The sequence below is a fragment of the Muntiacus reevesi genome, chromosome 3, assembly GCF_963930625.1.
Source record: "Muntiacus reevesi chromosome 3, mMunRee1.1, whole genome shotgun sequence".
NCBI classification, from domain to species: domain Eukaryota; kingdom Metazoa; phylum Chordata; class Mammalia; order Artiodactyla; family Cervidae; genus Muntiacus; species Muntiacus reevesi.
Genome location: NC_089251.1, coordinates 164762594 through 165004655, shown reverse-complemented (window position 1 = coordinate 165004655; position 242062 = coordinate 164762594). Strand labels below are relative to the sequence as shown.

At 44.4% G+C, this 242062-nt stretch overlaps 1 protein-coding gene, 2 non-coding genes and 2 pseudogenes across 3 annotated transcripts; 2 read left to right on the top strand and 3 right to left on the bottom strand.

The window, feature by feature from the left end:
* The first annotated feature begins 33103 nt into the window (after positions 1-33103).
* On the top strand, positions 33104-223793 carry TULP4 (TUB like protein 4). The gene is made up of 15 exons (XM_065931049.1): positions 33104-33285; positions 84466-86675; positions 155933-156061; positions 167295-167456; positions 191299-191479; positions 193326-193460; positions 195858-196024; positions 204349-204573; positions 205551-205785; positions 208215-208359; positions 211077-211221; positions 213157-213250; positions 214378-214521; positions 216878-219399; positions 221067-223793. The coding sequence occupies exons 2-15, from the start codon at positions 86424-86426 to the stop codon at positions 221181-221183; spliced, it is 4653 nt and encodes a 1550-aa protein (XP_065787121.1). The 5' UTR covers positions 33104-33285; positions 84466-86423; the 3' UTR covers positions 221184-223793.
* Positions 137287-137359, top strand: TRNAG-CCC (transfer RNA glycine (anticodon CCC)). The gene has a single exon. It is a non-coding gene; the product is annotated as a tRNA-Gly (tRNA).
* On the bottom strand, positions 165557-166076 carry LOC136162842 (hydroxyacyl-thioester dehydratase type 2, mitochondrial-like; annotated as a pseudogene).
* Positions 166110-166558, bottom strand: LOC136163299 (ribonuclease P protein subunit p14 pseudogene; annotated as a pseudogene).
* Positions 223794-233685: 9892 nt separating the features above from the next.
* On the bottom strand, positions 233686-233758 carry TRNAR-CCU (transfer RNA arginine (anticodon CCU)). Its single transcript has one exon. It is a non-coding gene; the product is annotated as a tRNA-Arg (tRNA).
* Between the last annotated feature and the right edge of the window lie 8304 nt (positions 233759-242062).

Sequence of the window (242062 nt, the reverse complement as noted above, 5' to 3'; positions counted from 1 at the left end):
GATGGGGAAGGTAGGGAATTCCTTGTGAAAGAACCTTAAGTAGATAGTTTGTCTCTGGGCAACTTTGTCAGGAAATACCTGAATCCTTAACTTTTCTCAAACCATCCCTCTCTCCATTTTTTTTTTAAATTTTTTAATTGAGGATAATTGCTTTACAGAATTTTGTTGTTTTCTGTCAAACCTCAACATGAGTCAGCCATGTGTGTGTGAAAGTTGCTCAGTTGTGTCCAACTCTGCGACCCCATGGAACCTATACAGTCCGTGGAATTCTCCAGGCCAGAATACTGAAGTGGGTAGCCTTTCCCTTCTCCAGGGTATCTTCTTAACCCAGGGATCAAACTCAGGTCTCCCACATTGCAAGTGGATTCCTTACCAGTTGAGCCACAAGGGAAGCCCAAGAATACTGGAGTGGGTAGCCTATCCCTTCTCCAGCAGATCTTCTGGATCCAGGAATGGAACCTGTGTCTCCTGCATTGCAGGTGGATCCTTTACCAACTAAGCTATCAACCATAGGTATACATATATCCCCTCCCTTTTGAACCTCCCTCCCATCTCCCTCACCATCCCACCCCTCTAGGTTGACAAAAAACCCCGGTTCCAGTTTCCTGAGCCATACAGCAAATTCCCGTTGGCTATCTATCTTACATACAGTAATACAACTTTCCATGTTACTCTTTCTATACATCTCCCTTCACTCTTAAATGATCATTAGTCTTTACTAGAATTCCTGGGTCACAGTTCTTTTTTATTAAAACCTTGAGTCATTTTTCCTCACCTTCAAGACATTTACTGAGTGCAGTTTGTATTTTATTCTTTTGAAAACTTTTATCTGCCTGGATTGCAGTAGTTTCTTTCAACACATCTCTTTCTTACCACCCAGAGTTCTTTTTCTAGCTGGTTTTCATCCTTAACCAACCCCTTTGTCCACCCTTCTTCTGTTTTTGTTTTGTTGTTCATCTATAGTGTTGATTATTTCTTTGAAATTTTAAACTTAACCAAGGTGCATATCCCTTTTCACTTTTGCCTTGAATGTCTGTGTCTTCCTGATCTCGGAAAATTCAGGTGGTTTATTTGCTTTGTGGAGGATTCGGTTTAAGTTTTTAAATGAACAGATTTTCTGTTACAGCTTTCATACCTCTGGTTTGTTTTCTTTAGAAACCCCTATTCATTAATTCTCCATGATTAATACTTTTTATGTAGTTTTCTCATCATTTTCATTGCTTTTTTATTCTCTGTTCCAGGATTGCTTTTCAAGTCTGTCCCTAATCTTGATTTCACTTTATTTAAAACCTGTTTCTTACTGCTTCCAACCTGGACTCCATCTTGTCTACTGGATTTTTGGTTACATTGCACTTTTAAAGCTATTCCTTGTCATAGCCTGTTTAATGATGATAAGAGCCACTAGTCTTTATTTTTAATTGAAGTTACCTTTATAATGAGCAGTACACAGGTAGACTGGAAAAGGGAAGCAAAAGAAGAAAAATATAACTCATCCACAATCCCACCACTCAGGAATGTGTGCTAAGTCATTTCAGTAGGCTCTGACTGCAACCCCGTGGATTTTAGCCCACCAGGCTCCTCTGTCCATGGGATTTCCCAGGCGAGAATACTGGAGTGGGTAGACATTCCCTTCTCCAGGGGATCTTCCCTACCCAGGGATGGAACCCAAGTCTCTTGCATTGGCAGGCGAGCTCTTTACCACTGGCACCACCTGGGAAGCCCTCAGGAATAACCACAATTAAAATTTTGGTGACAATCTGGAGACCTTTTTCTAGGAGTACAAAAAAATGGATCACACTGCTTTTATACTTACTCTTTCACCATCTTTTTTTGGTAAAAACATGAAGCAGAACTTCTATTTCAGAGGAAAGTTTTTCTTCTGCTTTCTTGAGCACGTTAGAATTACATGGGAGCTTTCAATAAAAGTATTGATACTTGTCCTCAGCGCTCCCTCTTGCTCCTGTGTTCAGATGTAACTGTTCTGGCCTAGGACCAAAACGTCAACAGTTCTAAAGGGCGTCCTTCCCTGGTGTTTCTAATGTAGTCAGCTGAGAGCCCAGCCAGGGTTCACAATAGGGATTTTGGGGAGGAGGTTTTGTTTTTGTGTCTCCTTTGGTTTTCAGTGGGCTGATCACCCAGCACAGCTGTTTCATTTTATTGCCAAGGGAGTGACTGGGCCTATCTAACAAGGAATCCGCTCTTGTTAAAATCCACTAATTAGATAGATTCCCCAAGTAGTTGCAAAATCTTACTCGTTGATGGTAGTTGCTTTGGTTGGATTGAGGAAAGTAAATGCAGCATTCTTAATTGGTTAAATATAAATTCACTGTAAGACATTTTAGTCATTTGTTTACTGTTTACATGTGGCAGAGTTTTTTTTAGTGAAACAAATTATTAAGCTATTCAACATACCAGTTCTCAGGAGGCGTCTTGTTGAGGGCGATGACCAGTATTCAACTTTAACGTCTTTACATCACTGTAATAGTCACTCCTCTGTCTCCCCAAAACCCTCAACAGCATCTGCACTTTCACAGGGTCTCTGGGTGTATATGATATATACTGTGTTGAGAAGTTGAGCTTCTCATTTAGAAAAGCAGGGAGAGCAGAGAGGCAGCACCTTGAGAGACATGTAAACAAAATTCATTTCGTGACATGAAGAAATCACAGAAATCTTGACCTTCCTATAGGATATGGAATGGAGGAGCTAGTCTTATGTCAGTCTTATAAAGCCATTACATCATACGGGATTTGCACCTACAATTTGCAGTTAATACATCTTGGAAATTTTAGTAGAAGCTACTTTTGTCTAAAAGCAAGTGTTCTTTGAGTGTTTAAAGCTTTAACTGTGGCTATGCTAGGCGATGGGTCCAAAAGCTGCTCTGAGAATTTTCCGTAAAGTTATTTTGGTCATGATCTAGGCAGATAGGCTGTCGAGGGCTGCTGTTTGCATATCAGGGCTTTTCAGACTTCAGCATGCTATCTGCCAGTCTTGTTAAAATGCAAATTCTCTGTAAGATAGACAGCCAGTGGGAATTTGCTGTGTGGCTCAGGAAACTTGAACTGGGGCTCTGTATCAACCTAGAGGGGTGGGATGGGGAGGGAGACGGGAGGGAGGTTCAAAGGGGAGGGGATATATGTATACATATGGCTGATTCATGTTGAGGTTTGACAGAAAACATCAAAATTCTGTAAAGCAATTATCTTTCAGTTAAAAAAATAAAACTGCAAATTCTCATTGAGCAGGTCTGGGCCGGGGCCTGACATTCTGCGTTTCTGACAAGCTTCCAGGTGATGTCAGCACTGCTTTCTGGCAGGCTGCTGAGTTTCAAAGCTCTTAACACACAGCAGCCGAGGACCCAAAAGGGCAGAAACCTCTCATTACCTGGCAAGAGCAAAGGTGCATTCCTCCTAAACGATTTATTGCTTTGTTTTATTTTTTAACCTTGCAGATACTGCTAAAGAACTAATTAGCTTTAAAAAAAAAAAAAGAACTAATTAGCTAACTGTCCCTAAAAAAACGATATAGGTCCTATAATATGCATCTCAGGGTGTTACTTAGCTGAGGCTTTTAGTTTCACATCCTGACGTTTCCTTCAGAATTCCTCATTTCTTTTATCCTTTGTATGAAACCATTCAAACACACAAAAGGGCTTCCCTGGTGGCTCGGCTGGTAAAGAATCCGCCTGCAATGCGGGAGACCTGGGTTTGATCCCTGGGTTGGGAAGATCCCCTGGAGCAGGGAAAGGCTACCCACTCCAGTATTCTGGCCTAGAGAATTCCATGGACTGTACAGTCCATGGGGTTGCAAAAAGCTGGACAATACTGAGTGACTTTCACTCACTCACTCAAACACACATAAATATATTGCATCACATAACAACATATGTACTAGTCGATGTTAACATTCATATTTGATTCTGACTTTTTTAAAGAAATAAAATAGAATTGAATTTCCTTGTGGGCTGTTCCTCAGTCACAGTCTTTTTTTACTCTCCCAATACCAGCCCGACAGGAAGTTGATATATCATCATTTACATTTTTAAAATTTGTATTACTTAGTATATATCCATAAAATATTTCTACTATTGTTTTATATATAAATGGTATCATGAAGAAGACTGTCTCATTCTGTGATTGTTGAGATCTGTTGGGGGAGTGTGTAATTTCCTCGGTTCTACAAAAATTTGAAGCAACAGATGTTAAAGCCTTTGGCATGTCACATCTCTCAGACAAATCGGTGTTACAGCTCCGTGTTACAGCTCATTTTTATTTAGAAAATAAAGGAAAATACATCCTCAAGGCTTGAGGGCATGCCAACCCAAAGACTCAAAGAGGAGAGAGAGAGACCCCAGGCCCTGTGGCTCCTCTTTTTGTATGTTTTTTCTCCTCCCCTTGGGCCTGCCCCATGTAAATTGAGGTAGCCGAGAGTGTTGTTTGTTTTATCTGAGGTCCTCACTCCGGTCCTGGGACCTTCCTTTGTTCTATTTTCATGGGCTTTTCCCTTCCTTGTCTTTTAGCCACTGCCATTCTGGACTCCTTTTTCCTATTCTAACCAGCTAACAGATCCATGTTACGCATATGGTTTCAGTTCATTCACTATAATTTTACTTACTGTTCAGTCATGAATATGTACAATTTATATGCATATTCCTTTTTTGATGGACACTGAGGTGTTTCCAAATGTTAGGGACAATGCTGCAGAAACATCTTTTTTTATAGTATACGTTCTCACACATATCTCTTCCCTCTGCACCTGCACATGTGTCCTACATTACTTCTCAGACATGAAGTTACTGAATCAGAGATTAGGCACATTTTCAGCTTCAAGCAGTCTTGCCAGGTTATTCTCCAGAATAGTTGAAACAATGCGCACTGACCATACTGCTCTATGTGAAAATTCCTATGTCTCTACATCCTTGCTGGTGCTTTATTTTTTTTACTACTCTGTTGGAGGCTTCCCTGGTAGCTCAGTTGGTAAAGAATCTGCCTGCAGTGCAGGAGACCCGGGTTTGATCCCTGGCTCTTGGAAGATCCCATGGAGAAGGAAATTGCAAACCACTCCAGTATTCTTGCTTAGAAAGTCCCATGGACAGAGGATCCTGACGGGCTACAGTCCATGGGATTGCAAGAGTCGGACACAACTTAGCGACTAAACCACCACCAATCTGATGGATTTAAAGTGGAATTTAATCTCAATTATGTTTTTATCTTTTTATATTTATTTTTGAAAACTGTTTCAGTCTTGTGTATGTATAACAGGGATAATTATATGCTCTTGTCTAATGGGAAAGAAATAGCCTTTCAGCTTCATTATTACCAGTTGGCCTCTACCCAAACAGTTATTCTAACACTAAACCTGTGGGAAAATAGTTTGTAACAACTGAATTACGAATGAGTTATTATACATACAAAGACTGTTTACATTCATAAATTAGAGACTTCCTGCAGTAAGCTAGTTGGCCCCAGTCTAAATTTTACTGAAAATCATGAACCATTTTATGCTATTTGTAAATAAACACTGTTGAAGAGGTTTCTCCACTCCCAAAGTTGATTAATAAGATGCTAGAAGTAGACGTTTTCAGGGTGAATTTTTAAAACAAGCTCTATCAAGTATACAAAAAAGTGTGTGTCATAAATGTATACATCTCTGAGCTGCCACAAACTGAACACACCTCTGTAACCAGCGCCATGATCAAGAAGAAATGACCAACCTGAAGCACTTCCGTGCAAACACCTTACTGTCACCACCTGCTCGCGGGTAAACACTCTTCTGACTTTGGACAGTGGAGATTAGTTTGCTTGTTTTTTTAACTTTATACCAATATAATCAATGCAGTGTATATGTTTGTGTCTGACATCTGTTACTCAGCATTATACATGTGAGAATCATCCATGCTGTTGCGTGATAGTTTTTCATTCTCATTGCTATATCGTAGGCATTCCATTATTTTCCTCAATTAAAGGCAAAGAGATATTTTGGTTAATAAATCCTAAGACTTAATAATAAATTAGTCCTAAAAATAAATAATTATATAGATATCAATTTGAACTTGATACACATCAAAAATTTTTGCTGCTGTCAACTAATCATACTAATAAATTTTTTCTACAATGGCAGAATGCACATACTTCTGTTGTATTTCCTTGAGAAAAGAAATGGAAGTATAGAATCTAATTGCCAAATAATCTGGTCTTAGTGACATTGATGGTTTTATGGTTATAATAGCATCTTAATTTAGTCCTTCATTTACTTATTTAAAAAATGTGTGCCATGTCCTAGACGAGGACAGCTACTTTTTTTTTCAAAAAAGTTGAAAAAAAAAAAAAACTTGGATGAGGTTTCCTTTATCAACTGGGAATGCTTTTGAGGATGTTCCCCTGGAGAAGGGATCGGCTACTGACTCCAGTTTTCTTGGGTTTCCCTGGTAGCTCAGATGGTAAAGAATTTGCCTGCAATGCGGGAGACCGGGGTTCAGTCCCTGGGTTGGGAAGATCCCCTGGAGGAGGGCATGGCAACCCACTCTAATATTCTTGCCTGGAGAATCCCATGAACAGAGGAGCCTGGCGGGCTACAGTCCATGGGGTCGCAAAGAGTCAGACACAACTGAGCGATTAAGCACAACAGAACAGCAACTAAGGGTGACATAAACAGTAAAGACGTCTAGGCCCATATAACAAGCAGGCTGGACATAGAGAGTTTCAAGGCCTTCAACCCTCTTCTAACTCTGGCCATCCCATCGCCTCATGGCCCCAAGATAGTGACTGTCACTCCAAGGGTTACATGCTCACAGCATTGGTCCAACCAAGGAAAGGAAGGCTCCACTTGCTGCAGAGAAGACAAGAAGAAGCTTCCTCCTGGTGTAATTGTTTCTTTTCATCAGGAAGAAAAATCTTTTCTAGAATCGTCACACAGGCCCATCCCTAGACCACTTACTGGCAAAAAAGAATGGAATATTTTTAAATCTCCTGCGGTATTGCTTACAGAAGAATTCCAAATTTGTGGCCAGTCCAGGTGACACTAAGTCCCCTATCCTGAGTGTGGATCATACTTAGTGACTTGCTTCCAAAGAATAAGTTTGTACAGAGTGAAAAAGTAACTGTCCAATGACGAAATCTGGAAACTACTGCTTTAGCCAGGTGGTCAGGATTAAATAAGAAATAACTCATGTTGAGACCAGGTACCCTATATGTGATGAGACAGGCACTTCACCTCTGATTTTCTTCCTGAAAAACTGTAACCACCCTGTCTTACCATGAGAAATGCATCAAACACAAATTTAAGGGAATTCTACAAAGTACTTGACCAACGCGCCTCAAAATCATCTAGGCCGAGAAAAACAAGGCAAGACGGAGAAGCATACAAAGCGGAAGAGACTAAGGAGACACCTCGACTGAACAGTGCTGCGGTGAAGCTGTACCCCGATGGGATTGAGACGCAGGAAAGGGACATCGGGTAAAAACTAGGAAAATCTGGGTAAGGCCTGCAGTTCAGTTAATAAAATGCACCAGTCTTGATTTTTCGGCTGTGACAAATGTACCATATTAATGTAAGATTGCAATGTGTTAACCATAGTTAGAAGGTGGGGGTGGGAGGGGTAGATGAGCCAAGATTGGCAAAATGGTGATAAACATGGAAGCTGGGCTGTGGGTCACTGGGGCTTCTTACACTGATTTTTCTGCTCTTGTGTATCCCTGAAGATTTTCATTAAAAGTTTTTAAATGCAAATACTTTGTTCTAGTACATAATACACCTATATGTGTTTCAATAAATAATATAGCATAATGGTTAATAGCGTAGATTTTTGTATCAGCAATTCTGTGTTTGAATCTCAGTTTTGTTACATAATAGATAGTGATTTGGAACAAATTACTAAACTTTACTAAATTTTGATGTTTTTATCCATAAAATGCAGGTAATAATAATCATGATAATGCCTCCCTCACGGCGTTGTTTCTAAGGATTAAATAAGATAAAGCATGCATTGCTACATTGCATGACACATAATAAGCACTGAGTAATTTGGCAGTTCCCTCACCAGCAGACAAATCTATTCTCTCTTAGTTCTAATAAACAGAAATACGGGTGTGCCAAGTGGCACTATTGTTAAAGAACCCACCTGCCGATGCTGGAGATATAACAGACTTGGGTTCAATCCCTGGGTTGGGGAGATCCCCTGGAGAAGGACATAGCAACCCACTCCAGTATTCTTGTCTGGAGAATCCCAAGGACAGAGGAGCCTGGGCTACAGTCCACAGACAGGCAAAGAGTTGGACATGACTGAAGTGACTTAGCACGCATGCACACTTCTGTCAGGGTAAGCAAAAAAGGAGGAATTTATTGTCAAGCTGAATCTCGCAAAACCCAAGGATGGGGATGTAGTTGGGCTTCACAAAAGCTAAAACTAGAGACCTTCCAGTCCCTCTCCAGGCACAGCTTCTAGTTAAGGACCAAGTTTCTCTGCTTCTGTCTCCTGACTTCCAGAGGGAAGGAGGGTGGTGGCCCATAGCTGTAAGGTTCCTGCCCGTCCATCCAAGATACCTGATAGACGGATATGGCAAAACTAACTGTCTTTAATAATGAACAAATATTCACACAATGTATTTTAGAACATATTTAGTATAATAATGTTCTAGCATTTTATGAACAGTAAAATTTTATGAGGATGTAAGACCAGACGCTATATAACTCCTAGAGGAAAAACACTACCTGACTAACCACAGCAATAGTTTCTGGATCCATCTCCTAAAGCAAAGGAAACAAACAAAAATAAATGGGACCTAATTTAACCTGAAAGCTTTTGCAAAGCAAAGGAAACCATCAACAAAACAAAAAGACAACTTACTGAAAGAGAGAAGGTATTTTAAAATGATATGACCAATAAGGGATTAAGGCGTGTGGGTGTTAGTTGCTCAGTTGTGTCCCACTCTTTGCAACCCCATGGAGCCTGCCAGGCTCCTCTGTCCATGGAATTCTCCAGGAAGAATACTGGAATGGGTTGCCACACCCTTTTGCAGGGGACCTTCTCAACACGGGGGTCAAAGCCAAGTCTGCATTATAGGCAGACTCTTTACCTTGTTTACCGTCTGAGCCACCAGGGAAGCCCCAAGGGATTAATACTCAACCTATATATACAGTTCATACGACTCAACATAAAAAAAAAACACAAAAAATGGGCAGAAGAACTGAACAATCATTTCTCCAAAGAGGAAACGCTAAGGCCAACAGGCACATGAAAAGATGCTCAACATCACTCATCATCAGGGAAATGCAAATCAAAACCACAGTGAGGTATCACAACTATCAGAATGACCATTCTCAAAAAGAATGAGAGAACACTGAAAAATGTTGGCAAGAAAGCCTCATACACTGTTGGTGGGGATGTAAATTGGTGCAGCCACTGTGAAAGACAGTCTACCATATGACCCAGCAATTCCACTCCTGGGTAAACATCTGAAAAAAACCTCACTATCTGAAAGACACATGCACCCCAATGTTTATAGCAGCATTATTTATAATTGTCAAGATATGGAAGCAACCTAAGTGTCCACCTATGGAGGAATGGAGAGAAGATGTGGATGGAATACTCTTCAGCCATAAAAGAGAAGGGAACTGCCATTTGCAGCAACATGGATGGACATAAAGGGCATTATGTTAAGAAGTCAGAGAAAGACAAATACTGTATGATATGTGGAATCTAAAAAATACAACAAAGAGTGAATAAAACAAAAAAGACTCACAGATAGTATAAAACAAACTAGTAGTTAACAGTGGGGAGAAGAAAGAGGGGCAATAAAGGGGTGGGGGAAAAGGTTATGGGATTATCTAAAATTGTGTATGCCAAACTTGAAAATTGTAAAGCATTATAGAATTTATAAGAATCATTCAATTAAAAATCAAATAAAGGGTACTCACTCTTCCTCTGTAAAAACTGATATTTTGCTTTATTTATCAGTATTGGAAATTCTGAAATGAATGTAGAAGGCTAGCAGAAGCTGGCAAAGACAGTATTCGATGATAATTAAGCAGGTCAGGTCAAAAATATTAACACAGCAAGATAAAAAGTCTTATAATTTTCTAAATGATATCCTTAGGATGGATGAATGCAGAGTTGTTGTTCAGTCGCTCAGTCCCGTCTGACTGTGACCCTGTGGACTGCAGCACACCAGGCTTCCCTGTCCTTCACCATCTCCCAGAGCTTCCTCAAACTCATGTCCCTTGAATCAATGATGCCATCCAACCATCTCATCCTCTGCCGCCCCCTTTTCCTCCTGCCCTCAATCTTTCCCAGCAGCAGGGTTTTTTCCAGTGAGTCGGCTCTTCCCATCAGGTGGCCAGAGTATTGGAGCTTCAGCTGCAGGATCAGTCCTTCCAAAATATTCAGGGTTGATTTCCTCTAGGATTGATGCAGAGAGAATAATTTAATGAAAAAGGAATGTGCGAAACTGTGAATCCTTTGTAGATCTTAATGATATTTTCTTTTTAAAACCCTTATTAGGGGACTTCCCTGGAGGTCCAGTGGTTAAGAACTCCATACTCCCAATGCAGGGGGCACAAGTTCAATCCCCCAGGGAACTAAGATCTCACATTTGCCTCCCCCACCCCCAAAAACAGATTAGGTCTGATTAGGTACTTAATAAAGTTTGTAGGAAAAATGGAAGTTTATTCTGTTTAGTGACTCTTTATCCTACCATCCCAAAAGAATATAGTGTGTTATTTCCTCACATGACACTTTTATTTGGGTGAGAAGAACAAAAGCAACTTAACACATTAACTCTTCAGACAAGTTTAATATTAGTTTTAACAGCTGATCTTTTTATTTTCCTTAGATTTATTTTTATTTTTTTATTGAAGTATAGTTGATTTACAGTGTTGTGCTAATTTCTGCTTTACTGCGAAGTGACTCAGTCATACACATATATACATTCTTTATTTTTATATTCTTTTCTGCGTTATGGTTTATCCCAGGAGATTGGATCTAGTTCCCTGTGCTAGACAGTGGGACCTTGCTGTTTATCCATTCTAAATGTAATAGTTTGCATCTACTAACCCTGAACTCCCAGCCCATCCCTCCCAGTCCCCTGCCTCCTTGGCAGCCACAAGTCTGTTCTCTGTGTCTGTGAGTCTGCTTCTGTTTTGAGATAGGTTCATTTGTGCCATATTTTAGAATCCACATATAAGTAATATCATGGATTTCTCTGTCTGACTTCATATGATAATCTCTAGTCGCATCCATGGAGCTGCAAATGGCATTATTTCTTTTTCATGGCTGAGTAGTATTCCATCATGTATATGTACAGCATCTTTTTTACCCGTTCATCTGTCTGTGGACATTTAAGTTGTTTCCATGTGTTGTTGGCTATTGTGAATAGTTCTGCTCTGAACATAAAGGTGCATGTGTCTTTCTGAATTATAGTTTTGTCCAGGTGTGTGCCCAGAAGTAGATTGCTGGGTCATATGGTAGTTCTATTTTTAGTTTTCTGAGGAACCTCCACACTTTTCCACAATGACTGCACCAACTTAGATTCGCACCCACAGTGTAGGAAAGGTTGCCTTTTCTCCACATCCTCTCCAGCATTTATATGTAGACTCTTTAATGATGGCCATTCTGACTGGTATGAGGTGGTACCTCACTGTAGTTTTGATTTACATTTGTCTCATAATTAGTGATGTTGAGCATCTTTTCATGTGTTTCCTGGACATTGGCATGTCTTCTTTGGAGAAATGTCTATTAAGGTCCTCTGCCACTTTTTGATTAGGTTGTTTTTTGTTCTTGTTGAGTTGTATGTGCTGTTTATATATTTTGGAGATTAAACCCTTGCCTTTTACATCATTTGCAAATGCTTTCTCCCATTCTTCAGGTTGTCTTTTTGTTTTGTTTTTTATGGTTTTGTTTGCTGTGCAAAAGCTTGTAAGTTTCATTAGGTCCCATTTGTTTATTTTCATTTATATTTCTATCACCTTGGGAGACTAACAGCTGATCTTTCTTTTTTATTATAATTTTTTATTTATTTTTATTTTTTATTAGTTGGAGGCTAATTACTTCCCAACATTTCAGTGGGTTTTGTCATACATTGATATGAATCAGCCATAGAGTTACACGTATTCCCCATCCTGATCCCCCCTCCCACCTCCCTCTCCACCCAATCCCTCTGGGTCTTCCCAGTGCACCAGGCCCGAGCACTTGTCTCATGCATCCAACCTGGGCTGGTGATCTGTTTCACCATAGATGATATACATGCTGTTCTTTCGAAACATCCCACCCTCACCTTCTCCCATAGAGTTCAAAAGTCTGTTCTGTACTTCTGTGTCTCTTTTTCTGTTTTGCATATAGGGTTATCGTTACCATCTTTCTAAATTCCATATGTATACTAACAGCTAGCTGATCTTGAGATCCACACATTGCCAGGTCGAAAGGCCCTCCCTGTAGAAGGGCTTCCAAATGCACAAGAATTTAGGCAGTGGGGTTATTTTAAAATAGTTACTTCTCAAGGACAGGGAATGTCTGGTCCTTTGCCCTCTTGTGGTCTCCAGGCAAGTAGCCCCTCCTAGGAATCCTCAGCACTTCCAAAGCCCGCCCCCCACCCCCCACTCCGTGACCTCAATTTGATAAGCTGAATACTTTCTCTCTCCCTCTGCTTCTGCACCCTCTTCCCTCGTTGTGAAGTCTGAAGCCTCAGAATCACTACCACAGAGGCCTGTTCCTCCCTGGAAAGCCAGGCTTGGGCGGCTGCTACGCTGTGTTCTAGGATGCCCCAGACAAGAGTCCACAGTCCGCTCTGAAAGCAGAGGGTCCATGGGGGAAGTACCCTCTTCCTCCCATAACCAGATTTGGGGGTGTCCCCATTCCTTCCCAGCCTCTGCCACAGGAGTCTGGGAGCCATGATGACCCAGGTGGTGCACAGACTGGCAGCATCAACCTCACCCGGGAACCCACTCCAAACTTGCTGAATCAGAGTCACACATTGACGAGTTTCCAAGATGATTCTTAATGTCTGTTAAAGATGGAGAAGAACTGCTGTGGAGGAACCACTCTGGGACCACGGAGAGAGGATTCAGGGCTTGGAGAGCCAGAGGGGTAGCCAACTAAGAGATGAGATGAGGGTCTTCCCAGCACTTATTCTAAGGCTGTTATTCATCCCAATACCTTACAAGTTGTGACCCCACACTCTCCCAATTCCCAGGAGAAACCTGGGGGTTAAAGACCATGAGATGGTTCTGGTGTTGCATGAAGAAGCTTCATAATGCCACCCAGTCCAGACAAGGGCAAAGACACCTTCACCAAAATAAAACCTGTCTCATTCCTGCATAAGAAATAGGGTCAAAGTTCTGTTAGTTAAAAAAAAAAAAAAACAAATTCTGACATATCCCACTTTACAGATGGGAAGCGCAGAGCTGCCCTGCCCAGTGCCTTTGTGTGACTCAGAAAAAAGAGGCAGGTACTGGCTTTGCTACTGGTCAAGGCCTTTGCCTGAAGAAAAAGACGCCTGTCCTAATATAGGACTTTAGCCCTCACTCACCCTTTTGGCTAGATGTCACAGGGAGCAGTGACCTGGAAACCCACCGCTCAGAAAAGAACTGGCAAGGCGACAGAGTGGCAGGGTGGCTGGCTGCTGCCCACAGATCACAGGAGTCCCCTCGGGCTATGCCAGTCAGGTAAGCTACTTCATTTGCTGATCTTACACTACTTTGTGATAGGACTCAGCCTGTGATTATTGCGTCCAGAATAATCACATGTCCACTTCTTATTTTTAAATGTTAACTTTGTCCTTTTAAAAGCTATATATCATATTACAGAAAAATTTTAAAAGTATTAGCCACCACCTCACCATCCTCACCCCAAAATCAGAATTTGATTGTATTTCAGGCAAGTCTGTGGTGTGTTCCACAGTTCCGTGGATGTCCCCTGGCCCAGTGAAACATTCCAGGCAGTCAACAACTTCGGCTCCCATCCCACCTTATGACACTCACACCTCCTGGTTGCCGACATGCTTGTCCCCAATAGCCCAGGCCTCATAAGACCTGCAGAGCTGGGGAGAACCAGCACTTGGCTTAATTCAGAACCCAGTTCACCACGAACTCTACGTTCTTTAAAGGGTCTAGTCCAGAATCATTCCCTCCCTGCCTTGAGTCCAGAGGATGGAATATGAATCCATTTTCCCTTATGTACGTATTACCTTACTTCATTTCTTTTTCCTTGACTCTGTGCTTTAAGTCATTTCAACTTTGGGGGCTCAGAAGACCAACAGCCTTCACAGCAAGTACCCAAACTCTTCTTCCGGTTTTACCCACCCTGCCTTTTTTACAACCACTGATCCTCTGTTTCAAGATAGAGTTGTTCTTTTTGAACTTAACAACTGTGCCTGGTTTCTCTGGCTTCCAACTTTCATCTCCCTTTAAGGCATTTCATTCTGGGCTCAGGTTACTCAAGTTGCTAGTTCTGCCTGTTGTAGGCAATCCCAGAAGCAAACCTAGTCTTAGCTAGGTCCTGGGGTGACTCTAATTGTAGTATCTGGTGGTGTTGTGATAGTTTTCTATGTTGCCCAATGTTGACTTAAAAAATCACAAATTTTGATGACTGCACTTTGTCTTAATATTATGTCATTTACTTAGCTGTTTTTACTCATCCATTTTCCTACTGCTGGAATTTAGGTGGTTTCCAGTATTTTTATTATCTTAAGTAATATAATGATGAATAACTTGTACAGAGGATTTTGGATTATTTCCTTAAGAAACATTCCTACATATAGATTCACTGACTTAATATCAATATTTTTATGGTCCTTGATATATGTTTCTAAAATTGGCACATGAGTTTGAGCAAACTCCAGGAGATAATAAAGGAAGCCTGGCGTGCTACAGTCCATGGGGGTCACAAAGAGTTGGACACGACTGAGCGACTGAACAGCAACAAAATGATGGCAACAAGTGAGAGTCCATCAGCAATGTCCACAGAACACTGGCCAGAACGTCTTCATTTCATTATGCAACTGTATTAGATAAGGGTTAGGGTTTGGGGAGATAAACACAAAATCCTTGCGGCCACAGTGCTCAGATTCCAGGGCAGGAAGGAGATGTCAACATGATAAGTATCATAAACGTAAGTATTTGTAACATGCCACATGAAAGAGGAGGGAAGGATGTCCCTGGTGGTACAGTGGATGGAAGTCCACGTGCCAATGCAGGGTACATGGATTTGATCTGCAGGAGAGCAGATCCCATAGAACTTGGTAGTTTTCTGATGGGGTATCTGAATTTCATCACAGAGTCAATGAGAAGCCATGGAAAAGTTTTAAGTAAAACAATTTCATGATTTGTCTTCATTTATTCTGATAAATGAACATCTGGTATCTATTTAGAAGGCTCAAGGGAATGATGGGCAGGAGTTTGAACTGGAGTGAGGGTGGACCAAAGGCAGAAATCTGGGTAAGAAGTTGTCTCAACATAACCAGGAGAAAAATGAGGGGGTCTCAACTACTGAGGTTGCAATAGGGATGGAAAATAGAAAAACAAAGGTATCTAGCAGGTTGAGTTGACAGGAACTAGTAAGTGGTTATGTTTGGGAGGAGAGAGAGGGTACTGGTCGACCCATTCACCAAGACAAGCAAGAGAAGAAGGGTCAAGGAAGAGCATTGTTTGATTTTAGAGTATAGAAGTTGAGTCCATGCAATTAGCAAGGAAAAAAAAATAGGGTCGTGATAGAAATTTGGACATTTGTATAGGAGGTAGCTACAGCTTTCACTATTCTTTCTTACTAATTATCTCACATGTCCTTTGCCTTATTTATCTTCCAGGGGTCTTAATGTTTTTCTGATACATTTGGAAGAACTTATTTTCTAATAAGGGCCTCCCAGGTGGCACAATGGTAAAGAATCCACCTACCAATGCAGGAGACACAGGTTCAATCCCTGGGTTGGGAATATCCCCTGGAGTAGGCAATGGCAACCTACTCCAGTATTCTTGCCTGGAAAATTCCATGGACAGAAGAGACTGGCTGACTATACAGTCCACGGGGTTGCAAAGAGTCAGAAGCAACTGAGCATGCATGCATTTTATAATATTGTCTCTCATATTGACTGAAAACTAAGTGTCTTTTTAAACTGTTCATTTCTATTTTAATCCTTTCATGTTGAGCAAAAACAAAGATTTGATAAATTATTGTTGTCCATGGGAATGATAAGTAGTGTGAGCTGTAAATATGGAGACAGATGGAAAAAGTCATCAACATATTTTAACCCAAAAAAAGCAGGAGAGATGAAGATATGCAGTATACATTTTACATTTAGCCACAAAAGAGAACAAATCAACGTGGAGTGACACCAGTTCAGGGCACAGAACCAAAGGTGTTGCCAGCAGTTGAATCCTGTATTCTCAATCAGGAGTGGCATACAGAGATAGGAGTTTATGGAGGAATCAGAGTCTTGGACAATAACACAAGAGCCTACAGCTTGCTTCCCTCACCTCACTACTCTCGTGGTATCATTGGTTTCACACGCAGGGGTCCCTGGACCTTGGCCTCATTTTCATGCCCCTGCTCCAGTGAGTACATCCCTTTGCTCCTCCAGTGGTGTCTAATGATGTGGAAAGTTTGGATAAGGAGGTAGGACCATGGACTACTTGTATTTTAACAGAAGATTCTTTCGTGCGAAAAGTTTTCATCTAAGTATTATATGTACACACATATATATGTATTAAATGAGAAATATGGGCTTCCCTGGTGGCTCAGATGGTAAAGAATCTGTCTGCAATGCGGGAGGCTTGCGTTTGATCTCTGGGTCGGGAAGATCCCCTGGAGAAGGAAACGGCAACCCGCTCTAGTATTCTTGCCTGGAGAATCCCAAAGACAGAGGAGCCTGGAGAGCTAGTCTATAGGGTCACAAAGACTTTTCAGATCAAACAAAATTTCAAGATTAGAAACATGTGTTAACTTCTAGTTCTGTTTAGTAAAAGTTGTAAGACAACATCATTCTAACAATGAGGAGAAGGGAGCTAAAGTTAAAAAAAAAAATCATGCGTTTTATAAACTCATCAGGCAGCTGAGGTCACAAAGAAACCTAAAGGAACTAAATTCCAGAAAATGATGCGCCCTTCTGAGGACAGAAGAGACCTACGACCACTTTCACTCTCTGCATAGTGACAAGAGCAGGAAGAATCTGCCATAGATGGAGAAGTCACCAAACTTTTAACAAACTTTGATGGCCATGTGTGGGCTGGCATGATGGACTGAACTCCAGTCACCCATCAAGTCTGTGCCCATCTACAGGCCATCACCAAGGTGCCCAAGGGCAAGAAGCTGGAGGCTGGGGGCAAGGCAGGAAACAGAAAGATCCTGCTGAAGCATCTGGGCCTGTACACGGTACACTCCTGTGACCCTCCAAAGGCTGGGGGCAGGCAGGAGGGCAGAAAGCAAGCCCTCTGGTCATCTCCAGGTGAGTGTAGTGGCCTTCTGAGAAACTGGGCCAGGGCAGCAGGATGAAGAGACCTCCTAAACACAGAGACCCAGGAACAGGACTTAAGGAAAAAGAGGGCCCTCCAGCAGCCCCAAAGTGAGCAGCAGGCTATTACTTAACTTAAAGCACATAGATCTGCAGTTCGGGGAAGAGGATACACATGTGTGTGTGTGTGTGTGTGTGTGTGTGTATAAAGGATGGAGGCTTTCCAGATGACTCAGTGGTAAAGAATGCACCTGCAATACAGGAGACCCGGGTTTGATCCCTGGGACGGAGCAATCCCCTGGAGAAGGAAATGACAATTCACTCCAGTATTCTTGCCTGGAAAGTCCCATGGAGAGAGGAGCCTGGCAGGTACATTCCATGGGGTTCCTAGAGTCAGACATGACAAAACCACCACCACCATATATAAAGGATATATGTATAAAAGAAGTATATACAGAATAACACCAATAATGTTCAAACTACCATACCATTGCACTCATCTCACATGATAGTGAAGTAATGCTCAAAATTCTCCAAGCCAGGCTTCAACAGTACTTGAACCATGAACTTCCAGATGTTCAAGCTGGTTTTAGAAAAGGCAGAGGAACCAGAGATCAAATTGCCAACATCCACTGGATCACAAAAAAGCAAGAGAGTTCCAGAAAAGCATCTACTTCTGCTTTATTGACTATGCCAAAGCCTTTGGCTCTATGGATCACAACAAACTTCAAGAGATGGGAATACCAAACCACCTGACCTGCCTTTTGAGAAATCTGTATGCAGATCAAGAACCAACAGTTAAAACTGGATATGGAACAACAGACTGGTTCCAAATTGGATAAGGCTGTGTGTTGTCATCCTGATTATTTAACTTATATGCAGAGTACATCATGCAAAATGCTGGGTTGGATGAAGCACAAGCTGGAATCAAGATTTCCAGGAGAAATATCAATAACCTCAGATAGGCAGATGACACCACACTTAAGGCAGAAAGTGAAGAAGAACTAAAGAGCCTCTTGATGAAAGTGAAAGAGGAGAGTGAAAAGGTTGACTTAAAACTCAACATTCAGAAAACTAAGATCATGGCATCCAGTCCAATCACTTCACGGCAAACAAATGGGGAAACAATTGAAACAATGACAGAATTATTTTTTTGGGGGGGGGGGTGCTCCAAAATCACTGCAGATGGTGACTGCAGCCATGTAATTAAAAGACACTTGTTCCTTGGAGGAAAAACTATGGCCAACCTAGACAGCATATTGAAAAGGAGAGACATTAGTTTGCCAATAAAGGTCCATCTAATCAAAGCTATGGTTTTTCCAGTAATCATGTATGGATTTGAGAGTTGGACCATAAAGAAAGCTGAGTGCCAAAGAATTGATGCTTTTGAACTGTAGTGTTGGAGAAAACTCTTGAGAGTCCCTTGGACTGCATGGAGATCCAACCAGTCCATCCTAAAGGAAATCAGTCCTGAATATTCATTGGAAGGACTGATGCTGAAACTCCAATACTTTGGCCACCTGATGAAAAGAACTGATTCATTTGAAAAGACCCTGATACTGGGAAAGATTGAAGGTGGGAGGAGAAGGGGACATAAGAGGATGAGATGGTTGGATGGCATCACCGACTTGATGGACATGAGTTTGAGCAAGCTCTGGAAGTTGGTGATGGACAGGGAAGCCTGACATGCTGCAGTCCATGGGGTTGCAAAGAATTGGATATGACTGAGCAACTGAATACCAGTAATATAAAACAAGAATAATACATCATGACCAACTGAACAATACTTGAAAATCAGTCAGTGTTGGGAATTCCCTGGTGGTCCAGTGGTTAGGACTCTGTGCTTTTATTGCTGGGGCCCAGCTTCGATCCCTGGTTGGGGAACTAACAAAAATGAAAATAAGTCAGTGTAATTTATAACTCACTGCATTAACAATACAGGAGAAAAACCATATGAGCACTAAATATATGCAAAAAGATATTTGATAAAATTTAACACTCATTCATCATAAAACTCTCCACAAACTAGGAAAATATGGGAACATCCTCAATATGATAAGTGCATCTATTGAAATAACTACAATTCACATATAATAGCAAAGACTGAATAGTTCCACCCTAAAATTGGGAACAAGCAAGAATATCCACTTTTACAATTCCTTGTTGTTTTTAGTTGTTCGTGTCTGACTCTTTGGCAACCCCATGAACTGTAGCCCACCAGGGTCTCTGTGCATGGGGTTTTCCAGGCAAGAACACTGGAATGGGTTGCCATTTCCTTCTTCAGGGGATCTTCCCCACCCAGAGATCAAACCCCCATCTCCTGCACTGCAGGCAGATTCTTTACCACTGAGCCACCAGGGAAGCCCCTTTACCATTCCTACCCAACATTATACTGGAAACTTTAGCTGAAGCAATTAGTCAAGGAAAAGAAATCATAGGCATGCAGACTGTAAAGGAATAAGTAAAACTGTTGTATTCACAAACAACATGATTATGTATGTTGAAAACTCTATGAGATACTAAAAAAAGATAACTAATAAAGAAGCAGTCATAGGATGCTAGATGAATAAGCAAAAATCATTTTTTCCCACATACTAGAAATGAAAAGTTGAAAAATGAAATTTTAGGAATGCCATTTCCAATAACTTGAAACATGTAAATTGCCTAGGAAATAGACCCATTCCCGCACGCCTTGCAGTTTCCTCACACGTGAAACGACGATGACAGGCTTCGTCTCTCACACGGTTGTAAGAGTGAAATGAACAGCTATGTTTAAGTACTTAGAATGCTGCCAGGCAGGTCAGCAGTCCTCTGCGAGTGTTAACCAAACTCCCGATGTAAACATCAATTACAGGGCAAACGGGAGATGTGACAGGGACCTTTTATTAATAAGTCAGCACTTAATGCGAAATCTTTCTCCCTGCCATCCTTGCCACAAAAAAGGAATCTGTGACTTATTGACCATGCAACACTGTGTTACGCTTGTTAAAAATCTGAATCTTGACCAGGAGTCGGCTGTCATGATACTGAATATTATTCCAGCAGGAGGAGCCCTGACCAAGAGTTTTAAAAAGCACAGATGTGCTTTTATCTCTGCTTTGGGGATCCAGATTTCCATGCCCTAGAATTTGTTCTTCATTGCTCCCTGTGTCATGTTAAGTGAAATAAAATACTGCTACAAACTATATATTTTTTCTCCTTAGAAGCCATACATTGGAATAAATGAACTAGATTAGGATTTCAGACTTAATTTCTACCAGAGAAATAATGCAATTATCTTGTATTGGCGAAAAAGCATAATTTCCTATTTTAACAACATTCCACATTTGGAGATTACAAACAGTATCTATCTATCTGTCTATCTATCCATCATCTATCTTTTCCTTCTTTTAAGACCACTGTATAGAAAGCTTTACAAAGGCTTTCTTGGCCTCAGACCTAAATTTACCCTTAAGTTTCCACAATCCCTTTACTATTAAAAAAAAAAAAGCCACACACAAACACTCTGGAAAGCTATGCCTTCATCAGCAAGAGCTATTTTTTGTAGCTGTGTTTTAATTTTTATTAAATTCAAAATATTTTTCCTATTCTATTTTGACTTGTTCTTAACCTATGTAGTCTATAGAGATAAGATATTTTTGTTTTTACTGAGATATATTTGACAGTTAAGAGTTGTATATATTTATGGTGTACAATCTGATGATTTGATATACCTATATATTGTGAAATAATGAATACATTCAAGCTAATTAACATATTCAACTCTTCAGATAGTTACGACTTTAGCAAGAGACTTTTTAAATAAGAGTGATCACTACAGGAAAAAGAGGGTGTTCCAGAGTAAAATTAATATTTTCCAAACTAACCTCAACATCCTAACATGTGGCAACATGCCTAGCTTTGTTCCTAAAGCTCATTGCATGGTGCTAGCATTATGAGTTCTCACATTTTTTCATTTATCTCATAGTTGCCCTTGAAGAGCCTGATTTAAAATCAAGGCAATGAAAGAGGATATGTCTCATAATTTCAGGTTGCTAAGCAACAAGTCTACTTTCCATAGCATCTCCTCTTTTGTTCAGGAGATGCTGGAAGGTTAGCAGAAAGTATGTACCATTTAACACAGAAATATATATAATATTTAGTTATAATGATCATATTTAATATACATTATATTGATTATATTCATATATAACACATAGATATATTTTTCAATAGAATAATTTCTAGGAAAACTATCTCTTCTGTGGACTTTGTATTGTCTTATTTCTCCAAACCAATTACCCATTCCATCTTTTAACCTTATTAAGACAAATAATATTTAGAATTCTTCTTTAGAGAAATGTCAATGCGTATGTTCTCTCTAATCTCTAAAAATGTTCATGTAAGACTTAAGTTTTTCAGGAGTTCCCTGGTGGCCTAGTGGTTGGGATTCTGGGCTTTCAGTGCCCATGGACTAAGTTCAATCCCTGATGAGAGAACTGAGATCCCACAAGTTGTATGACATGGCCAAAAAAAAAAAAAAAAAAAGATATATGAGTTTTTCTTAAAACTAATATCAAAAACAAATATCTTTCTTATTGCCATGCCAATTGATGTTTGTTATTATCACTGTATGTGTTTAGGGTTGCAAGGCCAGAACACCAGAAGCTGATGACTTCCTGTAGGGTAGCTTGCCTATTACCACATGTACTTAAGTTACAGTGATTACTTTGGGATGTGATGAAAACCATTGAAAGATATGGATTTCTCATCTCATGTACTTTTACTTCTTAAAATAATAAAGGATCAAAAACAGTACTCATTATGAAAATAGATAAATGTAGAATCATTGGCTAGTATATCTAATCACTCATGTTAAAGATCAGAGAATAAAAAGATAGAACTCATGGTCCGACCACCTTTCCAAGCTGAACCTTCTCTCCCACACCTCATGAGCCTGCCGAGTGACTGCCCAGTCTGCTTGTTCCTTAATGCCTCCAGTTAGTCCTTTATGCAAAATAGCCAGGAATAAACGCTGGTCAACATGTGACCCTTCCCCACCAATACTTAGTGCTACTTTATTCCAAACTATTACAGTTTCCACATGAACACAATATTTTCATGCATCATCCATCCATCCACTGATCTGTTCATTCATTCGTTCAATTACTCATCACATATTTAATTGATGCTTTTTTTTTTAATTGATGCTTTCGAACTGTGGTGTTGGAGAAGACTCTTGAGAGTTCCTTGGACTGCAAGGAGATCCAACCAGTCCATCCTAAAGGAAATCAGTCCTGAATATTCTTTGGAAGGACTGATGCTACAGCTGAAACTCCCAATACTTAGGCCACCTGATGCGAAGAACCAACTCATTGGAAAAGACCCTGATTCTGGGAAAGATTGAAGGCAGGAGGAGAAGGGGACATAAGAGGATGAGATGGTTGGATGGCATCACCGATGCGATGCACATGAGTTTGAGTAGGCTCCAGGAGTTAGTGATGGACAGGGAAGCCTGGCGTGCTGCAGTCCATGGGGTCACAAAGACTCGGACACGACTGAGCGACTGAACTGAAGTAATTCCTACCTGCTACCACTCCAGGCACTGGAGATAGGCATACAATAGTAAATATGAAATGTGCTCTTTTTTCTGCTAAAGTAAAAAACTTTTCTGATGCTTACTTAGAGCTTCAACACTTCAAGATAGCCCAGCATCTATTATATGTTAACATGGTTGTTATTTAGTCACTAAGTGGTGTCCAACTCTTTGCAACCCCATGGATTGTAGACCTCCAGGCTCCTCCGTCCTTGGGATTCTCCTGGCAAGAATACTGGAGTGGGTTGCGAGTCCCATCTCCAGGGGATCTTCCCGACCCAGGGATTGAACCCTGGTCTTCTGCATTGGCAGGAGGATTCTTTACCACTGAGCCATCAGGGAAGCTAATGTTAACATTAACTGCAGTATTTAAAGGCTTTAAAAAATGAAATTTATTTTGTACTCCTTTAGCAGTCCCATGCAGGTATTTCTTGTTGGCAATCAGCTCTCCATCGTGAGTGATTCAGAAATCCAGGCCCTTTCCATCTGCTGGTTTTGTTCCCTGGGGCCTCACGTTCTTTGTGTTGAGCTGGCATCCAGGGGAAGGGAGAGGATGGAGAAACACACCCATTTCTTAACCGCCTTGGCCAGAAGTGACACATGTTTACTTCTCACATTCTGCTGGTGAGCATCAGGCATATGGCCCCACTGAGGCAGAACGGGGTTCTGGGAAATATCGCCCCTGGTTGGGCAGAGGCTTCCTCGTTGCAGCCCTATCACAGGACAAGGCTTTTGGTGGACAACTAGCCATCTCTGCAACAATATCCCAAGCTCTTGCATTGTTTTGCAGGTGTGAGTAAGGTTACTGGAGTATAGTCAATGGGGATCACTTACCTATTTCAATGTAATGCTCAATGTAAGATTGCTATTTCAATCTCTTCTATAGTCTGGTGCCTAACAGTGAATACTACGTCAATCTTTCAGAGCTTTGGAGGTTAGTTTTTGTTTTGGTTGCGCCGGGTCTTCACTGCTGTGCTCCATCCGGCTGTCTCTACGTGGGGTGGCTGGGGGTTACTTTCCAGGTGCAGTGAGGGGGCCTTTTGTCACCATGGCTTCTCTTGCCGCAGAGCACGGGCTCTAGAGCCGAGGCTCTGAAGCTGGGGCACATGGGTTTAGTAGCCCCGTAGCATGTGGAATCTTCCTGGACCAGGGATTGAACCCATGTCCCGTGCATTGGCAGGTGGACTCTTAACCACTGGAATACTAGGGAAGTCCTCTAGTTTTTTAGAAAACAAAAGTTCTTAAGTATCTAATAAGTGATTCTCATTGGAGCAATGCTTAATTATATAGGCATGGCGATACTTGTATTCATCCGTCTTATTGTTAAACATCACTTTAATCAGTCTCTGATTCTCCAAATTTGCCATTTTAAATCTAAGCTTTTTACTGAACTAAACTGAAAATGGCTAGCATTTACATAAAAATTATTTTTACAAAATAGAGACTGTAATGGTTTAAGTCCATAGTCTTAATCAAGAGATTTGCTTTCCTAAATGTGTGTGAGTTCTCGTATGTTCTCACTATGATTTGGCTGTCTCTTCGGCATCTGCTTTTTTAGAGTGCTGATGATTTCTGTTAACTTCATGAATGACAGCTTTATCACATTTTATTCTCTATTCTTTTTTAAGTTCTGTCTTGGGGCTTCAGTGTCTTCATTTGGTAAATAATGTCACTGATCCTGTTTATGGAAGGAAACATGAGCAAAATGGATGTAAAGGTCATTGAAGTCAGAGTTCCCTGATAGGCCAGTGGTTAAGAATCCAAGGGACACCGGTTTGATCCCTGGTTCAGGAAGATCCCACATGCCTTGGGGCAACTAAGCCTGTGTACTGCAACTACTGAGCTTGTGCTCTAGAGCCCAGGAGCTGCAACTACTAAAGCAAGCCTGAATGCCCTAGAGCCTGTGCTTTGCAAAAAGAGAAGCCACTACAACAAGAAATCCACACATCGCAACAAAGAGTATAGCCCACACTCACCACAACCAGAGAAAGCCCACGTGCAATAACAAAGACCCAGCACAGCTGAAAAATAAAATAAAAATAATAATTTTTTTTTTTTAAAGGTCAGTGAGGTCCTCAGAGCTAAATGTAAATTACTATGGTTGGGAAGATTTTTTTCAGCTGGTAAGAGGAAATTCAACCGAAAACTGTTCATGCAAGAAGGGGATTTATTATCTCAGAGAGCAAGACATTTAAAGATGGTGAAAGCTTGTAGAATACATACCAGGGTTGGGGCTTCAGAGGGTCAAAGCGACCTCACAGACTCGTTCTCTCTGCCCTGCCTTCCTGGTTGTTTGACTGACTCCTCATGGTCAGAAGATGGCAGCAGCAGCAGCAGCCACAGCATCCTCGCCCCAAGGAGAAGCCCTCAGACTTTCTCAGGATTTATCCTTTCCATCCTCTTATAAGAATTAAGGACCCCGAAGAGCTTTAAAAAAAGAAATAATCTGGGTTAGAGCTATCGATGTCTGTGGGTGTGTGTGTGCTCAGTCACTCAATCATGTCTCACTCCTTGCCAACCCGTGGACTGTAGCCTGCTAGGCTCCTCTGTCCAAGGGATTTTCCAGGCAAGAATACTGGAGGGAGTTGCCATTTCCTTCTCCAGGGGAATCTTTCTGACTCAGGGATCAAACCCACATCTCCTGCATTGGCAGGTGGATTCTTTACCACTGAACCACCTCTATTACCATTTATACAACTTAAAATGGGAATTTAAAAATCATTTCTTAGTTCTTAACAATACATCTTTATATGTTGATAAAAATCACACATATTTTATGAAAAAATAATTATGTTTTCCAAAACAACAACAACAAAATCTTGTGGGAAGAGTGACATTGTTTTATTTTTACGTATTTGCTTTTTTTTTTTTTCCACAAATCTCTGTAATGTCCTTCTTATTAGAGAACAAGTGGACTCTCATGTCTGCGTTGGCACCCAATCTGTTGTGGAATCAACATTTCCTGGAACCTCTAGAGAAGACCAGTGTACGTTTATAAGAGAATGAGAATAAAAATGTAAATGATGTTTTAGTATTATTAAGAAAACAGAGCCCACAGAATCCCTAGAGAAATGTCCTTATATATCTTTTTAGGAGCTAAGTAGCTGTTTTCAAAGGCTTCCCTAGCAGACTAGCACTCAGGTTTAACTGACCAGGATGGTATCACTTGCCTGTTTTTAAGGGAAGAGAGCAGAGTGGTCAAGATTGACTTAAGAGCAGTGATTCTTCTGTATGCCTCAGATCACCTGTGGAGTGTGTTACCACGCAGGATGCCCAGCCCCCAGTGCCTGAGTTTCCATCAGGAAGCTTGAGGTGGATATAGAAGGTGTGTTTCTGACAACTCGAAGGTGCCGTGGTGGCTGACCTGGGATCCACCCTGTGATCCAGTGGCCGAGACCCCGGTGGGGGTGGGCTGACGCCAGGCTTCCGGGAGCACCAGTCTGTGGAGGACGTGGACAGGTTTAACACACTGGCCTCTGTTAGCAAGCAAGAGGGGAGAAAGGTGGCTGTTTCAACCGTGTTTGCTGTGCTTATATCCTCAGAAGATTATGGCAGATCTCTGCAGAATAGACAAGTACTTGAACATGGGTCCTGTTAGTGACTTTGTCCTGGCGACCAAGTATATTTTGGATTCATGGTCAAGGAAAGAAAAGGGTGAGTAAGGGAGCAGGGACACAGAGGAGGAAAGGATGGGGCGGAGGCAGAAAGGTGATTTTAAAATGCTCGTTCCTCTTCTACAGCCTTCCCAACTTAAGAAATGTAAACTGGGTGAATTTGATGTGGAGAAACTAAGGCTCAGGGTTAAATAATCCGCCTGCCAGTGCTGGAGATGTGGGTTTGATTCCTGGATCAGGGAGATCCCTTGGAGAGAGAAAAGGCAACCCACTTCAGTATGCTTGCCTGAGAAATCCCATGGACAGAGGAGCCTGGCGGGCTACAGTCCATAGGGTTGCAAAGAGTCAGACATGACTTAGCAATTAAACATATACATACATACTCTTTGCAAACTCATTTTGGCACTTTAACAAGTCCACTGAGGTCTAAAACCACATGCAGCCAAGCCCCCACCCCCTGGGAACTCACCCTGTCCTTTACTTTCACATGGCACAGTCAAAAATATTCCTGACAGGTTGGTATGAGTAGTCCAAATTATAGACAAGTCGCAGGTTAGGAAAGGGCCCTACGTCTTTCTGTTAACAAATCTTATCCAATGAGCTATGGAACTTTAGAGTCCAGTAGAACTGGGGACCAACACCACCAGCCTCTTTTACAGGCTGAGTGGAGAAGGTTGGAGAAGTGGAGAATGGGTTCAGGCTCCCCGTCACCAAGTGATGGGACGGAGATAACCCTGGGCCTTGTGACCATGTCTGTTCTCCTCACGTTCTGACTAGTTCTTCCACATGGTGGCTAAAGCAGAAGCCAAAAGAGGATATAACAACCAGGTTATATAGGACAGAGAAACAGCTAAGTGTTTGAGGTATCTGATGTTCGCGTCAAGTCATTTCTGCTGTTACATTTCGGATTACAGGATTACACCCTGATCACCCACAGTTTCAACACGACAGCCCTCAGCTCCCAGCTCCATGGTTCTCTTCCCCGCAGCTTCCCAGGGGCAGCCAGCCTCCTGAGGTTGGAATCCAAACTGTCGAGCCCTGCCCTGGGTGTGCGTGCAGCTGCCCCTGCCCAGCTCCAGGTGTGGCCACGATGCCATCTTCTCTGCTGTCGTTGTGCCTTCCCTTTGGAGGCTCCCAGCCATGGCTGGCCTCTCATGACCTTAATACTGAACCAGGCAGAGGCTGTGGGGGTCACTGACCTTAAATCACTCCTCCTTCCCAGAGACCAATTCTGCATATCAAGAGGTGAGGCAGTTTTAGGACATCACCAGAAAAAAAAAAAAAAGCAACTGCTTGCCTCGACAGTTGTTTACCTAAGGCCACTTCAGTGCCTTCTGGAAGACCACTGACTCCTCTGCTTATAGAAAAAAAATTGTACACAACTCCAGTTACCTACTGGGATGGGGTCTGGTCAACACTCAGGACTGCCTGAAGGACCCTCAGCACTGGTAAGATTGGCAGTGAGAATGAAGCTTCAAGTGTGGGCCAAGTGTGTAGCTTACTTACCTCCTCTCTACTCCTGGATGTGGGGAAGGAGGCAATGATGAAAACTCTTCCTTTTCAAAGCCATTTTCTCCTGTTGTTCAGTTGCTAATTTGTGTCCGACTCTTTGCGACCCCATATTCTGCAGCACGCCAGGACTCCCTGTCCTTCACTGTCTCCTGGAGTTTGCTCAAACTCATGTCCACTGAGTCAATGATGCCATCCAACCATCTCATCCTCTGCCACCCCCTTTTCCTCCTGCCCTCAATCCTTCCCGGCATCAGGGTCTTTTCCAATGAGTCGGCTCTTCCCATCTTTTCCTTTCCAGAGTGAGTTAAGCAGTACTCTTGATTCCAGATGTTGCATCAGGCATTACCTTTGCTCTGGAGCACTCAGTGGGGTGGGGAAGAGGAAGCAATGAGCTAAGCAGAGGCTCCAGGCTGTGGTGCTGAGAGAAGAGGAGGATCTCTCAGTAGCTCTCCGAGTGTCCAGCCCAGCTCCCCAGAGTGAAAGGAGAGGCATGGGTGGACTCAAGGCTACTTCCCAAGGCAGACACTTCCCTGATGGACCACCCAGTTAGAAGGCTCTTCCTTATCTGAATCAAGTTCTGCTTCCATAAATGCACACACATCAGTTCTTGATTTGGACCATGTTTGGTCCAAAGTAGGATCTCAATAAATAATGAAAAAGGACTAGTACTCTCACCACATGATCATATTCACTGGCATAGTCTTCTGTTTCTTTTAGGTTAAACATTCCCATTTTCTTCAACAGCTATTGATAAAACAGTATAACATTACAATGGACTCCCCAGGAGGCTCACTGGTGAAGAATCTACCTGCCAGTGCAGGAGCTGAAGGAGATACGTGTGTGATCCCCGGGTTAGGAACTTCCTCTGGAGGAGGAGATAGCAACCCACTCCAGACTTCTTGCCAGGATAATCTCATGGACAGAGGAGCCTGGTGGGCTACAGTCCATGGGGTTGCAAAGAGTCGGACACGACTGAAGCAACTGAGCTCAACTGCACACATAACATTATAATAGGGCTTCCAGAGCCCTTCCTTCCTGGTCACCTTTCACAGGTTGTGCTGCAACTTATCAAAGTCCTCCTCAAAATGTGACTGGTGGGACCCAGAGCAGAGAGAAGCAGTCTGGCTGGGCTGGCTCTGCAGAGTACAGTGGCGCATGGGTACACCTCCCCTTACTCTGAAGGCGGTTGCTGCTGCTGCTAAGTCGCTTCAGTAGTGTCTGACTCTTAGCGACCCCATGGACTGCAGCCCACCAGGCTCCTCTGTCCCTGGGATTCTGCAGGCAAGAGTACTGGAGTGGGTTGCCATTGCCTTCTCCAACTCTGAAGGCTACATTTCCCTAATGAAGCTGAAGGTGGCACTGGCATTTTGGACTCTTGGGACATACTGAAAGACAAAAGGCTTGCATCTTATTCTCCAAAGGCTCTAGCTCCTGTGTTATGGTCATTTCCTGTCTCCCTCTATCTAGACCCAGGTTCCCATTGCCTGTGCTGAACATCTTGGTGGCAGAAGGGTTTGTGGGAGCAGAAGCTCTGGGCTCTGGATTCTGCCCTGGCCAGGAAGGAGGGAGGGGAGATGTGACTAAGGATGCTGGGTGTGAGGCAGGCAGGAAGGAGGCCTTGAAGGGAGAGCTTCTGGATCTTCAGTATCTGGATGTCTAAGAGCAATGTGATGGGGAGGGAGGGGTGCAGAGAAGTGAGGAGAGAGGACACAGAGACCCACCCAGGCACCCAGCTCTGATCGCTGATCCTTATGTCATCAGACCCAGCCTTGGACCAATACAGCTGTGCTCAGCCATGACACTAGCCCCGCATTCCTTTACGGACACACAGCCAAACGTTGGTAAGTGTGAAATAGTTACATCATCACCCAGTTGTCATAGTGATACCAGAGGCCCATCAGATCCAGTTTGAGTTCTGAGCTCATTGTGTGACCCAAGTCAGGTACAAGGATAGTATAACTTCCAAAGAAAGGTCACGTATCTCTCAGAACTTTCAGGTACTTGGTCAGGGTAGACCAAGTAGAAATTTATCTCAAGCTTGGTAGTAAGAAATTTATCTCAAACTTGAACCTAGAGCTAAAGGACAGCCAGTTAAGAGAGTCACAATCATGAACGTCATAGGAGAGATGCTTTCCTTTTAGTAATTATCATTCAACAGTTATTTGGAATTGATTTAATTTCTTCAAGTGTGTTGCTGAACTGTCTAATATTTAAAAGTATTTTAAGCATAATAAGATGAGAATTGTTGGGATAGTGGGATTCCAAAGGCCATTGGTAGGGTCCCTATTGCCAAATCTTCTTAATTGCCCCCAGTTGCCTCAGATTTTAAATAATAGGTAATTTTTATTTCATAAAAAATTTGAAAGATATTTTTTAAGCCTAAAATGCTGATTTACAACTGATTCAATAGACCTCTGTAAATTAGCCTTCAAGTTAAAAATGTCTTTTTAAAAGGTAATTAATTTGGCTGTGCCAAATCTTCGTTTCGGCCTGCAAACTTAGTTGTAGCATATGGGATCCAGTGCTCCCTGCATTGGGAGTGCAGAGTCTTAGCCACTGAACCAGCAGAGAAGTTCCTCTCAGATGTCTTGAGGAAGCCATTTTCATCCTGAAAAGGCAGAGAGGGGGAATAGGGAAGGGGCTGGTGGAGGTAAGGGCAAGGAGACGAAGGACACCCACCCAGAGTGACAGGGAGCAGAAGAAACAGTAAGAACTAACAAGACATAGCATTTGGCTTGTAATAAGTATTTAATAAACCTGAGCTATTATTTTGGGTTGAGTACCTATTTTATGTATCAGGCATTATACTAAGTGCTTTACATAAATTATTTCATTTAATTCTTTCAGCAGTCCTGTGAGGTAGACGCTGTTACTTGAATGTACTGTTAAAGAAACAGTGTTAAGCATATTGTTCTTGTTAACACTTGTTCCTAAGTGGTAGAAGCAGGACTTCTATGAAGATACTTGCTTCGAAGACCATTCAAATCACTGTTCACACAGTGGGAAACTACAGAGGTGGAAGACAGACCTGGGAGACTTTGCAGTTTTGCTGAGAGCTGGCTGTATGTGTGCCCAACAGTGCTAGCATAAAAGAGAATTTGTACATGTGAGCCATAAGGAAAACTATAGTATTATGAGGAGAGTGGTTTCAAGGTTAACATTTTTTTCATTTTGCAGAAGAAAGAACACCCAGGTTGTTCAGTCTTAATGGTGCGTTAAATCATTGTTAGACTGTTACATTCTTTGCATTTGTTAAGTCAAGAAAGTTCTTCAACTGCATATTTTCATCTTTTCTCCTTTTGCTAATTCTTTAAGGTCTAACAGTCAGGGTCATGTTTTTCAAAATTTTCTCCAGGTCCTGATTGCCTGATCCAAGTTAGTGCGCACACACACTCTTGTGTGTGTGTGTGTGTGTGTGTGTGAGAGAGAGAGAGAGAGAGAGAGAGAGAAAGAGAAACAGACTTTTTAAAAATGTATATATTTTATTATTTTTTAAAAATGTATATATTTTAAATAATTATGGTTAGAGGCTGTACATTTTGAGAGTAAGGGCCATATTGTATATACCTCCTTTGGTTGCTCCACAGACTTTAGTATAAAATTTAGCCCTCAGTTGAAGCATAATACTCATTTCATTAAATGGGTATTATCTTTTATGTTTAAGGTATTCTAAGACTTAAATGTAGTTTTACTTCTAAAAGGTTTCAAAATGAATTTTAGAGATGTTAGAAAATGTGATTAAATCATGCTCATACTTCTCTTGAACACATTTTACTTATGTGCATATGCTGGTGGGGCAAATATTGTTTAAAAATTTAAAAAAATTAAAACAATCTAGGCAGCACTTGTCAACATTTGCAAAATCATAGGCACGGAATTTCAGAGTTTAAAGACTCTAGTCCAACTTTTCTGATAACCAGAAAATCACAGACGCCAGAATTCTTAAAGCTGAAGCTGATTTGAAAAATTTGGCAAATAGGCAAAAATCGAAGAAAGTGGGGAAGGCGTGTAAAGATTGGCTGCTACATTTTATTATATAAGGCATGTTCGGACACGACTGAGCAGACTATGCATGCACGCAAGCCTCAAATAAAAAGGATGCCACTCTCATCTGTTGTTTTTTTTTTAAAACTACACATACGTAAACAGTCACATAACCATCAACGCTATTTCTGTGTACGTGATGGAAAATGAAGGACAGGTGTGTCAACTTTCTGTTCCTAGCTGGACATCAATTAAAGAGCGGGGGAAAGGCTCTGGATGCTTCTCTGTGTGAGTTAAAATGAAGCTATCCAGTCTTTTCCCCATAAGACCCACTGAAAAAAAGAGATACAATATTTCTGAGATTATCACCATTCAAAGGCACTTCAGTGACTGTTTTCATGAAGACAGACGGTGGCTCCCTGCAAAAAGCAACGTGCGCTTTCTCGAGACTTTCAACTGCAGACCGAGTGTGACATCCACGTCCGGCTCAAACGAAGTTGGGACAGCACTCGACCCTATTCCGTTCCCGGCTTAGGAAGGAGTCCCTCAAGGGAGCGGGTTGACTGGACTAGGTCCCCGCTGTTTTCGCTGCTGCCCAGGCGGTGTGACAGTTGGGAGGCGGGCTGCGGGATGTGCGCGTGTGACACGTGCGTGGGGCTTGAGTGCGCGCGCCGGTGGGTGTTCGGGGGTGCGTGTGTGAGCTGAGGGAGCGCCCGTGAGTGTGAGGGGCGGGGGCCGGCGAGTCTGCGGAGACCGGGGCTCCGCGCGTTGGCGGCAGGCGGCAGAGGAGCCGCGGCAGAGCGCGAGGCCAGGCTGGCGAGGCCGGCGGCGCCCCTCAGCCCGGAGCCGGCGTGCGTTAACGGTCTGGACGCGGGTCCCCGGCGGGGGGGCGGGGGGCGCGCGAGGGCGCGAGGCCGGCCGGGGGCGGTGCCTGCCAGCCGCTCTGGGTCACGTGGCGCGGTCACGTGGCGCAGAGCCGGGCCCAACGGCGGCGGCGGTAACGGCGGCGGCGGCTGCTGAGGGAGGCGGAGACTCGGCGGAGACGCTGAGGGGAGGCGGCTGGCGGCGGCGGCGGCTGGCGGCGGTTGGCGGCGGCTGGCGGCGGCGCGGGGCTGCTGGAGGCGGAGGCGCGGAGGAGCGCGGGGCCGCCGCCACCGGCACCCGGAGGTGAGGTGGACGCGGGGCTGTTGTCACCGCCGTCCCGGCCCGGGGCGCTGCCGCCCTCGCGGGGAGGAGGCGGCGGCGGCGGCGGCGGCGGGCCCCGACCGCCGGCCGGAGCGCCCTCGGGAGCCGGGGCGGGCGCTCGGGGCCCCCGGCCTGGCCCCTCTGCCGGGGCGCCTCGGGCGGGAGGGCCGGGGCGCGGCGGGCGGGCCCCCGCCGTGGGCTCTCCGGAGGGCGCGGTGGGGAGACGGTGGCCGACACCCGGACTCCGGGCGGCGCTGGCTGCCGTTTAGCGGTTTGAGCCTTTTGTTTCAGTTGTCTCAGAAAAATGGGGCGATAGAGGAGCTGGGTGCGCGCGCGCGTGAGTGGGTGTGTGTGGTTGTGTGTGTGTGTGTGTGTGTGTTTGTGTGTGTAAATCAGGAGGCGTTTGGCTTGGAGCCATTTTTTTTTCCCCCTGAATCGTGGAGACAGAAAACCCCTTAAAACGGTTCCCCCAGGGGACACGGTGCGGACCTTCTTCCTCCCCGGCGTCTGGACCGAGTGGATTTCCCTCCCGGCCTCTTGCCCACCTTTCACCCCCGCCCCCCACTTCCGTGAAGCCCCCGGAGCGAGCGGGGGAGTCTGCAAAGCGGCCCGGTCACCTGTCGTGGCAGCTGCATGGGAAGGCTGGCGCGTGTGCTGTCTGGTCGGTGCCGTTTCCTCTGGCAAATCACGGGGATTCCGCTCCGAACGCCAACCCTTCTTCCCCTCTTGCCTGCGCTTAAAAACAAAGTGCAGGATGCCGCCTCTGAAGTTTGACCCGTCTGGGCCAGTAGGGAGAGGTGTCTTACTTTTCCTCGTCACACCACTTCAAGGTTGGAAAGGTGAGGTTCTTCTCGCCTTGTGGAAGGAAATTAGGGTGACCCAGCCCTGTCGGGGGCGGATGTGACTTACCTGCTAAAGGGCCATGGTGACCAGAAAGTCTTGGAACACTTCTCCTTGTGGACAGTCAGCTCCCCTTACAGGGAGCTCCGCCCTGGGTTTCTCCCCCTTGAGGGCTCTCCTCCTCTTGTATTTTTGCAGTAGTGCAGCAGCACCTTAAGGATACCTAGTCGGGCAGGTTCTTTAAAAAAAAAAAAAAAGCAGGGAAAATAATTTGTTACTGAGGTTTTGCAGAATGTGAAAATTCACCTGGGGGTCCCTTGCATTGTGTCTCAGGTATGCATTCGTTGGAGTTGAGTTCTTGCAGGCAGGGCCACTGGGAGTGGCGCTGTGGCCCTGGAGGAGGTTCACCCCTGGATCCCGGCAGCTCGGTTTGCTGGGGTTTGGCGTTGGGATGGATGTGAAGTGACAGGGCACCTTGCGCCTAGCCGCTGCAAACAGGAGGCGGCCTCCTGGACTGGCGATCTCGCAGGGTGGTTTGGCGGCTGATCTGAACATTGTACAGTGATAGCCAGGGCTTGTGTTAAGGGGATCTCAACTGTCCCTTCTTATTTCTTGATAGTTTACTGTTGTGCATGTAAGTATATGAATAAATTTGTATAGCAAAATCTACTGTTTAGTTCCTCAATTATGGCATAGTACTTAGCTTGTGTGAGAGTGGTTGGAGGATGTGAATTTCCTTGGAGAATTTTAAGTGCTCTATTTTAGTAAGGGCTGTGAAAGTAGCAGTGTTTCCATGTGATTGGGAGAGGTGTTGACCTCTAGAGTTAGAAGTGTGTAATGATGAGTTAAGGATATAGGGAGATACATAGGGGGATTTTTTTTTTTTTTTTTAACACAGTGGAGCTTTATGACCTGGGAGAAGAGTAGAGAGCCAGTACTTACTGTGACTGAGAAATAGTAATGAATTTACCACTGTTTATTTTAAAACTGACTTCATTTAGAAAAGATGTATCATATTGAACTTCTAGTTTTCATATGGAGCTGTGCAAGTGGCAGTTTGATTATTTATGTTTTCCCCACCACAACTCCATACTTTGGCCACCTGATGCCAAGAACTGACTCATTGGAAAAGACCCCAATGCTGGGAAAGATTGAAAGCAAAAGGATAAGAGGGTGGCATTGGATGAGATGGCTAGATAGCATCACTGACTTAGTGGACATGAGCAAACTCCAGGAGATAGTGAAGGGCAGAGGAGCCTGGCGAGATGCCATCCATCTGGTGGCAAAGAGTCAGAGATGACTTAATGAACAACACCACCAAAACGCTGGAAAAAAAGGTTTTTTTAATCCATGAAAGGATACGAGATTCATGAAACCTGTTTTACACTGAACCATCCAACACTGATGCTGAGATTCCCCAGTAAGGAAAGAACAATGACAACACAGCAGCCTTCTTTCAGGATGCATTTCAGCACTCTTGCTGTGATGGTCTCGGAGGTCTGAAAGAGAAGCCCAGGTGGTCTTTTGATCTTGCTGAAGGTTCACTGAATATTCGCTTTTCTAGAAGGTTTTTCGAGTGCCTACTGTGCACAAGGCTAGGCTTGGACATTGTTCTTCATCTGTTTCACTGCATTTACAATATCAATTATAGACTCTTTCCTGTTCTCTTCTGTAGATGGAGAAAGACTGAAGATAGATTGAGTGACCCAACTATGCATGTGGTTCATCACATGCATTAAAAAAACTGAGTAAAACTTCCGTTATGAAATGTCTTGATTTACTTATTTCATTGGTCCCTAGTTAGGACCCTGGGAAGTATTTTCAGTATTACCAAAAGCTTTCCCCAAATTGTACATTTGCCCTTAGTGAGACTGCAGGGAATATGTAATTCAAATGTCAAATGTCTTTTAATTTGGCTGGGATAATGTTAATTTAGTTAACTAAACTTTTAAACATATTAAACATTCTAAGTTTTTTGTGGTGAAATATGCATAATATAAAATTTACTATGTTAAGCATTTTTAAATGTAAGATCAGTGACATTAAGTACTTTCACTTTGTTGTGCAGCCATCACCACCAGCATCTCCAGAACTTATTAATCTTCCTGAACGGAAACTTGTATCCATTAACTTCCCATCCTGGTCCGTCCTTCTCCTCCCCCTACTCCTGACCACCACCCTTCTACTTTCTTTCTCTAAGTGTTTGACTACTTTAGGTCCTTCATATAAGTGGGATCATCCAGTAATTGTCCCTTTGTGATTGGCTTATTTCACTTTGCATGTTCTCAGGGTTCATCCACTACTTCCTTTTTAAGGCTGAATAATATTCCGTTGTATGTATATACTACATTTTGTTTATAAATATTCTAAATTTTAACACTGAACGTTAGCAACCGAGGTGCTTTTATGGTGATCAAGAGCTCTCACTGAAAATTATAGATACCTTTGTTTAATTAAAACAAAATCAGATTAGTTGTTTTTCTAGTGCTCAGTACCTTTAAAAATATAGGAAAGGTGGGGGATAAAGCTAAGATGTACATTATATCCTTGGTGGGTCCTGTAATTTCGCTTCCACGTGCATAGTGACATATGGTGTATCTTTCTGAAATTTGCAACTGATGCAGGTGATGTTTTTGTTTCCCACCTAATATTATAGTGATGATGTATATGGAGGAATATGAAGTGCTTGTCCTGAGGTATAGATTATATGGTGGTGGTGGTGGTGGTTTAGTTGCTAAGTCATGTCTGACTCTTGAGACCCCATCGACCGTAGACTGCCAGGCTCCTCTGTCCATAGTATTCTCCAGGAATACTGGAGTGGGTTGCCATTTCCTTCCCCAGAGGGTCCTCCTGACCTAGGAATTGAACCTGGGTCTCGACCTGCATTGTAGACAGATTCTTTACTGACTGAGCTATGAGGGAAGTCCTATAGATTGTATAGGAAGGTTTATTTCCCTTTGTTTACCACTTTCTAGGGCTTCCCAGGTGGCGCTAGTGGTAAAGAACCTGGCTGCCATGCAGAAGATGTCCCTGGGTCGAGAAGATCCCCTGGAGGAGGGCTTGACAACCCACTCCAGTATTCTTGCCTGGAGAATCCCATGGACAGAGGAGCCTGACAGGCTACAGTCCATGGGGTCACAAAGAACTGGACATGACTGAAGCACCTTAGCATACCACTTTTTAAAATCATGCGTTAGTTCCCTGACATGCTCCAGTGGGAATGGAGGAGGGTTCTTTTCTGTCTTTCTTTTCTTCTTTTTCTGAGAATCTTTATGAACTTGTCTGTTTTAGTGTATATGATGTGTTTGAGTTCATTTCAATTACTGTCCTTCTGTTGCTCAAATTGTTGCTGTACCTCTAGTCAGATAGACGTATTCAGGTTGGCTCTGAGTCCTTACGACACACCTCCAGTGGCCTGTAGTAGCTTTCTTGCTTTCTGGTGTGACGAAACATTCCAGGCTCATCCTGTACTCTTCCTGTTCCAAGGGAAGGGAAAGTAAATGATCAATAAATATATTCAATTTTTCTAGTAATTAAAGAAATGAAATTAAAAGCAAAAATAAGGGACTTTCCTGGCACTCCCAATACAGGGGGCACAGGCTTGATTTCTGGTTGGGGAACTAAGATCCCATATTCCATGCACTGCTGCCAAAAAAAAAAAAAAAAGCAAAAATACGGTACCATTTGTAATAAACCAAATGTTTCTCCCTCAAATTCTTATGTTGAAACCCTGTCCCCCAGTGTGCTGGTATGTGGAGGTGGGGCCTTTGGGAGGTAATTAGGGTTAGGATGGAGTCCTCATGATGGGATTAGTACCTTTATAAGAAGAGAGACACTCAGAGAGCTCACTAACCCTTTCTGCAACATTTCCTTTCCCGCCCCCCACCATGCATAAAGAAGGGGTCATTTGATCCTATAGCCAGATGGCAGCCATTTAGCAGTCAAGAGAAGAGTCTCAAATGAAATCTACCTTGGAGTCTTAATCTTAAGAGTTTTCAGCCTCCAGAATTGTGAGAAATAAGTTTCTGTTGTTTAAGCCACCCCAGACTATGATATTTTTTAATGGCAGTCTGAGCCAACTAAGACACCATTTTTCAATGATTATATTGGCAATATAATTTAGACTCGATTTAGACCTTAATGGATGTGAAACAATTTGGTAAAGCTTGATATAAGGTATTATATTATTATGATTACTTCTGGTATGCCTCCTCTTGGTAGGTAGTCTTAATATTTGGGCATTTCCCAGTTTGGAATGGGAATAAGGATGATAGTAATTCTCAGTGCTGGTGAAAATGAAGGAAGTGTGTACTCTTGGTCAGATTTATAAGTAGATTTATAAACTGATACACTCATTCTAAATAGCCACGTAGAGTGTAGAGTGTTAGTCACTCAGTCATGTCCGACTCTTTGTGATCCCATGGACTGCAGCCCGCCAGGCTCCTCTGTCTTGGAATTCTCCAGGCAGGAATACTGGAATGGGTAGACATGCACTTCCCCAGGGGATCTTCCTGACCCAGGGATTGAACCTGGGTCTCCTGCATTGCAGGCAGATTCTTTACCATCTGAGCCACAGGGGAAGCCCACAATAGCAACTGTTATGTATCAGAACGTAAAATTCACATTTAACTCAGCAATTCCATATTTAGGAATTTATCCTGAAAAATAATAGGAAAAGTTAACAAAGATATGTATATAGTAAGAACTATTTACTGAGTGCAGTTATTTAGTAAATAATCTGAGTAAAGAACTGATTAGAGTACTTTGCATGCAGCCATTGAAAATAGTGATATAAGTCTGTTTTAACCAGTCTGGAAAGATGGGCATTATAAATTATTGAGTGAAAAAGAGAGGTTACAGAACTATAGGCATAGAAAATGCTGGACAACTAGGCTTTGGAGGCCAAGAATCATACCTATGAGAATCTAGGCTTCAGGGACCACTTAGTGAGCAATCTGTTTCAGGTGCCATGGTCTTGAAGACAACACCCACTGATTTCATTCTAGTGTCATAAGATTTCATTTTCCTGGAGAGAGAATATGATCGGCCTTGTTAGGTAATTTGTCAGTTGCTCAAAGTTGACAGCACCACAAAGATGGAACTTGTTTTTAGAGTCCAGGAATCATAAGGTAGGAAAGCTGCTTGATGAAAGTGAAAGAGGAGAGTGAAAAAGCTGGTTTAAAACTCAACATTCAAAAAACTAAGATCATGGCATCTGGTCCCATCACTTCATTGCAAATAAATGGGGAGACAATGGAAGCAATGACAGACTTTATTTTCTTGGGCTCCAAAATCACTGCAGTTGGTGACTGCAGCCATGAAATTAAAAGACGCTTGCTCCCGGGGAAGAAAAGCTATGACAAACCTAGACAGCGTATTAAAAAGCAGAGACATCACTTTGCCCACAAAGGTCTGCATAGATAAAGCTATGGTTTTTCCAGTAGTCCTGTATGGATGTGAGAGTTGGACTATAAAGAAAGCTGACCGCTGAAGAATTGATGCTTTTGCACTGTGGTGTTGGAGAAGACTTTTTTTTTTTTTTTTGGAGAAGACTTTTGAGAGTCCCTTGGACTGCACGGAGATCCAATCAGTCCATCCTAAAGGAAATCAGTCCTAAATATTCATTGGAAGGACTGATGCTGAAGCTGAAGCTCCAGTATTTTGGCCAGCTGTTGCAAAGAACTGAGTCATTGGTAAAGACCCTGCTGCTGGGAAAGATTGAAGGCAGGAGGAGAAGGGGACAACAAAGGATGAGATGGTTGGATGGCATCACCAACTCAATGGACATGAGTCTGGGGAAACTCCAGGAGTTGGTGATGGACAGGGAAGTGTGGCGTGCTGCAGTCCATGGTGTCGCAAAGAATTGGACAGGACTGAGAGACTTAACTGAATCAAAGGTAAGTTGGAGTACTTTTTTTAACTAAAGAAAGGGATGATTCCAGGAAGACAAGGAGATAGACACCTGCTACACATTCAAGTGGGGCTGCCCAAGTGTCGCTAGTGGTAAAGAACCTGCCTGCCAATGCAGGAGACACAAGAGACTCAGGTTCGATCTCCTACAGAAGGAAATGGCAACTCCAGTATTCTTGCCTGGGAAATCCTATGGACAGAGGAGCCTGGCAGGCTACACTCCATGGAGCTACAAGAGTCTGACACGACTTAGTGACTAAACCACCACCACACATTCAGGTAAAATTAAATACATTCTTTGCTCAGAAACATTGAATTAATTACTACATCTCCATCAAAGACTACAAACTCTGATAAACTTGGTCTTTCTTTTCCTTTTAGCTTTTGTTTTGTCATGTTAGAACCTATACAAGTGGATCACTTCTGTTTGATTTCTGTCTTTCATAGAAAATAGTGGGTCAGAATTAAAATTTTGGGTTATTCATGGATTTTAAAAGTTATGCTGTTTTCCCTTTAAATGTGGTTAATTCAAAATGAGGTATATTTCGCTCATGTCAGTAAGCAGAAATAGAAGTCTTTGCATTTGTGTGGTGACAAGGATACCCACCTTTCAGAGAAAGAGTGTTTTTAGAATAGAATGGAAAAGTAGTGTTTATGGAAAATCTCCAGTAGTAATGGAATAGTAGGTTGTAGAGTGTGGAAAATTATTTTGTAGGTGTGGAAAGGTCTGTGCAGATAATACAGCCTTACTTGAACATCTTTCTCACTGTTACTATTTTTAATCAAAAGCACAATTAGAGTCAACATGGAAAGAGATTTGAGAAAGATAACACACACTACAGTTTAAGATTCATAAGTTCTCACTTTTTAAAAATTAAAGACTTAATTTAGACCTTAATGGATGTGAAAGAATTTGGAAATGCATAATAGAAGTTACTATGTTGTTACTGTTATTTATGCTGTTTCTTTTCTGGTAGTCTTAATACTTGGACATTTTCTCCCTGTTTGGAATGGGCATGGTAGAGCTCCCGGGTTAAAGTTTTTGTTGTATGATATCTGTTCATGTATGATTAAGACTAAGAAGTTGGCCTTTTTCAGAAATAATTTTTATGACAGCCTCAGCTAAGTCTCAGCTGTTGATCCCAAGCTTTTTACTAGTTGGGACACTCAATTTTACAGGCTCTTTGGTATCTGCCTTCTAAAAGTTTTGCTCATTGTTTTCAAATTCTACTTAGATACAGACAAATGTCACTGGGTTCAGATTTTTTTCATCCAAATTGAATGTTTCTTTGACCAGTTTCTTGCAAACAATAAAGGGAAGATTAGTTTAGACTTCTGAGGCAGTTATACATGATGTGTGTCTGTTAATTTTTAGCCTCTGGCAAGAGAAATCAAGAGTCTTATGTAGAACATACTTTGAGTACTGTGTTGTTGTCCCCATACTTAGCTTTCCTTCATCTTTGGCTTTTAAGAGTATATGATACTGTCCTAGGGAAACACATGGCACTGTCAGTGATAGCCGTGACAAAATAGTGTTGTCAGAGGCCCTCCACGAGGTCCTCTCCATGAATAGTTAGTACTGGAATAGTTAGTACTGGAATAGTTATAATATTCCTGAAAAGTTGATCACTAGTGATGGTACCATATGCTAAGAATATATAGACTCATCCTCACCCATAAATCAGTTTCTTAAGCTTCAGACAGCCTCTTAGCTGGATGGGCAAATTCAGCTCCAACGGTTAGAATATCAGAACATGCGTGATAAGAAGTTAGGCTAATGCTGTGGATGAAAAGCCTGCACACCCAGAGCTGACATTTCAGCTGACATTTCAGTTACTGTATGTAAATGTTAAACATCAGAAAATTTGTGTATTACCATCTGTCATATATAAGAATGTCTTTAAAAAAGTCATACCTGGAATTAACTTACGTGAGGAAAAGGAGTTTAAGGAGGTTGGATAATGGGACGGGTAGGTGGGTGAATGTGGCTTAACTCATGTCACGTTTTCCAGTGCCTACTAGTAGTTTGAATCCTTTTCATTTTTGTGCTTGCTATAAAGATGGCAATGAGAAATGCGAAACCCATGGCCCATGAAATGAGAAACCCAGTCTGTGCTTCCTATGTAGGAAATTAACTTTTTAGAATTTTCTGATATCTGAATGATGAAATAAATTCTGTAATATTTGAAATGTTTGGAATAAAACACAGCAACTCTTAGTAAAAGATAGCTCACAGTTTGCTTATTCCAGTAGTAATAATTTTTAAAACTTCGATGGAGTATGTAAATGTCACACACATTGTTTTGTCTCCTCACCCAACGGTGATTCTGAGGGATTTGGAAATAAATTAAGTTGTGTCGGATTGAGGTGCTGCCCAGAATCTAACCATTGTGGCTTACTCGAGCATCAGTTCCCAACCTTTTTGAATTTATAGCATCCTGGTTGTGTTTGATTTTGCATCTCCCTCCTCCTTACCATTCTTACAGCCATGACAGCCCAGATCTCTGTTATAAGTGGAGAGTAAAGTGCTGATATATGAAGTCCACAAATTATCACCATAATTCAACTTTATCTAATTATGTCAACCTTTAACTCATCAGTACTGAACCTTTTCTGGATGATTAACAAGCTGTGTGATTACAGTGCTGTATGGAATAGAATTCTTTAGGTTTTTGATCAACTCATTAATGTTGTTTTGAAAAATTTTGTAATACAGCATAGTAAATAGGGGGCTTCCCAGGTGGCGCTAGTGGTAAAGAACCCGTCAGCCGATGCAGGAGATGTTAGAGACGCAGATTCAATCCCTGGGTTGGAAAGGTCCACTGGAGGAGGAAATGGCAACCCTCTCCAGTATTCTTGCCTGGAGAATCTCATGGACAGAGGAGCCTAGTGGGCTACAGCCCAAAGGGTTCGTGAAGAGTTGCACACTACTGAAGTGACATAGCATGCATACACAAAGTGAATAGGACGTGTATCTTACATATATTGATCTGCAAGCAATGGGATAGAGAAACCTTAAGTACCCTCCATTGTAGGTCCCTCCTAGGCAAAAAACGCTTTTCTTTACAGAAGTATGTATAGAAACAGTAATGTTTATGAGGTGCTTTGGAATTGGCTTTCTATGAATTTAGTCTAATAAATTTATTGTAAATAAGTAGAGAAGCCTCAGCAGTGACCCATGGTTCAGAAATGGTGTATTGTTCTTAATTCTGAGAGCCTGGAATACCCCCTTTGCCTTCCCCTTCTTTGCTGACTGTGATTTGCAAATGATGGTGGTCTCCACTGGTTAATGGTCATAGAAATGGAGTCTCCTTGGCTGTCCTTCTCCTATGTTGAGATGGTGAAGGTTTTCTCTTTGGCAATACACAGAAAGAGGCACATGCTTGGCTTTGGGGAATGGAGCTATTTCTCTGGTGTATGCAAGACAGCTGAAAGTTTGTGGAGGGGAGGTAAGCACTGTCACGTGAATGGTACCAACAATCACTGGAGGTCAATTTAAGCCAGTACTTCACCCTTTAATTCTGGGCAGTTATCATCAGTCCTTTTACTCGATGGTAAATGACTAGCACATTTGGTTTGAGTTGAGCCTCCTTTGGTGGTGATGAGCAGTAACATGAACCCAAGGTGAAATGTCTGAGGAAGGAGGCATGCTGAGGGGCTTGGACTCATTCATAGATTAGATCATGAATAAGCTTCCAGAAGCTAAGGTTGAGTTTAATTCTTCTCCTCTCAAAAAAAAAAAAAAAAAAATTCTTCTCCTCTCTTTGTATCTATCTCGCCTTAAGCACTGTCTTAAGTACTTAGTGTTATTTTGAGAAGTGAACCACCTCATAGCATAGGAAATTCTAGGTAAGTAGCACAACAGAAGGTCTGCAGAAGGTTATATATCAATATATAATATAATTATATTTTATCTTATATTGGAGAATATAATCAACTTGGATGCAGACTTTTAGCTCCTTTTTTTCTTTTTTTTTTTTTTGGTAAAGAAGTCAGCCTTTTATTGTATGTGTTTAGTCAAAAAGACCAGAGCCCATGGCATAGTCAGACTCTTCAGATTCTTTTCTGGGCTTCTGCTTTCTTGTCCTCACCCGGGGACAGCAGGGGTGGAGGGGGAAGGACCTCCCGCTGGTGGAGCACCAGCTGCTGGGGCAGGTCCACTAGCCCCCACCTTGCAGGTGAGGTCCCTGATGTTGACACTGGCCAAAGCCTTAGCAAACAAGCCTGGTGAGGAAGGGCCAGTGTTTACACCGGCTGCTTTAACGAGGGCATTGATCTTGCCCTCTGTGACCATCACTTCTTTGTTGTGCAGGATGAGGGCCTAGTAGATGCAGGCGAGCTCCAAGACGGAGGCCACTGTGCGGGAGAGTATTGAGGGGGCTGCCGGGCGAGGTGCTAGTTACTGGCTGAAGTGAGGGCTTCACCCTAGCACAGCTTGAACTTCCTCCGAAGGATGGAGCATCTTAGCAGCAGCTGTGGAAAGCAGCTCCTGAATTTTTATCTAGTGGTTTTAATCATGATCACACTGTTGTATGAAAAGTATCTTGTTTCTTGACCTCTGTACTGTTTTATGTGTGAAACTTCAGTGTTCTTTTTGCTTAATTTTAATATGATAATATGACTTAAATTAATTCTTAATATGATTCTAATTCTGACATAATATAAACTATGCATATATGAGGACATCTTTTTAGAAAAAGTTTGCTTACTGATTGACTTTTGGCTGTCCTCAGTCTTCGTTGCAGTTTGAGGGCCTCTCATTGCTGTGGCTTCTCATGTTGCTGAGCATGGGCTCTAGAGCATGTGGGCTCAGTAGTTGTGGCTCATGGACTTAGAACCCTGCGGCATGTGGGATCTTCCCCGACCAGGGATCAAGCCTATGTCCCCTGCACTGGCAGGTGGATTCTTAACTACTGAACCACCAGGGAAGTCCTGGGGACATCTCAAAAGAAATATATTCTTTCTTCAAATTTTCTAGTCCCCTTCTAAATTTAAAAGCACAAAAATAGCAACAACCAAAAGATTACTAAGATAAGTTGGTTCTAATGTAAACTGCTGAATTGTAGCTATATTTTATTTTTAAAAAGATGCTTTTCTTTGAATATGTGAGTCTCTCTAGAAGTCCAGATAAATGGGGCTCCAGGTGGGAAGCCACTGCCCACCTGTGGTGAATGCTTTTCTGATTCCTTTTTTTCTGATTGGCTGGTGCTGAAATTTGATTCTGGTTTTGACCTGTGGAGGTCTTTGCACACCTTAGTCTTCTCTCAGGATTCCCTCTTCTGGTTGTGGTTGGACTCATTTTCATTATTATGGGCCCCAGGCAGGTAGCCTTAACATATTGAGCTCATAGAAGAAAAGAGTCGTGGATTCTAGAAGGATACTTTGGTTGGGAGTGGTGTAAGAAGTTAAACGGAGTTCACTGCTTATGGGGAAGGCTGCACTGAAGTCCTGCTTTCTATAGCAGAGCCCCCAGGTGTGGGGGCTATGGTGGTCAGAGGTGATGAGTGGAATGGGGAAAACATGTGGTTTAAGGAGCCCAGATTCGAGTTTGGACATACAGGTTTGAGTTGTGTGAAAGCAGATGGAGCACTTAGGCATGTGGCCTTTTCTTTCTTTTAATTAAAAAAAAGTTTACTGTGTTCTGTATATGTATCCCTCTTCTTGTTTATAAATGATTTCCTCGTTTCTTGGTTGCCTTTCAGTTCCAACTCTGTTCCTAGTACATTTTATGTATAAAAGTTCAAATTTTCTTTGTAGTCAAATCTATCTTTTTACCATAGTTTCTGCTTTGATCATTTGCTTAGAAAGTCTTTACCTGTGGAGTGCTTTTCTTTCTTTTAATAAAGCAGTCAGTTGTTTTAAACTTTAAGCTTTTAATCTTGAAATAATAATCTTGGATTTACAGAAAAGGTACAAAGATACTTTGTACAGAGAGTTCCTCAGGCTCTTCACCCAGCTTCCTCTAATGTTACCATCCTATAGAAATACAGAGAATTTGTCAACACTAAGAAGTTAACATCAGTGCAAGTGCGTTGTCATTAACTTAAGCTCCAGATTTCCTTCCAGTTGCACCAGTGTTTTCAATGATGTCCTTCCCAGGGTATCACGCTGCTTAAGAAGGGAGAGTTTTGAAGAGGCAGGACCACACATGGCAGTGTGTTCTGTGGAGTAGGTGAGCTCCAGACCCTGCACTTGTGTGAAATGTGGCAGCTTTATGGTTTACAGAATTCTTTCACACACCATAATTTAGATGAAAAATATTCTTTTTTTAAAAAATTTATTTTTGGCTGTGCTGGGTCTCCGCTGCTGCGTGCAGGTTTTCTCCAGTTGTGGTGACTGGGCACTACTCTGGAGTTGCGGTGTGCAGGCCTCAGTAGTTGCAGCACGTGGACTCTAGGACACAGGCTCAGAAGTTGTGGTACCTTGGCTGAGTTACTCTGCAGTGTGTGGAGTCTTCCTGAGTCAGGGATCGAATCCAGGTCTCCCACATTGTGGGTGGATTCTTTACCCCTGAGCCACCAGGGAAGCCCGAGGGAAAATACTCTTGATCGTCAGTCTTATTAGACACACCTGCCCCTAGGAAGCGTGTGTCTTGGGAGTGTCTTCTGCATTTGTGTGGCCATGTCGGCATAGAAATACCTCTCAAACTGTCCACACTGTTTCCCTGCATGGCAATTCCCTAGAATGTCTTTGCTCTCACACTGTTACCTCATTCTTTTGCCTGGACTGGAGTGAATAATCATATGTTGTTGGTTTTTTAAGTCTCAGAAAGGCACCCTCACCATGAAGTATTGTTGTAAGTTCCTTGACATCAAAGTAAGCCCAGAATATCATTCTTTCATCCTCCAGAATTGTGGTGCTAGGCTCCGCCGGTCTTCTAACTTTATTGCCCAAATGGTGTTGTATCTAATGAGAAAAAAATGTGGTTGGCATAGACGAACACATGTTTTACTCTTTAAGTGGGTTTGAGACTCTGGAGCTTGCTCGCCCATCTCTACCCAGCCGTGAGTGGAGACAGATGAATGAAGTCAGAGGTGGAGAGGGCAGACAGGAAATTAGGTGTAGAACACAAACCTTGTTGGATGACTCCATGCCCACACTGCCTGATAAAAATAACATGAGCAGGGAGGCCTTAGATGCCTCTGCACTTGCTATCTATAGGCATCACGACTCACACGCCTTCACGTGAGCGGGGCTGAGCTTTCTCGTGGGCGACCGCTGGCTTCTACGGTGCATTCAAGTCAGTCCCCTCTTCTGACTGAAAACACATTTTCTCAGCCTTTTCTGACTTGTGAAACACCAGCACCCTGCGTTTTGATTTAGAAAGCAGTGAGAATGTGATTGCCATGCATGCTTGAGGAGAAGGGATCAAAGAAAAAGCTGAGAAGAGGACCCTGAGCTGGTTTTCTGCAGACCCCTGACAATCTCTGTGGAGTTGTTCTATTCTATCTCAACTCTTAGAGAAAATCAGTAGGTCACGTTGGAAAACCTCCACCCAGTTCACAAGTAAATCAATAGAAATGTAATTTTTAAAGCACACGTCCATTAGTAGATTATACCTGCTTCAGTTTGGCCAGAATTAGCCTCCCCGCACCCTCCCCCACTCAGAGGAGTTTTTCTTGGTGGCTTGTGACTTTTTCTATGAGTTTTAGTTACAGTCATTGCTTTTACAAAGCCTTTTTTTTTTTTTTTTACATTGGCCATTTTGTCTGGTCTTCACAGCAACCCTGCACATTAGGTTAAGCATGTATTTTTCATTTTATGAGAAAACTGAGGTCCGGGAGTATGCTCATGGTCGTGTAACTGTTAAGCAGAAGTCTTGGGACAAGTCCGCACCTGCTGATCGAAAGGCCTGCATCTCTTCTCTTCTGTCCTATGGCCTCCCCTCCAGGTTGTTGGCACTGGTGTTATAGACACAGGTGGGCGAGGCCAGTAGAGGTGTCTCTTGGTGACAACCGGCATATCTCTCAGACTGGTAACCAGCTGCCCCTGTCCTTTCTTCCCTTTGTAAGGGATCTGGAGCTTTGTTCCGATCCCCTCCCTGTCTGCGTGACTGTCCCAGCATGGGGGTTAGTCCTGGTCTGTGTCAGCCAGTCATGCTGGTCCCGCTCACTGCTGTGACTGCTGTGGGGATAAGCATGAGACCTTCTGTTCTACCAGGAGGTTCTGGAAAACTTCTCAGTCTTAAAATGACAACGCTAAGAAAGGTAGGCCTTTTCTTCTGAGCATGGTCCTGGCTGAATGTGGTGCCTGGAGTTGATGCAGCCGTGTTGCCTCAGTCTGAAACATGAAGCTGGTGCCAGGGAGAGGACAGAGCCGAGAGGAGAGCAGAGTTCCTCAGAGTCCAGCCCCCACTGCCTTTGGACTTCTCATGCAAAATAAATTTCCCTGTTGTTCATGTGAAGTAAATTTCCCTATTGTATAAGGCAACCTGAGTTGAGACTATCTGTTACTTGTACCGAAAGATACACTGTTTCATTCATTCATAGTTGTGAAGAGAGTTGATCTGGTCAGAAGATCAGAGATTGCTTCCTTGAGGAAAGGCACAGGCCTTGGTGAAAGAGATCCATTTTGTGTTGGGCTTTGTATCCCATGCTTAAAGGTTTTGGTCTTTATTGCAGGAGCAGAGCCTTTGAAGGGTTTCATTACTGGAGAGTCGCAGGAGAACCGTGAGCTATAGTTCATTCAAGCTGCCTCTACCAAAGAAAACCTTGGCTTAACATTCCAAAGAGTCCTGTTTGATTTGCTGAGCAGGCAAGGAGCAGTCAGTGGTTAAGGCCCTGGTGATTAGCAGGTGCGTCCACAAAACAGAGGAGCATCTCTGCTTGGAGTCTGATGAAGTAAACAATCTACTTTTCCTTTTTTACCTCCTTGCTAGTGTGTGTATGTATATCACACACACACAGAGTTTTATGTATATGTGTGTGTATGTACACATGCTACATTCACAGAGGCAGCTTTCATGTTTTCTAATTAGGCATAGTTTGTGAACAGTCTCTCATTCTCTTAGTGTTTGATCATTTAAGTTAAAAAAATTGCAGCTAAGAAGTCTGGTTGGAGTTATAAAAACAACCTGGATGGTTTCATTGTAAATAAAGTGTTAAGGATGTATTAATGTGTCTGAAATTGAACTTTTAATATCTCCAGAGGTTTTTCTCCAGGTTTGGTGGAGTAAGATCTGCTCTGATTCTCATACATATGGATACATTAGAAAACTGGATTCCGTCCCAGTGTAATCAGGCCAGGAACCAGCCTGAACTGCAGAGTGGAACTGCAACGAAAGCTGCAGTCTCCTGTAATCATATTAGGATGCGATGTGGTCCCTCTTTATGTTTATTAATTAGTGGGGTTGTAATGAGACTCCCCCCCTGCTTTTAAGGATGCTGATCAGTGGGCATCTGGGCGGGATTGGAGCTGTGTTTGGGAGCCTTCTGCGTGCAGGTGGGAGGGATCAGTGTTTCAGGTGGTGGCAGGTGAGCCTCCCGCCAAGTTGGCATAATGGGAACAGGACTCTTCTGGGTTGCCATCTGTTTGTGGCTGATAGGAAACCAGCAGTGACTTCTGAGGAGTTTATGTTGAAATACTTAGGAATTAGAAATAGTAAGATCATCCTGATCAGATCTTAAGAGGTGGGGGAAATAGACTGTGGAGTGAGTTTTCATCACTCCTCATTTTAGGAGAAAGCAGCCTGGGTTCAGCAGTCCCCACTCCCACCTCCCCCAAACCACAACTCTATTCTCCCCACCCAGACAACTTCTCAGGTCATCCCAATTCTGTCCTGAGTTGCCCACGGTAAGGAGACATGTTATTTACATGACTGTCACAGGTAACACCATGCGTGGTATTTGTTACAGGATGGGGAGTTCAGCCTGTGTCTGTGACTCTTGATGTATCGTGTTTTTTTGTGGTTGTTTTAAATTGTGGTAAAACATGCACAGTGTATATTTTACCATTGTAGCTCTTTAGATTATGTACAATTCAGTGGCAGTCCATTTACACAGTTGTGTGACTGTCACAACCAGTCATGTTTTCACCAAGTACTTTGACATACATAAGAACCAGTGGGTGTTTCTTCTCTGTTTTCAAAATTTATGTGTAAAAACCATCAGTATGCTGTCTGATGGGTGTCCCTCTGGTTTTCAGCTGGGGTTTGCTTCCCTTCTGTATGGGAGTTGACTCGGTTGGTTAGAGGTATTGTGCCCCCATTTCTCTGGATTGGCTTTGCTGTTCTAGCAGCTGGGAGGCTCTGCTCCATAGGCACAGTGCTTTGTGATGGTGTTCTCTTGTGAAGCAGGGGTGTGGGTGGGGAATAGCTCACTTCCCTTTGAGCCTGGCGTTACTTGGTTAACTGGAGGGGCTGACCTCGGGTGGCTCGCTGAGGATGCAGGTATGAGGCTGCAGGTAGTCATCTGTTCACCCACTGCCAGCAGCACAGGTGCTGAGGTGCTGCCTGCCTCCCTCTGACTTGCAGACCCTGCTGGGTTCCCTCTACCTCCTGCAGGCTTCTATCTTGTCTCTGAAAACAGTCAACAGAAAGGACCATGGAGTCTGCTGTCAGTTAGGGGACTCTTGGTTACAAGTAAGAGAGATCTAAGTGAACTCAGTCACACATGAAAGGCAACTGGAAGGATTTCGGACTGTCTCCTAGAATCTCTGCAGGGATATAACTGGACTACAGACCAGGACCCAGAGACTGGAACACACTGTGGATGGGCTGGGAAGCTCTTTGTTGCTTTCTTGTCCCCATCCTTAGCTTCCATCAGTGCTTCTGAGTTCTCTGTTACAGACCAGTGTCCTCTACTCCCCGGTTCATGTGGCAGAACATGGCTGCCAACACCCCTGTTCTTCATGTCGTGACTAGAGAGTGTTTCTCTGTTCCAGCATTTCCTGGGAGAGCTGATGAGGGGTCATGGAAAATGGAACTAGGCTGTGAATGCGCCTAGGCAACTTTACATTCAGATTTAAACAGAGTAATAAACCCCCAGATGAAATAAAAACAAAATACTACCACCCCTACTACTCTATCAACAAAAAAATCGGGTGAGTTGAGGAGATGAAACTGCTAAACAAATTCTGGAGTTGCCTTTTTAAAAATTAAATTTCTTTTTTAGTGAAATGAATTATTAACAGATTTTTTTAGTGAAATATAGCCTGTTTTTATGTCAGCATTGTTTGAACTCAGAGAAATTGTGGCTGAAGTTTAATTAAGCGGGGTAGCTTGATGTGGGAGATATGTTCCTGAAAACCTGAGTATAAATAAAATATTTTAAATTAAATTATATTTTTAATACACAAGGAGAGTCAGTGCTTAAGGCCCCGATCCCCTGATATCAGAAGGGATCCTTTTGTGAATTTTCTTTCTAAAATCCAGTAATTTTAACCTTGTGAAACTGAATCTTCCTATATCACATTCACTAGATCAAGGTGTACCAGTGGATTTTTCATTTTTGCTGTCGTTGTCTTGTTGGGGTCACTGGTTCATTGGCACATAGAGTACCCCACTGATTTCTGAAGTTTTGAACAATAGCAGTCCTCTTAGTTGTTTGGTCACACACGTAGGTCGTCCCCTGTATGAATCTGAGAGCCCTCTGTGAGTTGGAATTAAATTGGGATTGAATACGCTTCTGAATTGCGAAGCTGTACGCACTAATCCAAGGAGATTCAAAAGCATCCCCTAGTGATTGCAAGACAAAGACGGAGCAGTCTGATAATCCTGAGAATTGTTCATAGTGCAATTTGAGGGTTTGGGAATTGGTCATCTCAAGTGTGCAGGATCTGTTGTGTTTGCACATCACTCACAAAGGTGGTTTATTACCCATTTGACTTATTAGTGTATTTAAAATGAAAACTCAAAGGTTTTCCCTCCTCAGAAAATGTGGGTTGTGAGGAAGCGTGAGTATTTCTGGCTTTGTGGGGAAGGACGTGATGAGCACCTGAGTAAATGGTGCTGCAGTGGAAGACCACATCCTCTGGAAGGCTGCTCTGTCCGACATGCCCCTCGCTCTACTGAGTGTCCTACCTTCTGAAGGACATTTATTACTGCTTTAAAAGATTTATAAGCCCCTGGTATTCTAAAGCAGTGCTAAAGGAGCCCTGCTGTTGAGTGAAAGTTGGGAGTGCTGCGTGTGGGTTATGGGAAACCCTTTATTCCATATGACCTTTCTCTTCTGCACACCATGGGGGATGCCTCTGACATGTCTTGTCTTAAATAGAACATGTGCAACCATCCTTCTCTCTTAGAACTGCAGAGCTGGGATGCTCTGAGGACTGGGGAGACTCAGTGATTTCAAAACAGCAAGTTAGAAGTAATACTGTAAAAACAGAAAAGCATTTACAAGAAGGCCAATTTCATGCGGTGCATTATGGCAACCCAGAAAGAATCAAATTAGTATTGTAAATTTGACAAGGCACCCCACCTTTTAGTTTATGAAGCATAGTAAATTCTTCAGAGCATTTTTATAAACATTGTCACCTTTGATCTCTATAGTGTTGTCAGTAAAGGTGATAAAGAATGGAACAAATTCCCTCTCCGTTCACAGATGGGAGACAGTCTGGGAGCAGCTGTGCACCCCCAACTAACTAGCACTGCTGACCTGTCCTTTTCACATTTCACTTTTTCTGACCCTCCTTTCCCCCCGCCCCCCCCCCCCCATGTTTTGGCTGCACCTTGCAGCATGTGGGGTCTTAGTTCCCTGACCAGGAATCAAACTCGTGCCCCAGCAGTAGAAACTCGTCCTAACCTGTGGGCCACCAGGGAAGTTCCTGAAAACATTTTTATGTTACATTTATATTTGATCATTTGAAGGAACTTTGAGGGAGGGAAGGATTAGGTAAACACATGGATTCGTTCATCACTTTGAATTGATTCTTATGTGTTTGGTTCTCCCATTTTACTGAAGTCTCTTAATAGTACTAATTTCATTCAATTCTATTTTGCAGATGGAAAATTATATTATTTATAAATAAGGATGATTTTTTCCTCTTTCCTCTTTTGTATGACATTTTTTCCCTGTCATAATGCACTTGGAATTTGTAGAGTGATGTTGAATAACATTGTTGGTGAACATCTTTGGCTTAATCTTCATGTTAGCCAAACTGCCTTTAGCACTGTGGTTTTTAGTCACTTTCTGCATATTGCCCGGTTACTTTCTGGAAAGGGGAACTGGTATTGAGTGTGTGTGCCACTTATAACCTCACCAGTGTTGAGTCCCCAGAGTGTTGCCACAGCTCTTCCTAACCTATAGTTCTGTCATGTTAACATTAGATTTGAGTTTTGTCATTGGTTATTTCCTCTAAACATTCTGGAGTCCATGAGCACAGCCAGAGTTGACCTTACACAGCTTTCCCTTCCTATTCCAAAGCAACTTTGGTGTGGAGTGGAAGTTACTCTTGTTATGCTGGCAACACAGTTTGGTGGAGAAAGTGTAGGCCTTGGAGTTAGATATCAAATCATAGCTCTGTCACTAATAGCCTGATGATTTTTTGATAAGCTTAACCTAAACTCTTTGAGTCTTGGTTTAATCATTTATGAACTAGGAAGAGGCTTTGAATGTGGAGGAAGGTGCACAGTGGGCTCTTAGTGATGCAGCGGTCACTTCCTGATCCTTGCCTCTTCTCTGCCTAGTGGTTTATTAACATGCTAGGGCCATTCAGCAGGAATTGGCCAAGACTTTGATAGACTTTAATTTTATTCAGAGATAAGTTTTACTCCCCATGCCTCATGATTTTTTGTCCCTGACTTTCCAATTGAAGTCAGAGTGAATGATTGTTTTTACATTTTAAAAAAAATAACTTACTTTATTCCACTTTTTAACTTGCTTAATGGGTGTAATGTAAATAACATTACAACAGCAATGTCTAGCATTTATTGAGCAACTATAACTGTGTGACAAGCAGGTAATTAAAGTACTTTGTGTATGTTCATTTAATCTTCCCAGCAATCCTCTGTCACAGAAGCTCAGACAGGGCTCTGAGCTCAGGAGGGTGACCCTGGCTATACTTCTGGTGGTCTGACTCCTGAGCTGTCTTTCTAACTCCTGCTGCCCTGGACTGCCATTGTGGCCTTGAAGGATTTGTTCCCTTTATTCTGTATTCCTGAAGCCCATTCTAGTATGTGTATGTGTGTGTGTAGAAACAAATCTTCGTTTTTGAAAAGGCTACTGATTATGAAGTTAGATAGCAAGTGTCAAATATAAAGCACTTGTATCTATTGAATATGTTAATTCTAATCTGTTAGAATTAGAATTCATTAGAATCTGTTAGAATTAGAAGTCATTAAGACTTTTTCCTTACCTAGGCAGTATAATTTGATTTATCCACCTTGAAATTGCCATACAGATCTGAACATCTCTACTATATGTCTAGAACCGTGGTTTAGTTTTGTCCTAGATTATTATAAAGTGTTTATTATTGGGATTTTTAAAAAATTATTAAAAGTACACATAACAAAATATTTACCATCTTAATCATTTTTAAGCTACAGTTCAGTGATATTAAATACGCTTATAATGTTGTGCAACTGTGACCACCAACTTTCTTCATTCTGTAAAATTGAAACTCTGTACCTGTTAAACACTGTTCTCCCTGAAGCCCCTGTCAACCACTATTCCACTTCCTTTCTCTTTGATCAACCTAAATAGCTCACATAAGGAATTGTATAGCACTTGTCTTTTGGGGACTAGCTTTATGTCACTAGCATGGTGTCCTCAAGGCTCATCCAAGTTAGAACATGTGTCAGAATTTCCTTAATGTCTAAGACTGAGTAACACTTCATATGTATATACTATATTTTGCTTATCCATTTGTCAGTTGATGGACATTTGCTTCCATGTCATTATCTGGACTTGCTTGTCAATATGTTTCTTGTCAGTAAGTTCTCCATCTTTTGGCTCATGGTTAAGGTCTCTCTCTTGCTTTTTTTCCTTCCCTGTTACACCATCTCAAGCTCTTACACTGACTTTTTGTTGCCAGGATCAGTCATTCAGTCAGGATTCTCTCAGCTCTGCCCCATTGCACTTTGTTGGCCTTCATTATAGCATCTCTCTTGTAACATTGACTTTCATATATTCCACCCATCCTCTCTGACGACACAGGGAGCAACTCTGGGCAGGGACTGGATTCCACTGAATCTCACAGTGCCAAGTCCCCACATGGGTGTCTGGTCTTGGGTGGTGGGTGTCCCTTGGCTGCTTTTCTTGTTTCATATCTCACCGTGAACTCTTGCAGCTGAAATTAATACACGTCAGCTATAAATAAAACTGTGGCCGCCGTAGTTTTCACCATTATGTTCTTTTCATTATTTCTCCTCTTTGTCCCCAGAATTTCTCCCTGAAATTTTTGATTTTTCCCTGACGAAACGTATCCTGAATTACAGGTAGTTTTTATCCTAGCTTCCATTGTGCCCAAATAGTGGCATCTTTCAAGGCTGCTTTCACTTTTGTCTCAGTTTCTGTGCCAGCCTATTATAATCGTAGGTTTATTTAATGTAAGCAGTTTGTGATAGTCTCTCTGTCCTGTTTTACTTTGTTTTCACTTGTTGCTTATCATATGGTAATCACCAAAGTATTTGAATCTTCCTCAGGGGCATAGCTCTTTGGTTCCCCTTCCTCAGTGTGTGTCAGGAGGCCTTGATGAGGAGGATGGGAAGAGAAACCTCTAACCTGCATATGCTTTGTGTCTTAGTTGAGAGAGAGTTTTGTTTTTCTTAATTGTATTGCCTTTTAGAAATTTTGAAAGGAAGTTTTAATTCAGGTGTAACCATTCTCCCCAAATAAAATAAAAGTTCTCAGAAGTTGGATTTTTAAAGTTAGAAAGCTTGGAGAACGTATCTGTGTGGGGAAAGATTCCCACATTTGGAAATCTAGGACTGTGCTTGAGGTGAAATAAAGCATGTGTGTGAAGCATTGGAGGGGAAGATCCTTGAAAGAATGAGCAGTGGAGACCTTAAAAGTATTTGCAGAAACAAAAGGTTAGAATCTTTGATTTTTGAAGAGAAACTTAGGAGTGGATTTTAGGAGTAAGATGGCTGAATTCCAAGAGATTAGCTCAAGAGTTGCTGCCATCCGGGAGGTTATAGTCGGGGGCAGGAGGGGCAAAGCTGCACTCACTAGAGTTAATTCAGGGAAGATGCTGAATGTCATATGATAGGATGGTGTATGTATTTCAAGCACCCAGAAGAGGAGTTTCTGTGTTGGGAGTCACCAGTGGACTGGTGGCCACCATGGTGTTCACCATTATATTCTTTTCATTATTTCTCTTCTTTGTCCCCAAAAATGACTGTGATCTTATTAATAACTAAGAACTTTTGCTTAGTCAAGTAGCTCAGTTGGTAAAGAATCTGCTTGCATTGCAGGAGACCCTGGTTTGATTCCTGGGTCAGGAAGATCCCCTGGAGAAGGGATAGGCTACCCACTCCAATATTCTTGGGCTTCCTTTGTGGCTCAACAGGTAAAGAATCTGCAGTGCAGGAGACCTGGGTTCGATCCCTGGGTTGGGAAGATCCCCTGGAGAAGGGAAAGGCTACTCACTCCAGTATTCTGGCCTAGAGAAGTCCATGGACTCTATAGTCCATGGGGTTGCAAAGAGTCAGACACGACTGAGTGACTCTCACTTCACTTCACTTTGCTTAGTCTGGAAGATAATGGTATTAATAGTTCTTGCTTGTTAGGTAGGTACTTAAAAATGAGCACGGTGAACACAAACATTCCAGGTCCGGCCAAGGTGGAGGAACCAGCAAAGGAGACAGAAAGAACAGTCAAGAGAGAAGAGGAAGGCCAGCAGGGAGTCCCTGCCAAGATCTTACAGATGGGGAAGCTGAGACTCTGAGTGGTTAAATGACAAAGCTGTCTGTAAAGTCACAACTGAGGAGTGAGTGATGGAGCATGCATTCAGACACCAGAGTCTCCCCTTCTTAAGCTCTTCTGCTTCCCATATTTACAGGTGTTACCACACCCAGTTACAATTTCAGTGTAAAACAAAGAAATGTGACAGTGTAGTTTGTGTAACTTAATCTTCAGTTCAGTCACCCAGTTGTGTCTCTTTGTGTCTGACCCATGGACAACAGCATGCCAGGCTTCCCTGTCCATCACCAACTCCTGGAGCTTGCTTAAACTCATGTCCATCGAGTCGGTGTTGCCATCCAACATCTCATTCTTTGTCGCCCTCTTCTCCTCCTACCCTCAGTCTTTCCCAGCATCAGGGTCTTTGCCAATGAGTCAGCTCTTTGCATCCGGTGGCCAAAGTATTAGAACTTCAGCATCAGTCCTTCCAGTGAATGTTTGGGACTGATTTCCTTTAGGATTGACTGGTTTGATCTCCTTGCTGTCCAGGGGACTCTCAAGAGTTTTAATCTTAGGGAGATGCATAACTTTCAGTATATGTTTTACATTTGTAGGCTGAAAAAAAAATGCACAGCCTATAATTTGAGAATTATGATTTATTTGGTGAATAAAACTGAGGACTTAGATCTGGAAGACAGCCTCTCAGATAATGTTGAGGGATTACTCCGAAGGGTAAGAGAGGAGCCAGGATACAGAGGGGTTTTTGCAACAAAAACCACGTGGTCGGACCATCAAAGGATTACTGTTAATTAAGTTAATGAATTCAGCACTTTTCTCTGTATGGGAAGATGTCAGAGTCTAGACTCACTGAAGTTGTTCCTTCGACAAGCTCCTGAACTATCTAGGGCTACTATCCTGCTTTTCTTCATCTGGGGGTGGTGGCTGCAGTGACTGCTGGATTGATGGCTGCAAGCCATTTGTTTACTGATGTATTAGGCAGGAAGTAGTTTTCATCCACATACTTTTCTTAGCCAAAAGGCTGAGAAGCGATCAGTACATGTTTTAAATATAGAAAAATAGCTTATGGACTTTGTGGGCTTTAGATGCCTGGGGAACTCATGATCTGTGTTTGGGAATCTGATCCAGCCTTGTCATTTTACTTGAGGAGAGATCAGACACTCTTGTTGAGGGACTTATTCCAGACCTCACTAGAATGGACTTCAGTCTATTGACTTACTGCACATTGCCTTTGGAACACATGTTCTTTTACAGATAGTGTTGTAAATGGAAGTTAAGTAGAGTTGAAGTGAATACATAAGATGCTGTTAATAAAAACGCCCTCATCAGAACCACTGGTGTGACCTCCATGGGGCCTTATCCAGTGTCTTCTTCCAGCCTGAACTCCCAGCACACCTCCTAGCTACATTGGGAAGACTCCACCCCTTGTTGGTTCCCTCCTCCTCTTGACTCTTCTTTCTCAGTTTCTGGCCGGCTCCTCCGCTTGATGTGGCCTCAGTGTTGAAGTTCCATAGGGTTTGTCACTGGACCCTTTTTTCTCCTTCATCTTCATTCTCTCCCTCATGAACTCACTGTTTTTTTTATAGTGAACTCATCTTGATGTAACTGACTCTTAAATTCATACTTCTAGTCCAGACTTCTCTGAGCTTTGGATTTATGTGTCCAGCTACTTACTTGACCTTGACATTTAGATGTTTCACAGAAACTGCAAACTTAACTTGCCAAATGAAACCTCTGTACCTGTTCATAGCAACCCTGTCCTGCTCTTCAGTTATTGCCACCACCAAGTGGGAATTAGCTGTGATGATAACAGTGCTGACATTTATTGAGAATTTATTATGTGCCAGATACTTCCTTAAGGGCATTACATGAATCAACTTGATCTTTGTAGTTCTAAGAGAATACCATGAGGTAGGTGATGATAGTCATACTAGTCATAGTGAGTTAGATGATTTAGCATATACCTAGCATATACCAGCCGTTGTTCTCTAAGCATGTTGTAAATCCTCAGTGAATTCTCAAATCACTGAGGTGGATACTGTACTATCCCTGGTTGACAGGTCATGTCAGAAACTGAGACAGGGAGAGATGACTTACTTTCCACTGCCCTGCAGGTCCTCCGACTAGTGACTCTGGAGCTGGCCCACTGTCACAACCCCTGCCTGTGCTTTCTGCTTTGTCTCTGTCCCCCGAGGGCTCTTCCACACAGCAGCCACACTGGCCTGAGCCTGAAAACCAAAATGTTTTTGTCTGCAGCAGAAAGCTCTTCAGGGGCTCCCTCTGTGCTCAGAGTTAGATGTGTGCCCCTCTCTGTGGCCCTCAAGGGCCTCCCTAAACCTTGTCTCTGCCCGTGGTCTCTACCGGGGCCCTCAACTCTTCTTAAGCAGCAGCAGGGCCCGTAATGAACCAGGGAGACCCTTCTTCTGAAGCAACAAAAACAACATGTTCTTAGTTCACCCTGGAAGAGTACACACAACCCTGATCAGTGACTGCTTCGGCTGCCCTCTGGTCCTTAGCTCAGAGTTTACACAGGTAACGATGGTGTAGGGAGTGCTGACTTGCGACACGCACACCTTCCGATCCCCTGCCCACAGCACTATTGCATCTTTGGTTAGAAATTACTGGGAAGTAATGGGTGTAGGGCAGCACTGTCTCTGCTAACATCCCAAGGCATTTCTGTTGTGCAGATAGGGCCTAAGCTCTTAGGATCTGTAAATGTCCTTTTGCCTGGCTCCTCCTTGTCCCGAGTGCCCCCTTTACAGTTCTTCAGCTAAGGAGGTCAGGGAGAGGAGGAGATGGCTTCATGGACATTAAAGCATGCGTGCGTGCGTGTGTGTAGGGGAAGTACTGTTGTATTAGCCTAAGTCCATTGTGGGGCATGTGACTTATGGACTAGCCTTTGGAGCAGTGATAATGCTTGATGTCGCTTTGTTACGATTGTGTAGTCAGAGTTCTGTGTGTGGACTGACGGGGAAATTTGTAGCAGGGCCACACAGGCAGGAGCCGCTCCTCCTCCCTGTCCTCTGCTGCCTTCCTGGTGTGGGGGAGCTCAGGGTGGGCTGGATTGGATCTCATTTCTTGTATCAGTTTTGTGTTGGGCCTTCTCAGCAAGAGGCAGAGGCTCCCTCCCTCTCATGCTAAATTCATCATCATGGCTGTGGAGTGATGACTTCTAGGGATCTTAAATCTGTTGATTGTCAATTAAGTGGACAGCACTGTATTTGCTTTAGATGAAGTACTCGGGGAAGGGTAGAGTCCGTTTTCACAACTCGTTTCAGACTCTTCAAGGTGTTCGCTCTTGGTGGATTTTATTGACAATGCAGCTTCATAAAGAAAGAGCCAAGCCCAGCCCCTGATCTTTCCCTTTGTGGCTTTGATATAGTCTTTATCAAGTCTTTATTTAATACATGGCTTAAACTATGGGAAAATATCAGTAAATTTCAAATGACTTCATCAGTGTTTAACTTCAGATAATTATATTAAAAAAGAAAAGAAACGAAAACTCTCCCGCTCCTAGCCCAGTTGTTTGACACTAGCGTGACTAGGACAGTGTCCTGGCCTGTCTCCTTCCCCAGCCCTTGGAACGGTACTGAGGCTCACAGCACACAGCCCTCTTTTTCTTCCAGAAAGTTCTCAGATGCAGCAGACAACTGTGAACACTGGGTACTTACTTAGCGTGGGATTAGCATGTGCACTCCTCTACCTAGACAGTCATTCCCTAAAACATAGGCCGTTACTTCAGAACCATGTTTGAAACTGGGTGATATCTCTTTATGAGCAGACTCAATGTGAGACAGTAACCGTATATGTAGATAGACAAGAGATGCATCATGGCAGATGTATAGGTTTGGCTTTCTCAGTAACTGGGGAGTCGAAATTGACCATTCGGCAAGTGAGAAAATGGCATATCTTAAAATTATATTTTCTCTTCATTTCTTTCTATTGATCAACTTCAGTGTTTGTTGTTGAGAGGTAGGCCTTGGGGAGGATTTTAATTAGAACTGTACAACATTAATCTTGTGGTAGCAAGCCCAGTGTAATATGAATGCATTTAAAAATAAGCCTTACACATTATAAAATGAATAACTGAAGACATGCCAAGTACTTGGTACTATGCTTTTGTGTCATTGTATCTTTTTTGTGTGGGTAGTGTTGCTTTTTTATTATTAATACTTTCCACTGGTCATTTATTACTTTATCCTCCCTGGTTATTAAAATCAGCTTTGTTCATTTTTCTTCACTGGGAACCCATTTTCTTAGCATTTTGGGGTAAGTGACTGCCTAAATGTAGATTTTATTTTTTTACCATGAAGATTAGTTTCTTATAGAAAATCTTCAGTGAAATTAAAAATTGCTTCACACCAAAGGAGAAAACCGTGGTCATGAGGAGTCCTGCACAAATTGATTTTCACCTTAAATGGCTGCTCAGTGCCTCTGTAGCTTTGAAGATGGTCGGGACAGCCGCTGCTGGCTGTGGGGACAGAGCTGCATTGGCACTGTCCTCAGGAAGGTGGCTGTAGTCGGGTGACCCTGTATTTGAGGCCCGAGGCTGTCATCGGATTTGCAGGAGACAGTCGTACATCCTTATAGTGTTCGAAAGGTGCATTCTTAACATGCAGTACACATTTTAACTGTTTAAATTGGGAGAGGGAAACCCTGTCATTTGTCTTCTAGATTAGAAAGTCAAAGATGTGCTTTATTTGTAGTTTCTTCACTGCTTAGCACAGAGGCTGGGGTGTAAGGTGCTCAAGTTGTCAACTGAAAGAAAAAAAGCACAGCCTAGAAGTTGAGAATTATGTTTTATTCAGCTAATTTTCTGAGGACTGAAAGCCCAGAAGACAGCCTCTCAGATAGCTCTGAGAAACTACTTCCAAGGGTAAGGGAGGAGCCGGGATGTAGAAGGGTTTGTGCAGCAAAAGCCAAGTAGTGGGAACATCGAAAGATGACTGTTGGTTAAAGGAAACCAAACCTCTCAAGTTAAGGAATTTAGCATTTTTCAATGTATGGGAAGCTGCAAGAGTCTGGGCGCACTGACATGGTTCTTTTGATGTGGAATCATCCCACCTTAGCCATCTGGGGCCAGAACCATCCTGAGTTCCCTCAGGTCTCACTGTTGGGAAGGAGAGGGTTGGGGGGCCTCTAGTGGCTGTTAGCTTGATGGCCACAACCTTGGTTTGCTGATATGAAGGTGGCATTCTTAGTCTATAGGTGTTTGTTCAATGAACTAATAGCAGGACAGGTGTATGAATAAATGAATTCAGTTGTTTTTATTTTTAAAATATTTTATTTAGCAAGAAACAGCAGCTATGTTAAATCTGAGGAAAAAATAGCCCACTTTAAATCCTTGGTGCTCCCAAGTTTTTGGGAAGGTGTCTGGGAAGGACATGGATCATTGCACAGGGCCCGGTAGAGCTAGCCGCCTCAGCTCGGGAACCTTCTGGGAAGGGTGTTCAGAAAGGCAAGAGAGAGGGACACAAGCTCATCATTAGTTTCCATGCACTTTACTGGTATCTGACTTTGGGGTCCCTGGGTTCAAGTCCTTGCCTTAATTTCATTATTTATAGAACCAGGCTAAATAGTGAGGTCTTTTTTCCCCACCCTGGTTTTTAACCCTTCCATCAGCCCAAGGGATGAAAGGGACTGGTGGCGGTTCTTCACGAGCGAGAGGCGGGCAGGAGGTGGAGTGTATGTATGCTTTAGGCCCCTTTTCTTAGTCTGGGACTAGTCTGATTAAAGAGTCAGGTTTTTAGGAAGGCTGGAGAGGACCCATTCTCTCTTATTAGCACATTTCAAACCACAGTACCCTGGAACTCCAACAACTGCTGTAACCTTTTAATGTTAAGCTTTCATTCATGTTTTACTGTTTTATTGTTTTCCAGTCACTAAGTGGTGTCTGACTCTTTGGGACCCGATGGACTGCAGCACCCCAGGCTTCCTTCACTATCTCCCCAAACTTGCTCAGATTCTTGTCCATTGAGTCAGTGATGCTATCAAACCATCTCATCCTCTGTTGTCCCCTTCTCCTCCTGCCCTCAGTCTTTCCCAGCATCAGGGTCTTTTCTAATGAGTGGGCTCTTTGCATCAAGTGGCCAAAGTATTGGAGCTTCAGCTTACTATAGAAAGTAATTGTAAATCTTTTACATTTGTTTGAGATTGTTACAGGCATTTTTCATCATCTGATGGCCCTTCTGCAGTGCTTTGATGTTGAAATTCTTTCAGAATACAGTTAGAGGGAAAAAGTTTCTTTCCTAAGTAATAGACAGTTTCCTCATTTCTGACAATAAGATTCATGTAAGCCATCCTGAGTCTCCTTCTGCTGGGTGCAGGCATGCTTAAGGCCAGGTTTTTTGTGCTCAGTGTCAACATTTTTGCTGTCTCCTTTTTCTTTTCTGTTTTAAAATTGTTTTATAGGGTGATAATCTTATTTTGTATGCACTTTTTATCAGGTGCTTTAATTTCTTTCTGCAGAGATTCATGCTTTTAATAGATTCATTAAAATAACAATGCATATTCATTATTCATTAAGTACTTTCTTTGAGTTTATGCTTGTACTACAGCCTTCTTTTCCTGCTAACTCCAGTCAGTTTTTCTTTCTTGTTTAGTCCTGGGCCAGACTTCTCTATGTATTGGTATACAAATATTGTTTTATTTATAAGAACGGTATAAGAACTTGAAGAAAATAGAACTGCTCTGTTTCTTCCAAAAGCTAAGCGTTTGATGAATGACTGTGAATCCCTTCTGAGCACCTGGGTGATATAAATCATTGCCTGAACCTAAGATTCATGTTCATTATCTCCAGCTGTGATTATTACCCTTGATTGAAATGTGGTTTAAGGGGAGGTTTGGATCATTATCCTTTTTCCTGTTACCCAGTGTCTTCTCTTCTATTTGAGGTAAGGCTGTTTTGGAGGAAGAAGGGTTCCTCCCCTGATTAGAGAGAATCATATGAAGATGAAAGTTCTGCATTTCATTTTCTCATGTTTTATTTGCACATCTCAACAGTACTATGAATTAACTAATTTTTTCCCTGACACTTTCACTTTCTTTCGTGTCGCTGTAACAACACGTGTGGGAAGCCGGTGTCTGGGTCCTCTAGAGACACAGACACCTTCCTTGATGAATCCCACTTCAACTTTTTCTCAGTTTTGAATTCTTTCAGCTATTTCATATATGGAACATTATGTTACATGAAAAGCTATAGTTGTGTGTCTTTAATTGCTGAGATGTAGTGGTGTGACACTGAAACCTTATCCAGCTGCTTTGAGCACCATTTTTGCTAATTATGACTCTCTCCTTTGCATGGTTATTGTTATAATAAAAAGATAATAAAAAATCTTGAAGCATTATGCCTGGTTACATTCAATAATAATTGAATTAGAATAATAAGCATTTCCAAGCCCTTGGTGATGGTCCACTTATTCCCCAATCTATATAACCAAATTTCTGTGTAAGACAGTGCCTTGATATAGAATGTGACAAGGTTTGGCTTGTGCTGTGAATCTTATGATTTTGAGAGTAGCATAACACACTGATAATTTGTTTCCAGTAATGGAACATCCACTTCATTCATCTCATTTCCTGTACGCGGGGCTTCCTATACCGTATCTCCTACTTGAATTAACTGGATCTGTGTACTTGTCTTTTTTTATGAATAAAGAATGTAAAAATCTCCATCTTTATTAAGTATTACATGTTGAAAGGATAATATTTTGGATATACCTGGTTAAATAAAGCACCTTTTGTAAACTATAATTTTCTGTGACGCGTGGCACCTGTTTTTCTTTCTACGTGATCACTGGGACTCTTTCCAGGGAGGGCAGGGGGTCGTGCCCTGTCCTTGCGCTGACTTTGTGTCCCTGAGGACAGAATGGAAATGTTGGGGTCTTCCACTGGACCCCAGCCTGAGTCCTGGGATCCCCGCTGAGCTAAGGGATTAGGACAGTGGTTCTCACCTGGTAGGGATACTGGACCTTGTCCAGGAACATGTGGTCATCACACTAGTGGACTCCAGCATCGAGAGGGTGGGGCGGGGAGCTGCTTCACCCGCCACGGTGCCCAGAGAACAGTCAGGCCCTAGTGCCAGTGGTGCTGGGAAGGTCAGAGGTTGAGAAACCCTGGGTGGGAGGCTGCTGGTGGGTGACTTGGGAGCCTCTGTGGACCCTGCCTGTGGAGCAGGAGGGTTTGGGCTGGGGTCACCGTCAGTTCCCCGGAGCAGACCCCTCAGAGAAGTTCTCTGCCCATGGAGCCTGTTCAGGTGCAGGGTCCGTGCCTGTGAGCTGAGTGGGACCCAGGAGGGTCTGAGCCTGGCAGTGAGGTCTGGGTGATGAGGGGGTGCAGGTTCAGAGCCCTGACCAGGTGGGGTTGGGAATGGTTCTGCAGGGAGGGTGGGAACTGGGGCTGCAGGGCTTTGCCTGGGTAGCTAGGGCAGGGCTCGGTAGTGGCCAGGCTGGGTTTATGGTGCTGGGTAGGGAATGGGGCCAAAGTTCAGCATCCACGGGTGAGACTCATCCAGATAAGCTGGGTCCCCAGCAGGGAGAGGGTCAGGTAGGAGCTGAGGTCAGGGTCCTTCTGGGGCTGAGGGTTAGAGGTCGGGGCTGAGGGTCTGGGTCGTTGGAGGCTGAGAGTCAGGGATCAGGACTAAGGATCATGGTTCCTTCCGGAGCTGAGGGTCAGGGGTCAGGGCTGAGGATCACGGTCCTTCCAGGGCTGAGGGTCTGGGTCCTTGGAGGCTGGGGGTCAGGGGTCAGGGCTAAGGATCATGGTTCCTTCCGGAGCTGAGGGTCTGGGTCCTTGGAGGCTGAGAATCAGGGGTCAAGGCTGAGGATCATGGGCCTTCTGGGGCTGGGGGTCAGGGGTCAGGGCTGAGGCTCATGGTCCTTCTGGGGTTGAGGGCCAAGGGTCAGGACTGAGGGTCTGGGTCCTGCTGGGGCTGAGGGTCAAGGGTCAAGGCTGAGGATCATGGTCCTTCTGGGGACTGAGAAGCTGAGGGTCAAAGGTTAAGGCTGAGGATCATGGTCCTTCCAGGGCTGAGGGTCAGGGATCAGCACTAAGGGTCTGGGTCCCGATGGAGCTGAGGTTCATGGTCCTGGGGTTGAGGGTCAGAGGTCAGGGCTGGGCCATCCTTGGTGAGGAGCTTCTCTGCCAGCAGGGTGTGGCGGTTCAGCTCTGCTTAGGCCCCAGCAGGCACAGGCACTGGCACCCGTGTCCTTCAGCCAGGAAGACAGGAACCCTTGGGTCCCTGCTCCTGCCCCCCAAAAGTGTGCTGTTCCCTGGCCTGCCCTGTTCTGCTGTACTACAATTCCCGGCATTGTGTTGGATTTTTAAAATTGTTATTTATCTGGAGAAGGGAAAGGCATCCAACAGGAAACCCGGGTTCCAGCCCTGAGTGGGGAATGTCCCCTGAAGTAGGAAATGGCAACCCACTCCAGTATTCTTGCCTGGAGAATCCTGTGGGCAGAGGAGCTACAATCCATAGGGTCGCAAAGAGTCGGACACGACTAAATTGACTGAGCACGTGTATATGATGAAGTAAACGCCTGCGTTTTGTCTTCTGCACTCACCATGCCCCCGGGGCTCCATAGACGCCCTCACTGCATCTCACGTGGGCGTGTGTGTTTTCTCGCCTGCTCTGTGTATCTCCTAGTCTGACTGCTCACCTGGTTTCAGCTCTTGCTCACCTTAGGGATGATTTCCAAACCAACAGTGGAAGGTGGTAGAGGGTAGAGTGTGGACCTCTCCTGGAAATGGAAGCTACCAGATACTCTGGAAGCTGTCCTGCTAGAAACACTTCCTGTAGAAATACTGGAAGAAAATGAAAACAGACACCTGTAGAAACATGTGTAGAAAATGAAACAAACACCCTTTTATAATCCTTATTATAAGAAAGTGAGAAACCCACAGGTGGGGATAAAGATTAAAAAAAGTGAATGTTTCTGAGAGAAAGAGAGGATCTAAAACCATAGTGGGACATGACAGTGAGGGGACTTCTGCTGATTCTGGGGACCTAGATTTCAGGAGATGGTTTCATCTGAACCTCATTGAAGGGCTAGGCTGGGTGTGTGCATGGGGCAAGAACATCCATTAGCAAAGGAAGGAGATGTCGTCTTAGCTGTAAAAAAAGAGTTCCTTTTGAATCTTGTTGGATTTGGAATTTGCATTTATGCTACCTACATAGTCTGGAAAAACCCAGGCTGAGAAGCGCATCTCACTACATCTGGGTTGGAAGTGCCCAAGGGCTTGGCAGAAGTCAACACAAATCCTCTCTAGAAGAATGCCATCCTCACCCCACTGATAAAGTACTCTGAAATATGAACGAACAACAAAAACTCGACGTCTCAGGGAATGAGCCACCATGAGGGAGTGTCAGTCGCCTTGGGGCCCATTGTGTTGTGCCATTTGTCCATCCGTTCATGCCTCTCGTTCATTGTACACCAGGTGCTCTTGTCAGTGCTAAGTTTATAACAGCCAAATATTCAGTGGGGAAGTGCGTATTGCTGTTGACCCGAGAACTTGGTACGTTTTCCCCAGAGTCCTGCTCACTTCAGATTTCTGAGTCACTTTGAGGAAACTGGTGCTTTTCCCTTCCCAGTTTGAAGTTTTTTATTTTACAAGTGAAAAAACTAAGACCACTTATTAAGTAACCTGCCCAATATAATGAACCTTGGTTTCCTTGTCTGTAGAATGAAGATAATACCTGCCTCTTGGGTGCTGCCATGATGAAAGGTTAAACCACATGTCCTCTGCCACAAATATACCTTTTATCCTTCTCTGTGCCCATGACAGTCACAGACAGTATGGACTCAGTTCTGATTTTCAGACAAGATGGTTTTCCCCTACTGCTTTGATTCCCAAGAGGTCTTTGTTCAAGCCCATGCAGAATCCCACACGTGACTCTTAATCGTTCTCGGATTATTTCATGTTTGTGAGTTTTGCTTTCATTAGTTAGACTGTGAGCTGTTTAAGGTCAGGGACCAGATCTTGTCTAGATTTTTATATTAATTTTGTATTATCTAGTCTTGGGCTAGTTACTTGGTGGTGGTGGTGGTTTAGTCGCTAAGCTGTGTCTGACTCTTGTGACACCATGGACTGCAGCCTGCCAGGCTCCTCTGTCCATGAGATTCTCCAGGGAAGAATACTGGAGTGATTTACCATTTCCTTCTCTAGGGGATTTTCCTGACCCAGGAATTGAACCCAGGTCTCCTGCATTACAGGCAGATTCTTTACCGACTGAGCTATGCGGGAAAATGAATAGTTACTTAGTAGATGTTTTATAATAATTGTTTATTGTTGCTTAAGCATGTAGTGCCATTGTTATGAGGAGATGAAAATATTTCTGTCCAAAGAAGTCATCATGGTCATAATGTGAGAGTGACTCAGTGGTAAAGAATCCGCCTGCCAGTGCAGGAGACATGGGTTCAATCCCTCGGTCAAGAAAATCCCCTGGAGGAGGAAATGACAACCCACTCCAGTGTTCTTGCCTGGAAAATCCCATGAACAGAGGAGCCTGCTGGGCTGCAATCCATGGGGTCACAGAATTGTACATGACTCAGTGATTGAGCATGCACATGCGTGCGCGCACACACATGCACTTGAGAGATTTGACAAAGTAAGAAGATACTTTTGCTGGCTATTTATGATGTAGACATGTATGTTCTGCTCTCTGTTTCTGATGGATAAGATGATTCCTACCTCACTTCGTGCTGCAGTGTCCTTTATAGTCCAGGGCTGCGCATTCGTGCATGCCCAGGCACGTGTGTAGGCATTGCTCACCAAGCTGGGACTTTCTGAACACCCCACGGCTGCTCGTAGCCCTGAGCTCATGTTAGGATGGGAAATGTGTCCCCTTGTCTGAGCACTGGGCCATCAGTCAGCTCTGGTCCCCTGCCTTCCTGCCCTGCTCTCTGCCCCAGGACAGCACCTCGATGGACTGTCGGGCATGCTCTCTGTGTCTGCCCTGTCCATCTATTGCCCGAGGGTCAGGCATTCTTGCTCATCATTGGAACCAAGGAGGAAGCACTTGGAAGTTATCCTTCCCATAGAATCCAGCTGAGGCTGGGCCACAGCCAGGATTTCTGTTCTCTTTCAGCTGCTGGCTGCATTTCAGCGACCCATTTGAGCCTTTGCTATATGAAAAACATGAAAATGCCAGGGGATTATTTCTGCAAGTAAAAAAGATGGCAGCAGATGTGAAAACAAATTTACTCATCATAATGTAAAATGATATTTGTTTTCATCTTAGTTTAACAGTGTATAGGTATTCATGAAAATATTTGGCTGTAAAAAAATGAAGAAAAAGAGCAAACTGCCTTCTTCTATTACAGTCCAGTTCAGTTTAGTCCTTTGGAAAGAACTTCAAGTTGTAAGTTTAAAAAAAAATTACTGAAATTTATGTTAGTATTGAAATAAGCTTTAAAAGTTTTAAGTAATCCCGGAGATGTATTAAAATTCAGATTTAGCATAATCAAGTGTCCCTTTCATGCAGATATAATCACTCTCAGGAGTGTGGGACATCTGAGTAGAACTAATGCCACAGTTGTTTTCCAAATTCTTCACTTGACTGACAGTTTCTTCTTTTTTGTATAGGAAACTGCTTACATTTTGTATTTCCTTTTAGGCATGACCAAGAGGGTGTTTTCTTCCCTAACCTAGACTTGTTTATTCTTGTGTATGTACTAGCCCATAGCTGGTTGGAGTGTCCTGCATAGCGGTGCGTCTGTGAAACAACCCTGAGTTACTGGTGTTCCTCGTCAGCCTCTCTGTGGTGACATCACCTGAGGGGCCTGGGGGATGTTTTTTAGCTACTTGGAACTCTGTATTGTAATTGTGTTTATTAGTATTTCAAGAAAATAATTATCTAATTGTATTTGACACATTTACTGTCGTCCAAGACTGTAGTGTTTTAGATGACTAGCGCTTAACCTATTAAAAATCCTAAGTTTCCAGCTCTTTTAATGGAAAAATTAAAAAGAATAAGCACTTCCATTCTTAGTTAGATGATTGGTGGTGTTGTTCAGTCACTAAGTCATGTCCAGCTCTTTGCAACCCCGTGAACTGTAGCTCTCCAGGCTCTTTTGTCCTCCACAGTCTCTTGTAGTTTGCTCACATTTATGTCCATTGAGTCAGTGATGCTATCTAACCATCTCATCCTCTGCCACCCCCTTCTCCTTTTTCCTTCAGCCTTTCCTAGCATCAGGGTCTCTTCCAGTGAGTGGGCTCTTTGGATCAGGTGGCCAAAGTGTTGGAGCTTCAGGATGAGTCCTTCCAGTGAATATTCAGGGTTGCATATTAATCATAGTCCTTTTCAATTCCTGGTCTGATAATTCCAGCATCACTGCCATTTCTCAGTCTGGTTATGATGCTTGCTCTGTCTGTTCAAACTATTTTCTGGCTCTTAGTATATCTTATAAGTTTATCTTCATAACTGGATATGACATACTGGTTAAAAGGAACAGCTTTAAATAGGCCTTTAGTAATGTGGCGGGTAAAGTGTGGAGTGGGGTAACTGTTCTGTAGTCCAGTGATTACGTCTCAGCTGTGTGGGGGTGTGTTTGTGAACACAGATTTCTTTTTTATTGTATTGAACCATGTATGATGTGAACCTTACCATCTTAACCATTTCTAATGTGCAGTTCGGTATGTTAATATATTCACACTCTTGTGCAGCCAGTCTCCAGAACTTCCCCTTGCAAAATGGAAACTCTGCACCTGTTAAACAGTGACTCCCCTGTTCCTGCCTCCCTGGAGCCCCTGGCAGTGACTGTTCTACTTTCTGCTTCTATGGATGTGACTGTTTCGGATGCCTTGTGTAAATGGAGTACATAGTAGTTGTCTGTTTGTGATCATCTTATTTCACTTAATGAAATGTTTTCGACGTTCATCCATGTTGTGTGTGTCAGAATTTCTCTCCTTTTTAAGGCCAAATAATATGCCTTTATATGTGTATGCCACGTTTTGTTTATTTATTCATCTGATAATGGACACTTGCTTTGCTCCCACTTCTTGGCGATTGTAAATAATGTTGCTGTGAATCTGGGTGTGCAGGTGTCTCTTCGGGATCCTACTTTCAGTTCTGTTGTGTCCATCTGGAAGTGGAATTGCCAGATCATATGGTGGTTGTGGGTTTTTTTGGAAACCTCATACTCCATAGCAGCTATGCCATTGTGCAGTCCTGTCAGCAATATGTAAGCATTCTGGTTTCTCCACATCCCTGTCAGTGTTTTTTTATACTAGCCATTCTATTGAGTGTGAGGTGATGTCTCACTGTGGTTTTGGGTGTGAACAGTTCTCACACTCGCACTCTGTCAGGTTTCTCCAGAGCACTGTGTTCTCTTGGCCTTCGCCATGGTCTTAGCACATGCTGTCCCATTTGCTTGTAATCCTCCCTTTGCCTCTACCGTCCCTTACATCGGGGACATCTCCTCTTCCTTCAGGTTGCGGCTTTCAGAACAGCACACACCTCTGCTTTGTGGCTTCTGTCTTCGCCATGAGCATTTGATTAATATCTGATCTGCATCATTGGGCTTGTTGGCCCCTTGGTGGTAGGACCACACCTCTGTTTGCTCACCATTGTGTTTTTAGCATCCAACTTAGTGCCTGATACATAACAGTAGCAACATTAATAATGATCACTAACACTGTGTAGTATTTACTCTGTGCCAGACACTGGTTTTCAAAATTAAGATATAATTTACATACAATAAATTCACCTGTTTTAGTGTACAGCTCTGTGCATTTTGAGAAACATATGCAGTTTTATCAGTTCAGTTCAGTTCAATTGCTCAGTCGTGTCCGACTCTTTGCGACCTGAATCGCAGCATGCCAGGCCTCCCTGTCCGTCACCAACTCCCAGAGTTCACTCAAACTCATGCCCATCGAGTCGGTGATGCCATCCAGCCATCTCATCCTCTGTCGTCCCCTTCTCCTCCTGCCCCCAACCACTCCCAGCATCAGGGTCTTTTCCAGAGAGTCAACTCTTCACATGAAGTGGCCAAAGTATTGGAGTTTCAGCTTTAGCATCAGTCCTTCCAGTGAACACCCAGGACTGATCTCCTTTAGGATGGACTGGTTGGATCTCCTTGCAGTCCAAGGGACTCTCAAGAGTCTTCTCCATCACCATAGTTCAAAAGCGTCAATTTTTCGACACTCAGCTTTCTTCACAGTCCAACTCTCACATCCATACATAACCACTGGAAAAGCCATAGCCTTGACCAGACGGACCTTTGTTGGCAAAGTAATGTCTCTGCTTTTTAATATGCTATCTAGGTTGGTTATAGCTTTCCTTGCAAGGAGTAAGCGTCTTTTAATTTCATGACTGCAGTCACCATCTGCAGTGATTTTGGAGCCCAGAAATTAAAGTTGGACACTGTTTCCACTGTCTCCCCATCTATTTCCCATGAGATGATGGGACCAGATGCCATGATCTTAGTTTTCTGAATATTAAGCTTTAAGCCAACTTTTTCACTCTCCTCTTTCACTTCCATTAAGAGGCTTTTTAGTTCCTCTTCACTTTCTGCCATAAGGGTGGTGTCATCTGCATATCTGAGGTTATTGATATTTCTCTTGGAAATCTTGATTCCAGCTTGTGCTTCTTCCAGCCCAGCATTTCTCATGATGTATAGCCACTGTCATATCAACATATGGAGCAGTTTTATCACTTCCAAAGTTTCCCTGTTCCCCTCCCCCACTTTTCCTGCATTTCTTTTTCTTCCAACATAACTGACATATAACGTTGTGTAAGTTTAAGGTGTATAGGGATGATGTGATACAGTTAGGTATTGCAGAATCATTAATAATGGGGTGACTTAACACCTCCATCACCTCTCATAATTGGCATTTCTGTTTCGTGGTGACAGCATTTAAGACTGACTCTCTTAGCATCTGTCAGGTCTATGATAGAGTGTCGTTACCCATACCCCCTGTGCTGTCCATGACATCCCGGAACTCTGGTCTCAGTCTCTGTGGGCCTTCACCTCTGGACTGTCCTCACGTATTTTTCTCAGTTTCCCCGCCCTCCGCTTAGGTAGCGCAGGTTGGCCAGGGTGGTCTGGAATTGAGTCTGTCTCTGCCCCCAGGTCACTTCTGCTCTTAGAAAATGCTGATTAGTTAGGCCCTGGTTAAATAGTTTTTCTGAAGGGCAGGCCTTGTTAAGAAGAGCAGAGTTCTCTGCTGTATTTCCAGATGATTCCTCTTCCCCTTCCTCTGCCAGAACCCAGGACGTTTTTCTTCAAGATTTCTTGTGAGGACCTGCTGAGCTCCTAGAAGTAAAAGTTACCTAAGTGGGTCGCCCTGACTTCTCTCTCTCAGACTTGCTCACTCTGAGCCTCTGACACTTCATCCCTTGCAGTTCAGGTTTCCTTGGGGCAGCTTTGATGTCTGCTGTGGGCCCTGTGGAATGCTGGTCCTTCAGGTTGAGTCTCTCCACTTTGAGGCTGGACCAGAGTTCAAGAACCTCAGAGTGTGACCAGCTGCCTGGTCTGCCCAGGACTGAGGGGTTTCCTGCGATGTGGGATCTTCAATGCTGAAAGTGACACAGTTCCTGGGAAACTGGGACAGTTGGGCACCTAATTCTGATTCCACTGTTTATATCAGCATTAGTCCAGACAATTCTGGACAAATATGTATTTTATGTCTGTATTCGCTGGATAACTACAGCTTTCTCCTGTATTTGTGTATATGTGTGTGTGCGTGCGTGCGTCCACGCGTGCCTTCCTCAGAGATTTCTCATGCTTTCCTGCAAGTCCAGCACAAATTTTGTTTGTTGCTATTTACTCAAGATCTAGTTATATAGTAGTGGGCAGGCCCTACAGAGCTGTAACCTGTAATTTCACTTTTTACTTCTGTTGTTGAGAGCATGTTACCATGTCACTCCCTAGTCATCTATAATATAGTTGCTGGTGGGTGCATATTTTTCTGCTTTATGTCTCTACCAACATTTATTGAACTAATATCCCATTTGGACATACATATAAGTTATTTCAGATTTTTCTCTTATAAAAATGCTGTGGTGGAAACCCTTATAGCTATATCTTTGTAGAAGATTATTTTCGTTTGATAAATTTCCAGAAGTAGAATTGCAGAATCAAATGGTTTGTTGCATTTTAAATCTTTTGAATTATATCACCAAATTGGCATCTCATTTCTCTGCACCCACATGACACTAGGAATGATCGCTTCTTGGTCCTTGTCTACCGGGGTCCAGCCTCGGCAGGATCCAGGGGGTACCCTCAGGATGTACGGCGTCGGTGAGAGAGCGAGCGAGAGAAGACACGTGAGACTACCCTTGATGGGGCCAAGTCTGCGAGGGAGAGAGAGAGAGAGAGAGAGAGAGAGAGGGAGTGACCAGACGGGGGTGCAGAGTCTGGCAGAGTCTGGCAATGCTTTATTTTTTACCGTGGCTTTTATACCCTAAATTAGTACATTTCTAAGGGGAAGATAGTTTAACATTACATCAGCTTGTTCTTCGGAAACCAGGGTGTTTTCTGCATACTTCTTTGTTTATGAGGGTCTTGTACATTATCTTCTGGCCTTGGGGCCTATTAACATTTTATGCAAGTCAGGTGAATGTAAACCTATTTTCTGTTTCTATGGTGACCTTAACTGAAAGGTAGCAGTCTCACAGGGCAACAGTACAGAGTAGAAGTATAACCTTGTTAACATAAAAGTTAATCCTTCTGCAGAAATTGTCAGTTGCGTTTATCTAAGAAGTTTACCCCACACTGACTCTGCAACTTTGGTGAGGCAGCTTCCTAGCACTCCTGGCTGACAATTAACAACCATCTCATTGGTACCACATTAGGGCTAAGTTCTTATTTTTCTAGATCTATAACTATAACAGTGGTTTCTATAACACAACCTTAGCAGATTAAAAGCAAAAACACAGCAAGCAAAACACGGCAAGCAATCGTTAACCCAGTAACCACTTTTAGAATAATTTTTCTTATGTTTTCTTAAAAGGGCTTCCTCACTCCCCGAAGGGTTCTATGTCTATTAGGGCCTTTATATGATCAGGTTCTTAGGCTGTTTTATGATTAGGGTATTATAAGCAATCATGCATATTAGTACTAAGGGCATAGACTGCTAAACGAACTAGAATGCCAGCAAAGGAGTTTAAATTGAAACACTCCTTTCACCCTGGATAATCTCATAAAATACCACCACCTGGGAAACTTATTGATTAAAGTTCTAAATTGATTCTTATTTGGAAAGAGATTGGGGAAGGCCTTCTGCCTGTGTCACAGAAATTAGGGAGTGGTCTATTGAAGCAAGCATCAGAAAGACAGATATCATCTTTAAGGTGAGTGCCGGGGGCAGCTTTTTGGAATTCCTGAAAACCTGATCCGCCTTGCCTGTCAGGTTTTCTCCTCATAACCTTGTCATGGGTGGAATCTCGTGAGCTGGCCTTTTTGAAACCCCTGAAAACCTGATCCGCCTTGCTGTCAGATTTTCTCCCTCATGACCTTGTCATGGGTGGGGTCTCGTGTGTTGGTTCCCAGCACTTGTCACTTTGATAAGATGCTCTCCCTTGCTGGTGAAGGCACTTGACTTTTGATCTCAGTGAGCCCTGTAAATGGTGCCTCAGTATTTTAGCATCTAAGTTTCAGATGTGGGTTCATCCTCAGAAGTATCTGACTCCTGCGCTCTTTTTAGCTTGTAATCAGTCTGTCTTGCAGTCTCCATGCCCTCCTTTCTCTGTACAGATAGTTAGATGTTCATGTTCTCCGAACTGGCTGTAGAAATCAGGCGCAGAAAGTAAATAGGAATAACCTTCCCCGAAAATATCTCTCTTCCCTGTTCTCTGAACACAGCCTCGGACCCCTGCCCTCTCCCCAAATTCTTTCACTCACCCGGGCTACAGTGACTCAGGCTTGCAAAAGGCTCAGATTGAATGATTGGTGTTAATGACTGGGTTTATGAAGAGCATTCAGTCAGCATTTATTGCTTCCCTTTTTCTTAGAAGACTGGGGCTCTGCACTGTACCTAACACTTTATTGAACACTTCACTAAATGCACTACTGGTGGGTACTGCAGGTGAGAGAGAAATTGGAATCAGGTGTTTGTGGTTTGATAGGTATGACGGATTACACAGAAAAATAGCTGTACCACGAGCAGGGAAAACCCTTGCCCTGTGAGTCTGGGCAGTGCTTCTGTGTACTACAAGCATTGAAAGGAGCTAGTGCTGTTTGGACTAAGACAGCTTTTCTGTGGGAGGCGTCTCTGAAGTGGACAGTTAATAGGAAAATGGTTTGACACTCACACATTTGTAGTAAGATTGCATCTTGTAAATAAGCCTGGGCACAAGTGTGCATTCAAGTCTTTAGTTATCATCTCACTAGCATGTTTTGAGAATTAAGAGCTAGAGAATAACAGCAGAATATATTAAATCGCTATTAAACTGCATTATCTCTGCAGTGGTTCTCTAGGTGTTTCATGTGTGTAGGTGTAGGTAGCAGGGAAGAGACCAGTGACTGCTGAGGTATCCCTGTGTTCCCCCCTCCTCTCCTGCCCCATAGACTGTTTGACATTGATTTTCTAAGGAAATGAAGTGTAGTTGTTTTGTAATATTATATTAGCTTCAGGTGTACGCATAGTGATTCAGTACTTTTATAGATTATGTTCCACATAAAGTTGTAATATAATGACTGTATTTCCCTGTGCTGTACTGTGTGTTATCCTTATTGCTTGTCTGTTTCATACACAGGAATTCATACCACTTAATTCACTACCCCTGTTTTGCTCCTCCCTCTTCCCTATCCCCACTGGTAAATGGTCTGTTATCTATACTGTGAATCTGCTTCTGTTTTGTTATATAGTCATTTATTTTTTATTTTTTTCATTTTTTTTCATTTATTTTTTAGATTCCACATATAGGTGATAATGTATACTGTATTGGTTTTTCTGTTTCTCACTTACTTCACTAAATGTAATATTCTTTAGGTCCATCTGAGAGGTTACCTTATCTTTAAAGGCAGTGTTGGAAGGCAAATTTGAACTAGCCTCAGGACAGCTATTGAACCTTAATTGGTAACCAGTTAGAACTGCTTTGGGCTCCCTTGATACTTGTGGGTTGTGGAAAATTCCCCAGGGAAAGGAGTGACTGTAATTAGAGGCAGGTCATTGTAGTTAAAAAAAAATGTGTTGTTCAGCCTCTCTATTGCCCTTTGTGGAAAGGAGATAGCCTGGGAACCCTGGGGTGGAGGAGGGCTCTTCCCTGGGGCCTGGTCTAGAGACCACAGGTGGCCGAGGCAGCAGAGCACCATCCAGGGAGCAGAAATTTGTTGTTGTTGTTGAGTCCTGTTTGACTCTTTGTGACCCTGTGGACTGTAGCAGGACAAGCTTCCCTGTCCTTCACTATCTCCCGGAGCTTTTTCAAACTCATATCCATTGAGTCGATGATGCCATCCAACATCTCATCCTCTGTTGCCTTCTTCTCCTGCCTTTGATCCTTCCCAGCATCAGGGTCTTTTCCAAGGAGTCAGTTCTTCAAATCAGGTGGACAAAGATTGGAGCTTCAGCTTCAGCATCAGTCCTTCCAATGAATATTCAGGACTGATTTCCTTTAGGATGGACTGGATCTCCTTGCAGTCCAAGTCAAAAGCATCAATTCTTCAGTGCTCAGCTTTCTTTATAGTCCAACTCTCACATCCATGACTACTGGAAAAACCATAACTTTGTCTATACAAACCTCTGTGGGCAAAGTGATGTCTTTGCTTTTTGATATGCTGTCTAGGTTTGTCATAGCTTTTCTTCCTGGGAGGAAGCGTCTTTTAATTCTATGGCTGCAGTCACTGTCTGCAGTGATTTTGGAGCCCAAGGAAATAAAATTTGTCACTGTTTCCATTTTTTCCTCATCTATTTACTGTGAAATGATGAGACCAGATGACATGATCTTTGTGTTTTGAATATTGAGTTTTAGGCCAGCTTTTTTACTCTCCTTTTTCACCTTTATCAAGGGGCTCTTTTCTAGAAATTGGGGTGTGTTTAATTTATATTAGCAGTCAGGAAAACTCATTTTTCTCTGCTCTTCTTCTCTCAAACCCACAAACAAGTCTATAGTCACAAGCTTCAACTTTAGGTTGCTTGGAATATTTTATTCAAAAGTTTCTACTTTGTTTATTTTTTCTTTCTATTTGGCATTCATCTAGCAACATCTGTATGTTTTTTTCCCCAAATCTACTTTTTGCTTCTCATTTCAATCTTCTGCTTAACTCCTGTCTTAAAATTTTTTCCTTTAGGATGAAATAGAGCTTTATTCTGAAAATTTCTTATCTCCATTTGTTGCTGTTAGTAGGTATTTTCTTTGTGGACACATTTTTTTAGCTTGAGAACTAGAATAGCATTTTTTGATTCTTTATTGGGATATTCTAGATTGAGAGAATACTCATTATAACTAAAAAAAACTCTCTTAATAATTGATTTGAATTGTCTAAAATCCCCATCCTACTGAGCCTTTCTGGTGCTCAGGGACTCCTGCGTGCTCTCAACTGATGCTCTGTGAGATCCTTCGCTCTGAAGATGTATTCCTGATGCATCTGTGGAGAGAGAAGTACTCCACGCCCACCTGCTCCTCCACCATCTTGTCATCCCTTTTATCTAAAAGCCTCAGAGGACTGATGCCTAATACAGTTCACAGGTCTTAAATCTGTTTATTGTGAGATATACCATCCCTGTAGAAAAATATGTCAGACACAGTGGTCGTAAAGAACAACGTAAAGACAGAGGGAACACCCCAAAACTGCCACCCAGATCAAGACCTGGTCTGTCTGGATATTGCACCCCAGCAGGACCACCATGTGTGCCCTTCCTTAATCACAGTTTCCGGCCCCCTTTCCTTTTCTGGTAACTAGTCTACTGCTTTATATTTTCCTTGCTTTAAAAATTTTACTTGTACTATCTATATATGCAGTCTTAACAGATAAATTAGTTTGACTGTTTTGAACTTTATGTAAATGAATTCATGTTATAAGTATTCTTTCTTAAGGTCCTTTTGCTCAGTATTGTGCCTGTGAAATTCCCTCCTCTTCTTTGTAGTGTTTATTTACATTGCTGTATAGAATTCTGTTGTTTGAATATACCACACACGATTCATTTAGGTTGGTTTCAGTGTCTGGCTAATGTAAATGCCACTGCTGCTATAAATGGCTGTGTATTTATTCCCTGGAGAGTTTGAAGGCTCTGTCTGGCGCACATATTCAGGAGAGGAATTACTGCTTGCAGAGCATTCACGTCTTCAGTAGTACTAGCTAACACCAGCAGTTTTCCACAGTCGTGACAGCCTCATAGCTTTTAATGAATCCATTTCTATCAAAATTGTCTAAATGAAAAACATCTTCCCCAATTTATTTTATCTCTGATCTTTAACATTAATTTGGATGATTTAAAAAATAAATGAAAAATGCATTTTTCCCCCCGTAGTAAATTTTATCCATGTTGGTGTAAAGTAGGAATCAGATAAACCAGAATAACCCATAGTGAGAAATTCTAGTTAGAAAATAGACTCTCTGACTGGGGGCAAGTGGGACAGCATGTGCAGCATGGGGCCTCCTGGGTAATAGATGTTCAGTTAGGGTTTGTTGGTCAGTTAATCCAGGAATGCCTATAATTGGTATAGAATTTTTTTTAATGATGTACAATTGTATCCCTAAGTTGTACTTTCCCAAATTCTAGGACTCCTAGTTTACCATTAGAACTGAATGGTGTGGAAAGTTAGAGTGTGAGGCATCTTACAAGTTTACTGTCTCCTAGAAGATGGTTGTCAGATTGTTAATTCAATCAGGCACATGTATTATTTGCTCTAAGATTGTAATCTCCTAAGGCAGGGATAGATTTTTCAGTGATTTAATATAGGAATAGTCTGAAAATAAGTTGCAATTAACAAAAGCGTGTTTGGGCCAGAATTCAAAGGTTAGCATTGTTTATTCCTAATGAAAGCTTCCAGGGGTGGCTCACGGGCCTGTATTACGGTTTTAGGATAGAAACATCATAATGTTAAACTATGCAATTTATTATTGAAAAACTTTGTATGAATAGTTGTTTTTCTCACCTGATTTTAAAATTTGAGGTGAGATATATTAATACATAACAAATCTATCATTTTTATCATTTTTACTTGTATGGTTCAACGACAACGACCTTAATAGAAGTACATGAACATTTTTATGCAACCATTACCGCTGGCCATGTCCAGAATTTTTTCTTCATCCCAAAGTCTGTATCCATTAAATAAGAACTCTCCAATCACCCCTCTCCCAGCCCCTTGCAGCCGCCATTCTACTCTGTCTCTATGAAATTGACTGCTCTAGATTCTTCACATAAGTGGAGTCATAGTTAAATGTATTTCTCCTTAGGTGTCTGGCTTATTTCACTTAGCATAATGTCTTCACGTCTCATCCATGTTGTGGCGTGTGTCAGACAGGGTTTCTTTTTGAGGCTGAGTAATATTGTGTGTGTTTCCGCATCTTGTTACCCACGCATCTGTTTGAGGACACTTGGGTTCCTCCCACCTTCAAGCTTTTGTGAACAGGGCTGCTTTGAACATGGATGTGCATGTGCAAATATTTGTTTCGAGTCACTGCTTTCAGTTGAAGAGTTGCTTTTTAACCTTCTTATGCCAAACCCTTTTTACTAGTGCTGATTTGACAATCAGCTTCCCCCAGAAACTGATCAGTTATATCCTTATTTTCTCATGAGAAGATAAGACAGAAAGAAGGGGAGTGTCCCACATTGCCTGTTTCTATTAATGGTAGCACTAAGATTGGCACCAGCCTGGGTCTTGCAGGTCATGGGGTTGCAAGGAGTCGGACACAACTCAGCAACTGAAAAACTGAGCTTCCCTGTGGCTCAGTGGTAAGGAACCCACCTGCCAGTGCAGGGGACTCGGGTTTGACCCCACGTGCTGTGGAGCAGCTAAGCCTGTGTGCCGAAGCTACTGAGTCTGTGCTTTGGGGCCCGGGAGCTGCAACTCCTGAAGCCTCCAGCCCTAGAGCCTGTGCCCCTTAACAAGAGAAGCTGCTACAGTGAGAAGCCGGCTCACTGCCCTTGGAGAGTAGTCCCTGCTTGCTGCAACTAGAGAAAAGCCTGAGCAGCAACAAAGCCGAAAATAATGAACTACATGAAGTTAAGAGCAGCAAAGAATTAAAAAATAAAAGATAGGCACCTGCCTTTCAGTAATTAGGAGACTATGATTGTGTTTTTTTTGTTGTTGTTAGATTTTGGTATCCATTATCCATTTGAGAAATAATAAAGTTGCATGCCATTTTTCCTTAAAATAGCTGCCTTATTTGTCAAGCATATATGGAACTTTTAATTTTAAAAGTTTGGTTAAAAACAATAGCAACATACACAAAATGAAACACTTTTGTCTGTGCTTTTACTGTGGAAATTTTAAACTACATACTGATACTTGATTTCAATAGTTACTTAAGGCTTGCATTCTGGAGAGTTGGGATGTCAGTGATTTTTAACCTTTTTGATTTTAGGGCTCCTTTGTATTCTCAAAAATTACTGAAGTCCAAACAGAGCTTTGAGTACGTGTGTGTTGGTGTTCAGTCACTTCAGTCGTGTCCGACTCTGCAACCCCATGGACCGTAGCCCGCCAGGCTCCTCTGTCCATGGGATTCTCCAGGCAGGAATACTGCCGTTGGTTGCCATTTCCTCCTCCAATGTGGGTGTGAGCTGCTGATTTACCATATTAGAAACTGAAACTGAGAAATGAAAAGATTTACTAGCTCATTTAAAAACAAACCTAAAAATTATAAATAATCTATTTTCTACGAAAAAATAGCTGTATTTTCTGACTGAAAGGTTTACTGAGAAGAGTAGCATTATTTTGCATTTTGGTACAATATCCTCAATGTCTAAACGTACTGAAAAGATAGTTATATTCCCATATCTGCTTCTGTATTCAGTCTGTTACAGTATGCTGTTTTGTTGTAATGTCTAAGGAAAATCTGACCTCACACAGGTATGTGGTTGGATAAGGGAAGAGTATTTTAGTAGTCTTTTCAGCTAATCATAGACATTTTTGTTACTATAACAGAACTCAGCAAGTGGTAGTTTCTTAAAGGTTAGTAGCAATGTAGAATTTTAAATGTATTAGTGACTTTTTCGTACTTGATTATACTAAAATCCATTTGTCTTTCTTGCACTCTGAATGACTCTGTCAAGCATAATTGTTATCAACATGCATTGGTCATTTGAAAAATGTTGCTTCAAGCTGTGTGAATATTCCAAATACTGACATACTATGAAATACGAAGTCTGCTATCAAAAGTTTACCTTTATCAATACCACCTTCTTTTGCTTGCAGAGTATCTTTAAATCTTGGGATTCTATCAAGCACAGAATGATAGATGTTTTTCCCACAATTTTAATTTTAACTTGAAAACTCTACTTTTTTTGTTGGCAACAAATACCATTAGTGACAGCTCAGTTTCTTCATGTTAAAGAAAAATGTCAGCTAAAGACCCAAGCCTGAATGACCATGATTTGTCAGTCATTCTTTCCAGTAAACATGGTGTTTCTTGAAGAAGGTGGTTTGCTTTAGCACAAGAAGCTGTAGCACAAGGCTTCTCCTCAGTTACCCCACAGTGCCGCAGTCTGCACAAGGGCTGTGTGGAGAGCGCGCGGTTTGAAGCAGAGTACTGAACAACCGTGTCCTCAAGGGGCGAGACTGAGTAATAGTCATCTTTCCCGCTGCATTAGGAACCTTCTTAGATGTGGGTGGCGTGATAGAAGGCCTGACGAGCCCTGGTGCCGGCTGGCGCGGGCCATGGTCTGCGCCGCAGGCCTGGCGGTTGCCCTCACTGTTGCTTTTGCACCACTAATAGAAATTGTGATGCAGTGAAGAAGATTTATAATATCTTAGTATTATTTTGAAAATAATTTTGATGTTATGGACCACCTCCTGTCTGGGAGGATGTGAGGGAACGGGTAGTTTACATTGTCATGTTTAATGTGGGTTAAACATTAGTAATCATGGGTTATGAAAAGATGTTTAAATCTTGTGTACATATTGCTGGGTCTTGAGAAGTTGCTTTTGCTTTCCCCCTCTGGTGCTTGTCTGCAGGCCATGGGTAGGGACTAAAGGAGTGTTGTACTGTGGTGTTAGAATTTCTGGAGGAAGAACATAGCATTCATTTGAATTTGATAGCATTTTTCTTTTTTTTTCTTTTTTTTACTTTTTCCCCTTTCAGGTACAAGTACTTCCTGAGAGAATTCAATTGTTTTGACTTTAGACACAAAGGAAGTACATGGACTGTGATTCATTTGAGTTGGGATATCTCAAGGAAGTTATTTGTAGCTTCTGCCTTGCCTTGGCCTGCATCCTCTTAGAAACTTCCATTGAGTAACTTGTTTGTGCTAAGTTCTGTGTCAGTGAACAAGTTCTGAGAAGGGTAGGTTCCCAGCCTCTGGGAGCACAGGGAAGAGAGTCAGGATGAAGCGAGATGAAAGCTGTTAGCGGGTTAGCACGGGATCTCTGGGAAGCTTCCCAGGAGAGGTGCTGTGTAGTAGGTGTTAGAGGAGATGTGGGCCTGGCTTGGCAAAGGAGCACCGGCCATGGCAACAAGAAGGAGAGGGGGATGCAGTCCAGGGAGTGGCCTGAGGGTGAGGGCTGAACATAGGCTGGATGCGGGGGCTGTGGCAGAGGACACGTGCAATCAGATCGTGAAGAGTCCTGCTGGGACTTGATCTCATAGACCAGTGGCTCTGAAAGCTGGTTCCAGACCAGCAGCGTCAGCATCTCTTGGGAACTTGTTAAAGATGCAGATATCCAGGTCGAGTGTCAGATAGGGGGGTGGGATGGGGCTGGGCTGTCCATTTCCGCTAGCTCTCTGGGGGATGGCCTGGTGTGGGGGAGGTGAGGGAACAGTCCAGGCTCTTTGAGTAACCTTGAGTTTTAGAAAGATCGCTCTGAGGATTTTCTGGAAGGTGGGACGGGGGTAAGTTAGGGAGCAAGTCATCCAATGTTTCTGTGGATGTGATGTGGGCCTGGACCAAAGGCAGCAGGAAGGAATGGATTTGCTGGAGATAGATTCTCTGGAACTTTATTGCTAGGAGAGGACTTAAAAGCTGAGAAGACATCTGAGCTTTGCTCTTTGACCTGCCAGCAGTCACGGATGGAGAGTTTTAAAGGCTCTCGCTGCCTTGTGTCTTCAGGGAATAGCTTTTACTGAAAGTGAAACATCCAGCATCCCTTCGGATAACTTGCTGGAGCCTCTTGCATCTCCTTTTTGAGGATGCTGCTTAGCTCAGGATGGCGACCTCTGGACAGGAAGCGCGCACCCTCAGGGCTCCCGGTCTTAGCAGGGACAGTGCAGTGTCATTTCACTCACTCGTTTCAGCTCCTGGCAAGCTTAGTAAATGGCGCATGGCATCCAGCTCCTTACATAAGGTGTGTGTTTCCTGTGAGTCGGCGTGGAGCGCTCTTTTACTATTGAAATCTTACCAGTCTGTAGTGCCATTTGGTATATGTATGTGTCCAGAGGGGTCTCTGATTTCAGTTACAGCGATTATTATGTTATTATATTATGTTCATATGTTTATCAATAGAAGTGTGTTAAAACCTTTATTCTTCATTATTTTTAATTCTTTTTTCTGTGTGTCCCATTTTGTCTTACAGATTTGTCAGACTCCAGGGCCTTCAAGCTGTGATTAATCTGATGGTTCGTGAAACAACTGGGAAAACAGACATTTTGTGTGCCATCTGAAGAGTGTGTGTCTATGTATATTTAAAACTTTCTTTCTACACATACACATTTACACAAGAAGACAGGCTCATTCTTGTGCGCTCTTGAAGAGTTTTACAACTGATGAAAATTAATTTAAGAATCAGATGGAGCAACTTGATACCACTGGGCTCAGGAGCCCAGGGGGAAAAATACATCACTAATGGCCAGTTTTCCATATGGTCTTCACGGGTAAAGAAAGTTTGCAAAAAGAAGAGAAAAAAAAACTTGCGCAGATCAAGCCTCAAAAATACCTCTCCAGTTTAAAGGAACTAAGTGAGAAGGTGACTGAGGGAGAAGTGTGATTCAAGCCTTGCAGGTGGGAGTGTGCTGTGCTTTTTGCACTTTATTTTTCAGTGGGTCTGGTGATTTGGACAGACGTTAACATTCAGGACTGAAGAGTGACTCTCACTGTGCGCTTATGACTGGAGGAAAGCCAGCCAGGGTGTGATGGGGCAGGTTTGAACAATGAACTGATTCCTTTGCCTTTTTTCAGTTAACTGAAAAAAGTCCAGAAATTTTAATTTATTATTTCCCTTTTCCTTGCCTGTATCTGTAGGATAGTTCCTTAAGGTAGCAATTGAAACTGCTAATCACAAAATAATTATCAAGGCGCATTCTTGTAAAACCTCTTTCCTTGGACTGTACCCAGGGCATTTGGAGACGGTCTCGGAAGGTGGTCAGGAGAGTGCCCTTCAGGTCACTGTTCAGGGAGACAGTGAGAGAAGAACCCAACTGTTGCCTGTGTTTCCATTTTAAGGGGTTCTTTCCCCTGTTGAGTCCAGGCATGCTTGCATGTAAGAGGAGGACCAGTTGATGGACTTGATTCTGGGATTAGTTTTTTCCTTCAAGATGGAAAAGCACGTCATCCTTAGGAGCAGAAAGCGGGAGGAGTGACTAGGGGAGGGAGAACGGAGACCTCCTGCAGCCCAGCTGGGCTTCCCTTTGTCAGCACATGTGTTTAGATTAGCTGGAGGTCCACGCTCCCAGAAAGCCCTGGAACCTCCTGGCTCTGCTGGGGGCAGGGGCTTCCTTGCCTGCCTCTGTGGCCCCCAGGGTTGCGTCAGCCTGTGTCAGGGCCCTCCCTGGGGACACAGCCACATGCCGGGAAGCCCAGTTGGACTCTGAAGTTGGAGGTTTCTGGCTCTGAACAGTGAGGAAAGAGTTTTTTTTTTTCCTCCTAAAATTTGGACTGCTGTCTGCACAAACTCCGGTCTGTTTTGCACAGTTTGTGTGCCTTTTTTTCCCTTTATGCAATCTTCTTCAGCTTTAGCAGCAGAAATTTGTCTAGCTGAGAAAGCAAGCCCGAGGGTGGCTTCAGAAGGAAGATGATCCTGTGTGTTCTGTCTCTGTATCTGAACTTTTGAAGGGGACACTCCAGCTCGAGGGATTCTTAAAGCCTTAAGTTACTTGAAATCTGTGTATTTGCAGCCCTTTGTGTCTGGAATCACATTACACTAAACTGGAATCTCAGGCTGAATAAGAAGAACCAAGTGAAAAGAAGACTCAGTTTCTTTATCACCACTTGTCATGATGCTCTTTCTCCAAAGGGTCACCCGGCTCTTCCTCTAAGAACTTGAAAATAAAAATGGACCCCACATTTTTTTTAAGCATTATCTTTTCTTAGCAGACTGCCATCATCTTTTATAGAGGAATTTTTTCACTATGCATTTGGTGGAGCTTTATAAAATATTGACCTTCTAATTAGAACCAGGACAGTTTCAATTAAACGGGGTCGGATAAAACAGTGAAAGCCAACCACAGAAATAATACCAGTCAGTGAGAGCAATTGGTTTAAATTTATTGGCATTCAGCTTTGCTCTTTTAAGTAAAACGGTTCTTCCAAAAAAGTATGTATGCAGCGGTGGAGCATGGGCCTGTCCTGTGCAGCGACTCCAACATCCTCTGCCTGTCCTGGAAGGGCCGCGTCCCCAAGAGCGAGAAGGAGAAGCCTGTGTGCCGCAGGCGCTACTACGAGGAGGGCTGGCTGGCCACGGGCAACGGGCGCGGCGTCGTCGGGGTGACCTTTACCTCCAGCCACTGCCGCCGGGACAGAAACACTCCGCAGAGAATCAACTTCAACCTGCGGGGCCACAATAGTGAGGTGAGCGGGCTTCTGTTTCCCTTTCGGTCTGGTCACGGGCAGTGTTTGTGAGCCCTGCCTGGCATGGACTCCTGGTTCTCAGACTTGCTGCCAGTGGAGACTTCTCAGATGTGAACCCTGTCTTCTGTGTGTGTTCTCAGGGAGACCCAGTTCCCGGTGGCCTGTGTCACCTCTCCAGCATCCCTCGTTCTCCTTTTGCTGTGGTGGGTGGGCTGCCCCCTGGCAGGGACCCCAAGATGGCGTTCTGACCAGGTGTGAGATTGGATGAGAGGCTCCTAACCTGCCTGCCACACTCCAAGCCTTGTGGTCACCTGGATCAAGGCAGAGCCCCTGCCCTGGGGTCAGACGGGCTATGCAGGCCACGGGCGTGGTGCTGCCTCGGTCATGCAGTCACATCTGTGTGCGGGTGGTGGTGTCACACCTCGCGTGTATTCTTGTGTCAGAGGTAGACAGAGGAACTAACTGGACGGAAATGAAGGGAGTAATTAATGGGACAACAGCCACAATTTTGCACATCTACTGGGTATAGTATATTGAGGACATTATGCTGTGTATACCTGTGTATAGATTCCTTTGGGCTTCTGATAACATAAATTTGGTCATTCTCTTTGAAATTCCTTCTACCAGCATTTAGTGAGCAATGTGTTTAGAAGAAGAAATGTACTTACATATAACCTGTTAACCATATTCATGCTGCCTTGTCCACTAGTTTCTTATGAGGAATCCACCTTATTTTGTCATTAGGTGGTTTTGGACAGTTCTGAAGGGGAAGAATATTTTTGAAGGGTAGCATGCAGTAAAAGTGCATTAACCTTAAGCGTACATCTTGGTGATTATTTACGTGTGCAGTCTGAAGTGTAACCATCACCCAGATTGAGGTGCAGAGCATTCCCAGGACCCCTTCCCAGTCTCTGCACCCCACTGTGAGGTGGCTGAGACTCTCACTTCTGTCATCACAGAACAGTTGAGCCTGTTCTTGAGCTTGCTGTGAGTGGAATCATTCATGTGCTTCTGCCTCTGGCTTCTCACTCAGCACGGTGTCTGAGGTACGTCCCTGCTGTGTGCCACGAGTGCGCTCTTGGTCTGCTCTTCAGCCTCCCCCAGAGGAGGACACCACTGTCTGTTCATTCTGCTGGTGGGCATTTGGAATGCTTCCAATTTCTGGCCGTTTTGTTGAAACGTGCCTTTAACACTCATGTGTGTGCCTTCTTGTGGATCTCTGCACTCTTGTTTCATTCTTTTACAAGTGGTTGACCAGTTTTCCCAGCACCACTTGTTAAAGAGGTTGTCTTTTTTCCATTGTATATCCTTGCCTCCTTTGTCAAAGATAAGGTGTCCATAGGTTCGTGGATTTATCTCTGGGCTTTCTATTCTGTTCCATTGATCTATATTTCTGTCTTTGTGCCAGTACCATACTGTCTTGATGACTGTGGCTTTGTAGTATAGTCTGAAGTCAGGCAGGTTGATTCCTCCAGTTCCATTCTTCTTTCTCAAGATTACTTTGGCTATTCCAGGTTTTTTGTATTTCCATACAAATTGTGAAATTATTTGTTCTAGTTCTGTGAAAAATACCATTGGTAGCTTGATAGGGATTTCGTTGAATCTATAGATTGCTTTGGGTAGTATAGCCATGATCTCTGCACTCTTGATGGGTTTCTGGGTCGTAGGATGGGCATGCATTTAGGTTTAGTAGGAATTGCCCGGTACGATTTTCCGAAGTGATTGTGCCATTTGATACCGCTATAGTCAATGTATGGAAAGTTTCAGTTGTGTAAGACACTTAATTTGGATTTGAATTTTTCATATTAAAAAGGTGATTTTATGCAAGGAATTTCTGTTTATAGATATTTGTGTTCTTCACACACACACACCCCTGTAATTTTGAACTGGATGCTCTCTTAGGAGACATATTTTAGATTCTGCGTAACAAATTACCATGGACCTAGTAGCTCCCAGCACCCACTTCTAATGTCACAGTCTGTAGGTCTGCAGTGCTGGCTGGGTCCTCTGTGTGGGGGCCTCAGGGGTGGGAAGCAGGATGGCAGTAAGGACTGGGAGCTTTTCTGAGGCTGGGGTAGCCCTCAGCCGCGTCCATTTCTGTTGACAGAAATCAGTTGCCTGCAGTTGTAGGACTGAGACCCTCAGCCCTGAGAGCTGCCCGGGCTCCTGCCTTGTGGCCCTCTCACAGCGTGGCCACCCGTGTCTCAGCAGCTGGCAGGAGAGCGTCTGCTGTAGCTCCAGGTCTGACTTTGCACCTCTGGAGAGGCTCATCTCCGTGTGAGGGTATCGTCTGGGGCGTACACACCAGGGGCTGCTGCTTTAGAATTCTGTCTCCCAGAAGAGAGGTGATGATAATTCCCAGTGGTATGTGTATTTCACCACTGAAACTATTTCATGTGACTTTTCTATTTTGTAATTTTACTTTTCATTTCTATTTTTTTTTAAATTGAAGTACCATTGATTTCTAATATTGTATTAGTTTCTAGTGTACAACACAGTGGTTCAGTTATCCATACATATAATACTTTTTCATTTATTTTCCATTATGATTTATTATAAACTACTGAATATATCTTGGAATATATGTGGGGAAAAAAAAGATACTGAGTATAGTTCCCTGTGCCACTTTCTGTTCCTGATGTTAGAATAGTTCCTATTTATTGGGCACCTGCCAAGTAGGGTGCCCAGCCATCCTGGTTTCCCAGCGTGTGAGACTCCCAGTACTAAGACTGGAGAGGCCACGGGCAGGCTGCCCAGGGCCAGAGCTGCTTCCAGCTGCCGTCCAGCCCAAGTACCTCATGGATGTCCACAGCAGACTAGGGGTAGATTTATCATTCCCATTTTACAGGTCAGAAAGCTAAGGTTTACGGGTGTTAACTGCCTTGCCTTGGTTCATACAGCTCGTATGGAGGACAGCTGGAATTGGACCCCAGAGCTCTGCCACTCTCCTTCAACATATCTTTATTTTCTTAAAACTTCTGTTACGTGTGAGTTCTCAGTCCTTAATCCACAGTTGTGAAGTCTCAGGGCTCTGAAAAGGAACAGATTTTTCAGGCAAGACCTGAACTGATGTGAGGCTTTTTATTGTCATCACCCCATCACGTCAGCTGCAGAAATATTTATATTTTATTATAGGTGCTACCCAGACCCTGCTGGGGTTGTCATATATTGATGGTGTCTGCTGTTTTCAGCATCTAAAATTTCAAAAACTCTGAATTTCAAAACCTACCTAAGCTGCAAGGATTACTCAGTGCAACTGAGTACTGGAGTGATTTACTCAGTCATTTTGAGTAAATGATTATGGACCTGTATTTTTCTTTAAGGGAATTATGAAATGCAACCTCCAAAGACTTCTGTCTTTTTTCCTTTTCAGGAAGGATGACATTTTGGTCATCTCTGTCCATTGCTCATTCCCCTTATCTTCACTGCCCTTCCACACAAGGCGCAAAGTCCCCTTGTGCCCGCCCTCACACACACACCCTGAAGACTCTAGTGAAGGGCTGTGGCAGGATTTTACTCTTCTTTCTGGCCATGGGATAACAAGACTGCAGACGTCAGATCTAGTTGTCGGCTGATTTCACAACTGAAACACTTGGGCATGTTTTCTTCCAGTTATTATTGATGCCTTGCAAGTTAGTCACTTAATTCTTTAACGAGATTTTCTTCACTTGAGAGCGGACAGACATTTTTGCATGCTTGGTGGGATTAGTTTCCTTATAGGAATACTTCCACTGTGACAGTGTTTCCTGGGTTGTTGGATCTGGTTACTTTTTCTCCGAGAAGCTTCTTTTGACCCTCTGCCCTCCGCACGCCCCACTCCGCACCCCAGGCTCTTCGCTGTACACCGAACAGACCTCTGTGCTTGCACTGGTAAGGCTTTATTACAGTTACCTGCTTGTGTGAGTTGGTAAAATTTACTGATGATGGTCTGTTCTCGTGGTCTTAATTTCCTCACCTCCCACTATTTTAAATATCATTCATTCATTTTAATTTCCTCTAACTTGTCAGCCTGCTTCAGTGGGGCGTCTTTCCCCACCACTCCACTGAGATGGTCATGTTCCTAGTGATGCCACGTTGCTGAACCTGTAGGCCACTTTATTGTCCCCGCTGTCTTGGAAGCTTCCCAGGACTCCAGGCTCTCCTGATCTTCCTCTTACCTTTCTGGTCTCTGCTTTCTACCCTTCCTTGCTGGCTCTGCCTTTTCTTGCCTTGTCTTTCAGTGTTGGAGGGCCCCAGGTGTGCCCCTGATTCTAGATCATCTCTCCAGGTTGGCACGTGCAAGATGTACCTGTATGCTGACGATTCTCAAATTTATGTCTTCTACCTGCATCTCCTTCTGAGAAGTTCCAGATTCTGTTCTTTAGTTTGTTGTCTGAGATACAGAATTGGACATCAGTCATCCTGCTTTTCAAACACTAAGTCCTCTCTGAGAGCCTCTTTCTCCACTGCCCCATCAGCCGCCAAACCTATCTCACCATCTGTCTTCTCCATCTCAGGAGATGGCCCCGCGGCCAGCCAGGGAGTCACATGTCCAGCACAGCGCCTCCCTGTCCTTCCTTTCCTTGTTCCCATTTGTCAGCAAGGCTTCCTAGTGTCTTCGACGTCCGTGTGATGTCTAAGCCATGCCTTCCTCTCTCCTTTGCCATCATGCTGGACAAGCCTTCTCACAGATCTTAAACTCTGTTGTTAAGCCATTGTGGAGGGCCGTGCTTAATAGGATATGTTTGGTTTCTCAAGTATTGTTAAACTATTCTAAAGAATTTGTATCCGGTGTACTTTAGTTATCTTTTGTCTTTCCTAAAAATATTGCATGACATAGGTGCTAAGAAGATCTAGTATTTATTGAGTGTGTGTTATGTGCCGGCACCATTTCATCCTGACAGCAGCTCTGGGACTTTGAGCCTGCTGTTATCATCATCTTTCAGATAAGGAGACCGAGGTGCAGGGTCCTCGAGCAGCTTACCTGAGACAACGCACCTGTGCTAAGTGACGGAGCTGAGACTGAGCCAGAGCGCCTCAGACCCCACACTCTTAGCCTCCCAGAAAATGATCCTTGTTTTCAGTCCTTATTGTCTTCTCCATGCTCAGTGGTTTCAAGACTAGTTTCTGTGGTTCACTCTGCCTTCAGGTTCCAACACAGTGGGCAAGAAGTGCCTGGGGACATCTCTGCTGACCCTGAGGAGGGGAGCAGTGTCTGGCTGCGCGGCTGCTCACCCGAGCCCTTTGGTGTCTGCCCTGCCGGCTTCCCTCCTCTCGCGGTGTCTGAGCCTCCCCAGGCTTCCTTCTCCTGAGCCCTCTCTGCAGGCACTCTGTTCTGTGAAGCCAGTTGCCACCCTCCTCCACTTTCTGTCTTCCTGGGCCGTGGTCTGGGCTTCTGTGTGTGTTTTCATGCTCCTTGTTTGAAGATGATTTCTAAGAAATGGATGAGGATCATTTTTATTTTGACATTTTTTTAAAGGATCTTAAAGACATAAGATGCAGATTTATTTTCCCTAGACAAAACCCAGAATATAATATAATTATATTTTATTAAGAAAATAGAATTTGTCAAAATAATGGCATTACTCATTTTTTCCTTTAGCAATTTGGTCTATTTTTTTTTCTCTTAATAGGAATAAGTGATCATGCCTGAAAGTACTGTAGACACATGGGAAACTATTCTTTGAGTGTATATTTGCTGAAGAGGATGAGAAAGGGATATGGGTACAAGACTAATTTTTTTGGTAACAGCCTCCTAGGGAAGCAGCTGCAAGCTTTATCATGTCAAAGTGAGAGTGAACAAGAATGAGATTATTATTGAAGTCTGGGAAAGAAATATTTCTTTAACTCTTAGGAATCTGTGTTCATGGTTTATTAGTAGCTGAACCTATGGATTCTCGAGCCAGACAGCTTGGGTTTAAGCTGAACCCCTTTCTGCATGGTTTGGGACAAGTGCATACTTTCTGTGTGCTGTGTTTTACGGTCTCCAAGGGAACACACCGCCTGTCACCTGAAAGGGTGGTGGTGACCACTAGATGTGACCCACGACAGTGCATGTAAAAGAGCTCTAGTCTTAGTTCTTGTTTAATATTGTTAGAGCTCATCCTCGGATGTCTTACCCATCTGCATTTCCTTCTGAAGCTGGAACAGTGGAGCCACAGCTTCTTTGCTGAGGTTGTGTGAGTTGGCCTCGCGATTGTAGAATATGGGAATGGAATGTGAAGTGGGGGCAGGTTGAGGGGTTAGGAACAGGATGGGAGGTACCCCAGCTGAGGGGTAGGGGAGGCCGAGCTTGTGCCAACAGTTTTATTACAGGGTGGGATTCTGGGACTCTGCGCACCTCATCTGTGTGAGGTTCCACATCTGTAAGGCATCCTTGACTTTGTCTCAAGCAGAGCTCGCCCATCCTATTGGCTGCTGTCCGAGTCCGTGGGACAACGCAGGAATGGATCCGTGTGCCCTGGCAGCAGGTATCACTTTCTGTAGGAGGTTTTCGTCTAGTGCTGATCAAAGTCATCTCTCTGGGATGTGGCCTGGGGTGGGTGGGGAGGGTGCAGGTCAGGAAAGAGAGCCTGGAAACCTGTACTGTGCGTCCGTTTGATGTTTCTAATTGGCTCCATCCACTTGTGCTCAGTCGTCTCCGACTCTCTGCTTCCCACAGACTGTAGCCCACCAGGCTTCTCTTGTCCATGGGATTTCCTTCAGGAATTCTTCCTCTAGGAAAGCATACTGGAGTGAGTTGCCATTTCCTTCTCCAAGGGATCTTCCCGACCCAGAGATCAAACCCTCGTTTCCTGCAACTCCTGCATTGGCAGGCAGATTCTTTACCGCTGAGCCACCTGGGAAGCCGGCTTCATCCACATGCTTGACTGCAAACTTCCAAAACAAATCCACCTATGCATGTTGCTCAAGACTGTACTGCTGGGGATTTTTGTCAACCTCCTGGCAACTTACATTTGGTTTTGTTGCTTTTGTGTAGGATTCTTACTGACACTTGTTTTTTCCACTTGCCCTAGTTAGATTTGGTTAAATAATATACAGAGGAAAGAAACTGTCTCTGTCCCCGGGACCTTTAGTTTTCTTGAATTAATCCTGTCTAAACTCAGGTCCTTCCTTTCTCCTCCCTCTGTATAATCCCTAAAACAGTGTTTCAAGCAAAAGCAAATTTTGTCTGTCTTAGCTCAGTGCTTCTCTTTATTTCCTTCTTATACCTTTAGAGTTAAGAGTTTGTTAATCAGAAGGTTAAAATAGAAAAATAAATAACCTTGAAAGTAACATTGTTGTCAGTAAAGTTTATTTTGTAAATTTCTTAGTATCAGAAGTAAATGTTTAAAGGTTTTGTTTATTCAGTGGTGGTTTAGTTGCTAAGTTATGTCCACTTTTGGGACTCCATGGATTGTAGCCTGCCAGGCTCCTCTCTCCATGGGTTTTCCCAGGCAAAAATACTGGAGTGAGTTGCCATTTCCTTCAGAGGATTTTCCTGACCCAGGGATCGAACCTGCATGTCTTACATTGCAGGTGGTTGCTTTATTGCTGAGCCACCAGTGAAACCCCTGTTTATAACATACTATAAGTTAACTTTTAGGACTTGGGAGATTGACTTTATTCATACAGAGTTAGAAAACAGAAGTGTAAAAGCCTTGCTATTGTCTTGCCATTCTCTTGATATTTTCGTGATTTTTGGATTTTATTTTCCCCCCTTTCAGGAAATTTACTACAGATGGGATTTGTGGCTAATTAGAGAATTACTTAAGCAACATGACCAAAGAGCTCTTCCTTCTTTCCAAGGCCTTAAATATTTCTTTTCCCTTAATTAAACTTAAAAAAACCTAATTATCTACTTTATTTCCAAGATCAAAATCACCTTAGGGAAGTCAGAATCTGTAATGTTAATTGACTTTTTTCTCAGATAACAAATACTTGCTTAGGAGATCAATACCTCTTTAAAATTAAAAAATGTATTATATATTAGATCAGTACTGTAAGAGAAATATAACCTGAGGCACATGCATAATTTGAAATTTCCTAGCAGCTACAGTATAAAGTAAAAAAAAAAGTGAAATTAATTTTAATAATATATTTTATGTGTTCAATTCAGTTACTCAGTCGTATCCGACTCTTTGCAACCCCATAAAACGCAGCACACCAGGCCTCCCTGTCCATCACCAACTCCTGGAGTCCACCCAAACCCATGTCCATTGAGTTGGTGATGCCATCCAACCATCTCATCCTCTGTTGTCCCCTTCTCCTCCTACCTTCAATCTTTCCCAGCATCACGTTCTTTTCAAATGAGTCAGCTCTTTGCATCAGGTGGCCAAAGTATTGGAGTTTCAGCTTCAACATCAGTCCTACCAATGAACACCCAGGACTGATCTCCTTTAGGATGGACTGGTTGGATCTTCTTGCAGTCCAAGGGACTCTTAAGAGTTTTCTCCAACACCACAGTTCAAAAGCATCAATTCTTCTACGCTCAGTCTTCTTTATAGTCCAACTCTCACATCCATACATGACCAGCCTTGACTAGACAGACCTTTGTTGACAAAGTAATGTCTCTGCTTTTTAATATGCTGTCTAGGTTGGACATGACTTTCCTTCCAAGGAGTAAGCGTCTTTTAATTTCATGACTGCAATCACTATCTGCAGTGATTTTGGAGCCCAGAAAAATAAAGTCAGCCACTATTTCCCCATTTATTTCCCATGAAGTGATGGGACCAGATGCCATGATCTTCGTTTTCTGAATGTTGAGCTTTAAGCCAATTTTTTCACTCTCCTCTCTCACTTTCATCAAGAGGCTCTTTAGTTCTTCACTTTCTGCCATAAGGGTGGTGTCATCTGCATATCTGAGGTTATTGATATTTCTCCTGGCAATCTTGATTCCAGCTTGTGCTTCCTCCAGCCCAGCGTTTCTCATGATGTACTCTGCATATAAGTTAAATAAGCAGGGTGACAATATATCAGCCTTGAAGTACTCCTTTTACTATTTGGAACCAGTCTGTTGTTCCATGTCCAGTTCTAACTGTTGCTTCCTGACCTGCATACAGGTTTCTCAAGAGGCAGGTCAGGTGACCTGGTATTCCCATCTCTTTCAGAATTTTCCAGTTTATTGTGATCCACACAGAGAAAGGCTTTGGCATAGTCAGTAAAGCAGAAATAGATGTTTTTCTGGAACTCTCTTGCTTTTTCAATGATCCAGTGGATGTTGGCAATTTGATCTCTGGTTCCTCTGCCTTTTCTAAAACCAGCTTGAACATCTGGAAGTTCATGGTTCACATATTGCTGAAGCCTGGTTTGGAGAATTTTGAGCATTACTTTACTAGCATGTGAGATGAGTGCAATTGTGTGGTCATTTGAGCATTCTTTGGCATTGCCTTTCTTTGGGATTGGAATGAAAACTGACCTTTTCCAGTTCTGTGGCCGCTGCTGAGTTTTCCAAATTTGCTGGCATATTGAGTGCAGCACTTTCACAGCATCATCTTTTAGGATTTGAAATAGCTCAACCGGAATTCCGTCACCTCCACTAGCTTTGTTCGTAGCGATGCTTCCTAAGGCCCACTTGACTTCACATTCCAGGATGTCTGGCTCTAGGTGAGTGATCACACCATCATGATTATCTGGGTCATGAATATCTTTTTTGTACAGTTCTTCTGTGTATTCTGGCCACCTCGTCTTAATATCTTTTGCTTCTGTTTAGGTCCCTACCATTTCTATCCTTTATCAGTATGTCTAAAATATCATTTCAATATGTTATCAATATAAAAACTATGAATGGGATAATTTATCTTCTTTTTCATATTACGTCTTTGACATTTGGCACTTCTCAATTTGAATTAGCCACATCTCAAGTGCTCAGTTGCCACATGTGGCTAGTGGCTACCATATTGAGCTGTGTTGTTTTGGATGGTAACTGTGGCAGGGCTGCATGTCTACCCTGGAGAGCTTATTAATGTATGACTTAGAACCATGGATAAAAGACATTTTAAAACCTTTTTATTTGGAAATAATTTCAAACATACATACAAGTTGCAAGAAAGTTAAACTCAGTCTTTCCTCAGTTTGACTTGTTGTTAGCTTATGCTTGCTTGTGTGCTGTGTGTGTTTGTGTATTTCCCCTCCCAAACTGTTTGAGAACATATTTCTTGATCTTCTATCCTGATATATTTCAGTGTATAAATCCTAAGAATAAGGACATTCTCTCACATAACCACAGTAGTACAGTTACCACTTTCAGGAGATTTAACATTGATTTCAGTGTGTTCATATATTGCTTTTGTTCCCCTTTCGTCAGAATTTTTTCTCTAGTACAGAATCTAGTTTAGGTTCACCGATTGGATCAAACCCACATTGCAGGCAGATTCTTTACTCTCTGAGCCACCAGGGGAGCCCCCATTATGTATGTTTAGACCTCTTTAATCTGAAACACTTCTTGAGTTTTCCTTTTTTCCATGTCATTAACATTTTAGAAGAATACCCTTTCCCCTCTTTCTGCACTTGGGGTTTTAAAATTCACGTTAATTGTCCGTAGCTGAATAACTTATAGGTGCTACTGGTGAAGGCTCATGGTAACTGGTATCTGTCTGCCCCTCATTGCTGATGTTAATTTTGCTCACCTGGCCAAAGTGTTGTCCAGCTTCTCTTACTGTGTGTGTTTTTCCCTTACATTTGACAAGTGTTTTATGGGAGGACCTTTAAAACCATGCAAGTAGCCTGTTCTTTATCAGAATTTTCTCCATAGATTTCTCATCTATTAATGTTCCTTGCTTGAGCCATTTTTTATGGTGATTTTTGCAAGCCCCCACCTCCCACACCCCGTGTGCATACTGAAGTATGCTACTGCTGCTGCTAATTCACTTCAGTCGTGTCCCACTCTGTGCAACCCCATAGACGGCAGCCCACCAGGCTCCCCTGTCCCTCGGATTCTCCAGGCAAGAACATTGGAGTGGGTTGCCATTTCCTTCTCCAATGCATGAATGTTCTTAATTGCTTGGATTAATTCCCCTGGGCTCTTCTTCAGCGTGGGTAGTTTATTTGAAGCACAGGTGGGTTTGTTTCAGTTTTACTTTGGTTTTTGGAATGTTTCCTCTTTCCCTTCTTGTTGATTTTATGTTTTGAATGTGTAGAATATTAATATGCATTCAAACATGAAAACCACATAAGAACGTCTACCCAGAGAACTGCACTCCTTCCCTTATCCTGTCCACTCCCTCCATCTGACTTGCAGATACTTCATTCTTTTTTACTTTGTTTTTCTCTTACCTTACCTAAAAATAACCTTGTGTGTATGTGTGTCTATATATATTTATAGTGTTTTCTTATTGTCTCTGCTTTCTGTGACAAGAGCATATTATATATTCCTTTTTTTCCCTCTGTTTTATTGAGATACGATCGGCAACATTCTGTTAGTGTTAGGTGTGTATATGTGCTCTTTTGTACCTTTGCTTTTCTGCTTACCAGCATCTAGAAGCGGCTGCATGTCAGTTCGTGCAGACTGTCCCAACGGTGCTCCATTCTGTCTGTGTACCAGAGTTTATTTGAACGGTGTCCAAGTTTGAGTGTTCAGAGAGTTTTCTGTAGTTTGTAATTGTAATTAATGCTGCAGTAAATAACTTGTGCATGTGTATTTTCATATTGTTGGAGGTGTGTCTTCAGGATAAGTCCTCAGAAGTGGGATTGCCGCTTTGAAGTGTGAAAACATAATTCGTTAGATGTTGCCAGTCTCCGTCCTGTGGTGGTTGAACTGTTTTGCATTTCCAGCAGCAATGTAGGAAAAGACCCCTTTCTCCCACAGCTTCATTAAAACTTGTGCTAATCTGCTAGGGGAGAAGTGGTAACTCAGTGTAGTTTTGATCTGATATCCTTTATTATGAGTGAAGTCGGAACATCTGTATAAATATCTATAGGCCATTTTTATGTCTTATAGTTGTCTAGTCACAGTGTCCATGTTTCTATAGGATTTTTGATCACTCTGCTGTCTTTAAATTTTAAAAGGTCTTTGTACTGGGGATATTAGTCTTTTATTTGTAATATATATTGCAAATGTTTTGCCCAGTTATTGATCTTTTTAACTTTTCTTCTTATATTTTTTGTCATACAGAAGTTTTAGAAAATGTTATCTGGTCGAATTTACCGGTCTTTTATTGCATCTGAATTTTTGAGTCAGTAGTTAGAAAGGCTTTTTATATACCTTGGTTGTAGAGAAGTTCACCCATGTTTTCTTTAGGTTCAGGACGACCCATCCCAGAGTACTGCTATTACAGAAGAAATCAGCACATACTTTGTCCTTGCTGTGCTCTCTGTCATCCATGGCTTCCTTGCAGCAGGACGAATGGTAATTATGAACTCAGACTTCACAGACAGTTGGGTTTTGAACTCCTTGTACAAATAGATCAGCTAAAGAACAGAGCAAACCATTTGGGATAAGTTAGAGTTTCAGTCAGTGACAGAATTGAGACTGTCACTTCTTTTCAAAAATTCTTTGTGTTCTTCCTATGTTTTGAGTTAGTTCCTAAGACCAATCTACTCTTTCTGAGATTCTTGCCTGTTAAGTGGGTCCTTTTGTTGAAGGTGGTTTCTTCCTGATTTCATAGGGTGTCTTGCCAAGTCTCCTTGACGTCTTAGAGCTCTGTCTGTCTTAGCACAGGGCAAGGTTACCTGGAGAGCAGTTACGGCCGTGATATTTCTTAGCCATCCTTTGTGATACACCCCCCGCACCCAGGAGAGGCTTAGGGTATGATCACCTGTACATGTGTGGGGGATTGTGTGCATGCAGAAATCAGTCCTCACGGCCCTTTCTTGGTAGAGATTTGTGTGAGAGGCCCCCTCCGCAGTCCAGAGGCTGGAGAGGGCAGCTTCCCTCTGCTACCAAATTGATGAAAATAATGCTGTAGTGATTCCTTTCCTTACAGTGAAGAAGGAAAACCGGGCCTGGGAGCAGCAGTGAGTAGATGCTGAGGCCTGGGGTCTGAAAGCCCTCTGTGATCCCTGATGGATGGTGCATCGGGAGGGGCCCTGGGTTCTCTTCTGGCTTATGGTCACTCAGGTGTGACTGGCGGCCAGTACTTTCTGATTTCTAGTTTTCTTTATCTGAAAATCAGGTGGTCTCTAAGAACTTTCCCAACTCCAGGTTCTAAATTCTTCTAGTGTCTTTCAGTTCCTACTTGTAATCTAGTCCCCAAAACCGTAAGCACTTTTGAATCCTTTATATTCTTTTTTAATTATTCACTTCCTTCTAAAATTTTCTTTTTTAGCATTTTTAATTTTAAGAGTATTGCTCAGGGACTTCCCTGGTGGTCTAGTGATTAGAAATCCACCTTCCAATGCAGGGGACATGGGTTCAGTCCCTGGTTGGGGAGCTGGGATCCCACATGCCAAGGGGCAGCTGAGCCCACACCCCATCCTCTGAGCCTGCGGTCTCTGGAGCCCACGGGCCCCAACGGGAGAGAAGCCTGGGCAGTGCAACTAAAGATCCCTCATGCCCCAACTAAAGACTGGATGCAACCAAATAAACAAACAAGTATCTTTTTAAAAAAGAGCCAGAGAAATAAGAAGTAAAAGAGTATTGGTCTGATAAGTTGATTGGTATTTGACATTTTGTCATTTCTGTTTGAGTGTAAGCTTCATGGGAACAGGGACTTGACTTTAGCACTCAAAAATTAAAGATCGTGTGTTTCTTCTTGGCGTGGCTTAGTTTTAGAAGGGCATTCAGTTCTAGGGGCTTAGTAACATTGAGGTAGGCCTTAACGTTTCAGATTTATTTTCATATAGACCAGTGCTCTGCCTTTGTTTTAGGGTCCTAGGTTGTACCCTTTCATAGCTATGACCAGAGATCATGAAAATTCATTGTTGAGTGCAGAAAGGATGGAAGTATTGCCTAATCCTTGCAGATCCATCCCAGTGCCTTGAAAAACAATGCAAAATGTGGTAATGAATTTATACTGAAAGCACATTAAATGTTAGTTCCCCCTACCCCCCAGCTTATGTTCTGCTGTTTCACTTGTATAATAGGATTTCCTTCATGTCTTAAGAATGGAAATTTAATTATTAAAAAGAAAATCCATTCTCACTGGTGTGACATTTATTAAGAACATTTGGCCCTATTATTGAGTAGCTATCTTATTTCTCTTATGTGGGAAAAAAGCCAATTAAATTTTCAAAGACATGACCCAGAGCCAGATGTTCTCTTGAGGTAGCCCATGTCCCTTTTGTAACGATCAAAAGTACAAAGCAGTTCATGTTGCCACATAACAGTGGTTATCATAGATTTAGCTTAATCTGGAAGGAAATGCCAAGACTTTTGTGTAACATGAAATTCATTTAAGCTCCATGGGCTTATAATTATTACTATAAATGAAAGTCTTCTTTTCCAGTATAGATTATGTCTGGAAAATCAGCTTTTCATATTTTTTCCTAGTGAAAGTGAGTTGTGGTAACTGTTTTACTGTTGAAATTTTAAAAGCTAAAAATACCCGTAGGGTAGCTTAGTGGTTAGGATCCTGGGCTTTCACTGTCAGGGCCCAGGATCAGTCCCTGGTTGGAGAACTGAGATCCTGCAAACCACAGCAACATGGCTGGAAAAAAAGAAAAAAGACATTATATATATGTGTGTGTGTGTGTGTGTAAATCCCTGTGTAAAATATTTTGACTCTAAGTTTTTATTCAGTTCATTTGAAAAAGTATTAGGCATCTTCTATGTGCTAGTTGCCATGCTGAATGCTGTGGTTACAGGGGTGAATAAAATGAGCATAGCTTTTATTGATCATGATGTGTTTGGTTTCAGGCACAGAAAACTTACTCTCATTGGCTTAAGGAGTTAGTGAAAGGAATGTGCTGGCTCATGGAACTGAGAACATCTAGGGGATGTCAGGTGTGAGGAGTGGGCCTGGTGACTCTCTGTCTGTCTGCTTCTGTGTGTGTGGGCCTCGCAGGCAGGCTCATTCATCATGGTTGTCCTCGGCAACCTAGTTCTCACTCCGATGAAAAAGAGAGACTCTTCTTGCCTATGAAAGTGTTGGGTTTGACTCTTACTAATGTGGACTTATTTGTGTGCCGGAACCTGAACCCGTCACTGTAGCCAAAGTGAGGCAGTGCTCCAACTGGCCGGGCCTGAGCCAGGTGGAGGGAGTCAGCCCTTTTCTAGCAGGACAGTGGAGAGTAGGGAGTGGTGGTCCCAGGGGGAAATGAGGGCTCTGCCTTGGGGCTCCCCAGATGGCACCTAGTAGTAATAACCCACCTGCCAGTGCAAAAGACACAAGAGACTCGGGTTCAATCCCTGGGTCAGGAAGATCCCTTGGAGGAGGGCATGGCAACCCACTCCAGTATTCTTGCCTGGAGAATCCTATGGACAGGGGAACGTGACAGGCTACAGTTCATAGCGTTGCAAAGAGTCAGACAAGACTGAAGCACGCACGCATGACCTAGAAGCAAGGGGTGAATGCAGTCAGCAGTGACCGTTTTCTGCCTTACAGCCTAGTAGAGCAAGATGGAATTTCAGCAGCAGAGACCTTACAAGAGTGGTGGTGCTCTGATAGAGGAGACACAGGCTGCCGAGGGAACACCCAGCGGAGCGCGTCAGGACGAATCTTTCTTTAAAGTGTGATGAATAACAATCAAAAGCAGACTCTTAAAATTAGATGTTTGAAGGACATATAATTTGGTGAAGGAACATGGCAATTAACCCTATTTTGGACATTCTCGGGCAGAAAACCTGTTGAGTTGGTGCTGTCTGGGCCTGGTGTCTGCTGCAAGAAGACTGACTGAGTGGTGAACTGCCCCCAGGCCTCTGTGGCAGTGACCTCTCATGCAGTGTTCCCTGCGGTGGTGAACATCCTACGTTTCCATGTGATCAGGGCTGGTTCAGTGTCACAGTGGGACAGCCACCTACGTTGCACCTTCAGTGAGAGAGAGCCAAGTGGACTACGTGGTGAGGTCTGCACAGGGACCTGAATCACTGCCTTTGTGATGGAAGAGGGGACTTGGGAGTGGAGGGGTGATTACAGACACTTCATGGACAGCATGGTTTTGAGATAGGCCGTGATTATGTGAAGGTTCCTCTGACTGTGGGAGCCCTGCCTCACTTTATCTGCTACTTCCCGTGTGGCAGTCCCTGAGGACTTCTCGTCTCATGGAAGTGTAAGGATTCCTGGGTGGGTGAGCGTTCCCCACACTCACCTGGGAGAACTTCCTGAGAAGGATCACAGAGCTCAGATGGGCAGTCATCCTTACCCTCACTTGGGAGGACTTCCTGAGAGGGATCAAAGAGCTCAGATGAGGGAGCATCCTTACCCTAACCTGGAGGACTTCCTGAGAGGATTGCATAGTTCAGGGAATATCAGTTCAGTGGCCAGGTGAGTGTATTTGAGGTCTATCTGCTCCTGGACACTGAAACTCTCATGGAGTTTGCTCACACTCATGTCCATTGAGTCGGTGATGCCATCCAACCATCTCATCCTCTGTCATCCCCTTCTCCCGCCTTCAGTCTTTCCCAGCATCAGGGTCTGTTCCAATGAGTTGGTTCTTCACATCAGGTGGCCAAAGTATTGGAGCTTCAGGCTCAGCATCAGTCCTTCCAATGAATATTCAGGATTGATTTTCTTTAGAATTGACTAGTTTGATCTCCTTGCTGTCCATGGGACTCCCTAGAGTTTTCTCCAGTACCACAGTTTAAAAGCATCAATTCTTTGGCACTCAGTCTGCTTTATGGTCCAACTCTTACATCCATACATGACTACTGGAAAAACTGTAGCTTTGACCATATGGACCTTTGTTGACAAAGTGATGTCTCTGCTTTTTAATACGCTGTCTAGGTTTGTCATAACTTTTCTTTCAACAAGAGAAGCCACTGCAATGAGAAGCCCACATACCCGTGAAGACCCAGCACAGCCAATAAAGAAATTATTTTTAAAAAGAGTTCACCAAGTTTTAAAATAAATGCATATTGGGCTGTTGTGAGGACTAAACAGGACAGTGTATGTTTATCTCATTTATGAAGTATCTGGTACAGAGTGTGACCCTGAGAAGATGCCCAATAAATGGTAACTGCTAGACTTCCCGAAATGAATGAGATTAAAACTAAGCTGTATGTTTTGGGGTCAAAACTTAAATTTGAGGATATTTGTTCACAGTTAGGACTTTCCTTATGGCACAGCTGGTAAAAAATCTCCCTGCAATGCAGGAGACCTGGGTTCGACCCCTGGGTTGGGAAGATCCCCTGGAGGAGGGAAAGCCTACCCACTCAAGTATTCTGACCTGGAGAATTCCATGGACTGTATGGCCCACAGGGTTGCAAAGAGTCAGACATGAGTGAGTGACTTTCACTTCACTTCATTTCACTTCACTTCAGTTATCATCTGATAAAATCATCAGAATACTGGTTTGCTATGCAAACACATACAACCATGTGTCTGCTGCCAGGCCACTTCCTCTAAGACTGCTGCTGTAAACCAGCCCCAGGTGACGGGGGCGATGGACCCACTGCAGCAGGGGCGGTGGCAGGACTGGCCCAAGGCTCACTCACAGCTGACCCGGGAGAGGGAGGAGTCGTGCGCAGGCTGTGCTCACATGGGTGTGTGTACCTTGGAGCTGCGGGCAGGAGAGTTTGCGCTTCATGCTTGTGAAGGGGAGGAGCTCTGACTCCAAAGGTGAGGCCTTGTCTTGTCCCGTCAAAGGGCTGAGCTAGAAGAGTCAGATCATGATTGAAACGGGGCCCAAACTGATGATGTGATGTAGCTTCTCCACACTTTGGCTGGGTTAGTCATTGTACGTATGCTGCTTCTTTCTACTGTGTTTCTAACCAAGTAAGACACAAGTCAAGTTATTGCTGAAAATATGATGAGACAAAGAGTAAATGCTCTTCACTGTTTTTTTTTTTTTTTAATCTGTCAAGACAAATAGTTGGACTTGAAAAAAATAATAAAATGAAGTACATAGAGAAAATCATAATAAAATTAACTATGTGAATTGTTTTTATCACCTCTCTTTGTTTAGCTTTCTGAGTATAAAAAGGATCTGTCATTTCATACCTGGGCTTCTTTTAGTACTTAAAATCTACTATTTTGAGTTCTAAAGATTTATTTAGGCAGAGTATTTTAATGATTTAAGATTGGTCTAGACTCTAAGCTTCTGCTAAAGTAAACCCTCATTCAGTCTCTTCTTACCTTCCTTCTTGCCTAAAATATAAATTTGGCTTCCATTTCTCATGGAAGCTCTTCCCTCATGACTGAATTGTTGTGATTCATAATTCTCTGATCTCTGCTACATGCTAACTTGGCATTGAACTTTAATGCATGCATATCACAATTTGGATGTAAAATATGACCACAGCTGTAGCAAACATGCAAGATAAAGTTCATTATGAAATTCCAGAATGTAGAAATGTAAGGTAAGTTTTTTTTTCCCTTCTGGCAAATAACTTTTTGTTTTACTTTTTTCTGAAATAAGCCATTACAATAAATTATAGTTTGTGTAGCTTTAAATAAACTGGAAATCCTATTATTCTGCACTGCAAGGATAGTTGACATTGATAATATGATCCTAAGACACTGGAGAAGGAAATGGCAACCCACTCCAGTATTCTTGCCTGAAGAATCCCAGGGATGGAGGAACCTGGTGGGTTGCCGTCTACAGGGTCACACAGAGTCGGACACAACTGAAGTGACTTAGCAGCAGCAGTGAGACATTAAGATATTCCAGAGTGTCTTCTGAATCATTAAAGAAAAATTATCTTATGCATAGTTTTTTGGTTCATTGTGTTTTACTGCATTTTAATTGAAAAATAGAGATCTGCTTATATCACATATATGGGCACTTTCTCATTTAAAAAGTAATACATGATCCATTAACATATATGTATCATATATGTATATAGCTGTAAATATAAAAATAGTAAATATGTGCATGCATCCCTAATCCAGTCACTTCTTCCCATTCTGCTGCTGACCGTGTTCTGAGCCACTGCCCTCTCTGATTCTGTTACTGCGCTGAGCTGGCTGCTCACCCGCTTCTTGGGCATCCCTTTAGTCCACATGTGACCAGAATCACATTTCCAAGCCTTAGATCCCCTCTTCTGTCTGCCTTGGTTAATGCCTACTCCCTCCTGCCTCCCTGAGGTGCAGACCTCCCTCTGCAGGCTTAGGGCCTGGCTCCACCCAGTGGGGCCCCCACCCATTTAGTGCCATTTTGTACTCAGATTCTACCTTATTCAAGGTTGCTTCCTTTGAGGGGCCTTTCCTGACCCCCAAGTCACAAGTTACCCATTCTCTAGCTTTCTGCCTGTCATGATTAGATTGTTTTCTCAAAGAACATTTGTATTAGATTACCTCTCAGATTAAGAATCTAGAAGTGAGGACTTCTGTGGTGGTCCAGTGGTTAAGACTTCGCCTTCCGGTGCAGGGTTGCAGGTTCGATTCCTGGTCGGGGAGATAAGATCCTATGTGCCTTGTAGCGAAAAAACCAAAAGATAAAACAGAGGCAACATCGTAACAAATTCAATTAAGACTTTATATCCCCCCCCCAAAAAAAATCTTTAAAAATTATTTTAAAAAATAAAGAATCTAGAAGTGTGTTCTAAATGGTTTATCTCATCAAATGCAAACTCTCACACCTGGATATTTTTCTTGATTTGCTCTCTCATTTGAACATTTATGTTTTATACAGTAAACTTGAGTTCCTTTCATTGCTTAAGATGCTATTTCTAACAGTTGGTCATTTAAACAGCGTTTAAACTGAGCTACGAGGGAATCTCCTCAACAGCATAACCCTGAGTATAAATGTCATAAATCCCCAATGCTGACTACGTGTATATGCTTGACCCTATGCTGTGGTCTTTCTCCTCCACATCTGGAGGCTTTCTCAGAACTCGAGGGGTACGAACGTACCCTCTGGTACTGAGCCACACATGCTCGCACTTACACAGGCTCCTGGGAGAGGAGAAGACTAGGTGTTTGGTTAGGCCGGCGCCCTCACTGTCTTGGCTTGCTGCCCAGCCCCGTGAATCCAGGTGTGCTCATGCTGGTGTTTGCACCTGCTTCCTCAGCGCCCTGTTGGGCCTGTTCTTGAGACCCAGGCTGAGCAGACTTGGTGAGTCTCAGCTCCACGTGGAGGAGGCTCAGCATCCTGCTTATGTGAACCACAGCAGTGAAAGTAAAGTAAGGCTGTTGTTAGCTGAACACTGTGCTGTTTCATTCACAATGTGGGGTCATGTGTGTCATGTTCTTAGGAGCTGAGGATGCGCTGGTGGTGTTTCCTGGGAAGAACCCTTGGTGGATGTATCTGCATGATGACTGTGGCCTAGTGTTTATGGACCTGCAGCCTTAGCTCCCGTGTAATTCAGGGAGTGTTTGCATTAGTTCAGCTGAGTTTGTCATTTGTGATGATTAAGTAGCATCTTTTCATATGACTGTATTATGGTTTGTTTAATCATTTCCTCGTTGGGTATACTTTAAAAATATTTTCAAGTTTTTCTTAGAATAAATGGTGTTAACACACTCTTTGTAGAAATTCCTTTGGGATTAGTTTTTGGCGCGACAGTCTTAAAAGGGGGATTAATAAGATTAACGACTTGAGTAATTTAAAATTTTTGTTGTGTATTTCCAGATTTTTTTTTTCAGAAGGATTGGCAAGTGATGAACCCTAGATTTTTTAAAAAGAGTTCTGGAAGTGGTAAATCATACAGAGTCGTAAATTTTTTTTTTTTAATAACTAAGGGGTAAAGTAATATATTATGATTTTTGGTTTTATTTCTTTATTTATATGTGTGCACGTGTGCTGAGTAGCTCAATCGTGTCTAACTCTTTGCGACCCCATGGACTATAACCCACCAGGCTCCTCTGTCCAAGGTATTATCCCGGCAAGAATATTGCAGTGGGTTGCCATTTCCTTCTGCAGGGGATCTTCTCGACACAGGGATTGAAGCTGTGTCTCTTGTGTCTTTTGCATTGGCAGGCAAATTCTTTACCACTGCATCACCTGGGAAGTCATCCTCATTTATGAATTAGGTTGAAATTTTAAAATAGTATGAATTTGCCATCTATATGGACTAATATTAATTCTTTAACTTTTAAGATATAGTGAATTTTTATGTTGTATTTTATTGCTTTTCTCCACCCATTAAAATATTTTTAAAATTAAAAAAGCCCGTTTTATCTTTAATCACCCTTCATATCTGTAACAGTCACATTGAGCTTTATTTTGCAACTAAAATAAGTACATAAATCCTTTTATTCTAAATATTATGACTTAAATAATAAGGTATTTTTACTTTAAAAGTGTTCATTTGTATTTGTGCCAACTTAATTTTTCTGGCAGATTTTACTATCATTTTTTTAAAAAACTCATAATCATCAGGGCTGCAGAGAGCAGGTTCTAGCTATGAAAAAAATGATTGGGCCCTAAACCCAAATAAGGGTGAGCCAGCCAGAAATTTCTGCATGGAACTGATGTTGCTCTGTGGTGTGTGGTCCGTCTGCCTCCCAGACTGCTTGGCTTCAGTAACGCGTCTGCTGCTTTCACTCCCACCTCCTGTGACTCTGCCAGTAGATTTTATCAAGTCTGAAGATGCTTCAAACCTACATATTAACTGGGCCCATGTCTCCATCATTGCATTTAGAATTCCAGTTAGAATCCTCCAGTATCTTTCCATTTGTTTTTCTTTATCTCTCATTAGGGTTTTATAATTTTCTTTAAATAGATTGCTTATGTCCTTCTTTAAGTTAATTCGCCTAAGTTACTTTCAGTGCAAATGATACTGCTTTACTCATTTTGGTCCTATAGCAGTATATACTTTCTCAAAAATTTGAAGCCATAGAATGACAGGGATTCAGTATGTATATACATTAGGTTGGTGCAAAAGTAATTGCGATTTTACATTGTTGAACTTTGCTGTTTGCTGTTGGAATATATTCTTAAATAAATGTGGTTATGTAATATATCATTTTAGTGTGCATTTCTCGCTTTATTTTTTTTGCTAGTGACTTATTATTTTAGACTAGGGAAATGATGTTCGACGTAAAGCAGACTCGAGCAATTTTTTTATTTGAGTTCAAAATGGGTTGTAAAGCAGCAGAAGCAACTGGCAACATCAACAATGCATTTGGCCCAGGAACTGCTAATGATTGTACAGTGCAGCGGTGGGTTCAAGAAGTTTTGCAAAGGAGATGAAAGCCTTGAAGATGAGGAATGCAGTGGCTGGCCATTGGAAGTTGACAACGACCAACTGAGAGGGTCATTGAAACTGATCCTCTTACAACACAGCACAAGAAGTTGCTGAAGAATTCAACATCAGCCATTCTGTGGTCATTCAGCATTTGAAGCAAATTGGAAAGATGAAAAAGCTCAATAACGAGGTGCCTCATGAGCTGGCCATAAATCAAAAAAATTGTCATTTTGAAGTGTCATCGCCTCTTACTCTGTGTAGCAACAATGAACCATTTCTCGATGGGATTGTGATGTGTGATGAAAAGTGAATTTTATTTGACAACCAGCTTGGTGGTTGAACCAAGAAGCAGCTCCAAAGCACTTCCCAAAACCAAACTTGCACCAAAAAATGTCATGGTCACTATTTGGTGGTCTGCTGCCAGTTTGATCCACTACAGCTTTCTGAATCCCGGTGAAACCATTACATCTGAAAAGTATGCTCAGCAAATCAGTGAGATGCACCGAAAACTGCAACGCCTGCAGCTAGCATTGGTCAACAGAATGGACCCAGTTCTTCACCATGATGACACCTATCTCACATCGCACAACCAACGCTTCAAAAGTTGAACGAATGGGTTATGAAGTCTTACCTCATCTGCTATATTCACCTGACCTCTCGCCAACCTACTATCACTTCTTCAAGTATCTTGACAACTTTTTGCAGGCAAAATGCTTCCATAACCAGAAAGAGGTGGAAAATGCTTTCCAAGAGTTTATTGAATCCTGAAGCACGGATTTTTACGCTACAGGAATAAACAAACTTATTTCTTGTTGGTGAAACTGTGTTGAATTGTAATGGTTCCTATTTTGATTAATAAAGATATGTTTGAGCTTTGTTATAATGGTTTAAAATTCACAGTCCAAAACCACAATTACTTTTGTACCACCTAAGTATTTTAGTGCATGCTCTTCATAAATTGAAAGCAGTCTGCTTAGTAAAATTCACAACATGTTCTCTGTTTTTACTGTATCTGAAAGTGCCTTTCCAACTTCCGGGTATAGGCTTACATCTTCTTTGATTAGTTCAGGTATCTCTTTACTGAGTGCTGTTTGTGGAGAGACAGGTGATGAGTGTTAAAGTGCCATATTGCTTGTTAGTTGATATGTTCAGACACAGCGCTATTTTATATTCTCTCTTTAAATTTTAAATCTCTGAGAATGCATCATTCTTAAAGTTCCTATAAGCACTAAAATCTCTTTTTCCCCCCGTGGAGATCGAAACACTATAAATTCTCTTAACAATAAAAGTCTCCTAAGTAAAGCATTATGAGATTCTCTAAAGTGGACTACAGCCACAAAATTAAAAGATGCTTGCTCTTGGAAGAAAAGCCATAACAAACCTAGACAGTGTATTAAAAAGTGGAGACAGCACTTTGCCAGCAAAACTCCTTGTAATCAAAGCTACGGTTTTTCCAGTAGTCATGTAGGGATGTGAGAGTTGGACTATAAAGAAGGCTGAATGCCAAAGAATTGATGCTTTTGAAGTGTGGTGCTGGAGAAGATTCTTGAGAGTCCCTTGGACTGCAAGGAGATCAAACCAGTCCATCCTACGGGAAATCAGCCCTGAATATTCATTGGAAGGACTGATGCTGAAGCTGAAGCTCCAATCCTTTGGCCACCTGATGCAAAGAGTAGACTCATTGGAAAAGACCCCGATGCTGGCAGAGATTGAGGGCAAGAGGATAAAGGGGGCAACAGAGGATAAGATGGTTGGATGGCATCACTGACTCAATGTACATGAGTTTGAGCAAACTCCGGGAGATAGTGAAGGACAGGGGAACCTGGCGTGCTGCAGTCCATGGGGTTGCAAAGAGTCGGACATGACTTAGCTACTGAACAACAACAAAGTGTTTGTGTGTGTGTGTGGTTTTTAAAATGTGAGCACGTGTTAAGGATGTCAAAGAGCAGCATCCTCTCTGAATTAGCTGCAGTGGTTGCTGTGGAGGTAGGCTCCAGAGTCTTCAGGGGACTTTTCTGTTGACCCAGAAGATGCCATGTCCCTTTCAGAGTTCTCCACCACCACTCTTTGCTAAGGGGCACCTCTGGAATTTCAGGGGGGTAATTATACAATCTCTGTACATTAGGGATTTTGTTAGGTGATTATTATGTCTTCATTTTCCCCCAGTATTTGCATTTCTTCTTGGGAAAAAAATGTTTAATAATTTTTAGTTGCCATAAAAAATGAGTGAACTAGTGAGGCTGGAGCTAAAATGTGAGTAACGTTTAGGTGTTTCAGCTTCAATAGTTCATCTCTAAGACATCTCGAGAATGTCCATCCACATGATAGCATCGTGGCGAGCACGGCTGTGGGCGCCCGCGTTTCCTGTTCTGTTGCTGTGTTTGCTGACTGCTGTCACCATGAGCAGGTGCAGAGCTCTGTCACCTTGACAGATGTGGAGTGTGTCCAACAGGCAGGTGTGGCAGTGTAAGTCTTCTCTTGTTTCACAGCTTGTCAAAAAACAAAACCAAAATTACTTGTTGAGATCACTTGTCAACACGTGAGTAAAGGGGAAAATATTTGTCGTCAGGATGCTCATTGTCAAGTATAAGTCAAACTCCTGTTCAGTGAAGGGTTGGGTAGAGGTGTGTACACGTGTTGGAAGCTGTGAGGAGAATGTGAGGGGGTTCTTCAGGGACGGTTCAGACCAGAGGAACTATAAGCAGTTTTGAAGGGTAAATAGAAATTTGTGAGGAGACTCATTTGTCCAGGAGTCAGCATTATAGGGAAGAAAGCAGACGAGGGGGACCTTGTGTACCGAGTAAGGGGCCCTGTCGTCCTGCTAATGGTGAGGTGTAGCTGACGGCGTGAAAGCAGGAGGTGACCTGTAGGTCCACGCATTCACAAAAGCTCTGCAGTGTAGGTTCTAAATCACAAGAAAAGTGGAACTGGGAACTGGGGCTTTGGGCTTTTGCAGGGACCTTGGCACAGAGGGTGCGCTCAGGTAACGGCAGTGAGGATGAAGAGAATTGGAGGAGGTCAGATTACGGGGTTGCTGTGGATGACAAGTAGGGTGGAACCCAGGGTGACTCCTGGATTTATAAATGGGTGGGATTGAGTGGGACAAGCAATGTAGTCTTCATTTGGGGACATGTTGCATTTGAGGATCAGGTGAGGGTGAAAGAGGCAAGTGAAAAAGCTGGCTTGAAACTCAACATTAAAAAAGCTGAGACCAAGCAGCATCAGAAGACTCATGAAAAAAAAAAAAAAGAAGACTCATAAAAGACACGGGGAACAGACTTGGTCCACTGGATTGTCTTGTTAGCAACTCAGCTTCAACATTTGACTTTGAGGCTCTCCAGATAAAGGTTTTGTTTAATTAGAAACTAGAGCCTTTTGCCTGAGGAGAATATGCTCTGAACCCTCCCCAAACTTGATTGAGATACAGTTGAGGTATATATTGGGTGTGAAAAGTATATAATGTAATGGTTTCCTGTATGTATATATTGTAAAATAATTACCTTGATAAGATTAGTGAACATATGCTTCACCTCACTTTATTAGGTTGTTTTTTTTTTTTTCTGGTGGTGAGAACTTTTAAGATCTACTCACTTACCAGCTTTCAGATACACAATACGGTTTTTTGTTTTGTTTTGTTTTTTTGTTTTTTTTTTAAATTTTATTTTATTAGTTGGAGGCCAATTACTTCACAACATTTCAGTGGGTTTTGTCATACATTGACACGAATCAGCCATTGAGTTACACGTATTCCCCATCCCGATCCCCCCTCCCACCTCCCTCTCCACCCGACTCCTCTGGGTCCTCCCAGTGCACCAGGCCCGAGCACTCGTCTCATGCATCCCACCTGGGCTAGTGATCTGATTCACCATAGATAATATACATGCTGTTCTTTTTAAAACATCCCACCCTCACCTTCTCCCACGGAGTTCAAAAGTCTGTTCTGTACTTCTGTGTTTCTTTTTCTGTTTTGCATATAGGGTTATCGTTACCATCTTTCTAAATTCCGTATATATGTGTTAGTATGCTGTAATGTTCTTTATCTTTCTGGCTTACTTCACTCTGTATAATGGGCTCCAGTTTCGTCCATCTCATTAGAACTGATTCAAATGAATTCTTTTTAACGGCTGAGTAATATTCCATGGTGTATATGTACCACAGCTTCCTTATCCATTCATCTGCGGATGGGCATCTAGGCTGCTTCCATGTCCTGGCTATTATAAACAGTGCTGTGATGAACATTGGGGTGCACGTGTCTCTTTCAGATCTGGTTTCCTCGGTGTGTATGCCCAGAAGTGGTATTGCTGGGTCATATGGCAGTTCTATTTCCAGTTTTTTAAGAAATCTCCACACTGTTTTCCATAGTGGCTGTACTAGTTTTAACTGTAGTTGCCATGCTGTGCATTGCTTCTCCTAGAACTTACTCTCACTTTGACCTTTGACCACCGTCAGCACTGCCCCACACTCTCCAAGAATATGCTTTCCTTAATGAAAGGAGGCTACAGGTGCGGCAGTTGGTGTTAGCTGGCAGGGTTGGCAGAGGGCTGACGGCAGGCTTGAACCTGAGCCATCAGGTGAGAGTCCTTCGTGCCGTCTTCTAACAGGCCTTTGAAATGTAAACCTTAGCTTCTGGTCGGAGGACCACCCCGAGAGCCTTCTCTTTCCCAGCACCCGTATTGGTGTATAAGGCATACCTGAGGTGCAGTGACCACGCTACTCTCACAGGACCCCACATGGCGGCAGTTCCACCAGCTCAGTGGAGAAGGCGCTGCGGTTTCTCCTGCTGTTGTTACTGGCGGCAGAGCTCCACCCTCCTCTGTGATCCTGGGCCCAGACGAACAGACGTCTCCCGGAACCACAGTGTTGCTCTGGCTTGGGGCCTGGCCCTGCCTTGCAGACGCTGAGTGGCCAAGCTCCACCAGGGAGTCCACGTGCCTGGCCTTTCCCAGTTGCTGGGCTGGCTGGGTAAAGCAGGGAGGAGAGCTTTCACGTCCATCTTTGCTGCTTCCTGGGCTCTAACCTCTTGACTTGTTTCTTTGTAAAACTTAGGACCTCTGTTATGTGCTACATTCAAAAAGCATGGGTTTCAGAAGATGCCCTCAGTGAGTAAAGAGGTGAAGTCAGGTGTATCTCTTAACGCATAGCGTTCACGTCTGGGTGCTGGATCGCGATCGTGTCTGTCCTGCCTACTGCATCAGAATGCCCAGGGCACTAAATAAGAGGGCCTAAGCAAAAATGATCTGGAAATTGTAAAACCCCACGCTAATGTTTGCTTTCATGTTGTTATGAGTCCAGAGAAGACTTAATTTCCAGCATTTCAGCCTTTCCTGTGCCACCCAGAGATCCATTTCTCAGAATTTTCACTTTATAGCCACGTGGGGGTGTGGGCAGCGTGGGGGAGCGGAGAGCACTTGTGTCTGAGAGACTTCAGTGTTGCTTTAAATGGGAGACTTCGGGGACTTTCCTGGCCATCCAGGGCTGAGACTCTGCGCTTCTGCTGCGGGGGTGTGCGTTCGTAGTCTGGTTGGGGAACTAAGATCCCACAGGCTACATGACACAGCCGGGGCGGTGGGGTGAAGAAAACAGAACTAAAGACTTTGTTTAAATAAGATGATACTGTTGTGTGAGCTCTTTCTTAGAGACAAAAGTGATTCTGTGTGTAAATTTAAACATGCTTTGTGATCACTGTGTCAGAATTGTTCTCAGAATGATCTATCTTTGTCCTACGAAAGTATTTTATTAGCTTAAACCAATCCAAACCCATTAATCTTCATGATGATGTCACTATTTAATTGAATTGGCCCGTTTGGGAAAAACGTGCCGACTCCCATGGATGTATGCCTTGCTTAAGCAATTAGCACCTGTTTTGCAAAGAGAACATCAGAGGGAAGCCTTTCTCAGTATCAGTCTAATGAGAATAACACACGAGTTTGTCTCTTCTTGCTGTGAAACGAGTGTCAGTAAAACGAGGCTAGTCAACATGTCCTTAGCACAGGGTATGAAAAGGCCTGTGAGAAATGGTTCTGCAGTCACAGGGCTCTTGCTTGACGTCAGGAGACATGCTTTTAGGCTAGAAAGACACAAACCATGAAGAATTCTAGAGTAAGTGAAGGCCTGAAGAAGCGCTGTGCTCACCAAGGCATTGTCTCTGATGATGCCAGAGAACACACACGTTCAAATACCATAGACTTGAGCTGGGACTTGACAGGCCACAAGGAGTCCACTAATGGAGGAATGGAAAACAAGCGATGCCAACCCGCAGCCCTTGTGAGGGATTCGAGAAGACTGGCAGCTGGCAGCTGGGGCCTGGGAGGGCCCGGCAGAAGGCGGTGCTTGTGTAATCTGTTGGAGCTGTGTTCATTCATACGCACACGTTTCTCTTTAGGACAGCTGCTCTGATGTTAGGAGTAAGAGATGGTGTGCTTATGTTATAACACTGCTTTCCGTAGGAAGATTCTGCCCCAGGTTATTGTTTTAATTGAATAGGTTTGTGCCGTGAGCCCTCCCCACCCTGGTTGACCCAGAGCTAAACTGAGAGAAAGTGGGCCTCTCTGTTTACAGAAGAGGTGTGTGCCCGTGGAATTTGGATGAGGTACTCCCTTTTCTTTTAAAAGAAAAAGCATCTTTCTTTGGTAATTATTGCTCTCTTCCTTCCTACATCTATCAAAGGAGTTAACATGATCTTTAGCTTGTAAATTAAAAATATTTTAAGTGCCCAGAGTTAATCCTCTCAGTGAAATAGACATTGGCATGGAAGGCTTCACACGTGGCTCAGTAGTAAAGAATCAGCTTGCCAATGCAGGAGATACAAGTTCAATCCCTGGCTTCCTCCTGATTTTAGAGGTTAACTTGTAGATGAGTCTATTCCACCTACTTCTCGTTATAGCTTAGACCATTTCCCAGTCGTCGGCATACAAGTTTTAGGTGGCTTATTCATTTTGCCTTGAGAATATTCAAGCTCTGCAGTTTTGAAAATTTCTCTGGTAGTTGAAAGATTGGTATGAGATTACTTTTATTGGCTTCCACACAGAAGGTCCCAGAGCATCACTGAAATAGCGCTGTTGCATAACTGTCCTGTGTTTAAAAATAACAGTTGGGTAGCATCAGCTCTTGCTGAGGGCTGTGAACCTGCACTCTTTTGGTTGTTTGTACGAACTCTGACCACAGACTGGCTTCCAGTGTGTCTCGCCAAGTGATCTTTGTAGGAAGCACTACGCTTGTTGCCATGCCATCTGATGCTGTTGTAGCTGCTGACAGCACAGAGGACGGACAGTGTTTGGTGTCTGTACACGGCTGACTTGCCAACACTGCAGGATTTTCAGTTGTTTTTATACTGCTCTGAGGTCTTATTTCCTGAGGTTGAAGATTGTCTGTATCTACCCTGAACCTGTACACAAAAAGTGTTGTCAGACTGAAGAAAGTCAGTTTCAAAGTCACAGACTCTGTGTTAAGGTCAGGGTGTGTTTTCCAGCTATGCACTTTTGAAATTGATACTCTTTTTATTGCCTCTGTTATCACAGGAAAAACTCTTGCCCCTCCTCTTGCTGGCCGTCTCTACAAGTAGAAATAGGCAGATAGTTGCTCTAGGATTTAGATGTGGAGATTGTGGGATGACTTAATTAGGGGAATGTGTGAATGTACCAAAGATTGTGCATAGGAACCGATATTTATTTGTGAACTGCTGTTACATCTTTGGGGGCACCTATTTTTTATTCAGAGTACCAGCTAGATTTTTATCGATTGTTAGTTCAGCTTCTATTTCAATTTGAATTAAGGATATGATAGTTACATGTGTTTTGTTTTCATTAAGTCAGTAAGCAGTTGGTATTTGTAAATCCCACTTTAATAAATGCATATTAAAATAATTAGTGTCATATTAAGAGAAACATGCCACTTTGTTTAGAGATGCACAGACAGATCTTCTCTTCATTTGCTTGCAAATCAAAGACAATTATGAACAACTTTTCAAAATTTCACCTTTTAAAATTAGGTGAAAAAAATCATGATTTTGTGTTAAGTATAGAGGAAATGGAACGTTTTACTAAGGGCCAGGTCATTTGACCAAGGAAATGCACAGTAAGTTAAATGACTAATAAATAACTTCTTCTGGAATTCCTCCTCTTTGTAATTACACTCCAGGCAAGTCTTCAAATTTAGAAAGGAGAAATAAGAATCTAAACGTTGTGAAAAATATTTTGCTTATCTTAATCTTGATTTCGCTCAGTCGTGTCTGACTCTTTGCCACCCCAAGGAATTCTCCAGGCCAGAATACTGGAGTGGGTAGCTGTTCCCTTCTCCAGGTGAGCTTCCCAACCCAGGGATTGAACCCCAGGTCTTCTGCGTTGCAGGTGGATTCTTTACCAGCTGAGCCATCAGGGAAGCAGGAGCTATCAGCTTGTGGTTTTATGTGTAACAGGAAGTTAATATAAAAGCGTAGGATTGGAAAATTAAAAGGCAGAGCGTTAGTTTAGAGGAAAGAATATTAAACTGGCAGTTGATGCATACCAGTGTTCTTATTTGTCTCATCCATTAACTAGTTATGAAACCTAAAGTGTCTTTTATTTTCTCTCTTAGCTTCTTGTATTACCTTTCAGTTTTTAAAATAATTTTTGTTGAAGTATATATTCTTTATTCGTTTTTGTGATGATTATCTGTAGAAGGTAAGCTGAGTCTTTATATTTCAGGAAAAAAGTCTTTATTTTGTTTTCACTCTTTCTTGGTATGGATTCTGGGTTAACTGGTTTTTCCTCAAAACTTTGAAAATACGAACTTAGTGCTTTCTAGTATTTATTGTATTTAATAATGGTAGTATAATACATATAATATATATAGTATAGTATATATATTATATATATATATAATAGTATAATAATAGTAGTAATGATAGTATTTATTACTATTGGGAAGTCTGCTGCCAGTCTTTCATTCCCTTTTAACTCTTTTTTTTTTCCCCATCGTTTTTCAGTCTATTTTTCAAGACTTTTTTTCCTTGGTGTGTTATGGCCTCACTACAATTTATCTAGGAAGTTTATTTCTTGGCACTCCCTGTGGGCTTTCAATATCAGGATTCATGTCTTCAATTCTGGAAGATTTTTAGTGTTAGGTCTAATACTGCTTACCTCCATTCCTTCTGACTGCCTATCTGGAAATACTGTGAGGTGTGTTTGTCTACCTGTCGTATTACTTTTCTGTATGTTCAGTTCACTCACTCAGTCGTGTTCAACTCTTTGCAACCCCATGAACCGCAGCACGCCAGGCCTCCCTGTCCATCACCAACTCCTGGAGTCCACCCAAACTCATGTCCATTCAGTCGGTGATGCCATCTAACCATCTCATCCTCTGTCATCCCCTTCTCCTGCCTTCAGTCTTTCGCAACATCAAGGTCTTTTCAAATGAGTCAGCTTTTCGCATGAGGTGGCCAAAATATTGCAGTTTCAGCTTCGGCATCAGTCCTTCAAATGAACACCCAGGACTGATTTCCTTTAGGATGGACTGGTTGGATCTCCTTGCAGTAGTCCTCTCTTTTTCTACACTTGGAGCAAACTTCAGTTTACTCATTTTCTCTTTGTGCCTGGTGTTGAGTTTCACCCATCTATTGATTTTTTTAATCAAGACCATATACATATATTTCTTCATTTCCAGGATTTCCAGTGGATTTTTGTTTTCATATCTCTTCTTGATTCATTATCTGACTGCTTTTGATTCCTCAAATTAGGGGTGGTTATTTTTCTTTTGTATCTCTTTGAAGGTTTTGACACATGTATCTTAGAGTCCTTTTCAGTTTGCCATGTTTTCATTTTTTCAAGATTATCTTTCTCTGATTGTTGAGTATTTGTCAGTCTTTCTTGAAGTTAATTTCCCTCCTGTGTTGGGCTTTCAGTGTAGAAGCCTGTCTAAGTGGGACTCTGTGCCCCTCTTTCTGCACCCCTTCCCCATGTGTTGGTTTTGCTGTTGCCTCAGCCCCACCCCATGCCCCTCACTTAGAACCAGATCTCGATTGGAGGTTCAGACCCCTGTGCTTGTTGATGTGGAGGATAATGCAGACGTGCTCTCTGTGCTGGGTGCTCTTTGCTCTCTCCTGCTGCTCCAGACGCCTGGCTTTATCACAGCTGCAACCCCAGCAGCGTTCACAGAGGCCTTTTCAGTTTCTTCCCACAGGGAGAGTGTGCTTGTCTGGCTATTGGGGTTCAGTGCCATGAGTCTTGCCCTGAGCTACTTGTGTCCACCTGCATGCTGGCTGCCACCAGCAAGTGGATGCCTTTGAGTGCTGGTTCCATGCCAGGCTTCTCCCTGTTTCTGAACCAGAGTCCTGTGGCTTCAGCCCCTATTGCCAGCCTGGTGTTCCATGTATCTTATTTGACTCTTGTTTGTGGACATGACCGACTTACTTCCTCCCTCAACTCTCACTCCCTTCTTTCCTCTCTTCCTTTTCAAAAATAATTATCTATTGTTGCTGTCTTTAAAACCTGAACTTATAAGGTATCCTGCCCAGAAATTCTGTCTTACTTTCTTCATTTTTACTAAGTAATCTAGAAGGTCCCTTCAAGTTGCAAAAATTCTAACTTCCCCATACACACTAGGCAACCAGAGAAGTTATCTGTGAAATCAGGGGTTTGACGCATTCCAATCAACCCAGTCACTTTCCTGTCCTTATGGATCTGGGCCAAAGAAGCTCATGAATTATTGATCTCGAAAGACGTCAAAAATATTGTGGTCTCTGCAGAAGTGTTTCTAGTTGTTATTTTTCATGGCGGACTTTGCTTTTGTAGGAAAAGCAAAGACAAAACCTCTCTAACCGATAGGAATAATGCCTTGGTTTTTCTTGGTCTAAAGATCACACTGCTGTGGAAATGGAGCTGGCCGCTGTCTCCTTGTCTCTCTCACCACATACATCTCCTTTCCTCTGGCATGACTTCAGAGACCTGGCTTCTTCCAGAGGCAGCTTCATAAGAACTGAGAACTCATTTTTATTTTCTGTTAAGAAGTAATAATAGGTTGTTCAGTAAACTATTTCAGCAGTTCCCAGAGGGGACTTGGGAAGGGATGGAGAGGGGTCATTGTCAGTTAGAAGGAGGTGGAAAGAAGCTTCTGAAGTCTCTTAATGGACGACTGGTAAAGCTGTTTGCTTATGTTTTATGAATAATGTTTAATGAAGAACTGCCAAAATTATGGTTAACATTTTTTGAAAAATAAATAACTTAGTTAGGGAGCAACCATATGGTATCTGTTTAAAACTAGAGGTGTAGCATCTATTTAAAAAAACAGACCTACTAAAAGGCCAGATACAAACCAAAACCCCCTTCCACTTTAATAAGTCTTTATGATTTATGAGTAAATTTATATTATATCTGTTTATTTAAAATTGTGTGTGTATGTTAGTTGCTCAGTCGTGTCTGACTCTTTGTGGCCCTGTGGACTGTTACATCTACTAAATTTAAAATAGTATCTGTTAAATTGAAACATTAGATCTAGGAGTTTTAAACTTTTCAAAAAGCATTTTAAAGTTGACAAGTGGAAGTTCTGAGGAAATGAAGATGTGATCCCAGCTCAATGGTTCTCTGATCTCTTACTGCTATCCTTCTAAGTAGAAGAATTACAGGTGACTGCAGGTTTCAGGGAACCAGGTGAAGGAGTGAAGCCAGGGAGAAGAGTGGGCTGAGGTTCTGACATTAATTCAGAAGGACGTAGGTAGAACAGAGGGGAGAGATGGGCTCCTGAGTGGGCCCAGAAGAAGGGGGTAGTGCTGCTTTGACCAGATGCCCAGGCCGCTTTCTGCCGTGGCCCCCACCTCCCTGGCAAACAAGGTGCGACCTGAACATCGGGGCCGCAAAACTGGTAGCAGAAGTGACACATTGGCTCTCAAGAGGACGCTTGAGCTATCCATGAATTTTCTTTGATGGAAATTCTGTTGCCTCTTAATTAGTTTGTCTGTTAAAAAAGAAGGAAAAAAAACTATAAAATGATTAGAATTTTTTCTGTGAGACCTTGTGATCATTAATGTTAAAGTAATTTAGAACAAAATTGACTTGTACTCCTCATTTAACTGCTTGATTTAGTGTAATGATCTCAGCCCTTCTGAACAGCATCTGATATGCCTTTTGTCTTAAGTTTTAAATCATATCAGGAACCCATCCCTAATACTTTATGATGACATTTGTGAATTGGGCTGATAATTAGCCCAGTTGGTTAAAGCGCTGTTAGAGAGAGCAGAGTATTGCTTCAGTCCCTGGGTTGGCCAGTTAATTTCTTTCACTTTTCTGAACACAATTTCGTTCAGTTTTCGCCTTGATCACCCTAGAGGAGTAGATTCTCACATCACTGTCATAAAAGCAACTTCAGATATTCAGCGTGTATATCAGTATTATTTTCATGAAAATATATATACATACACTGTCTCTTTTTTTTAAGTATATAAAAATTACATAGTTGCCCCTTGTGGGACAAGCAGAGAGTTAAAATTTAAAGATGGTTTTCTCTGCATTATTTATACAATACTTAGCAGAGTATTTTGTTCACTCAGAGTGGTATAGAGAATCTTTATGATGTGACTCTTCGTCTCTGTGTAACCATAATCTTGAAGAAAAATGTGGCATGATATAGTTTTTATCTGTTTTGAAGGTACTTTTTAGAATTTAATTTTATAGTATCAAAGAGCCATTGAAGGAAATACGGTGCCAGATTGTAAGAAGTGTCTCCCTTTGTATCTTATTAGAATCAATTTTAAGACTATAAAAAGAGTTTCATTGAAAGGCCATGATTTTAACCTCAAGATAGCCCTTATTTTGTGCAGCTTTTGTTATAATGGCTTGTGATGAATGTCACTTTACAAGGGAGGAAACAAGTATTCGGAGGCTCTGAATCAACCTCTGCCATGGGAGGCCAGGGCAGGAGAGGCCCGAGTTCATCTGGGGACATAACTCTGTTGCGTCTTGTGCTAGGATATCTTCACTTGAGACTTTTCACTTGAGACTTCCAGAGTTGGGAGCTGTGTGAGCACAGTTCTAAAAGCCAAGTACAGAACAGATGGTGCTATACTTTGGTTTTGGAAAAATCATTTATGTATGCTTCTGTATGTGCTTCCCATGTGGTATAGTAGTGAAGAATCCACCTGCCAGTGTAGGAGATGCAAGAGACGCGAGATCAGTCCCTAGGTCAGGAAGATCCCCTGGAGGAGGGCATGGCGACCCACTCTAGTACTCTTGCCTGGAGAATCCTATGAACAGAGGAGCCTGGCAGGCTACAGTCCCTGGGGTCACAAAAGAGTCTGACATGACTGAGTATGCACGCAAGTGCGTGCGCCCGCACACACACACACACACGCACACACACACACACACACACACACACTTCTATATGCACAGACTGTCTTCAGAAGTTACTAGGTAAGAATCAGTAAGCATGGTTGCCTCTGGTTGTAGTAAATTGTGCTTGGTAACAGGGCTCAGTGGAGTCAGATAATAGCTCTGACCTTAGGGAATTATCATCTAGCTCAGTTTTCTCTTCTAGAAAATGGGAGATATTGTAGCTGTCTGTTAGTTTTAATATCCAGTGTCCATCCTCCCCTCACGACAGCCCTATGGGGGCTCCTTCTAGCGTTCCAGTGTGGTGAGGGTGGTCTCGTGAGCTGGCGCTTGGCTTTATGGTTCCCTGTCTACAGCGACTGGCTCGGGAATAGGCTCATGACCTTGACACAATCAGGGAGAGGCAGAGAGACTTTTGTTAGTGCACCCAAGGATGAAATTCTTGTTCTTTCCCACTGGTCTTGACTGAAAACAAGGTGTGAGCTTTCGAATAGCAGTCATCCACATTCTAACCCTAGGAACCAGAGGCAAAGCCAACAAGGACGGATGCCTGAAGCCTAGAGCCACCGTGGCAGCTCGTCCTGCCCGGCTGATGACCAGGATCCCCACATCCTGAGGCCAGTAAAGTCGCATTCCAGCTTTCGTTGGTTTCTTGTCCTGTATGTGAGTAAACAAAATCCCAGCTGGTATAGGGAAAGAGCATTTACATTTCAGGATCACTGGTTGATTAAGTGACGTGAGTATGTGCTGAGTCACTTCATGTCCGACTCTCTGCAGCTCTGTGGACTGAAGCTGGCCAGGCTCCTCTGTCCATGGGATTCTTCAGGTAGCAATACTGGAGTGAGTTGATTCTCCAGGGGATCATCCCGATCCAGGGATCGCATTTGTGTTTCTCAAGACACGTGTCTGTAAGGTGTGGTGCCTGGAGTGTGGGCCACTTGTGGAACACCCAGTCACACTCTACAAGTAACGTGCTCTGAGGTGGAGTGGCGGCCACGGGAGAGACTGAGAGTGCACTTAGTTCCCAGGCCTGGCACAGACATGCTCCACTTCTGCTCAAGGCCGAATACTCTGCTAAGATAAAACACAGGTCTCTGGTGTATCACAGCTGGGAAACACTAGCTCTGCTTGGGTTTCAGAGTTGAATTCCTTATTGTTTTCTAATTAAAAAAAAAATTTCATTCTATCTGCTTCTTAAAGAAGAAAAAGAAAGAAATGAAAGCTATGTTGGGTGACTTAAACAAGCAAAAAAAACAGGAACTCAACAATAATAGAAACAGTCAAGGACTGATCAGGGCTTCAGAAGACAGCACTTCATGACTGCATGAGGATTTTGACTACCAGGTCCTCTAAGGCAGAAAAATCAGAACAAGCAACTATAGGAATGGAAATGTGTTTTTTTAGGTTGTTAACATTGAACCACAGAACCCATTAGATTATATAATAGCAGAAATACCATTGTTGGTTTTCTGACATCTCAACACTGTCCTAAAAGTGCAGTGTTGCATATTTTTAAAAGATTAAATTGAATTAAAAATCAGTTCCTATTTTGAGAATTTGAGTAGAGTGAGATAATTGGAAAGGCCCTGGAGTGCTTCAGTAATGACTGAGAATCGTTGTTCTGAATAATAGAAATGAACCCTGAAATGACAAGCATTTTATACACTCCAGCTAACCTGATTTTTTAAATAAAAGTGTTTCTAATGCATTTGGAGCTCATGGCCCCTATTTGCAATAATCTTGACCTACCCTCCCCCGTAGGGCTTTTATGTGATCATCTCATCCCAGACATCACATTTCTGAAGTGCTGTCGTTTTTGTTGCCAGCAAGTTTAATATACACAATATATGGTTTTGTTTTTGTCACTTCACTGCTTTCACATTCCGAAAAAGTAGCACATAATATAGCAAATCAGCTAGAAAACATTAGGTGTAAATATCAAGAACCAGAAAATCCAGCTGGTTGATTGTTTAGATTATTTTCATGCAGCGATGATGGAGAACTTGCTAGCACTCAGCATCAGCAGGCACTGCCAATCGTGAGCAGGAGCTGGTCAGCTTGCCACACTGCTCAGAGAGAAAGAGCCCGAAGGTTAAAACAGGCCATGAGTAGAGTGAGTCCGGTTCTTCCACACAGAGTTCTTCGATGGCCAGTGTAGAGCTTGTTCACGGCGGTGAGAGGATCACAGCAGCAGGAACGGTTGATACTCTCACAGTTCTCGCTGTGTGCCAGGCACTGTGCTGAGTGTTGTGCACACGCTCACCTCCGAGTTCTCTCAGCAGCCTCCAAGGAGCCGAGTGCAGGATGGTGAGGGCGTCTGCTCCGGGCACCCCGTTAGCACAAGTGCAGCCGGAGTGCTCATGCTGCTGTCACCACTTCCCGTCCTGCCTCCCCAGTGGACGGTCCCTCTTTTTATTTAAAAAAAAAAAAAAAAAGTTTATTTGGCTGTGTCGGGTCTTCGTTGCGTCACGTGGGATCTTTTCATCGTGGTGCTTGGACTCTGTAGTCATGGCCTGTGGGCTTAGTTACTCCTTGGCATGTGGGATCTTAGTTCCGCAACCAGACACTGAACCTGCGTGCCCTGCATTGCATGGCAGATTCTTAACCAGTGGACCACCAGGGAAGAAGTCCCAAGGACAGTCCCTTTGCTGAGCGACGAGTTAAGAAAGCCGAGGTGAGCTCTTTGAGGAAACTGTTGATCATCCTCCTGATGGCTTTGCACTTGAGCCAGACTTACATGCCACACCAGACTGGACAGTATGAGAAATTCTTGAAAAACGGTGTGTTAGGTTCAGCTTACTATTATGGAGTTCATCTCCCCATAGTAATACTGTCTTAATGATATGCGTACTTTTCAAGGAAAGGACATCCAATCCTTGGAGATAGGGATTGAGAACCATAGTGGTTCTCTAAGACTGAGTCGGTTCCATGTGGGCGGTGAGACCGAAAGATCTTGCTCACGGAAAACAGTCTGTGCAGTTGTTCAGAGAAGACCATGAGAAAAGCTTATTCTCCTTTATTTTGCAAGATACTTCAGACTAGGAAACTGTGAACTTCTGGGGTGACACATCCTGCTCTGTGGGACTCTTGATCGCCCAAACTGTTTCTGGACTTGTTTTCATAGTGTCATTAGGATACTATTAATAACAACAATGCAGAGGCCTGCTTAGATGCAAACTCTGATTAGAAGCAAATAGCAGACATTTCCCAGGAGTGAATTGGTAGTGTGGATGCATTGCAAATATGAGTGGTATTTTGTGGTTTACATTGATTTTCCAAAAATGGAAAGAAACAGGGGGAGAATTATGAAATTCAGAGAAGATACTACCTTGTTAGTCTCCTAGGATCTGCTCTCCAATTTTGGGTTCAGTCGTGGGAGCTCTGCCAGATAGGAGAGGAACGCTGACATGCAGACCGAGGAGGAGGTCAGGAGCCGCCTTTCAGCCTGCCACTGCTTTAGGCAGCAGGGTTATCCCTTCAGTTCTCCATGTACCTCCACATACTTGTGGTTTCACTCTCAGTTTCTCAGATGTGGTCAAAATTGTTGACAGGAGCACTGCCCTTTGCAACAGTACTAATAAGAACATAGGAAACATCTAGGAAACATCTTATTGTCCCAGCGGTCATTATACAAGAGTTTCAGGTCTCAGCTCTAAAGCAGTGAATTTATTCAGGAGTGTTACCTCCTAGGACTCAGTATTTTTGTTTTAAAATAGATCTGAAATGTAACATTTTCACAAAGACGCTTATTAAAGTTACTTGCTGATGTGTTTATAGAGTTATCAGGGTGTTATTTCTGTCCTTAAAGTTGTCACCTCAACTAAGTGTTAAAGAAGTCAGATTCTCAGTCATAATTTAAGCAATAAAATGAGAGGGATTTGTTGTTGTTGTTTAAGATCTTCCTTTTTGTTAGTTGTTGGCAATTCGGTGTGTGTTCCTTTTTCCTCCACTCACCAGACATTTGCTGACTACCTGCCATGTGTCAGTGTTTGGACGGTGAAATGAGTAATGTGAATACCCATACACACTGGAATGTGACGTGTGGTCATCCCCTTCATGACGAAGTGGTTTGGTGAAGGCCAGGCCCACAGCTCCAAGCTAATGGGACAACTGAAAGAAGATGAGGGGCCTGGAGAGGGGAGGGTGGGAGAAGAAAAGGACACAGCCCATCACCAGCGATGAAGAGACACTGACTGTAGCATAAAACCCATGATGCTCAGTTTAACTGGTAAGGAGTAAACTAGTATACATTGTGCAGTTGTGTCACGATGTTCATGAACAAAAACCCATGCTATATCTAAGAATCCAGAGTAATGGGGCAAAGAATGTGACGGAATGTAAGTAAAATTTAAAATGTCTGTTAGGGACAGAGAAGAGAGAGGTCACTGTAGCCTGGTGGACGTGGGCGGCGGGGCCTGTCCTGAGGATGTGAGGCCGTGTCTGCCTGTGCTGGCTGGGGCTGCAGTTCGAGGTGAGGCAGGAATGAAGCACAGAGGCCAGAATCAGCTCTGGGATCCTGGGACGTGAGGACCAGAGCTGGAAGGACAGTTCTCTTCCCAAGCCCTTCTCACCTCCCTGCCGCCAGCTGTTTCAGTTGTCTTCACTTCTGTGTAACAAATCACCCCAAAACTCAGTGGCTTAAAGCAGTAGTAATCATGGATGATCTCTCACAGTTTCTGCGAATCCAGTACTCAGAGGCAGCCCCTTCAGGCAGTTTTGACTCAGGGTCTAATATGAGGCCACAGTTCAGGGGTGAGGGGCTTGGGCTGCGGTCATCTGGAAAGCCCTCTACAGCCGCCCTACCTCCAGTCTGTTCGTGGTCTCTTCAGCCAAACTGCTCATGTGGAAACGCACCCATCCAGGAGAAAGGGAAGTCTCAGTGGAGGCTGGGTCACTGCCTCTAACTTAGCCTTGACAGTCATATGGCATCACCTCTGCTGTCACAGACTGCCCCCCCCCCACCCTGATTTAAGAGGAAGGAACTTGAATCCTACATCTCAAAGGGGGAGTTTCAGTGTCTGTGTAAGAAGAACATGTGGAACGCAGTATGTTAGTGTGGCCATCTTTGGGAGAATACAGCCTCTTACAATGACTGGAACTGTTTACTGACTCGGGTTGTCTTGTGGGATATCAGTGAGACCTAAAGAAGAGTTGGCTGACAGCCCTGGGAAATCCTTTTTTTTCCATGTATCAATACTTTGTTTCCATATATCAGGAGCAGATATGGCTGTCACTGCATTAAGCTTACCCTGCTGGACATGGCTGTTTATGCCAGGGGCTGTGGCAGCTGTCTTGTGGCCATGAGGGAAGAGCCAAGGCAGTCAGAGGGGTTGGTTCTGGTACTGTCAGTCTGGGCTGCTATAACAAAGGGTCCTAGAGTGGGTGGCTTGTAAACAACAGAAACTTGTCACAGTTCTGAAGGCTGGAGGTGTGATATCCCTGTGCCATCATGGTTGGGTTCTGGTCACTGTTCTCTTCCAGGTTTAGACTGCCAACTTCTCATTGTAACCTCACATTTTGGAAAGTGGGTAAGGTTCTTTAGGGTGAGTTTTTGGGGTCATTTTTATAAGGGCATGAATCCCATTCATGATGTTCTACTCTCATGGACTAATCACCTCCAAAAGTCCCCACCTTCTAATACCATCTCTTTTGGGGTTAGGATTCCTACATAAACTTTTTGGAGAAACACATTCAGTTCATTGTAGGAACTTCAGACAGTCATGGACCCGTAACAGCACCTGTTTGCCTTCGGGGTTCTGTTAAATGGAAGAGAAAAACTGTATGTCTGAGACACTGTTTCTGAAGTTTCTGTTGCTAATACCTAAATGCCCTTCTAATGAGATAGTATGTGATATTATATAATATGGGGTTGGAGAGGTAGTAAGGTTTTTTTTAATTATACCTGCATGAGAGTAGTTGACATTTTAATAGGCAATGGGAAGGCATTTTAGCTTCCTGTGCAGAGTTTGAAATCCAGCTGCTGATGAAGTATTTATCAGTGACTACTACAGGCCCAGCAGTATCTTAGGCACCATGGGAGATTAAAAAAGCACAAAATAACATCACTATTGCTAAGTTAACTTACAGTTCACTTGAAAAGAGAAAAGCAAGTGGGTAATACTGATAACTGTTCATACTGTTCATGGGGTTCTCAAGGCAAGAATACTGAAGTGGTTTGCCATTCCTTTCTCCAGTGGACCACATTCTGTCAGCCCTCTCCACCATTACCCATCTGTCTTGGGTGGCCCCACATGGCATGGCTTAGTTTCATTGAGTTAGACACGACTGTGGTCCTGTGATCAGATTGGCTAGTTTCCTGTGAAGAAAGCTGAACGCCAAAAAATTGATACTTTTGAACTGTGGTGTTGGAGAAGACTCTTGAGAGTCCCTTGGACTGCAAGGAGATCCAACCGTCCATCCTAAAGGAGATCAGTCCTGGGTGTTCATTGGAAGGACTGATGCTGAAGCTGAAACTCCAGTACTTTGGCCACCTCATGCGAAGAGTTGACTCATTGGAAAAGACCCTGGTGCTGGGAGGGGTGGGGGCAGGAAGAGAAGGGGATGACAGAGGATGAGATGGCTGAATGGCATCACCGACTTGATGGACATGAGTTTGAGTAAACTCTGGGAGTTGGTGATGGACAGGGAGGCCTGGCGTGCTGTGACTCATGGGGTTGCAAAGAGTCAGACACGACTGAACGACTGAACTGAACTGAATACTGGTACACATATATGTATATGACTTTTAATGGGCCAGGTATTGTGCTAAGGATATAATATGACTTCTTGAATTTAAACTCAGAAATATTATATGAGAAAGGTACTCTGATCTCCTTTTTCTTTTTAAGTAGATAAGGAAAAAATGCTTAGAAAGGTTAAATAACTTGCCTATGTTTAACTGTAAGGTTTTCTCTTGTTTTAAATGTGAAAGGAATTTGCCCTGGCAGTGCAGAGTCCTCAGATCTTCATGTGGTGTTCATCTAGCCTCTGCTCTGAGCCTCTGCGCTTGTGCCAGATGCTGTGCTGGGTGCCGAGAACACAGAGGTGAACACGACGGGACCTGTGCCTTTGACGAGCCAAATGGAAAAGGAGGCTGACTTGCATGGAATCACATTTGCGAATGGGACACACATCTGTCAAGGGCCTCCTGTGAACTAGGACATTTCACTGTGTTCTCTTCTAATGCATCAAATTAGGTTCTGTAATGGCTATTTATTGTAGCATAACAAACCATTTCAAAACTCAGTATGGAAAACAACAGCTGTTTGTTTAGGTCAAGATTCTGTGGGTGAGCAGTTGGCTGGGGTAAGGAAGGTGATTCTCCTGGGCTGGACTGGACTCGTCATACTAGTCATGTATCTGCGATCAGCCTCCAGTCAGCTAGGCAGCCCTGTTCTGAGGATTGGCAGGCTGTCCATTGGAATGACCGGGGCAGCCAGGTCACATGTCCTTCTTCATCCAGCAGGCATCCAGGCTAGCCTGGACTTTCTTTCATGGAAGCTGGGCAGGACTCCAACAGAGAGAAAGCAGGGTATGCAGGGTCTCTGGAGGTCTGAGCCTGGGGCTGGCACATCCTCTCTTCTGCAGTTTTCTGTTGGCCAGAGTCACAGAGCAAGCCCAGATTCAGCGGGTGTGGACATCGGCTCTGCCTCATGCCCTCCTATAGGGGAAGCGTGGAGTCTTAACCATTGGAGCACCAGGAAAGCCCTTAACTGGAAATTTGGACCTGGAGAAGTCAGGGCTCAAGAGAGAGCTTTTGAAATCATTGTCCCAGGGTGATACGAGGAACCATGAGAATGATTTTGCTCTGAGAGGGAGGAGCAGATATCTGAATGCTGTCTGGGAGGTTGGCTGGCCTTAGGAGGACCAGGGTGGATCAGGGAGACAGTGAGGGCTGCCAGAGTTTTCTAGGAGGGAGACTAGGCTGGTGGCACATGCGGTGATGATGAGAGTGGATTCTGGTAGGGGTGACAGGATCTACCAGTGAATCACTTTTGAGGTGAGATAAAAGAGAAGACGCAAAGCTTTCTGGCAGATCTGAAGGATAGAGTTACATTTACTGGGATGGTAAAGATCAAGTACCACATTTGGGGCAAGAATCCAAGACTTCTGCTTTGACCTTCAGCTTGAGGTGCTTGGATGTCAGTCTCAGCAGTGAAGTCAGGTGGCAGGGAGGTGGGTCTAGCATTGACTGCTGAGTTTGGTTGGTAGGATGCAGGGAGACTTTGGTAAAGTTCATGAGCTCTTTCCTTACATTCTAAATGGCAGTAGTACTATTTCTTTAAAATAACTTGCCTCAGATATTCTGAACACAATTATTTTTCTAGCATATAATGCAAATTCTTAATTCCCTGAAGGTAATACACATAATGATGAAGTAATTTAATTGTGAAAATGTGACTTTTAGTATCAGAACTACATGCTTGTTTCACACTTTTGTATCTTTTTCTTAGTTGGCAGTGGTTGATCCCTTGTCAGGCTATGCATTTTAGTGTTAACAGGTTATTAAGCTGGTTGTGTGAGGTGGATGAGGTGGCATGGTCACCCCGACTAGGATGAGAAGTTGACTCCGTGGCCATCTGGTGTTGGACCTGAACGTGCCCTTGTTGGCTGTGGCTAAAGAACTCTGGGAGCACGATGTTCCAGACCTTGTTGCTTTGGAACATAGTCAAGGGCTCACCTTATACATGTTTGGAGAGCATGTAACATGAAGGGTCTGCAAAACTAAATGATCTGCTTGGAATATTTTCCAGCGATAGTTTTAACAATTCTGAAATTAATTCCAGATTCTCCCTCTCAGTGTCCAGCCCCAAAGTTAGGCTTTTAACTGGGTTAAAAGTTGGTTGACTGTTAACTCTTACAGTAAACAAACAGGTGCTTTCATCTGGAAAGTCATTGCCCTCACCTTTCCCAGGTAGCACTAGTGGTAAAGAACCCGCCTGCCAGTGCAGGAGACATAAGAGACGCAGGCTCAATCCCTGGATTGGAAAGATCTGGAGGATCTTTCTGGATCTTTTCTCCAGGATCCTCCAGGAAAGACCCTCCGGAATCTTTTCTGGAGGAGGGCCTGGCAACCCACTCCAGTATTCTTCCCTGGAGAATCCCATGGACAGAGGAGCCTGGAGGGCTACAGTCCATGGGGTCACAGAGAGTCAGACACAACTGAAGTGGCTAAGCAGCAGCACCAGCAGCATATGTTGTAATTTATGCATTGTATGTATCATTTGCTTGGTGTATAAAGTTCCTCATTCAATGTTAATTTTTTCCCCTTCTGCTCCACAATAGTCTTGTCAACAAATATGGTACCATATAGCTCAGTTTATGTGGATTAAGGGAAAGCTCACAGATACTTGTATAATATCTTGATTATAGGTTGTAGTTGACTAGCTGAAATAGTCACCCCAACCATTATTTTATGTAATCCTAGCCACAGTTGTCAGAGCACTACCCCTATTAATTTTAAGTTTTACTACAAATTTGGTAAGTTTGGTTTCCTAATTAGAATAATAAATTTGGAATTTCAGTGCTCAGACCTTAATGAAACAGAAATTCTCGAAAATTAACAAAGCAAAACATTGAGGATGTCCAATCTCTCGTGGTGACAAAGTGAAATTTACTGATAGCTTTGTATGCCAGCATCCTGAGAGGGAGAGAGAGTGACAGTTGTACAAGGTGTTCACAGATGCTGATAAAGACAGTGGAGTAAACTATCTTTTCACTGATTTAATGGATATAAATTTATTTTTTAAAAAGAAATGTATTACAGATGTAACTTGTTTCATGGATAAGAAGAAAAACTTAATCCCTTCACTAGTTTAGTGGAGCTGCAAAGTTCAGATAGAAAGAAAGATAATGCTAAGTCGCGTCCAACTCTTGTGATCCCATGAACTGTAGCCCACCAGGCTCCTCTGTCCATGGGATTCTCCAGGCAAGAAGACTGGAGTTGGGTGCCGTTTCCTTCTCGAGGGGATCTTCCCGACCCAGGAATTGAGCCCAGGTCTCCCGCATTGCAGGCAGATGCTTTACCGACTGAGCCACACTGGAAACCCCGAAGTTCAGATAGGGCGTTCCTTGTTCAGAAGGCAGTGTCTTAGTGCACAGACAGAAGACAGGTGCTGTGGATTAGAAATCCAATTTAACCATCCGTTAGCTGAATGATATTGGGCAAATTCCTAAACCTCTATCTGTTTCCCACACCTTTATTTTCAGAATGGGGACCATAACCATTCCTGTCTCACATAACCATTCCTGTCTCACAGGGCTGTTAAGGGGACTAAATAAGTTAGGAGCCTGGAACGTGCTTAGAATTGTAACTAGCACACAGTGGTAGCTGTTTTTAAAGCTTGGAAAATTGAGAAAGAATGAATTTATCCTCTATTTCTCCCATCTCAAAGTGATTATAGAAATGAACAGGTTAGGAAAAATTTGGAGAAAGTCATCAAAACAGGAAAATGTAAAAGCCGAGGACAACGTCAGGATGAAACCACAGGCGGTGCAGCTGGAGAGCCGGTCGAGCACGTCTGGGCTACGGCAGAGAGGGGGTGGTGCTGCCCTGTAATAAATGTGGAGCTGTTTGTGTAGTTCTCTCAGTTAAAGCTCTTAATGTAGGTTCATTGTATTGCACCAGAGCTCAAATCAAAATTTGAAGATCATCTGTCATCTGAAACATCAGAATTGCTCTCTGCCTTATGTATTATATGACTCTCTGCCAGTCACATATATATCTTTTTTTTTTCTTCTCATGTGTATCTTAAAGTTTAAAGATGTTCTCCAGGATGGCATGCAGTGGTTGATGTCCTCGTTTGGAGGGATTGAGACTGGCAGGTGGTTGGTTAATCCAAAGGAGAGAGAGAGAAGTTGGAAAAACTAAGGAGTCAATTAAAAAATGATGCCTTTTACTTTAAACATTTTCAGTTCAGTTCAGTCGCTCAGTTGTGTCCGACTCTTTGCAATCGTATGGGCTGCAGCATGCCAGGCTTCCCTGTCCATCACCAACTCCCGGAACTTACTCAAACTCATGTCCATCGAGTCGGAGATGGCATCCAACCATCTCATCCTCTGTCATCCCCTTCTCCTGCCTTCATTCTTTCCCAGCATCAGGGTCTTTTCCAATGAGTCAGTTCTTAGCATCAGGTGGCCAAGTATTGGAGCTTCAGCTTTAGCATCAATCCTTCCAATGAATATTCAGGACTGATTTCCTTCAGGATTGACTGGCTGGATCTCCTTGCAGTCCAAGGAACTCTCACGAGTCTTTTCCAACACCATAGTTCAAAAGCATCAATTCTTCGGCACTCAGCTTTCTTTATGGTCCAACTCTGACATCCATACTTGACTAGTGGAAAAACCATAGCTTTGACTAGGTGGACCTTTGTTGGCAAAGTAATGTCTCTGCTTTTTAATACACTTTCTAGGTTTGTCATAGCTTTTCTTCCAAGGAGCAAGTGTCTTTTAATTTCATGGCTGTGGTCAACATCTGTAGTGATTTTGGAGTTATTCTCTCACTGTTTCCATTGTTTCCCCATCTGTTTGCATGAAGTGATGAGACTGGATGCCATGATCTTAGTTTTTTGAATGTTGAGTTTTTAGCCAGCTTTTCCACTCTCCTCTTTCACTCTCATCAAGAGGTTCTTTAGTTCCTCTTCGTTTTCTGCCATTGGGTGGTGTCATCTGCATATCTGAGGTTATTGATATTTCTCCTGGAAATCTTGATTCCAGTTTGTGCTTCATCCCACCTGGCATTTCTCTTGAGGTACTCTGCATATAAGTTAAATAAGCAGGGTGACAATATACAGCCTTGATGTACTCCTTTCCCAATTTGGAACCAGTTTGTTGTTCCATGTTTGGTTCTAACTGTTGCTTCTTGACCTGCATACAGATTTCTCAGGAGGCAGGTCAGGTGGTCTGGTATTCCCATCTCTTGAAGAATTTTCCAGTTTGCTGTGATCCACACAGTCAAAGGCTTTGGTATAGTCAATAAAGCAGAACTAGATGTTTTTCTGGAATTCTCTTGCTTTTTCTATGATCCAACAGATGTTGGCAATTTGACTCTGGTTCTTCTGCCTTTTCTAAATCCAACTTGAATGTTTGGAAGTTCTCAGTTCAAGTACTGTTAAAACCTGGCTTGGAGAATTTTGAGCATTACTTTGCTTGTGTGTGAGGTGAGTGTAATTGTGCAATAGTTTGAGCATTCTTTGGCATTGCCTTTCTTAAACATATTTGACTTAAAGCATGATACCTGAGCAACAAATTAGCCAGTAGTTTTTCCATATGTTCACTCCATGTTTTTTCCATTGTCCAAAGTATGTGCTGCTTGCCATGAAATACCACACTGTAAGTGTTCTACTCAAGAAAGATTCTCTTGGGATGTCAGGCTGTCTTTCTTACCACTCACTCCCCATTTACCCTGAGACACACACACATACACCCACACACACACCCCAGCTTCTTTTTTTAAAACAGTTTTTACTGAGATATAATTTACATACAGTACAATTTACCTATTTAAAGTTTTCCTGTACAGTGTAATGGTTCTGCTTTATTGTGAGCAGAACCCGAAAGGCACTTGGAAGGAAAGGCTCACAGTGGGCATGCTATGTATATGATTGTCTTTATTTATTTAGTCTAAATGTCATTTTATTTTTTTTTCCATTTATTTTTATTAGTTGGAGGCTAATTACTTTACAGTATTGTAGTGGTTTTTGTCATACATTGACATGAATCAGCCATGAATTTACATGTATTCCCCATCCAGATCCCCCCTCCCACCTCCCTCTCCACCCGATCCCTCTGGGTCTTCCCAGTGCACCAGGCCCGAGCACTTGTCTCATGCATCCAACCTGGGCTGGTGGTCTGTTTCACCCTAGATAATACACATGTTTCGATGCTGTTCTCTTGAAACATCCCACCCTCGCCTTGTCCCACAGAGTCCAAAAGTCTGTTCTGTACATCTGTGTCTCTTTTTCTGTTTTGCATATAGGTTTATCATTACCATCTTTCTAAATTCCATATATGTGTGTTAGTATACTGTATTGGTCTTTATCTTTCTGGCTTACTTCACTCTGTATAATGGGCTCCAGTTTCATCCATCTCATTAGAACTGATTCAAATGAGTTCTTTTTAATGGCTGAGTAATATTCCATGGTGTATATGTACCACAGCTTCCTTATCCATTCGTCTGCTGATGGGCATCTAGGTTGCTTCCATGTCCTGGCTATTATAAACAGCGATGAACATTGGGGTGCACGTGTCTCTTTGTTGACTGTCTGTCACCCTCACCTAATTCAACTGAAATCTTTTTAAAAAGTGACCTGCCTTTATTGAATCTTTACAAACTCAACACAGTTTTCATATTTAAATCATATTGATGAATGTGCATGTGAGCAACTCAGACTCATTCCCTCCAAAAGTAAATTCCATGATCAGTTCTGCTGTCTTCCTTTAATGCATATAACGTAGTTGCTTGGAGAAAATTGCTGCTTTAAGAGATTCAGGTATCTCAAATGGTTTAGCCAGAGTAAATATAAATAATGACTTCTTTTCTCTTCTCTATTATAACAGATTGCCCAATTCCATCCAATTCATACAGTATAGACCTTAGTAATTTCTGTGCTTAACTAGCAAATAAATAGCCTTGAAATTTTGTTTAAATAGAAGATTGGTAATAAAACTGGTTTCATCGTATAAGGTTGTTAGAGAAAAATAACACCCTTATTTTCCGATGAATCAAACAAAGCCCTCATCAAAGGTATGGTTTTTCTACACAGGAATAATTATGTTATTATTTTTGGAAAAAAAGAAAACTCACTTAGAAAATAATTTTTAAGTTAAAAAATAACTTCCTGAAGTTATCAAAGTAAACTCTGTAAATTATGGTCAAAAGTAAATTAACTCTGTAAATTATGGTCAATTAATATCACAATTGAAATCTTACTAAGAACTGCAAAGCACAGACTAGACTAGACTGGATCACAGTTTTCCTGAGGTGATCACAGCAAGAGTGACACTCCCCACCTCTGGCAGTTGCTTTACTGAGGAATGAAAGTGAAAGTTGCTCAGTTGTGACCTTTGCGACCCCATGGAGCCTATACAGTCCATGGAATTCTCCAGGCCAGAATACTGGAGCTGGTAGCCTTTCCCTTCTTCAGGGGATCTTCCGGACCCAGGGATCAAACCCAGGTCTCCCGCACTGCAGGCAGATTCTTTACCAGCTGAGCCACCAGGGAAGCCCAAGAATACTGGAGTGGGTAGCCTACCCCTTCTCCAGGGGATCTTCCCAACCCAGGAATCAAACCAGGGTCTCCTGCATTGCAGGCAGATTCTTTACCAGCTGAGCTACACGACGAGCATAGGTCTGTTGTCACCCTGTCCGGTGTTCAGTAATTCTGATTTGTATCTTAGGTTTGAAGAGGAAGGTCCCAGCTCAAGATGATGCAGTTTGCTGATCTGTGTTTCACAGAGATGCAAGAAACCAAAATAAACAAGTTTCCTGGTTTTGCCAGCTCTGATAGGTTTTGCTGAAAGTATCTTAGTTTCAAAGGATTTAATTTTCTCATTAAACCCCACAACTAAAATCAATAAAAGACAACTTTTCCCTGAGATAAAAGACAGCATTTTTCCCCCCTGAACTTTCTTATCATTTACATAAGAATAAATGTTTTGATTGGAGATCAAGAGAAGTGGATTTGGAGATTTTATTGTACAAATTATTTCTTAGGTTTTAATTAATATGATTAATTACAAAATACTATAAGGGCTGTAATAACTGTGGTTTGCCTCGCTCCTTGGAGTTGGCAAACAATGCTTTTGACGGAATTTCTGTTGATGAGTGTGGATCTGGCCAGAAGATGGCCAGAGCCCAGTGTACCCCCCCACCTCAAGGGTGGAAGGCTCCTTTGGCTTAAGGTTACAGTGTCTGTTGGAGAGTATAACCCAGTTCAGGTTGTTGAACAGAAATTCATGTGCATGTGAATAAACAACTAGGCTAGGTAGTTTTGTTTGGCTTTAATGGTGTTGAAATATGTTTAAAACATAAGTCATTCTTGTGTATAGTGAGAAATAAAGAAATACATGAAGTAAAATACCCTCTCCAGTATCTGGGGAAGCAACTATTAATAGCAGTTTGGTATTCTCGTGCGCTTTTTTGTGCATATAAGAATGGGCAGAAAGGCACATAACATGTACATAAGGGACTTCCCTGGTGGTCCAGTGGCTAAGATTCTGCACTCCCAATGCAGGGGGCCCAGGTTCAATCTCTGGTCAGGGAACTAGATCCCACATGCTGCAACTAAGAGTTCACATTGCCACAACTAAAGATGCCACATCTTGCAACGAAAATCGAAGATCCTGCTTGCTGCAAATAAGATCTGATGCTGCCAAATGAATTAATAGATAATTTTAAATGTGTGCATGATGTCCATAACGTTTCATAAAACAGTTAAATCATGGTACACCTGACCACACCTTGCCTTTTTCTTTACATAACTGTGTGTGAACTTCTTTTCTTCCTTATGGCAACTTCTTTGTCAGTACACTTTTTCAAAAACAAAAGGAAAAAGAAAAAGATTGTTATCCAGATGAATGGATGGCCTATTATTTATTTAATTATTCAGCCATGTATTGGTGTATGTTTGTTTTTTTCTCCTTATTAATTTGTTAGTACCTTCAGCTTAAAAAAGTAACAGTCTGATTCCACTTGTCACTTACTGCAATAAGGACTGTCGTTGTCCTAGCGGCAACTGTCTGCAAATGTGATTGTACTGTTGACTTCTTCCTAAAGGTGACTTTATCACACCATGTGTTCAACCTCATCTGAATAGAAGGTTGACCCCTTCTGTTAGACCTACCAGTCTTTATACTTCATTTTATCAACTACATTCTGTAACTGGATGTGTCTCTAGAGGCCGTCTATAGGGTGTTTATGAGACAGTCCCCAGATAAGGAGCAGTCATCACTGTGCTCAGCAGATGGAAGAGTCCGATCACAGCAGGGAGGGTGCAGACAGGGGGTCTAAGGTGGCAGCTTATGCACTGAGGAATGGAAAGTCAGATGGTAGGGAGGAGAGAAACGCCGGTAATGGAGTAGTTCTGCAGAAACTACAAACTCCAGAGTGAAGAATGTCACACAGCTAGCACATTTATTTTGTATGGGTACTATATTTTAACATAGGAATAAAATGGAAACCCTTGAAATAATAAATAACAGTGTGGACACAACTTTCATATCATAAGGATTTCTTTCTTTAAATAGTATAGTGTTTTTGTATGTATTTATGTCTGGGGGCAGGTAGGAGATGAGCATTGGTATTTATTTCCTTTTGTAAAATTTAAAATGAAAATCATAAGGAGATACTTTATTATGAAGTGGAATATAAATATATCTTGAAAAATTGAATACCAGAGATGGCCATTGTATACAGCAAGGTATTCTTTTATTAAGGATAAGCTTTTCTTCTCTGTTTCCTGTTAGTAATTGCATGTTTAAAGTACATCATTCCCACAGCACAGGGCCACAGAGGAGTTGTGACGAAAGGCAAATAATCATTAGTGACAGTTTGCTCAGGAAATTTAAACATAAAAGGCAAGTTTGGCGAGTATGTGAAAAAATATTCTTCTCTTGCTTTGATACGTGTGGTCTGCTTGCTTTCCAGTGGGTACCAGGCTGTCTGTGAGGATTGCAGTTTTATCATGCCTCCGCCAGCGCTGGATGTTATGTTACACAGTGACCTTTTGTTGTTAAGCTTGTCAGTGGCGCTTATGAGTAGACACTTACGTTACCTGCAGCGCTTAGGTGTGCTTTCCTGTGTGCTCTAAGAAAGCGCCACAAGAGGAGTCCCTTTCTGCTTTGCCCACTGTGTGTTCCTGGAGCCTCAGAGAAGTGCCTGGAATGTGGCGGGCCCTCAGTGATATCTGCAGAAAGAAGTGACACGGTACGCTTAAGTGCAGCTCATAGAAATAGGATTGTGAGTCACATAACAGGAGGTTCAGAGGCAAGTGGCTGCAACCGTTGTTCTGAAAGCCTGAGGCAGTTTCTCTGCCCTTCTCTTGGCCTTTTCCTCATGGTCACAGGATGACTGCTGCAGCTCACTCCGCAACAGTAGAGTTTAGGGTAAGAGAAAGCATGCTATGGTGGCTTCCGCTGCTTTTTGCTCACATCTCATTGGCCAGTGCTCAGTTAATGTCTGACTCTGTGATGACATAAGAGTCACAAGATATAAGAGCCTGACATGACAGGCTCCTCTGTCCATGGGATTTTTCAGGCAAGAATACTGCAGTGGGTTGCCATTTCCTACTTGAGGGGATCTTCCCGACTCAGAGATCGAAGTTGTGACTCCTGTGTCTCCTGAATTGTAGGCAGATTCTTTACCGCTGAGCGATGTTCTTTGGCCAGTCCTGACTCCGAGGAGCGGGGGAGCCTTGGAGATCAGCAGAGGCAGACAGGGAAGGGGCCTCTTGGGATTGGATAATGGGTGAGCCCTCCACCCTCCTACACGGCCACCGTGTCTGTCTGTCTACAGTTGTATTTCAGGACCCACTAGGGAAACTGAGAATTTCCTGTTATTTATTTAACATTTTCTATTCTTAATTTTTTATTGTATGTGATAGACACATTTTTCCTATGTTGTTTTGGTCTTTTAAATTTACTGATTTCGCAGTTTCAGTTAGCATTAGTTACATCTTTTTTTGGTTGCCAGTTGCATAAAATCTGATTTTAACTTTTCCCAAAATACAGAATTTATTGCCTTTCATGACTGAAATGCCCTGGGTTGGTCTGGCTTGGACATATTTCATCCACACAAGTGGCATCTTCAGCTGTGCTTTTTCCACATGTTGATTGTGTTTGCTCGTCAGATTGTCTCACAGAGGGTGGTTCTGATAGCCCCCAGATTTCATGACCTCAATAGCTCCTAGCGCCCGGTGAAAGGTGGACCCTCTCCCCCAGGAGCTGTCAGCCAGCAGCTGCAGGGAAGGCCTGGCGGGCACCCTGAGTCCCGGTTGCCCCCGCCAGCTGGCCGGGAGTCTCGGTGATAAGCGGTCCTGGCACAAGCACACAGGACGGGCGGGGCGTCCCTGGACTCAGAGAAACGGGGTCGTCCACTCAGACCTGATAGGCACGCACCGGGGTTTCACGTCGGGTCGGCTGTTCTTTGACTTTCTCCTGTTGCCTCAAAGCTTAGAAAGTTGTCTGTCTTCAGTGATGTAACGCCCGCACAGTCCTGCTCTACACTGGATGGCAGAGTGATGTGGGCGAGGGGTACACTGCTGGCTCTGCGCTCAGATGCCTGTATCTCACAGTGCGGCCCGACCTCTGGCAGCTCCGAGGCCTCCAGCAAGTCTTCCTCTGCCTCCACCCTCTCGTCCCAGGATGGAGGAGACTGGATAGTCGGAGTCCTCCCTAGTGAAGTAACCCTCAGAGTCCATCAGGGATGTGCGTGTAATGCTGTCAGCAGAGGGCCAGGAGGAGAGCCGGCCCTGGTGAAGCAGGCCGCCCTTACGCCGCCTCCCCTCCGGCCCCGCCGTCACTCCTGGGCCCACTGCTGTCTTCCCTGTCGCCTTGCCCTCATGCTGACTTTGACACTTGTTATGTTCTTGGCAAAAAAATTATCCTTATTTTTAGGCAGTTGAGTCAGATGATTAAGAAACGTTGACAGAAAGCTTAACTCTGCATGCCTTCTTTGAGACAGGTTCATTTTTACAAATCAGGTAGCTACTGTGATAATTAGTTTTTGCTTTCTTTACATCAGATTCAGTGTTTTAAAAAGGTAGAGTGGAAGAGGTAATGCATACAAAAGGCATTCACTGTTCTGAAATGGATCCTTTGAAAATATGCTAAAGGGAACAAATGAATGTAGCTTTTCTCATTTTATGTAATCTTTTATATACAGATTTATATAAATAATATATTTGTTTTGGAAAAAAATATACAGCAGGAGGCATCTAAAAACCTTCTGTAATCCTGTCTCCTAGATACCTTGTGCTGTCTCCTTGCAGACTGCTTTTTCAACACAATACACGTACACTGGGATACAACTCAAGATGTGTCACTTCAGTAGTCTAAGTGCGAGAGGTTTGTTTTCTGACTTGTTTTAACTTCCCTGCAAGAAGTGTCCATGCCAGCCCTTGCTTCCAGAACCCTGGAGTAAGCGGCCGAGCTGCCTTCTTTTTTTTTTTTTTTTTTTTTTTTTTGGGTTTTATCATACATTGACATGAATCAGCCATATAGTTACACGTATTCCCCATCCCGATCCCCCCTCCCACCTCCCTCCCCACCCGACTCCTCAGGGTCCTCCCAGTGCACCAGGCAAGAGCACCTGATTCATGCATCCCACCAGGGCTGGTGGTCCGTTTCACCATAGATAGTATACATGCTGTTCTTTCAAAACATCCCACCCTCACGTTCTCCCCCAGAGTTCAAAAGTCTGTTCTGTACTTCTGTGTCTCTTTTTCTGTTTAGCATATAGGGTTATCGCCACCATCTATCTAAATTCCGTATATATGTGTTAGTATACTGTAATGTTCTTTATCTTTCTGGCTTACTTCACTCTGTATAATGGGCTCCAGTTTCATCCATCTCATTAGAACTGATTCAAATGAATTCTTTTTAACGGCTGAGTAATATTCCATGGTGTATATGTACCACAGCTTCCTTATCCATTCATCTGTTGATGGGCATCTGGGTTGCTTCCATGTCCTGGCTATTATAAACAGTGCTGCGATGAACATTGGGCCGAGCTGCCTTCTGTCTGTGACCTATGGTAGGAAGCTGGAGTGGGCAGGCTTCAGCTGCTTTATCTTTACAGGACATCAACCAGGGGTTGAGAGAGTGGGCCGTGCTGGGATTAGCTGACGTAATTATGAAAAGTGAGACTGTGTTGGCTCTGCAAGCGGGATTTTCAACAGTATGATGAACTTCAGGTGTTAGCTGATAGCCACGTGGAGAGCAACTGGAGGGAAGCTTAGCTGTGGTCCTGAGAGCAAGGACGCTGTACTAGGACGGCTTTGGGGAAACATCTGCCTGCAGGGTGGGCACCTGCCCCTGCGAGGAACGAGGCCGGAGCCAGAGGTGCCTCCCAGAGCCTGGATGGGATCCCCGTGCTGGCATCCTGCCTTGTCCAGGGGCGTGAGGACTGCCCATCCCCTTCACTTCAGGTTAGATGCTTCCTTTCAATGACTTTGGCCAATGAATGATGTACAAAGCCTCGCACAGCCCTGCCTGGTTTTCCCGGCCCCTCTCTCTTCACCCCATGGATGCTGGCACCCACACTGGAGGCCCCACCAGCCCATGAGCTGCCATCAGCCTCCCAGCTCCCCTCCTCAGGTCTGAGGCGTAACCAGGAGACAAGCCCATGGGCTTTGGGACATTCTTTGTGACTCCATTAAGATGTAGAGCCTCTTGGCTGATGTGTGGCCTCAGCCCTTGTCCTCATCTGCAGAACCAGTTCACACAAGGCCCAGGTGGAGCTGTAATATTGCTTCTGTTAGGTTGGGAATCCCGTCCTCCTTATTTATGGAGACTAGGTCTATTTCGTTGTATGAAATACACTGATGACCTCCTGCTTTTTCATATATCATGAAATTTTGAACGTTTTGAGTCAGAAAGATACTAGGCATTGATGGGGGCAGATGGAGACCCAGAAAACTGTCCAGGTTAGCTTCGCACCAGCTTGACTCCCTCGGCTCCAGTAGGCTAGTGGGTCGAGGAGGAGTAAGCATCTCCTATACCCATCTTCCGTTCTCAGCTGGGTCTCCTCTAACAAGAGAGAGAGACGAACAAACATAAAGCCCGCACGTTTGTTTAATGTAAGTGTTACATGAGACAAGCCATCGTGAGGAAATGAGCCTTGAAGCCGTGCTTAATCCTGAGTGTCTGGTGCTGGCTTGATGAGGAGAGGAGGGTGGTGGGAACACGACAGGACAGGAGGGCCGTGGCTCAGCGCAGGGAACTGGGGTGACCTAGCAAGACCTTGTCTGTCCAGACCTCTCATATCCCTCCATTGCTCGGGTTCAATGAGGCCACCTCCGACGTGAGGATCTGAGGGGCTGCTTCGGGGGAGAAGGAAGAGGGCGGGTCAGAGTCCTTCGTGCTCCTGCCGTTTCTCAGGCTCCTCCCTTGTAAACTCTGCAGTGTGCAGTGTGTGCCATGCCTTGGGGGGATGTGTCCTGATCCTCATCTGGGTGATGGCCACGCGGGTGTACCAAGTGCCCCAACCCACAGCCGAGATTTCCACCTCCCTCAGCAGGCCCGCAGGCCAACCCTGGGGAGCCTGCAGTCTCCGGCCGCTCTGATCTGTGAAGCCAGCCCGTCACCCCTGGTAAATGCCACATGGGGGGAAAGGCTTCACCACTTCTCCACGCCAGGCTCATGGCAGTCAGGCTCCTGTCTTGGATGTAGCTCACCACCTAGTGTGACCGGCCAGGCCTGGAGCTGGATTAAGTTCCTTCGTGGCTCAGTGGTAAAGAATCCACCAGCCAGTGCAGTAGATGTGGGTTCAGTCCCTGGGTCGGGAAGATCCCCTGGAGGAGGAAATGGCAACCCACACCAGTCTTCTTGCCTGGAGGATCCCATGGACAGAGGAGCCTGGCAGGCTACAGTCCATGGGGTCACAAAGAGTTGGACACAACTGAGCAACTAACACACTGACATATACACATACATATGTATTTAGTATCCATATATGTTTTATGCGCACATGGAAGCCATGTCCTGTCAGATCTGTCTGGATCAGCCCTGTTCTTTTCTGGCTGGTGAAGGCCCATTCTGACCGTAGGAAAAACTTTAGTCCTGCCATTTTCTTGTTTGTGCTTGTGCTGCATAATTAGTTTTATCTTCACCTTTGTTTTCCTCGGAAGTGTCCTTTCAAAGCCGGTCGTCCTCTCTGTGAGGCTTAGTAAGCTGGGTGCATGCTGAACCCGCCCCTGGGTATGTAGGACCCTGAACAGCTCCTGCTCCCCCTCTGGAACTGGCCTGTCGTATCTCAACTGGGTAACCTTTCCGAGTCTGGGAAAGGGGACCCCACTGTGGTTCATATATTAAATATTATTAATAACACTTTTGTTTGCCGTGTCCCCGCGCCCCAGCGGATTGCCTTGGGCACATCCGGGGCACCCGCGGCTGGGCTGCCGGGTCAGTGGGAGGTGGTTGTGGGGTTTGCCTGCTGAGCCCTGAGCCAGTCTTGAGAGTCCGCGGGGGCCATGTAGTCAGGACCACAGCTCTCATTGCCTTGTGCTGGCACGTTTTCCTTCCCAGGTGGGCCGTGTGCTCTTCACTAGAGTCTTTGGTTGATGGTTTCTGTCCTCTTGAAAAATGACCTCATGTTCAAAATGATCAGGAGCCAGCGATGTGACTGCAGTCTCCCCGGGACTGTCGGTCAGGCTGCCACTGGACAACAGGAATTTTCAGCCTTGTAAATGTGAAGACCCAGACTTCTCTTGACTTTGTATAAAGTTTAACTCCGCAAATGGCCTCCCTTTTCCAATTCAAGCCCTTGCTGTTACCAAAAATTTTACAAAGTGAATCTTACCTTTCCTGTTTCTGCTGAAGAAATAAGTTCTGAATACATGCAGAGGCCCTCTCTCCGTATTGCCTTTCTCGTGTGTGTGTGTGTGTGTGTGTTGTCTGTCTGCCTGCCTGTGTGTGTTTTCCTCACACCTCTCCAGAGTGTGTCTGTGTGTGTGTGTGTGTGTATGTGTGTGTGTGTGTGTGTGTGTTGTCTGTCTGCCTGCCTGTGTGTGTTTTCCTCAGACCTCTCCAGAGTGCCCTTCCTGGAGTACCTAGTAGGAGCTGCACCTGGAGCTGAAGCATCTTCCAGTCTGGGTACCACTACTGCCCTGCCTTCAGGGCCCAGGTGAGCTCCCAAACCGGTTTTGTGAGACTCTGCTGAGGAGTTGCCAAAAGCCCAGCCCAGAATTTCTGATCACCTGGTATTCGGCAGCCTGAGAATTTGCATTTTTCCACAAATTCCTAGGTGGTTCTGTGTTGCTGAACCTGGGGCAGGACTTTGCAAGTCAATGACCCAAGTTTCTCATCTTGCAGACTTACAGAGGATCTCTGGTTTGGTGCCCTTGAAGCAGAGTGTGAGACGGGGTCTGAGTCGTTGCACGGAGATGGTCCTCATTGCCCCAGGGGGGTTGGAACAGTTTCCTGAAGGAGGGGCTCTCAGGGGAGAAGGGAGTAGGTGGCGTGGGGTGAGCGGGGCCACATTTGACAAGGGGTCCAGCTCCAGTCCTGCAGCCAGAGACACAGGGTGAAGGGCGCAGATTGCTTCCAGGACTGTGTACTTTCTCCCAGCGGAGAGCTGAGCGGTGGGCGAACCTCAGACGCACCCATTTGGGGTGGGCTTTGGGAGACTGCCTAGCCGAGCCAACGGGAGGGAGCGGTGGGGGTACAGGGGACATTGTTCAGGCTGGGGTGGGTGGGGGCCTGGGGGCTGGAAGGGAGGCGGGAGGCTGAGTTATTACTGATCACGAGAACATGGGTGGGATATGACGCCCAAGCCGCTCTCTGGGCTGAGGATTTCTCACCAGCATTAAAAACCAATGTGCTGCTTAATAGCAGCCGCTAATGTGAATGCTGTCTGTGGGGCTTGTTCCGTCCAGGCCCTGGTCGCAGAACTTGCGTCGTCTCTAAGAGGAAGGCGGGCAGTTCAGAGATGAAGACAGGCTTCGGGGTCTGACCGACCAAGGTCATCACTGGCTCTGCCTCCACTTGCTGAGAGACTCGAGAGAAGCTGATGAGCGCTTCTAAACAGCAGTTTCCTCACCTTTGCAGTGGGGATGGTCCTCATTACCCCATAGGGGGTTTGCGCGAGGATTGTAGGAGGTGATATGTGAAGAACTCAGGAGATGGCAAGTCTAGAACTGAACCGTGGTGACCCTTCTCTCCAGTTGCTCTTGCAGCAGTCCTTTCAGTCAGGTGCTAACGCCTCTGTTTACAGATTGAGCAAACTGAGGCTCAGCAGGTCATGTGACTCACCAGGGGCTGGCTAGGCATGTGTCCTGTTTTTGGTTAGCAGTACTCATGATGGAATAGAGTTGACTCTTGTTTATATAGGTTAGTAAAACAGTGGCTGAATTCTTTGACCATTCACGTTGCCTTTGGTAGTTCCCTTCACAAAGAATGTTATGTTTGCATCTGCCAACAGGCTCTAGAGATGTGTAGAATAATGGATCTTCAGCAAGATGAAAAAAAGTTGAATTTTAGTAAATGGAAACATAGAACTAAATGCAAATACAGAATTACTAACTAGGAATTTAGGTTTAAAAAGAACTGAGAGTAAATTTCAGGGATTTCAGGCTGTTGACTGAGATCTAGTGGTAAGTTATACTGCAGAGGCACGTATGCACAGAAAATGAAACACAGAAATATTTTGAAGGGGAAATCTCAAGCGCCAAATATATTGGGGAATCTATAATTATAATTTTTTGTTTGTAGCTGGCAAAAAGCCTACCCCAATTTTCACTCTAAAAGGGAGTACTGGGCAGAAATCTCTTGCCTTTTGAAGGAATTCTAGATAATTAGTGTTTTTGCAGGGAATTCTAACAATGCCCTGGCCCTGGGGTTTGGAGACACCTGAAAATGCCTTTTCTGCAGAGACTTGTGGCTAAGGAAGCCTCCGCATAGAGCACTCCTAGCACCTCACTGAGCCCGTGGCTGGACAGTTACTTGCCTGCCTGCCCCCCAGGCTTGGGAGCTTCTTGGGCGTGTGAGCCAAGTGCTGGACTTGGCTGCCTCCCGGGCCCCAGCGTGGTGTCTGGCACAGGGCGAATGCTCAATAAATATATGGAGTGCCTGAGGCTCCTCCGCTGTCTCCTGTGCATTTTAACTGGGGTGTAAACCCAGTGTCATGTACCCATTAATGCAGTCTGCCACCTCAGTGTCTCTTGTAAATAATTGCAGCGTTGAAAATGACTTAAATCCTCTTGGTAGGAGTTCTGTATGCAGTTATTAATGCGAATTTCTTTTCTAGCCTTTCAAAGTGTGAAAGTCATACTTCAATTTGAGAAGAAGCTCAGCAGGGCTTTTCCCCCTCCTAAGCTATATTTATTTTGTGTATTTCTGTGCATTGTATAACTTAAAAGAGTGACGGCGTTTCATTTCCTAACATGGAATCGTTGATGGGACAACATGGTATTCCTGGCTGTGTGCTGAAGTAAGTAAGCAGCAACTAAGGTCTTGGTAAGGCCTCTCAGTTGAGAAGAGAACAGCTGCAGGTAGTTGTGGTTCAGCTTGACCTGATGTTCACATAGAGCTCAGTGAATGTGTGCCCTCACGTTCATCCTTTGCACACGTTCTGGGTCTTCGTGTGAAATGTCTCCCACAACCCAAGAATTAAACGGAAGATATCAGACAATGGCGAGTGCCAGAGCCGGAGCTGTGCTGGGCCCTTCCATTTGAGGGTGCTCCAGGGACCCCTGTGTGGTGGAGCCTTAGGCCGAGGGTGTGGGTGAGGCCTTACCGGTGTTCAGCAGGTAGTGAGCGTTCCGGACCTGGAGACTCATCACGCAGTCCGGAGCTCACCTGAGCCTGGACTCCTCACTTAGCTCACTTAAGAGTGCTGTCTCCTTTTACTGTACGTTGGAGTCACCCTAGTAGGTGGAGGCTGCACCTCCTCACTCTGTTCTTATTTTCTTTCTTTTTTTTTTTCAATGGATATGACTTCTTTATAGTTCTCAGTGACCATCTGGTTTTGTAGAAGTGTTTCAATCTGTGCCACAGTGTGGTTAAAATTAATCTCTCAAAAGCAGTGTGGTATTCAGGGTGATTTTTAGGAGCCCGAGTCTTCGTGCTAGCTCACAGAGAAGTCGTGGGAAAGCCTTGGATAAAACTCGGATGTATGTTGTTGAACGAGAACGTTCCCTGACTTACTGAGAAAGTTGTGAAGGTTCCCAGGGATGCTCTGAGGACAAGTTAAATAGAATTCTTTTGTGCTGCCTTGAGCTTCAAAAGCACAAACATCGCCCAAATCCCAGTTCTGAGTTGACCTCCCACAGATGATTCATACCTTCCATATGGTGTTATCTTCATAATAACTATGTCTCAGAAAAAGTTGAAATGCAACCAAATGTACAGTGAGATGCATCCAAGGGTTTTCTAACAAGAGTATTTAAAATTCTGGTTTCCTTCCCTTTAACTGCGAAGTCAGAGAAAGTTCAGTTAATTTTAATACAACTTTGGTTTTCAGTACAGAACTGTACTGTCTTCCTTTCTATTTTCTCACAGACATCCATTCTTTACTTAATTTTTGTGATATAAGTAATTTTGAAACAATAGCTATAGTCAGTGCTATCTGCTAACTGATTAAAAGAAGGAAAATGAGGCGGGGGAGAGGGATAATTTAAGAATTTGAGATTAACATATACACACTACTATATATAAAATAGTAACCAACAAGGACCTACTATATGGCACAGGGAACGATACTCAGTATCTTATAATGATCTATAAGGGAAAAGAATCTGAAAAAGAGAGTGTGTGTGTATATTTATATATAATTGAATCACTTTGTTGTACACCTGAAACAAATGCAACATTGTAAGTGAAAGTCACTCAGTTGTGTCCAACTCTTTTGGACTCCATGGACTATGTATAGTCCATGAAATTCTCCAGGCCAGAATACTGGAGTGAGTAGCCATTCCCTTCTGCAGGGAATCTTCCCAACCCAGGGATCAAACCCAGGTCTCCTGCATTGATTGCAGGCAGATTCTTTACCAGCTGAGCCACAAGGGAAGCCTCAAAATACTGGAATGGGAAGCCCATCCCTTCTCCAACGGATCTTCTCGACCCAGGAATCAAACCTGGGTCTCTCGCATTGCAGGTAGATTGTTTACCAACTGAGCTATCAGGGAAGCCCAACATTGTAAATCAACTGTATTTCGATAAAAAGGCAAAACTAAACCCCAGTCTGTAATTCCATCCCTGAGTGCTCTACTTTTCCACTTGGAATCCACTCAGACTGCAGCCAGGCAGTGCCCTCCGGCTGGGACTGTGCCCGGCCCTGAGACACTGAGGGTGACGGCTCAGTGCGGGGTGGCTGCGCAGGAGGTGGGGAGCAGGTGCAGGTTAACTCGGGCAGGAGAAGCTCCCCGCGGGAGGCTAGCTCCGCTGTGACTCTCGCCTGACGCTGGTCCTCACGTGTGCTCTGTGTCTCGAGGCCAAGCGGCCGCCCTCGTGTGGCTGCCCGCTGAGAAAGTGGGGAAACTCACCCCTGTGGTGGGTCTCTCATCTAACGGGAAACTGAGTCAGTTCCTGGAGCCTTGAGGAGCCCTCTGGTGGGAGGGACCTTCGGGAGGACCCTCAGGGACTCCGATGAAGATGAGTCAGTGGTGTGTTTGGGGGAGGACTCCTGTCACTTTCCTGAGCAAGTCCTGGCTGGTTAACACGAGCTCTTGACTAAGGAGCTGCTCTTCCCAGGCAACCCAGGTCTTGTGATGTGGAGAACAGACAGGAGAAGCGGCTGTTCTCTCTGCCCATGAGTTTGTGGTTCGGTTTAAATGCAAAATACAGGAATAGGAAATCATTTGAAGGCAAGGTAATAATGTGTGCAGAGAGTATGACAGAAAATGGAGTTGTTGGGAGATGATGTGAGGAACTTGCTATTAGAAAGAGGAGGGTGAATGCACATTTATTTGGATTAAGGTGTCATGCAGGTCTGTTCGCCAGGGAACGGGAAATATGAATCTCAAGGAATGTGCGCCAAATAGTTAAGACAGCATTTCAAGAAATGTTCGTTTTCTATTTATATACTTCTGTAACGTTTGAGTTTTACTTAGTGTATATTTCTGTGATTAGAAAAAAGATTAAAAAGGAAAAACACATACATGTTTTGACCAAAATGTTGGTATTTTAACTTATGGCTGGTGGTCAGGAAATACCCAGGTCCTGATGGGCAGCTCAGGTCTTGTGGTGACTTCCTGGCCTGTGGTTAAGTGTTCCGTCTGTTTCAGGCCAAGAGCTGTTTCTCAGGAGAATTGTTGTCTGTGGAAGATGGCAGGGCTGTGCTCCAAACCCCGAGGCCTGCACCGAGATTCTTCCACCAAAGGCTTCAGACAGCATCTCTTTCTGCCACTGATGCTTTGGATACCACTGGATATGCTGGATCACGTGACCCAAGCCACAGAGCAGGTCACACGGTGGCCTGATCCATGAGGAGCTCTCTCTTCTTCTGGACCCCACTCAAAATCAGCAGCCTTTTGGGTCACTAGGTAAACAGGCCAGATTGTCACACCCAAACTAGGGACGTGTAGCCTCCAAATTCCGAAGGAGCGCAGTTAACTTGACACATAAAATTAACTGTCACTATACATAGAGACTCAGTTTTTATGTAACTCTTGAACTAATTACTTAAAATGCAACATCACTCATGTTTTAAAAATCATAAGTAAGCACTTAGGAAGAAACTTATATGTTGCATCAGACTCTGAATTGAGTTATGATAACATATTTGCTTAGCTGCACCCCCTCCCATCAACTACGCGCCCTCCTACCAGGTGGTGTGTCATGATCCATGTGCTAGATTTCTTTCTCGGGTGGAGAGCATATCAGTATTTAGGTTTTGTAGGATATTGCACTCAGGAGCAGGTGTGCCATATTGGTTTAGTGCTTGCCCAAGTAGAATTCAGTGCGTCAAAGGATGAGAGCTGGAAGGGTCTTTAGAAATGGTCTGGGCCAGCTTCCTTCTCAGACACATTGAAGCTGCAGGGTATTAGAGAGCAGACTGCCAGTCGGCTTTTCTGTGGTCAGTGAGAAGGGCTTCCTGGTTCCAGCTGGGTCCTGCTCCCCGGAGCTGAGAGGCGTGCTATTGGCTGGGGTCAGCATCAGCCTGTCGGCGGGTGAGCTGAGGTTCTGTCTTCAGTAGGTAGCCTGGCCGTGTGCCCAGAGCAGTGCTGTTTCTTGACCGAATGCTCCATGTTCTGGGCTGAGAGAGAGGGATTTTAAAGAGCAAGATGCTGAGAATCCGACTGTCTTAGCTGCTCAGAGAGCTGGAGAGGAATATCTTGAAAATTAATCTACTAGGTTAAGTGTATTATAAATCACTAAAGTACACACCTGGTTGACAAAGAGTACTAATAATATATAATATATAAAACTTTAATTCAAATAGCCAAGTTAACTACTTTAATAATTGAATTTCCCTTAAGCGAATTTAGTGGCAGTTTATCACTTGGTAGATGCTTAAGAGCTTAAATCAGCCTTTTTCTTTTTTTTTCTTTTGAGGCCGTAACATCACTGATACCAAGGCCGCATTTAACTTTGATTTGTTGGATCTCGGAGTTGGGTGGGTGGTAATATGGAGGTCCCCTAGTTGTAATCCCCCTGCCCCACCCCAGTTAGATAAGTTGTTCCCAGGTACCCTTGGCAGTTGGCTGTCCCGCCTCTTGTTTCCAGCGGTCCAGGTTGAAGACAGCCCCTTCCACGGATAGGCAGCACTCCTACTCCTTGTTAGAAAGTTCTTTCACAGTACTTCTCATGGACTTCTCATCATTTGTGCTTACGTCTCCTGATTCTGCCCCAAGATTGTTTTTCTAGTTTTCTCAGTATTAAAAAAATTATTTATTTTTTATTGATCATTATTTTTGGCTGTGCTGGGTCTTTGTTGCCACATGGGATTTCCCTAGTTGTGGCGAGCAGGGCCTACTCTCTAGTTGAGATGCTCAAGCTTCTCATTGCAATGGCTTCTCTTGTTGCAGAGCACGGGCTCTAGGGCATGAGGGCCTCAGTACTTGGGGTACATGGGCTTAGTTGCTCTCCAGCATGTGGGATCTTCCCAGCCCAGGGATGGAACCCGTGTCTCCTGCATTGATTGGCAGGAGGATTCTTTACCACTGAGCCACCAGGGAAGCCCTTCTGAACAATTTTTTACAGCTCATTTTGGATGGTCAAAATTTTTAGATTAGATATTTCAGCATTCTAATATAAAAAATATTGAGAATTCTTCATAAATACAATCATTTTCCTAGCATGAATCAGTATTCCACCCAAAGTAGGCTCCTAAAATGGTAATGCCTGACTTTACTTTGTAAGTAGGAAGACACACAAAACCAGGGATGAGTGTTCCTGGTTCTGAGCCCTTCTCTGCCTCCTGACAGTTGGGTGCTGTGGGCAAGGGAACCTCCCTGAACCTGAGTTTCCTTTTCTATAAAGTGAAGATGAGAATGCCTGCTCCAGGTACCAGGCTGTTTTGAGAATCAGATGCTTTTGTAGTCTGTCTATGTTCTTACAGATATTGGAGGTTAACTCCCTTGTTTTAGAATGGAACATTTTGAATCATCAGTTCAGTCACTCAATTGTGTTTGACTTTTTGTGACCCCATGGACAGCAGCATGCCAGGCTTCCCTGTCCTTCACCGAGCTTCCTCAATCTCATGTCCATTGAGTCGGTGATGCCATCCAACCATGTCATCCTCTGTCATCCCCTTCTCATCCTGCCTTCAATCTTTCCCAGCATCAGGGTCTTACTTTTTCTAATGAGCCAGTTCTTTGCATCAGGTGGGCAAAGTATTGGAGCTTCAGCATCAGTCTTTCCAATGAATATTCAGGACTGATTTCCTGTAGGATTGACTGGCTTGATCTCCTTGCTGTCCAAGGGACTCTCAAGAGTCTTCTCCAGCATCACAATTCAAAAGCATCAGCTTTTCTACCAGCACCATTTGAAGGGTATCTGTCTCAAAAGATGAACATCCTTGAGGTGGATTAGCTGGCACTAGGGCTTTGGTCTGTGTAAAAATAGTGCCAGGAATAGGAGGTGAAGTGACTTATTGAGGGCATTACAGTACAACCCAAAGAGGCCTTCCACAGACCTGCATTGCACTTTTACTGTGAATTTCTCTGCCTTTAATATTCCTCTATAAGTATTTATTGATAAGAATAACTATAAAATGGTAGAAATCTTAATTTGGAGAGGGTGACAGGCTGGCATTTTGGGGGAATAATCAAAGACCTAAGTCAAAACTTGACTTACATTCTGTCTGTTCAGTAGAATGCATGCTTCACCTAACATCCTTAATGCTGGAGCTCTTAAAGCAAACAGGAGCCCCGTCTTCCTCTAAGAGGGAAGGAAGGCTCTGCCTTGGAACGCCTGGGCAGCTGCTCAGCGCCCTGCCGTGTGATCTGGGCAACTGAGAACCCAGCTGGCCTCGCTTGCTCGGCAATTCCTCAGCACTCTGGTATGTCCTGACTCTGCCAGGCAGACTGGAGGGATTGGGAGAACAGGAAATAAGCTGCCGGGAGATAAGACGGGCGGCTCGAAATCACAGACGAGAGAGGAAATGAGAAAACTAACCCAGGGAAACAACACTGCCTTTGAAAACTTTATTTTTAAACCAAGAATCACTGGAAAGATTTCTCTTAATTTAGGGGAGCAACCCACCTATATTCCATTACACCAGTTACACTCCCAGCAAAGAAGTGTGTGGATGGGGGCTGCATTCTGTTAACTGCTGAGTCTCAACTCCTCCGGAATTACGAAAAGATGAAGTCGAGTCTGTGAACTTTTTGTTTATCCAACAACCACTAGTGTTTACCACAGGACCAAGGCATTTTAATGTTAGAAATAAGTGTGAAATGTTTTGTTTTTACCTCTGATCTTTTGTGTCCATGTCATGCCGTGACCACGCAGGCTGTTCTCGAGGAGAGGTTGTACTGATGATGATAACTAAATATGCAACCATATGTGGCAATGCATGTTAAAGGAAAAAGGCAAAAGTATAGAAAATGTGACTTGCCTCTGTTTTCTGAATGATGATGACTTGTAAGGAAGACTATAGTAGATGAATGTTTACCATATTTAACCTAAAGTAGTTTAAAAGCGATCACACTCTTACTCGTCACACTCTGTCCTCCTGTCACTGTTCTGCAACGCGTGAGTGGTTGTGGGCTTGGGTGGTGCGCGTGTCTTTGGGGACCGGGTTCTGGCACGCTGTGGTGTGCACCGCTCAGGCCAGGCACCACTGGGCCTGAAAGAAGTTTTATGAAGTTGGCTGCTTGGAAATTCTAAATTTTGTGACACATTTGGTCTGTTTAAAGACACTTAAGGATTAGATCAGTAATTTAAATATGGAATTTTAAAAATTAGAACAAGTTAAAAACGGAAGTCTTAGTCTCTCAGTCATGTCTGGCTCTTTGCGGCCCAGTGGACTGTATAGCCCACCAGGCTCCTCTGTCCATGGAATTTCCCAGGCAAGAGTACTGGAACAAGTTGCCGTTTCCTTCTCCCAGGGTTCTTCCCGACCCAGGGATCGAATTGCAGGCAGATCCTTTACTGCTGAACCACCAGGGAAGCCCCTTTAGAAACTAGACTTTAAGATAACAGGTCTGGATTTGTCACTCCGCGCTGTACACCTCCTGTCTGTTGTATGTTCCCAGCTCTGTATATGGAGCAGGATATGACTTCTGTTCAGTGAACTGAACTCCACACGGACCAGGATTTCTTTTCTTTTTTTTTTTTTTGGAACAGGATTTCTAAACTTCTACCCTCGCAACCTAACAGTTGGTAATAGGCAGGCAGTCAGTATTATTGGCTGTTGTTAAAATGCTTTTGGGAATTGAAAATAACCTACTTGCAATAGATTTCAGCCAGTGTTCAAAGCTATAGCCGAATGAGACTCATAACTTACAGGGGGCATTCCTACGCGTCATTGTTCAGAGGCGAGGGTGCCTTTACCCATCCCTCGTGTGGCCGGGGCTCTGGGGCGGAGGGAGCCTGGACCCTGTGGGCACAGGAGGTGGGGGGGTGGTGAGGGCAGCACCTGCAGAGCTGCGACCAGAGTGAGGCAGGCAGTCCTGGCGGAGGGACAAAGTCAGATGGGCCAGTGGCAGGCAGTGGGCAGTGCCTCCGTCCATGGAGAGCTTGCATCCGTTTGGCATGGGGTCACTGACTAGGTTAGATTGGCTGATGATGGCCAGGTCTCAGAAGATTGCAGCCTTTCAGCTCTTTATGCAGAGTTTTAAAAAAGAGCTGAATGAATGAAATCTCAGTCACCAGCACTGGTGGATCAGGCCACACCTGGGAACCTGCCCCACAGTGACCCCAGGTGCTGGTTTTGTGTCTCTTGCGACCACTTCATAGCCCCGTGTCCTTGCAGGTTTTACTGGGCTCTGTGAGGGCCAGTACCACCAACCACCTAGCAGGGTCCACCTTTAGCTGAGGGAGTGATAGTTGAGAAAGATGAAAATGATTTGTCCAGATTCAGAATTTATCAAATTTAAAAATTAAGTCCTTACACACATCAGTTTTGAAGTTAATTATTTTTTCATCTTTCCTCTGTGATAAATCACAAGCAACTTATTTCTACTGTGTATTTTTTTTCCAAACTGGCATGTTTAGATGCTGAACTATTTGGAAATAAGGTAGTCTTGGAAAAGACATAGTTTCACTTTGGGGAAAAAATGAGATTAAATAGGCCCCACCCTTTCTTTTTTCTGTGTTAAATAAAGAGCCCCCAATTAAGATACACAATGAATTTTGCGAAAATTGCTTTCCCACCACATGGGACCATCAGAGGAGTGATCCTGGCGCTGCAGGAGGCAGGGCGGGTACAGGCAGGCTCTGGCTTGCTCTCTGTTTTCATGGTGGTGGCCATTTTCATGCTGGAGTTTATTATGGTTTGCTCAGTTGCCTTCTGTTTGTCAGGAAGCCTTGACAGGCTTTGTCAGGGCCAGTCCCTGAGACAGCCATCATCCACTCTGTGATCTGTCCCCCCAGCCCCTTCCCTCTTCCTCCCATCCTCCTTGAGTCCTTTCTTTGACCGCACTTTCTCTTTGGTTCTGGGTCTGATAACTTCGTGGGCGGCTTCCTTGCCCACGGGCTCCTTCCCTTCAGTAAATGTCTTCCTGGTCGTCTCCCAGGTCGTGCTGGTGAGGTGGAACGAGCCGTACCAGAAGCTGGCCACGTGCGACGCAGACGGCGGAATATTCGTGTGGATCCAGTACGAGGGCCGGTGGTCCGTGGAGCTGGTCAACGACCGAGGGGCCCAGGTGAGTGGCAGGAGGCACCTCGAGGGCTGGGTGGAGGCAAGCGAAGCCAGGGCTTGCTGCTCGAGCTTCCTCTGGAGGGGGAAGGACGGCGCCTCCATCTATTCCAGCATGCGGCTATTGTGAGAATCTCCATGGTTCCGAGCTTCAGTTGAATCTGTGAAATCGTTTTGCACCATCAGTGTGCTGCTTCCCTGTTGACTCGGATCCTCTGCAGTGCTCCTGGCGTGGCGCGTCTCTGAGCCCTTGCGAAGGTGTTTGCCCATGTTGTCGTCTTCCGCGTGCTCTGGTGGGGAGCTCCGCGTGCAGTTCTCAGCACCTGCTTCTCAGGCTGAATTGCAGCGCTTACTCTGTCGGGCTCCAGTAAGGGGGGCCACTGTGGTCGGTGCTCAGCCCCTCCTTTCCGGTGCCAGTTTGTCTCCACTCAGTGGGAAACCACTGCTCCCGGGACACCCGCCAAGCTGTGCTGCTTTAAACCCCTCGGTGGGTTCCGGTGGCTGATGGTGCCAACCTGGCTCTCTCTCCCCGGGGGCACAGCTGCATGGAGCACCCATCTTGGGTGCATAATGACTCGGGTCCCACCCCGAGGATTTGCCAGGCCCGAGTCCTCACGGGACCTTATTGACAAGGGGTTTCTTAGACTGTTTGACTCTGTAGGGATAGTCTTCCCCACAACTGCCTTTCTGTATGTTTCCAAGGAAACGAATTCTCACAGTCTCTCCTCCCAGCCGTTGCTTAAATAAGCTAGGAGCTCACCAACTTTGAGAGATGCAGACCGGTGAAGTGACATAAAATTGCAGGAATGAACCTGTTATCAGCAGTTAATGTTAGGCTGAGGAACTCCGTAGATGCCACCACAGGAGGCAAACCTACCTCCCAGTAAAATCACAATGTTCTGTTTTTGTGAGTTGATATTTATTTGGTAAAGTCAATGTGCTAATTTTGACGGGCTCTAGGAAGGCCTAATCAGTTTCCTATATACCCCTGTGAGGAAAAAAAAAGGAAGAGACGGTGCCCGCCCTGTGCCTGCTAACTCAACTGAAATAGAGCCACAGATGTGGAGATCTCCATGCCTTGAGAAGGTCACGTCACCTGGAAGGTGGCCTTTGTGGTCACGAGTGTGAGCTCTGGAGTCAGCCTCTCAGTCGTGACTCTTTGTAGGAAACACTTCACTTCTGTGCCTCAGTTTCCTCTTCTGTACACTCAGAACTTTAACGGTACCTGCCTCCAGGGATTACTAGGACTGTGCTCAGTTGCTTAGTTGTGTCCAACTCTTTGTGAGCCCATGACTATGCCCGCCAGGCTCCTCTGTCCCTGTGATTCTCCAGACAAGAATATTGGAGTGGGTAGCCTATCCCTTCTCCAGGGGATCTTCCCGACCCAGGAATTGAACTGGGGTCTCCTGCATTACAGGCAGATTCTTTACCAACTGAGCTACCAGGGACACCCTACTCGGAGGATTACATAGGATTAAATACAGAAAATGCTATGACACCATCTGGACGTGGTGGTTGACCCCACGAGTTGTGATGGTGCCTCAAGCACTGTGAGGTGCTGGCACCCAAAGACCTCAACCCCAGGGCAGACCTGCCCTTAAACAGTCCCCAGGAGGTCATCACCAGAGACCAGCTTCAGCCTTGAAGCAGCAGCTCTTCACCGCTCTCTGTCTAGCGCAGATTTCCCTGAACTTGCCCATAAGGTCTCTAGAGTGCTATTGTTCTCCCATGCACTGAAGTGTGAACTCTTCCCCTAGAAAGGCCCAGTGCTTGGGTGAGGCCTGTCTTCAGACCTTGGTCGACATGAGGTCGTCACAGCACTACTCGGAGAAGGACAGCAAGGGAGACCTCAGAGTGTCACTCGGAGCCGGCCTTCCCTCAGTCTCCACAGGAGCCCTGCTGGGAAGGTGTTACTCTGAGTTAACGGAGGGAAGGACTCAGGCCATGGAGGCCGAGTAACTCACCCAGGAAAGGTTTTGAACCCAGGGTTGACTCCAAAACCCTGTCTTGTTCACAGACAATAAACTGTTTTCTCTTTAGCAGAAACACGTGTGCTCATAGTATGTCTGTAGAGCTCAGGCTTCACCACTGTCAGCCCAAGGGTGCCACTAAACTGTGTCCTGGTGACGAGCAGCGAGGCTTCTGCCTTCTCCAGTGGTAGCCATGTGGTCTCTGCCCCTACTTTGTCCCTCAGCTTTTCTTTTCACTGAGAGTTCACTACAGAAAAAGTGTTTTAGAAATGAGAGAGGATGACTTCAGAGCTGGAGGTGATTGGGCTTCCGTGGACCAGAGAACATCTGGAAGCACCTGGAATCTCAACCTGTGCCCTTCAGGTTGATCCAAAGTATCTTGTGATCTGATCCAGATTTTTATATAGTTTTGTTCTTGGGCCTTCTGATTCTGCAAACCTCAGAACCCACTGAGCAAGTATCATTAAGCGCTTGCATTTTGGGGAGTTTCGGTTGCTCTTAATTCTGTTGAGTCTAGTTCTTGTCTGAGAAGCGTCACGCTCTGATGATGATGACTCACTGGTGGAGGGAGCGGAGGGGCTGTGCATCGGCAGTGGTGTCTGGGGGGAGGACGCGTGTCCTTGAAGTCTGCCTGGAGAGCCGTGAGGCTCTGGAGAAGAAATGACAGGTGATCTTTGTTATATAGCGTGCCTTTCATTGTCATGAAGTAGCCAAACATTTCGCAGAAGCCAAGTGAAGCTTTATCACTCCTTTTTTCAGGAAATGATTGTGAGTCCTTTATTTCAGAAATGAGTCTGGAGGCGTGCCTGCATTATGTTATAGTATTAGTCACAGGCTGGCTGTGCCAGGCACAGGTCTCAGGCTGACTGAGGAAAGGCTGTCTTGGGCAGGGGCCGTCAGGCCTCTGGCTCTCAGTGGGGCAGGAAGGGCTTTCTGCTTGTTTCTGTTATAGCACCGGGGACTCCTTTCCCTTGATTTTATTTTCCCAGTTTTGATATAGTCTTATCACCCTGTGCTGACCTAATTTAATACTCCCAATTGATTTCTATAAACATCCTATATTACCAATTTTTTGTGATTGTAAGATTGTTGGTATCTTAGAGAAGCAACTTATCACTGGCTATACGTTTTAGCCTCTAGTAAGAAGCTGCTCCTTTTGTATAAGGATAAATGAGTTAAACTGCATGTAAATAAGTAGTGTTATCATTGCAAGATGAAAGGACTTCTAAATTTTATTGCAGAATTAATGTGTTGTCTGTCAAAGATCTTTTTGGTCCTTAAGAAAAACTAAATAATTTAATTGATTGGAACATAAGGACCAAGAAACCAAAATTCCGAGTTTTCCTAAGCACACAGCACTTTTTCATTAACTTCAGATGAGCAGTCAAGATGTCATGTGGCACAGTTCTGCCATGGTCATGATGGAAGCATGCTGGTCACTGACAACCTATAACCCCCCTGGGAAAACAGCAAAAAAGTTCATGTCCTTTTTTGTGTTTGGTCATGTCCGACTCTTTACCCCGCCACGGTCGTAAAAACATAAAGACGGCCTACCAGGTTCCTCCATCCATGGGATTTTCCAGGCAAGAGTACTAGAGTGGGGTGCCATTGCCTTCTCCAGGAGATCTTCCCGACCCAGGGATTGAACATGGGTCTCCCGCATTGTAGGCAGATGCTTTACCGTCTGAGCCACCAGGGAAGTCCTTATTATTATCTGAAATGTGATAAATCCAGTAGTGTTACAAATTTTAAAGGAGGTGAACATTTCCAAGAATAAGCAACAGTGAAAATCATGGATACAAATTTCATTTTAAGTTAGAAAAGAGCTAAAAGGTAATACAAACTGCTTCTCTCATAGCTCAGATGGTAAAGAATCTGCCTGCAATGCGGGAGACATGGGTTTCATCTCTGGATTGGGAAGATCCCCTGAAGAAGGAAATGGCAACCCACTCCAGCTTTCTTATGCCTGGAAAATCCCATGGACAGAGGAGCCTGGTGGGCTACAGTCCATGGGGTCGCAAAGAGTCAGACACTACTGAGCAACTAAAACACACGCAAACTGAAAAAGCAAATTCAGGTGATAGAAACAGAATCAAAATACCACTGATTAGAATAAATATAAATGGACTGATTTCACCAATCAAGATGATGCTTGACTGATTGCAGTTTTAAAAACATAGCCATGTGTTATTAAGTCATACCTGAAACTTGACATGTACAAGTTTAAAGTAAAAGGGTGAAAAAATATATTGAGCATATATCTAGGAAAAAAAATGCTGGGGTAGCAAATACTACTTTCAGATAAGATAGACTTGAAGATAGAAAGTAATGTTTAGTTTGTAGAGTGCTGCCACATAATGATAAAAGGTATGGTTTACTAAGATAATATTTTAAATATATATGCACTTAATAATAATATCAAAGTATATGAAGGAAATTGATGGAATTGAAAGTAAAGATTGGTAAATTCATTGATATACTGAGAGGTTTCAACAACAAAAGGAATTAGCAAAGATTTAGAAGATCTGAGCAACACAGTTAACGAGCTTGACCTAGTGAACATTTATAGTTTCTGAATTCACCAATTAGAGAACCAAGGATCATTTGAATGTTTACAAAAATTTATCATGTTCTAAGGTTTCACAGATTTTTTCTGTGAAGGGTCAGATAGTACATATTTTAGGCTTTATGGACTAGAGATCACACTTTAGGATATTATGTAAGTACTGTATAACAAGAAAGGAAATCAGAACACTTTTTGTTGATAAAAGCTTGTTTATGGATGCTAAAATTTGAATTTTATGTAATTTTGCATATAACAAAATATTCTTCTCTTAATTTTTTTCCTAACCCTCTAAAACTATAGTTTTTGGACTGTTCAAAAATAGGTGACAGGGCAGATTTGGCCCACTGGCCATAGTTTGCCACCCTGGATTTTAGTATCTTAATAAAAAAAATTTTTTTTCATTGGTAGGTGTCATGATTACAGACCATAATTTCTGAATGGGTTAGAAGTTAATAGCAAAAATATAAATATAAGAAATTGTGGGAATTCCTTGGTGGTCCAGTGGTTAGAGCACAATGCTTTCACTGCCTGGGCCCAGTTTCAATCCCCCAAAATTTGTTCTTTGGAAACAAATCAATGAAACTGATAAATTGCTGGCAAGACTTGAGTGAGAGAAGAAAGATAAAACCTAAAATAATTGTATGAATGAAAAGTTGAACATAACTATAGATAAGGTAGAGGTTACAAGGTAATCAAAAGTAAATAAAAGATGCATAAGTAATTCAGTAAGGGGAAGAAAAGTCTTTTTTTAAGTTGAAGTATGACAGTATACAACATTATATTGATTCCAGATGTACAACATAATGATTCAATATTTGTATCTAATGGGAAATGATCACCACAGTAAGTCTAGTTGACATATAAGGAATAGTCTTTTTGACAAATGGAACAGAAAAACTGAATATCTGTACTGAAAGTTTAAAAAGTAGAATCTTAATTCTTACCATATACCCTGTGCAGAAATTAACTTCTAAATGAAATATAGACATAAATGTAAAAGCATACACTTTGGAATACCAGACCACTTTACCTGTCTCCTGAGAAACCTGTATGTGAATCAAGAAGCAACAATTAGAACCAAACTTCAAACAAATGACTGGTTCAGATTTGGGAAAGGAATACGACAAGGCTGTATATTGTCACCCTTAACTTCTGTGCAGAGTAATGAACAGAAATGCTGGGCTGGATGAATCTCAAGCTGGAATCAAGATTGCCAGGAGAAATATCAGCAACCTCAGAATATGCAAATGATACCATCCTAATGGCAGAGAGTGAAGAGGAACTAAAGAGCATCTTGATGAGGGTGAAAGAGGAGAGTGAAAAAGCTGGCTTAAAAACTCAACTTTCGAAAAACTAAGATCTTGGCATCCAGTCTCATCACTTCATGGCAAATAAAAGGGGAATAAGTGGAAGCAGTGACAGATTTTATTTTCTTGGGCTCCAAAGTCACTGTGAACAGTGACTACAGCCATGAAATTACAAGTCACTTTCTTCTTGGGAGGAAAGCTATGACAAACCTAGACAGCATATTAAAAAGCAGAGACATCAATTTGCTGGCAAAGGTCCATATAGTCAAAGCTATGGTTTTTCTACTAGTCATGTATGGACGTGAGAGTCGGACCATAAAGAAGGTTGAGCACTACAGAATTGATGCTTTCGAACTGTAGTGCTGGAGAAGACTCTTTAAGTGTCCCTTGGACAGCAAGGAGATCAAACCAGTCAATCCTAAAGGAAATAAACCCTGAACATTCATTGGAAGGACTGATGCTGAAGCTGAAGCTTCAGTAGTTTGGCCACCTGATGCAAAGAGCTGACTCCTTTGAAAAGACTGATGCTGGGAAAGATTGAAGGCAAAAGGAGAAGAGGGTGGCAGAGAATGAAATTGTAGATAGCATCACTGACTCAATGGACATGAATTTGAGCAAACTCTGGAAGATGAAGGACAGAGAAGCCTGCCATGCTGCAGTCCTTGAGGTCGCAGAGAGTCAGACACGACTTACCAACAGAATAAAACTTCTGGAAAGCTTGGGTTTGCAGTGTTGCGCTAAGTAAAGGTTTCTTGGATTGGATACAAAAAACCTGAAACATAAGAGAGAAAACTTGACATTGAACTTCATCAAAATTAAAAACTTGTTTTGAAAGAGATTGTTAAGAAAATGAAAAGGCGAGGTACAGAATGGGAGAAATTACTTGAACCACATATTCTGATAGAGGATTGTATCTAGAATTATTACAACGCAATAAGGTAAAAAGACTCATGTATGTGTGTGTGTGTTTACATGCATATATATATTTATAATGAAGAGGTGAACGTGGATGGACAGACAAATGTATATGGCAAGGAGTGTGAGAAGGCAGGTTCCTAAAGACAGTGTGCAAATAATCAAGAAGCACGTGAAACGACACTCAGCATGTCAGTCGTTTGGGAATTAAATTAAAATTAAAAACAGTGTCCTACCACTGCACACCTAGAATAGCTAACATAAAAGACTGGCAGCATCAAGTGTTGGTGAGGTGTGGACCTACTCGCGCACACTGCTAATGGGAGTGTAAAATGGTTTATCCACTTTGGAAAAGATTGGTAATTTCTTATGCATTTAAACATATACTTACCGTTTGACCCAGCAGTTAATTCCATTCCTAGGTATTTACTCAAGAAAAAATGAAACTATGTGTCTACAACAAGTCTTGGACATGAATATTCACAGCAGTTTTGTAATAACCAAATGCTGGAAACAACCCAAATGCCCAGCAATTGGGAGAGATGAATAAGTTGTGGCACATTTATGCAATAGAATATTGCTCATCTATAAAAAGGAATGAACTACTGGCACACACAAGAGTTCAGAATACTCTCAAAGTTATTACTCTCAGTAAAACCAGTCATAAACAAACGTGAGCATACTGTATGCTTCTGTTCATGCAAAATTCCTAGAATAAACAGCTAGTGACAGAAATTAGATCATTTGTTGCCTCAGACCAAGGGTGAGAGTAGGGAATTGACTGCCAAAGGGAACTTTATTACATATAAATTATAGCTCACTAAAGTTGGTATTTAAAAGAATAGTAAGTACTATCAACAACTACTTGCTAAGAGTTTTGAAAACTTATACGAACTAGACAAATTCCTGAAAACATTTTATAATAGAATTGACTGAAGAAGAAATAAAAAGCTTGAAAGCTTGACTGGTGCTAACAGTTAAATAAACTGAAACAATGGTTTAAAAAAATAAACTGAAACAATGGTTTAAAATCTTCCCGTAGAAAAGTGCAGAGCCAGCATCAAAAAAAAAAAAAAAAAAAAGTGCAGAGCCAGATGGTTTCACAGGCATGTCTACCAGCCTTTGAGGCAACAGGTCAGGCCGGTTTATAAAAATTCTTCCCAGCTATGGAAGAAAGGGAACTACCTTCCAACTCATACTGAGAGGTCAGCATAACTCTAATAAATTCAGAGACATTAAAAAAAAAAATCATGAGTTTGACTCACTCCTGTATATAGATGTAGATGTAGAAATTCCAAATACATAAGCAAATCAACTTCAACTTCAAAGGGCAATACTTTACCTCTAGGTTGGGCTTTTTGTAGCTATGCAAGGATGGCATAAAACTGAGAAGTAATTTACTGCAGTAATAGATTAAAAGAGAAAAAAAGTGTGGTCATTTGAATAAATGCATTTGATAGAACTCAACGCCCAAATATAAGTAATGTTTTCTGGTTAGATTATTTCTCTTTTTTTTTTCAATTTTTTTATCTTATAATTATTTTAATAAAAGCATGTATTGTTTATATAATGGGTGGGGACCCCCAAAATATTTTCAAAGGAGAGAGAAAATCACCTGGATTGCTAAAATAGAAACTGCACTCAAGGTCTGTTCCAGGTTTAGAAAACCAATGGAGATGGGCTGACATCCTGAAAGACTGATCTGTTCTTTAATTTTTGGCCAGATAGCTCCAAACTCAGGAAACCTGTAACCTTGCTCACAGACGAGCATGATAACAGCAGTAGCTACTGTTTAGAGGCTGGGTCTTGTGCTTACCTGTTTGTACCTGTCATCTCCAGCACTCTTGTATGGAGTCATTATCCCTGCTTTATAGATGAAACCAAGAGAGCTTACAGAACTGAGTCCAAAGATGCACATAAGCCCTCCCGCAGTGACAGGAAAACCATCTGAAGGGCAAGTGACACTGAAGGGTCAATAAATCACCATCTTGGTGTAAACAGTAACAAATTATAATAAACTCTGATTCAGAAACTGCTGGAAGAACAGGATCTAACAATATTTACTGTTAAAAGATAGGTGTTCAAAGATGACCTATCTTCCATTGTTGCCTTTAATAGTTAAATGCTTGCTACTTACAAACTCAGTGACTTTAGTAAATTCTTATTCTACACAGATATAGGTAGGTTTGTGTTATCTGAATGCAAATCTAATTAGATTTGAAATCCTAAAAGTAGAACATTAAGCTAAACGATAACTTTCCTAACACTTTTTTCAGTTTTTTTTTTCTTTTTCAGTGGCACCTCATGGGAGCCTAGTTAACAATGTGCAACCTTAGAATCACCTCTGATCTCCTCTGTTCACGCATGTGTGTGTGTGTATGTGTGTGTGTGTGTGTGTGTGTGTGTGTGTGCGCGCGCATGCGTGCACATGCGTGCTGTGCCACACAGCTTGTGGGATCCTACTTTCCTGACTAGGGATTGGACCCATGCCCCTGGCAGTGAAACCACTGGACCGCCAGGGAATTGCCTACTGTTTTTTCAGTGTTGAAAACCTAGATAGATGATGAATATACTTAAGCTGGAATGAAGCATAAGTGGACACTGGAACATTTCTCTACCTACTCCCCTCCGCCAGTACAGGTCTGTGAGCCTGTCCTTGCTGAAGAATAGCAATCGCTGTTTTCCCCAGAGACTTTCAATAGTAACAACACTGGTGCCCGAATTTGTATCTTTAAAGACATATTTCAGGATTTAGGAGCTTTTGGGGCCATAACTTTAACCCAGCCTTCCATAACAGTCTTTTTACTTTCTAGTACGGAACAGGATACTGCAATAATGGCAATGAACCGCTTCAGCTTTTTCACTTCTGCAGAAGCTAAAACAACTTCCCCAATATATAAAGGAGCTGGAAAGTTAATTTCCTGGGAAAGAAACACACAGCCTGGCCCTGGCATTTTAGTACTGAGGAGAGCTGAAATAAGTCCATTGATCAAAACTCCATGGACAATTGTCTTTCTAAATCTGGTGTGTTTTGCAAAATCTTCATCTAAGTGCAAAGGATTGACATCCCCTGTTAATTCTGAGAAGGTGGCCACATCCCTCTTTGTGAAGGCCCTCCTGAGTTCATCCCGGTCTCCAACTCTTGAGTTGCATGTGCTCTAAGGGCTGCCTGTTCAGCACTGCTTGGTTCGGGCAGATTCCCTTGTGAAGCCTACACCACCAAAGGCGATGGCTGGACATTACTGGGAATATCTTCAGCACTCTCAAATTCCATCGACAGGAGCTTATGGCCTGCTTCAGTCTCCAAACATTATGCTGGCACCAAATAGTACTTTTGAGAGTGAGGAATATTTTCTCAAATTGAAGACTACTCAATTCAATACTAGTTCCCTACTATTGCCAGATAATGCAAGGAGAAATGGAGAAACCTGAATCACTCTGAAAGCACAGTTCTTGCCTTTATAGGATCCTAACAGGGTCAGAGAGCTCCACAATTTGACAAGACCACTGCTACATATCCTCAGGATGGCTGACAGGGTCTTCTCTTTATAGGTTAGAACGTCCAAAGGTAAGGCAGCATCAGCCTCACCAAACAGGTCCTTCAGGGCTGAAATAAGCAGCTGTTTGAATTGTGCAGCATTCAGGGCAACCCCACAATCTTGGAATTCTAGGCGCACTTTCATGTGGTGGTACTCAGAGGGATTTTTGTAAACAATTCTTTAATATGTGGTGGCTGGGGCTGGCATCTTTTTCCAGTGCTGATCACATTTACCTTGAGTCAAGGCGGTGTTGGGCGGGTGAAGTTGTTTTCAACTTTTACTAACTTCAGCCACTGATTTCGCGCCTGCCTGAGGCCAGGTGCATGCGCTCTGCACATGTGGTCGCACTCAGTCCTCTCAGCCGTCTGAGACCACGTTGCAGAGAAGCGCAGGATGGTCCATGGCCCAGCCTCGCCTTAGCCTGTGGCGTCCCGCCGTCCCTCCCTATTTCTCATTTTGATTGTGGGAATGTTGTTAGCAAGACTGAGAAACATATGATCAGAAACTGAGACTTTTGCTATCTTGATAAGTGACCAAGAGACATTGATGGAGAATCTGTTAGCATAAGGGGGAGGCCGTAGATCAAACAGTGTTTAAAAGCAAGGATGCTGGGACACAGCCCTGGGATAGTCTTGGCTTGCCACTGGTCACTCTGTAAGACCAGGGAGAAGTTACATATGTACTCTCTGGGAGGTATTATCATGGGCTTGATGAATTAACGTGTGTGAAGCCCTTAGCATGCACTGGCGTATGCTTTCCAAGCAATGTCATTTATATATTATTGTTAAAATACATACAACATAGTATAGTGTCTGTTTAAATTTAGCCAAAGGCTAAACTTGAGTTTAGCCAAAGGCTCAGGTAATGACTACAAATAGTCTTTGTTGAAAGTGCCTTCCCTTTCAGATTACAAGCTGACTCCTTTTGTCTGTGTGTCCCAAAGGTGAGCGATTTCACGTGGAGCCACGATGGGACGCAAGCACTTATTTCATATCGAGATGGGTTTGTCTTGGTTGGTTCTGTCAGTGGACAAAGACACTGGTCATCTGAGATCAACTTGGAAAGTCAAATCACCTGTGGCATATGGACGCCTGATGACCAGCAGGTAACACCTCTTGCACGTGATGTGTCGTGTTCAAACCGCGTGAGCTGAGGGGGAAAGGCGTTAAGTTTTAACACAGGGAGGAGGTGGGGAGGAGCCAACTCAAAAGGCTCATAAAGAGTCACAAAGGAAAAGAGCACAGAACTTGTCCACGTAACAACTGACAGAAAAATTTTGTGTGAACCATAAGTTGAGGAAATAATATTCCCCATCAGTATTGTAAATAGAGTTAATAATTGTACAAAATACTCATACAAATTTAAAATCTACAGGAAGAGCCAATTAATAAATGGATAATGGACATAAGTTATTCACAAAAGAGGTTCAGCTTGTCAGTAATCTTGGTGGGAAAGTATGTATTCTGGGGGAAAAAAGCAAAATTTATACAGTGAAGGTATATTTTCACTTGTTAATAGAAAAAGTGGTACAGATGATTTTATTGATCATTCATAAGAGTTTAATCAAATAATTATTCTCATTCATTGCTGGTAATAATATACATTAGATCTTTCAGGAAGCAAAAATTTAGTACAATTTTTAAGCAAGTCTTAAAAATTATCATCTATTCTGATCTACTAATATGCTTTAGGAATTTATCTAAAAGAAACAAAATGGAAAGAAAATAAAAGTTGTAGTCATTAAAGCATTTATGATTGTAAAAGTTTGGCAACAGTCTACTAGTATAAAAACGGTTAAGTAAACTGTGGTATAACCACTTAAAGGATCATATTGGAGTTCAGTAAGTTAGAGATTGTGGTTATAAAGATGGTGTATAATCTGAAAGGGCTCTTGTGATATAGTGTTAAGAAAAGAGCCAGGATACGAAATGGTATGTGTGGTATGAGTACCACATCCTAAAACAACCAAAGGAAACTACCCATCTTGTAAAAAGAACTGGAAGGAAATTAATCAAAATGTCACAAGAAGGTGGTTACTTTATGCTGATAAGCCTCTGGGTCATTTTTAAAACCTGATTTCAAATTTTCCCTTAATGTGCCTATTTTATATTCATGATAAAGCAATATATAATAACCTAATAAAATTATATATTGATTATTTACTTATTTTTTTAAATAAAACCTTTGTAAATATAAGACTTGTGTTTTCCAATACAACAGAATCCATTAAATACCAGGACATTTCACACTAAAGATTTCAGTTTAATTTTGGTAAAATTGAACAGTATAGTATGAAACCATAAGTTTGTGGGGGACTTTTTTTTTAATGAATTGCTTGCCTGTAGTCACTGTGTCTTTCATATTTACAGTTTTTTCAAGTAAAAATGTTCAGTATTTTTTCCTCTTCTCAAAAGTTGTGGTTTGAGAATTACAAAAGATAGTCTCTTTTGAATTTCTGAGTCTCTTCCCTCACCCTCTCCTAGAGGCATCTAATTACCCAGTAGCGTATGTGTGTTTCTGTGCGAAGCACTCGGGTTTATTTATTGCATGGGTTTATATCTGTAGGCTTCTCCTGTCCCTGCCGTCCGCTCAGGGGCTGCGCCTGCGGCCCAGTGAGTGACCGCTTGCAGGTGCTTCTCCTCTCCCTGCTCCAGCTCCCTCCTCTGTGAGAGGGGTGCGAATTATTTTCTACCTCATTCCTAGGGTCTCTGTAATGACCAGATAAGGGAACACATGTGCAGGCCCTGCAGAATATGTCAAGGAAGTCTCAACTTGGCATGCTCCTCTCGCCTAGAGTGATGGAATCATGAGGCTCCTGTCTCAGTCCCCCATGAGCTGTGCCAACCGTATGAGTCCAGCAGACTGCACACGTGGAGTGTGACAGGCAGGGGCCCGGAGATGCGGGGGACATGGTGGGTGAGATGCCCGCTTGCCTTTGAGGGCCTTTGATGGGCTGCAGCTTTGAAGCCCAATTGAGGCCGTGGACTTGGTTCCCTAGGCGGGTCGGCAGGACTTCAGGGCAGCTTTGCAGGTGGTTGGGCTCCTGGCCCACACCTTAGTCTAGATGACTGTGTTTGTAGGTCTGTATTTAGAGCTAATGGATGAAGTTTCATTTGAGCAAAGTGCTCCTTTGCCTTTCAAAAAACATTGCCGACCTTGGAGGAATTCAACACAGAGGAGAGATGAATGGATGCTCTGTGGGTCATGTTTGAACTGAAACATTCCTCCCTCTGTCTCTGTCATTTTTTCATATCTCTTGCTTGGTTTCATACTTGGAAAAAGAGTATGAAGCCAGTGTAGTATTTGTAATGTAGCTAATAACCTTCTGTCTTTGATGTAAACAGCCTCCAGGATGCCCCCCCCATCTTTCTTTTTTGATTTATGTTTTTGTTGCAGTATAATTGCTTTGCAGTGTTGTGTTGGTTTCCTCTGTACAACAGTGTGAATCAGCCGCAAGTGTACATGTATCCCCTCCCTGTGGAGCCTCTCTCCCCCACCCCCTCTCTGTGTCCTCACAGAGCACCAGGCGGAGCCCCACGCTGTACAGCAGCTCCCCACTGGCTGTCTGGTTACACACGGTCGTGTATGTATGTCACTGTCGCTCCATCATCTGGTTACACATGGTCGTGTATGTATGTCATTGTCTGGTTACACACGGTCGTGTATGTATGTCACTGTCGCTCCGTCATCTGGTTACACACGGTCGTGTATGTATGTCACTGTCGCTCCGTCATCTGGTTACACACGGTCGTGTATGTATGTCACTGTCGCTCCATCATCTGGTTACACACGGTCGTGTATGTATGTCACTGTCGCTCCATCATCTGGTTACACATGGTCGTGTATGTATGTCATTGTCTGGTTACACACGGTCGTGTATGTATGTCACTGTCGCTCCATCATCTGGTTACACACGGTCGTGTATGTATGTCACTGTCGCTCCATCATCTGGTTACACACGGTCATGTATGTATGTCATGGTCGCTCCATCATCTGGTTACACACGGTCGTGTATGTATGTCACTGTCGCTCCATCATCTGGTTACACATGGTCGTGTATGTATGTCATTGTCTGGTTACACACGGTCGTGTATGTATGTCACTGTCGCTCCATCATCTGGTTACACACGGTCGTGTATGTATGTCACTGTCGCTCCATCATCTGGTTACACACGGTCATGTATGTATGTCACTGTCGCTCCGTCATCTGGTTACACACAGTCATGTATGTATGTCACTGTCGCTCCATCATCTGGTTACACACGGTCATGTATGTATGTCACTGTCGCTCCATCATCTGGTTACACACGGTCGTGTATGTATGTCACTGTCGCTCCATCATCTGGTTACACACGGTCGTGTATGTATGTCATTGTTACTCCATCATCTTGAGACAATTTTGATTGTGATGGGACTCTAGGCTGCTTCCTCTTAACTCTTTAAAATACAAGCAGCACTGTTTTACAAACAAGTGATTTTGAGATCTAGCTATTTTCCTATTTGTCATCTATATATATATTTTTTTCAGTTTTAGGGGGGGTGGTCTGGGTGGGTGGACACTGTGGCTCTTCAGACATAAACATTTATAGATATGCAGCCAACTCGCATTGAGCCTTGGCCGAGTGTCTGTTCCCTGTCAGAGCCTTTCAGCTGGCTCTGGAGAACTTGAGGTGTGTCTCCATTAAGAAAGGTAGGCGTGCTGGCAGGCGATCCAGTTTGTGTTTCAGGACGAACACCGCTCTCCTCAGAGGACACCGAAGATCTGTGCCCACAAGAGCAGGATGGAGGAAAAAGCCTCAGACTTGGAGCTGACAAATTTAGGTTAAATGAAGAAAGAATTTTGTGGTCAGAGTTCTGAGCAGAAAAGCACCAGAAGAAAACTCTCCCTAGTCTCCGCCCTTCCTGGGAGAACTCCAAGAAAGCGGCTTGTGGAACCAGTCCTCTGGGGCGGGGACCAGGGTTCTGCAGAGGACTTCTCAGGCTGGTGGCCTGTCCCATTCTTGTCCCAGTTGCCCATTCTCTGTCACAGCTCCCTCGAGAGGCATGTGATGGTCTGGGTGGGCCAACTGTGTTTGGATTCTTTTAAGGGACCTCAGGTGTCAAACCATATGCTGGTGGGGCGAATTAGCAACACCTGTTTCCACAGTCAGTGCAGCCCCTGATCAGGGGCTTGTTCCGTCCCGGCGTTGACGGTTTCCCTTCCCCAGCCGGTTGCGCTTCCCACTGGACCCAGTCCTGGCCTGCTGGCCTATCCTGCCAGCTCCCCCTCTATTTCTTCTCAGGCTGCCCCGCCCCCAGGCACTGGGGTCTTGGAACATCTTCTCCCGGGGCTGCTCCCTTGGCTGAAGGCCGTCTCCCAGCAGCTGCCCTGGGCTCCTGCACTCCTCCGCTCTTGCTGGGCTTCCAGCCTCAGCCTTCCCCCCTTTTTTCCTGTCCTCAGGGTGATTTCTGCTGCTGCCTCATGTACATCTCCAGCTCCCCAGCTTTGTGCTGTGCTTCCGTCTCCCTCTCGTCCTTCACACGGAGCCCAGGCTTCCCAGAGACCACCCCCCACCCCACCCCAGCCGCCAGAATCCCACGTGGTCTGTGCTCCCTGTCAGTCTCCACGACCGCTCGGCACCTCTGTTGCTGACCATCTCCACACCAGCAGGGCTTGTGCTTAACTTTCCTTCTTCCTTTGTCTGCACCCTCTACTTAGTCACTTAGCCCTATTGAGTCCACCTCCTGAATACTTTATTGCCAGGAACTATTCACTTGTATTGAAAAGTTACAGGTGATTATTCTCAGGCTGACATAAGGGAAGATAGCTAAGGCTCTACGTACCTAAATTCTGGAGTAGGGCTGGTGGATTTGAGTGCTCCTAAGTTCTTCCCAATTCTCCTTGTCGACGACTTCATCCCCGGACTGGTGTCTTCTGTTGTGTCCAGTGGCTGCTTCTGCCAGCCGGGCTGCCTTTTTCTTGGTTCATGTCCTGTGAGGGAATGAGTCGCTCTTCAGTTCTTTGAGTTACTCGAAGGTTCCCGTTGGCCGCAGCAGTGGCTTGCACACCGTGTGTGTTCCTCACGGAGTTGGGTGTGGCTGCCTTCCTGGGGCAGGGGGTGGTGTGGGGCTCGGGGAGGAGGAGGCGGAGAACACCCTGCGGAGCCCGGGGCAGCCCCACTTCAGTTAGTTTTGAGGTGATGTCAGGGTGTGACATCAGCACACTCTGGCTCCTCTCTAGCTTCCTTTCTTGTTTGTTTTTTACTAACTTTTATTAAAGAGCTGTAGTGTTTAAATGTCAAATGGTACTACTAGGTTTATAATGAGTATTTCTTAAAAACACAAAGCACAAGCTACTGTTCAGTCCCTGGTGCTTTCCCTCCTGCCCCCAGGTTCCCGCTCCCTAGGCCGCCGCGTTTGCTCGTTTCCCTCCAGTCTTCTGAGTGCTTTTCGGACTCGGGTGTTCTCCAGTGGCTTCCTGCCTGGGAGATGGGGACTCGGCTCTGTCTCCCCGTCCCATGGCCGCCCGCTGTGCTCCGTCTTCCTGCTGAGGGCACACGTGACTCACTCCCAGAGCCAGGGCAGCGCTGCCCTCCTCATGCAGTCATTTGCTCTTTCCAGAATTAGTACAGTTACCTGACTTATTTGCTTGGTTGTCAGTGTACCTATCATGAATTAATCCTTCCGCTCTCCAAACACTTGAAAAGCTCCTCTGAAGCGTTTCACTACCCCAAGTGGTGCCTCTGACTCACTTGTTTCCTGGGCCCTCAGCCTGAACCGGTTGCTCTCGCCTGCGGCAAACCTGGAGCCTGAGCCCGCTTCCTCATCTCCTGTTTATCTGGGACTGGCACTTGTGTTTCTGTAGTTTGTCCCTTCATTTTGGTGGAACACGTCTGTAGAGGGTCGTGAATTTCAAGATGCGCTTTGTCTCTCTCACCTGTTTGGCTGGAACATAGTGGTCACTTTCCAACTCATCCTTTGCCTCCAGGGACTTATCATAGCTCTGTGATATTTTCTTTTCGGTTTCAGGAAATCTTATTATTCAGATATCCTTTTAGATTGATGATTTGATTTTAATTCTCTTCTCTCCCAGTTTCTTTTCTTTGCCTTATGTAATTTTCTAGGTGATGTGCTGAGCTATATCCCTCCCAAGTTTTCTTTGACTTCAAAAAAATTAATGCTATCACATTTTTAACTTTTTGGAGCTCTATTTTTGTTTTCTGATTAGATTATGATCTGTTCTTTTTAATATATATATCATTTAATTTTTATTTCATGGAGGACAAAACAATGTGAGGATGTTGAGTTTTTGAAGTATTCTTCTTTATTCTTCATTGTCTTTCTTTGCCAAGTTCTTTCTGGTTTGGTTTTGGCTTCTCTTTTTTATATTAGATGCTCTTTCCAAATGTGTGGTGATCCTTGGTTGTTCACACATATTTGTGACGTGGATACTAAAAAGTAAAGCCTGGGGGCTGGGGTAGTGAGTGGACTTGTCTTCTGCTTGGAAGACCCATCTGGACTTCGGAGTCTTGTACTGTCTTCTCTACCATGGCAGTGTTGGAGGTTGGCTGCCTGTGGGCCTTACCTGGTGACTGAACTGGGCTCACTTTTATCATTGAGTTGCTGGGTTTTTCACCGTAGACCCCTGAGCTGTGTCTGCGCCTTCTGTTCAGCCCCTTCTGAGAGTAAGATGCGAACCCATCTGCCTGGGAGTGGAGGAGATGCAGCGGGCTAGCCGTTCCTTTTTAAGACGTCAGCCAGTCCACTCTGGGCAAGCGAGCTGGAATCAGCTTTCTCCTGTGCTTTCTGCTGTCGGTTTGGGCTGCAACTGGCTCTGGTCTGTTCTGTCGCTTACCATGTGCCTGTCTGCTGTCCACTCTCTTAAGCATTGACTTCTCTGTCTGCTGACTTACTTTCTCCAGTTCTCTGTAAGAGTTTTACATTCATCACACACAACTGAGTGGGTTTTGGGGAAAGTGTCAATCCATCCTGCAAGCCCTCATGCATTTCCAGGCTTCTCTCTGCCCAGCTCCCTCCTTCACACTCACCCTAGTGGACTAGTTTCCTGAGCTCAGATTGCTCTCCTACCTTCGCCCATGCTCTTCCTCCTGCCCTTGCCCCTCTTCTGTCCAGTCAGCTCCCCCAGCCTCGGCACCTGGGGATGGCCCGGCCCTGGTCTCGCCTGAGGACTCCCCGTGTCTCCTCCCATCCTCAGGTACCACACAGACGTGAAAGGAATTCTTGGTTTACCCCACAGAGCCTGCCCTGGGGGGACCCAGCATTCATTTTTCATCATAACTCTTTTACACAAAGTCTGATTTTTTGTTTTTTTCAAATCTGTTGACACTAGTGTGGAATCTTTCATTAGTTAAGGCTGGTTGATTCTTTTTTTTAAGTTCTGTGGTTATCCCTTCTTTAGAAAGCAGTTTGAATGAGGATCCTAATAACTGAATTCTTCCTCTTTCTCGAATCCAAAAATGGTTCCTAAATGTGATCATTGTTGGTTTAATCCTGATCCACGATATAGAAATTTCAACTCAGTGACAGGTATTAGCTGCTAGGATACTCTACCAAGAAAACCCACGTGGTTCCTTTGGAAAAGCTCTTTGCAAGATTGTGTTTGTGTGCTCTGTTGCATCTGACTTTGTGACCCCGTGGACTGCAGCCCACCAGGCTTCTCTGTCCGTGGGATTTCCCAGGCAAGAATACTGGAGTGGGTTGCCATTTCCTTCTCCAGGGGATCTTTCTGACCCAGGGATCGAACCCACATCTCTTGGGTCTCTTGCATTGGCAGGAGGATTCTTTACCACTACGCCCCAGAGCTGTGGTGTCAAGGTTTTCAGAAGATTCAGTGTTCCCCTTGCCTGGCATGTGTCCCTGTGGTGCTGCCTGAGGCAGTGGGATTGGATTGATGGCATCTTCACAGACCACCTGCCCTCAGATTCTTTACCTCTTTTCTTCTGTGTCATAGCTGGCCCCTCTATTTCCAGCTCTTTGATCTCTTCTTTACAGTAATGAGAACTCTTTTAATCCTGTGCCAGCAGACTTCTCAGAGTTAACCTGGAATTCTCCTCTTTCCCCAGTGTGCCCAACACACCTATTCATTTTTTAGTCCTTACGCTGGAGTTGGAAGTGCGTGGTGCCCCACAGGTACTGTTTGCAGACCTTGGTCTCCATGGGGTGGGTGCACGGCCTCACTGGTGCTCAGTGTGCTGCATAATTGTTATGAATAGTTACTCTTCTTGTGTGGAGGAGTGAAGTCAGGAACAACAGTTCACCATCTTGGTGACATCCCTCCCAATAAAAACTCATGATGAACATCCTAGAATTACGTTTTAGGAAGTCTGTAGCTGCAGGAGGGAAACTCTAAGGCTCATTGCCTTCAATGAGAACATAAGTCAGCATTTTTTAAAAATCATGAAGGCAAGTACTTGCTTTTCATAAAATTCGGAAGTACTGATAATTACTTTGTAGAGTTTATCCAGGCGATGACAGATACAAACTATGATTAAATTATTCAGCCGAGGTTATCCTGTGATGCTCGTGAACTTAGAAAACAGGAGAACAGTCCTTTACAATAGAAGAGAGAGAAGTAGAGCCATGAAAACAAGTTTTCTGCTCCAAAGGATTTACGGACACAATCTTACAAGTGGAACCTATTCTTTCAGTAGACATGTATTATGCTTGACCTCCAATTATAAAAAAGAACCACTATTTTTTCCTTTGGAATGTTCTGTTAGGAAAAAAACATTGGTCATATAACCGGAATATTAACGTGTTTGCTACTGATGTTAATAGTCCTAATACAGGTATACTTCACTTTACTAGATTTTAAAATGTAGGCATACTGAGTGTTATAATTATACTTTAAATTTCCATGTAAGAGAATCTTTTTCTATTTAAAAGAATATCCTGTCGAAATTGCCCTTGTTAGAAGGTAGTTTGGTGTGAAATGAGAATTCTTCACCTAATACATATTTGACTTTAGATTTCCATGAGTAATGTTTGTTTATATACTAAACCTTTTTCAAAGGAGGTGTTAAATACTTTAACAGACCTGGTATTTTCTTAGACACTTTAAGCCGTGATTTCAAGTAAACTTGAAGGCCTTGTTGTGGAGTTGATACATCCTAAACAGCCCCAAGAGAAGACTTACCATTTTTTAGGTCTTAACACATACAGATATGAGAGGGGTGAAATCTTTGCCTCTGGCCTCCATCCTGAAGTTTTGTTGTTTTTAATCTAGGAAGAGAGAAGATTTCTTCTCTTTGCTTTTGAATACAAATTGTAGATAGATCCCACTTCCTCTTAGCAGCTGAAAGTAAGTTTTTCGCAAAATGTATACTCCCTTCTGATCCCTGCTGATGTGATCTGTGAGCCACCAGAGTTTTTACAACAACTTTAAATGCAGACAGTACCATGATGTGGACAACAGCATGAAAAATCACTAAAAGTACCCTTTGTGCCTCTGTGACATCTATGAAATGAAAGCTGGTTTTTCTGTACATAATTTGTAAGAAATATTGATATGACCTTTATTGCTCATTTGGAGTAGAGTCAGGACTTGGGTGATACAGCAGGATTATTCAAGGGGGTATTTCAGTGCAGGATTAGTTTATTTAATTTTAATAATTTTAAAAACAAAATATTTAAATCATCAGTATACAACATCTTTTCAGAGATACTATTTGATGAAAAAGGAACTATTATGATACTAACATGTGCTTAAAGCTTTAATGCATTAGTCAGTGGAAAAGAATAACTGTCCATTTAATTTTTAAATGTAAGGTTATGAAGTACCAGCATACAAGTCAAGTAGATTTGCTAACTCCTTCAAAGTATTCCAGGTAATAAATGATTCTATAGGATTTTTTAATTCTATAATTTTAAAAACTGATTATAAAAAATTCAGTAACACATCAAAAATAAGAATAAAGAACATATATTTATCACATTTGCTATTTTATTCCTTTATTCTTTTTTTTTTTTCTGTGCTATATTTAAGGCAGATCCCAGATCACATGTCCTTTCACCCATACTTACTTCAAAATAAATCTCTTCAAAATGTGAATTTCCTTCCATAACCACAGTGCTGTTATCTGTCACAACCTCCTCCTTACTTGAAGAAGGTTCTTATCAGATTGGAGTAAATGATTTGTCTGGGGCTTGGATTGACCATGGCTTTAAAGGAGGACATCTGTTGTGTCCAGGAGATGGGTGTTTTTTCTCAAGTGTCTCTGTGTCTTGCACTGTAAGATCAAAAGTGGTTTATAAAGGAAACTTTAAAAAGCAACATAAATCTTTACATTTTCAGCTAAAAATATGATGTTGCCACCATAGTTTTATAAATGAAAAGTAATTTACTGATATCTGACATATAGGAAATGACTCTCTCATAAGTGAGACCCACTCATTAATAGGGGAAAAGCCAGACTTAATTAAACCAAAATGAAAGGAATCACAATTTGGTATTGGCAAGGAATTTCTTATTCACTGTAAGAAAATGTTTTCCTCTGCTGGCTGTGTAAGTGCTGGTTTTGGGGATGAGCCTGCACCTAGTCCCTTCAGTAGTAATCATAGGAACTCTACAGGCCTTAGCTTTACTCTGAAGACTTGGAAGACATTGTGCTAACTCAGTGAGAGAAGCACATGGAAATCTCTCTCACAAGCTCTTGTACTTAAATTATTTATTGCTATTACTATTTTTAATCCACAAGCTCACTAGAGTAATTACTCAGTGAACCAGTCTTATTCTGGAGAAGAGACCCTTGATGGAGAGTGAACTATAAGCAGGTTAAAGGCCCTGGGAGTAGAGATCCTGCCTACTTGTGGAAACATAGCTTTGATATTAGATTTAATCTGACCAGTGGAAAAAATGATTCTCCTTCCTCCTTTCCCATTGGATTTTCCCATGACTTTTCAGTGGTGCATGTACTAAAAAGTACTGTAAAAGGGAAGCTCGTCTTTATTTTAAGCCGTGAGCTGAACATACATAGACGTGATTCTTGCCAGAAACATGCACGGAGGATGTAAGTGATAATCAAGGAAAATAATGGAAACATACTCAGGGAAGGAAATCAGGAGAGGGCCTCCACCCTTTATGGCTATCTTTATACTGCTGTTAATACTGGTTAAAGCTTTTGGATTTTGCTTGTGTGTGTGTGTTCTGGATATCCTATTGAGTGCCTCAAAGGAGAAAATAATATTTTTTTAGAAAAAGTAGGCCAGACTACTGTGTACTGTTCTGTGCTGTTTTGGTTGAAGGACACTGGCAACTAAGATGTTTAAAAATTAAGTTGCTCTTTGTTATCTCTGGACTCAGATCATTGAAGAATCACTGTATAGGACACTCGGTATAGGTGAATTTAAAACATACTAAATAAAAACTTTCTTGAAATTTTTCAAGTTAAGAATGAAAGATGGGAGGCAGTTATTTGTGTGTGCTGGCTGTTATTAAATGCACCGTCTAAAGAATGTGTTCAACAAGAGTGATGTTAGAATGGCAGAATAGCAAGCTCTGGAACCTCCTTTCTTCAACACATACCAAATCAATAATATACTGACCAATTCCCTTTGTGAGAAATCCAGAAGCTAGTTGAGAGGCTTCTGTACCCCTAATGTGTTATGAAACTGGCCACATCAGAGCTGGTAGAAAAACTTGATTTGCCATAATCACTACCCCTGGCAAAGTGCCATATAATTGGGAGAAAAACCCCAGCTTCAAGCTCTCCCTGGGAAGAGGAGGAAAGAACTGGATCATATGTCCAATGTTCTGATTTTTTTTCTGGGTATGGCCTAAGCCACTGGCTTCTGTCTCACCTGTCTGAAAGGGCTGATGGAACACCAGGGGCCACTGAGAAAAAAGATGACAGTTTGAACTAGCATACTCAACACAGCCCCTTCTCCTGGCCCAATACAGAGTGAGCTGGTGAGGAAACCCCAGATTTCAGCTACTACATTAAAAGCAGAGGGTAGGGAAGAGTTGGACCATGTATCCGGTGTTCAGATTTCCTTAGGGCTGCCCAGGGGACTGGCTTTTGAATTAGAGCACTGACAGGACCCAGCATACTCCATACATCTTGGGGTCACGTAGAACAGAGATGGTGGTTTGGACTAGTATGATGGTTGGAGTGACTTCCAGAATCACTGAACAGGCTGAGTAGTGAGGGTCTTCTTTTTTACAAGCCTAGTCCATGAAAATTGGGAGAGGTGGTAATTTTGTCTGATGCACTGACACCTACATAGAGAGTCAAGAAAAATTAAGAAACAGGGAAATAAGTCCCAAAGGTACAAGATAAGTCTCTAGAAACTGACTCCAGTGAAATGGACATATAAAATTTACCTGACAAAGAATTCAAAATAGCAGTCATAAGGATGCTCAGTGAATTAAAGAGAAAATGCATGAACCAGGTGAGACTTGCAAATGTTTTTAAGTGTTTTTTAAATTAGAAATTAAGTAGCCGATGTGTATGATAACTGAAATGAAAAAATACACTGGGGTGTTTCAGCAGCAGATTAGATGAAGCAGTGGAAATAATCAGCAAACTTAAAGATGGATCATTGGAAATTATTTAGTCAGAGGAGAAAAAAGAAGTGAAAGCATGAAGAAAACTTGAGGGACTTGTGGGATACCATTACATGGACCAATATATGTATTATGGGAGTCTCAGAAGAAAAGAGGTGGGGGGAGGGGCCAGACTATTTACCCAAAGAAATAATTGCTGAAAACTCCCCCAAAAGGGGAATAGACATACAGATTCAGTGATCCTCATGGATTCCAAAGAAGATGAACTCAGAGAAGTACTGGCACATATCATAATCAGGTCATCAGAAGTCCAAAAACCAAGCAAATTTTAAAATCGGCAAGAAAAAAGCAACTTGTCTCATATAAGGAGAACTCCATAAAGCTATTAGTGAACTTTTCAGTAGGAATCTTGCAGTCCAGAAGGGGATGTGACTACATATTCAAAATGCTAAATGAAAAAACTGTCAGTCAAGAATACCGTACCCTGCAAAAAACTGTACTTCAAAAGTGATAGAGAGATAAAGGCTTTCCCAGACACACAGAAGCTGAAGTAGTTCATCACCACTAGACCTGCCTTACAACAAATGCTAAAGGGGAATTCTTTAAGTTGAAATGAAAGGATGGCAAACAACAATATGAAAGTATAAAACTTGCTAATAAATGTATACACAAATGCAGACTTTTGTTACTGTAATGGTTGATGGATGTACCACTTTTAGTTATAATAAAACTTAAAAGACAACTATTAAAAATGACTGTGTCAATGAATACACAGTGTAAAAATATACAGATTGTTTCATCAGTAACATAAAATGCAATGGAATGAAATAATTAGAAGTAGAGTTTTTTATGCAACTATAGTTAAGTTGTTAACGAGTTTAAAGTAGACTGACTTTAGCTATAATTTCTTTCATGTAAGCTCCATGTGACCAGAGAAAATACTTCTAGATGATATGCAAAAGAAAAGGAAATCCAAACGTATGAATATAAAAAAATTCAAGGAAACACAAAGGAAGATAGCAAGAGAGGAAGAGAGGGACAAACGAACTAGGAAACTGACAGAAAACAGTTAACAAGATAGCAATAATAAGTCCTTCCCTATAAATAATGACTTTAAATATAAATGAATTAAACTCCCTAATAAAAAGACACAAAGCAGCTAGTCTGCTGAAAGAAACAAAAACAAGATCCAGATGTATGCTTCCTGTAGGAGACTTACTTCAGATTGAAGATCATATATAGGCTGAAAGTGAAGAGATGGAAAAAGATATTCCATACAAATGATGACCAAAAGAGAACAAGGATGACTGTAATTATATCACACAGAATAGATGTTACAAGAGATGAGGAAAAACATAAAGGCAAAGGGTCAACTTACCAGTAAGAAATAACAATTGTGAGTATATATGCATACAACAATAGAGCACCTGAATATACAGAACACTCAATTATTATATAAAGCAAACACTGACACAACTGAAAGGAGAAATATTAGAAATATTAAGGTTGGTGAAAAAGTAATTGTGATTTTGGACCATGAATTTAAAATCATCGTAACTAAGCTGAAACACATGTATATTAATCAAAATGGGAACCATTACAATCAACACCTTTTTACCAATGAGAAATAAAGTTTTTTATTACTGTAGCATAAAAATCTGTGCTTCAGCAACCTAGATGCCATCAGCAGACAAATGGATAAGGCAGTTGTAGTACATATACATAATGAAATATTACTCAGCTATAAAAAAAAAAAACGCATTTGAGTCAGTTCTAATAAGGTGGGTGAAACTGGGGCCTATTATACAGAGTGAAGTAAGTCAGAAGGAGAAACACCAATACAGTATATTAATGCATGTATATGGAATTTAGAAAGCTGATAATGTCAACCCTACATGCAAGACAGCAAAAGAGACACAGATGTAAAGAACAGACTTTTGGACTCTGTGGGAGAAGGTGAGGGTGGGATGATTTGAGAGAATAACATTGAAACATGTATATTACCATATGCAAAATAGATGACCAGTGCAAGTTCGATGCATGAAGCAGGGCACTCAAAGCCAGTGCTTTGGGACAACCTAGAGGGATGGGGTGGGGAGGGAGGTGGGAGGGGGGTTCAGGATGGGGGGACACAGGTGCACCCATGGCTGATTCATGTCTATGTATGGCAAAAACCACCACAATATTGTAAAGTAATTAGCCTCCAATTAAAATAAATTACTTAATTTAAAAAAAAATCAGGATTCAGCAAACTCTTGGAAAGCATTTTCTGCCTCCTGCTGGTTGTGGAAGTATTTTCCCTGAAAAGGTTGTCAAGATGCTTGAAGAAGTGGTAGTAGGTTGGCGAGAGATCAGGTGAATAGGGTGAGTGAGGCAAAACTTCATAGCCCAATTCATTCAACTTTTGAAGCATTAGTTGCGCGACATGTGGTTGGGTGTTGTCATGGAAAATTGGACTCATTCTCTTGACCAATGCCAGCTGCAGGCCTTGCAGTTTTTGGTGCAGCTCATCCATTTGCTGAGCATACTTCTCAGATGTAATGGTTTCACCAGGATTCAGAAAGCTGCAGTGGATCAGACCAGCTGCAGACCACCAAACAATGATCATGACCTTTTTTTGGTGCAGGTTGGCTTTAGAAAGTGTTTTTGAGCTTCTCAGCTAGCCCCTAAGCTGGTCATCACCGGTTGTCATGTAAAATGACACTTTTCACCGCATGTCACAATCCAATCGAGAAATGGTTCATTGTTGTGTAAAATAAGAGAAGACAACACTTCAATGCAACAATGTTTTTTAAAATTTTGGGTCAGCTCATGAGGCACCCACTTATCAAGCTTATGGACTGGAGCTTGCCAGGCTCCTCTGTCCATGGGATTCTCCAGGCAAGAACACTGAAGTCGGTTGCCATGCCCTTCTCCAGGATATCTTCCCTATCCGGGGATAGAACTCGCATCTCTTTTGGGTCCTGCATTAGCAAGTGGGTCCTTTACAACTAACACCACTTGGGAACCCCTTCACCTTTCCAGTTTGCTTCAGACACCTTAGTGGTCGACATTGAGTTCTTCAGCAACTTCTTGTGTAGTTGTAAGAGGATCAGCTTCAATGATTCTCTCAGTTGGTTGTTGTCAGCTTCCAGTGACCAGTCACTGCTTCTCCTCATCTTCAAGGTTCTTGTTTCCTTTGCATGGCTTCTGGAACCACCACTGCATTGTACATTCATTAGCCGTTCCTGGGCCAGATGCATTGCTGATATTGTGAGTTGTCTCTGCTGCTTTACTACCCATTTTGAACTTGAATAAGAAAATTGCTCAAATTTGCTTTTCGTCTAACAACATTTCCCTGGTCTAAATAAATATAAAATAAACAGTGAGTAATAAGTCATTAGCAAAAAAAAAAACATAAAGTGAAAAATGCTCATTAAAATGATGTATAACATAACCACATTTAAGAATCTATTTTAATATCAAACAGCAAAGTTCAGCAATGCAAAACCACAATTACTTTTGCAGCAACCTAAATAGACAGCAATACATTAATGTGGGAGACTTCACTACCACTCTCAATACTGGATAGAACATCCAGAGGGAAAATCCATAGAGAAACAGTGCTCTTTGACAACACTATAAACCAAGTAGACCTAACAGATATGTTTGCTTTTTTTATTTCAAACACTACATCAAGTTTATTTTAATAATAATTATATACGTAGTATAATATGTCACATACTGCTTGTATCAGTTCTTTGATGCTCAGCTTTCTTTATGGTCCAGCTCTCACATCCATACCTGAGTATTGGAAAAACCATAGCTTTGACTAGACAAACCTTTGTCAGCAACGTAATATCTCTGCTTTTTAATATACTGTTGCTGGGTCACATGGTATTTCTATTTTTAACATTTTAAGAAACCTCCGTCACTGTTCTCCATAGTGGCTATACCAATTTACATTCTGAACAACAGTATAGGAAGGTGCCCTTTTCTCCACACCCTTTCCAGCATTTATTCTTTGTAGATTTTTAAATTTTTTATTTATTTATGGCTGTGCTGAGTTTTCATTGCTGTGCAAGGTTCTTCTCTAGTTGTGGCGAGCAGGCTACTCTCTAGCTGCGATGCATGGGCTTCTCATTGTGGCGGCTTCTCTTGTTGCAGAGCACAGGCTCTAGGACGTGTGGTCTTCAGGAGTTACGGCATGTGGGCGCCATAGTTGCAGCTCCCAGGCTCTAGAGCACAGGTTCAGTGGTTGGGGCACACAGGCTTAACTGCTCCGTAGCATGTGGGGTCTTCCCTGATCAGGGATTGAGCCCATGTCTCCTGCATTGGCGGGCGGATTCTTCATCACTGAGCCACCAGGGAGGCCCTGTTTATGGAGTTTTTGATGATGGCCTTTCTGACTGGGTGTGAGGTGATACCTCATTGTAGTTTTGATTCGCATTTCTTTAAAAGTGATGTTGAATGTCTTTTCGTGTGCCTCTTGGCCTTCTGTATGTCTTCCTTGAAGAAACATCTGTTTAGATCCTCTGCCCATTTTTTGATTGGGTTCTTTGGTTTCTTGGATATTGGGCTGCATGCGCTGTTTGTAAATTTGGAGATTAATCCCTTGTTGGTTGCATCATTTTCTCCCCTTCTGTAGGTTGTTTTTTCATTTTGTTTGTAGCTTCCTTTGCTATGCACAAGCTTTTTAATTAGGTCCCATTTGTTTATTTTTGTTTTATTTCCATTACCCTAAGGAGATGAATTGAAAAAGTTATTGCTGTCATTTATGTCAGTGAGTGTCCTGCCTATGTTTCCCTCCAAGAGCTTTATAGTATTGGGCCACCATCACCCTGATACCAAAGCCAGACAAAGACACTGTAAGGAAAGAAAATTACAGACCAGTATCCCTGATGAACATAGATGCAAAAATCCACAGCAAAATACTAGCAAACCGAGTGAAATAGCTCATTAAAAGAATCCCACACAACAATCAAGTGGGATTTATCCCTGGGATGCCAAGATGTTCACCATATAAAAATCAATCACTGTGATACACCCGTTAGCAAAATACAGGATAAGAACCATATGGTCATCTCAGTAGATGCAGAAAAAGCATTTGACAGGATTGAGCTTCCCACCTCCCTCCTCTTCCCCTCTCCCACTCTCCCTTTAAGATGCCCAGTCATGTCTGCACAAGTGGAAGCTGAGGTCAGCTCCTTGTCATGCAGTAGTGATTCCTGGGTAAAATCTGATCTTACCTCCTTGACTGGTGTCAGTTTTGCTGATTTTTGACGGCAGCCGCAGGCGCTGCTGGATCTGCCCCATCACTGCGTGCTCTGACCTCTACTCTTGAGTCACAAGGCTTTCAGTCTCTTCAGACCAGGAAATCATTTCCTCTTAGCCCTTTTGTTAAGGAAGTTTATTAGTAGCCACAGGAAAAAAATGACTATTTCCACATAATGAGAAATGTATTTAGATATTTATTGAAAGATTTGGAGCCTTTTGAAACAGGAAAGGATTTGAAAACTCACCTAATACAACCTTTTTTAGATGAAGACGAGAACAGTACTCAGGGAGGCAAATGATCAATTCAAAGTGACATAAGTGTTAGGAATCAAACTAGAACCAGACCCCTAGCAAGCCAACTCCCAATTCTGAGTTCTTTGCAAAGGAAAGCATGTTTCACCAGTAGACTTAAGACAATCTTCAGCAAACAGGCCCAGCACATTTCATCCAGCTCCAGAGATCTGATAATGGAGCTGTATTCCTGAACCTTTTCTCTCTACTTCATTCCATGTGTACTTAAGTATATTTCAATAGCATACTCACATGGTGTATAATCCTAAATGTTCAAAAGGATATATGATGAAAAGTTCCCTTTCTCCCCACTACCCTTAGCCACTCACTTCTGTCCCCAGAGGTGATCGGTGTTTCCAGTTACTTGTGTGTCCTTCCGGAGGTATCCTAGTTAAATGTGTTTTTAAATTAGTCCTGTAGTCAGACTGTTCCCCTCCACTCCCCAGAAATAATGTGTAGGTGTCTTAAAAGGATGAATAAACTTTAAAATGGAACCTGAAAGATTTGGGGAAGAATGTTATAGCAATGAAAATTATTTAATGTTAAATTCAGTACCTGAGGTGGATAGACTATCTCCTTCTCTGAAAATCTTTAAACATATAGTGGGTTCTCTTCTTTATGGGTTAGTTTATAAGCAGTTAACCTGCAGTGAGGAGATGAAACGACTTCAAAATTACATGTTTAGCCCAAAGATACAAATTTTTATTATAGCTGTTTTGGGCTAGATTTCTTTCCCATGTTTATCAGAATAAGTCTTAAAATGGCTGTTTTAGAAGTGGTTGTTAGAATCAATTGTGAAGTTATATTTTATCCTTTTTTTTTTTTGAACCAGGAGATACTCTGTTAATCAGTTGAGCAGTTCTGTCCTTTACAAATGTCTCATGTCAGTGACTGAAAAAATACTAAAAAATATTAGTCACAAAATGCTCAAATCTGGCCTTGAAGCACATTTGAAAGCTAGAGTTTTGAAGCTGACAGGGAGGTCTTTCAGAACAGAAGTGTTACTTTGGTGTATCTCAGGACAGAAGATTCCTGCCAAGGCGCAAAGGGACGTTACTCCGCCTCCCTCCCCTCCTCCCTCCACAGCTGTGCTTGTAGGCACTTGACACCAGCTGCAGGCATCTCTCAGAGGTTTTGTGGGTTTGGTTCCAGACCACTGCACTACAGTGAATCAGATACATTTTTTGGTTTCCCAGTGCATACAAAAATTATGTTTATACTGTACTATAGTCTATTAAAAGTATGCAATAGCATTATGGCTAAAAGAAAAAATGTATATACTTTAATTTTAAAATACTTTATTGCTAAAAAAATTGCCATCATCTGAGCAAGTGGTAATCTTTCTGTTGGGGGAGGGCCTTGTCACAGTGTTGATGGTTGCTGACTGCTCAGGGTGGTGGTTGCTAAATGTGGGGGTGGCTGAGACCATTTCTTAAAATGAGACAGCAATGAAGCTTGTCACATCAATTGGCTCTTCCTTTCATGAACCATTTCTCTGTAGCATGCAGTGCTGTATATGATAGCTTTCTATACAGAGGAGAACTTTCAAAATCAGTCAGTTCCCACAAGCCCTGCTTTATCAACTAAGTTTATGTCATAGTCTAGATCCTTTGTTGTCATTTAAATAATCAAGTTTACCATCTTACATGGACCTGGTTTCCCAAAAGAATTACAGTAGTAAAATCAAATGTCCCTGGTCACAGATCACCATGACAAATATAATAATGAAAAAGTTTGAAATACTGTGAGAATTATCAAAATATTACACAGATACCTAAAGTAACCAAATCATACTGGAAAAATGGCACAAACAGCCTAGCTTGAGGCAGGGTTGCTACAAACCTTTTTGGTAAAAAAAAAAAAAAAAAAAAAAAAAAAACAATATATGCAAAGTATAATAAGATAAGGTATGCCTGTAGTCGGAATTTGTAATAACTTTGTCATCCTCTCCCCCAGCTTTAAATCACAAAAGCAAATAAATGGGAAAAATCAACTCCTTTTGTGACTAGTTCGTATGCTACTCGTTGAACTCTACTACATTTACAGAAGCATGCATTTTTATAGTTGAAATTTCCTAACGTGGTCTTTATTCAAGAATTTAGGTGAGGACCAGTCTCCAGAGATAAAGGTACTGATGATATATCATCACTGGTTCCAAAACATAAATCTTTTGAATGCTTTTCTGTCTTCTTCCTGTGGCTTAGTTCTTTTTAAATTGCTGGTGATAATTGTGTTACATTTTAAAATGATTACATCTAAAAATAGTTTAGAATGGAGAGATTGTATGTGGATGCCACAGTTTTTTAAAAACATTGCCTTGGTGTTAAACACTGCCCTGAAGCAGCATCCCCTGTCCTGAGGGACAGCCAATGAACCCCAAGGGCTGGCAGGTTTCTACCACCTTTGGTTCTTAGGGTACATATTACAGAGGGAACATTATCTCCACCACTCTGTGAAGCCTGCAGTCCAACAGAAATAGTAGGGGAAATATGAGACAGAAATCTAAATTATCCATAACTAAAAGTGTTTTGGAGGCCAGTTTTATGGGAAAATTTGAGCATTGATCTAGTTAAAAGAAGAAAAGAAAGAAGCTGTTCATGTGTAGGAATACTTGGGCAAAGGCGAAAGCTTTGGGCAGAAATTCATTTACTGAGAGTCACTGAGCATCCACTGGTGACTGGCAGCAGGTAAGAACCTATGGCTGCAGACCTGCCCTCAGGAAGCTCATGGTACCATGGAAACAGAGTACTGTAGGGACCATGGCTGGAGTGAGAATAATTCTGTGTGGTGGGTCTCAAAAGCCTTGACACGTGATGTCTGAGCACCTGTTACACACCAGGCCCCGCACTGGACACTGGAGATAAAGCACAAACCACAGTCTTTGCCAGCGGAGGACCTGCTGTGTGTGTTGGCCAGGGACAGACGAGGTCATGCCCCTCATCAGGGACAGGTTGGCTCTGATGGGCCTGGCCTTTAACATTTAACACATCCAGAGGTCGGCGACTGGCAGGCAGTTGGAGTGTGTGAGTCTGGAGCTTAGGGGAATGGCCTGGACAGGGAGCACGCCAGGCCAAGGACACTTGACTGTGACCTCCTAGAGAGGGGAAAGGGTCTGGGCCAAGCCTGAAGGAGGAGACTGAGCCCGGGCAAGAGGAGCCGGACCAGTCTGTCCAGAGCCCCAGAATTAGGGAGGAGAGGCTGCAGAGACTGGTGCTTTTGCCCACATGTGTATTCAGTATTGTTTAGACTTTGCTGTCTTGTTCCTTTGAAGTCCTTGGCTCAGAGAAGCTTTATCTCGTTAAAAGTGATTAAGCATGAAAAGAACTTGTAATAGAAGAGATTTTCAGAAATCTGATTTTACGTCATATCCATGTTCTTCAGTTATCTGACATACTTGCTCCGAAACAGGGTAACTTCCTCCATCGCTGCTTGACAACTCGAGCGTTAGGGATGCCTTTTTCCTTCTCCCTGATCTTAATAGTGCATTAACCTCCAAGAGAGCTGCAGTCAGAGTTGATTAATGTTGGGGAATTTGGAGGCTGGTTTTCTTGTCCTCTTTTGTTTTAGTGTGATGTTGAACACTGAAAACTCATTAAGCCACCAGTCCTTCATTCAGGAATTAGATGGTGTCTGTTCTTCTCCAAAATGGAAAAATGTGTTACTCAAACGATGCTTCATTTCCTCCCTCCCTTCACAGGCACTGCTGTATGTCATCCGAGGACAGGCCCTGGGGAGAGCGTAGTGAGAGCAGACATGGTCCATGTCCTCAAAAACTTATGTCTAGCATGGGAGTCAGACAGATCAAATAATCACACAATAAGATACAAGGATAGTGATGATCATCATGCCAGTGGAGACTGTGGGAACTACAGTGGAAGGGCCCAGGGAGCTTTTTGGGTTTGATCCATTTTAATTCTGGGTACTTGAGAAGAATAACTGTTTGCTGTTGCCTGCTCATGAGCTATGTTTATGAGAAACAAAGTCATAAGTGGTGAAATAACCCCTTCACATACTCCGAGGTACAACGCTGCCCTTCAGACATGCTTGAACAAGTGAGTGAGGATGTGGGAACTGGAGAATAAAAGCCTGTATCCTGGGATGTCGCTTTAGAGGACTTCCATACATCTTCTTCCTCTGAAATATGTAAATTGTAGTTGAAGTTACCAGAGGTCACATTTCATCTTCATCTGCACTGCGGACTGCTCAGGAGACACCTGCTGTCTCTGCCTCTCCCTGTCCATGTCTCATGAGGTCCTTGTGGACTTGCTAGTAGATACTCATTTTCAATGTTGGCAGCCAGGAATTCAACTTTTCCTAAAATGACTTTTACTGTGTTCCTAGTACAACTTATCTCTTTTTCCTGTAAGCATCATTCAATAATGATTCATCACGAGCCCTGAGGGAAAACTGTTCCAGCTTTCCTTTTTTTTTCTTACTTTCCAGTCATTAAAATGTAGCTCATGTTTAAAGGAATATTTGATGGACAGTTGGTTTATCTGAACAGCTCTGTAAATTCTGTCAGCTTATTACTGTTTAAATGAAATATACCTTGTTTTGCAATTAATCTATCTTAATCATCTGGATTTATGTCCTAAGATGTCCTTCTGATTGTCACTGACCTTAACTTATTCATGTAACCGTAAATACTTACTTAGTGTCCACTGTACCCAAAGCTCTTGTTAGGTCCCAGGTACAACTACCGACAGTCTTTGACCTCCAGAAGCTCGGTGTCAGAGTCTTAAAAGCAGAAAGAGGCATGAACCCAAGGAGTCTTAAATAGCTTCCCCTTTATGTGAACCCTGGTCCTTCCAGGTACATAGCCCTGGCTTGGCCACTTAATGACTTTGTCAACTTACTTGAGCTCTGTTAAGTTGTTTCTGCATCTATAAAATGGAAATAACTTGGGTGGTTCTCACAGTGAGTTGCTGACGGTTAGAGAATTCTCATTAGACACAAAAGCTACAAAGACTTCAGTGCAGAACACACAGGCACTGCAGGGCCCGGCACACACAGTAGGAGAGAACACGGGTGTCCTGAGGGAGCTCTGCCTCCTGCGCTCCAAGGGGCCCTTCAGGGCCACCCATCGGAGTGACGCCTGTCAGGGGCTCCCAGCAGCTGTGAGCGGCTGCTCTGCCGCTCTGATGGAGGGCGCCCACCATCCCCTCCCACCCCTGCATCCAGCCTTCCTCTCCTGCTTGTGCTTTAGCCCTGGCCATGTGCCTACTCGCACCCCAGCACACACCTGAGTGTGTGCTCAGGGCAGGTGACTGCGGGGACGCCCAGGAGCAGCCCTCAGTACACAAGGCGTCTCAGCTTCATGCCAGCAGTGCTGGGGCTTAGCTGCCAGAATTATTCAGACAGTCTAAACTTTGTTAGAATTGTGCTTAGTACAAAGTAAGCACTTAATATATTAATACCATTAATTTACTATAACATTATTACTTAAATACATCAACCCCATTACTATTCTCAGTGAAATGGAACACAAGATAAACCTGCTTACATACACTTGCATACGATGATCCTCTGCTGCTGCTTTTTTTTTTTTTTTTTAAAGAAAAAAAAGAGAATATTACCTTCTTCTTGACCCCCGCTCCTCCAGCTGAAAAAAAAGAAAGCAACCCACAAAATGTGACACGGTGATCTTGACATTATTCGAAAGCGTCCACATAACATATTTGTTACAGCACTAGTCCCTTTGCGCTAATAGAGGCCTAAAATTCTTAGTAAGAGCCAGCTAAGTTTCCGCCACTTCATGCTTTGTGTATCCCTGTTGCTTAACTGGTCTCTTCTTCCAGTTCTAAGGTATTCTCTCCTGTGAACCGTTGAGGTGGGGTGGGGCCACAACCGCTGTCCTCGATGCCCACCCATCAGGGGTTCCGCTCCTCTGCTGCAGGTACTGTTTGGCACCGCCGATGGGCAGGTGATCGTCATGGACTGCCACGGCCGGATGCTGGCCCACATCCTCCTGCACGAGTCGGACGGCATCCTCAGCATGTCCTGGAACTACCCTGCCTTCCTGGTGGAGGATAGCAGCGAGAGTGACACCGACTCGGACGACTACTCCCCGCCCCAAGGTGGCCGTGCAGGGAGGGCAGGAAGGAGAAGGACCCCTCCCCATGGGGGGACGGGGCGGCCCGCCACAGCGCGGTGCCTGGCCATACCGGGCGGGTTTCTCAGCAGAATGCGGGGCAGAGCCGACCCAGTCTCTGACCCGGACGGACCATCACCTCGCTTCCATCCCTTTTCGCAGAATCGCTGGTCTGGTGGCTTGGCCCTCCACTGGTTTTCCTAGACGCAGAACGAGACTGATGGCTGTTTCCATGTCCCTGGGGTGTTGTGGGGACCGGGTACCTAGTGAGAACAGAGCTGCAGGAGAAAACTGCTGTGCGTTCCTGCGCCCTAACCCGTAGTGTTCCAGATCCATAACGCTCCTGAAGCCAGGGACCCTGGCTGTGCAGAAAGGCTTCGTTCTGCCCGAGACGAAGGCCAGCACAGTGGGCTGGGTGCCAGGTCCCTGCCTGTTTATTTCAGGCAGGTCTTCCCTTGCTCTTCCCTTCCCTTCCCTCAGTTCAGAAGAACCCACTGCCCTCACCCCCCGCCCCCACCCCCCCCCCCACCTCCAAGCCTTGCAGTGATGTTAGAGTAGATGACATCTTGAGTTTGTGAACATTTGGCCCAGTCATGATAGATGGTTTCAGTCCCTTGGTGGGGGTGATTTCAGGTTCTGCCTCCGCCCACCACCCTAAGTGTGCCTGAGGCCCCAGAGCAGAAGCCTTGGGGGTGGGTGCTGGCCTGGCCGTCCCCACTGTCAGCCCTCAGCATGGCCCCCCAGGGCTCTGACTTTCTCCCAGGGTCCCATCCCCGCTCCAGCCCCTCTTTTTAAAGGAGACCGTGTGATGAGTAGTGGAATGGAAGGACTGCCGATGTCAGTGATCAAGTTGGTGTCTTTCAACACTGGGCTCAGCATACGTTTAAAACAGAACTTACTGGGTTGAATGCACACTTGCTTTTCCCCTCTTACTAGGGGAGAAATAGGGTCCAGAGACCAAGGTGATGGAGCACGTCCAGATGAAGTCTAAGAGCAGCATTAGTTCCCAGCTACATTCTAACCGGTTCTCCTCCTCAGAAGCAGTGGGGCAATTTGAAGGAGACTGCAACTTGCCTTTCAGAGAGAGCAGGGTGTTCCTGGTGACCTTGGGAATTTGAGCACAGAGGTCAGTACCTGCAGCATCATAAAGTAAAGCAGAGGACAGTTATTACAAGACCCTCTACAGGTGGGCTGAGCAGGGCGAGTGAGCAGGTGTCAGGCTGACCCACTGCAGGGGGTGGACGCAGAAGAGCACCCCTCAGGGCTCCTTCCTTAATACGCACATGTGCGCACACACATGTCTCCTCACACTGAGGCACACTGGGCATCAGCCACAGCCAGCCTGTGCCTCCTCCAGATGTGGGGTCTCTTCCTATAAAAACAAAGAGCTCACGGTAGCTGCTCGATGCCTGTAACGTTCAGTGAAAGTGTGTCCAGTGTTGAAAGGCAGCTTTCATTGGACCAGGATTAAGAAAATGTTTTCATACTTGCCCCCATCTTTCTATGGCACGTGACATTAAAGTAATTCACGTTGGCACATCCCCAGAGACACATAGGTTGGTAAACTCTCAGCAGGGTACCCAGAGCCCAGGGAGCCCTGCCCAGCGCCTGCACGGCTGCTGTCCCCACCGCCTCTCGTCCCGGGCTCCCCCCGTACTCTGTGTGGTTAGAGCCTGATGCTGTGCAGCGCTGCCTTCCTGGGTGACCCCCCAGCCCAGGGTCTGGCCTGCACTGTTAGCAGTTTCCAGGCCTCCGCAGGGCTGCACGTGCAGGCCTGGGTTCGGGTCACTTGCTCCTTGCCTCATTTTCACCTGGCACTTCTGTTCCCACAGATGGTCCAGCAGCATATCCTATCCCAGTGCAGAACATCAAGCCCCTGCTCACCGTCAGCTTCACCTCCGGAGACATCAGCCTGATGAACAGCTATGACGACTTGTCTCCCACCATCATCCAGTCGGGGCTGAAAGGTACGGAGCGGCCCGCCTTGTGAGCTGGGCGTCCCTCCCAGGCCTGCTGAGCCCCGGCCCCTGCAGTCCCCTCTGCCGGGCTTAATGGAGTCCGTCCGTGAAGGTCTTTCCTCTCGCTCCTCTGATTGTCCGACCAGTCGATTCCTGTCTAGCCTCTTGAGGAAGCACTCCTGACAGTCACTTCGTCCTCACCTGCCCTTCTTAGGCGGAGCAGTCCTCTTGGATGGGGAGCGCTCGCCTGCAGACAACACACAGGAGCTGCTGGGGTTGTGAGGGTTCTTGAGAAGCTGGTGTTTGTGACAAACGTGTCAAATGGAGGCATCTGTGAGGTCAGCGGTGAGCGGCTGATGGCCTCCTGAAGGGCGGTAGGAAGTGGTGTCTCAGGAGGAAATTGGGGTCTGTCCGCATTCTGAGTGTTGTGAAATGTGCAGTTCAGGAAGTCTGATGAGTTCTCTGGAAAAGCGGTCTGTGTCTTCAGCATTGGACAGTGCAGTGCAGAAGCTCCAGGGCGGTCTCTGTTCCCCATGTTCAAGGGACCTGCTGTGATCTGAATGGAGGTGGGGCGGACCGGAACCTTCACTTTCTTTTCCCTTTCCTCTTTCCCTCCCTGTCTCTGGACACATGTGCACATGTGCGTGCGCACACATCTAGTGGCTAATAGATGAGTCATTAATGTGGCCGTCTAAGGAAGGGACGGGGCCGGGCATCCCTGATAACTGCATGCCTGTCCTGTGGCTCAGGCCTGGTTTATGCTCAGTATCAAGGGGCCCACGCTTGTCTCTGCATCCTTTTATGTTCCTGGTTATATAATCTTCAGAACAAGAAATGGCATTATTCTTATGAAACTTATTCTTTTCAAAAGAATGACATACCTTTGGGAAATGCAGCTGTCTCAGTGTAATGTTATAACTGCACCAAAGAAATCCCTGCGCATTTGCTCATAAACGTTTGGACTAAGATCCTTACTCAGATATCACTGTCTAGCAAACAGCCGCCTCAAGCCCGCAGGCTTCCCTGTGTTAGCTGCTGAGCATCCTTGGAATGGCTCGTGTGTCTCGGCCCGTCCTGCGGGGGCCACCACCCACTTACCCATTGGGAATAACCTGGACGAACTTAACCCAATACTTAACCTTATTCATACCTGTCTATAAGAAAAAGGAAAATCCTCTATTTACTGATGCTTTTACTGTCTCCAGTTGTAGAGATTTTACCATGTTGTGTGTGTCCATAACTGCTTCCTCTCAGCCCTCTGCTGGGTCTGTCTCTAGATTCTGTCTGCAGCTGACTTGACAAGCAAGCCCTCAGTCCCCGGGTTCTGGAGAGCTGTCTTCTCCCAGGACTGCTTTTCAGTCTTCCAGGGAAACTGGGGAACTTTGGTGACCTTAGAATGTGCTTGGTGTTGATGTCAGAATCGGTGCCGCATGTGAATAAGAGAGAGCTGCCATGATCACGGGTGGAGCTCAGGAACTGCCGAAATCTAGACCCAGATCTGAAACCAGTCCTTGTCATGGGGGTGCACCTTTCAACTCCAACCTCTCTGCAGAATCAGCCATGGACTTCTAGATTTCAGGGATCTCTGGATAAGCCAGATCCAGTTTTAGGATCTTGAGGGGGAAAAAGCTATGCTATAAATCTTACTGTACCAGCAGCTTGTTTCACCAGCAAGAATAAGTGAATTGCTCACATTGGAATTAGACACACACAACGTCTAACAGCCGTTTCTTCTAGGTCCTGAATGGCTCGTAGGTGAGCATCACATCTCTGTGACAGTCTGTCTGACAACACTGCCATCCAGCAGAGGGATCGTCTTCTTTTCTGAGACCCCACATCACGTCATCCAGATGCTGGGTGAAACTCAAGGCCTTGATATGCAGACCTGTCCTTTATCCGAACTTCATCTGTCTAGTAGTAGCGCACAGAACATCAAATGAATTAAATTTAGGCTTTGCTCTTGATTTGCATTTCACTTGGAGCTTTTGGAAACTCTCCGAGTCCTCTCTGGGAGTAGGGGTCACAGCAGAGGGAAGGACACTCAGGATGGACAGTGGTGGGTACTCTGGTCTCACATGCACTCTTGTAGTTGTGCCCTTCTCATCGTGGAAGTGCTGCTACTGCAGTAGGTGTGTCATGTGTGGTTTTCTCCTGGTTTAGGTGCGTTTCAGGGGAAATTGCAGTCCCCACCCATGTAATGAACACTCCCCATCCATGTAATGAACACCTGTGTTCAGAGTCTCAGTTGCCTTCATGAGAGAAACGTTGACGCCGTTGTATGTGCTCAGTGGATCCATTTCTGAAACTACTTAAATGAGAGTTCAGGACGGACACAACCACGCCCCCCCCCCCCCCCCCCCGCCCCCTGCCAACTCGTGTTGACTGTCTCCCTCTCTGTCGTTTCAGAGGTGGTGGCCCAGTGGTGCACGCAGGGAGACCTCCTGGCAGTTGCTGGCATGGAGCGCCCAAGCCAGCTCAGCGAGCTCCCCAGTGGCCCCCTTCTGAGGAGTGCCATGGTCAAGTTCTACAACGTTCGTGGGGAGCACATCTTTACACTGGAAACGCTTGTGCAAGTAAGGACGTGTGTCGGACACACGCGGTGTGTTAATTTGCCCCCAACTTCCATTAGGTACTCGTGAACTGCTTCTACTTGTTGTAATTATCTTTGGCAGACTTTAATCTTTTGTTGACCTAAATTAAATCATGGGGTATAAACCAGAAGTAGTAAGGGAAAAAGAAGTTTTTGCCTTTTAACCAAAATATATCCATTTCCATTCCGGAATGGTGGACAGTGAGTAAGCAGAGTGAGCTAGTGTTTTTCATCATTCCAAGGTAAAATTCAGCAACTTGCAGAGAAGTAAATGGTGCATCTTCATTTATTTACTCTGATTTTGTTTGTTATGCCAGTAGTATACTTTTACATTTAAGTAGTATGCTTTTATATTAATTTAAATTTTGCATTTAAATTATTGTTAAACAATAAGTAGAAAAGCTTAAAGGTCTTTAAGAACATGTGGACCCCTTTCTGTTTGTTCTTATTTCCCAGAAATCTGTAGACTGCCTCATTTCTGGTCTGGATCAATTATAGTGGAGACACAATTCCACTGTCTTGGAGGTATAGTAGAGACAGGTCTGAGAGTGAGTTGACGGTTGATGAGGGTGATAATAAACTAGGGACTTATGTTCTAGTCTGACCCAGCTCATCAGAGAGACAGGTGTGCCAGATTTCAGGAAATTTGTAGTTGTGTGTGTGCTCAGTCATGTCCAACTCCTTGCAACCCCATGGACTGTAACCCACCAGGCTCCTCTGTCCGTGGGATTCTCCAGGCAAGAGTTACTAGAGTGGGTTGTCATTTCCTCTTCGAGGGTCTCTTCCCTACCCAGGGGTCAAACCTGTGTGTCCTGTGTCTCCTGCATTGGCAGGTGAAGTCACCACTGAGCCACCTGGGAATCCAGATGCCGGCACTAGTTATCTAAATACATATATTTTTAGTTGTAGTAAAATACACATTTACTGTCTCAACCATTTTTAAGTGTATTGCATTACTGTGTAACCAATCTCCAGAACATTTTCATCGTGTAAAACTGAAACTGTGCCTTCTTGTTCCTATGAATTTGACTATTCTGCATACCTCGTGTAAGTGGAACCATGCAGTGTCTGTCTTTTTGTGTCTGGCTTATTTCATCCACATTGTAGCCTGTGTCAGAATTTCGTTCCTTTTTAAGGCTGAAGAATATGCTGTTGTATGTTTACAACTACATCTTGTTCATCCATTCATCCATCAGTGGATGTCTGGTTTCCTTCCAGCTTTTGGCTATTATGAATAATGCTGCTGTGAATGGGGATATACAAATATCTCTTTGAGATGCTGCTTTCAGTGCTATTGGATAAATGCCCAGAAGTCGAATTGCTAGGTTATATGGTAATTCTGTTTCTAACTTTTTGAGGAGCTTCCATACTGTTTCCACAGTGAGTGCTCCAGGTTACACTCCCACCAGAAGTGCACAGAGACCCCCCACGTCCTCACCAGCTTTTGCTTTCTGACTTTTTGGTGGTAGCCATCCAGATGGTCGTGAGTTGGATCTCACTGTGCTTTTCATTTGTGTATCCCCGATGATTAGTTACATTGAGCATCTTTTCATGTACTTCCTTAGAGAAATGTCTGTTCAAGGCTGTTGCCCATTTCCTAACTAGATTGCTCGTTTTTTGTTGTTGAGTTGGAAGTTTTTTTTTTTTAAGATGTTTATTGGTATTAATTTTATTTATTTATTTATATAGGCTGCATTACATGGCATGTGGGATCTTAGTTCCCCAACCAGGGATCGGACCTGAGCCCCTTGCAGTGGATGTGCAGATTCTTAACCATTGGACTGCTGGGAAGGTCCAAAGTTACAGGATTTAAATGTATCTTTCAATGATGTAAAATCATCTGTGAGCAGATAAGCATATTTGTTCATCTGTTCAAGCATCAAGCAAACATGTTTTGCGTGGCTCCTATGCAGCTGGGCCCTGAGCTCAGAGCTCTGAGAGCTGGGGTATGAAAGGTGATACGGGAGCCAGTCAAGGTAACGAGCTGGAATCACGCCCCAGCCAGAGAAGGGCAGCGTGGTTTTAAAGTGAAATTGAACGTTGCCCAGGCCACCTCTGCAACCCCTAGAGGTAGAAGTGGTACAAGCTGCCTGATATTAGGAATTGGAGAGATTCATGTAGCAGAAAGATGAAGAATCGAAGGAACTTGGGGAATTGGGAAGAAGGTTATAGAAATGGGCAGCCACGAAATTGGAGTGGGAGGAAGCTCTGTGACCTGAGAGTGGCAAGAAAAAAGTCATAATCAGGCATTTTCAGGAAGAAGTGATAAACACAGGGTGGGAAGCTGCACTTGGATAGGAAATTCAAGCTCCTGCTTTAGAAGTGAAGTGGTTCCAAGTGATGAGGCAAACCCAGGAAGCACTGAAGTGGAGCAGAGTTGAGGCTGTTAGCAGGAGGCCAGTGTGTGTGGAAAAGTAAATGGAGATATTGGAGTCCCTGTGTGTTTGAGATTGAAGAGGTTACCTTGCTTACACAGTAACTGTGACCCTACTGCCAGTCTATTTCCTGGAACTTAGTATAGGTGCTCAGTAAATATGTGTTCAGTGGATTGACAGATGGACAGTTATGGTTTTTAAGTTCTTTCTGTTGAATATTTGAACCAATAGGCTGTGTGCCCTCAATCAGATCTCATGCTCGCTTTCTGTCTCTAGGCTAACTGAAAGACAAGTAGGAGAGCTTGGGAACTTTCAGCCCTTTCTGACTTAAGATCTTTTATGTTTATTAGAGTGTTTGTGAATTGAAGTGCTGAAGCACACTCCAAGTGCACTGGGCATCGTCCATGGTTCTGTGCAACTCAGGGCGCCCTTCCCACTGGCACTGCATCTCCCCTACAGAGACTGTCCTTCACGGCCATTTCAGCTTGGGGAAATCCATCGTCTCTGTTGTCAGCACAGTCACGTCCTTTGGTAAATCTGCCCAAAGACTGTAGGCCCTCTTCTGTGTGAACCTTCAGGGTGCTTAATACCTCTGGCACATACTACACTTTTTTTGTTTACTTGTTTTACTTTCTTAAAGTCAAAGACCACAGTTTCTCTATTTTTCTGATCTTCACTGTGCTTAGAATGCAATAGAAGCTCGACAACCTTAGCCATGTGCAAGATTGCTCATCAGCTATCACATGAAACTAGCATAGATCCTGAGTTTAAGCCATTTGAGGCTCAGGGATAAGAGACAGACTGGCTATCTTATTTATCTTTGGAGAAAGATATTCACATAACGTCCCTGCATTTTAATAAATTGTTGACTCTTTTTTTCATTTGAACGTCTGTTTCAGCCATTGAAAAATTGCCTCAATAATATACAGTTAAATATGATGCTATTAAAAACCAAGTACAGTATCGATTGTGTGTGGCAGCAGCTTAACTGTCGTCTGTAATGATTCTAGAATCACGTGTCTGTACTGTGCTGTTCAAGTTGTCCAAAGGCAGGAACATTTTTATGGCAGGAAGGAAGTTAGGCAGCTTATTGGGCTGTTTATAAAAAGAACGAAATGCAGTTTAGATCGGATAATTTATTTCCAAGTTAATGAGATTGTAGATTATTGCGCACAAAGCCAGTGCCCAGCTCAGACTGGTGGCAGCCTCGCTTTAAAACCGATTCTCCTGAGTTACTCACAACAGCAAAGCCCGAGGCTGATGCTCTTAGAAGGAAATACACTCTAATTCATTTTCCTTTCCTTCCTGCCTGTCATACTTTAAAAGTCTATGGTCCATCTCACCAGCTGCTGTCTGTGACCATCTTATGTAATTGGGGGTTCCCAGGTGGCGCTCGTGATGAAGAACCCACCTGCCAATGCAGGAGATGCCACAGACGAGAGTTCGATCCATGGGTCAGGAAAAGCCCCTGGAGGAAGGCATGGCAACGCACTCCAGCATCCTTGCCTTGGAAATCCCATAGACAGAGGAGCCTGGTGGGCTGCTGTCCATCGAGCCGCAAAGAGTCAGATACGATGGAACTGGCTTAGTAGGCACATATGTAATTGTGTATCTGATCATCTGACCACAGTTTGAGGGTTAGCATCACTGACTGGAGTTCAAAGGCTTCAGTAATTCAGATCAGTGTGTTTTTGTTTGGTTGGATTGTTGGATTTTGGGGATTTGTGTGTTTTAGCTTTATGAACTTTTTCTCTATTAAAGGCAGATTGGTGGAATCGCCTTATATTCTGTAAGGTTCAGGTACTGATGTAAGATATTTGGGTAAAAAATTAAAAGGGGAGAAAGAAAGTGTGAAGTGAGTGAAAGATAGTGAAAAGTGAGTGATTATGGTCACTGACTTTCTGTGCTCTTGAAGGAGACTCCTTTAGAAAAAACTGTACTTGCCTCCTTTTGTTGAGAATTAACTCTGCCTATTCTCACAAAGCTGTCTTAGGTATGCTTTTCCCATTGTTTGCTGTAAATAAATGAAAAAGTTCTCTCTGGGATTGTCTGCTTACAAAATTCAAGAATGGTGCATGTTCTTTTAAAATGGAGCTTTGGGTAAATGAGTCCTGAGCCAGCTTTTATTACTGTGGCTTAGTTTTAGGTCAAATCATTGTAACTCAATATTCAGAACTGTCCATGGCACCAACCAACACAGTTTTACGGTGACTAGTCACCACCTTGGTCTGTTTACAAGTGAACTGTTCTTGAAGGCTTTCCTTCTGTGTACATGCCTGTACAAACGTTGAATACCCCCTTCTGTCCGGGGCTCTGAAACATTTGAAGTGTATTTTCTCTGAAAGAGATACGTACCTTCTTAGGGGGAGCTCAGGCTTCCTTGGTGGCTCAGTGGTAAAAGAAAAAAAAGTCTGCCTGCCAATGCAGGAGATATGGGTTCAATCCCTGAGTTGGGAAGACACCCTGGAGAAGGAAATGGCAATCCACTCCAGTATTCTTGCCTGAGCAATCTCACTGATGGAGGAACCTGGCAGGCTGTAGTCCATGGCGTTGCAAAGAGTCAGACACGACTGAGCGACTAAAGCACAACAGCATGGAGGGCCGGTGATTGAGTGACAGGAGGCCCCTCTGACATTCCCGGGCTCTGACTCCCCAGCAGGGCCTTACCACCCAGAACCCACGTGACGGGGTGGCCACCTTCTCTCTCTAAGGCCAGTGTAGCTGGTTGAACCTTCTGTGGTCTGTTAACTCTAATCGTGCTTGAACAGCTCATCTTTAACAAGGGAAGGACATCCTGCTTTTTTTTTTAATTCCCCTTAAGTTTTTAGGGGCTTCCCTGATAGCTTAGTTGGTAAAGAATCCACCTGCAATGCAGGAGACCCCGGTTCAATTCCTGGGTTGGGAAGGTCCACTGGAGAAGGGATAGGCTACCCACTCCAGTATTCTTGGACTTCCCTTGTGGTTCAGCTGCTAAAGAATCTGCCTGCAGTGCAGGAAACCTGGGTTCGATCCCTAGGTTGGGAAGATCCCCTGGAGAAGGGAAAGGCTACCCACTCCAGTATTCTGGCCTGGAGAATTCCATGGACTGTATATAGTCTATGGGGGTCGCAAAGATTCAGACACGATTGAGCGACTTTCACTTCACTGAGTTTTTAGAGGACCCCATGCAATGCACACAGATAGCGGAGTAGTGGGAAGCTTTGGGCTCCGATCACAAGCATTGTCCTTGTGTCCATGTCCACGGCTCCCTCGTGTCAGGCCTCTGCTGAGACTTCCTCCAGGGACGCCTTCTCTGCCCCCTGCCTGAAATGACCTCTGCTCTTCCTCTGGCCCCTTATCGTACTGCTATTACCTTGCAGTATTGTCACCATCTGACCCCGTCAGACCGTCCGTCCCTATCACAGAGCCCGAGACCCTCCTGTCTCCCCTCGTTCCTCAGAGCCTCAGCCCCGTGAAGCAGGGATGCTCAGCAGGTGTCCAGCCCACTGCACACACTTTACAGGGCTTGCTGACGGACTGACGACAGCTCACAGGCGAGTGTGATTGGTAGGTGCACGGCATGTGCCATGTGGCAGCAGGCAGTGAGGGCAGGAGCTCCCTGGCGTCTCTTCGTGTGCTGGAAGTGGTTGAACCTGGCCGTTGACCATCGGTGATGCCATGGCCAGGGAGGCTGAGGGAGCAGACTCCGCCCCCTCCTCGTAAGGGGCTGGTGTGTGCCACAGAGAGAGGGCAGGCTAACCGTCCACAGCTGTTCCCCAAGCTCCCTGTGGACGTCGCACGTCTCCAGCCTGGGGACACCTGTGTCTGTCCAGTCTGCTCACCATGGCACCAGGTTCCCACCACACTGATGCTCCCGAAACGCAGCTCAGTGTCTCGTCTTGTGCCTCAGATTTATGTGCAAAATACCTACACAGATTAAGATCTGAATATTATCAACTCCACACCTCTAACTTTGGTTCTAAACATAGTCATTTTGTGCAATTTGAGAAAGCGATGAAGCCTACAGATTTGCATCTGAGTTTTTCCCTAGCAAACGACAGCTGTTCAAACAAAAACATCATCTGTGGGAGGCATGTATATCCAGGTTTGCTGGAAGAGAATATTGGGCAGACACAGTCCTCTTCAGCTGCAGCTGATCCTGGGAGGGGGGGCGTGCCTGGAAAAGACATGCCCCGTGTGTGAGGCTGGGTTGGGGGAGACCAGGGAATGCCTGTTCTACCTACAGACGGGGCCCCAGAAATCGCTGAGGGCGAGGCCGCTGAATCGAGGCGCCCCCACGCTGTCTGTGGGCATGACCGCTCTGTCTGTGTCTCTGCCGCCGCCTTGACTCCGTGCTTTCTGAGACAACACAGCACTTGTAGTGAGGGCTCTGTAGGCTGGGGTGCAGTGGACAGCACACGAAGGTGAGCTCCAGCGGGAGATGAGCCTTGTAAAGAGGAGGATGACGTGTGAGACCTGTGCACGTATACACGAGGTATAAAAGGGCTTTGTTGTGTGCATTAGTTTTCTTATTTATTTCCAGCTTTATTACGATTTATTTGATATGAACACTTTGTGAGTTTAAGGTGTGCCAAGAAGTTTAGAGGGGATGTTTTTGTGTGTGTTGTCTGCCTTGTCTTCGGCAGTGATCATGTCTTGCTGTTAGTTAACCATGTCCTCTGTTGGGTCTGCCATCTGTGAGGGATCCTCTTATAAGGAAGGAGGCCCATCTTGGAAGTAGTCTGAAGCCCCCAGACTGAGCGCCAGGCCCCATCGGCCTCCTCCAGGGGACCGCGGCTGTGGTCCCACGCTGTGGCTGCCCGGCCTTGCTGTGATGGCAATGAAAGATGAATTATCTTCAGCCTTGCATTTTGTTTTGAATTTGAAACCAGAATTAGCTGACCCTGGAGGCTGTTTTAAGCTACTGTCTTCATGTGTTCCTTTTATCTCGACGATTGTCCCTGAAGTTTCATGAAGGTTCTCCTATCTGTTTCATGTGCAAGATCTGGTGTCCCTGCTTCTGATCCTGGCAGCCCCTCAGGACTCCATTAACTTAGGACTCCATCTGCCTGGATAGGAAGGAGCAGATTCTCTCGCTGCTTCTCCATCACAGCCCTCCACCTCTTTCTTTCTTCCTCGGCTGATGGGACCCCTGAGCTTTGGATTTCTTTTCCCCAACACAGCCAGTTTCTGACTCCCAAGTTTAGCTATCATCCTCTCTTTTCAAAGCAAGTCACGTCCACAGACTCCTAGAGCAGCTGCCACAGAAACGATGTCCCTCTCTCTGCCCTTTCCTGCCCCGTCAGCTCAAGGATAGCTGAGAATCTGTGCATTGTCACCTGTGATGGGTCCCAGAAGCACTGTTAATCTTTTCTGTCCTTTAATCCTCACAACCCCTATTTTACTCATGAAAAAGTACTAGACTTCCAGGGTTATATAATATTCCCCGGGTCACAAGCTTGTGACTTGAATCCAGTGTTGACCTGACTCTGAAATGCTCCTTGTCAGGACCAAAGTGATGAACCATCTGGTCTACTTCCTCACTACTCCTCCAAGCCTTGGACTGCTACTGGTTACTTAAGAATCCAAATAGTCAGGGCCTCAGTAAGGAAAAGGGGTTACTGTACCCCAGGCTAAGTGCATCCCCTGGCAGAAATGTCATTATACGAAGCTCAGGTAGGTTTTTTGTTACCAAATTTAATGAGATAATCCATGTGAAAGAATTTTGTAATACTGTTCTGGTGCTTTGGGCTCTGGCCTGGGGACCTAACTGCGGTTTATCGACAGTACTGACTCTTATCATGTGGATTTAATGTTCTCTATTGTGCTTTTTAAAACCAACCTGCTACAAATCTGGGAGATGACTTTGTTTTGCTCGACACGGGGTGCGTAACCTCGGTTTGCTTTCCCAAGAGCCCAGGCTGACGCTAGCCCTCCCTCCCCTCCCCGGCAGCGCCCCATTGTCTCCATCTGCTGGGGACACCGGGACTCGCGGCTGCTGATGGCGTCGGGACCGGCCCTGTACGTGGTGCGCGTGGAACACCGAGTGTCCAGCCTGCAGCTGCTGTGCCAGCAGGCCATTGCCAGCGCCCTGCGCGAGGACAAGGATGTCAGCAAGCTGACCCTACCCCCCCGCCTTTGCTCCTACCTCTCCACTGCCTTCATCCCCACCATCAAGGTGAAGCCCCCCCCCCCCGCCTCCTCCTCCTCCTCCCCTCACCCTGCCCGCCCGCCCCCAAAGGACTGCGGGGAGGAGCGGTGGGGTCAGGGAGATGGGCGAGAGTCTGCAAGCAGAGCACCAGTCAGGCAGCGCCCAGAGTGCGCAGTGGTCCTCCCTCATGCGGTCCACCCCTTGCGTCCGTGTCCAAGGGGGATTGGTCCTGGGTGATGGATGTGAGCCTCTTGTGGCAATGGTAGCATCCGGAGCCTGACTGCCGTGGCCCTCCCAATGACCAGTCTGTCCGTTCAGTCCTGACTCACTGGCAGCCGCTGCTGTGACCCCATGTGCGAGAGCAGGGCACGTGTCCCTGGAAGTCAGGTAGCTCTTCATCCACGGTTACGGGAGTGGTGAGGATCGAGCCCCGTTCGATCCTAGGGTGTGCTCTCCTCACCCTGTGCTCAGGAGGCCGACCCCCCGTAGCACTGGCTGCCAGCTGTAACCTGGGAGCTAGTCTGTTCTTGGAGTGGGTGGACAGTGGTGCCAGTCACTGTTTAAAGGCGGCTTTCCCTCCTACTCTCTGGGCCTGCCTCTGCTTCTTAGGTTCTTTTCTGTACAATATTCTCTTTTTTTTGTTTTCTGTCTTTGCTTCTAAGTATCACATTAGCTTGTTGGTTACTTTTTCTCTAAAACATCAGAGTCTTAGAACCTGTTATGATTCCCCCTGCCCGGAGTTGGTTTACAGTCTCCGTTCTGCAGTAGCGATTCTCAACCCTGGCTGCACATTCAAGTCGCCAGGGGAGTTTTGAGAACATGCCCGTGCCCGGGCCTACCCGCAGGTTCCAGTTCCAGTGTCTGAGGTGGGGTCCTGGCTGAGGTCTCTCTAAAAGCTCCTGGGAGAGTCCCATGTGTCCCCAGAGCCATGAGTCCCTGAGCTGCAGCCAGTGCAGAGTCACCGGTGATGCCCACACGCTCTTCCTTCCGTGTCCTGCCTCCAGCCCCCAATTCCAGACCCCAACAACATGCGGGACTTCGTCAGCTACCCGTCGGCCGGCAGCGAGCGGCTGCACTGCACCATGAAGCGCACGGAGGACGACCCGGAGGTGGGCGGCCCATGCTACACGCTCTACCTGGAGCACCTGGGCGGGCTGGTGCCCATCCTCAAGGGCCGGCGCGTCAGCAAGCTGCGGCCCGAGTTCGTCATCATGGACCCGCGGACAGACGGCCGATCAGGTGGGGCCCTCTCCCGGGGCGCGGCGCCCCGTGCAGAGGTGGGGCCTGTGGATGAAACGTGAGCCGGCCTCGGCTGGCGAGGAGCATCCCTGAAGCCGCTCCATTTCTCTGTTAGAAGTTAAGGCTTCTCTGACTGCTCCTTCTGCCGGGGCTGTGACAGCACTCCGTAGGGCTCCATGGGGTCCGGGCTGTGATAAGAGGCAGCCACAGCTGCCCCTGCGGGTGACTTACCAGCTGTCCACTGAGGACCTCGTGTGCTATGGAGACAGTCGGAAGATGGTAGTGGAGTGCTGTCTCTGCCCCTCTCAGAGGGAACAAGAGAGTTAAAGCTTCTGAACCTTGAGCCTGTTCAATTTCCCTCTAGAATCTTACTTCTGCCCCTCGCTCATCTACCATTAGCTGCTCTAGCTGACTGCCGAGAGGAATGTCCCACTCATCCATGGAGATCTAGCATGATGGGCCAGCCCTTCCTTCCAGGAGCTCCCCCAGACTGGTCTCCGTGGGTGTACTCAGGTGCTCCCTGCCACAGTCCTCCCTGGAGCCTCCCTTGGAAGGAGGAGCGAGGTCTCTGGTCTCTCCACACGCCCTGTAAGGACACAGTGAGGAGGGACCGTCAGCAGGAAGGAAGAGCGCCCTCACCAGAACCTGATCCTGCTGGCACGCTGGTCCCAGAATTCCGGCCTCCAGACTGAGAAAGTAAATTTCTGTTGTCTAAGCCCATGTGAGGTATTTTTGCCATAACCTTCACTCCATAGACACCTTTGCTCTGAGCATTTTCGCTGTGAAAAAATAACTCGCTGACACTTTGGTTTGACAGTTTGGTTTCAGCTGGTTGAAATGGCAGTAGTATTAGGAGATGGGCCCTTGAGGAGGTGCTTAGTTCAAGAGGGTGGGGCCTTTATATCATGAGCTCAGTGCCTTATAAAAAGGGCTGCAGTAAGATCACCGGCCCCTCCTGCCACACGAGCACACAATGAGAAGCCCGGAGTCCACAGCACCGAGGAGGGCAGGACTGGAACCCAGCCATGCTGGCCCCCTGACCTTGGACTTCCAGCCTCTAAAACTGCAAGACTTGATAATTTCAGTTGTCTATAAGCCACCCAGTATGTGGTATATTGTTAATAGCAGCCCGAACAAACTAAGATGGTAGTGAGAAAAAGAGCAAGTGGTGAATCCCATAGCAATGGTGAAATCCTGGCTTGCACAAGTAGGTCAGTGTTGAGTGGATGGTGTGTTGCAGAACTTGCTCAGGTCAGTGGACTGGCTCTGTGCTCAGGAACACGTGGAAGCGTCCTGTGGGCTCGCAGGGGTTTCTGAATCGTGCCCAAGCTTCCTTTGATCCAGGAATAGTTTATAATTATCTAATTATAGATAAAGCACTACTCAGGGCAGGTGATGGGGCTCGAATGCCCAGCACTGGGGCTCGCTGGGTGCAGGAGTTGTGTTTCCTGGTCTGGACAGCAGTTTAGGGCTGAGGTGGTGATGCAGAGCGGGCATCAGTGGCCTCCCTGCCCGGCTGTTCTGCTCTGCCTCCCATGGCCTCCGATCGGCCCCTGTCCGCAGATGTCACCTCCATGTGCTCAGAAACCTAGAGACTGGTTTGAATGAACAGACTCATCCTTGTAGATGTAAGTAGCCCTTTTGAACGATCAGATCTCTCATATTCTAGAAATAATTTCATTTGGCCTTTTTATTACTTTGCCAGGTAATGCTCTTGGAGTCCAAGGGATGAGGAGGTCAGCAAAGGAGAAGGGTATTTTGGGGGAAAAGTCTAACATGAACTCCATCCATTCTGTGGCTTTATGACGGCCCGCTCCCTGCACGTCACCTTCGGCCTGGGGCCCCGCGTCTTGCCTAGTGGCCGGCTGGGTTCCAAACGGGCCACTCCATGGAGTCCACAGCTGCCGCTCAGTGTCCTGCTGCTGGAGTCCTCTTCCAGCCATTGCTGGAAGCAGGCCTGGAGCCCACGGAGGTTCTTCCTAGGTCCCGGGTCAGCAGCAGGCCCACAGGGGACACTGACGGGGGTGGGGGCCCTGAGTCAGCAAGCCCCTCGCATGGCCTGGGTTCCAGGGCTGCTGAGAGCCTGCGTGGACCCGGACCTATGCTGGGGGTGTCCTGTGACACAGGACTTGCGCAGCTGTTTGGGCTCCAGCTTTCCACACGGTAAACGGGGCCATGCTGTTTTGTACATTCCAGAGGCATTTTAGTTCATACCCACGCTGATAGTAGAAGCAATTACTCACTTTTGCTTAGAAACTGGAATAGAATGAAAATGTAGAAGGAAAACTGTCCTGCTCCTTCCTGTTTGAACCTCTAGACTGAAAATGATGGCCTGTGGAGTCAGTCTGTCCTCTGGCTTCCAGTAACAGCCGCTGCTGGGGGCTCATCGGCGTCGCTCCCCTAAACGTTGTTACTTGGTGTCTCACCAGATGAAATCTATGGAAACAGTTTGATTTCCACCATGATTGACAGCTGCAACTGCTCCGACTCCAGCGACATTGAACTGAGCGACGACTGGGCTGCCAAGAAGTCCCCCAAAGTCTCCCGAGCGAGCAAGTCCCCCAAACTCCCAAGGTAACCGGGACGCGTGGGAGCGTGCTTCCGCTGCGCGTCTCTTCAGGTGTGTTGGGGGTGTGTGTCCGTGCCAGAGTCCTGCTGAAACCTAGAGCTGAGGGGCACAGGCAGCGGGCGTGCCCACCTTTCGTCTAGAAGGCCTGCCTGCAGCTGTTCCAGCCTCCCTCATCCTCTGCGACAGAAAAAGGAGTCCAGGAGGAGGTCTGCGAAGCACGCAGAACTTCCAGGGGTCAGCACCAATGGTGGGTGCCATGGGGGTCACAGCCAGGGAGCTTGTTTTATCTTCCACTTTGAGAAGAGTAAGGAAGAGGGTTTACAGTGTATGTAACGTGTTAGAGAATTTCAAATTGTTGTTGTTCAGTTGCCCAGTCGTGTCAGACTCTGCAACCCCACAGCCTGCAGCACACCAGGCGTCCCTGTCCCTCACCATCTCCCAAAGTTTGCCCAAGTTCACGTCCATTGCATTGGTGATACCATCCAGCTGTCTCATCCTCTAATGTCTTCTTATTCTTATGCCCTCAATCTTTCCCAGCATCAGGGACTTTTCCACTGAGTCAGCTGTTTGCATCAGATGACCAAAATACAGGAGTTTCAGCTTCAGCATCGGTCCTTCCAATGAGTATTCAGGGTTGATTTCCCTTAAGATTGGCTGATTTGATCTCCTTGCAGTCCAAGGGACTCCCAGAAGTCTTCTCCGACACCACAGTTTGAAGGCATCAGTTCCTTGGTGGTCCAGCTCTCACAGCTGTATGTGGCCACTGGGAAGACCATAGCCTTGACTATGGACCTCTGTCGGCAGAGCAGTGTCTCAGCTTTTCAACACACTGTCTAAGTTTGTCATAGCTCTCCTGCCAAGAGGCAGATGTCTTCTGATTTCATGGCTGCAGTCACCATCTGCAGTGATTTTAGAGCCCACAAGAAGGAAATCGGTCACCACTTCCACCTTCCCCTTCTATTTGCCGTAAAGTGTTGGGGCCAGATGCCAGCATCTTAGTTTTTTTAATATTTAGTTTTAAGCCAGCTCTTTCACTCTCTTCCTTCACCCTCATCAGGAGGCTCTTTAGTTCCTCTTCGCTTTCTGCCATCAGAGTGGTATCATCCGCATATCTGAGGTTTTTGATGTTTCTCCCACCTATCTTGATTCTAGCCCATAACTTATCCAGCATGGCAGTGTGGACGCTCCGTATGTGAATTAAACAAACAGGGTGACAGCAGACAGTCCTGCCTTACTCCTTTCTCGGTCTTGGTTTATGTTTTACTTTGAGAAGAGTAAGGAAGAGGTTTACAGTGTATATAATGTGTTAAAGAAAATGTCAAATTTCATGCCTATAATTCTGTAATGGGGGGAAAGTAGTGAGCTAAAAAAATAATAATCCTCAAGTTTGTCCTAAGGAATGGCAAAACACTGAGAGTATATGGAAGGGCCTATGTTGTTATAGATAAGAAACCGGCACTCCCCGTCCCAGCTCCCTGACCTGGACACCGATTTCCTTAAAGGGTGCATTGATCCTCACTAAGACTCTCACCTCTAACTATCCTCTAACGTTCCTGGGTGCTGCGGCCCTCCTTCCTGCCATCTCCCAGTGAATCCCCCCACCCGGCAGCCAGGCTGGTTGTCCTCAATACCGAGCTTTAACCAGCTCCATCCTCCTCAGCCTTAGATGGCTTATCAAGTCCTCAAGCCCATATATGTGAGGCTCAGTGCTTTTCCTTCATAGAATGCTATCAACCTTACCACATTCATCTTTATAATACTGTACTCTCTGGGGCAAATTGGCATTAAATACATGTCCCCCATGTCATAACCATGGAAACTGAAGGAAAACTTTAGATCTGATAGTTTAGTTAAATATAGTGGTGAAATGCTAGGTCAGTCTGTTGAAATCCAAACATCATGTGTGTTAGGACCTGTGAAGTTGTTATGGCCTTCAGGTGAGAAATAACTCTTCCCACCTGCCATTTTCCCGAGGATTAATTTTGTAAACCCCTGGCAAGAACACATTTCTAAACACACTATTTGTTGTTGGTGGCTAGTCTCTAAGTAGCGTCCAACACTTTTGCAACCCCCTGGACTGCAACCCACCAGACTGCTCCATCCATGGGATTTCCCAGGCAAGAATACTAGAGTGGGTTGCCATTTCCTTCTGCAGGGGATCTTCCTGACTCATGAATTGAACCCATGTCTCCTGCACTGCAGGTGAATTCTTTACCACCGAGCCACCTGGGAAGCCCACTATTAGTAGAAAGTGAAAGTTAATTCTCCAGTGAAAGTGTTAGTTGCTCAGTTGTGTCCAACTCTTTGTGACCTCATGGACTGGGACCTGTCAGGCTTCTCTGTCCCTGGAATTCTCCAGGCAAGAATACTGGAGTGGGGTAGCCATTCCCTTCTCCAGGGGATCTTCCTGACCCAGGGATCAAACCCAGGTTTCCTGCAATGCAGGCAGATTCTTTACCATCTGAGCCACCAGCGAAGCCTCAAGTAAAAGTTCCTTACAAATGAATCACTTGATCTAACTGCAGTTTATTTTTAAATATATACTATTCCACATATAATTTTGTCCTTTGCTCACATTCATAAGGCAAAAAAGCAGGTGGAATGGGCTTGATTAAATTAAGGGCCCCGCCCCTGAGAGTGTGGCATCCACGGGGGCTGCTCGAGAGTGAGGAGGGCCGGGGGGCCCACTGGTGGGTGCCTGACCCTGGCCTGGTCTCTGCAGGATCAACATCGAGGCCCGGAAGTCCCCCAAGCTGTCGCGCGCTGCTCAGGAGCTCTCCCGCTCTCCTCGCTTGCCTATGCGCAAGCCGTCCATCGGCTCACCCAGCCTGGCGCGGAGGGAGTTCCCCTTTGAAGACATCACTCAGGTATCGGAGCCCCGCTGCCCTCCCTCCTTGCACGTGCGTGAGGGCGGCTGAGTCCTGGGGACCATCTCCGTGCCTGGGACGGCAGCCCCTCAGGGCCCTTGCTGCCTCCTTGTCCTACTTGGCCTCCCTCCCACCTCGGGGATCCCTGCAGCTGCCACGAGAGCCTTCTCCAAGGCAGCTCTGCGTGAGACATTTCCTCACATCCACCGCAGGACCCCCTAGCTGCTCCTGACCCCTCAGTGACTCCCAGTGTCCCAGGACCCCAGCCCCGGTCGCAGCCCCACAGTCTGGCCAGCCTGGCCGCCTTCACCCCGGGGTCACTGCCTCACGGTTGACTGCCCTCTTGCCATTTTCTGCCTGCATCTCCCGGTCAGTGGGCCTACCTCTTGTCTCCTCCCCGTGGTTTCTGTCTTCAGGTTTCCAGGTAAAACCACCTCTGTCCAAAGCCTGCCTTCCCTGGCTTAGCCACAATAAGCCCAGTGCATCCTATTGATGCTCCCTTATCCTTTCTCGGTGACTCCCTTGTGTGTGAATAACTACAAACCTTATCTCCTCCCTTGGCTTATAAGCTGAGTGTATGTGTGTATACATATGTGTATATATAGGTTTTTGTTTTTAACTATAATTGACCTACAATACTATTGTTAGTTCCTGGTATACAACATAGTGATTTGGTATTTTTATACATTTTTAAACGGTCACTATGATAAGTCTGCTTACTGGCTGTCACCATACAAAGTTATTACAATATTATTGACTATATTCTCCATGCTGTACATTTCATCCCTGAAAGTATTTATTTGTTGTAGCTCTCAATCTCCCTCACCTGTTTCACTCGTCACCCTCCAACCCCCCACTGGCATCCCCCAGCAACCACCTGTTTGTTTCCTATGAATCTGTTTCTGTTTTGTTATGTTTGTTCATTTGTTTTGTTTTTTTGCAGTTCATGTATAAGTGAAATCATGCAGTATTTGTCTGACATATTTCACTTAGCATATACCCTCCAGGTCTATTCATGTTATAGTAAATGGCTAATATTTCATTCTTTTTATGGCTGAGTAATATTTTAGTGTGTGTGTAACATTTTACCACAGCTTCTTTATCCATTATCTATTGTTGGGTAGTTAGGTTGCCTTCATGTCTTGGATTTTTTTAAATAATACTGCTGTGAACATTAGAAGTGCACATACCTTTTCAAATTAGTGTTTTGAGGGTTTTCTTTTCATACAGTACCCACAAATGGAATTGCTGAATCATATGGTATTTCAATTTTTAGTTTTTTGAGGAACCTCCATACTGTTTCTCACAGTGGCTGTGCCAGGTTACGTTTCTACCAACAGTGTTGGAGGGTTCCATTTTCTTGAGGAGCTGGATTTTATTCATCTTTATTATTGCCTTTGTACCTGTGTGCGCGCATGCACACACACACACAGCCTATGTATCTGTGTGGTTTGGGGCACAGTGATAACTTTTAAAATATTTTGAAATTTAATCAAATGGAGAAACAGATGATCGGGTGGTCTCAGGACACACGGGTATCAGTGCAACTGATGTTTCCAGGAGAAATATCAAGGCTAACAACAGAGTCAGAGCTTGGTACCCTTGTGATTCAAGTGACCGGGCAAAAGGAGAAGTGAAACCAAGTGTGCCCAAGTCACTCTTGTGCCCTTCTAACCTCCCCATGCATGGACACGCTGGGATCCGTCCACCCCTTGCTCCCGACCCGAGAACCACAGCCCGAGAGCCAGCGTCTGAAAACAGGGCGGTGCGCTCTCTGCAGCGTCTGGTCTGACACGGTGGACTCACCCAGAGAGCGAGCGTTTCCATCAGTGGCCACCAGCGGCTTTTTAAGTAAAAAGCGTTCGTATTCTTACTTCTTAAGTGGTTGAAAAAAATATGCAAACAGATTGTGATTCTTCTTCCTTTTTCCCACAGCACAACTATCTCGCTCAGGTCACGTCTAATATCTGGGGAACCAAATTTAAGATCGTGGGCTTGGCTGCTTTCCTGCCAACCAACCTCGGTGCAGGTAAGCACTGCACCCCCATCGGAACTCAGACTCAGGAATCAATTTCAACCTCCAGTGGCCTAAACTAACAGTGAGCTCTCACGACACCGAAAGATTAGCGTGTATTTTCCCTCCAAAGTTTGACTCTAGCCACCATGATGTAGTGAAGAATAAAATTATTGTTCAAATTGGTTTCTTTTTTTTTTTGCCAGTGGTACTTTCATTTTTTTTTTATACAAACCCTAGGTGATGAAAATGACAAAAAATAGCCAAAAGCTCTGATAGGTTTTCTGGTTGTTTTGATTTCTGGCCTTATACTGTGGGCAGATTTTGGTACCAGTGTCTTTAGGTTCTTGAGGCAAAAGATACTTCTGAGAAAAGTCAAGAAGAGAGCATTAGAGGCTATAAGAACAAGTTGGCTGACTGTTAGTGCAGTTCTTAGTGGTAAATTTTTATAGACTTTTTCGAGGACCAGTTAAATGTCATGTCTGTTGGAAGATTGAGACATTGGAGAAAATGGAACCAGGGGAGGACAGAGCCGGGCAGGAACCCAGAGCTTCTGGCTCTCTCTGTACCCAACTCAAGTGAGTAGCTCTGCCTGCTCACGTTTACTCGGCCCTTCTATAGAAAGCATGTGGCAGTTTCCTGTAAGTCTCTATCCTGATGTTTAAAGTAAGTCAGACAAGAATTCAGTCCTGAATAAAAGCAGAATTTGATTCCCCGAGCTTAGCATTGTGGTTATCATAACTATTTTCTCTAAATTATCCTTCTGATTACAAATATGGTTTTTAAAAATAAATTTATCATACCCAGCTCATTCCAAACAGAATGTGTCTTTAACATGTGAAATGTGTGTGGTTCTATAGACAAAACACTGGCAGAGTGATTGGGCAATCTGTTGTGTAGACCAAGAATTTTTTGTGTCCGGCTGTTTGTCATGCCCGCGTCCACGCTGTGTCCGGGTTAGGGGTTGGCGGTCTTGTGCCTGGAAGGGCTGCCCCTGGGCCCTGGGCTCTGCCTGCATGAGATCTGTCTTGTGACGGCAGAGCTGCCGTGGCCCTATCTCCCTTCCCGCGAGGGGCCCCGCTGGCGCCCTGGCTGTCCTCTGCCGCATCTCTGTGACTGTGCGTCCCCCTCCTCCCCACCAGTAATCTACAAAACCAGCCTCCTGCATCTCCAGCCGCGGCAGATGACCATCTATCTCCCGGAGGTTCGGAAGATTTCCATGGACTACGTTAATTTACCTGTCTTCAACCCGAATGTTTTCAGTGAAGATGAAGATGACTTGCCAGGTGTGTTCACACATGTCAACTGGTTTGTCATGAGCCCACACCCTCTGTTAACGGTGGGAGGACAGAATGGTAAGTAGTTGAGGATTCCAGCATGTCAGGTGTGCCTGCTGACACGGTTTGGAAAAGGTACAGCTTCCTCAGTCAGGGTGGAAGGTGTGTGAGGTATCGCAGGAGAAAGGGCACATCCTGTCGCTGGTGTGGGGAGGAAAGAAGCCACCAGGCAAGGATGATTGCGGGGTCGTGATGCCTCGTGTTCACAGAGCACGTCCACCATCTCGTTATCCTTACGGTTTTCCTCTTGGTCCCATGTCTGGATAAAGAGACATTATTAACAGGACCAGTCAGGACTCAGAAATCAGAACTGAATGAAGCCCAGTCTCACCGGCCCTAGGCCAGCTCTCATCCTGTCAGCCCCTGCTTAGAGAATGATGTCACTGACACGACCCTGTGCCCGCAAAGCCAGGTTTCTCAAACCTGCCCCACCCCAGGGTGGAAAACCTGTGCATTTCAGCTTTCCTCTCTCCTAAGTGCCGTGCAGGGCTCTGTGCCTGGAAGCCTGGTCTGAGTTAAAATCTGGTACAAGGTTTTAAAATTCTAGTTTACAAATTTGAAATATTTGTAGCATCTCAAATTAATTAAAGTGCTTTCAGGTCAGGGGACCCTATTTTGATTATTAATAGATTAGAATGATTTATAAGTAGTCTGCCAGTTACTCATCTGTGACTGTTCTCAAAAAAGCCTGCCTGCAATTATGTAAATACAGGCTCTGAAAAATCTCTGCTTTCTGAGCCAGAGGAACCCTGCATGGTTCACAGACTTGTGTCCCTGGTCATTCTCGAACAGAGGGGCTCTGCCCCCGCCACGAGGAGCAGGGCGAGGGGCTCTGACCCCACCTCAGGCCCTGAACGTGGGCACTCGCTGGACTTCTCGCAGCCTAGGTTTTTACCTCTGAAGCAGTGGTGCTGGCTCATGGTAGCCACCTGTGGCTCTCTGACGGCTTCTCTCTCCGAGTGGGGGAGCAGATGCTATCAACTCACGCAGTCCTGATGGGCACGGCATTGGAACCAACCACAGGAGCCTGCCATTTGGTGAGGCTGCACACATTTGAGCATATAGCCCAAGTCCTGCTGTTCACAGCCTCGGATATAGGAGTGTCTTTTACACTTTCCCCGTGTTGGCCTCCGTTCTCCTGGAAGGTGACAGATAGAGCTCCGTCCGACACTCAGCTGTGGTCATAATTGTCTGCGGTTCCCTGTGGATGAGGGGCTTACACTCAGTGCTCAGGACGTGACAGAGACCCTCCTTCAGCGGGGAAGACACCTGCCCTCAGAGTTCCATGCAGAGGGGAGAGCATCTGGAAGAGGAAGCTGAATAGAAAGAGTAGTTTTGAGATGGGGCCTGGGTTCGGGCAGCCAGGAGGTCGTGCCGTCTCACTGGAGCACCCAGGGGCGGGGAGAGTCTGCTACAGGAGCTGAGAGCAGGCTTGGCTTTTCATGAACCAGCTGGCTTCATGCTACAGTCCTGGTGAAAGGTCAGCCCGCCTCTGCGATAAGCTGCTTAAGTTCTGTTTCCTGCTCACACACTAGCAGCGCTCACAGGCCTGCAGGACCAGCGTGGCACAGTCAGTGAGCACTTCAGACAGGGTCACTCAGACGGGGGCCCGAGCACTCCATGTGCTCTGCCGGTCATCGTGCAGATGCACGATCTGTACAAGTAAGACACGTGTACAGGGTTTACTCAGTGTGGCTCACCTTACAAACTGTTTGAAATGCTAAAAAGCAGATAAATTAGGAAATGACCCTTCCCCTCACATGCAGATTTGCTGGAAGAGTCTTTTCAGTGGTCTTTTCTGCTGCATTTCACATGGTTCTGTTTACAGAAACTTAATTTATATACAAATACCAGACACCATGTGCTGCAGGACAGGTCCTACACTGACCAGCCCATAACTCTGGAGAAATCTACCCTGAAGCCTAGGCATTGAGTCTTCAGTGAACTTTGACACTGTACCACTGCCCGCTTCCTGCACAAGGGTGGGCCCTTTTATCAAGATCAGGAGTAATCAGCATCTTTAAATACTTTATTTGCCCTGGTGCCATTCAGGTACATGGTATTTATTGAAAAGCTCTGGCAATGCCCTAAGCTTATGAAGAACCCATCAGGGTCATCCTGCGTGACCTTCTAGAAACATTAGAGAAGTTCTGCATAACTTTTGTGAACTGTCTGGCTTTACTTAAGCAAACACACCTTCCTCTGTAGCCATTCCATTTGGTATGCAGGAGGACTGGGTGAATTGTGCTGACCCAGTTTCATGGCACTGTTTTGTAAGCAGCTCATCTCCCTAATTGCCTTCCAGTGACAGGAGCATCTGGTGTACCCGAAAACAACCCGCCCTGTACCGTGAACATCCCCATCGCCCCCATCCACAGCTCGGCTCAAGCCATGTCCCCCACGCAGAGCATTGGGCTGGTACAGTCCCTGCTGGCCAACCAGAATGTGCAGCTGGACGTGCTGACCAATCAGACCACAGCCGTGGGCGGCGCCGAGCACGCAAGTGACAGTGCCGCCCAGTACCCCGTGTCCGGCCAGTACCCCGTGTCCAGCCGCTACTCCAGCCCAGGCCAGGTGATCTTCGGAGGGGTGGAGATGGGCCGCGGCCTCCCCAACCCGCCTCAGCTCTCCCTGCCGCCGCCAGCCCAGGGGGCCATCCAGCTGTCCATACTGGACCACAGCGACCGAGACCACGAGCATCTGCAGAAGCCAACCAAGGCCCTGCGGCCAGTGCCCCAGTTGGCCACTGAGGGGGACGCGGTGGTGTTCAGTGCCCCCCAGGAGGTCCAGGTGGCCAAGATGAACCCCCCGCCCCCCTACCCCGGGACCATCCCCGCCGCCCCCACCACGGCGGCGCCGCCGCCCCCGCTGCCGCCCCCGCAGCCCCCGGTGGACACGTGCCTGAAGAAGGGCGACTTCTCTCCGTACCCCACAGCGGCGCACTACCAGCCGCCCCTGGGCTACGAGCGGATCACCACCTTCGACAGCAGCGGCAACGTGGAGGAGGTGTGCCGGCCCCGGACGCGGATGCTCTGCTCGCAGAACACCTACACGCTGCCCGGCCCGGGCAGCTCGGCCACGCTGAGGCTCACGGCCACCGAGAAGAAGGTCCCACAGCCCTGCACCAGCGCCACCCTGAACCGCCTGACGGTCCCGCGCTACTCCATCCCCCCGGGGGACCCGCCGCCCTACCCCGACCTCGCCGGCCCGGTGGTCCCCAGCCGGGGCGCGGGACAGAGGCCTGACGGCGGCCTCATCCACGCCACGCTGCGCAGGAACAACCGCGAGGTGGCGCTCAGGGCGGCGCAGCTTGGCGAGCCCCCGCGGCCGCCGCCGCACCCGCCCAAGCCCAAGGGCGCAGCGCCCTTCCCTGCGCGGCCGCCGCCTGCGCTCTACACCTGCAGCCAGTGCAGCGGCGCGGGGGGCGCAGCGGGCCGGCCGGAGCCGGGGGCGCAACCTGGCGCCGGCCTGGCACACGCGGCCAGCACTTCCCCGCTGAGCTCCCAGTCGTCCTACAGCCTCCTGGGCGCGGTTGAAGGCGCCCGCGAGCGCGCCGACTACGTGAACTCGGCCTTCACGGAGGACGAGGCGCTGGCCCAGCACTGTCCAGCCGACAAGCCACCGAGGCACACGGCGCTGGGAGAGGCAGCCGTGGCCATTAAGCGGCCGCCCCCCTACCAGTGGGACACCGTGCTGGGGGAGGACGTGTGGGTCCCTCAGGAAAGGACAGCCCCGAGCGTGGTGCCCAACCCCCTGAAGCTGCCCCCTCTGATGGTAGGTCCGAGCCAGCACCTGGACGTGTCCCGAGTGCCCTTCGCCTCCCCCAAGGCTCCCGCCAGCCCTACTGCCACTTTCCAGCCTGGCTATGGGATGGGGGTGCCCTACCCGGCTGGCTACAGCACCTCCCCGCTGCCGGGGGTGCAGGCTCCCTGCTCCCCAAAAGACGCCCTGGCCCCAGCGCAGTTTGCCCAGCCGGAGTCCTCCGTGGTTCTGCAGCCGGCCTACCCGCCCAGCCTGGCCTACTGTACCCTGCCTCCCATGTACCCAGGAAGCAGCGCCTGCTCCAGTTTACAGCTGCCCCCTATTGCCTTGCACCCCTGGAACTCCTACAGCGCCTGCCCACCCGTGCAGAACCCCCAAGGCACTCTCCCCCCCAAGACACACTTGGTGGTGGAGAAGCCCCTGGTGTCCCCCCCGCCCACTGATCTCCAAAGCCACCTGGGGACGGAGGTGATGGTGGAGACCGCAGACAACTTCCAAGAAGTTCTCTCCCTGACGGAGAGCCCGGTCCCCCAGCGGACAGAGAAATTCGGGAAGAAGAACCGAAAGCGGTTGGACAGCCGGGCAGAGGAGGGCAGTGTTCAGGCCATCACCGAGGGCAAGGTGAAGAAGGAGGCTCGGACGCTGAGCGATTTTAATTCCCTCATCTCCAGCCCCCGCTTGGGGAGGGAGAAGAAGAAAGTGAAGAGTCAGAAGGACCAGCTGAAGTCGAAGAAGCTGAATAAGACGAATGAGTTCCAGGACAGCTCGGAGAGCGAGCCAGAGCTGTTCATCAGCGGGGATGAGCTGATGAACCAGAGCCAGGGCAGCAAGAAGGGCTGGAAGAGCAAGAGGAGCCTGCGGGCTGCCAGCGAGCTGGAGGAGTTCAAGTGCAGGAAGGCCAGCGAGAAGGAGGACGGCCGGCTGGGCAGCCAGGGCTTCGTGTACGTCATGGCCAACAAGCAGCCACTCTGGAACGAGGCCACCCAGGTGTACCAGCTGGACTTCGGGGGGCGGGTGACCCAGGAGTCGGCAAAGAACTTCCAGATCGAGCTGGAGGGGCGGCAGGTAAGAAGCCATGTCCCCGGGTGCGGCCAGAACGCAACCTTCTGGTTGCGACAGGTCTCTGGGCTTTGGCCTTCGAGGAGAATCATTCAGAAGGCCAATGGGAACCGTGGGAAACAGCTGATGTCTCTCAGGGTGGGGCCACTCAGGCCTCTCATTTTCAGTGTGCCTGTCGCTGTCTTATTTATTTCTCACCAAAATATCCCATGTCCTGATTTTTTAAAGTCCAATTGTTCCTACAAGACCCATGAGGAAAGTAGTAGGTACTTGCCCGCTTCCAGAACCTACCCTCCCAGAGGCGTACTCTTCCAGTTCTGTCTGCTTTTCCTGGTGTCTGTTGATGTGTTGGCAAAGAGCACGTTTCTACTTCTGTCTCTTGATTTTTCAGTTTGGAGCATCATGTACTTATTTCTGTCTGAGCAACTTGAGGGTTTGTTTTCTTCACCCCAGTCTCCCCCCAGCACAGGTGAACTTTCCCTTCCCCCTTTCCCAGGTAAATCAGTAGTCTTGAGTCCACTGATTGTGCCAGTAAATATGACTCATCTCTGAGCCATTCTGTTTCCTTTATTGTGTAGGTTCATTACCCTAGACGTATTGATTACCCAGCTTCTGTTTGCTTATTTCTCTGTGTTTCTGTCATTAAGTCCTCCCGTGATTCTCTGGCAGAATGTGCATCTCCTCTTGGTGCACTTGAGCATTTTTCATAGTTTCTCAGTTCTTCCTGCTCCAGCCTGGAGTTGTGGTCCCACTGCATGCCTGTCATTCTGGACTGTCCTTCTCCACTATTCTAGGAACTCTTTCCACCACTCGTTTAAATCTCAACATTGTTAATTCGCTCAACAAATGTTTATAGAGTACCTGCTATATGCCTTGCAGTCTTCTGGGCCCAGGAGTTGGCAAATTATGGCCCACAGGGCCATCCAGCCTGCAGCCTCTTTCTATAAAAAATGTTACAAATAATGTTTATTGAGACACAGCCACATCCGTCCACTTCAGTACTGTCTAGCCTGCTCTCACCCTACAACAGCAGTTCAATAGTTGTGGCAAAGTCCATGTGACCTGCAAAGTCTGAAATGTTTATTTTCAGCCCTTCCCCAAGAGTTTGCCCACCTCTGTTTTGAGTGCTGAAATTAGAGCACTGAGGAAAGCAGAGGAAAGATCCCTCTCTTCATGGAGTTTACAAAAATGGAAAAGAGACCATGAGCAAATAAATGTCACATCATGTAACAACATCACCAGTGTGGTCCCAGTAATCACCCTGTGGTTCCAGGGTGCCCGGAACACAGAGGCCCACAAGGGGCCCAAGCGTGCCCTCCTGGTCCCTGTCTGAGCAGGGACATCTGACAGTCACAAGCAGTGGTTCTCTTCAGCCTCTCTCAGCCTGGAGATTCCTCTCTCCACTGCTTTCTTCTCCACTCTGTTTCCTTGGCGGGGAAGCCCCTTCCTCTGACCCACGGAACTCCCCACACTCTGAACCTTCCTCATGGCCTCCCCACCGCGAGGTTCAACATGGTCCTCCAGGCCTTTATTTCCCACTAACTCACAGTTAGATTGAAGAGTTTCTCAGAGCCGCAGAACTCTCACAGACGTGCTGTCTGCCTCTGTCGGGAGTGGCCCTGACGGTCTCCTTTAACGCGCCTGCCTCCCCACCCCACCCCACCCCACCGCAGGTGATGCAGTTCGGGAGGATCGACGGCAGCGCCTACATCTTGGACTTCCAGTACCCCTTCTCCGCCGTGCAGGCCTTTGCGGTTGCCCTGGCCAACGTGACTCAGCGCCTCAAGTGAGGGGCCTGGTGTGAGCAGGAGAGAGGCCTGACCGTGGACCTGAAGGAGCCCCAGGGCCCTGGGGACCGGAAGATGCAGGCAGGACTGGAAACGTCTCTCGGGCCCAGGAGAGGGCATTGACCTTTCGTCGTTACTTGTTTGGGTTTTTATTATCCTTTATTGTCTTTTTTTTTCTTTCTTTCTTTTTAAACAAAAGTAAGATACAGGAGAGTGGCATTTGGGACTGAAGGGTGCGAGGCACCTAGTGGTGCTTGGGAGGCGAGGCTGCTGTGGCAGTGGATGTCCTGCTGGGTTTGCTTGTCGGCCACAGGACAGGGGGGGCACTTGAGAAGGAAGGTCGACCGCCTTCCCGCCTGGCTGGTTCTCCGAGGCCAGGAGTGTGCGTCGTTCTCCTCCTCCACAACACCCAGCTTTTATTATTCCTCCAACATCACCACTAGTGTAAAAAACACACACACAAAGAACGTTTGAAGAAAAACACAACCAAAAAATCCTGAAGGTACAGGTTCTCTTGGTGGGGCACCGTTTAATTCACACATGATGTTATTCCCTCCCCTCCCCCCGAGGTGCTTGATTAATGAAGGGTATTTTGGCAAATGCACTGTGTTTGACTAATAAAAGGAGGGTTTTTTTCCTTGGGGGTGCTGTTACCAGATATGAAAGGATGTGCTCATGAGCTGACAGGGAAGGATGACGGGAGGAAGGGACTCCTGCAGGTGTGCGCGCAGTCCAAGGGCTACGCTCACTCGTCAGCGCGCGTTTACAGTGACGCCTCCACTAGTTTCCCAGTGTGTCAGAATTCCGTCGACTCAGCGATCCTTCTGTCTGATCAACTTCGGGAGCAAGCTCCCCACATGTAGTGGGGGCAGCAGTTTTCTGGGCTGCAGGGGTGGGTCACTAGAGGCCGAGAAGCGGGGCTTCCCTCCCTCTCCCGCTCTCATTGTGGGATCTGGGAGCCCCAGGTGACACAGTATCTATCCCGTTAGATAACCGTTCTGTACTTTTTCTTCCTAAAAATGCTGACAGCACTGGTTTGAAAGCACTCCTTTCCTCTTTGGGGCTGTATTAAAATTCAGTTGGCTAGAGATGTTTTCCAACAGATTAGGAATGTAATAAAAAATAAAAGATGTTAGGCACTTGCTAGGGTGTGAAAAGATAGAGTTATAATCAGTTCTTTGACAAGAGCCCCACCAACTTCTCTAGAAAGAAAAAAAAATTGTTTATTAACTGTACAGACTGTTTACTGAGGTGATAAACCACTGGGAGAACATGGTTAAAGTTACAGAACTTACTGTAGTTCCTTGACTGTTACTTGTTAATTGCAACAACAAAAATCCAGAGATTATCTTTCCCCATCTCCTTCTCCTAGGGGACTTGTTGGGCCATATTTAGTCCTGCTCACAACACGACCCAGTTCATGTTTTTGGTTACTTGTATCTGTGAGAGTAGGGCAGGAGCACAAGAACTGTCTACTGGTTTAGGGTCCTAAATTTAGATTTTGTTTTTAAAAGAAACAAGTGGAAGATACTGTAGAAACGTATTAAAAAAAAATTGTCTTTAATCTTCTGTTTTAGTTTAAAAGTTAGGAAGGAAACAGGCCCAATGAAAGATGACATCCCCTTACCATTTTCTCCAGACCCCGAAGAAACACAGGTGAGGTTTTAAATATGGTGAAGGCCGTCTCCCCGTTATTACCAGAGTTTCCCATATTTTAAAATATTGAACCTGATTCTTTGGTGGGTAAATTTTTCCAGAAAGAATTTAGCTATGTGCTCAGAATTATAGAATTCTTTTATATGAGTTTGTGTAGCTTAATACAATGTTTCTGTGCTTACTCTCAGTTGTGCAATAATGGTTAGAGCCTATTTCTAAATAATTTAAAGGCAGTTTCCTTGTTTCATTGTCCAAGAGTTAATTATTTATCTTGCTTTGATAGTGTTCATAGATATCATTCTGTTACTATGATCTGGTGAGTTATACCATTTTATTATTTATTTAGAAAAATAGTATGTTTGTAATGACTTATTTGGTGGCAGTATGTTTTGCTGCAAGAAATAAAAAGGATATGGTAGAAGGTGTTTTTTTTGCTGGACAGTTTGTACTTTTTCTGATTGGGAAAAACTCATCCTTTAGAAGTAATTTTTTTTTCATTTTGTATTATCAATTTTATACAAAGGAGAGTTCTTCGAGATAACAAATCCTAAAATAGTATTTCCCTTTCTGTTGAAAATTTTATTTTCAATTAAAATAAGAGGTAAAATGGAGAGAAATCCTTAGAATGAAAGTGACAAATACGTGTGAAGAGAAAGTGAATATTTGTAACAGATAATGAACTAAATTTGATGATGCTTAGCTCAGTCTCCAGAAGCCCTTTTTCCTATGCGGGGACGAAGGCCTCCACCCTGGATGTTTGGCAGGAATTCGCCTCTGATGAGCAGCAGCTGCCCCAGCCTGAAGGAGGCGGTAGCCACTCGTCAATCAGACGGAAACAGGTGGCTGTAGCCGCTGTAAGGCATTGTCTTTGCAGTTAATGGTGACGATTTCACTTATTTTGAAAATTGCTTTCATTTGGTCAATCTCTTTTAAATACTACCAAAGTCAGTACTTTAAGCAGCGGAAGTCTACATACTTTGTGTTTATTAATAGCAATTTATGAATATTAAGATACCTCATTGAATCTCTAAAGTTAAAAACATTAGCCCAGTAAATAGCCAACTGCATAACAGGATCCACACCTCTCTGAGGGAAGCGGTATATTAACAAACATGAAAACCAATTTCAAACTCGGTTTAACCTCATCAAACCAAAGGCACAGCTTTGAGTATAGTACACCCACTGAATGTATGTGTATCCTAAGAAGAACTCACACCAAGAAAGCAAGAAAATGTCAAAGCTCTCGTGGCAGGAGAAGTCCAAGCGTTTGCAGTGTTTTCACCCTTGGCTGTTGCTTCCTTATCGTGTGCCCCAAGAGGACACCTAAGTGTGTGATCATAGATGAAAGCCAGGAGACCGACCCCCGGATTGAGCCAGCTCTGCCACAGAGTTGCTGGGTGACCTTGGGTCTCTGTTTGTCCTTCTGTAAAATGAAAGGACAGCCTGAACAATCTTCTAAACGCCTGCAGTCCAGATTGATGGTGTGAAGGCCTGAAATGTACATTTCCTCATTCCACTTTACAGACTTGGAAGGTAGGTTTCAAAACATGGCCTTTTGTAGAGAATTTTTTTTTTTTTTGCCTGTTTTCATGAGCCACCTACTGAATGTAAACCAGTGCATTTAAAATAATACCTTTGGAAGCTTTACCTCTAAAAGCAGATGAGTTTGGAATCATGTTTGTTCTCATAAGAGTATGCAAAAGCACCGGTTCCAAGCGGGCTTCCCTGGTGGCTCAGCTGGTAGAGAATTCGCCTGCAATGCAGGAGACCCTGGTTTGACTCCTGGGTCGCGAAGGTTCCCCAGGAGAAGAGATAGGCTGCCCACTCCAGTATTCATGGGCTTCCCTGGTGGCTCAGATAGTAAAGAATCCAGGAAGACCTGGGTTTAACTCCTGGGTTGGGAAGATCCTCTGGAGGAGGGCATGGCAACACACTCCAGCAGTCTCGCTGGGAGAATCCACATGGACAGAGGAGCCTGGCGGGCTGCAGTCCGTGGGATCACATGACCAAGCGAGACTAAGCACCCTGGTTCCGGGTGAGACACGAGCCACACACGCGTGTGCCCTGCTGGTGGGCACCCCTGAGAATGGCCCGGAAGCAGGTCACCATTTGCCCCAAGGAGTGGGTGGGGAAAGACAAAGGAGTGTGTGCCTAGTCTGGCTTGAGTTATCAAGTGTGCTCTGCAGTGTTGCACGATCTTCGTGTGCAGGTTTCTCAAGAAGGAACCCCTTCTGTCCCCTGTGGGCCGTGTATCTTTCGGCCAAGTCAGTGGTTGTGAACAAAGTTGGTTGAGACAAGATGTGTCCAGATGTAGTGTGGGTTCCTGGGATTTTTGTCACAGCACACATCTCAAAAACTTCACCATTTGTGTGTCTCCTTATCTCTGGCTGATGAAACTCTGAAGGGTTGTGGTTTTCATTTCTTTGACATTGTGTGATTTTCTTATAACTTGTGCCTGTGTGTTCTATGTTCTTTTAAGACCTTGTTTACTATAGGTACAGTTTTTTTCGTGTCGTAGAAAAGTTTGCATTTGAGAAGGCACTGTATTATTTTACCAAAGGAGTATTGTTTTTGCATTTGTTTCTAAATGCATCATTTGAGTACTGTGAATTTGGACACACTTTCTGAATTTATTACTATTGGTGTTTCCTTTTTTGTTGTTGTTTTCTTCTAGCAGTTACTCGAGCAATGCAGGTGCACAGGCCCCAGACCAAACCAGACCACCTGCATGTTCTCGCCCCCGCCTGGGGACTGGCGAGCTGCTTGGTGCACCCGATTCCTCACCTGTTGGTTGGATGGTTAGTTGGTTGGTTTCTTAACTCAGCATCCTGCTTTGTTTCACTTTCCAAGCAAGATCTGTTGAGGTTTCCAATTTTCATTCTGATGAGCTCACCCTTGTCTCCTCTCTCCTTATGTGTTTTGTGTATTTGATTGTACAGGAGGTATTCTAGAAGGCATTGGTGGTTTGCATTCAAAATGATGTGGTTTGTCCAAATTATTTTCCATCTTTATTATCAAGATGGGTCAATCTCAATTTTTTTTTCCTTGATTTGACATTGTAAGAGTTGTCAGCTATGGCTTAATAAAATTTTCAGATCAAAAAAAAAAAAAACAACCCATCATTTGCTTGTGTGCCGAATTCAGATGTGGTCTTGTATCATTTGAGAAGAAATCGTTTCTCTCTGTTGGCATGACCCAGTATGATGGCGGCTCCAGTTTGACTCCTGGGTTACCGCCAACTGTTACTTGACACCTGAGACCTTTATTATCATTGTTCTTTCTGAGAGGTCTGAGTTGTGCTATTTTCCTATTGAGTTGATTTGAGTTTTTGTTTTTATTTCTCCTTGCTTTTTTAAAGAAAACCAATTCAAGGTGGTTCAGCTAGCACCTACAAGATCTGAGGTGCTAAATACATTGACACCTTTCTTTTTTACTTTGTAACAAACTTAATAAAACCAGGTCTTGAGCAGTTCCACTACAAGTGCTAATATAACTGTTAATTGTTATTACTACTAATGAGACTTGGTGCACCTCTGTGCTGTGCCCTGGAATTCCCTCTGACCTTGGGAGGGAGGCAAGGGCTGAGGGTCACAGGAGGCTCATCTGAGAATACTGTTCCCATGCACATTTACAGAGCCACCCATGTGGTTTTTCCAGAGATAAAAAATAGATATATATGGTCACTCAGGCTTTAAGAGACAGAACCAAAAACCACTGTCATCTCTAACAAATTCTTTTTTTTTAATCTCTAACAAATTCTAATCATTAATTTCTAAATAATCATAGAACTATAAACCTCTGCTTTAAATAGTAATAGTCATACAAAGCTAACCTGAATTTTGTATGAGAATCAAAATAGGTTTTGTTTTATTGTGAAAGTTTGTGAGCTTCAAGTTTATATTCCTTGTATCTTCACCACTTAAATCAGGTAGCAAGGAGACCTGATCAGAAACAAGCTCCCTCCTCCCCTCCCCTGAAATCAAGGGCCCAAGACCCTCAGAACCAGGCTCTATCATGAGCTGAGGGCCCAAGAGCCTCAGGACCAGGCTCTGTCATGAACTGAGGGCCACATGTAGGAGTGGAATTACCTTCTCCACCAGCCCGGCTCCTTGTCAGCTTTGGGGCCATTCATTGTGAGTTGGTGTCTCCAGAAGTGATTTATTTTCAAAGTGAGGATACTTGACAAATCCCTTTCCTTTTAAAACCTCATCTTGAAAAGGATGCATTCTGTTTTTATTCTGGCATACAGTATTCTTTTCCTAGTAGTGTTAAGAGAATAGGGAGTCAATTTAGCTCCCTTATCCCGGCCCCCAAAATTCATTCAGTTCAGTCACTCAGTTGTGTTCGACTCTTTGCGACCCCATGAATCGCAGCACGCCAGGCCTCCCTGTCCATCACTGGAGCTTATTCAAACTCATGTCCATCGGGTCGGTGATGCCATCCAGCCATCTCATCCTCTGTTGTCCCCTTCTCCTCCTGCCCCCAATCCCTCCCAGCATCTGGGTCTTTTCCAGTGAGTCAACTCTTCGCATCAGGTGGCCAAAGTACTGGAGTTTCAGCTTCACCATCTGTCCTTCCAATGAACATCCAGGACTGATCTCCTTTAGGATGGACTGGTTGGATTTCCTTGCAGTCCAAGGGACTCTGAAGATTCTTCTCCAACACCACAGTTCAAAAGCATCAATTCCTAGGCGCTCAGCTTTCTTCACAGTCCAACTCTCACATCCATACCTGACCACTGGAAAAACCATAGTCTTGACTAGACGGACCTCTGTTGGCAAAGTAATGTCTCTGCTTTTTAATATGCTATCTAGGTTGGTCATAACTTTGCTTCCAAGGAGTAAGCGTCTTTTAATTTCATGACTGCAATCACCATCTGCAGTGATTTTGGAGCCCAAAACTCATTGGAGATACACAGTTGCCTCGTGGAGATGGCAGATGTTCCAAGAATGCACAGCTGAATCTCCAGACTCCATTATGAAGTAGATACCTTTTGACTTTTCTTTCAGAAGAAAATTGAAGCTTTGAGAGATTGAAATGATTTCTGGATTTCATAGACAAAAACAAAAAAACAATGCTGAAGTAGAATCGAAGGTTTCTGGATCACATTAATGAATAGACCTAATTTTAATTCCCAGCTTCTCAGTCGGGTGTTTCTTAATCATCCGCCTGTAATGAGCTCTGAGCCACTTGCACTTAGTCATCTCCGGAGAAAAGAGAGGCAGTGTAGGTGGGCCTCCCTGGCCCCCAGCAGGCATGCTCACCCGGCCCAGAGCTCCTCCTCTAGAGCTGTCAGAAGATCGAACGGTTACTCACCCAGGCGTCATGAAGGAGCTGGTCTGCGTGGATTTGCTTCTCTGCTTATCTTAGAAGCCATTGCTCGATGCACTGAAGAACATGCAACCATCCACATGAAGAAGAGGCTTGTTTCTGAAGTCTTACTCGAAGTTCCTGTTGGAACCGTAGCTTCAGGCGATAGCAGGTACACCAGCCTGGAAGCAGAACCCTGGCAGGAAACCGAGTCCTGGGTGAAAATAGTTACCTCCCTTCTGGTTTCCATCTCCTGGGTTTCCTGCCCTCCACATCACCTCGCTCCCTAGAGTGTGCATTCTCTGTGCTTTAGAGAATGTGAAAGCCTCTCTCCTGGCATTTCCCTTGCACGAGGATGGGAATTTTCAGTGCAGTTCCCAGACTTGTGTTTTTTTTTAAAAATAATCTTTATTTTTTATGTAATCTATGCTAAAATTTATTTTTTTATTTTTATTTTTTAATATAAATTTATTCTAATTGGAGGCTAGTTACTTTACAATATTGTAGTGGTTTTTGCCATACATTGACATGGATCACCACGGGTGTACATGTGTTCCCCATGCTGAACCCCCCCTCCCACCTCCCTACCCATCCCATCCCTCTGGGTCATCCCAGTGCACCAGCCCCGAGCACCCTGCCTCACACATTGAACCTGGACTGGCAATTCGGTTCACATATGATAATATACATGTTTCAATGCCATTCTCCCAAATCATCCCACCCTCGCCCTCTCCCACAGAGTCCAAAGGACTGTTCTATACATCTGTGTCTCTTTTGCTGTCTCGTATATAGGGTTATCGTTAACCACCTTTCTAAGTTCCATATATATGCATTAGTATACTGTATTGGTGTTTTTCTTCCTGGCTTACTTCACTCTGTATTATAGGCTCCAGTTTCATCCACCTCATTAGAACTGATTCAAATGTATTCTTTTTAATGGCTGAGTAATATTCCATTGTGTATATGTACACAGTGCTTTCTTATCCATTCAGCAGACTTGTTTTTGAAACTTTGCTCTTGAGGCCAAGTAGAAGCTCTGTGGGAAATTAGAAGAAAACTATAGCAGAGAACTTACTGAGTTTATCTTGAGGTGAGATAAGCCTGAGGAATTTATTAAATCTCAGCTGTCTCTGAGGACAGCGTCTTGGCCGTGTGGGATGTCTGCCTTGAGTTGATTGATCTGAAATTCAGGTAGCCCCCATGCTGCTTAGCTCTGATGTGTTCAGGCACTTGCTGAGCCCCGGGGTTATGCAACGTTTTTCACTACGTGTGCAACAGTAGCCCCCACCCCCAGGATTCCCCAAAATGGGGAAACTTGGATGATAAAGTCTGGCTCCATCACAGTGTCTCAAACCACTGATCCAGTTGCCTTCTCTTTATGGCAAGTAGAAGGGGAAAAAGTAGAAACAATGACAGATTTTATTTTCTTGGGCTCCAAAATCACTGCAGACAGTAACTGCAGCCATGAAATTTTAAAAGAAGACTTGCTCCTTGGAAGAAAAGCTATGACAAACCTAGATAGCATATTAAAAAGCAGAGACATCAATCACAACAACGGTCCATGTAGTCAAACTATGGTTTTTCCAGTAGTCATGTATGGATGTGAGAGCTGAGCCATAAAGAAGGCTGAGTGCTGAAGAATTGATGGCTTAGAATTATGGTGCTGGAGAAGACTTTTGAGTCCCTTGGACTGCAAAGAGATCAGTCAATCCTAAAGGAAATCAACCTTTAATATTCATTGGAAGGACTGATGCTGAAGCTGGAGCTCCAATAATTTGGCCTCCTGATGCGTGACTCACTGGAAAAAGACCCTGATTGTGGGAAAGGTTGAGGGCAGGAGGAGAAGGAGATGACACAGGATGAGGTGATTGGATGGCATCAGCAACTCAATGGACATGAGTTTGAGCAAACTCCAGGAGATGGTGAAGGACAGGGAATAGTGATATGCTGCAGTCCGTGGGGTCAGAAGGAGTCGGGCACAGCTGAATGACAACTGCTTATAGATGGGGAGACCAGACTTAAGTCCATGTTCCCCAAGGGATGGGTCATACTTCCCCAATACTTTGCGCTCTGATGAAAGGGAAACAGACTTCCTTTACTGTAGGGTTTTCTAGAAATACCATTACTCTAATGTGTTGTGCATGGTAGACTACACAGGGGAAGAAATACCAAAGTTTTTAGTAACCCAAACTTTCTTGCCTTTGGAATCCTGCTTTAAGGGAGCATCTTAGTAAGACCAGTGACCCAAGGAATAAATAGAAGTAGAGAAATTGGGTTGGATGCCCTGCACATTCTTCCTGACTTCAGAATTCTGTGCTTCTGTGAATTTTACTGAAAACCTAAGGCAGATTTCTTTTCTCCCTCTTCCCATAGAATAAATGGTTTACTTCGCTCCTGCTCAAGTAGGCAAGAGACCCTTGCTCAAGTGTGGAGTGTGTTTGCTGAGCTGCACAGGTGTAGAGTGTTGATTTGTTTCTACAGAGTACTTACTGAAGAAGCGGAGCTGATGGAAACCAAAATGAGCTCTTGCCCTTTACAGCCTACCGAGATGCAAATATTCGGCTTGTTTAATTTGCAGTTTAACTCTCGTGATACAGTCTTTCCTAAGATAATTGAGATTGACAATGCCAGACTCGTTCTGACCTAGCTCGTCATCAGTTCCTAAATATTTGGAGATTTTTGTCTCCAGCTTTACTGGGGCCCTAGACCTCATCTTTCAGTCAGTTTAGAGAAGAGAACTTGGGGTCAGCCAAGTGTTCATCTGGGTTGAAGCCAGTACACCCTAAGGTCTGTGATCTCCAGGTGTTGGGGGTTCATAACCAGAAACGCTGGCTCGATAGATGATTTACAAAAGTAAACATCTCTTCTGAGCTCTTGCAAAAGACTCCTTGTCATGTCAGTTGCCAGTACCAAGAGTATTTGACGACATGGAAGAGCAGATAATGTCCCCTAGGAGCCCCTGAAGAATGGCATCCAAGTGGGGACTGCCCAAGTGTCCGGGGGACAGCTGGTGGCCACCAGGCCTCACTGCGTGCTCCTGGGAGGGCCCCGCGCCCCTGGGGAGCACCTCCTGGGAGGGGGCCGGGGCTGAGGGCCCCGAGAGGGCCACTGGAGAGGGACTCTGTGGTGTCCACTGATGCCAGGGAGATGCTGCAGGGGTCAGGGCCACCTCAAGATAGTCTGGCAGTTCGTTTTTGTCTTACGTTTATAGAAGTAAAGACCAACCACTGGTGACAAGCAAAGCCTAGTTCTTCAGAGTCTGATGTAGCAAGGGAGTCGGCTACCACCAGTGTGATTGGCAGAGACGCAGAGGAGCCGGGGGAGGGGGCTTCTTAGTGGAGAAAAGGGGAGACCCAGGTGTGTCCTGATGGAGGCTTCAGGGAAGCTGGAGGTGACTGATTAGAAACCTGGGGTCTGATGGTTGGTCAGGAGCGCACACTGGCTTTCTCTGGTTGACCCTGAATTGGAAACAGGGATGAAAATTAGGGGAACCGTCAGTTACTGGTCACCTTCTGACTGTTGGGGCCATTTATCACAGAGATTGTTGCTGGAGGTGGCAGTGTGACTCCAAGCTGATGTTGAGCACACCGGCCTTTGGGAGTGGCTACAACGAGTTTCGAAAAATTGATGATTTTGAACTGTGGTGTTGGAGAAGACTCTTGAGAGTCCCTTGGACTGCAAGGAGATCCAACTAGTCCATCCTGAAGGGGATCAGTCCTGGGTGTTCATTGGAAGGACTGATGCTGAAGCTGAAACTCCAGTACTTTGGCCACCTCATGCGAAGAGTTGACTCAATGGAAAAGACCCTGATGCTGGGAGGGATTGGGGGCAGGAGGAGAAGGGGACAACAGAGGATGAGATGGCTGGATGGCATCACCGACTGAACGGGCATGAGTTTGAGTAAACTCTGGGAGTTTGTGATGGACAGGGAGGCCTGGCGTGCTGCGATTCATGGGGTTGCAAAGAGTCAGACACGACTAAGCGACTGAACTGAACTGAAGTGAACAGCGGGTTTCAGGTTGGGTGTTTGTATAGGGTCTGGCCACTGTCAGTTTATCCCTTCAGTCTCTCAGTTTAAATAAGCAAATTTCCAACTTTCCTGAAATGTATCATAAGAGTGAAATCAACCTACCCCCAGTGAACAGTAAGTTAACTGGCAGTAGTGAGAAAAAAAAACAACCTTACAATTGCCTCAATTATATTTTTAAACACTGTCCAGAAAGAAGTGCTGTCCAGAAAACACGCATCTTGCTCAGTTTCTAATTTAATCTTGTAAAAATGGAAAGGGCACATGCGGAAACAGTCGTAAGGGGATAAACGTCCTAGGAGCCACTGGAAATTATGTGAGAAAGATAATTAGGAAATGCTCAGCAGATCATCATCCAGTTACAGCCACGTTTTATCACAAACCTCAATTTTATTTTACTGCCTTTGTTCGCCCCCTAGGAGCACACAGCGAGTTCATGAAAACTTCTTTGCTTTTTCTGTGGCAGACTTGGGACATTCTCATCACTGATAAAGGCAAGTTCAGGGAACTGGTGCTCATCCGCAACAGGGCTGGGCTGCTGCCTGCCTGGCCACCTGCTTCTGACACGTCTGAATAAGAATTCTCCCACCTCTAAATGGGATACCACCCTCGGGAGAAAAATGGATGCTGAATCCCCCTGGGGAGGTGGCAGGTGGAGGCATAGCAACTCCGAGAGAGCTTAGCGCTGCATGAATGGAAAGCCAGCGTGTTCTTGAAAATTCAGGGAGCATCTATTTCTCTACTGACTGACTCACCGTGTAGAAGGAGTGGAAGTATAAAATGTCGATGACAACTTTATCAGAACTCCAAGGTCTCTGTGCTTTTCTTAAGTCATCCAGCCTGCCTGTGTCCTGCTGCTGGACAGACATGGTCATCTTCCCCTCTACTCCTGCTGGTCCTCTGATGCTTGGGTGTCATCTCCTTTGAGATCCCCTTTCTCAGAGAACAAGACTTTCAGCTCAGGGTTGAGTGCACTGACCTGCTGGTAAATATCTGTTAGTAACAACTACTTTCTAGAAACAAAACCCTGAATGCATGATATACCCACATAAGCATTATAAATTGCCGTGATACAAAAAATGCATCACACACAATTACAAATAATATACAGTGCTCTATCATAACTCCATATGACCATTTGGGTCTCAGAGAATGCTTTTGTTGATTTTCTCTAAACGCTTATATCTGTAGCCAACCTATGGTTGCAACTGACAAATAAGCGTGGTTCTGACATGAATGTTGGTTGTGAGTGAGACATGTGAAACAGCAAAGATGTATATTGCATGCATTGCCAGAACTTTACTCGGACATTAATGACATGAGCAATTTCTGTGCTAAATAGGATAATGGTTTCCAAATACTGGAAGAAAATTACCTAAATTTTTGTGTTATTTACAATGCGGTGGCAACTGACATGATACAATTTTCAAGGTAAAACTACATTATTTTTTTTAATTTATTTTTTTATTTATTTGGCTGCACTGTGTCTTAGTTGCTGCATATGGGATCTAGTTCCCTGACCAGGGATTGAACCTGGGGCCCCTGCATCAGGAGCTCAGAGTCTTAACCACTGGACCACCAAGGAAATCCCTAAACTACATTATTAACATTGTCTCCATGACTTAAGTCTAGAGCCTAGACTGGAAGCAATAAACAAAACCAAGTTAACTCCTGATTTGTGGCTTTTTGCTGATTTCCATGATGTAAATATTCCCACCAGAGCCCATTTCAAGCAACCAACACATCTCTGAACATGGGGTCAGAAAGAGATGAACAATGAGTAGCAGCTTAATGTTTAAAAATAACTGCATTAAGCAATCAGCTCTCAAGATTCCTAAAAATTGAACCATCAGCTGTTAGGAGCCAGCATGAGCTAACTCCAGCACATCGATGTTTGCGTGCATTGTTTTTCAGAATGCAGAGCAAGCCGGCCCTCAGATCTGACTGCAGTGTTGGGATTGTTGAAGCTAAGGGGGCTAAGTGCTTCACCTGAAGTTACTCAAGGGGTTCAAGACATAGATTTTAAAACTTTTTCTATGAATTCAGCAGCTATAAATGAAGTGCCTGCTCCATGCCAGATTCCTGTTGAGACAGGTCACCCCAGGATGGACAAAATCGTCCCAGCCCTGCGTCTCAGAGTGTGAGGTCCCAGCTGGTCACGTCTCCTGCTGCTGCTGCTGCTGCTAAGTCACTTCAGTCGTGTCCGACTCTGTGCGACCCCATAGACAGCAGCCCACCAGGCTCCCCCATCCCTGGGATTTTCCAGGCAAGAGTACTGGAGTGGGGTGCCATTCCCTTCTCCGGGTCACGTCCCCTAGGCTTTGCTAAATCCCTCTCCCGGCTCAGCTCATCTTGTCCACTCAAGGCCCAGGGCAAGTGAAGCAGAACAGGACCCCACGGTCCTCGCCCCCACCCCACCACGTCCTCTGCCTACCTTTTGTCTGTGGAAAGTTTTAGTCGAGTAAGTTTATTCTGAGAAGTGAGAAATGTGAAAACAAAGGAGAGTAAATTATAATAATGTAGTCATTAAGCTTAGTCAAGGATCTTGAGTTCTTTCTCAAGGGCTGCAGATAACATTCTGAGCCATATCCTGTGAGCTGTCTTACAGATACTAGAACACAAGGCGGAGAGGTTAACTAGGTGAAGATCAGACTGCACCCAGGACGTGAGCCACCACAGTTCCAAGAGCTGGCCTCAGAGAAATGGGACAAATGGACCCTGGAAGTGAAGATTAACTGGACCTAAAGCAAGCAGGATGACGCCGATCAGACCCCCGAAGACGAGTTTGAAGATGACTGTCAGAGCTGACCGTGCTGTGACGGCGTGTAGCCCCCTCCCCACTTCTGTCCATAAAAGCTCTTGCCCCACTGCTTGCGTGGTGGCAGGGGGTGGGGCGGGGAGCTGGCCTTTGGAAAGATGTCCTCCCCCCGCCCCCACCAGTTGCTGACATCTAAAATAAACTTTCTTTCCACCAGCCTGGCCTGTTTATTGGCTTTTGAGCGGCGAGCTGGGTCCCACACCCCTTTCAGTAACAGAGGCGAACCCCGTTGTGCGGAGGAGCCTGCCTGGCCCACCCCTCTCCTTCGGGTCCCATTCATCTCTCCTCCCGCTACTCCACCTCTGCCGCCTTGACCCTGGGACAAGCCTTCGTGACCCCCCATCCAGACTCCTTCCTGCTCCCTCTTCTCCCGGACAGTTCTCTACGCAGCAGCCAGGGTGATTTTTTAAAATAAAAATCCCTGTTTTTATATCACTGCTCAAGTTAAAATCCTCTAATGGCAGTCAGCCATGACAGTGAGAGGCGTCACCTCCAGACCCAGCCCTTGGGCTCTGTTGCTCACCAGCTGGGTACCTTGAGGCAGGATTCAGCGGCAGCTCTGTATGTTTCCCCACTTGCATCAAGAGGATCACAGAGCGCCCGCTGGAGAGGTTCGACGTGCGTCACCATCCTTCCCACTAGGTAAGCATGGTATTAGCTCCTGACCACTCCTCCAGCCTCAGCTCTCACACCTCTTTATGCTGAATGATAAATAATGATAAATGACTGCTCTGTGTGTGTTCCAGAGCCCCCGTGCCTCTCTGCGAGCCGCTCACCACACTGACCTTGTCTAAGCTTGTCTCACTGCCTGACACGCCTTCCCCATCAGCCCAGCGTCACCTCTCAGCTCATCCTGCAGAGCCCTTTCGAGACCATAGTTGCAGCACAGCCTTCCCTTGTCCCAGTCTAGATCAAGTCTCCTGCTGTGTTCCTTCAGAGCACACATCACGTTCTCCTCACATGTGGATTAGGATGAATATGTAACAGTTCATGTCCTGTCTACACTGCGGACTCCTTGAGAATGGCCAGTGCCTTGTAAAGTACCTGGAACAGGGTGGGTACTCACTGTGTGTAAAATCTCTGTAATAAACAGGGCTTTTTTAAGAGACCACTAATCCTAAGCAGTGTCTCATTCAGCAGCATTCCAGTATAAACTGGGAAGTTTGACCACAAGCCTCGATGTGCCTAGAGGTAGCATTTGGTGTCAACCCTTTCACCCTACTACTCTCCGTTTCCCCACCCAGCCAGGAGCCCTGCTCAGCCGCACCAAGTGCTCATCCTGACAGCAAAAGAACAAGGATAATGTCAAGACTTTTCCAAAGCATTTGCCCTTAGCTGTTGTTGTTAGCTGTTGAGCAAGCTTGACTTCCCAAGACCATTCCTAAAGCTTTCAGAGGGTAAGTAGTCACTGAGCATCTACCAGATACAGGACATCACTGCAGCTGCTTCACACACCCACCTTGACTCTATTCTGACACAGAAGACTGAACTAGACAAGGGGTCAGCTTTCCCAAAGGAAATCCTGAAAGCCATGAACCTTCAGCTTACTAACATCAAACAATTCTTCCCTTGTAGGTACAACATACTTTGTCTGTTTTAAGTCCTCATGAGAGAAAAATATTAAAGTTAAACGTTATATCAGGAATTTGCTTTAATATGTCCCCAAAGCAAAAATGGTAGAGGAATCAGATGACACGGAACTGAAGCTGGTCGCGAGACGGTAGATAATGTGGACAGGGAGTGAGCACGGGAATTCAGTAGACTAGACTCTTTCTGGGTATGTGTGAAAATTTCCATAAAGTGTTTAAATAGTCTCAGAACATATAAAGTCAACTGATAGAACTACTGGGATTCATTGACAAGTGCACCATTGTGATGGGAGCATACAACACAGTTCCTTTCGTTATAGATGGATCTAAGGCTCAAAGCTTCCTTTGTGGCTCAGATGGTAAAGCGTCTGTCTGCAATGTGGGAGACCTGGGTTCTCTCCCTGGGTTGGGAAGATCCCCTGGAGAAGGAAATGGCAACCCACTCCAGTACTCTTGCCTGGAAAATCCCATGGACGGAGGAGCCTGGTAGGTTGCAGTCCATGGGGTCGCAAAGAGTTGGACAGGGCTGGATGACTTCACTTCACTTCAAGGCTCAAAAGCCTAATTTCATGGATATAAATAAAACTTGGCACCCAACAACTAGAGCATCACAAAACCTTTTGAGACAAGAGTAGAACATTTATAAAAATTGATCATGTAGGAGACCATAGAGCAAGCATCAACAAAGTTCAAGTAATCTATACCAAATAGACTATATTTTTGGAAAACAATGCATTTAATGTGTAAATCAATGAAAAGACAAAATTGTCTCAATATTTTACAATTTGAGATGCATTCTAAATAACCCAGAGATCAAAGAAAAACTGATAATGTCTTGGTCTTAGAGAAGATGATTTTGTCACACTAGAAGTGAGCTGCTGGCTATCAATGTTGACAGGAAAAGTTTTCTGTAAACTAGTTAGTGCCTTTACAGTTCTCTATGATATGAAGAGATCCCAGCCAATCACTGAAGGGTTTGGGACAGTAGTTTAAAGTATTATACATATTATAAGAAAAGTTTTTTTTAAATGTTTACAGTGATTATCAGCGATGGATGGATGGATGATTTTCATTCTCTTGCCTAAACTTATATATGTTATTTACATTTCTATAATGAGAAAGCATGGATATCAGTGCTTTTGGGGAGAGGAAATATGTAAATGATCCAAGGTAGTTAACCCATTAATGAGCATTCACTGTGGGCCAGGCATTGTACTAAGTGCTCTACATAATCCTACCCACTAACTCATGACTGCAAAGGGGCCAAAACTTAGGGAGTGTTCAGCACAAGCTCATTGTTTAAAAGTGGTGGTGTCACTCATCCTTCTTGTTAGCATCTGTGCTCTTAGCCACAATTGAATGAATATGTTTGCCCTCTTGCAGTTTCATAAGAGCATCAGAATAAGATAATGGCCCTTTTGACAAGTGAAAGTGTACAAGGCATAAATTGAGAACATTCAATAAACATGTATTAAGTACCTATTTGAACTGCACACCCATGTAACTGTTGTTAGTGTTACTCAGTCCTGTGTCTCTGTGACCCCGTGGACTGTAACCCCTCCCAGGCTCCTTTGTCCATGGAATTCTCCAGGTAAGAATACTGGAGTTGGTTGCCATTCCCTTCTCCAGGGGATCTTCGCAACCCAAGGATCGAGCCCGGGTTGCCTGCATTGCAGGCAGATTCTTTACTGTCTGAGCCACCAGGCAAGCCCATTAACATTGTCAGTGCTGTGTGTGTATTACCACTCAGTCATGTCCTCCTCTTTGCAACCCCATGGACTGTAGCCTACCATGCTCCTCTGTCCATGGGATTCTCCAGGCAAGAATACTGGAGTGGGTTGCCATTTCCTTCTTCAGGGCATCTTCCCAACCCAGGGATTGAACCTGCATCTCCTGCATTGACAGGCAGATACTTTGCCCTCTGAGCCACCAGGGAAGCCCCAGCATTGTTAGTAAGACATGGCTAAAATGAAGGTACTAAGCATTCATTACTGTTGCTAAAACTCCACACGCCCCCCCTCAAAGCTCCACTAAAACGACAGTAAAGGGATTTAAAAAAACAAATCATACACCCTCAAGAACAGGGCAAATGGGAGAGCAGATGATAATAACAAAATTTTGCAAATCATAAAGCAAGTGAGCAGATATGCAAAGCCTAGATGCTTTGCCTGTAGTGAGGAAAGCTAAAAAACAACCCAGTCTGCACCATAAATTCCTCAAGCATTTTGGGAACTAGCAGCAAAGTCACTTTCTTTAGAAGTTAGAGTGAAGATGGGGCAAAAATCACGGTGATCACTACAGACCACTAGAATGCCTGCAAGTAAAAACCTCAAGGGGACTCCCCTGGCAGTCCAGTGGTTAAGAATCTGCACTTCCAGTACAGAGTCACGGGTTCAATCCCTGATGGGGGAACTAAGATTACATATGCCACACTACTAATAAATAAATACATAAAAATCTTGATGAAACCAAGAGTAGTAAGGATATGGCACAACTGGAATTCTTGTACATTGTTGGTGGGGAGTAAAATTTCACAATCACTTTGGAAAACCGTTTGACTATATCTACTAAAGCCAAATATATGCCTAATCTATAACCCAGTGATTTCATTAGGTATAAACCCTAGTAAAATGAGTGCTTATGCCCTTCCCAAAAAATACACAAGAACGTTCATAATCAGAATAACAAAAAACTGACAAGAGGAGAATGGATAAATTGTGCTATATATACACACAGTGGCATGCTATATAGCAAAAACAAAGAAACCTAAGCCACAAAACTCTGCTGCCTGGCTGGGTCTATACTGCTCCACAAAGAAAGTGCTGTCCTGAGACTTCTAGGCACTGGCTTTTAAAAGGCCTGTCAGCTTATGCGATCTCTTCCGGAGAACCTACCACCATGCTCTGAGGGAGCCCAAGCAGCTTCATGGAGAGGCCTTTCTGAGAGAGGCTGTTCACCAGCAGCTCAGCTGTGTTCCCAGCATCAAAGCACCAGCAGTGTGAGTGAGCCATCCTGGAACTGGATCCTCCAACTGGAGAATATGTGCTACCATTAAAGACAGAGGCATGGGACCCAAAAATAGAGGGAGGGAATTTCCCGGTTGATGGTGAAGAGATGGCGTAGACGACAGCTCTGCACAAGGCATAAGGCAGCCAGTTCACAGCTGGTAGTAATTACAGTGTACTGTGTGGCTCAGATGTGTGATGTTCACAGAGTTGTTATATATGTACCAGCGCCTGTGTACATGTGACATTTTATCTAGCATTTCCAGCTCTTTGTGATGAAAGAGGTAACGTAGCACCTTAGTTACCCCCACGGTGCTGGAGCCAGGAGACTTACATTGTCCTTTAGGGGCTGCAGCAGTTAGTTCAAAGTGGAGGAGAGTGTAGGCTGGAGAAACTAGAGGAGGGGTCCTGGAGAAATTTTAAGTGTTCTGGGGGTATCTCCGAGATTAATTAATATTTCCTTTAATGATAAGCTTTCTGTAGCCAGTCGTAAAATAATTGAAATATGGCATATGCTGGTCTCATAATCTTTATCACAATACAGACTGTGTGTGTCTTTCTGCACAGTATTTTAGGTGTATCAAGTTAGTTCTGAGCTCCATTCTTTGTCCTCTTGAAATGGTTATATGCCATGCTTACGTTGTTGAGGTATGGCTAAAACCTAACTGCACAGTGCAGGGCATTCAGAAGTTATGGGAATACTTGCAAAACCCGAGGGGACAGCTTGGCTAGCAGACAAACAAGGTGTTCCCAAATGTAAGGGGAGGCAGGAAATAAAACAGTATGATAAAAGTAAAGAGTAAGAAGAGTGGGTGAAATTAGAGCACAATAAAGTAGCAGGAAATACAGGAATTCTGAGAATATCTAAACATGAGTGATCATTAGACTCACCAGAGCCTTGAAAAAATATAGGTTCCTGAGAACCACATTTTATAATTTAGATTCAATAGTATTGAGTTGGGCCCCAAAATGTATATTTATAAAAGGCTTCTCCCCCGCTTGCACAATCAACCTCACATGGAAACCTGTCCTGAATTAAGCTGGAAGCACACTGGCATCATCTGGAACAACTGTTTCTCCACTTGTTATATGGAAAATTCACAAAAGGAGATGACACTGTCTTTGGATAAGTAGTCCCATGGAGGGTGTGTTGATATGTGAGTTTTATTTTACACAGTAGTGTGAAGCTTTGCAGAGGATGAGAAAAACGCCTTTGCAGAGACTTGATTTTTTATTTTATTTTATTTTTGTGGCTATAGAACGTGTGGTAAGAGGCATCTCAATTGGCCACGTTTCTTCATCATTAAAAAATATTATGACATAACCGTGATGGGTTTCGTTTAAAATGTTTAAAAAAAAAATGATTTTACATCAGGTCAAGTGGAACCCAGGAAACGGGGGTGGGGGATGGGGCGGGAAAAGGCTTTTCGGGAGCTGTCCGTGGTGCTGAACTGATACCCGGCTCCAGCCTTTGACCTTCAGCAAGGGGGCTCTGGGTCCCGTCCCCAAGCCCCAGTTTCCTTTCAGTTTTCACCTCCAGCGTATTCCCTTTACCCACACGAGCAGCAGCCAGGGGGCTCTTTCTATTTTCGTCCTGGGTGGCAGATGATCTTGTGTTGGACTCCCCCACCCCCACCTCCGTCCGCTCCCTCTCCTCCTCCCTGGGCGGCGGCCGATGGGCGCGGCACCCTCTGCTCCTTAGGCCCCCCTCGGCGGGGCGGGGCGGCGGGGCGGGGACCCCCATCCCCATCCTCCCTGGGGCCGGCTCCCCAGGCCGTAGCGCTGGCGCCCTGAGCGCGCCGGCCCCACCTTGCTGCGCGCCCCCTCCCCACCTCCCCCGCCACCTGCTTCTCCTGTTCCTCGGTCCCGCCCAGCTGGCCACCCCCGCCCCCGGTCCCCGGAGCTGGGAAGAGCGAGGGGGCGAAGGAAGCGATACAAAGGGCGGAGCGGCTGGGAGGAGGGGACGCCGGGGCTCGCGCGGACGGCGGCGGCGCCGGGCGCGGGCGGGCGGGCGGCGCGGGCATGGACGCCGAGTACCCTGCCTTCGAGCCCCCGCTCTGCAGCGAGCTCAAGCACCTGTGCAAGCGGCTCCAGGAAGCGTACCGCGAGCTCAAGGAGGACCTCACGCCTTTCCGAGATGACCGCTACTACCGGTAGGGGCGCGCGGGCCGCGCGGAGGGGCGGAGGCGGAGGACCCGGCCGTGGGGCAGCCCCGCCCCGCTGACCCCTGTCCCGGGGCCGAGCTGAGCTCCGGGGCCCGGCGGGGACCCGCCCTCTCCTCCCCCGCCCCACCCCGCTCCGGGAAGGAGCGTCAGGCCGGCGGGGTGGGCTGCGGCGTTCGCGTGCTGGGGGGTCAAGGGCAGCTCCAGGGAGCTGAAGTGGAGATCTTTTTTCCCGTTCTTGAAGCCGAGACCCTCAAGTCCTGAGAAACGGACCCAGGGGGCTTTGGTGCCCGCCGAGTTCCTCCCTCTCCCCCG

What these genes read in the sequence shown, in the direction of transcription:
- TULP4 (XM_065931049.1), top strand. Translation starts at nt 86,424, where the DNA reads ATGTATGCAGCGGTGGAGCATGGGCCTGTCCTGTGCAGCGACTCCAAC. An exon ending in TGCGGGGCCACAATAGTGAG is followed by an intron (nt 86,676 to 155,932) that starts GTGAGCGGGCTT and finishes GTCGTCTCCCAG; the next exon opens with GTCGTGCTGGTGAGGTGGAA. An exon ending in AGATGAAGATGACTTGCCAG is followed by an intron (nt 214,522 to 216,877) that starts GTGTGTTCACAC and finishes ATTGCCTTCCAG; the next exon opens with TGACAGGAGCATCTGGTGTA.